A 288,358-nucleotide genomic window follows, 5' to 3' on the forward strand; every position below is an offset into this window, starting at 1 on the left:
AACACATCCCATACTACTACTTTTTTTTTTTTGCTTTCTGGGGCTTAAATTTTGCAGAGAAACCTGAGCTTGCAATATGCGGTATATGGCCTTCCAACTCCAAGTACACATCATGGCCTGATGGGTTGGCATGTGTCTTCTTGAGAGAGGAAGAGAGTGGGGAAAGAGTTCGGAAAGAGAGAGCGAGACGGAGACAGTGACGGTGTCAGATGTGATATTGATGACAAGCCAGTGTGCCTGTCTCCTGTTTCCCCTTGGCTTAATGTAAGGTCACAGTGGAAAGGTGGGACAAACAAATGCCACCAAGTCACTCTGACAGCTTGACCCCTGGGAGAAGAAAATACCCTTTCCATCAGACGAGAGCCAGCCCGTCCGTCCTCCCCCAAGTGTCCCCGTCCCTTTCCCGTTCCCCCGGCCCTCCTCTCCACTTCCTGTTTGTCTTCTTCCTACTCATCATGTCCAATTCATCTTTACTTAACCTTTTGCTTTGCTCTGCACTTTCTTCCAGTACCACCAACTGTTTCACCCCCCCCCCCCCCCCCCTCTTTGTTCTTTACCCTCCCTCTCTTTACCCTTGCTATGCACACAAAGATACAGAAGCAACACAGACTTCTTCCTTCCTTCCTTCTTTCCTTCCCTGGCAGTTTTCTTATGGTTCTAGATCTAATGTCACAAATAGGTAATAAAGATGCCATCAAAAGGACACCAGAGGATCCACACTCTGCCTTCGTCCCATCCTCCTCGTAACTCTCCAGAGGGCAGAAGGACATACATCACCTGCAGAGCCTTCTGGCATAGAATTATGTTGTTTAGTGCAGGCTGTCGTCATGCTGCACACACAAAACGCCAAGCGCAATTGCAGCTGCCCGTATATCGACCACACACACGGCACAAATGTTAGCCATTAAGTGCACGCGGACCATTAAGGAATCCAACGTATAAAAAGCAACAAAAATAAAAAGTGTATCTATCTTGGAAGGGTCTTACTCAGCATGCTAACCACAAGAGGAGGGCAGGAAGCGCATACTGTATTTATTCCTCTCCTCAGAGGCTCTGCCACAAATGTCTCGTCAGATATGACCTTGAGCGAGAGTCCATTGTCTCTGAGGATCTTCGCTCACACTGTCACGTCAGACTACTTCAGCGTTCTGAATGAAAAAAACAAAAAAACAACAACGACGGCATCACGATGATGGATCGCTGCACATCATTTGCATTAGCAAACAGCTGGGACAGGTTTGTCATTTCCAATTACTGGAGCGGTGCTGCTTGTACAGTGGCTTCAAACGGCTTCCTGGTGAAATCTTTATAATTTGGCTTTTTTTTTTTTTTTTTTTTTACTGGAAATCACACGACACAACAACTGCCTCTATAAAACAAAAAAAATGAAGAAACAAGAGGGGAAAAACTCACGAGGACAATAACAATGCATTATTAAATAGCAGCTAACAGGCTTTTGCACCAATTCATTTTCAGTAGCGTCTAAGGGGGGCCTGATTTTTATATTTTTTGTAACATTTGTATATAATCTTACGGCACAACTGAAATGTGGGAGTGCTGGTCTTTTTGCAGTCAGTCTGCTGCATTTAACTAACAAATTTAGTGCTGCGCCCCCCAGAAATGATCTCACCTCCATGGGTGCATCGTGGGTGCGACAGGGTGGGTCTCTGTTCCAGCTAAGTGGTCGGCTGTTAGTTCTCATCTCTGCCCCTCTGGTATTTTGGTGACTCACTCACAGTGAGTCACTTGACTGCATCTTTTGTGTTTTTGCAGAGGCTACGCAGAGGTGTGAACAACCCACCACCACTGTACCAAATTATGGTAATTAAAATAGAATTCTTTTTTTTTTTTTTTTTTTGAATAGGTGCCACACTTGCAGGAGAAGTTTGTTCGTAGCTGATGGAAGAAACTTTAGTCTCCAAATTGTTCGCACAGCACAGCCGCACTGTTACTGGAAGAGACCTCAGGGTCATACTGTCGGTATGTGTGTGAGTTGTAACATTAATAGCCACATGAGAGAGTACCAGGGTAAAGATATCAAACAACCCCATGGCTTGTCTCTACGGTAACACCCTCTCCGTCAGGGGGGTGTGCATAAGTGATGCGTTTGAGAAATGCCTCGGCGGAAAAGTTATGACAGTATTTTCTGCAGCCTTCAATTTGAACTTTGCGTCTCCGGTGGTGACCAGGTGAAACTCAGCTCAGATTCAGGCTTTATAAAATCGGTTCAAACTAAATAAATAAATAAAAACGCAAATGCAAGGACGTAGTGGAGGGTAAACGCACTTAAATGTTGTTTTCCTACCTTTGAACATCGGGAATAGCATTTATGCAGATTCCACCCCCCACCTCTCCCCCTGGGTGTTTGTGCATAGTTTACATGGGTTAGTACACTCTTTCAGAACTTTATCTGTAGTGATCTTTCATTTTATCCTTCTTTGGATGTTTTCAAATGAGCACAGAGCAGCCATTAGCCCACCGTCCTCTCATGCTAGGTTGAGATCAAAAGCAGTAAACCTTTCTCTGAGCTGAAGCCGGCACAAGTCGACTGGTGCCGCGTGGTAAACGAGACAGGCTTCCTCAAATTAGCTGAACATGAAATACCTACATTTTAAAATGTCTGCATTTTGTTTTACTTTCAAAAATACATGATTATATATACAAACAGAACGTCCAGATAAACTGTGATGCAACAGATTCAAGGCAAACAGAATGAAAGAGCAGAGTGGGTTTATTTGTGCATGTACATAATGTTTAGAGAGGTAAAAGAGTTCATTGGCATTCACCTTGTGTGCGTTCAAGTTCTTTTTATTCCTACTGCGATTCAATCCATCATGTCAATGTTGCTCTTGTGAGGTTCACTTTACCACTGCACTGATAGAAAACCAGAGACAGGAACAACTGGCAGAAGAGAAAATTGATTTAAATGAATAAATCTAATTAAATAAATACATTCATTTGACTTATTAATTCCAAAGCACACATTACTCCATTGTTTTACAGCCTGAGACGTGTTCGCAGCGGGAGGGAGAAAAGAAAAAAAAAAAAGCGCAACACAAAGTGAAATACGCCTTAAATAATGTAGATTATGTAGACTCACATTTCATGTTAATTCGCAGTTGTATATAGTCCATGTCTAATCATTTACTGCAGTATGTGGTGGTGGACTGCCTACAAATCCTTTATAGTTGAGCTGATTAGCAAACAGAGACCGCCTGCAACACCCATGTACATGCATGTATGTGAAGCATTAACATACACACACACTGATTTATTCTCCTGCTGAACATTTTGAGCCTTTCATATAAATAAAACGGTTGACAGATCTGAACCACCTACAAAAAGATATTTCACACAATTGGCAATACTCTTTTGTTCTATATGGTGTTTTTTGAAATGCAAAACATTTCCACCCCTTGAAATCGACTTTTTTTTTTTTCCCACAAGGTCATCCACACCGTTTTATTTTTTAGGGGTGAAATTCCTATTGAATTTACAGCGACCTGCAGCCTCTTAGCGGAGAGAGCTGTTGTATTTCATCTTGTTTTTCTCCATCACTGAGACCCAGGGGATCCATTAATGACATTCAAACCATTTTGCATTAATGATCAACTGTTACATTTCACTGGCACACGTTTTCATTTTAATTAGATTAACAAGAACAGGTACATTTGTTTCTTTGCTGAAACTGACGGAAGAAGTGCAACAGATGAAAAAGAAAACTGCCCCCCGCTATCTAAAGCTTATCCAGCTTCCTTGATTTTTTTTTTTTTCTTTTTCCCGGTCACCATTGGTGTTTGTGCCTTTCAGGGAAGTCTTCCAATAAATGCCACTATTCTGTCTGCCTCGGCGGAAGACACACAAGTGGTGCTGTGCCCAGTGGCCGCTGCAATTTCTCATGTTTTTAAAGGTCTGACTTTTTTTTTTAACCTCTGGCATGTTTTGTTCTGTTTTGTTTTGTTTTAAAGGAAGTTTTACAGTATTTACAGTCCACATTATTTTGGATAGTGTTTTTTTCTGATCTTTTACAGTGTAATAATATTTTTTATGCAAAATTATACAGTGAATGGTCAGTTTATTAAGTAGGGTACACCTGGTTTATACAGCGTAGGAGGACGCCCTGTTGCAACCAGAATAACCTACATTTTTGGTGACATGGATTCATGGAGGTGTAGGAAAATCCCTGAGATCCTGGCCCAAATAGACAAGATAGCATTGTGCAGAAGCAGCAGATTTGCCAGCTGCACAGTCATGTGTAAATGTCTCATTCAGACTAATCCAAAATTATTCGAATGGATTGAAACTGGGGACTGTGAAGGTCACTGGAGTACACTGAACTCATGGCCATGTTAGCAGAAGTAGCTTGAAACTGTATGTGCTCTGTGATTTCTTCAAAGACGTCCTGAAACAGCTCTCAGGGCGCTATGCAGTTCCTCATGCTTTAATGTGGTAAAAATACAAATCTAGGGAGGGACATGTCATGGATATTGATTGTTGCCGACGGTAGCCAATAGCAATGAATGGTTGCGATGAATGTGTTATTGTCTGCTGCTGTGAAGGACGGCAAAAAAATCAACCTTGCAAGAACAGCACCTCTGAACTGGCCAGCTCTGGTCTCGTAATCTCTTGGTTTATGACAGATAAGACTACGCAAATATACACATTGTTAAAGGGATACTTCAACATTTTGGCAAATTTGCCTATTGCCATAATCCCTATAGTCTTAGGAGTAGGTTCATTACCTTTAATTGTCGGTGCAAGTTGTTTTTAGATTGGCAGGGCAGTGACGTGAGCTCTGCACGTCGCGCGGTGTTTTCGCCTTTTGTCCATCAAACTCACCAACTAACACTATAGGGATTATGGCAATAGACAAATTTGCAAAAATGTTAGTAGTAGTAGTAAAATTAGCAACGCCCTCGAGTGAAGGATGAGTCATCAAACATCTGAAATTGTTTCACAGGAAGAGAAACTACTCAGATAATAACTTTCTATCTACATATAACTAAACAATTAAAGCTTGCAAAATACTTTTCATACATTTCATGAGGCCTTTAACCTGCAGGAGGCAGCCATTAAAAAACATGTGGACTGTGGTCGTGAAGGGAAACACAATGGTCAGAAAAATACACTCCGGTAGAAGCTGCGGCATTTAAACGTCACTCAGTTTGTCCTGAATGGTCTGATGTGTGACCAAGAAATATTTCCCACACCATTACATCTCTGCTACCTCTGCCTGAAGCGTTGACATGAGAGAGGAACTGCATGTACTTATGTTCTGTAGAAAAAAACTCAGATTCTACCGAACTGCATGTCACCGGCAACACTTTTCTTATCGTCTACTAGTCCACTGTCGGTGGTGGTGCTGCTGCTGCTGCTGCTGCTAACCTGAGGTCCCTGCTCTTAAAGCTGACAGGAGTTGGACACAGTGTGGTCTTAATGCTGCTACTTCAATTTCCAACATCTTGTGCATTCGGAGATGCTGCTGCTGCTTTGCACGGCGCCGCTGTAACGTATGGTTATGTGAGTTACTGTTGCCTTCCTGTCAGCTTGAACCAGCCGGCTCTCTCCCCTCTGACCTCTCTCGCTAACTAGGTGTTCTCGCCTCCGGAGCTGCTGCCGCTGCTTCTGCTGCTGCTGCTGCTGCTGCTCTCTCAGTGTTGTTTTTCACACCACTGTCTGTAAACTCTACACACTGTTGTGCAATAAAAAAATCTCGGGAATTCTGGAGCTTCAGAAAAACACAGGAACCAAACACCCCACCCTTGTCTTGCACCGACAATCATGTTTGTGTCAAAATTGCTCAGAACACACACTTCTTTTTCTCCCCCCATCCATTCAGGTGTTTGATGTGAATAATACGTGACTATGTCTGCTTCTTTTAAAGCAGAGAGCATGCAGCTATGTGATTGGCTGTTAAGACACTTGCATGAACAAGCAGAGGCACAAAGTGCACCAAAAGCATTCAAATGGAGGTTATGTTATTAACTACAGGATGCTCAATCAATCAGAACCACATATATTTTAAATATTTTTCCATACGGTTAAATAAGTTCAATCAATCATCACTGAAAAACTGCCTCCGTCTTTTCTTTTCTTAACTGCTCATCACTATATGTCACTATAGCAGCTAAAAGGCCCCTTTCTCAATATGCTGTGAGGTCAGCATGTCCTGTTAAGTGACACAAGGTTACCTATAGTGTGTATGCACATATTACCCATATGAATAGAATTCTATTAAGGAACCACCATTGTTGATGACAAAGGCTATAACTGAGCTGCTCCCTGTAGATGTCTCTCCCTGCTCAGGTGAAATGAAAATTTCCTACTTGTCTGAGAAAATAGTTCCCCTGACATCGATGGCCGACAATGACCCCGCACCTTCTGCTGCTTTTGATTTGTCGCCGCTCCAACTGCTCAGTATAAAGCTGTGTTTGTTTTTGTTTCGTTTTTTTCTTTCTTTCTTTCTTTTTCTCCTCAACAACAGGCACTTGTTTTTATATAACAGAATACATAACTTTTATAATCTATAAAAATCCTCCTATTCATCTTGTACAAACTGGAGCACTTTAATAGTAAAATGATTTATGTGAAACATTTGAGCCATATTTTTTCCTTCAGATGTTTCCTGTGCCCTTTAAATTTGTTCATAGACTCCTGCTGCATGATCGTGGGGCAAATTAATGGAATTACTGCACACAAATTAATATTTGATTCTGGAAAATACTCACCAAGGTGTACTGACTCAAATCTGTAGTGTGTTTGTTGTTTTATACACTGAAGCACCATTGTGGAAGACAAGGTAATTATTCTCTTTTTTTATAGCGGTGGAGTTTTATGAATCTCTATGGAAATGTACTTATAATATTGGGATTTACATAATGTGGCTCATCCTTAAAACTGTTGTATAATGGCTTGAAATCTTACACTCCCAGCACAGATGGCATTCAAGTTTTGAAAATGAGTTACTCGGCAAGAAACTACTACCTGTAGCTTGTACAGGATTTACACTGACAGACTACAACACCTGTAGATATAGCCTATCATCATGCAGGATTTACACCACATGCTGGCAACAAACTGCATCAACAATAAAAAACGCACAAGCCTACAGTGAGTCTGGATGTCATTTTTACAAGCACAGATCTATGATTCAGATTCTTCAATTAATCATCTATCCATCACATTCACACAGATCAATTCATGCTGCTCTGAAGAGACAGACCTGTAATCGATAATATACTGTATGTAACCTGTATTAATCAAGATCACCAACAGATCACACATCCTGCCAAAGTCTAGTCCCAAAACAACAACTATCTCTGCCAGACGAAAACACTTGGACCCACCACACACTCTTTGCAATATGGTGCTTGAAATGACATTTTCTTTGTTGTCTTGTGAAACCGATACAAATAACTTTTTTCCACTTTTTGCTCTGTGCACAACCAACACAGTCCACAATGCAGGCCAACTCTTTGAGCTGACATTGCAAACAACCCATTTGTGTGTTCCTTGAAATTAACATTGTGTATTACTCTGTGCTTTTTCTGCAATAAAAACAATAGCTTTGTGCTACTCATATGGGTAGGCCTATTGCCCTATATTTCAATACAGTAACTCAAACATAATAAGCGAACAATACAACATCCTCATTGCCTAGGCTATTAGCCTATCTAATAGGTATTTTTGCTTTAGCCTACTTACAGAAATATTTTTAGACACCTTAGTTTCTAAATAAGCAATAGGCCTATGTGATTTCAATGTTAGTTTTTCATCCATGCAATTGCTCCCAAAAAACTAATTTCTGACACCTTTTTTTCTTTTTATCACAGATAAGAATTTGCTAAGCAACAGATAAAATGCGGGAAAGCTTAATTGGTGACCTACTTGGTCTCTGGGTTGGGGGGTCGACGCCTCAAGTCGGAGCTCCTCCCAAAATCAGAGTTAAAAAATCTCCCCGACTTCTCCGAAAATCAGTTGTCTGACGTCACGAAACAATCTGCACCTGTGCAAAACCACACCGTCAATGGTAAGACACTGATCATTTTAAATGCCAAAATACATTAAAACGTTATGAAATACACAATATTTAGCCGATACGGTTATAGACTGTGCTACTTACTGATGTTTGGAACATAGTAAATTCATGTTGTGCCCTTAGTTATGCTTTTAATATAGCCTAGCCTACCTACGTGAAGCACTTTCAACGCGAAGTTTGTCCCGGTCCGCCATGTTTGTGTTTTTTCTGGCGTGGTGCGTCTCCACCGCTTTGAAGTCGGAAATCGGACTTTTGAACTGGGAGTTTCCGAGTTCCGAGTCGCCTTGAACACAGCATAATGCCACTTTTCCACTTTTCCACGGAACGGCACAGCACTTTTGGGGGGGGCTTTTCCCCTAGCCCCACTATTTTAGTGCTAGCAGAGCCAGTCTAGTATAGGCCTACTAGTATTTTAGATGATGAGTCTTGACTTCCGTCGTTCACCTCACCTGACCCGACCTGACCGGTGCGTCATCATGACGTCATCAATCAACAGTTGTTGTTGTTTTTTGTGTTGTTTGTTTTTTCAATAAATCTTTATTGACATAAATAGATTCAACACAAAGGCAGTTATTATTAATGTAGCTAGCCTACATACAAACAAACAATTGAACAAAAGCCAGGGGGATATGCTATTAAATAAAAATAGAGAATAAAGAGCATCAATCAACAGTTTATTCCACTGCACTTAATTTTATGGGCCGGTTGGAGCGTGTCTCCACCGCAGGAACCACCCCCGAAGGGCCGAAAGGAGTCCCTGCTTCGGGGTGGGTAGCTACTCAGATCGCCCCAGAAAAACTCCTGGGTGGGACGTGACGCCAAGAGAAAGCCCCAAAATAAGCAGCATTTTTAAAACCCAGCAAAGAGAGAATAAGTCAGTAAAGGACAGTAGCAGTAGCAGTAGCAGTAGTAGTAAAAAAAGTACTGATAAATAGGCTACGCAATCGAATCGGCAATTTAAAAGCCGATCTTCTCTTCGTCTGTAGGCTACTGCCGGGAAAACAACACGAGCAATACAAAAAAGAAAGAGAGAAAGAAAGAAAAAGTGCTGCACAACGACTGTGTGATGATCAAAACTGCATGTCCCCGCAACAAAGTAGAAAAAACATTTATTACAGCACAGCACTAACTTGTTTTTGTGTGTGTGTGTGTGTGTGATTAAAAAGGTTAAAAAAATAAATTAAATAAAAAGCAAAGCCACAGTGAGGTAACAGTTGGTGAGTGTTTGGCGGCCCCTGCCCGTAGGAGGCCCCCAGGCACTGACTTACAGCTCGTCTGATTCACTTTGCCTCAATTCTCAGCGGAGAAAGGCATTTTTCACAACATTAAGCACAAAATCTCCGAACAATCAGTTTGTTGTTCACAACAGATCACAATCTCTGATCCATTGAAGTAAATTGCATTGTTTTGGGACATGTGTGCAAAGGAGCAAATAACAGTTCTCTACAAATCTGTACAAAAATCAGCTCATAAATATTTTTTCATCATGCAAAATGATCCATTATCAATATGACTAACACTTACACTGTATAGGCTATTGAAGCTTTCCCAAAGAACAGTCATTACCATTTCTGAGCATGGACCATGACCACAGGTGACCAACGCAGAGGACGGCTGCTTTACACAAGGAGATTTTTCCATCTCTGCATCACAAGGGCAAACATTAGATGAGATGTTGACAAAAGACCAACAGGACGTCCACGTATAGACGAGGACTTGCAGTGTTATGTAGCCGACTGTGGAGGCAGATAAAGGTAGTCTTTTTATATAGTATTTTTCATTTTCCACAAGGATGACCTTTTGCTTTTGTGTCACAATCATATGAAAAACATGCAAACACACAATAGGGTTATGACAAACCTATGAACCTATGTGGCCATTTTACTCGTATTTTAGAGAACACCATTTTTATAAGTAAAAAAAAATCACCTGAGAAAAACTGTTAATAACTGTGTCAGCATTTGAAAGTAATGGGTCTTAAATTATCAGTGTGTCTTCACAGGTAGGTTTTCTCACATCTCCCACAGTAACCAAGAAGATGGGGGGGGAAAAACAGTAGTGAGTGTGAAATATTGCTTGTGATAAATCCCACAAATAACAAAAGGTTTTCGTTTGACGTTGATTGAGCAAAAAATAAATAAAAAAAACCTTTATGGAAGTATAAGAAGCTTCTGTATGATTATTTTCCATCAGTAGATTGGACAATATCATAATTGATGTACTCAGAAAGCTTAAATTGAGGCTTTGAGGTAGTCGCACTGTTAGCAGGCAGAAACAAGAACCTGTGGTGGGCCAATCGATAGAAACTTCATTACTGGGAAGCCTGGCTAGTAATCTCCTTGGCTGCAGCTGTGAGGGGCATACATTCTACCACAGCACCTGTTCTCAATGATATATCCAGCCTGCACCTGCAGAGGCACACAAAGGCACACTCACACCACACCAAGGTTTATCACTCCCATACTGTCTCACCATCGCTCTCTCCGTCTGTCTGTCTGTCTCTCTCTCTGTCTCTCTCTCTGTGTGTCTCTGTCTGTCTGTGTCTCTGCCCATCAAACACAAGCTCACAAGGTTTTCGTGTTATTTTACACCCTCTGCCTGCCTCTGTCTCACCCCTCCAGATGAGCTTTCTCACATTTGTGCCAGGATGCATCTTTAGCAGCTGACAAGAGCAGAAAGAGAGCAAACCGATGGGAGGAAAACAGTGGCAGAGAAGAGCAGCAAGAGAGGTGTGAGGAAGGGAAAAAAGAGTAGTTCAGTTGGGTTTTTTTCTTTTTTTTCTTTCACTTAATAGGAACAGACCTTTGGGGTTCAGAAATTGTGTTGTATAATATCAAGTTATAGGACAACTCCATTTTACACCAAGACTGTTTCCATGATGTGGAGCCATAGAGACATTTTAAGTATTTTTTCCTCTCACTGCTAAAGATTTCTTCATGAGAAAATTGGGTCTCAGCAGGAAAAAAAATGACAAATCATCTACTTATCAGGAGTAAGTACTCTTACAAAATTTTCAGGCCTGGATTCAACTCTCACATTTGTACAAATCTAATTCTGCTTCAGGACAAGGGCCAAGGAAAATACATCTGTAGATTTAGCCCCAAAATTGCATTTGCGCCCAACGAGAAACAGGTCAGCAAAGCCTCATGGATTTGAGGCAGTAATATATGAGACACACATGCTGCCCTACAGTATACTGCACTGTATGTGTTAAAGAGAAACATTCATTATTTCCTCCTCTGTATCCATTCGACCAGTAGGGGGCAGTGACAGAGCAAGAACAACCACACATGACTCTGAAGGAAATCAGTTCACACTGTGCCTACAAAGAAAAGTTCATTACATCTCCACAGAGGTGTAGAAAATAGTCGTCCCAGTTATTTACGCTCCATCCCATTTTCCAAAAAAGCTGAACTAATCAGAAATCATGCATTGAGCTGGAATTGGATAGATAGATAGATACCGTAGATAGATAGATAGATAGATAGATAGATAGATAGATAGATAGATAGATAGATAGATAGATAGATAGATAGATAGATAGATAGATAGATAGATAGATAGATAGATAGATACAGTAGATAGATAGATAGATAGATAGATAGATAGATAGATAGATAGATAGATAGATAGATAGATAGATAGATAGATAGATAGATAGATAGATAGATAGATGGCATAGTTAGTAAATAGTCTTTTGCTAAATTGAAATCTTTGTGCAATTTGCAGCAATTATTGTTTTGAGATAAACACTGGAGATGCGGGTTTGATTAATTAGATGTTATAAAACTAGTATTTCTGACTGGCGCGCACTGATTTGCCAAGAGGCAATTGTACAGACGTTTCATTAGAACTAACAACACACAGCTGCGATGCACATCTCTGCAGCACAACTATAGTGCTATAGAAGCAAGCGGCTCCAGCTGGCTCAACACACTAACTAAATCTAATGGCTTCTGGTTTTTGACATTTTCAAAATTACAGTAATTAGTCAAAAGGGAGCGCAACATTTTCTTTTTGACCATTTGGTTCATTTGGGTTGTGCTAATGTCACATATACTATATCACACACGAGTCTTTTTTAAATTTCAGAAATAGTTAAGCTCCCCAGTGTTGTGTTGCATTTGCACAATTATACTGATGATGGGCCCCAAGGGGAGACCCCAAAATATGCAAGACTATGGCCCTCAAGGAAACTTCACTTGGGTAATGAGGATTATATGTCAGATGCATGCAAGATGTTGTTTTTGGACAGCTGCTCCTCCTGCCATAGATTGCTAATGTATAAAACATGTATTGTCTTAATATTAAAAGTGTTAAATTGTGTTAAAACAAATCAACCCTCCCCCAGTGTCGTCCTGGATAATAATTCTGCACATGCTCCGTATGAGGCTTTTCAAGTTCCTGTATCTCCCGACACACCACGATGTGTTTTGTGTGGTCATGTCCAACTTACTTAGCAGCCATGGAGCTGTCTTGTATAGCTATCAAGATAGCTTAGCGGGCCTTTGATTAAAAAAAAAAAAAAAACCAAGGTTAACAGGACATCTGTTTGGAAATCTGGGCAGAGATTACACAGCTCTCATCTCACACAGACTCCGAGCAGCAAATGATGTAATTAAGACCAAAGTAATACTGCCTCTTGGCCTCATTGGACCTTTGTAGTAGTAGTAGTAGTGGTTTTTGTTTTTGTTTTTTTGGTCTGGCCACCACATTTACACTATTTGCTGTTACATATTAAACTAGGAATTATTTTATTGTGAGACAGAAAAAAAAAAATCACAGGCCGGATTAGAAACAACTGCATTCATCTCTTAATCCAATCAAATCCAACTGGGCTTGAATCAGTACAGTCTGTTTAAATACAACATATAGAAATACAAAGGAGAGGACATCACACGGTGTTTGGAATACATGCAATCCACATCGGGTTATGTAATTTGTTTATTTAGTTGATCATTTTGCAGATACATTTGTGAGTGTGGTGCAGTCTTTGTTTTCACTAGTTGCAGGTGTCATAATTAGCAGGAGTGGAGATTATCTCACATTGTTCATCACACTTTTAATAGTGGGTGAAATATGATCACATTGGATAACAAAACAAGCTGCCTGGTGTGAGAGACAACATTAAAAAAAAAACATGTCATATGGTACAGGGTATGGTTACCTTTACATTATTTACACTGCAGCAGTTGTGTTACAAAGAGCTGAAACACAAAGGCCAGTGATGTTATATGTCAAGTTAACCCGATACGGTGACTTCTCATCTGCGACCTCTCAACTCGTCTCAGTATCGTAGCAACAGGCTGAGGGACAGGAAGAGATGTGGACGGGCAATCAGTTATAACACACTTTGAATATTGTATAAGTATTGAAAATAAGGAAATAACACCATTTCCATTTGCTGATTATGCTTTTAAACTAAATCATAGGAACATTTAGTGAACAAAATGACCTTGCTGAGCTAAAAACTTAATAATTATGCTTCTCCTGTGCCAGCTAATCTAATGTGCCTGCTCTAGTCTAGACTGACTCCTCAGTGATGATCAACAGCTGAACACCTCAGACCCTCTGCAGCTCTCAAATGACTCTCATTTCCCTGATCTGCTGTTTTCCTCTGCTCTCAAGCCTCCCAGCCGACTGAGCCCACAGCCTGTGTTTATACAAATATTTCTGAGCATAGTGCACACAATAAATATATAGTATATATAGATGCAAGGTGGCATCCATGACAATATACTGCCTGGCTTGATGTCACTGAAACATACTCTATTTCTATTTCACTGTCATATTTCTCGCGTGATAACAAAGGAACAAGCGAGAATTGGATTATTAAGTTTATAGGGCGCAGTATTGTCCGTCCACCACCAGACATGACTTATGATGAGTCATGACAGAACAGGCCTAATGCAATATGAGCCCAAATGAGTGTGTGTGACTGTCTCAATCCACCAGAGAACTTCAATCACTCAATTTCTCTGAGCAGTATGCTTCCAATCCCAGCAAACAGCTGGCCCCGCATTTAGAACACATGCGGATTAGAGGGTTGATTTAGTTAAAGGCTCAATCCAGAATCAGACCGTAGCATCATAGCATCTATCTACTGTCTGTCCATCTATCTATCTATCTATCTATCTATCTATCTATCTATCTATCTATCTATCTATCTATCTATCTATCTATCTATCTATCTAGCTAGCTATCTAGCTATCTATATCTTTTTTTCCCCTCCCGGTTGTGTTTTTTAACCAATGATGGATTAAACTAATCTCTGCAAGCTGCAGCTATTTTACATAGTTACTTAGTCTCTGGTGTCACTATCAGACTGGTTGTTAATCATGTGCTTTCACTCTCTCTTACCACAGGACCATGGTATGTTGCTTTTGTGACAACATGGGTGTGTATAAAATATGTGTGATATGTGTGAGTGTGTCTGTGTCATTGTGCTTTGATAGTATGCGTGAAAAGATTTTCCCGTGCCCCGTGGGCTCTCATTGGTTCGCACGTGGGGGATGATTTGCATACGGTGGGAGTGTCCTGAGCCTGCACTGGGATGAATGACTTGTTCAAGTCAGATAGCAATAAGGCATAGCTCTCAGCAGAGGTCTGCACTGCTCAACGCTCAAAATGCCTGCGTTACTTGAGCTGCTACTCTCACTGCTTTAAGAGGAAAGTGCTGGACTAATAGGACATAAACATGTTCAACAGCAGACACCCCAGCCTTAGCAAAAGAGGAGGAATATGGGTAAGTTTACAGACAAACTTAACTTTAACTTTAACTACAACTGCAATTACTTTTTATGATAGTGGGATACAGTGTTATAAGACTAAGGCAGAGACATGACTTTACCCTCCTCTATATGCTGTTTTATTGTCACTTATTTAATCCTTAAATAAACTTGAAGCACCTAACAAATCTAATTTCATGGATAGGCTACAGTGATAATCGAAATGGGAGCTACATTAGGTGCAATGATTACAGCTGTCCAAAGAGCTCCTCTGCATCAGCTATGATAACCAAATAATGTTCATAATAATAATAATAATCAGTAATACCTCATTCTCTTCTGCAACTTTCTCATTAAACTGTATTATCTTTAATTATCTTGTATTACAGGGATTGTGCATCCTCTTGCTTTACACCAGCCCTCTCTCCTGTTTTGCAAATTTCAGCCAAGCAAAAGAGCTCATCTATAAGATAAAGGAGGGATTACCCAGGGGGACCTTCATAGGGGCCATTGGAGTAGACTTAAATTTGGATTTCACTGTTGACCCCCCCTTTTCATTCAGTCTCTCCCAAAAGAAGGTCAGTGAACAGTATGTGAACCTCAATAACACCACCGGGGAGCTTTACACATCTGCCACGGAGATTGACAGAGAGACCCTCTGTGCTGACAACGCAGAGGGACGGGGATGTGTCCTCGCGCTGGACGTGTTTGTGTTGCCTCAGCAATACTTTCAGCTCATAAAAGTTAAGATCTTAATTGAGGATGTGAACGACAACAGGCCAAAGTTCCCCACGGATGAGATCAGCATGTTTGTCCCTGAAAACACGCCCGTCAACGCTCGTTATGCACTGGAGCAGTCGGCGGTCGACCCGGACCTGGGCGTCCACGGCGTGCAGACGTACTGGCTGGTAAACGACTTTGGCGTGTTCACGCTGGACGTGGAGGAGAACGAGGGCGGGGAGCTGACACCCTTCCTCATCGTGACAGAGGCCTTGGACAGAGAGACGCAGGCTGAATACATCACGGACATCATCGCGGAGGACGGAGGGACCCCTCCTCTGCTCGGAGCAGCGACTTTAAAGATTGTCATCACAGACGTGAACGATAACTGCCCCCAGTTCACAGACTCACAAATTAATGTCACTCTGCATGGGAATACCACCAAAGGGGCACATTTGGCACGTTTGCATGCTTTTGACCCTGACCTTGGCGCTAATGCTCAGATCAGCTACGCTTACAGTGAACGCGTGCCAAGGGACACCAGGAGCTTGTTCCATTTGGACAGAGACACGGGGCTGATCAAGCTAGCGGGGAAGATAAACACCGTCACGGCTACTTTTTACAAACTCACCGTTCTGGCTAACGGGCCCGGTTGCATCCCCGCTGTAGCCACTGTGACTGTCCATATCATCAAAGTTGTCACCGGACCCCCCGCCCTCATACCCCGCTACATTGCACCAGAAAAGGACGGGGTGGTGACGATAAAGGAGTCTGAGCCGGCGTTTTCCCCGATTGCTTTTTTTACCGTTAAAAATGTCGATGTCAACCAGCGGGTGGACTGTTATCTGGAGGGGACCGGCCCCTTCAGGCTGGGCCCCTATCAGCTGCTAAAGAACGAGTATCTGCTGGAGACCACGGAGCCTTTGGACTATGAGAAAACACAGGAGTATGAGCTCATTGTGGTTGCTAAGAACAAACAAGGGCTTGTTATTAAGACTTTCCTCAAGGTGCTGGTGTTGGACGAGAACGATAACGCGCCGGTGTTCCAGCAGTCTTTGGTGGAAATATCCGTAGAGGAGAACAACCCTCCGAACACGTTCCTCGCCCAGCTGCAGGCCTCGGACCAGGACAGCGACAGCAGAGGGGAGGTCGTCTACCTCCTCGGAGGCGACGCCCCGGGGATGTTCGCGGTGGATCGCGTGACCGGCGTCCTGACCGTGGCCACGCCGCTGGACCGCGAGGAGAAGGAGACGTATCGCTTCATCGTGAGAGCGGTGGATCAGGGGACGCCGAGGAGGGAGTCGATCGCCACGGTGGTGGTGAGCGTGCGGGACCGCAACGACAACAGCCCGCGCTTCATCAACAAGGACTTCACCTTCTTCGTGCCGGAGAACTTCCCGGGCTACGGGGAGATCGGCGTCCTCTCGGTGACGGACGCCGACGCCGGGGAGAACGGCTGGGTGGCCCTGTCCATCGTCAACGGCAGCGACATCTTCATGATCGACACGGGCCGGGGGGCGCTGAGGGCCAGGACGCCGCTGGACCGGGAGCAGCAAGGGACATACCAGCTGTGGATCGAGGCCATCGACGGCGGGGAGCCCGCGCTTTCCTGCGTTACTATGGTGACGGTGCTGCTGTTGGATGTAAATGACAACCCGCCCATTGTCCTCTTTCCCCAGTCCAATCAGTCCTACATGCTGGTGTTACCCAATACACTACCGGGGACTTCCATTACAGAGGTGTACGCTGTGGATAAGGACACGGGCATGAACGCCGTGATCGCCTACAGCATCATAAAGAGGAAAGGCGGCGAGCCGGGGTCGTTCGCCATAGACCCCGAAACAGGAAATATCACATTAAAGAGGGAACTCAGCAACCGGGGCCTCTACAGCCTCCTGGTGAAGGTCAGTGATCACGGCCAGCCCGAACCGCTTTACTCCACGGTCATGGTTAACTTCTTTGTCAATGAAACAGTGAGCAATGAGAGCTACATCCAGAGTCTGCTGACCAGAGAGGCTGACATAGAGATAGAGGAGCGGCCCTGGTACACCGGCCAGATGAAGGAGGGCCCGGAGAGGTACGAGCTGTTCCCCTGTCAGCCCGTGCTCATCGCTCTCTCTGCGACATGCGTGGGGCTTTTTGTCTTGGTTGTTACACTGATGTCTTACATTTGCTGTAAGAGGTTTAAAAAGCACAGGAAGAAACGATCAGAGGTGGAAATACCTTTAAAAATGAAGGACGAGTCGATGCAGGTCGTGAACCGAAAGCTCAGGCAGATCTCCAACATCTAATATTCAGCTGTCCACGCATCCAAAAAAAAAAAAAAAACACCACTGTTTACATGAATGTTTACAAAGCTCACTGTAAGAAGTGTAGTTCTTACGCGAGGTTGCTCTTGTTGCTTTTGTCATATGAATGTTAATACTTCTAGTATATTGTGATTTGACCTACAGTACATGACGTAAGTTCCTGTCATTAAACATGGCACAAAGTACTGTCCTCAGCTATACACTTATTATCATGTCTGTGATGTGAACCATGACACTTGAACACACACGTGATGTGTCACAAAAAAAAAACCAAAGTAATTAGTGGATTAGTATCGTCATTAAAGTACTAACAGATTTATATAACAGAGTCATAAGAGCAACTCATTGATGATGAATCAATCTTAGGTCCTGTGTAAATATTGTACAAACTGTTTTACAACTTTATATGAAAAAAAACTTTTGCATTGGCATGAGAAGGATAAAAGACACAGCAAATGTTTCTCTACTCTCTCTTTACACAAACTGTCACAATTACAAACAGAAAGAAAGAAGTGCTTATTCTTGGAGGTTGGATGCATCTGGCTTTTAGCTATATCCATAAAGTAACCACCAAATATTGAACATTTCATTGATTCAAGAGTCAAGATGCATTAAATTATTGAAAACAATATCAACCTGCTATATTACATCATACTAGCTGTGTTGTACATATGCACACACACTATGCACAGAAACCATCAAAGCATTTTGCAGGGTGAAAGAATTAGCCTACACTTTTACATGTTTTAATCTGAAAACAGAAGAATAGTGGAAAGAAAAATCAAAACATTGCCCACTTACTAGTTTTACTGCTACTGGGTCATATGCATTTCTTGATGTGGTTCAAAGCTCAGGAAAAAAAAAAACAGTAAGTGAATTTTGAGTTTGAGATTTTTCTGGTTTCAATTCGGAGCCTTGGTTGATGACGATGTGAAAGCTCATCGATATGTACTGTATATAAAAACCTTCAAATTCTGTCTCAGTACATCTTGCTCGGCGTGACATATACACCTCCCTCCTCTATACACCATGCAACTTTCAATGTGTCTGTGAAAACATGCTAAGTATTTGTGAAAGAAAATCAAAGTAACTATTAAAGAGACTCTATTTTTATACTACTTTGGATTTTTTTTCCTGTATTTTTTTCTCATCACTTACGAACCAACAGATTTTATGTGAACTTTTAAGGTCACTCTCACATTAAGTGGCAGGGTTTGTTTTTTTTTTATTTAAAAAGAGCTAAAGCTAACACATACTCTATTTCTATTTCACTGATGTTTCTTTCAAAATATCTAAATGGATTTTATGTTTGAAAGCAGAGCACTTTTTCCATTTGTTATTCAAAGGCTGCAATTCTATAGGAAAATATACATTAGTTATGTGGTATCTGGCCAAATCAATAGTACATTTGTCAATGGTGGATGAATAATTAAGCATATTATAAATAATATTGGGTCAAATTCCTTCAGATAAGATTAAGTCTGGCTCCGTTGAAGCCCCCCTCACCCCCACCCCTTTAGATGAAGATGAAACGGTTCAAGATCAAAAGCCTAGGAGCCTGAGCTGCTGCAAAGGTCAGAGCTGGTGAGGTAACACCCAGCGTCGTCGTCACACTTAAAAAGAAAAAACACTGCGCTGACTTGTAGCTACAGCTGCTTCTGTCTGAAGCGCTCGAGGTCAAATCAGTTCAGTTGACAAAATATTTCACACCTTATCCGAGCGCTGTTGCTCATTACTGTCGACTCACAGGGGCAACCACAACTTTGTGAAGTATCACTTCAAGTGATTGTGAAACCACAGAGTTGTGTGCTTTACAAAGCTAATCTGTTTTCCTTTTGCATGTTTGAGTGTTTGCTGTTAAGAGTTGTTCGGACAGAAAGGCCTTAAGACTCTTTGTGTTCCTGTTCACTGTGCACACTCCCAACTGAGGAACTCCCCCTTGTATCATGTGTCTTTAAAAAAAAAAGAAAAGAAAACCTGTTTGTCTTTGGGCTCTTACAAAACATGAAACATGCAAACAAACCAGTGCTGAGAGTCTTTTCACACATGCAGCCTCTCAAGTTTATAATCAGCAGCATTTCAGGATGGAGGCACGTCATGTAAGCACAGAGCACATCAGGAGCTAGAGACAGCTCAGTGTAATCCACAGTAATCACCTCTGGACAAACCGCGCTTTGGACAGAGAGGCTGAGAGATAAAAAACCAGTCATGTATGTGCACACTGTAATGTCTTTGAAGATAACTAATATCATAGGTTTTGTAATGACACTAAGAATCATGATATGAAGGAAATGCACCTCATTTGCCTTATTTAATGGGACAGTTTAAAGGGATAGCTCAACATTTTTTTGCAAATTGGCCCATTGCCATAGCCCCTAAAGTCATAGCAGTGGGTTTGTTACCTTTATTTGTCAGTGTAAGCTATTTTTAGAATGGCGGAGCAGAACCGCGAGCTGCTCAGAGCTACGCTATGGAGGCTCATGGGATTTCTTGGTTTCCCTCATCAAACTCATCAAATTCACAATCCAACAACTCCAAAACGCTCTGGTGGACAAGTTGTGACCTGCACATTCACCACGCCATGAGATAATAACGGAACATTACAAGACTGAGTTGTTTTTGAGGTAAATACTTGCTGAAAAACTGTCCCTGAAGGCAACGCGCATCAGCTGTTTTGCATGAATTTACCTCTAAAATGATTTTGTCTGTGTATTTGATGAGTTTGATGAGGGAAACCAAGAAATCCCATTAGCTCTGAGCAGTTTACGGCTCTGCTCTGCCGTTCTAAAAATAGCTTGCACCGACAAATAAAGGTAACGGACCTACTGCTATGACTATAGGGATTATGGCAATGGGCCAATTTGCCAAAATGTTGAACTATCTCTTTAACTGGTGTATGTTGCGAAATTGTTGGAATTGAACATGGTTAACATTTTAAATCAATATTGAAAAGTTGTTTCAGATCAAGAAAACAAGCCAGTAAAACTTATGCACACCTTTTAAAAAATGGACAGGTGCACAAGGAGAAGACCAACGGCCGACAAAGTGAAACAGAAAATACTCCCGCACACTGTCTACACTTGCAATAGGTTATTGATTTATTAAGAAAACATGAGGTTTCAGTCCTCAGACCTTCATCGGGTAGTCTTACAATGTAAAGTGAATATCCGATTGGTCCACGTGGGTGACCCAGCCTATTTAAGATGCTCTCTCATTCTGCATTGTAAGACTATCTGGTGAAGGTCTGAGGACTAAAACATTGTGTTTAAAGATGATAGGAGTTCAACAAGTCACAACTGCACATGAGGATTTGAAATTAATGTCCTTAAATCTACTGTAGTTCAGTAACTATTTCAGATTTCTTTTCAAATGTCAAAATAAGTATTTGAAAAATGTCTCTGATTAAGTTTTATCCCAAGATCATGGCATATTTGTGAATACTTTTATACTTAAAGGCTGTATTTTTGGATTGCATGGATTATATAGTTAAACCCTTGGCAAGACAGGTGCTGCTGTAAGTCATGATCAATCTCCCTGATTTATCAAGCAGAATCGATACTAAATCAATATATTGTGGTGCATTTCATATCTGCCCATATTAAATTAGTCAGCTGTCCGGGACAATGGCTGTTTGCAGCCAAGTGATACAGAATTTAAGACAGTTTCTGTACAATCTTACCTTTTGTCATTCTAGGCAAACAATTACAGCATATGATTAATTGCAGAAATAACAAAAGAGATTTCATTTCACTGTATCACTTTTCTTTTTCTCAGACATTTTTCCCTTGGCGTGTTGAAACAGGAAACACAACAGGCCTATTATGGCCTAACCCAGCTGTTACAATGATAGACTGTGCTCCTGGCTGCAATAACAAACAACTGCTCTGGTTAATAGATGATGTGACATCATAATTCTACAGCTCGTGGTGTACATACTTCCTCATTAACATGGCATTAGTAAATCTAAAATTCAACATGAAAAAATGTCTCTAATAAATAGTAAATCCTTCCTCTTTATTTTGTTGGTTTCGAAACTTAAGTAACCATAGTGATGGTTAGCCTTCATCAGTTTGCGTCTTTTGATAAAGATTAACTGGTAGGACAACATGTTGTTCACAGTGATCATGCTAATAATAGGTTCACAAGCACATTGCTTACATGAGCTCATCGTTGCTAACAGGCTCACAGCAACCATGGTATCATCAGACACAAATTCAGGATATCACATCAGTCTGGGAAGCAGGAATACGTTTTGTCCAGAGTTATGGACTGACCAACAAACACATAGTTTGGACACAACTTGTTTTATTTTTTAAAGCTTACCTGGATTTTCATATAAAATTCTGACTTGACGGCTGACATACAAAAAAACCTGCTGCGTGTGTTTGTCTGCCCTCTGCAACTTGTTCTGCAGTCAGTGAGTCTAGATCCTGCTGGTACAGTATCAACTAGCAATTGTATCTCTACATCCATTTATCCAACATAATCCTCACTGTGACCTTTGACCTCTACGTTAATTGTTTTTTTTTAACCTTCCTTGGTGCCTTTTAGATACATACATAGAGTTTTTACATACAGCTGGGGGGAGGTCACAGAGACGGAGACAACACCACAGCTTTTCTACATGACTGATCACCTCCTGTTGCAGTAATCCTGCTGACGACCATCTCCAGACCAGAGCAGGACAGAGGAGGTCGGAGCAAGGGTGACTCGGCTTAAATCAAGTTTTTCAACTCTTTGTGACCCTGGAGGATTAGTCGCACGTTCTTCATAATTCCTGTATGTTATTAAAGCATCATTTTCAAGCAGAGGTGTTAAGAGCATAGACCATACACTTCCTGTGGTTACTCAATCTGCCTTTAAAAACATGTTTTCTTCATCTTGTACAGTAGATGTTTTCCCTCTTGAACACACACAGATAAGAACTGACCTCTTAACCTTTATGTCTGTGTCTCTTTCTCAATTGAGTTCAGTCTGCTTTATATTGACGACGTGAATGTCATGTCTACAATATTACCAAAGGTTAAGGATGCAATACAATAAACTAAACAGATACAGAGAACAAGACAATCTTTAGAAAAACACGTGTAAACACATGTTTACTGAGTTTTGGTGTGTGTGTGTGTGTGTGGGTGTCAAGATAATTATTTGTCACATTCACTCTTGTTGTAATGATTCGTCCCTCAGTTTGCAGCAATATGCAGTCACATTCAGCAGCTAAATATGCTGCACGTTTCTCACCTAATAGAATCTGTTCATTTTCACTCTCAAGTTTAACGACTACACGCTTTCTTGGCATGATCACAAACATGTGCGCTCTCTTTCTCTCTCTGGCTCTCTCTGGCTCTCCCTCCCTCTCCAGGAAAGCAGGAAAGTCTATCTGAAATTACATTAAATTCTTAATGGTGTAGACAGCAAGTAATTACCATCAGCCAGAGCCTGATCCCATTTCCAGATTGGCTTTATTGTAATGTCCCTGCCTTGAAATCAAACAAATAAAGACACAATGAGAGGCCCGGGTTGGGTTACACAGGTCTGCTGAATAGGGGAGGCTACATTTCCAAAGTTATGACATCAAATACGACCCCCATACCCTCCCGACACAGACACACACACACTTTGTTAGCCATTTTCAATAATGCATCTCCATATTCTCCTGCTGAAAATCACTGCCTTTGATCTAAAACATCTTTCATTTGCTGTGATGCAACAAAATATAATACAACCACCCTCTTTTGATCCTGCCGTGGATTACGTTACTAATTTCCTTTATTCCTCCGTCCCTACCCGTCTCTCTGTTTCATCCTGTTTCACCCCTGCAAAACACAGACAGGGGAGTCCAGAGAATTTGCTGCAGCTACGTATGTCTGAACAATTTTTTAAACTGCGAACAGGTTAATACCATCCTGCCACGACATTGTATTGATCTCCAATCCCAAACCCTAAGGCAGTGCAATGTTCTTCCTGTTCCCATGGCTTAAAAAAAAACGTTATTTTACTCAAGAGTTCGTATTTTTAACATTTTTGCATATAAACACTTAAATCGCCCATTGCAGCTGTGTCACCAATTTCTATTGTGATAATGAAGCCAAGAAGAAAACCTGGAAAAAGGTCACAATTCTGCATAAAAACAACACAATCCAACTCTTCTGCTTCTAATAAGATATAACTTTTAATGTGATGTGTGCATCTTCCAGTGAGACACTATCCAGACTGGACTATAATGTACGAGCCTGTGTGCACAGACCAGTGTGGCAGTATACAAGCGTTTTCCTGGTGAACAGCCAATTCTTTCAAAGGCCATCATCATCATCATCATCATCATCATCAAACATCTTCAGGGAGTCTGTTCCCTCAGTGACAGAAAGCACGACCCATTTATTTACAATATAGCACTGTTTAACATTTCCTTTCATCCTTACTAGACCAGACTCAGTGACATGCTCTCACTCAGAGTCGGCAATATGGACTTTGTTTGGACACTCGTGTTTTCTATGAAGCAAAAAAGTTGTGCAGTATTTTGACTCGTCATGTTTTTCTTCAATCAAATTCAAGTTCTTTTGAAAATATACTTCAAAAACTGAGGCATGAAAACAGTTTTTTTTTAGCCATCTTCTCAAATATAAGTCATACACAGATCCTGTATCTGTTTCCTATCTTTTTAAAACGCTTGAGCAACATCGCCAGTAACTCCTTCCATGTTTTGCAGTGTTAAGATGTTTTCTCACGGACTGAACCTCTTTCCTTGGCGACACCTTTAGGGTGTAATTGACGGGTCAGTGGCCTAATTAGCATCAGACAACTTGTTTACCTTTGTGCAGAGCTGAATAGCAGAGCGACTTTTTTTTCCAGGACAGACCTGTTTTTTAACCAGACACACATTTTTAACCAGTGTGATGCAACAACATCAATAAACAGCTTGAGCTGACGGCACAATGTGATGTTGCACCTACAGTATTATTGTTGACAATGGATGCTCAGCGACAGGTGAGTTTTCACAAATTAATTTCCAAATAAGCAGAGCTTTGGGCAATTTAACTGTTGGCAACTTGGCAGCATTTGAATTAAGACTTTTCTCCGTATCTATAGGTTTCAACACTCACAGGATGAGATGAAGACATCGACTCTTCATTCACACTGAATCTGTTTGGCACGAATAACACATACAACTGGTTTTCTTTCCCAGTCGTACTGACACAGTAAACATCAAGAAGGAATTAGTCATTTTTGGTTTGGCAGCGATGCTCTGTAGTAATCTCCTCCGTTCCTTCACAGTCACTACAGCTCAATTTTTGCTTGTATCTTTCTACAGATGTGGACTTTGTCCTTTTATTTCTTACAGTGGAGTCACATCAGAGTGGTGCTGTTAACTTCACAAGCAATGATTAAAACAACCACTTACTCTCTTAACAGAACCTGGACCAGTAATTCAGGTTTTTCTGAGGAATTCATATCCTGTCTAAATGCCAGAATCCTATGGACCTATGTTAGGTCTATACATTTTAAAAGTCAGTGTTTACATCTTGTGTAAGCTGAAGAATTTTTTTCCAGTGTTTCTTTTATTGGCAGTGGAAAGGCTTTTTTTAGACAAAGTGTGACTAACACACTTCCATCATCCGCCTGAAGTGATAATTTATTAGTTTCTTTTCCAATTATGCACCTCTTTTTTTAAACCTTTATTTATTCCGGGTAGTTTCACTGAGAGGCAAACTACCAGTTTCTTTTCAACTTTTATTTTTCATACAAGTTCCATACATATTGCTGCTACTGTAGTTGTACATTGCTTTTCAAGTTAAAAGTCCACTTTATTGCATAAATGGATACAATTTTAAATAAAAGTATTTGTGGAACATGAATTTGAGGATAATGATGCCTCCTATGAAAGTAGTGCATGCACAGTGTCCCTTCAATCAGATGTAAATCAGGACATCTCAGTTTGGGGCTTGTCTCTCCATACCTTCACCACCAATAAATCCTTTATAACATGTACCAACACACAGGCTGTGAGAATACCTTAGCCAGATATAAATGTCAAACCTTTTTTAAGAAAATGAGATTAGAATAATAACTTCCTGTCTTTAGATTTTCCTCAGCCCCAAATCACTACTTAATCCCAGAGGATTTTACCACCCCCATCACCTCCACTGCACTGAAACCAAAGCAGTTTTTTTTTTTACAATACAGTATGACACATGAATGACATACTATTGCCTGCATGCACATACAGTATAATAGAAAGTTAATAGCTTTAATAAAAACGTGACTGAAACATGAGTCAAACAGACGTTACTCGCTGTTCGTTCATGCCAACTGCTGAACTGGTTTTCTTCCAAAGTCAGTCCAGTGTTTATGCCAGCAAATGGATGTTTGTGTTTTTAATTAGGATGGTGATTCTCAGCCTGAAAGGGAACTGGTTAACTAGTGGAGAATTTAATTAAACAGTATTAGTTGAGAACAAAGCAAAGTGTTTTCAAAGACTGCTTCAGTTTACAGACCACATGGAGTCACTGAGTCTCTTGTCATGTTTCCCATTTAACCAACATGAAAGACTTGCTGTTATAATCTCCAGTACTTTTCAAATGGCTTTTATGGGGGGCTAAACTGACCATAATGTCAGTCCTTATATATTTCTTTCAAATTGTTTTGTTCTTTTCTGCACCTCACACGTGCAGAATAACCTGTGTAGACACAATACACACAACACACATAGCAGCTCTTTTGTGTTCAGAAACTCTTGTGGGATTATCAACATAACTATTTACACAGCGATCTGTTCTGTGCTCCTCCCTGACAGTCAAAGGTGTGTATGTGTGATGATGGATTGAGGTTTGTGTGTGTGAGGTTGTCAATAATCTTAAAGTCAGTCACACTGAGTTTAATATTCCTGAACATTTCTCCTCCTACACGTTGTTTGCTTTGTTTTGTGGAAGTGTCACTGCAGACGTCGGCGTGATTCTCAGATCAAATGTGAGAAGAAGTTATTATACCGTCTTTATTTAACAGTAGAAAAGTTCCTTGTTGCTAGAAAAAGAAGAAGAAAAGAGGCTTTAAAAGAAACTTACTTGCCCTATAAGGTCTGACTGCTCTGCTGTGTGAGCGCTCCTCGTTAATATCAGCCACTCATGCATTTCAGGAAGCCGTCTCTCCTGTCGAGGGGAACTAAGTCTGTTAACCTAATTTGGTGGAGAAGATGTGAACCAGTTATTCAGGGGGCAAAATAAACACGTATCATCATCATCATCATCTCTCTCATTGGCCATTTTGATTGATGCTGATCACTGATCTGCTGCACAGTTCATTTTGAAAACAGTGGACTTACAGTAACTTGGCATACGTGCAAATTATTTCCCTGATGCTAATTTCATTAAATAAGTTGCTGCAAAGATGAAATTCACCTGAGAGACACTGTGTGAATGGTAATGATGGGAGCAATGGATCCCATCCATCTGCGCTCTCTTGGCCTGACAGCCCGAAGGCAAGGAGGAGGGGGAAGGTGAACAGGTGGGCAGAGAGATAAGTGCTCATGACGTGGCCTGTTTGGTCTCAGGTTTTTCCTTGCCAACGCTCATCTGCCACATGGCACCAGTTCAGCCAGTTCTGTGCTGGAAACTGAGGTGTTGTACATGCAGGTGTGTTTCATCTGCTCTGGTTATTCTCATCTTCTCTGCAGCAAGTTTGTGTGCATGCATGTACCAAACTGAGGCAACTCCTGACCATGTGGATTCACAGAAATGACAACAAAAATACAGAAAATACCTAGAATAACCTGGGTGCAGTCATCAACAATGACAAACTGGTTAGTTAGGACAAGTATCAGCTGTGTACAAATGTCACACTCTCTGTATAAGGTCAAAGTATCCACCCCGAGCTCCTCCTAAATAGTTTTTGTGTCATTACATAACAAGCTGACGTTGAGAGAGAATAATGATCACGCACGAAACCGCAAAAGGTGTGATAGGAAACCATCAGCACTGTTATTTCTCTGGTCAGGACTCTGGATTATCTCATATACAACCATCACTGACACACTATACTTAAATGTGAACATTAATCCTTAATCATGATTATTATGTTAATCTGCATTAGTTTCAGCCCTGGATACGGAGACAAAACAAAAATCTAATGAATGCAAATGTAACAGAACAGTCTGTGTGACACTGTAATACATTAATGGACAGTTTCCATGTTTACATTCACTGTTGAACTCATGATAACCATTATTGTTTGACAGGAACCAGAGCCTTGGTTCTCCATACACTCTCTTTCAGGTCGGACCAGTTTAAGTGACGTAATGGAGAAACTTGAATTCACAAGTCAGCATTATGACAAAGTGATTACTCATCCATACAGCCTTTTTATATGGATGTCCAAAATTATACATTACGCTTTATTTTAATTATTTGAAAATGTGCCCATTTTGGGACTAATAAAAGAATAAAGGAATATCTTATTATTCATATTCTTAATTTAGAGATTTTAGGGAGTTTCTAATAACTCTAATAGTAATGTATAACTCATTTTTGCTGAACCAAAAGCTCGACTAATATTCAACAATTAGACTTAGAGATGCTTCATTGATCCCAAAGGTATAAATTCAAGTATCCAGTAGCACAGACATAGGCCTACATACAGTAATATAAGGGCACAGAAGAGCAAAATGACACAGAAAAGTATGGAGAAATATACACTATATACATCTATATGAAAATATGTACATACATTATATGTTACAAATAAAATACCACAATAAAATAAATGGGGGAAAAAAACTGTACCAAATTAATATCGCCTATGGACAAATATCAAACACACGGTCACTGTACTGTGTGACATTCAGCGTCTGAACTGGTAATTTATAATCTTTTGACATGTTTCCAACACTGTGTGAATTCATAGTAAAGTTCCTTCAGCTTAATTTCACAAATGTCTTATTTGAGCCCGGAAGCACAGACAACTTAACATTTTTAATTCCCTCTGCACATCATCTGTTAAAGTAACACACTTCTCAACCTGTGGTTTGAATTAGCATGTGTGTGTTTAGCAGGAAACTGCGTGAATGACTCTGCACTCATTTTCACCTTCTAATTCTGTATTGGCAATTTTACACATCTCTGATTAGCACATGGTGCCAAGTTATTCTGAATAAGTTTAAACTGGTGCAAGAGGGCTGAAGGACAAGGTTTTTTCTTTTTCTTTTTTTTTTTATCTTAGCTTAGCTTGATGCTCTGTCAGACTAAACGAGATAACACAACCACAGATTTACTCATACCTGAAAAACAAAGTGTGTTAATAGATTATGAAGCCATTTGAAAAGCTTTTAAAGGTATCCATATTGCTTTTGTTGTAGGTGAAGAATTTCCCTCTTCATTGTGTACAGGACACCATGAAACATCTGTTGGTAACCTGAATTATTATTTACAGATGGTTGAGATTTTTCTATCGACATTGTGTAACTGTGTTACCTCATAAGTGCTTTATTTTTTCATTATCAACGCTGTAGTTCTCCTGGTTTTGTTTTTGTCCTCCAGAGAAACCTTTGACTTTTGCCACATGCTCACAATTGTACTGTAAAATCCATATAAGCAGACACGGCAAGAATTAAATAACCCCTCCATTTATAAATAAGCCTCTTAGAGGAAGAGAAGCCTTATGGCACTCATCATCTCTGTTGATCATGGGTTTGTAGCTGGAATGCAAATCTCTGTTGTCCACAGGTTAATCCTGGGATTTGAGGGATTTTAGATACTTCATCAGACAAATTTATCTGCGATGAGCACAGATGACACGTTGGACCCTAATTTGGAGGTTGTGCACGGTGGAAATTTTTTTATATACTTGCAACTATTTGTTTGTTTTTTAAGGCAATTTAGGCAAGACTCACTTTCCATTTTTAAATGTCAAAGACCACAACTTCCCAGCTCCACTCACTCACTCACCTGCTGGAGCTAAGTGCAGTTGTGTTCTGTTTTTCACTTCTTACAAACTTCATAAAAGTCACTTAAATAAATGTCACGCTCATCAGTTTTATTTACAAGTTGAATGCAAATGAAATACAACAGCTCTGTTTCTGGCAGGGCTGTAATAGTACAGTGCTTTTTGAGATGTGATATTATAATGGAAATGAAAAAATAATATATATTTAATGAAATTAGGAACAAAATGTTAGAGGAGAAAATGTAAATAACTCCACCATAAAAGAGAGTACAATAGAACATCTGTATGTAGGTCTGCACTTCTGCACACATTTCTGCACTGGTACAATTTGTCACAAAAAAGCAGAAGTGTCGTCTTATTTCACTAGCAGTGAACACTCAAGTCGACACAAAGAAACGTCCCAGTGAGTTTTTGGACCAATCATAGGCTCTGTTTGTTTCCTTTGGGTCTTCACCCACCTCTGAGCACCATGGACCAACTGTGCAGGCTTTGCAGTGACGCCGCTCTGCCAAGACACCGTGTACTGGCATCGAGGAGCAGCTCAGCACAATATGCTGCCACCTCGACAAGAGCTGCAGGAGGAGCAGTGTGCTGCTGCTGCTGCTGCTGCTGCTGCTGCTGCTGCTGCTGCTGCTGCTGCTGCTGCTGCTGCTGCTGCTGCTGCTGCTGCTGTGTGACGTCCAAATTCTTTGCAATGCTGATGTGCAAGAGAGTCTGAAGTTGTCTGACTATGCGCTGGTCCACAGAGGCAACAACAGGCCTTAACTGGTCTGACTTTGAAGGCCAAGCCCTCATCTGGCCTAACACCTGTGTGTTAGCGAGCTGATCTCTAAGACTAAGCAGTTATCCTCCAGACCAGAACCTCCAATCCCATAATGCAATCCAGCAGCTCAGTGGATGGAAACAGGCTTTCACCATGCAAACCCCACACAGATCAAGTCAGCAGATGCACAAAAGCCTTCGTCATCCGACACCCATGCAGCACAACTAGAATCAGCTGGAGGAACCGGGCCCTCTTCATCCACCGACCCCACAACTACTGACGCTGGATGCGTTTGTCAATGAGCAAACAAAGCTGGGCGAGAAACAAAGATGAACTTTCTCTCTCAAGAGAGGGAAGATGAAAAGAGACGACTTGACGACTTTACAACTCCCTGTTTGACCCACAGATGAAGTTTCACGCTGTCTTTTTTGAAACAGACGGTGCTCCTGCCTGAAGCTTCAAACCAGATTCTCCTCCAGAGGGAGAGACCTTGAATTCAAACAGCTCACATTAAAGCTGCAGCTTCTATAGATGTATAAAAAGAAATCTGCAAAAGGTAAAAAATGCTGTCAGGGATGATGGATGAGGTAAAGAGAGAATACAAGGCTGCTCTTTACAGACACAGCTGACTGACAGCGTGTTATCCACCGGCTGCAAGACACGTGTGTTCATTTACAGCAGAGAAACCTTTAGCCAGGATGAATCTCCAGTTATGTGAGGTACTAATTCACAACAGCAGCAGATTGCACGGTCTCTGTGTTCTCCTGCTGCAACATGCCACAGTGACAGACAGGAGAAGTGACACGGGCAGGTTCCCCTGGACGGTGATAATTGGCGATGCTAAGTGATGCAGGTCTGGCTGCTGCTGCTTCCTGGATGATGGTTTCCTCTCCAAAAAAAGAGAGCTGCTGAGGGCAAAGCATTTTCTCTGTCATGCTGGATGTCATCATTATTTCTCTCAGTGATGCAGACTGGTTCAGTCTGGTGGCCAAGAACAAAACCCAGAACTGTTCCTTAGCCTCAAAAAAGACAAAACCGGTTCTGATTATGATGGCAATAAAAGACATAGAGACACACAGACAGTTTAAGCAACACTTTGCTTCGCAAAACAAAATGAAAGTCTTACATATCACCACTATAGATGTCTGATTTCTTTTACTCAATCAATATTTAAACATTATTTGTAGAGGAATTAACAAAAATGCAAAATTCTTGCAATGCAACCTTCAATCAGATTCACACCATAATTGAACTGGAAATGGAAATGGAAATTTACAAGGGAACCACAGAAACCAGTAGGATGAAACAAAAGTAAACTGTAGCTGCGTTTCCATTGCAGGTTTTCGCAAAATAAAGATGACTCAAAACAGACGGCAGAGAGAGGGAGAGCGAAGGGAAACAGATAAACATTAGCCTACCAACGGGATCAGATCAGATCAGAGTGAAGTTAAAATGCGAAAAAAGTGTTTTCATTACACTTTTGCGATACACTCTTATATCGACACATCTGAAAAACCACCTCATGAGAGCGTTAAAATGTTTTGGCGATATTCGAGAGGTTTTTCAAAATGTAGGTGTTTCCATCACCAGTTTTTAATTGCGATATTTAGGTTTTGTGCATTTCCAGGGGGAATGGAAACGCACCTAGTTTAATTGATGGGGAAAATTAACTTGCAGGAACACAGAGCACAAGTGCGAACGTAGGTAAATCAACTAAGGACAAGTGGAAAACACTGAAGTCAAATACACAAGGGAGAGACAAGGTACAGGTGAGGTAGCTAATCAAAACAGGTGAGACACATGAGCTAATCACAAGAGGGAGAGCACAGGAAGACACGACACAGGGAATTTCACAATAAAACAGGAAACAAGAGTCACAGACAATGACCTGGAGCTTTTATTCAATCTTTACTTTATGTCTGTTAGGTTTTTTGTTATACTGTATGTTGTCAACTACTGATGGATACTTCTGTAGGCAGAGGAGTTTGTTCAGGAGAGGAGCTTCTTTCATTGAAAACGGAGCAGGTCTGGAGGAAGCCTCCCTGTTCCAGCTGAGATGAAGATGTGTTTTCGTGGTTTCTGTGCTGCTGCTGGTGCAGAGGTTAAAGGAAGTGGAGATGTACAGTATTGTACTGTACTGTAGGTCCTTTCTGCTGTCAGGCATCATGGGAAATGTCAACTCTGCCCAACAAGAGTAATGATGAGCTGGGGATAAAGTAGAACATTTTTCACATGAACAACAATTCATATCATATGGGTGGAAGAGGTAATAAATAGAAAGGAAATTATATCACAGCTTTCACAGAATGCACATTTTGGGATGCACAGTTTAATGTTATTTTTTATGAGAGCTGCTGTTGTAGCCTACATCCCAAATGAATGAAAATGTAAGAAAAATAAATGATTCTGTGAAAGCTCTTTGGAAGCATCATGAGATAACATCACAGCCAGGTGAATAAGAACCGCTGCTCCACTGTTAAACTCAATGAGCTCAGTTCATTTCTCTGAGAGGAGCCAACGAGCCGACATGGGTCAGAGGGAGAACTAAGCTCCACAGTTCACTTCCTCCACAACATTCAGTCATTAGGAGAAGTCATGGGACCTAAAAAAAAAAAAAAAAAAACACAACACAGGCACTCACACAGTCACTGTTTTTGTCATTTTAGCCAAAACCTGAGCAACTTGAACAACCGTTCAACCTTTCTCCACGTTCACAGTCAACATGGTGATTTCTTCTTATTGAAGTCCAGTGTCAAGGGCAACACTGCGGTAACATTAATCCACAATGACCTCACGTTTGAGTCAATATAATGAAGTTTTGATATGGTCCAGAGCTGCTGCTGCTGCGGATGTAGTACAGAAAGACCCTCCTTCATTTTTTATCCTCTTGCTCTGCAGCTGTGTCGATGAAGATTTAGACGGATTGATCTCATCTCTCTCGTTTTATTTATATTTTTAATCTTCATCTATTTTTACTATTCATCCAGACATGGGACAAAAACCTGATAGCACTGATTTGCACTATATTGCAGTATTATTTTGTCTGCTGTAACGCAATAGAAAAAGAAATTAAGCCCTTTGAGTTAAGTTTAAGAAAAAATATTAGTTTGGCTTGAAGTTCATAATGCAACATATTAAAAACAATATACAGTACAAATCTTTCTTTATGACCTATGAGCAGTGGTTTTCTACCTTCTCCACCTCGAGGCCAAACAATATGCTCACTTTTTGTTTCAGTGGTGATGATCGAACTGAAAACAAATGGGAGATCAACTTTTCCATTCGTGATTCACAATCTGGCTTTAAACTTTATTTCCTTTCGACTCTTCCAGTTGCAAAACACAGCGGTTCAGAGGCGTATCACTGTGTCGGGGGGAAAAGAAATAAAAGGAGAAACATTTTTTAATCATAATTAGTGTGGTTGTCACATCTACTATATATAATCTCCAGGTCACAGGTAGGGAAGAAGCTCTGACCTATACAACATTTACAAATGCATGACTAAATACCTCAGAGCACATGGATAACACATTGCCTCCTCCGACACATCGGCCCCACCGCACTAACAAAATGAAGAAAACATGGCTCCCTCGACCTTTGACATACGAAACATAAAAACTTTTCTCTTCGCTATGAAAAGAATGCTGCTGTGGATTTCCAGACGCCTTTGATCAGATAATTCAATCACCGACTGCTGTTGTCTGATGTCAGCGCTGTGTTTACCAGGAGCAGCCCCATGCTCACACTGGTCGGGGCTGTCTGTATGTATGTGTGTGTATGTGTGTGTATGTGTGTGTGTGTGTGTGTGTATCTTTGATGGAGGAATTGGACTTAAGACCACAGACAGTGCAACCAACTCTATTAGCCACAGATGTGTGCGACCCTTAGACCCACTGGAGACGCTCCATGTGTGGACGGATGTACACAGGTAACGACGACTGCAGAAACCGTTTTGTCACTTTAGTGGCTTCACAGCTCCGACCGACGTCTTGATGACATTCACAAAAATAACACAGGTCTTGTTTGTACGTAAGTGGCAAAATCGAAAACAACAACAACAACAAAAAAAAAGCAAAAGCGCCTGCACGAGCTCCACTCAATAGTTCTTCCTCATGCGGCGAGTGGCCATTAAGGAGCAACTGGACAGGGTCCATAAAAGTGACTGAGAGGCGCTTTACTCCATGTTTACTTTGCTGCATGGACCCATATGTGGTAATAGTAACGATCAATAACACAGCTGCTGATTCATCACTCACCCTCGGACCACGCTCTCTTCTTGGTCGAACTAACTGGCCCCGCTTGACCATTATATTGTCATGTGTTATGAGTAACACACAAGAGGTGCTTGGCAACAAATGTTGGCAGGATGTTTGAGGAATGACCCATGTAGGCCACGGTCTGCTGCACACTGAAAACAGCCATTACCTCTGACAGGCAGCACCTATCCAGCTCATTAAGTGTTGAGCCTCTCAGCTGCAGCTCAGGCAATAACACTGAATCCTGAATCCTCAACTTTCACTTTGGTGAACATCATGGGATTCATTTCTGCTTATTATGATCTCTCTTGTAATTACAAGAACATATACATATATAGAGATACCCACAAGCAATGAGTATACATAGATATGTGCAACAGGGGAGACACTTCAGGTTGGTTCCTACATTTTTCAGCACAATGTTATAAAATGAGCGAATGAGCATGAACCACAGAACCATCCTCGTGATACCTGCAAATATAATGGTTGCAAGCACAGATGGCAGCGTCAGAGTGTGGTCTTTGCTCATTTGACTGCTCTAGCAGCAACAACAACCATAGCTGTTTGTTTACCTATCGCCCATAACCACAGTGATTTCACAGGCCAGCCCCAGTGGACAGCTCTCGCTCTCTGTCTCTCCAAGCTGGGTCGGCTCCAGATCACGGAAAGAACTGGTGGAGGTTCTGGTGGAAACACAACAACTCTGACAACTTTCTCCCCTGTTTGGTGCATTGGTAGAAACTCAGAGAAATACTCAATAATTAAAAGTTGATTGGTCAATGCGTCTGAAGCAGTGCTGTTTGTTCCATAGATACATGTTAGAACCATATAAAGACAGTGGTAAGAACATGTTTTAAAGGGATAGTTCACCCAAAATTCAAATTTCACTCATTATCTACTCACCCTCATGTGGACTAAGGGCCGGGAGAAGTTTCAGAGTCCTCCGTCCCTTCTCTGAGTTACGGGGGGGTCCGTGCAGCAGTATTTGTCCATATAATGGTTGTCAATGGACACCAACTTTCTTCGTCCAAAAAGACACACCAAAAAACATCCAAATACCTCCATACTGCTCGTCTGTATAATGTCCCTCTTGTATTGAAGCACCGACATGAGAAATTGTTCCGAAAAAAATTAAATAAGTCTGTATTTTAAGCTTGTTTGTAGCGGAAGCTCCCAGTGTCTCAGTTCACTGCTCTTCCTGTGTCAGTACAAATCTCTCGTGATTTGCACTGACCAGCGGAACAATTTCTCATGTCGGGGCTTCAATACAAGAGGGACATTACACACGAGCACTATGGAGGTATTTGGATGTTTTTTGGTGTGTCTTTTTGGACGAAGTAAGTTGGTATCAATTGACAACCATTATATGGACAAATACTGCTGCGCGGACCCCCCCATAACTCAGAGAAGGGACGGAGGACTCTGAAACTTCTCCCAGCCCTTAGTCGACATGAGGGTGAGTAGATAATGAGTGAAATTTGAATTTTGGGTGAACTATCCCTTTAATACTATTGATATTAAATTATTTATTGACCCTTGGGGCACTTTATGTTTAACTTTTAATTGCTGCTACACGAGATGGCTCAATGAAATTTCCTTGTATGCTCTTATGCTACGACAATAAGTCAATAATAAACTAAACTAAAATAATAAGCAGTTCCATAGTTTTATTGCAGAGTGCTTATTTAAGACTAATAATGACTGCAGTTTTATTATTAGTTAAGACATATAATGTGATGCATGTGTGTGATTTTTTGGTTAATTGAGTGAAGTTACAGGGCCGAGAGGGCACAGTAGTTTTTAGTTTGTGTTGTTTTTGTCAGCTTACTGCACATTTATTGTTTTGTAACAGAAAGAAAGCTTTTCAGTAAATGTTTCAAACAGAGAACAAGGATGGTTGAGTTGTTTGTTTGGTTTTTTTTAAGCTTACATCAGCTACATGCTTCTAGCCTCTACAGCTTTAGTGGGCATTTGCAGGAAATAGACGGAGCCACACTAACAATACATGAAATGCTATTTTCTTGAACTATCTTTATGCAGTGTAACAGTCCCATTATACCATAACTATTAACAATCATGGGTTAGATGAGTCCAACTAAGAACCAGTTTGTGTGTCATTAAACCCAGTGTACCAACAGCAAAGGCTGGACGTGTCCTCTCTAACACGATGGTCGTTATCATTTCACCCATGTGAGTGAGTGCTGGGCTTTGCAAGACAAATTAGATTTGCCGCCAGATCTCAACAACAAAACACACAAATGACATGTTGGCTCTTGTTTTTGCATGTTAGTTGTCTTTGCCATCAAACCAGATGGTGGTTCGACTGTATATTCTCTGATTCACATGCAAAGAAGAACACACACATCAACCCTATAAGCCTTTCACATCCACGACCAAGAAGTCCCCTTCAATATCCTTTCAATTTCCTGTGTTGACAATTTCCTGAGATTTTAATCTTTTTAAGAGCAGTAAAAGCAGCTATTTCCTCCTTTGGTGTTTTTGCTTGGCTGGAGTCAAGTTTCAGTTTTAAATCTCACTTCTGATGTTGTTGTTATTGTGCTGATGACCCACTTCATGGACCTCATTCTCCTCCTCGGTGCATGTTTTCATTTAGAATAGAAAAAGGTTTAAAGTAAGTGCATACAGACACATGTGCATACCTTTTTCCACATGCACAGTCTTGGAAGCAACTTGTAATTTCACAGTTTTATACAACACTATGATGAAGTGGAGCTGATGCCTCCAATACAACGGCCCTTTCTCAGAAATGTCATTCTTAATCCTGCTGCACTCTTGGTCATAAATGCCTTTAACGTAACCTGGTCTCCATTATTTTCTTCACCACGAGAAGCAGAGAAAGGACCAAGGCTGTTGAGGCCGATGTAGAAATTATGTTAGAAAGGAACGCATTTAACAGGATCGCAGGGTTCAGATGTCACAGCTACAAAGGTGCCATGGTGGAGAGGAGGAGGAGGCCGAGGGGTCAGGTGAGCAGAGGGACAATGGTCAACAGCTGTGAATGGGGATACGAGCAGAGGCAAGGCATGTGGGAAACGGAAAAAAGGGCAGAGCAGAGGGGATGTTAATGTGGGAAAGAAAGTTGCTCCCCTCTCTGGAGGAGAGAAAGGCTTTCCTCCTGTTGCAGAAGGTTATCAGGTTGCAGGAGGAGAGAGGCAAAAACAAGCAGGCTTTTTGTCAGTGTTTCAAGTAGCGGTGGCTGTAGGCATGTTGGTCGGTCGGTCGGTCGGTCAGGCTGGGGTTTGGTGAAACAATGTGCTCCGGATTCAATTCATCTCAATGTCCACTGGTTGAATTTCCTAAAGGTTTGTACAGACCTGGATGGAGATTTGTGTTGCTGAGTCCAAAACATGAACACTTATCAGCTGGATTGTAATGATATTTGTGTGTCCTTCTCAAAATGAATTTTTCTTCTACATATTTGCACAGCTGGGGGTGGTATGGTGCAGTGGGTGGAATATTCTGGGTTTGATTCCTGTACTGGTTGGCTTCATATCATGGTTGGAGTGTTGCATGTTCTCCCTGTGTCTCTCCAAGTTCTCCAGCTTCCCCCCGCAGTCCAAAACATGCACACCAGGTTGATTGGCAACTCTAGATAGCTTGTAGTGTGTGAATGTGTGTGCATAGTTTGTCTCTATATGTGGCGACCTGTCCAGGTGATCTCCGCCCTCACACTGGGTCAGCTGGGACTGGCTCCTGCACAGATAAGCAGTGTAGTTAATGGATGGATGGATTTGCACAACTGCCATTCCCAATCTGTTTGTACTTTGTATTTAGGGGGTCTTCCCTATTTTCCCAGGTCCTATGTTCCCCGCTTTTCCCCCAAAAGGACCCCGGGAACATGCAATTTTTGGTCCAATACCTGGAAGTGGAGTTGTGACTTTGCAGATTTTTGCCTATTTTTGTGTGAGAAATTGAGTTGTGACTTTGAGTGACAAGTGGAATTGTCCCATTGGTTGGGTTTAGGCAATGAAGAAAAGGTCCTATGTAATACCAGTATGTATTGCGACTGGGGAACATAGCAAAAAAAAAAAAAAAAAGATCCATCTTTGGAAAATTGTCATTCTGAGTGTGTTTGATGCTGATATTACAAATAATGACAAATTACATTGACAGCAATTACCCTCTTATACGTAAGCCTGTGTTTGTTCCTCTGTTGGTTAGGCTTGAGGCAGAAAAATGAGAGATAGCACACCACAGTGGATATTTTCCAGTTTGAACAAACATATATTGAAGTTAAATGAAGTAATGAAGTAACATTTAGTCTGTATTAAGTAATTTGTGCTGTTCTCAGATGAACGCTGTTAGCTTGATTGCTGTTTCTTTGGAGCTTCATGTCATTTTGGTATTTTTTCTGTATGTAGCCTAGTATATAGACTGATGTCTATCACATCAAGAAGGACACACACTCACATTCCCACCTGGAGGCAACAATTTTACACTCATCGGTTCCTGGTTGGAAGCACATGTTTGTCGATGTGAACCTACGACCTTTACGCTGAGAGGTGGCAGCACTAACCGCCGAGCAATCAGGCCACACTCTCCTAATCCAATACAAAGAGAGATACAATCAGCACTGAAGCCGGCTGCATGAAGACCTATCAGACCCCCCCAAACATTAAAAATTGAATTGCTGCTGCTGCCACTGTAAATCCCTTCATGTAAAAAAAGAAAAATCCACTCATAAGATTGTTGGTGTCGAGTGCTGGATAATTGAGAGTAAACTTAAACCATAGAGGCCTATCAAATCATCTCTGGACTGAAAATCATTCACAAGCATTTCGAAGCTTCAGATTTGCTTTGATCACAGGATTTTGCATCAACTGTGCAGTTACATAAACATGTAGGCTACAAGATGTAATCTAATCTGTCCTGACCAGCTTCCAAGGACTTCCCCCTCTTTTTGCTCTCACACTTTCTTTAGAAGGAATAAGACGTCAAGAAACGCTCACATCACACTTACAATAGACTGGTTCGTCCGCTCTGTGTTAATCCTGGCTTCATAAAATACAATGTAATCACACCCTGATAAACCCACTGACATGAAATCACACAATGAATGAGTATTGATGAAGGTGTTTCAAGCCTCCTGATTAATCTTGTGTTGATTTTCTTTTTGATGAGTCAGTTCATACTTGTGAAGTAACAAGTGACTCAATTTTCACACAAAACAACCTTACAGTTACAGTCTGATAAAAAAATAAATTGAAAATGTGACCACAACAGTGTTGCATTTCAAAAATAATCCTTCATATGATATAGGCTTGAGCCCTGCTACCAAAATATCACTGTTCCATCAGATTGAAAATCAATCCTTTATGATTATCTGGCCCCCTCGTCTGTGCCCGGGAACGCTTTCAAGAGCTTCACTTTCAGTTCCTCCCTAACGGATAGGTTTCCATATTACCAGCTGTTAATTATTCATCTATGCTCACTTGGCGCCTCGGCTGGAAAATAAAGCACATCCTCTGGACCGGTGATACAGAATAGCGCGGCGACCTCTCTGCTGAACCCTGGTGCATTGTCCATTTGTCTCCCACCGTTGGTAAGAGTGAAACTGGAGCCGAGGTGGAGATTATTTCTTGATGTGTAAAACTTGTCTCTCGCACGACACAGCTCCATAAACGGCCAGCTCATTGGTGTGCGTGTGTTTGTGTGCACTGCTTGAAGAGCTAGGTACAGTCCCTTTTGTATTGTGCAAAATGATATCTGTGTAGTGTAACCATCTCTATTACAGGGGGAAGAGATTGTCTTACCACAGCAGCACAAACAAATGAGCTGGAGCTGCTCGCTATGGACTCTCCCCGCCTATCTCTATCCACCAGAAGAGAAATGACTGATGATAGATTTAAGCTAATTTAGAAGCAGATCTGCTGCCATCAATTAAAAACTAACTGAAATTAATTCAGTGATGAAGTGAAACTAATTGACATTTGTAACGACCATCGAGAGATTACAAATAAAGCTAAGACGCCTAAGAGGGGTTCTTCTTCGGCTCTTCATTAGTTTATTTATTTATTTATTCATCATTTGAATTAAAAATAAAACACAATAAAACAACAAATCAGCTACATACTATAGCAACTGTTTATTTTAATGCATCCATTTAACAAATCTTCACAACATATACAGTAGATATGTTTTTTTTTTTTTCTTTTGAAACAAAAATAACAGGTGCTCATGTCAGTTTTTTCTTTCATTTTTGCATTCGAGGTCCAAAGCCCTTTGAGAGGTTTTTCCATGTGTGTCCTGACAGCGTGCACGCTTGAAGTTTCTGGAAGCACTCGGGATTGTTGCGGATAAAAGTGAAATAGTCTCTGTCGTGGAGGGATGTGGAACAAGCACACTGTTGGACGGATGGAGAGAGACAAAGGAAAGCAAATTAATGTGGGAAATTAAGTTTCTATTACAGGAAATAAGGCAAGAGACAAGGTCACAACACTGATGTTTAATGAAAAAAACATGCAATTATTACGCTTTAATTTACCTGCCGGTGTAAACGCAGACAAGTCAATCTCTTGCCCTGGGTGGTTGGTAATACTGTTGCGTTGGCCGTGTGCGTCGTGGCTGTCCGTCCCCTCCACGACGAAACTCTAGTGAACTGTCGTAGTAACCATCCTCTTCCTCCTGCCATTGTACATTTGATATGGTTGTGATGTTACTGTGGGTAATCAGATTACATGTCATTTATGTCTTCCTCACCTCTCCTCCACCCACTTGAATACAGTTCAATTTAGGGGTTAATATTAACCGACACATTGTGATCTTAAAAAGAAAAACTGATGAATGAATCATTCCTGTTATTAGGTGCGTTTGATTTATCCTCACCATCACATCAGCAGCGGCTGGTTTGATGTTGTGCAGCAGGACCTCTTCGCAATTTCCATAATCACTAAATACGACCACAGCTGTGGAGCCTGATGGATGTACAGCATCTATTCTGGCATGGTAGAACTTCACACACACACAAAAAAAAACAGAGATAGAAACAGAAAACTCATTATTTCAATACAAACATTAACACATGTCAAGGCAAAGACAAATTTACGTCAGTTAATTATAACAAGGAAAAAATCTGTCAACACTGACTGAGATAAATGAGTCACAATAGCACTAATTATTTTTTGATGCCATTTAATGTCCTAATTGTCAAACAAGTGTCAGACAGGAAAAAAACAGAAACATCTGACATTTTTAGACTCCCAGACTGAATGTCAGGGAATCGTCACTGTGGCTCATTCAGGTGTTAATTTGAATGTTGCCACAAATTTTTGGGGGGTCTCTGTCATCCAATTTGTCGCAATTACTGTAAACACTTTATATGTCACATCATGAGTTCTGTTGTGTTTGTATGCAAGTCAGAGAAATAATCATCATGGTATTATGATTATTATGCATTAATTAATTTCTCAACACTATGTATGTGTAAAATCAAATATAGTCTAAATAACGATATGATAATTACTTACACAAAATATTTTAAGTATCTATTAATAAAGAACCAATTATATTCCCCAGGGGAATGAATTGTCATCTTTTCCAAATGTTAAAGCAGAAGTAAGCGATCCGGTGGTTTTGGCTAACTTCTTGTCAGCAGATGGAGTTAGCAGTCCCTGCCCTCGTCCCTACGTCACCACATTCACGCGCATCCCTTGGCTGCACACACAGAGAGGACCGCCCCTTTATGCCGTTCTCTCTCCTCATTGGATAAAGGTTGTAGGATACAAGGAAAGTTTTCTCCTCGGCTTACAGCAGAGCAGAGTGACTGACAGACCCGTGTTTCAGACCAAACACTCTATATAAGTGATTGCTGTCGGAAGATATAACTATTTAAGACTTATATTAACACAAACATTCCGCTTACTTCTGCTTTAAAGTTTCTTTTAATCTTTTTTTTTTATTACAAACAACATGCAAACTTTTAAATTCCTACCGATTCAATGTTACATTAGGTAAATGAACCAGTATCTGTGCAGTTACCTTTACTTTGGCGCACATTTGTCAAGATGGTTCCGACATAATCTTTTTTGGAAAGTGCCTGTATTAATTGTGGCGTTTAATACCTCGATTAATTGTTAAAGCAAGTAATTGTGACATCACACACACCTTGCCGTCCTCCCAGTACTGAGCCAGACACTGGTCTCCAGGTTTCCAGTTGTGCTCCATGAAGTGGCTTCTGTCCGGTCCTCGAGGACCCTGCCCTCCTCGGCCTCCTTGCCCCGACCTTTTTTTGGGTCCTGAGTTGTTAGCAGTGGTTTTCCTCGGGGGCGGCGGCTCCCTGTTGGGGGGGCAGGACGAGTTCGGTGGCTTGATCGGACCAGTTCTTTTGTGTTCCACGTCTCCGTTTTGGAAATGAGACGGATCCCCGGCGGTCGTCACTCGAGAATCTCCGCGTGACATCCCCGCCTCCTGGGACGGCCCCGAGCCCCCTCCCCTCATGTTAAAGTTGGGCTGCGGCTGCTGCGGCTGCTGCTGCTGCGGCTGCGGCTGCTGCGGCGGCGGACCGTTATCCCTCTGTCGGTCGAAGTGGTCCGAGTTCGGCCGGTCGTTCCTCCCCTTCCTCCTGCTGTTGGGTTCTTCGGTTCTCTCTGGACGTTTATTGTTTCCTCTTCCATCCATCTCGCTGCCTGCAGGGTTGATCTGTTTGGACGTGGGCGCGCTGTCCTTCACTCCTCTCCTGTGGGACGGCCCAGAGTTCCCACCACCACCACTACCACCACCACCACCACCTCCACCTCCACCTCCTCCTCCTCCACCTCCGTCTCCGTTTCTGGATCGCTGGTGGTGAGAGCCGCCGAACTCCATCTGCTGCTGAGGTTCTTTAGAGCGTGTGAACGTGGTCGGGAAGGAAGGAGGAAAAGTCTGCTCATCCCTCGGCTCTCTCCTGTCCGTGTTCTGCGGTCGGTCCGACGTTCCTCGCGACCACCGCTCCTGGCCCCTCCACTGCTGCGACTGATGCGACTGAGAGGTCGAACAGTTAGAGACAGGCGGCTCCTGGCCGGGTTTAGGGAAATCAGTGTCCTTGTGGAAACGCGGTGGTCTGTCATTCCTTTGTTGCCTGTGGTCATAATGCGAGGAGAACTTGGACTGAGACGTGTCTTTGGAGTAATAGTCAGAGTTGGAGAAATTAGCTTTACTCTCATGATGATGTCTCTGAGGCGCCTGGCTCTTTGGCTCTGAGAAAACAAACCAGAACAGGGGCAGTGTGATCAAAAACTACAGAAAAACAACATTAGAATAAATAATATTGACTCGATCGCATTACTATGTGCCACAGACTGTTTTTCAATGAAGATTAAAGATCACTAAAAAAAAAAAACACTCAAACACAAAAACATGAGGCGAACAGTCATAAATAAAAGATGAGAATATCATCAATGGAACCACCAAACCATATCAACTTTGATCAAACACAATCAAATATTTAAATATACAGCACATAAAAATGTGTCCATGCCCCTTTTCAATTACAGCCTCGTGCTGCTGCTGCATTGATCTAGTGTTGATTTCAGAGACAGACAACACGACTTAAATCCCTTCTGCTCACGACAGCCAGATGTTTAAAACCGGGATTCAGTCAACACTGATAAACTGTTTTAAAAAAAACATCACCCATGTTTAAAATCATAGATGGTACGTCATGTAGAAACCCAGTTCACTCACCATCGATGGAGAAAACTCCCATCTTGGACTCGAGAAAGTCGAACAGAGTGCTCGGCCCAGATGGTCGTCCCCCTCCTCCCTCCTCCTCATCTTCATTTCTGGAGCGGCCTCGTCCTCTTCCTCTGGCTGTGAAATTAAATGATATCGAGCCAATAAGAAACGGTTTGATCAATGAAAAAGGATGTTTGATTGTGTGCACTGTGATAATCCACATCCACAATGTGTGTATGTGTGAGTGTTGCAGAAGTAATAGTGAAACCACAACACTTCTTAAAGATTAGATGGATTTGAAAAGGTTTATGTTGTGTAGCTGGCTCCACAGATCCATATAAACCATAATATTAAAGGTGTGATAAACAGCTCCTGCTGGCTTGTGATAAAAACATTACTTCTTGGGTAGTAATATCTGTAGTTAGGTGCAGTTGGGTATTGCTGCTGCAGGTTGATTGTCAGCACTGAAACAAATACAAAACAATGACTGCAGGTAAAGTAGAATATCCATCAGAAACCTTAGCGGTGTGGGCTTGGGGAAAACAATTGGCAGTAAAGTGTGTATGCAATTTGTGGCAAATGGACTACAACGAACTAAAACCCTCACTGTGTTCCTTTAACTAGGCTGTAGGTGATTTTCACTGCATTAGAAGAACCTGCACATTGCTCTTCCAATCTCATTGTTACTCTGCAGAAACCTTTTTTCTTCTTCTTCTTTTTAAGGCTGTGGGGCAATTTTTCAAGCCAAAGCAGGCAGCAGAAATGTGTGTATATACAGTATATGTGTGTTATGTATGTAGGAATGTACCTCTGGGTTGGGGCTTGTTGGATTCTGCTGCCACGGGGCCAGGTCTGCTGCTACCAGTGGATCCAGTCAGAAGGCTGTTAAGTGCCACCTCAAGGTTGTTGTTGTTATCCATCAGAGCCTGGCGAGCGGCCTCTCTGTTAAAGCCCATCTCCATGATGTCTCTCAGAGCGCGTTCATCCACCTACGCACAGTTCAAAAAGCAATATAAGCCACAGAAGCAAGATTGAATGGGACAGAGAGAGATGGATTCAATGGACGGCAGAAAGAGAGAACGAGGTTCAAAACAATTTTGGAATAAATATTTTTTAAAGTCTTTAAAAGTGGGTCGGACGCTGGTGTAACTTTGAGTTTTGTTTTAGGTTGGAGTTCAAGGTTCACACCAATGATGAATGCAGCCGAAGCCAAACACTACAATGTCCTCTTCCATTTTATTTATGTGCTAAGCCTGAAGCTGGCCTGAGTTCAGCCAACAAACTGGAAGGTCGCTACACAAAGCTAGACAAATGGACCACGGCCAGATTGGAAAACCAGACCAGAGCTCCATTTGGTTTAGACTTGTACAGCATTATGATCAATGTCTCACCCAGGCTGTGAACCATGAAGAAACCAAAGAGGAGCACACAAGTGCCAGCCTTTAAAAACTGCTTTAAGTTGTCATGGTGAATGGAGGCTTCAGTAATATGAGGGTCGGGTTAAAACCTTCACTTTAAAATCGTCTTTCACGTTTGCACCAAACTTGTCATCTCACCAGCTCTCTGTAGTTTCCTTCTTGTCTGCTGTCAGGCCTTTCAACCCTGTCTTCTCGTCTCCTCTGCTGGTATGAGTCTCTGCCGCGGGAGGAAACGCCGCTGGTTAAATTACTGCCGGCATTTCCTCCACCGCCAAACGTGCGAGGACCCTAAGCAGGAAGAAAAACATCAGGATCAATAGAGCTGCAGGATTTGTGTGAAACACAGCGAAGCCAACACAAGCAGCAGCACTTTGCAGCTGACGGTGTAGGTGTGATGACTTTTAACTGGAAGTCAAAGACAATCTGAGGTTAAAGTGAATACCAATGAGCAGCATGCATTTTTAAATGGGGGCCAAATCAAATAGCTTGTGCAAAAAAAAATTGCTATTGATTTGAGAAACAGTAAAATCTGTTAACGTGGCAAAAAGAGCACTCCTAAAAAATCTGATGGAAAGTTGTAGACTATGTCTGGATATTAGACTTTGCTCTGCAAGATAATTTTAGTACAGTGTAACAGCATAACAGATGGGGTCAATATATTGTGAAACTAAGCAAACAATTTCCAAATGTTGGTTATTTAATTCACGGTAATAACCTGTAGTTACCACAACTGTTTCCATAAAAAGTAATAAAGACACATATCAGTGGGACGAGTTTACTCACCTCTTTGGTCTTTGCCACCTCAGCGATAGCTGCAGTTCGCTGCTTTTCAAACTCATCGTTCTCGTCGACAGTTTTGGCCACACTGTTGGTCTGGAGAGTTTTCCTCTGGTCCAGGTCTCTGCTGTCTACTTCATCCCTTCTTGTGCATTTCTGCAGGTAGAAAACAGAGAGGAGAGAGAACAGGTTGGGTTTTTTTTTTTTTTACAGAACCTCCTAAATCATGTATTGTGTCCCTTAAGAAAAAGACCCAATGTACTTAACAATTTCCACATTTTGCAGAATTACATTAGGAGTTATACCGAGGTTACCTGCAGAGTTTAAATTATACACTAAGATTTTGTTTCCCAAATCCCAGAGCTGCCTTCCAGCTCGTGGATAATGTTTTGAAACTGTGAACTGTACGGTCTCAAAAAAATATCAACAGTGACTCGGGAGGAATGAGATGGAAACTCAACACTCTCTGCAGCAGCAGTTTCATTGCTATAAAGAGTGATGATTCAGTCAAAGGAGTCAGCGAGTGACTGGAGCAAAGACCTTCACTTATGAGCAGGTGCACCATCTTTCTGCTGCGTTGGCAGTCCCAGCAAGGTAAAGTGATAGGCGGCAAGATTAAAAAGCCAGAGGTGACTTATCTGAAGAGAAGGAGAGTGGGCTGCTGATTAAAAAAAATGCCAAATGCATTAGATGTCAAGAGGATAGTTCACCTCAATGACAACCAAAAAGACATTATCACAATTGCTCCTGGCGGCAGCGAGCTGTGCAGATCATTTGGATCTCATTTGCTCAGGTTTGCGGATCAACACCACAGAGGTTTTTTTTTTGCTGCCAACCCATAAACCGGGCGGTTAACTGCTTTCTATTTTTCTAAATATACAACAGACAGCTACAAAAGATGACAATAGATGTCTGTGAGCTCAGAGGTAAGTGACTAGTTTGGTGCCTGTGAAGTGATATGAGAACACTTCACTGGTGAGAATGTTATGGACCCAAGAGCGTGAAGCAAATAATTTCATTGTTTGATGAAATGACACTAAATGTTCCTATTCAGGGGGAAAACAAAATGTCCTGTGAAAACAAAACCAAGTCTTTCTCACTTTTAGGAATTACTGCTGTGAGGCGTGAAGGTGGCGGCGTCACGCTGGGAAAATGCCTCTGAGTAGCAAGAACAACCAGGAGTGGAACTGATCGACTGATAGAACACAGAGCCGTGGAAAATGAGAGTGACCCGGCGTCAGAGATATAGTTACACTGACAATTCGGAGAATGTTGAATGACAAATTCCCGAATTCTCCTCCGCCTCCTCCTCAGGCTTTTTACAAAGCTTGAGCAAATCTGGTCTGAAGAGTGGGTGAAAATCTCCAAAATCCAGTTTCAAACTGATTTGGATGTTTCTCCTCTCTGAAACTGGCTGAGGAGTTTTATTTTAAATAGACTGTAGAATATAAAGCGGCTTTATACTTTCTGGTGATTTAATACTTTATTCAAATCTAATACTGTGGCCTTGATGCCACATGTTTGACAATGTGGTGATGAGATGGAGCATGTTAGTTATTTCTGATGATGCACTGTGGATGCCCGCGAATCATTTAGTCTCTTCTCAGACTTATTTAAATGCAACACTTGCGTGGGAGATATTCTAAGAAGAGCAAAGACTGGCACTGAACTGTTTACAGTGTGTGTGGTGTGTGGACAACAAAGCCAAATTAAAATTCAGTCATGCATTTTAAAGACTGACGAAGACTCGAACAATTAACTCAGAAAGATCAGAGGGAACGCTGCCAAGAAAAAGGACATCAAGGTCCACTCATGGAGTCGGGCCTCACTTTGGCCACTCGCATTCATTAAATTATTATTCAACAGCACCCCTGACTTCTATTAAATTAAATTCTCATTTTTTGTGGTGTTTTTTTCCTGTGTTTATGCCAAGCAAACACTTGTGCAATGTTTGTAGTGATAAGTGCTCGATTATAAATAACATTTTTCCTCACCTGACCAAATGGCAAAAAGGGAGGTGGTCCACCTTCTGCTCCAATGTTACTCCTGCTGTGTTTAGCCAGACTCTGCAGGGTTGAATGGCAAAAGGGAGATAATTCTTAACAACAGAGAAAAATCATAATCCTATTGTAGAGTAATGACGGAGGACCAGCGGTGGCCTCTGGCGAAGATTTTTGCATAGCTTTTATTAGAAAAAGAGTAACTGAAAATTGACCCTCACCCTTTGTAGCTCCCACTTCTCCACCAGGTGATCCACCTCTCCTCCGAGGACAGAGATTTTCGAGTCGTCGAGTAACAAAACGCCGTTTTTAACCTCGACTGTACCGAGCAGCCTCACCTTTGTTCCAGGGGGGGTGTTGAGACTGAAAAACAAACAGACGACGTTAAAAATGCATTGAGACGACGCATTTGTTTTTGTAGAACCAACTATTAATTGTTTAACACGTTCAAGGTCTTAAGACATGATGGCTGCATAAATTGAGCCAAACATCCTATTGCCTTTCCCCATACCACTTTATAAATGACATGGAGCGGTGCCAAGGGGTGGGTGGTGGTGAGGCTAGGAGAGACTATTAATAATCCCAGCTGCTCACCCATCCTCATGGTAAATTAAAAGCCCCTCTATCTCATCAGGCCTGATAAGGCCTCTGCCTCTGTCATTAGGAAAGCGCAGGGACTTAGAGGGATTTCCAGCTACTGATGCCGGATGCCAAAGCAACAATTAGGGATTTCACTCCAAACCTCTGGGATGGATGCTAGTGGCCTCACGACAGCGGCCAACGCAGAAGTGAGGCACTCTCTATCCCAGATTCAATCATGTACGAAGCACATACATCCAAATTGAACAGACCCACTATTCAGCCTTTGATCAATGTTGCTACTTAATGCTTAATTGTCATTCCTCTATACCAGTGCCCCTCACTGAACAGTCCTGTAATCCATCTCGTCCTTCTTTGCCACTCACTTATGGCCTCACGCACACCAAAGCGAACACTTTCAAAAGAAACACTAACTACCGCTGTTGGTGGCCAGTGTGTGTGTGCCGCTCATAAAGAGGGGATTTGTTCTGTTCTTTCCTCTCTTCCCATCAGGAAGTCAAGGCCCACATTCTGGCCACTCCACCTGTACAGACTGGCTAGTCACCATGGCAGCAGTCGCCAAGGCCACCGTTGCTGGGATGGAGATGTAATTAAGGCTGGGAATTGTTAGATCAGCTGCCACCACGTGGAAATTGCAGATAAAGGGAAAATTGAGGCATGTGGCGGGCTGAGAGTGTTGACAGGAGGTGAAGGGTGTGTGTGCAGCATCTTACACATTTGCTTTGAAAATATGAGGAACTGGCTAAGTGACATCTTTGCAGCTAATATAGATTTTTGCAGTCTTTTATTTTGTACAAGACTTTCTATAAAAGGCCTCAGATTATAATAAAACGCATTTGTTTATTTCTAACACAACATAACAAACATTACATGCATGTACAACAATATATTGCGCACATGTGATTTGCACTAAGCCTGATATATTCTGGGGAAATTCATGCAACAGAAGTCGTGTATAGATACCTGATCTTAGACAGGTGTTTATACTCCAATCCAACACAGGTGGTGTGCCCATCTGTCATTTGCAGGCGCAGCATTCGTGGTGCGCCCTGGGACTCCTCATGGTCTTTAGGAGCTGAGATGTTCCTCACCTTCTGCACCTGGAGAACACATGGACCCTCCAACTGGCAATGTGCAGCAGAGAACAAAAGGAAAAAAAAATATGGCTTAGAAGGTAATTCAACAGAATGTGGGGGGGAGGATTGCAATAGTGAAATACGAGCTCAGACTAATGCATCATAAAAATAACTCTTCCATTTAGTCTACCTGTGTTGGGTTTACTTATTTCTCCATGTACTGCTTTATACCTTATCTTTAATTCTACAGTGATCAAGTTATTTATAAAGCAATGATCAGATCTCTCCCCTCAAATAGTGATATCTATTTCACCAAGAAAGAAATGTAGAAAACATATCAATAAAAGACAGACAATAATTTAATCTCTATGCCGTGTAATATAATTTCAGGATCTAAAATGGCACATTCACTTCCAGACATAACTTCCATACACGCCGGAGTGTGTTATGTTTAAAGTGTTCCATCTTATCCAGAGCCAGAGGGAAGCCACAGTTGAGTTAAGCTCCCAAAACATTACATCTTTAATTGCATGTTTTATTTGGAGCATTTTCTGTCGACACTTTTCTCTGGTTTCTCATGTGAAGAAGCGGTTCTTTAAAATATATTTGTCAGTGTATTGGGGCCATCTAGTGGTGCCGATAAGAACTGCTGCATTTGAAAGATTAACGTGAGCCTGCATTGCAGAGACTCTGAGCTGAAATAGAGTAGAAGTGCATTAAAAAGGAGACAAGGGGGGTCTCCAGGTGAAACAACTGGTATAGAGAGGCAAGGTACGGACAGGTGTGCTTTATTCAGCTGTGGCATTTGGCACTTACTCACAGCTATTAACAAAAAGTGGTAGGTGGATGGTTAAGAGGTAGGAGAAACCTCCTGCTATCAGCTGCCGCATGGAAAGAGAAAAAAACTAGCCTCCACGTCACATCGCATACAACAGGTGTGGTGCATTTAAGGAGCGTCAGCACAACTCCAGTGAGACACGGGACATAGAAAACTCACAGTGAAAACACATTTTCAATGAATGAAACATAATTCCATGACGGCAATTAACACACAAACAATGCAGGCTTCCTAACATGCATCATCTCACACCAACTTTCATTAATGTTGCACCAAAAAAGGGCCGTGTAATATTGTCTGTGTCATTCACCTTCTCAGTTCTTCCACTATTGACATCTGACGGCAGGTATTTTCTTCCAGTAGTCCGAAGATCCCGCTGCAAAAGCAGATACAGCTTAGCTACAACATTAAAAAATCATCCGACAGGTATAATTACATGAAATGGGGTAGTAGAGTTTGCCTTGTACACATTCTAAAAATGACTGTGTCTCACAATAAAATATAATTTACCTGATGCTATTCACTCCCCTGTTATGAGTCCTTTCACTTGTATTCTCAGAAACACATTTCATACAGCATACAGTTCACAGCAGGCAAGTAAACATGCAGAGTACCTTACAGTATATTTTATAAGGTGTAACATATGCTGATATATTCATTTCATAGATTACTGAATTCAGTCAAAATGAACATGTAAGCAAAAGAATGATGAATGCTTCAAATGTTTCTCCACGCTGCAAACACCTCTCCTACATCAGAGCACCAGTTTCTAAATGTCACACATCCTTTTTCCAATCCTGCTCTACTTTGCAGCAGACACCATCTCTTAATGTGGCTCTTTCATTTCTCCTGTGAACCTCAGAAAGGAATCACAACTTTACGCCTCAATGATGTCTCAATAAATGTACAAATTACAGTGCAATCACTTCAATATACTACAGCAAGACTTCAAACAGAAACGATGAAAGAGGAGGACCCTCCCAGGTTTGTAAGCACAGCAGCAGCTGTTCCCATAGGAGTTTTTTTTTTTTTTTTTTTTAACAGATAGCACTTTATTAGTCTTTATGATTTTACTGATTATAAGGTCCTACAAGAAGCTCAAAGCACTACATGTTGTTTTCTGACCATGTATGCACTGTTAAATCCAGGTGCAGTCTGGGATCTTTCAGCAGCAGGTGGGTTTGATGAGATAGTTGGAACAACTAGATAGTCAGTGTTGGCTCTGTAAATAATGGGCCATAGTGATACTAAGTTCATATGGCTCTATAATGTGCTTTTCACACCAGTTTATTTACAGTGCTAGATTCTGCATATTGATCATACTGAACCTTTACGGGGTGTGATTATAGTTTTACCTGTTATTTTACATACAGTAGGGAAAATAATTATTTGATCCCTGCTGATTTTGTACGTTTGCTCCTCCACACAAAAAAAAGGACGATTTATAGTTTATATGGTAAGTTTATTTTAACAGTGAGGGCAGAGTATCAACCAACATATGATTTATTTATCCCCAAGGGGAAATTTGTTTGTATCCGGAAATAACATCATAAAGGTTATGAATTAATTTATATCTGATCAAGTGAAATAAGGGCAAAAATCAGCAGGGGATCAAATACTTATTTTCTACACAAACCATTATTAATCCAAGGGTTATTTAAACAGGGTTAAATAAGTTAACAAAAGATACATCTAGGCACATTTCAAATAGCACGCTCCTCGGTTGTGGGAAAAAATGGATATGCTCAACTTTAAAACAATATTAATAAGACTTACATGGAGTGCAATACGGATAAGTTCAGTGTGTGTTATTTTCTCAGCAGATCCTTTCAGTTCTGCTATCCCTTCATCACTGAGGAACCTGTAGGATGACAAAAAAAAAGGTAGAATGAGGAATTGATAAAGTTAGCTCTGGTTTCCAGTAGTAAGTCATCATGTATGTTACAACTTTTGAAACTTTCTGCAAAGCATCTCCCCACAATAATTTAATCATTTCAATTATTAGAAATCATATGCTGACTAATAATTCATATTTTGCAACATAATTTAGTTATTATTCTAAAAGTAGCCTATTTAAAGAAAAAAAACACTTTTTTAATATTATATTTTCCAGCCAAGGGGACCAGTGATACAGAGTTACACCCTCAGAATTGTTGGACAGATACTATCTTGTTTTAAATACAGAACAACCTCAGGACAGAAGCAATACTGCAAAGTGTTCCAGCTGTATTAAGCATTTTTGGCATTTTTGACTAGCAAGAGAAAAAGAAAATTGTGAAACCTGTGAATAGTATTTTGTGGGACCATTGTGACTGAAGTCGTCGCTGTGTTTTTACATTTTACACGGCCATGTGTAACTTTTTTATTTTTTGTTTAAATGAGTTTATATTCACTGTTATCTCCCGACCACCACTGTGTGCAGCGTTATTACTGGACAGCAGTTCATACAAAGTGCAGCGCCAACTGTTTGTATGACGTTAATGCCATGATGCGAAGTGTGGATTAGCATAGCAGGCTAACGTTGTTTATCTCGCTAGCTCCTGGTGTGGTCGATCTTATTTTATTTGCTCTGAGTAACCCAATCAACTTGTCGCGATTTGAACTTTGTAAAATAAACTGGGACACGCTCATGTGTAAAGAAACAAGATTTCATGTTATTAGCCCCAAAACCCAATCAGCTAGCTCTTTGACGTTAGCTAAGATGCTAACTGACTTACCAGCCCTCTTTCGTCAGAGACTCAGTCAAATCGGTCATTTTCGTCCAAACCGTAGATGTGTGAACAACAACACCAGCAGCAGCAGGTTTTTTTTAAATAAGCGCACATGAACAGCGACTATCTAAGTCTATAATTCATATTTTCTCTTCTTGACAACGGTACAGCTCGCTAAAGTGAGTTAGTACCCAACCAACGACCCTACGTTATCTACGTCATCGACTGAGACGCGTTCTACAAGTATGGAGTGTCGAGAAGGTCAAAAAACAGTTTTGTATTTCCGTTTCGGATATTTCTTTGCTTTTCTTTTTTTTTAATGTAGCCACAGCTATGAGCCACAGTCTATGAATGTAGCCTATTCATTTTATATGTGGTGGACAGTACAGATCGGATTAGACAACCAGTTTATATATAATGACAGAGAGAGGCAATTTAAAATATTACCCCATACTCAACACTTTTGATGAGAGCCTTGGTCTACTCTAACCTCATCTTGCTGTAGTGAATGTGACAGAGAAATTGTAATTGTGCAGATAGGCCTATGTATTGAAAAAAAATGTTTGAAGATACAAATATATTGGAATGAGGTGACAAAGAGTTGTGCGTCTTGACTGGACATAACTTTGGGAGTCAATGTGTCTATAGCCTATATAACATAGTGGAACATTGAAGGTTAGTCAGTCCAGATGGGTCCACACACTACAGCATCCAAAACTGCCATACCTTTATGAAACCTTCCATGTTATCATAGGAATAAAGTCTTCCTATTACCTCCTTGTACCAATCGTCTCATGTGGGAATGTTCTTATGAATCCAGAATTTGAAAATAGTCTTTCTTGCTATTCTAACTTTTGCTTTGTGACTATTCCTTGTGCTAGAATAGATGACTCTGACATGTTGTGTACAGTATGTACGTAATGTAATGTAGGCTATGTAAAGTTGTTTTGCCTGTATGTTATGTTCATGTATCACCATTAAAAGCTAAAAGAAAAATGTATGGTTCTACACAAGTTGCATGCAGAGGCAAATATGTGTGGTGACTGAACCTAAATTGGAAAAGAAAAAAGAAAGAAAGAAAAGACAAGCAGTTTATTTGTTTTAGTGGAAAAGCTTGAAGCTGAGGACATATTGCTCATGTCAGTTAGGCTACTTCTCAGTATTCAGCCCAGATCTGACCATCGAAGCCTCTGAGTGTGGTGACGCTGAGAGCTCAACACACTGCAATCTAGAGAGGATTAAGAAAAGACACAACCATGCTACAAATTCAGATAAACAACATCATCAATCTCACAATGCATGCTCTGCAAACAAAAAACTCACCTTTATTAATAACAACATTTTTGTGTATTTGCTCTCGGGGGGACTGAGGCACCACAATAAAAGACATTTCTACTCCTATACTACTGGGATGTGGGCCCAGGCACTAACTAATACTACTTTGGCACAAAGAGAAGAAAAAAGGATTATGTTTGTGTCTTTTTCATAGCCATATCCCATAATTTGCTTTGTGAAGTCAAATGTAAAAGAATTTTAATAAACATTTGCCTGAATATTAGGTATTTATTCCGGCAGCCATCCAATGTGTGTCAGTGTGTCTTTAGGCCTTGCATTTTGGTTGTATTAGCTGGCATTTAAGAGGTCCAAGACGACTGTCAATATGATGCTCCATCAGCATCCCTCAGGGACAGAGACAGAGAAGGAATAGCCCCTATTGACAAATTGAAGCACTAGGCCCTGTTTGATTGAACGTGTTGGCTGGAAAGCTGTCTCTAAAGTTTCACTGAAAAATTGCATTTGGACAGTTTTCCCTTTGATTTTCAGCCAGTGCGCCGCACTGTGGTGAGTTTTCACTTGGACCATTGATCAGATCCCAGACAGCCTAATATGACATTGTTTACATTTACAATTTCCACTGCATCATTTGCAACAGCTGCATTTATTCAAAGCAACTGACCAGTGAGGGGCAGCACTACAGTGATGAAAACAATTGAACTGTGATTGAACTGCAATTTACCTTATGTTTCTTCGAGCAAAACCATCCATCCATTTCAGATTGGTTGTTTGTGAAGCAAGTTTGTATTGTGAATTACTTTGTGTCAGGCAAATGATGCATTGTCCTGCAAAAGATTTGTGAAAGGAAATTACATGTCATGGTTTTGTTTTCAGTGAAAAGAAACCCAAGGCCAATGCAGATAGTTATTTCAAATGATACCACTAGATGGCAGTATATGCACACGTGTTAAAACTGCATGCTCTCCATATTCATGTTGCACAGGAGTTAAAGCATTTTATACCCAGAAGCTCCAGCTGGAGAAATGCCCCCACGCAGTAATAAAGCTTCATTGTGAGGGCAACATGCCAACCTTTCTGAGTCAGAGCCTTTACATTTAATTCACAAAACACTTGTGTCTAAACTGTTTGCCAAACAGATAATTTCCGACATTAATTCTGCATTTATTTCTCAAATGACTAATAATTGTACCATACATTCTGTTTTGCATATGGTCTGGTTTGCTTTATTGTTGCTTCATTGTGCAGGGCTTTAACATAAAGTTGAAATGTGTTGTCACTGCACACAAACAATCACCTTAGGGGTACAACAGACTATACAAATACATAAAACCTCCTCCCTGCTAGTTTTTCCACAATGCTGTGTAAAACGAAAAAATATTTGAACTCTTGATCTTGACCATGAACTGAGTGACTTTAGGACACAATGTTTTATGTATATAATGTAAATGTGTCTGGTTGTTTATGCTGTGTGTGACAGTGTTGTCTTGGAATAATTGCACCAATTCAAGCAGAAAAAAAACACATTCAAATTCACAAAAGGGATTTTTCTGTGTGTGGGTTGTCTGTTTGAATAGGAAAGATCAGTATTATTAACAATACAAGACACTCAAGACTATCTAGATTTCTACCATTTGGCATTTTGGATTTTTGAATTTAAATCCCTGACTGATTTGGAAGGGTAGATCTCTTATTGTCTGGAAGGATTAGTAAGGCACAACAGGGCCTGTGTTTGGCTAGATGAAGAGTGTTAACACACAACTGGCAGCCGTGCAGACAGCCTTTCAGGGACTGAAGAACTAAAAGGTCTTTAAAGATAACAAGATCTCGAGAGGTTGAATTCAAAGAAAGTCAAATGTTATTTCATAAACGGAGCTGTCATTCAATGGCAACTTTGCCTTGAGAAACTATTTGAATTCAAAATGTGCTCAGCAAATTCACCTGCAAGCCATGCACACAAATTACATGAATCTCCAGCTGTGTGTTAGTTTTAGTTGGCCTGTGATTCACTGACAACGTGTCTATTGCACTCTAGTTAGACTGAGTTGCAGCTCCACTCTTGTAAAGAAAGACTGATGCTTAAAGTATAACACTTGAACAGATTACTCTGTCAGTGTCACCTGGCTGTTACCTGTACTGTAAGCTACTTGTTTTTGCTCTTGCCACTGATATCCTCCTTAAGAAAACTCTCAGTCAAACTTACAACCAACTGTTGTAACTGTGAGTGGACTACACACATCTAATTATCATTGAGCTCCAGTACTGAGGTTTAAAGGAGACTGGCATCATCCCAGCTGTCTGGAGGCGCAAAGCCAGTGGAAAGGTTAATACTATGGCCTTTTAACCTATTGCCATTATTAGGTTAAATAAACATTATTTTGCTCAAGAAAATAAGTTTCCCACTCAAGGACGGCCGCCGAATAACAATAACAGTTTACAAAGAGCACCCACCAATCTACATCACTGGCAGTAATACACAAAATTACAGTAATATATTTGTCGATAATTTTCATATTTCACTGACAGTAGATAAATGTTTCATACTGGTTGGCTTTACACCGAAGAACTTTCTGATACTGCATATCTTTAGAGAGCAAATTATGCTTTCAGTGGGGCACATGGATCTCACAAAAAAAAGGTTTCTGTTTGTTGCATCACACCAGATCACTGCTGTTTGCATCAGACAAGGTATTTGGGATTTTACTGAAGCTTTAGGCTTACTTTTAAATTGCCAAACAAAGCTGAAAACCAACAGCGTAAACAGCCCACAACAGCCAAGGAAGAAAAAAAAAGAAAAAAGAGGCAGCATCAGCCACCATCAATTTATACTGCACTCCAAGCTTCACATGAAAGCCTGCCCAAAGAAAACAGGGCAACATGATGTTGAAGGAAAGGATGGAGAGACGAGCAAAGCCTCTTCTTCTAAAATATACTATAAATATCTGTAGAGCTGACAAGTGACTAAAGCTAATATGATGAAGTGGCATTTTCCTCTTCTATGATCTTCTGTGCAATTTCACAATAGAGTAATCTCTCCATTTAACTATGCATAGGCCTTTGGTGAAGAAAGTGTTGGGCAGTTTTAATTCCCAAAAGCAATAAACAGGTTTTAAGCTAAGAGTGAGTTGACCACTATACTGTATATTTTGTTGGGTGTCTTATGCTTGTTTGGTTGTTGCAGGGGTACTGTTCATTAAAATAAACTCTGAGGTAATCGTTGGCGTTGAGTTGTAACTGTTAAACGTTAAACTGTTTTTATATTCTAACACCAATAAGTTCATTTGTGGGGATCCCCATTAGCTGTCCTCTACAGCACCGCTAGTTTTACTGGGATCCACATTTAAAAACATAAAACATACATTTACAATCATGGCTGAAGAAAAACTTTACATTAAATCATTTGATTTGATTTGATTTGATTTGATTTGATTTTTATTCATCTCAAACAAGCACATCAAAAGACAAACAATCTATGTAACAAGAAACAAAACAATAATGATACTGTGCAAGTTTGAGAAGGGGCTGAAGGAAGCAAAGCTTATCAAGTTCAGCCCCCCCTTTCATTGTGATTCATGTCATACAGTACATCTGTAGTTCCATACAATTCAGAAGATTAAAAACATATTGCTTTAATATGAAATAAGACCATGATTATAAATAAAAAGAGTAAAATTAGCTGTCAAGTTCTTTATAGCTGTCCAAGAGTGTATGTTTGTACTTACTTTTAAATTGTTTTAAGTTATTGCACATTTTTATATCCTCGTCTAGTCTATTCCACATTTTAACACCACAAAAATAGATGCTAAAACTTTTCATTACAATACATATAGGCCTACATCATCATCCTAAATAAAAAACAACAACATAAAAGAACATATATAAAACACTCCAGTGTACTTGTTAATAAATGCAACCTCTTCTTCAGTTCAAATCCATCCATCCATCCATCCATCCATCCATCCATCCATCCATCCATCCATTTTTTTTTTTTTTTTTTTATCGAAAACAATCGCACCTACGGGAGACCCAGGTTAGAGAAAACGAACAACTCTAAAGAAGGCGAAGCCACTGTCTGATTGGCAGCTCGTCGCGGCCAATGAGATGCGTCTCCAACTGTAAACAGAGGGCGCTGAACCAATGCGGAAGTAGTCGTTGGAGCAGGACGAACGCCATTGGTCGGATCAAACATGCGGAGGTGACGTCTCCTTGCGCGGGGTTGTCAAAAAAGATATCTGCCACAAAAAATTTAACCGGCAACTGTATGCCCTACTTTACTTACCAGCAACGATTATATCGCTGTCATTTAACGGACGGATACAATTTGCCATCGGAAAAACAACTGTTTTTTGTTTACCGCGTGTATCTGCCGTTAACGGAAACAGGAGCATTACGTGTCAGCGCTTAAATTGGATTAGCTCTACCTAGGTAAAGCCGCCTGTGTGTGTGCAGTGAATGGGAGTTTAGCAACAAGCTAAACGGTCAAGTCAGTTTGGGAGCTTGGGGAGTGGAGAAGATTAGAGAGGACAAACTGGTCATGGTTAACCAGCATTAGTTGTCCGGCCAAGTCGAGACACCTACGGTAATGTTATAGACAAATTCAGCGTGTGTTGCTTTGCTGCTAACTTTACAGACTGTCAACAGGTTAGCTCAGTGACAGCTACTGTAGAAGTCATTAGCTTGTAGTTAGTTGACATCATGGAGAATTATAGTCAACGGTTTGAATCCGGACGAGACAGCAAACCTCAAAAGAAGAAGGGCTCGTCACACCACAGCACGTCATGCTACGACGAAGGAGACCGCAAACCAAAGTTTGTAAGTATTTATGGGTGTCTATGGGGTCAATGGTTGCTGCTGTTTTATCTCTGACACCACCCATCCATAGCACACACATACGTACACACACACAGTACAAAAGCAGGTGGTAAAAAGTGGCTGCAAGAACCCAATCTTTTTTCATGTGATGGTGAATAGATGCATGACTCTTAACTTGAATGGTGTAAGAGAGAGAGAGAGAAAGAGAGAACGATCAAGGGTTATTTTATTCTATTTGCAATAACTTAAAATTATATGCCTTGGAAACTAGAGCAGTGGAACAGAGGTGGAGTTATTTCTGCCTGTGTAATGCACTTGAGAGGCTGAGAGATTGAGAAAAGGGCCTTTTTTTTTTTACAGGTTCACTCTTGCATTTAGGAAAGAAAGCTCATACTATACCGTGGAATCTTTTTTCATTTTTGAGTTTTTCTTCATGAACTGTGACCTTGACAGTCTGTAGCTAGACATTGCTTTGCATGAGGGAAATCAAAAGGTCAAAATTAGCACAGGGTTTTAGCCCTTACACTAATCCATGTGCTTCTTCTTTATACTACTACAAACAGACTGATGGTCTCTCTCTCTGTGTGTGTGTGTGTGTATGTGTGTGGTATTTGACTGCTGTACTCTTCTGGGAGGTTATGGAGATGATGCTATTTGAACACCAATACTGTTATTAGGGTATTCAGTTTTGGCGTCTCATTTTCAAAGCAGTCAGGCCTCTCTCTCCATCCACACAACTCACCAACACACACACACATTCTCCTTTCAGACGGGAGACCTGTGTATGACACAGATCTACTTAATGCACGCTCAACCTGCATTTGACCCCAGTCTTATTAGAGTACTAGTTAATTCCTTGTCGCCACAATTCAGAGATTCTAGTCTACAATTGTTGCAAAGGTCTGTGCAGCAATGTTTTTCAGTCTAGACTGTTATTATCCACTCCCACTGATGAGCTGTTGTTGGCTAAATGTCTAATATATACTAGCGGTAATAGAGACACCTGTTCACTGAGTGAGATGAGTTTTCCGTGCTGGGCTGCAAAGTCAAACCGTTGTCTGGGCTGCGTCATTGCACAGTGTCTGTCTGAACACAGACAAAAAACACTGTGCATACTGTGCATGAGGCTCTGTGTAACTTGCGATGGCCATTTGTCATCATTTTCCCTCACTGCGTCTGATTGTGGCTCTTTGAAAGCAGTTTTTTTTTGGCAGCTGGCCACAAAACTTGAATATCTCATGATAGTTTTGGCAAAAAGGCACAGCATGTCTTCATATAAATCTTAGGAATGAATTGTCTAGTAGTGATAAGTAGCTACAATGTTAAAGATAACAAATATTGGTACCAAAATGGCATCTGTTGGAGGATATGATAAGATTAAAGGAGAATTCCGGCCATTTTTGACCCTTAAATCCCCACTAAAACGTGACTAAAATTGATGCAGGCAAACCGGAGTTAGGCTACACCATGGCTACCCGGCGCTTGGGATAGCGACAACGCTAACCTATGGGGGCAATAACAAACATTCAAAAAACAATCAAATATTTATGGTACATGACTCGAATCCTTACGAGACACCACTGAACTCATATAGTGTACGAAACAGTATAAACTTTGTGTTTTTGCATGATGATTTCTTTACAAAAGTAAACGGCCGGAGATATTAGGACATTGCCACTGCACTGCACGACCGTTTATTTTTGTAAATAAATCATCACAACAAGGAAAAAGTGTTTGTTTCTGTGGCGGGGAGAGTTAGGCTATCTGAGGTGAGTGATTACATGCAAAAACACAAAGTAAATACTGTTTATACTGTATACTCTATGAGTTCAGTGGTGTGTCATAAGGATTCGAGTCATGTACCATAGATATTTGATAGATATTGAATTGCCCCCATGGGTAAGCATTGTCGCTATCCCGAGTGCTGGGTAGCCATGGTGTAACTCTGGTTTGCCTGAATCAATTTTAGTCGTGTTTTTTGCTCCCCCCAACACTGGGTGGCCATCAGGAAAACTATTTAGGGGTCAAAAATGGCCGGAATTCTCCTTTAAGCTTGAGACAATAACACAACAGCCATCCAACTTAGATATCTGTTGCTGAGTTTAAGTCTAAAAAATGGATCTTAAAGAGATTTTCAGTTCAGTTCAGCTGTGACCGACTAGTAGGACTGACAACACATCAAGAGTCCCTGAAGTCACTTTTTGAAAAGAGCAAAGAATTGTGTTTTTATATCCCCTGTTATCCGTCAGTTAATCAAAATGTGGATGAATGTCGTGTAGATTCACAACAACACTTTAACCTTGAAATCGAAAAAGTAATATTTAACTTTGGAAACACTTTTCAACAAAATAATAGTTTTTGTCTCATGGTCACTCACTCTCTGGCAGTGGCTGGGCTGAGCCTTTCAGCAGTCCTTCACTCCATGGATGTGATCAGGGGATGGAGTTTTCACAGTTGCCATGGAGATGACTCAGTTGCCATCATGTGATGTGAATATTATGGAACTTACCCCCCCCCCCCCCCCCCCCCCCCCCGTCCTGTTAATGGATGATCTTTGGCTTAGATTGAGACCCTTCAAACAGGTTGGCAAGACCTGTCCGACCTTCATTTCATTATTGAAAGATTGATGCTTTTTTTTGCATTTAGCCTCTTTTGACAGTGAAGAAAGAGAGGGAGAGAGGAGGGGGGCGGGGGGGTGTAGCCAGTGTTTGACCTGAGGACTTGGAGGAGGTTATGTGGCTACCATTACTCCTCTGGATCCTCTCACTTTATTTCTTGAATGTGATGACAACAGAGCTCTCTTCATGACCTCCATCTGTTGACGATGACTCTAGATTAGTGTACATCTCAAAACCTTGGGGAAAAAAAATCTAGTTAGTGCGTGCACAGTGAAAACGTCTAAAACCTAAATAATCCACAATAAGATGCCGCCAAGTGCCACACACTCCAGATTTTAACTGTGTGGCTTTTTAAAATAAGTAAATAACTAAATATATATATTTTTTATGACAAGCATAGGAAGTGTTGTGTATGCGCTGAAAAAACTTACCAAGATTGTTTTTTGAGCTGTTGATTTACTCTTGACAGCACTGTTTTTTTTTATTTTTAAACTGCTGTCAACAAGAGTAAAAAGCAACCTGAGTGGAGCTCCACATTTTCACTCAAGTTGACATAGGTGCTAGTTATTGCTCTGGTTCTGCTTTTAATATACACTTACCAAACAGCAGCCAAGTACACGGAGGCCAGGCTGTTGAATTTAAAAAATGTGGTTTGGTTAGAGAAACACAATCAAACAACATAATCTCACTGATAGATGCAAAAATGGCATGTGTCTGAGAAATTACAGCTTAGTCCCCCGACTCCCCCTCTCTCATCAAATTGGTCCCTATAACATAAATCTAATACTGTTAACATGATATAAATATGAAAAACATAATTCATATTTTTCATAGTGAACTGATCACTGATTTATTTAGTTGACAGTCATCTCAATAGGTGGCACTACAGTCCCACAATAGTTTCTCTAATTGATAGAAAGTAGATTTTCCCCTTGAATGCCACATTAATGACATGGTAATACACTGTGTTAATGTTCTCTTTCAGTGCTATTTTTGTAAGTAGGTTAAACTATGACTGTTGATTGTCACCTCCAGAATCAAGTTATTGTCACTTTAAGCTCTGATCAGGCTTTATGGAATCTGTAGTTGGTGTTTTTGTATTTTTGTTCTATATTGCTCATTTTTGTAGAGGATTTTAGTGATATTATTAGTGAGTTTAAATGCTCAGATTGGATAAGTGACTGTGAATGATCATAAGTGAGGCACTAATTACCGGTAGCTACTTTTTTTTTTTTATCCTTTAGCATAAAAACATTTGAAACTGAGGCGATTGGGACAAACAAAATATGGCTGGTAGAAAATGTGATTTTTTTTCCACCAAAGCCAATTTCTCGATATAACTTTTTAATTTGTTGAAGCTACTTTGCTGAATGGCACTTTGGTCAGTGCCTGTCATATTGCTTTGGGTGGAAGTGCTGAAATGATGCAGTTGATTGCACTGATAACTAAGGATGAGGACCAAATTCGTTACTTCTATTGGGGCCCACAGTAATCCTGAGTAGTGATTCACGTAAAATAAAACGTTACTACATTTCGTTACCTGAACGCACTCTCGTGAAGTGGTCGTGGAGTGTCTGGCTGACGTGAAGACAAAATCTGTAAAATTTAGTACCGAAATAAATACCGAAATCAGGTACTGTTGCGTACGGTTCTCAGGAACTGAGCATCGGTATTACATCAGATTAAATGTGAAAGGTACCCATCCCTACTGAGAACTCACCATACATTATCTACTAGTATTATTCATGGATAAAGTTTTTTGCAGGAACGTAAAGTCCTGATTTAAAAGTCCATAGTTTCAAAGTTTGCTTGTCCATAATAAAGTGCAGTACCATTGTTCCATTCATTGGCGAAAGTGATTTCCCTTGTGATAAGTGCAGCCCCTCTGAGTGTGGGCAGTTGCATGACAAAAAAAAAAGACATGAGGACTTAGTTGGCAGTATAGTTAATGAATGGTCCAAAGACAGAGAGACAAAGCTTTTAAAAATCTGATGTGTAAGGAATGCTGTCTGCTGTTGAGTCGGGGCTGGGGCTCTGGGTAACTTTTGTTTTTTTTCCCTCTTCTCTCTCGTCTCTGTTGTGGATTGCATGTGCAGTGTTTTATAAATTAGCATTTTCTCTACCAGCGGTGGGTTACTTGTCTCAGTTAATTGAAAAAGATGCTATCACAGTTTAATTAAATGAACAGGGTGATAGCAGAAAGTAAAATGAATTCACTGACATTTACAAATTAACGTTGTTTGGCTGTCCTATTTTGTCCGTTACAAAAAAAAAAAAGGAAAGAAAAGAATTTGCAATTGTGGGATCTTGAAAAAACACAGAGGCATTTCCAGTTAACTGGCTTCCCCTGTGGCTTGGTTTATGTAAGACACAACTTTATGTGAGGCTTTTGATTGTTTTGATGTTTTATACTCGCCAGGCAAAGCGCTCGATTAGCTCCTTTAAGCCAGTCAATCTTTTTAATCTGTCGCTCCCATTGGCAGTCCACTCTGCTTGGTCACTTTGATCCTTTTGTTTTCTCTGTTTGTAACTGTTGGGACCGTTCAATATGAGTTCAGGTTGAAGCCTTACCTTTGTCTACAGCTTCGATTGTGACTAATGGATGAGTGGTGAGATGTTACTACACATAGATTATTGATTCATCTGCACTTTGTCACTAAAAGTCAGAAAACGGTGACGGAAATCCAAGAACTGTAGAAAATCTCCCCATTTTAAGAAGTGAGAACCAAATAGTCTTTGCTTAAATGTCACAACTGAATGATTAATTGATTATTAAATAAATCTTCTGTTAATCAACCGTTGATTAATTAATTGTTTCAGCCTTACTCCTGGGAAGTCATGCTGTTGAAGATATGTGTACTTACAAAGGTTTTCTTTAGGTCTCAGCTGGTTTTTGTTCCTGGTTGACTCCGAGTGCCATCTATTCTGCAGCTGTTCTGTTCTGTTGTGTGGAGTTTCCATTGCCCTTTTGCTCTGACAGTGAAGATGCTGATTGTTTGATGTTATTGAAATGCAACAAAGAGATTCTTCTGTCAGTCATCCTGCAAGGACTTAAACAGACAGAATAAATTACTGGATGACTGCTTTTCTTTACACTGTTCTGGCCCCACTCCTGATTTAACATAGACTGACTCAACAGCAAAGACTTCCACCCTAACTTTAAGGATGGTCAGTGGTCTTTTCCTCATTGTTGAAGGGTTGAACCATCAGGTTTTTCCACTTCTTTATATCACATTCATTTGGGATACCTCGATTGATAACTCACTGCTCATTATTTTCCTTCGGGGGGGGGGGGGGGGGGGGGGGGGGGGGTAGGTGCCACAATGAGCTTTAGAATTTGACAGATGTGTCGGCCCAGCATCACACCAAAAGCTTCCAAACCGTCAAAAACAAGGGTGCGCTTCAGACAAGACAGCTTCCAAAACGGCAAATATTTTCAGCCGCTTTGGTCGCTTGTCACGTGACTGACGTCCAAGTTTGATCGCGCTGGTCATTGGGGAGGCGAAAGACGAAAAAAAGGGAGCCAAAGGACGTCTCTATTCTGACAGGTTGTCGCCGAACCTCGTCATAGCTAATTTCCCTAAAGTTAACCAATGCTCAACTTCTCACTTTGGATGCTTTGGAAGCGCAGTGACGGCAGTTGACGCTTTGGTTGCTCAGTGTCGCCGGGCTCTCATTGAAAATGAATTGACTTCCGGCGTTTTGACGCTTTGGAAGCTTTTGGTATGAACACACAGTTACATGTAAAAGCCAATTACCTGAAAGTAAAATAAAACTTAGATTCAAATTTCACTCAGTTTCAGTGGGAGCAGTGTTGTTGCTCAGTCCTTCTTTAGCCAGTGCATCCAAGTGTGTAGTCTTTGTTATGACTTGGACAGTTTTGTACCAATGTTTGACAGGCTGGATTAAAAAGAGCAATGGGCCGCAAGCCTTAGTTTGCCCATGCCTGCTGTCTACGGCTGAAGGAAGCCTACAGTCCCACAGTTAACCACAATGTAATTGCAATATAGCAAATAAAGGTACCATAAGTGTCACACCCTTGTTGGGCATTTTTAGCGGCTTAGATGTTGTGTTGAACCAGAGATGCCCCGGGCAACAAGGACATGGTTGTTTGGTACAAGACTCAATCAAAATCACATCATAGATATATTTCTACTGTATATTTTTCAAGTGTAAATGAAAAACAAAATTTACAATTCAAACTGGAAATGCAATCACATACTACGATCACAATATCTGCCCACATGATTGCAATATGATGTGTTTTTGCATATCGTGCAGCCCATGTCCCAAACATGTGTGGAACTTATGCCATCTGCAGTGCGTGTATACAATAAAAATACTAGTATCAATCAAGTTCACTGATACAGTAGATGATTGGTATCAGTACTGAAAGAATGTAAATGGAGCACCTTTCAGTTCTCACCTGTAGTATAAAATAACTCAGAATAGTCAATATCTAATTACCGTATTGCAGATCATCCCAGTTTTAATGCTTGGAGGACTCTTTGTTGAGCTTTTCACTATGAAGTTTGAATTCTAGTGTTTTCTTTTCATGTACTGGCTTCCTGTTCTTTATTAGGATTATTCCGTTGGCCTTTTCCACTCTGTTACCTCTTGGAAGTGCAGGTGGTGGCTACCTCCCAAGAAGTCTACAAAAAAAAAACAAGCAAATCTACTGGAGCAGAAAAAAGCAGAACAGAAAACTTGCTTGGCAACATGACAAACGGCCAAATGCCAAATCCCCTTCCACTGCACAAGTGGATCCTTCTTTTCAATCTGCAAACAGGAAAAGGAAGAAAAGCTCCTTTCATGGCAGCGATTTAATTTAAATGACGAGTGTTTTTGATATTGACGAATGTGACACTCACTTGTACATTCAAACTGGTTAATAAAACTGCACCACTGGGTAGCCTAAAAGGATTTTTGTGTTTGGAAACTTGTGAATAAAAACACATGTCAGAAAGTGTTATGACAGCGACACAGTTTTTTTTTTTTTTACATTGGCATTGTACATTTTAGTTTTTGGCTCTCTACTTGGCTTTCTGCCTTTTTTTTGCGTTTTGAATTTCAAAGTAAGTGAAACAGACTGGAGACAAAACAACACAGTCATTTTATCCTTTCAGACTGCACCATACCTTTCTCTCCTGATAGAACAAGAAGTAAACACTACAGATTTAACCTGTGAAATCTCTAGTTCAGAAAATGAAGGATCAAAGGTTGGCAATGAAAGACACGACAGGGCTAAAATCTTTTCTTTTCAATATATAATGCAGTTTCTTAATGTGTCCTGATTTGTTTTTTTCTGTCCCTCCTTCTGTAGCACTTACCCTTTAAAAACATCACAGACGATGTGGTAAGATTTGAGAAATTGGTGCTTTTTCTTCTCTCGGTTTGCCAGTCTGTGCAACATCTAACATCACTTAACTTAGTCTTCTTTTGAGTGGCAATAAAATTGGTCTTCCTTTCATTTCAATTCATTCCCATCATAGTGCACGTGCTGCTTTTTCTCACCAACTAATGTCCTTGTCACCTCTATGTGTTATCTAGATGGCACTCTTCTCAACATGTGTCTAACAGATGTGCTGAGTAGGTGCTTTGTTCACACAGTTAACACTAATAGTGTTGTTTTTCTAACTCATTAATAACTCATTATTTGTTTCATTTACTCCTAGTATATGCAGAGAACCTAACAGCTTTTATCCATAACAACTTGGCAATGGAAATTCCTGTGTGGTTTTCTCTCTTGTAATTTGTGCTCTGTGTTGTTTCCGCAGCTTGACAGATTCGCCAGTATTCGGATTCCTGGTAGTAAGAAGGAGCGCCCTCCCTTATCGCACTCAAAACACAATACCAATGATTGGTCCATTTCTTCATCATCCACCTCACCTCAGTTTGAGGAACTGTCATCCAAGATCACCTCGGAAAAAGAAATCTTGGCTCTGTTTGAAAAGATGATGGTATGTGGTTTTGTCATTGAACAATATTATCAATATTTTTCTTTGAAAAACAATGGAGCAGCTTGACATGTCAATGAGTGGTAATGATATGGAGAAAGATTTTTAGAAGAGATGCAACAGGGGAAGGCAATCATTGCGTTTTGAATATTGTTTGAATGTGTTATTGTATTTACATAGAAATGGAGGAAATCAATAAAAGCAAAATATAGTTTTATTTTATTTTATTTTATTTTATTTTTTTTAAGGAAAATCGTTTTTAAGAAAAAACATAACAGACAAAGCCTTCAGTTGAGTAATAGTTATGATAATGGGCATTTATTCAAATTTTCAGTCACACCACAACAAATATGATAAATAAGTTTTGAGTATTGTAATGTATGTTGAAAACAAAGTGAATCCTGATGCTAAAATCTTAAAAAAAGAAAACAATATTGATAAATAATAATTATTATAATGCAGACTTATTTGTACGTATTTGTATCCTTCCTTTTTTTCCCATTTCAGGAGGACATGAATTTGAATGAAGAAAAAAAGACTCCTCTGAGAGAAAAGGACCTGAACATGAAGAGGGAGATGGTCATCCAGTACATTTTCACTGCCTCTAAAACTGTAAGTTTTTTGGATATTTTACACTGTATTCTAGGCACATAGTATTATAATTCATTAGGTTTTTAATGAAAGATTATGTCTCACATGGGACAACCAGATTGGAACGGGAATGGGTTTGATTATTTGATATTGAATTGATTATAAATATAAATAGGTAAATTGGTTTTCAAGCGGGTGCATTCTCACTTTTCGTGCTGACACTTGCGTAACACGTAACAAATTCTTAATTGAGGATGATGATATTCATGTTATTACCTTGGACATTTCAAGTACTGGAAAAATACTTAGATTTTGTGTATGTGCGTTTCCTGTGGTTGACTGGGCCTCCTTCAAAGTTACAGCTTTTTCTTTTCTTTCATAGCCGACAGACAGATCTTGACAGCGGGTGATAAAAGTGTCAGTGTTAAGAGAAAAAAAAAACCATCTCCAAAGAAATGGAAACTATATGGACAGTGGTTTCTCTCCCAGATCAAACAAAACTCTGTGCTTTACATTCTTTCTCTTATTAAGAATTTAATCCTTCTGAAAGACAATTTGCTAGTGATGCTTCATTAAATATCTGGCCCAGAGCGTGACCATAGTTAATATGAGCTCAGTCTGATATTTAATTTGAAGAAAAATGGAGGCACAGCTTACCTGAGGTGTTTGTTTTTTGTTTATTTTATTGTAACAGAAGCTTGTGATTAAACCTTCCTGTCCGAGGGCAACCCCCCTCCCCTAACTTAAATACATTGTTGTTAACAAATCACAGATATTATCCAGTTTACAAGTTATCTCACATGACAGTGCAGAAAAACTCAACTCCCCCTAGCATGTCTGTCTGTTTGTTTTTAGAAAAGGTGGTCGGGTTAACAGGGTGGCACAGGGTCTTGCAAAGAAGTGTTGCATAAATGGACATAAACAGACATCCCTCCAAAGTTGCCTGAGGCTGTCTGCCTCTAGTTACCATGGGGACCAGCCTGTTTATATGCCTGCATTTGTTTACCTGCATGAGAAAAGGATGCAGCCACAGGCCAGATGGTGACGAATTAAAATCAATGAAAAACACCAGTTTTATCAAATGCAGCATGAGATGTGGTAAACTGGACATTCAGAGAAGGATATCGACAGACAGGCATTTCCATAAGGTAACCACGTCCCTAATGAGTTAATATATTTACGTATATATTACTGGATATAAGATATTCAGTTCGCTAGGTTTCATTTTGCTTTCAGGTATTTATTGTCAAATCGTGCCCAACATTTTATGAAGATGCAGCAAATATTTGCCCTTTAAAAATCAATATCAGATCCTTATGCACTTATACTATGTTGTGCTGTATTAGCACTATACTGTATTAACTATGCTATTATTATTACAGTTGAACCAGAAACATGTCTTTGACTCGAGTCAGTGAAGGTTTCCATTCAAAACCAAAACAACTCAGACTTTTGGTTGACACATCCTTCTCCACCACAAGACGGTTTTGCCAATTAACCTTTAATACTACATGCTGAATTGATGTATGTCCCTTTGCTGACATAATCAAGTGTGGGTTCTGGCTCGCAAATCTGGTGAATAGTGTTGTAGAGAAACAACTGTCATGCATTTTGTTACACAAAATAATTGCTGACCTTTTGCCAGTGTGTTGTGTAGGAACAGGTGCCTTGAAATAGCTATTGTGCTACTTGGAGACCACTGTTGATTTCTCTGCAGGAATATGTGTTTTAGCTAGTTTACCTTTATAACATCGAGATTTTTTTTTTTTTTGTAAATGTGTCCCTTTAGTCTAGGCTGACTAATAGAAGAGTAATATAATATATCACTATAACTGGGGATGGATGGCAATGGCAAATTTATAGGTCATTGAAACAGTAGTCATTAAAATAATGTTCAGCGTTCCTTTTTCCAAAGCGGTCTTATTTGCAAAGATAGGCACACATTACACATTTTTAAGTCTCAGGGGGACTCGGAGCTTTGGCTGAGCAGAGTAAGTGCTCTGAGAGTCTGTGCACAGTGAGACAGAAGGATCAAGGCACCGTGGCCCTGCTCCATTTCCCTGTCCTGTTGTGAGGAGAAAAACATGGAGAGCCCAATAGAAAGGGTGACTCAGATGGGGAAGCAATGGGGGAAAAAAAAAATTCTCCATTACCATCATTGTCCCAGACACTGTGATTTGAGAAAAAGTGGAAATGGCTGTGAATGAATAGATGGAATCTCCCCCCTTATTGTCACAGGGGATGTGATAAGAGGACACCAATGTATGAAGATTCATACTCGTTTGACCTTAAATATAACAATAGCTCACTGTTATGGACCCTCCATGGTTCCTAGTGCAGTGCAGTTTTTCAGTTTGTTTATTTTAAACACATAAAAGCGATATACAGTATATTGAGCTGTTTGTATATACTACATGTTGAAAACTGAAGGTATAAATTGTTGTCAAGTTGAACGAATTGGAAATGCAGAGATGGAAGGACTGAAAGACCACTTCTGCAGCAGATGATGGGGAAGGAGTTGCAGGTCGGTCTCGGTCGGCCTCTCTGATGTTAGCAGTGGGCAAAACAGGCTGCCAGCGACGCTGCTTTCAAGAGGCCAGGTGCGCCTGTTGCTGCCATGAGCAGCGCTGACGGTGCGCTCACTGATGAAGGCCTTAGAAATCCTGGGAAGCAAACAGGCCTGGTCATCTTGTCTCCCCAGGACACCGGTCATCCTGTCTCTCCAGGACTCTCTTGGCTGTAATTGGTGAAATTGCTACTGCGACAAAGCAAGACACACATGCTGCACGCGTGAACCGACGCCGGTGATACCAAGAAAAGAGTTGCAATCAAGAGTGAACATGGTGGTTCAGAGTTTTTCCCCAGTGTATTATAAGCCCGACGGGCCGCCAGGCCTTACTTGCCCCCCCGCCAGGCTAAGCATCATTTATTTATTTTTTTAAATCAGTTTTTGTACTCCATCAACATATAATCAGGTGTCTTTTTCATCACCTGACAACATCACAACTTCGTCGCGCATAACGGGACATGTCACGGACATCATGCTCATCAGACTGCTGCTTCACCAGCTGACCGGGAGAAAATCACCGTGTCAACGTGAGCCGAGGCGCGGCTCCAAAAGGCTCGGTCAGCTGCTGTAGCATGGCTGTTAGGTAGCTGTTAGCTGTTAGCACGTTGTCCCCTGCAGCGTCAGAGCTCCGGACTCCTGTGAGCTGAGACGCTTTCACCAGAAAAATTAAAATGATCCATTGTTTCATTTTTCAGCTCGCAAGGTTCGCGTTTACACGTTTGTTTTCACTTTGTTCCAAACAGTAGATATAGTATCTTTGGTAGATCTGTGACTGTCTCATTTCCATGACGGCTGACTGGAAAAAGACACAATGGAGACACCAGGCAGTTGTTTTTTAGTTTTTAGTGCAGACAATTGATATTATTTATTTAAATAGTATTTTTTTTTTATTATTTATTTATTTTTGTGGTTGATTGAACAGCATTTCAAGAGTGCAATCTGTGAGACTCTGCTATATCTGGTGTTTAAAAATGTTACATAAATGTCTTATAATAAGACATGATAATGGTAATATTTTCACATTTCCAGTCAACTTTTAACATTGATGTTAAGGCCTTATGAAATCACGCCTTTTGAATAATATTACTCCATTAATGAATCTGATACCTATATGGCCCTGCCATCAGTCAATGGTTAGGCAAGGCAAGGCAAGGCGATGCAGGCGGTGGCTGGTGCAGAGAGATGGAGCTCCGGTGGATCTGCGGAAACACAGAGAGAGTGCGAGACACCAAGGCCAAACTACAAAGTACAACAGAAATGACAGTTCAAAAATATACTGAGGAGAGGAGAGGAGAGGAGGAGATAGGAGGAGAGGAGAGGAGAGGAGAGGAGAGGAAAGGAGAGGGCTCTGTGTAACCAGATGTGTCCCCAGCAGTCTAAGCCTATAGCAGCGTAGCTATAAAATGGTTCAGAGCTACCTGAACCAGCCCTAACTAAAAGCCCTGTCATAAAGGAAGGTCTTAAGTCTAGACTTAAATGTAGTTAGAGTGTCTGCCTCTTTGACCCATGGAGAGAGCTGGTTCCACAGTAAAGGAGCCCGGTAACTGAAGGCTCTACCTCCCAGTCTGTTTTTAGAGATACTGGGAGTCACTAACAGACCTGCGTTCTGGGAGCGGAGTGCTCTGGTAGGACAGTAAGGAATGATTAGTTCTTTCAGATAGGTTGGAGCTTTATCATTAAGAGCCTTATAAGTCAGCAGAAGGATTTTGAAGTCTATTCTAAATCCTACAGGAAGCCAGTGGAGAGAAGCTAAGGTGGGAGAGATGTGCTCTCTCTTCCTAACTCCTGTCAAAACTCTCGCTGCGGCATTCTGGACTAGCTGGAGACTCTTTAGAGAGTTTTTCGGACATCCTGACAGGAGAGAGTTGCAGTAGTCTAGCCTAGAAGTGATAAATGCATGCACTAGTTTCTCAGCATCACTCTGGGAGAGAATATTCCTAATCTTAGTGATACTGCGCAGATGGAAGAAGGCGGTCCTAGTCACGTGTTTTATGTGGGAGCTAAAGGAAAGGTCCTGGTCAAAAATGACTCCAAGGTTCCTCGCAGTTGTACTCGGGGTCAGGGTGATGCCATCTAGAGTAGCGATCTGATTAGAGAACGTGTCCCTGAGATGTTTAGGTCCAAACACAATGACCTCAGTTTTATCTGAATTCAGTAGCAAGAAGTTAGAGGACATCCAGGATCTAATGTCTTTCAGACAGTCTTGCAGATTGATGAGGCGGCTTCTGTCATCTGGCTCCATGGACAAGTAGAGTTGCGTGTCATCCGCATAACAGTGAAAATTAGGGTCTGGCCCCTGTCACAAAAAAACACGCTTGGGCACCAGTGGGCAGCCGGTGCCCCCCTATCACCAGGCTTAACAAGTTTTCTGGGGGAAACCCTGTGTTGGTGATAACACTGGAGTGGGGTGCTGTTGTCAAGAGGAGCTGGATTCATAGGACTAATACCTGATTCAAACCTCATTGGGGTAAAACAGTGGTGAGGTTCATTAGAGGTCGGGGGCGCTGCATATAAAAATAAAATCACTTTTCCAATAGGTTCAAATCAAACTGCTCAGTAGTCAGTTGCTGTCACATGAGACGTCAAGCCGAGCTGATAATGATTACTGCTCATTCAGCATGCACATATAGATTTGACGTATGTTTCTAGGGATGCTCTTGATCATTATAAGGAACATTCTTTGATGATTTTGAGGCTTTTTTAGGTGATTTTTTGTATTATTAGTTGTTGGGGTAAACATTATACGTAGATAGGGGTTTAAGATATCAGGGGAGAAACAGACTGGGCATAGTTCCATTGTTTTGGCAGCCTGCGAGGATTAGGGATTATTTATTCCTACTGGTACAGATGCAGGCTGGTTTCTGAGGCCTTTGATGAATCAAAAAACCTACCCAACGATATGCCACTTTCTGGCTTTAGTGCAGCTTGAATCAGTGAAGCTTTCTGTCTCCACCTCTTATCTCCTCCATGGTCTGATATAAGGAAAAAGTGCGACGCTTTTCAGCACCAGAGAGCTGGTTTTGAAGCCATAACTGACCACATGATCAAATGTTCGGCCGACTTTATGAATAGTTTCATCATGTTGAAAATATTACAAGCAAGCTTTCATTTCCAGCAGCCACTGCAGCACAAGCTTTTCCCAAGTTTAATAGGCTGGCTTTGTATGTTTCTTTGCAAATGCATCACAAATATATATAAAAACTGTCAGAAGAGGGGATGATGAAAGGATGTTATGCTGCCTTTTCATTTTTATTAGTTAATGATAGCAAGGTAGAAAAATTAATTTAGTTCACCGTACCACTCAGAGGCTACCGGCAGCTACCGGCAACTTTCATCAAGGTGGAATGTGTTCTTGTGTGTGGTGGTAAAAACTTAATGGATTTTTTGATGGTCCACTGGACCACCAACGTGGGGCCTTGCTGGGATTTATCCTGCTGTACCCAATGGTCAGGCCAAACATGAAGGGTTTTGTTTGTACTTTGGTGCTGCAAGGAGTGTGGTAGGCTGGTGTTGGTCGCACAACATATCAAAAAGTAATAAACACAGGTTAATGTTGGTTTTATAAATTGTTCTCCCTGTCTTCTGTTTCTTTAATTTCTCTCTTTCTCTTCGTCTTGCCTTGTGGATATTGCAAGTACCAGTAAAACCAGTGGTAAAACAATCCAAATTCAGTGCATGTGTGACATTTTTTGACCTTCTTTATTTTTGCATGTGAGTGTTGTGTGGGAGATGATACATATCTCAGTTATTGTAAAGATGTTTAAGCTTTGAACCACCATGAAAGTAGCTTAGATTCTGTGACCCTTGTTATAATTCTTGAATTAATAACTTCATTAATAACCAATTTACATTTTGAGGGGTCGCAATGACCCTGACCTTTGACCACTGACATTTATAAAAGAAATTTCCTCAAGGCATTCCTCAGATGATGTGTTCATACGAAGGAACATACCATACCAACTCAAAACAGAACATACATGCACGCATCTCACAGGGATTATAATTATGACATTTATTCAAGTATGCTTAGAAGACTTAAATAGATTTGATTGAAGATAGTAAAGAGAGACATACTGGAGAGGAATCTGTACTTTCACACATTTGAACTTTTGCACTTTTTGACTGTTGATGACCTTGGGCCTTTTCAGTCCGGTATTGACTATTAACATCTTTTGACCTTATGTCTCTTTCTTCCAGGGGGCCTTAAGAAGCAGCCATCAGATATCTCCTCAGGAATTTCTAGGAGAGCTGAAGTCAGGGGTGATGGACGAACGCCTGTTTGCCTGTCTAGACTCATTGCGCGTGTCCCTTACCAGCAACCCTGTCAGGTACAGTACAATGATTATAACACCAGAAAAAAAAAGGAAAAAAAGCTTGATGTCTTTAGTAATGCCCCCACAGTATTTGGTAAATCTTTCTCTTAATAATTACACAGCATAGCCAGTTTGATGGGGTCATCATCATAGGGCATGTTTTATTAAATATTTGTTTATATCTTATCTTTACCTTGTCAAATTTATATTGCTTCATGAAAACAAATTGAAATTTCGTATTGCTTTGATATAATGAAATGAAAGGATTCAAATAAGACATTAAAAAACTTGTACAGAGTGACAAAATAAACAGAGCTACTGCGCGCATACCCCGCACCTTGGAGGTTGTGTCTATTAAGACAATCCACGCAGAGATGTGACTCATAGTTGTGGCAAATTGAAAATGCGTCAACAGGAGCAAAACACCCATAACTTGATTATTAAATTCATTTTTAGTCCGAGGGAATGTGTTCAAACCGCTTCTGCCCACAGCGAGCAACAGAGAGTTGTGTTGATGAATTGTTTCTGCACTGTCTCGATGTATGATCATGTGCAGCTGACTTTATATAGTAGCCCTCAGTTTGCTCTAGCGGAGCTTCTCATTGTTTGTGTTGAATTAGGTGTACATTAAAAACTTAGAGGTCCCCCAGCTGTCAGCTGCTGTAGTTGCGCGCGAGGACAAATGGATAGGACTTAATGAAGTCTGAATGCCGATACATCTTCTCTGCTTTTGGGAATGTTCAGTTCAGCTTTTGGGACTGAAAACCGACGCTAGCCAACCATTAACTGTGAGAATACCAGAATACCAGCTCAACTGTTTAACTTATAATATTAATTGTTCAAAATTCTTCTTATTGTCTTTTTAATGATTAAGTGGTTAATTAGGAACAAACCTAGTGTACTGTAATGCATTTATATTTTAGGTATTCCTAAAATGAATCTCCTCTTCAACCCAGACTTCTGCTTATTTGTTAATATAAATATTTTGATTTGTTGGCAGGTTTTGCATGCAGTGTTTATCCCTGTCAGTATTTCTTTCTCTTTTTTTAAAGAGGAAATGACAGTTATGTAATTTTCACATATAATCCCTTACACATCTCTCATCACTTGTCCACTTGATGTACACATTATTTCGCTTGGATGCGTAGTTACTTGGATGTCAGGGTTCACTGTCAGGCCATAATCATAGGTTTTATTTTCATAAGTAAATGGACAGGAAGGCTAGTTTTTGTGTCACAATGCTGGAATCGAAAGTAAAATAATATTTCCTGCCAGTGTGAAGTAAATCTGGTTCTGTAACTTGCGGGGGGAGATGGGATGTTCCTTTGGTGCTGTCTAAGCCACACTGACAGGCTGATCCATGGCAGTCTTGTTTTGGTTGTCTCCATCTCTTAGATTTAAATTGTTGCTCTGGGGCTCTCTCTGTCTGAGGTTGGGGATGAGCAAGTTTGTGTCACATTATCATATACTCTGCCAGAGCCACTTTAAAGGCAGTCAAAAAAAAAACCTGAGCATAAACATTTAGTCTTCTCTGACTTCTTAAAACCACCACACCACCTCCATATATGATTTATTGGGATCACAGTAAACCATTTTCATGATTGATGTCATGGGTACATAATAGTTTGGGTTTAATGGGATCTCAGTGCCCCTCAACACTCAACACAGTGCATTTCTAGTTCTGTCATGTTGTTTATGGCAGATTGAGGATGGCTGTGCTCTTGCATCATCTTTCGGGCTCTCTCACCTTGTATTTCATCCCAAGCTGTTTGTTGTTCTTTTGAACCAAAGAGACAATACACTACATCAGAAGTCCGTAACCTTTTTCATATCTGGTGCCAGTTTCTAAAAGCTGAACTTCAATACGATGGCAGCAGTTAAAAATGTTTGACCTATAAAAAAAAAAAAAAAAATTGTGTGTCTGTCTGTTCTCAAGCACCTTCCCAAACTTAGCATGCATCACCTGGCACTCAGCTCTGTCTTTCTAGGTGCCCCTTTTACTGGAAACTGATGGACAAATATCAGCCAGTTTGTTCTGAGATTTGCTATTAGCTCTTACATACTGTACATATTTGATCAGCCTGAGTGTGAAAATAAGAATAATTCAATAGGAAGGAAATGTTTCTTTAATAACTGCAGTGTTTTATATATAGGATTAATGCAGTCTAGACTATAGCACACAATACTTTAGCCCTCGAATCTATCCATCAAACCAGCCTTTGGGACTGGTATGATTATTCTGTGCTTCTTCTTTCTTATAGCCTTTTCCTCTAAACCAGCTTACACCAGTGAATGAAAATTAGTTTATTCATATGTTGTTAACACAGCTGGAGCCTCTCTTCCCAGCCTTCTCATGGCTAATAAAGCCTTTGCAACTGCCAGGTTCATCTTTTTGACTTTGCATGTGAAAGCGCTCCCACCCACCACTACTGTCTCCCACCTACTTGCACAATAAAGTGATTGCACATGGATGTAGGAGTAAAAGAACTGAGACTTCATTATATTTTGTAGAACCTCTTGAGCACTGCAGCTTCTTCCAAGAGCCTCTTACAGGAGCCTCACTTTGGTTTTGATTAGGATCAATGACATTAGCAAAAATGCACAAACACGGCCAAGGACTGATGAGCTTCAGAAGCTGAGTTAGGGCTAAATGTGCTCAAGTGGTGATTTTTGTAAAAACGATAAATATGATGAAATACTGTATGTTTGTCTCTTAACCTTTTCAATTATCAAAATGACACATTTGCAAGATAAAAATAAATCATTTTCAGAGGAAATGAGAGGAATACAGATAAAACAGAAAATGGAAACAATAGAGAAAAAAAACAAAACTATCTGCCTCATCGGGTGATATAAATAAAAAATCATACGCCAGTATTTTTAGGCTGAATGGTGATAGATGATGAAAATCTTACACAAACTGGGCTAAATTTTCAATCTTGTGTTTCAGAGTCACATGTGAGTTGTCAAACGGCTTTATTTAAACAAAACCGACCATCAAAATGAAATGGATTTCCTTCTCTTGAACATGTACTGTACAGCTGCCAAACATCTTTGACAAAATCACCAACAAAAAATGTAAACAAAACAAAAATAACAGTTACAGCATATAGTGTAAATATTATATAAAAATGATATTGGGCCCATATTAGATAAAAGCAGATCCATGTCAGAAAAGTGATAGCGATGACTGGATTTCTCTTTACAAACTGGCAAAGCTTTAAGCAAGTACATGTTATCTAACACGGCATCGAACCATATTGATATAAAATGTATTGTGTCATTTTGACCAGCCCTTAATTTCCAATCAAACACATGTCTCTTGCATATACATAGGATAAATGATAGCTGATGATAGCTCAAGTCATGGCAGTCCCATAAACTAGCAACAGTCCATGCTTAGCGACTGCTGTTGATGGTACCGTCCCAGGTGAAATGTGACCTGCTACAGCCTTTGACGTTTGAAGAAATAACCACCACTAACAGAGCAGACAGTCAGGATCATGTTTCATGACATAGTTTTGCTTGAACATTAATCCGCTTTGGCTAGAAACAGTGGGCGTTTACAATCTAATAAGCACCATTACAGTCCAGAGTTGTGGGACTGATTTCGTGTGCCACTGTCTTTGGATGTTGATCACTATCACTTTTCTAGTCACTGCTGTACCAGCAACTCTCACTCGGTGCCCCCATCCAATATCAGGTAGTTGTATTCTGCTTGTATGCGCTGACAGACTCATATGCTCCCTCATCATGTTCCCTTTGTCAGAGCAGACAGACATAGAGGTAATTTGCTACTTCCTGCAGCGCCGCAGTCTGACGCTGTGGCGCTTGCCTCTGACCCTTGTGTACCGTGCTCACCTTGCCTATTCCATCTCTCTCATCTTTTTGCAAGGAGAGGCCACGTTACTGGCCCACAGGACCAGCAAGGCTACAGGATGTAATTGTATTAAATGGATTTGATAAATGGATCTGACAAACAAGTGGAAATTGGTTTTTGATATTATATTAAAACTGACCTTCAGGTTTAAGGCCTTAGATTTATTTTTTTCAGTTTAGCAGCTGTAGAGAGAGGCAGAGTTTAGTATTCCACCTACTTACGCCAACGTTTTTAATAAACCTTGGCTGCTCCTCCTGTCTCTCATACACCTACCACCCATGTGCTGCACAGACGTTCACAGTTCTTTAAAGCAGTCATAGTGATTTTCATTATCAGTACAAAGTATACCCTCAAATTACTTATTACTTATTTGGAAATTTCCCTTAATATTTACTCTATAAGGGAGAACCACTAAAATCCAATCCAATCCAATGCAACAGCTTTTCAAACGTATAATTTCTACCTTCTTCAAAGGTAGCAATGTTCAGTCTAATTAACAGGAAATTTAATCAAGTATATGTTTAGGTCTGAGGTTGTTTTTTTGCAGTGATGATGAAGTGGTCGACTACATTATATTGGAGGTGTTTCAAATGTTCTGCCAAATCCATTTACCAACAGGGGGGATATAAGAGTACTACTCAAATGATTTTGATACGATGTGAAGTACTTTAAGATTTCAAAGTTTGAGAAAGTTGTACATTATTATTCTTTCGTATTAATATTTTTATTAATATTTTTGAATGCATTAATTCATAGGTTTTGCAGTTTCTCCAAGATGACACAAATAGTCATTTACAATTATCCCCTCCCTCCCTCCTGTCCTGTCCTCATAGCAAAGCAGCAAACAGGAACAAAAACAATAGCAGTAAGAGACCATCAAATACAAAAAGGGTAGTGGCTCAAAGTACAAAAACAAATTAAACCAAATGTAGCTGCAAGCAGCAACATTTGAAATCCCTGCATGTCACATGTTGGCACAGATGGCCTTGTCAGATAAAACACAAACCTGTGTCAAGGTGATGTGTTCAGAGTTCCAGCACCACCAGGTAAAAGCTGAATTTGACAGCAGGTAAGTCTGCTGTGCCTCTGGCAGGACCTGAAACCTGGTCACCACAAACTACTGGGTCCCAATTAAAGGCAGTTGGCTAATGTCACTGTGGCACTTCAATGCCACATATGCACATCAAGTTTGGCAAGATAAGGCATCCACCTTCCACCCTGTGCAATGTCACAATTCATTCCATGGCAACAACATTACCTTTGTGCGTGGAAAGTATGAAAGTGTGTACCGTATGTATGTCTGTAAGCAGAAGTTGTCAAGGTCTTTACATAGTCCAGAAAAGTTGTCCATAAGGTTCTCAGTGATCGTTTCAGAAAAATAAATTTAATACATCCTTGATCTGTCTATTATGGGTGGTAGCACATGTTTCCATTTCAGTAAGAAGTAAGAAGCAGGGGATGTTAAAAGATGGAGTGAAATGTCGAGGCCAAATATGTCACTTTTCACTGGAAGCATCAATTCTGATCACATACTTTCAATAAAAATAGATACCATAGGGATTGGCAGCTGATCAATTGTGGCATCTCTCCTGCTATTAAACTAGGTAGGAAAAAATATTGAAACCACAGTGCTGCTACAAATTAACCTGATACACTGAAAGAAATATATTGTCCCTAAATAGTAATAAAGAAACTTTCCAGTCCCGTCCATGTTACATAAAGTAGTTTAATATCGTCATCCACATCTGTTTTACACAACCACAACACTCTGCCTTCAATTAATTGCAAACTTTTCAACCAAGCTAAAACAAAAATCTTGGTCGGCCATGTATCTTAAATTTTGCAAATTCTTGTAAAACAGTCTGCTGTCTGAGACAGCTGAGCCCTTCCTCTCTCTAACAGAGCTTAATGCAGGCAGTGAATCACATCCATACAAGTGAAGGATGTGCAGGATGAATGACTGATACTGAATGATGTTATTCAATCTCTCCAAACTTCACGATATAATATGATTGTTTATTTTACTGACTTTTTACATTTATTTCTAGTGAAATCTTATTGTTGTTGCTCTCTGTCAAATCAGACACAACTCATAAATTCACATAGTTAGTCTTCCAAGGATCCATTTATGTGTGTCCTCCAGCCTCTGATATATCGATTAGAGCAAAAACAGACATGGTTTCTGTCGGCATATTTTACTGTAGCGCATTAATGGCAGCTATATTCTTTACTATCTGTGCCTCATTATAGGAAAGGCATTTACCCAAGATAGATAGATCATGCTGTATTCAGTAGAGCGGTTAAATTTCATGTCACGTATTTAAAATTGTGGAAGATTGAAGTTGAATTTTATTTCATTTTTTTGTTTAACTCATTTCAACAACAAGGCAATTCAGAGTGCTTCACAGAAGGCATCCAGGCAAAATGTAAAAGCAACAAAAGGCAATGTGTATAAAAAAAAGTAATTTAAATAGAAACTAGAATAAGAATGAATCATTTCCATACACGCACCCTTTAAACAGTTTATTCTCATCAGCACCAATGTTTGTGGAAGAGAATCTTATTTCTTTAGCTCTTTTCTCTCCTATTTCGTCTGCATTTTCTTATTCAAGGAAAATGTTTGTGCACCGGTCGCTCACATTTCATTTACTACTTAGACCATAGTTCACTGTCTCTCTCCAGGAGAACTGTGAGAGTACTGATAAGGTCAGAGCCATAACAAACAGCCTGTGTCTCATTGTCTCACAGTCGGCTCGTCTCTCTAGGAGGGACAGAGGCATTTCGGATCTATGACATTAGTTGGATAGATGTGAGCGCATATTTAGATTTAACCATCCCATTGTCTTAGTGTGTGTCCATGTGAGGATTCTTTATATATGAGGGTTTAAAAATCCCTTCACAGACCTCGGCACAACTGATTAACCAGTTAGTTTGAGTTTTAATACCTCAGTGGTGAGACATATCGGAGACGTGTTGCTTCGCTCTACAGGCACTGTTACTGCTGTTAGTGGCAGAATGCTAGACTGACGTTATCGTGCATCACTGCATGTAGTGACCTCCTCTATTTTTACCTCAGATGTCCCACATTGCTGTGATTTCAGCCTCCTCCTTGTCCCTGTCCCCGGAGAGCCCTCCCGTAGTCGGTTAAACTTGTTATGCTCGGGACAACATGTTGCAGTTAATTTTTTATTTCTGGTTCATAACCGCTTTGGCGGAGTGCGACACTGCGTTGCACTCCCTGGGAACCTTGGAGGCATTCTCCTGAGACTCCGTTAGAAGTCAAGCTACCTTAGCTGTGAAGTTAGCCAGATAAGGCAGCTCATTTTTCTCATTGATTTATGACTGTTTTTGTTTCCCAGGGAACGGGGTGATGAATTTGTTTTCCTTGTTTTTTCAATGCTCTCTCTCTCTCGCTCTGCTTCCTTCGTGTCTTTCTGAGACGATAGCCTTCAGTTGAACATTGCTGTGCTGCTGTTGCATCTGTTGATGGTGAAGGGTAATTACAGTATGCCTCCAGTCTCAGGCTAAGCAGTAATTACCGTTTACTGCATTGTGTAAAATAGCCAAAGCTGGTATAAACATGGCTTACAACGTCTCATCCACATCTTAGAAGACTGACCAACAGCGTTGGATACAGGTTTTATGTTCACACTAGTAGCCAGATCGATGTGTGTCGGGTGCCGATGCTTCTACAGAGATTTTTTTATAAACTGACCTTAAACATCTAAATAGTAAAGGAAGTAGGACTGATCTATTTCCATCGTCATTGTGATATCAACATCCACGATAAACACATCGTAAAAGTAGGGCTTCCCCCGACCAAAGATTTTCCTGGCTGACCACCAGTAGTCGTCATTTAGGGTATGGATCGACCAATGTGGTTTTTTCATGGCCGATACCGATTATTAGTAATCAAGGAAACCGATAACAGATTTTTTGGAACTGATGTTCATTTGCTGTGAAAATGAACATTTTGGTGTCAGAATTTAGAATAACACCCCTGGGAAAGAAACTGTTTGTTTCTTTTTTGTACACTGTGAAAATCTGTGATAAAAAGATGACCTTGAATTTTTGTAGAACAACACAAACTGCAACTTGGTTCAATGGGTGGGACATGGTTACACAGCAACGAATGGTGACTTCAGGCTACAGGCTAGAGATGGCTACATTAGAGCCAAAGGAGTACGTATACATTTATTTTATTGGTTATCAGTGAAAAAACGGCCAATACCGATTATTAAAAAGATGCTGAATATTGGCCAGTATTATCTGCCATGCCGATAATTGGTCTATCCCTAATTTAGGGTCATTAGTCGACTAATCGTCGCGGATTATTAATCAGTGTTTCCCCCTATTATTATTTAGGTTGAATAATGACTTCTTGGTAGACTATTTAGGGGCAGCCTTATGTAAAAGGTTGCCGAACAACAATGGCAGACTTCTGTTGGGTCCCTCGGATACCGTGCCTGTAACGCGTCATATTTGTACTGACACGACTTCTCATGTTTAGTTGAATGTTTGGAGTTTGTTTACAGTGTGCAGGCTTTCCACTCTTCTGTGTTTTTGGTGTATTTGTGTGGCAGTGTCACAGCGCCTCTACAGGCCTGGTGTATGTACAACAGTGTATTGAGTCATTTTTACTGTATGGTTAATTTGCACACCTGAATATGTGCTTATTTATCGCAAGTGTCATCACACATCGAACATTTTGCTGATATCGTCCAGGCCTAGAAGGAAATATGCAATCCTCGTTCTGGCACTTGCACTTGATGGCAGTTTCCTCGGTTGGAAAAACATCAGAGCCAATTGAAGCTTTGTTGATGGGACAACGAACGACAGATCACAGACATCACTAAAATGGACTTGTTCATTTATGTCTCCACTGCTGCTAAGAGTAAAATGGACCACATTCTAAAAGTTTTGAAGGGTCTGAGGCCTTGCTTTAGCTGCGATACTGCAAACGTCTACTCAGTGCGTGGCCTAAATGATGCCAGATACCGAATGACAATAACAATGTTAAGAGGTATGAGTCAGACATATAAATCTATGCAGTAAATCTCTGTAGCAAAGAAAAGCTGTTTTCAGATCATTTTACACAATATCGCTCAAGACACTGAGGACATTGAGGCAGAGGAGGTGATTGAAGTTACTCATTTGGGATGCGGGAAGGGTGCCAGATGTTAGGAACTAATGAAACCCAAGGGCTGCCAGAGCATGCTAGATTAACAAACAGAATTTAAAGCACCTTAATCATTTTAGACCAAAGTCTAGACAGACAGCATGTCAAATACAAACCACTTTACTGCCCAAGGATAAAGTAACAGGCCACTATGATTGAGCTGCTGAAAGTTATTATCAACATTTTAATTGATTACTGATACCATTGACTTCATTATTATAATCATTTTATATTGTCATGAAGTATAGCACCATTAAAAACAAGTGCATGACCCTTTCAAATCAAAGCGATCCATCCATTGATCACAGGGAACAGACAGCTGACAGGCCACATTATTAAACCCACTAGCTTTTATCATTGCCAGTGCTGATGCAGTGGGTGCCTCCATTTGTCTGGCACATCTGTCCTGGCTTGCCTGACCTACCATGACACACAGACACACACTCAGCCTGACTGTTCTTGCTCTTGAAGAGATGAGCCTTTCTCCACATGTTGCAGACAGGTAACAGATTAGCCCCTTTCTGGCCTCTAAGATCTTCTAAACACACCACATCCTTTTACAAGGAGCCCTTTTGAAAACTGACGTATTTCACTTTTCACACATGTGTTTCAAGGCAGATGTCTTGCAGCAGACCCAGATTGTGCAGACCTGTTGGGTTTCCCGCGGAATAATTCCTGCTATAGATCAACTGATTATTTTCCTTTGGTCTCTGCCTCACCTACTGATGATGAAAAACTAGCATGCAGTTGCCACTGAGCTATGAATTTCAATGAAGCTCTTGTCAAGACCCCCGCCCTGCCTACTCTATAACCAGAATGGTCTGGGCCATGGCCCAGTGAGAAGTCTGGGGCTAAATTGAATTTTTTCTCAAACATGAGAGCCTCATTCCTTAGATACCTTGGCAGCAGCCTTGCCTGTCTTCATCAGGATGGCTGTGACAGTTTTTGTCAGCCTCACTCATTTTCTTAGGCCTGTTGCACACACACACACACACCCACACATTCATGGTAAGTTGGAGGCCATCACGACTTCTCTGCCTACCTTTCTCTTCTTTCATTCTCTCTTCTCCTCCCCGCCTTTTGTAAATGAGAGGCACTTAATAAGAGAGCCTGTGTGTTAATTAAGTAGTCATCCACTCCCAATTGTATATGCTTAAATCATTATGAGACATTTCATGGTAAGTGTTTTGTTTTGTTTGCACGAAAATGTTAAAACCCTGATTCAGAATGATTTCATGCCACGTGTGGCACATTTCACACTTCAGCTAACTGAGTCTACATTATTTACATCATTTAAAACATGGAGGCTGCAGTACTGAATAATGCCGATGCCCTGATTGATTGCCCACTGATAAATATCGAATAATTCTCAATACAAAATAATACATGATAAGTGCATCTCAATTAATGCTTCTAGTTACCAATTCCATGTCCATGCACATTAAATGCTCACATATGTACTGTTATTAACTTTGCACTTTCTCATTTAATACTTAAACACTTTGGGAGTGTGTTTTGAAACTAACTGCTTCTATCTTTATGTTGTGACACAATTTGCCGCATCAAAGTTAAACTGAGGTCCTGCAGCAGCACTCACAACGCTGCCAGGCTGCAGGAGTCCACTGATTTCTGCTCAGTCCACAATCAAACCAGTTTTACCTTCAAGTCTTAAATCAAATTTGATGATAATGATTTGTTACCCCACTGTAAAACAACTGCCCCTAACATCTATTGCTTCACTGCACTGGTTTTCTATGCTTTATTAAAAATCACACTGTGTGACAACAACGTGTGACAAGTGTGAATATGAGTGAAGTCAAACAAAACAAGAGAAAAGATGAAATAAGCAGCTACCATCTGTTGTGAGTTTACTGTTGTGTCTTCCACACAAACATACTATTTATCACCATTCTTTAGCAGACACAACAATGTCACAAACGAAAGCAGAGAGGGAGGAAGAAGAAGAAAAAGAATTAAACTCATGGATCCACATCTACTCACTCACTTCTCAATACTACATACTCCCTTTCAAGAAATTAAATTCAGATAACAGCTTCTCATTTTATGTTGTCACCTTGAGAGTTTGTGTAGATTTGATGCTAGGAGGCATGCAGCTTGTTGATTAGAACAGTACAAACGGTGAATGCTAATGCTCAGAGATGTTATTCAGTTTCAATCAGGAGGGAGGAGCAGTCAGTCACAATCTCACTCACCCAGTCTTTTGTCTGTTCTCTGCATAGCTAAAGGTTTTTCACTTTTTAACTCGCAATATATTATTCGTATCTCTTTGTGCCCCTCATTTGAATCAGGTCAATCCTGTTTATTCATTTTAAGTTGTTGCAACTCTTTGTCCCATTCCCTACTGTCACTCTCAGGTGAAAACCTTGGATCCTGAGTATATTATTTGTCAGTAAAAGAGAAAACAGTGTTTTCGTCTTTATTGTTGTTCTGTCTGATTGTAGCCAAGAGGTCTAAAATTTGCACTTGAAGTCTTTTGCTTCTGTTATTCCATGCACCACTATCACAAAGGTACAGTACATGTAGCAATCACCATAATGTGGAAGTGGAAAAACTAAGAGAAGTATTCAGTTACTGTAAACGAATGCTGTAGTTTTTGCATTGTTTTGAGAGAGCTTAATGTCCCAAACCAGAGGTCACTACTACAACCTTTTACTGTTAACATTTCTAGGTGTTTAAGTAGAAGCTTGATACATTTTATAAGATATAAGCTCATTATGTGGTCTTTTGGGAGCTAAAAGCTGCCTAATTACTGTAACTGAGCTCATTCTTGAGCTACTTCCTTGTCAAATCCTTTATTTAATTTTTGTGCACAAACAAATAACAGACTGATAATTACATGCATTTAATAACATCATATGCAAATGTGTTTGAAAATACATATTTTCAATACTTTCTGAATGCACTTTCACTACTGATCATGTAGGGTCAAATTGATTAGCATAGGTGGGTGTTCTAAGTGTTCTTTTGTTTTTCCTTTTAATCCAATCAACATTTGTAATGAAATGGACAAGTTAGCTATTTACTGATTAAAGATAAAATAGCAAGCTGTGCTGTGGCCTTCTCCTGCACCAAGCCTGGTGTGAATGGTCAGGGTGAAAGCATTACACTCTCCTCACGTAGCGCACCCGCTGCTGTGAGAGAGCAGGGACGATAATTACGCACTGTAAAAGTCCCAAAATGTGAGCAGAGTAGGAATGGGGGGGCAAAATAACTCACTGGGCCACAGTGGTGAAAATTTCATATTGTGTGCATTGCAACTGTGCACAGCAAGCACACACACACATACAGTACAGACACGGAAACTGCGATTGTTCTTATTTTTCTTCCATTAACAATGAATAATAGGAGGTCCTGGCTTTATGGAGAGCTTTTCTGTATATTAATAGACTTCATCTCCCCAAGCCTGTTGAGATTCTTTCAGATTAGTGGAGCACCACTCCCTTTTCTATCTTTCCCCTAAATCCGCTTTAGGGCATGCATTTCTGAGTTGCACCGAGGAGCTAACCTCCTGACTCACTACCTTCCTTCTGAGAGGGGCCACAGAAGTGAGGCTGCACAGTCATCAACTTGTGTAGGAGTATAAGTTGAAGCTGTCCTCTATTGTATTGACACTGACCACCACTGGGATTCTCTCTGTAAATGTGCTTTTCAGTATTTTCAGATAGACACACCTGGCTGCTGCTATAATGGAGCCTTTTTTTCCCCTCTTCTTCTCCCAAATGCTGTGTAATCTATTACTCCTAGCCTCAAATGTTAATAGAAAATGGTCAGATAAAAAGAGTGTTTTGGGAAAATGTTGTTAAATGTTCAATTTCTATGCCAGAAGTCAGAACAAGATTGAGGGTGATTAAAACAGTGAGTCACTCAGTGGGTTCATTTACATGGTGAGAGAAGCCAATTGAGTCTAACAGTGAATCAAACGCGTGGCTGAGGCCGCTGCTATGAAGAGATACATGAATGAATGTTAAAATGTAATGACTGACTTATCTGTACGATGTTTAGTAACTGAACTGGTTAGACTGGGTTTTGTGCTTTTGCAGTTTAGATGCAAAAGACTAATAATAAGTTATAACTAAGTTTGGGTTTAGGGTTTATATTAATAAACTGGAATGAAAAATCGCAGCAACCCCTCCTTCTCTGCCGACGCTTCGAGGAAATTAATGTGACTGGGGAGCGATGATTTGTTCAGGCTGCAACCAGATTCAGAGTAGATCTATCTGATGATCAGTTATGAGATCATTGACTATATGTAATTGGAATTTAGATGTGATCTAATATCTAATAATCTACATTTAATTCTCTGTTTTTTTTGGTTCTGTTACAGTATTTGTGTCAATTTTTCCTTCGCTGTTTACCGTTGATGTTTGCAATGACATGATGTGGGAAAACTCTGGAGTCTGACATTGTCTCTGCAGAAGTGCACACTGACTCCACATTAATCGTAGTGACCCCTGACTGTGTCATAACCGCTCAAGTGAATAACAATAGGTTTATCCTTTAGTCAGCAGTTTTAAATATGATTCAGTGTCGTTAGCTGTGGCCTCAGGAATGCATTTAAACAGTGTGTCGCCAAACATCGCTCAGTAACTTTGCTATTTAAGCTCAATTTAAACAGGAAAAAGCAAATATACAAAGAGGTGTCAAAGGTTGTTTAGTTAACAAAATCAATTCTACAGAATCTACAACGTATGCATGAAGCCTGTGTCTAACCGTGTCTGGGTATGCTTTCTGTTTGTTGTTTTCCTCTTTCTACTAATAGTTTAGTGCATTTTTTTCTTCTCATGAGACGTGCTGTGTTTACTGCTGCTGCTTCCTCTGCGCCACAAGGTGCTGAATCCTACATGTTTTTTTTTTTTTCCTGTCTTTAAGGTTGCCAACTTGCCACAGTAGCTGATGAGAATGAAAGTATTGTTGTCAGTTGTCAGTCTTAACACCGTTGTGATATTGATTCATTGTTTGTTATTTCAGTTGGGTGCAGAGTTTCGGGCATGAAGGTCTGGGACTGCTGCTGGACATTTTGGAGAGGCTGCTGTTCAAGAAGCAGTAAGTTAACAATACACTCATTTGTCTTGTTTAAAGTCGTACCATTTCACTGTAATTTCTTGTGTATTCACCAGATCAATATTAACCAATAACAACTCAAAAAAAAGTGGCTTGGTTTTGCTAATTGCCAGTTTTCCTTTTTGAGTAACAGTTTTACACATTTGCTAATAATAACATCAATGTATTTCTATTTTGCTGCGGTACAGTTAATGGAAGAAGTTAGTGTTAATGGGAGATGGTGTTAATTGAAAGTAGTTAATGGAACAGCATTATTATCTATCATCAGCGTAGTCTTAGTCTGTTGTTTTCTGAATGGCTTTTACACTTTCTTTCAGAGCCCTCCATCTGTATTTTCAAATAGACTTGTTTTCATAGACATACAGTTTGGTAGTCTTGATGATGTACATTTAAAGTCTAACCGCTCCTCATTACTGTCTCTTGTCTTTAGGCAAGAGAAAATTGACAAAAGGAACCAGCATAAAGTTGTCCAGTGTCTCAAAGCCTTCATGAACAATAAGGTAATGCCAATGCATGTCTGTGAGTAAACCAAACACCTTCTCTGGGGAAGAAAACATCTGTATTTGGAGTCTGATCTGCATGCAAGGGTTAATGCAATTAATGTTAGGCCCCTTTCAGTAACAAAAGGCTGAGGAGAGGAGGAGTAGCATCACAACAATTACAGAGCCAAATAAAAGGAGCTTTACTGACGTACTGAATGACACAGTGTGACACATTTGCACAGCTCTAAGACTCTTGGCCTCCTTCAAGTCTCCACTCTGGAGTTTAGTCCTTTCTGATGCCTCATATGGAGCTATAAGAGAGAGAGAGAGAGTGTAAGTGAGGGAAAGAGATGGCACTGCTGCAAAAACCAGAGAAACAAAACTTTATTTGATATCCTACAGGACAAATTAATAACCATAAATCACTGTGCGCCTCTATCTTGTTGTGTTTTTGTTTGTGTGAAAACATTGCGTCTGAGGCAAAGCTGTAATTTCTTCAATCTGCTGTTGGTCTATTAGCCTCATATTTATGGTTCTTTAGATGCAGAGGAATTATAACAACATTGGGCTGAATGAAAGTTTAGACACAGATTTAGTTGCTAAACTTTTTAGTTTCTGTGGTTCAAATAAGCCACAGCACAGTTTGGGTGTAAGACATTAAGGCACATAGGCAGCTGTTTAACACAAATTATGTGTTGCAGATACCAAATTAATTATAGAAGCAAAAGAAACAAAATGGCATTCCAAAAAAAAAAAAAAAGATATGGAGACATAAAATGTGTAGGCGAGCAATAAATTGAAATTTACGGAAACTGATGGTACACATCTGTCACAGACTCAATTTCAGTCATGTCATTATATCTTGTTAATGATTTTTCCTTTGACAAGCTGTCAGCTGGCCTTTCCCTTTTAATGCACCTGAAAGTACATCAATCACTGTTTGCCAGTGAGAGGAAGGAACACGTTCATAACTCTTGTTCCCAATGCATGAGCTTTTTTTTTTTTCCCCCTGTAGTTTTCTGCAGTTTAAACAAGATAATTTAGTTAAAACTGTAAAATAATATGATGATGTTGTGATAAAATTACCCCCCTTAAGATCAATAGACAATAACATTGAATCACAGCCCAGGCCAAAGCTCTTGTGCATAAAATGTGGTTGTGTGAAAGTAGCTTTATTTCACAATGCCTCAGCTTTCGTGCTGTTTGTCCAAAGTAGCTACGAAGGAGAGAGGGGGGGAAAAAAAGAAATCTTGCCACATGGAGCTAAGACCCAGTGGAGACAGATATACAGCCGCTCTGGCACAAAGTGTGGTGTAAGGTCTCATGTAATCCTGTGTCTCAACAGGCGCCAGACACCAGCATTTACCCGTAGGCTTCTCTGTTAGCCCAGACCTTTCCCTGGCTAGAGAGGCATCTTGGGAAGGGATGTACCCACAATGCCAAGAAGACAGGTGTTCTCTGCCAGCTGTCAGTGCAGTCTTTTCTTCTTCTTCTGCCTCCCTGCGTCGACTCACACACTGACATATTTGCTATTGTCCGTCACTGAGTGGCATAACAATGTAGTGCTATTCTAGGAACAGCTTAACTCTATTAAAGAACATGTCAAACAATATAGATTTGATGGATTTGTTTACTACTTAATATAGTTTCTATAAAAGTTTGTAGTATATGACTCTGGGCGCTTTGTTGGTACCCACTGACCTCAACTTTATTCAGTATTTATACTGTTTACCCAGTGTTCTTATAGTGTAGGACATATATAATCAGGGGCATTAAGAGTTAAGAGGGACTCCAAGGTTTTAGAGGAGTATAGAGAGAACAAATTGTGAAATAAGATATTGCGTATCCTTGAGACGTACAGTACAGTCAGTACACTGGACCAACCAACTCAATGTCAGCTGACTATTTGAAACATTCACAGACCTCTTTTATCTTGTTTCTGGTTTCAGCAATGACTGACTCTTTGAGGACTAAAGTTTATAAGCACTAATTTTAATCATTATTTGGTTTTTGTGAAGTGAAATGTTTGACTGTATAAATAGTGTTAGGTAAGCTGAATACAACAACAAAATCATGTAAAAGTAATCAAAAATATAATTTTCATTGAGTATTCAGATATCAACTTATAACTATTATAACTACAATCAGGATCTGAACACCACCATGACTTGTTCGGTCGACTGCCTCTATAAGTGTTCTGTAATGTTTGGTTATCACCAGGACTACAAAATAACTTTTTGTAATTGTTTTTAAAATCAAACAAAACAAAAGTGAGACCAAATATAACTTACTAACGGCTCCTTTGTAGAAATAAAAGCTGTTTTCAGCGCTTTATTAATTCTTACTGTATTATTTGTACTGAACGTTTTATTTTCTAACAAACAGAAAATACTGAATTGATTTTTTTCCAGCAAAAATTAAAGGAAATGATTGTATTTCTGAATGTTGCTGACGCTGTTGTACAATTCTATTACCACCTACTACTACTGTACAGACAATTATAGCTACAGTTGTGTATAATTATGCCATTCTTGCAAGATTGTTTTTTTTTCCCTCTTTATTGGCTTTTGTTGTACAACACATGGCAGAACTCATTCAGCACAATTATTTTTAATCTATTTAATAACGATCTTGCAATTTAGTCAGACTTTCTGGTTGCCAAGTTCATTTGTACAATGTGCTGATCCCTGAATGGCACCACAGAAGAAACTTAAAATCACAGTGAACCTCGTGTCTGACATTGGATGATTCAGATTAATCTTAAAATCTACTGGGTTTGAATTAATCTTGTGTTTTTTAAGGCAGTAACACCTGTTTTCAGTTTGTCACATCACCTTTAAATGAGCAGAACTAGAGCATTTCTAGATAATCATGTTTTTGTATTTGTTAATTGCAGTATGGCTTGGATCGAATCCTGGGGGAGGAGAAGAGTCTCGCTTTACTGGCGAGAGCCATTGATCCCGGCCAGTCTGCCATGATGACGGACGTGGTGAAGCTGCTGTCAGCCATCTGCATTGTGGGCGAGGAGAACACGTATGCGCAGGATTTCATCTCTTTTGTCCACTAAGTTTTTGAGCTCACAAAAATTAAAGTGTTCTGTAGTTTAGTTTTACTGAAATGATGAGCTATCTATTATCAGTTGAAAGCAAAGAGGTTAAAGCAGTGGTGCATACTGTAGCAATAAATGGTAAAACACTTTTCAATTTACTAAAAATGCCATAATATTGTTGTGTGGAATACAAATACTGGAATCACAGGTCTATAATACATGACAGAGTTTCAGAAGTTGCACCAAGTACCATGTGTCTTCTATTATTTTTGTAAAATTGATTCCCAGGGACTGCAACTGCAAATTAGATATTCTTTTATTAACATTTAATCATTTGAAAAGGTAACATGGTACGCCTTTTTTCATGGCCAAATCTCTGAATGTAAGAAAATAACAGAGGTTCCATGTATTCTGGGAAATTATTCCTGTGGAACAATATTTCCAATGGAGTATTCTTTAATCAAAAAATCAAAATATGATCCATTTTATCTCTGAAATGAATAAATGAATGAACCTGTGATGGGTGAAATTGTTATGCAAGTATCCTTGCATACTGTCGAATACTGAAGAGAGAGATTATGGTGAAATTCTTTTACATAAATGTAATTTTTCTTTTTTTCTTCTTCTGTCTCATATTGTTCACTCATGCATTTTATGTTCTCATTTAGTCTGGAGAAGGTCCTTGAGGCCATCACCACAGCGGGGGAATGGCGAGCCACCGAGAGGTTCAGTCCCATTGTGCAAGGACTTTGTGATCGCTCGGTTCAATTACAAGTAAGTGCAGCCGCTGACACCTTGTTGTTTCACTCCCATTTCTCTGAAATGAACTCTTGAATGACAGCGGGAAGTTGACTGTTTCAACATAACACATTCAGGAGTCTCATGGTCACTTCTTCGGTCTGTTAAATCTTCTTTTGTCTTAGAGTTTTATTACTGTATCACTCAGATCTGGGTGTATATCACAGATCCAGTAACAATGGCAGCGTTCAAGCCTGAATTTAGAGAGGAATGAGTCTTACTTTTATGTTTGTTTTAATCTATACTTCCTCTTCACCATCTGTAGTTTGTGAGCTTGTGGTGGTTTGTTTAAGCACCTTTACACAAATAAGCTGTCCATACAATGCCTATTTTATCATCCTGTACACTCCCTTTAAACGTCATCCCTCTCCTTCTGGACATGATCTTTTACATTTATCATCTCCCTGCTGGTGTTTACAGTTGAAACGTTATATGTGGGCTTTTTTCTTTTTTTAAACGGACAGCTACAGTATTGCTTTGTGTCACAGCATTGTAATTCATGATCAAGGCATGTTGTCTGCATTTTTAATTGGATGCTGAGGGATACGAAGATTCATTCATCCAGTATGTAACACAGACGCTGTCTTGTTCTGCTGTCCCTGTGGATACGTTCATTAACATAATTCCCCTTGACCCTCACAACAACACAACAAAATGCCTAACCTTCTTTGTAGCTTCTTTGTAGCCTTAAGGTCATTGCAGCCTTAACCCTGGAACTAAGCCCTGAGCTCTCAAGGAGCACCTCTGTTTTCCTCATGGACAAACATGCATTCAGATATAAGTACATAAACACACAATGCATTTTGAAAGACTGTGGTTATGAGCATCTATTTGCTGCTCAGGTTGTTTCGTATTCGTATTGCAATGACCAATGCTGAACTTAATTAAAAGATAATATCTGTTTTGCCCCCTGTAGTATTATCAGAAGCATTAGCATTCAGTTTGCTGTAACTACCTTTGACAACTGAAAAACTACAAGGGAGCAGTAAGAAAGCAATAAAGGAGAAAATATTGAGGGATGGAAAGATTTTAACATGGAGAGATGACAAGGAGAAATGGTAAATGGTAAATAAAAAAAGAGAATTGACAACCAGGAATTCTGGGTGCACTGGAAGCTAGACCGTCTCCATACAGTGGTGTCGAAAGCATAAAACCCATCTGTGGCTATGCAAACAGAGCCCTGTGTACTGGAAGGATTATACAGCCTTAGTAGTATTTAATTGATGATTTGTTATCCTTCCCGCTTCCTAATACACAGCACAGATCCCCTTTAACCCCATGCATTATTAAAGCACAGATATTGTTATCCTAACCATGGCAATGTGTGGCCAAAGGGCTTGCTGTACTACTTGACTACGTTTATACGCAGCAGCCTCCCTCGGCAGCCTTAAGCTCAGGGAAAGTGTAAATAGACACATTTGGGACCTCCAGAATCAAAGATTCGTCTAAGTCTCTGCGTATTTGTAAATGACTTTGGGATTACTGCCATTATTCACAACACAAAGCTGAGACCAGTGTAGATGCACATACATAAACCAAATGTTTTGATGAGTTGCATTCAAATTGACTTAAAATGCTAACAGTGCATCTATATTATGATCTTTTTATTCACAAATACTTAGTCTTTGTTTTTCTTGTTGATTATGTGCCCAACAAAATGCAAAACATACAGTGGTTTCATTATACTAAATTAATTTGCATATATTTGATACATATTTGGCAGGTAGGAAATCATTTAAATAGTTGTTGCAAACTTTAAGCATAACAATTGATTTTGGTTTCTTGACTGCACAGCAATCACACGTCAAAGACAACATCTTGTGACAACTTTCCAATGTTACCTGTGTGTGTTACAATATTAAAACGGTACTTTCAAGGCAGGTAATTACTAAGCTTGAGTGCCACGGCAAAAAATAAAGAGAGTGCTATCAAACTGACAATGCACCTTTTTAAAAAAAAAAACATCCGAATATCCTCCCCCAAAGCTCTCGCATTGCCGTACTCTCTTTTCGCGCATGAGTGGATTGCTTTACTGATCAATAATTGATTTTTCTGTCTGTGTTTGCCCGGGCAGTTGAAGAGTCACAGGATGCGGCGGGTCCCTGTGCAGGAAACCAAACTCAGATGGGAGTGAAAAACAGCTTCCAAAAGAGCGAGTTTGCCCTTAAATTGACTGTTAGTTAGTTTTGTGTGTATGGGTCTGCAGTTGTTGCATTAATATTAAAATCAGCTCCCCCCCACCCCCCCTTCCAGTTGGTGACTGGAGAAAATAGACATGCATTAGTTATGGTCCTCTGCTTCCAAGGGACATAACCCATTTAGAATGCATGCCGGCACGCTTTTCATCAACTTCTGGAAGAAGAGAAGAGAAGTCCATCGTCGCTTTCTCTCATTCCCTCTCTCAACTCTCACTCCATTTCTTTCTCTCTCTCTTTGTTATGTTCGCCCTTCATGTTGCAGGTGGCATGCATGCAGCTCATCAATGCTCTGGTGACATCTCCTGATGAGCTGGACTTCAGGCTACACATCAGAAATGAATTTATGCGCTGTGGCCTGAAAGAGATATTGCCGGTAAGCACAACAAAACCACACACGCATAGACACATAATATAAACTCACACTCACCTTGTATTAATATTTAAATGAGTTGTCCACTTCAGTGAAATATTGTAGATTTGCTCCGGGAAATTATTTATGAAAGACAGACGAGAGCTGGCACGTTCTGCGTCTGTGTGCCAGCACCCAGAAACCAATAAAGTTTCGAGTGCCTGGGCTAATAATCTTCGTGCTGGCTTTTATACCATCTACCTAACATGTTAATCTGTTGTAAACAATGTTTCTGTAGCTGCCAGCAAAACAAATACATTAAAATGAGGAGCTGATCCCCACACCTGTATACCACCATGAGTAAAACCATTTAGAAGGAGCTCCCTGCTTTTACTTGAGCTTGACGCTTCCCTTATGTTACTGTTATCAGAGCAAGGCTTTCTCTCTAATTTCATTCCTATTTAACTTTTTGTTCTTTTTCTGTTTCAACTCATTCATAGAAACTGACAAGCATCAGGAACGATGCCCTCGACATTCAGTTAAAGGTGTTTGTGGAGCACAAAGAAGAGGACATGATAGAGTTCTCCCACAGGCTGGAAGACATCAAGAGCGAACTGGAATATCCTTATCATGATGACAAACTGAGGCGTCTAACACTAAAGTTTGATTCAATGTCTCATCCCTGCCAATGTGGCAAGCATATATACCGGTACATACTATAGTTGATGACATCCAACAAAGGTTGGTTTTATTTCTGGTGAGATCCTACAGTAGCTGACGAAAAAGTGTAATTTAATTAAATGCATTATTCCTAAACCTCTCTTATCTACAATTGTTATGTTTCTCCACTTATTTCCACTCAGATTTTTCCCTTTTAATTTATCTGACGTTTGTTTCCATTTACGTACGAGTCCTTGACTTTCTGCACTGATGCGGGGGATGTGTTCAGTATTGTGCACAGCATGGTGAAGGACAGCAGTGCAGAGCCCTATTTCCTCTCTATACTGCAGCACCTGATGCTCATACGCAATGACTACTTGGTCAGGTAAAAGCTAACAGCACACACTTTGTCACCCACAGCATTATTTAACTAAGATGTAATAAGAAAAGCATTTTTCTGTGTGGTTCACAATGCCCTCTCCTCATGTCTTCATGTATATATGTATTATAGTATTTTCAGCTCAGTACACACTACACATGCAAACAAAGGGTTGAGCACCTTTTTGAGGGTTATGATGTACACTGCTGAAGAGCTTATGTTTTGTGGAGGTCTTACTCCATCTGCCTTAAATCCTCTCAATGACATTGGCTAACAAAGAGAATGCTGTCTCTTTCATCTTCATGCCATCTACAACAGCCATTGCTCCGGAGTATTTCTCATCTCCCATTAATGGTGCTTTTCAAAGGCTTATTTTATGTTGGTTCACTCACAGCTGGGTGTGAGTTAAACCTTGGCTTGATCAAAAGATGGAGCTCTAATCTGAAGAATATCAAATGCATCACCTGCCGTTTTTCTTCCGGCCCAAAAACAACACCTGAAGAGTCTTTCTCCCCTGCTCTCGCTCTGTTTGATTAATGCTCTGCATCTGAATTGATTATAGAATTTTTAATATTATGTTCTTATGACTACTAGCAGTGGTGTCATCTTTTTTGCAAGCAGTAGTGCCTTTTTTTTTGTTTTGCCTTTAGCTAAACAGGGTTATGTTAGAATTAGTTTCACATCATATTTATAATGCAGGGTCTAACCAGTTCTTCATTGCAAATGCATATTGTCTTGGACGTGCATCTTGAGTCTCAGCCTGGCAGCATGAACACAGAGCCTGACAGGCATGTCTAAGAAACCAAGGGGATTAGTATTCAGTCGAGAGGAATTAATAGCCAACAAATATGATAACTGATTTAACGTTTAAGTCATTTATCAGTGAATTACCAAACATGTTTGGTTACAGGTTGTCAAACATGAAAACCGCTTTTAATTACTGTGTCTTTGGATTTCGGACTGTTAGTTGGACAAGTAATTTGAAGCTGTCAGCGTGGGCCACTCTCACACGGCCTGGGCAAATAAAAGATAATCAGGTGATTAAAAATCAGAAAAGTCATCAACAGTCACCATGCTAGCAGGATGTCTGTGGTCTTTTTGGACTGAGATTCCCAGCAGCTTTTAAAGTGCTTGAGTGCAGAGAGATACATATATTGATACGCTCGTGTCCAAATTCAACTATGTATTTTGCATTTGGGGCTGAGGCTGGCGCAAACTTTTAAAGTTGTTTTTGAACTAATCTTCTTTAGTCTCTCTTCTTCTTACAGTATGTGTGAGAGGGGGACTGTAGGGAAATCAATAGATATCTAAAGTCTTATATCAAACATGATAATTGTAAAGCATGTATGTGATAATCATATCATATGGTGCAACGCTTAAGATTATTTTTCGTTGACTGCATTTTCTGAATGTATTTATGGAGTTGCCCTCAGGCAGTTTTATTCTCTCTTGGTATATACTTGCATTGCACATAAGGCATCATATCTGAATGCAATCCCTTTAATGGATTGTATCTCTTGTGATTGACTGGGGTAGGGATCTTTAGTTATTTAATTCTTGGTTATCCTCTATGTCAAGGATATACAGTCCATTTTTACACAATGGTCCCAAAGTCACAGAGTAATGAAAGAAACGGCAGCAGCAGTTTGTCAGGCCGGTGACTGACAACACGTCCTCTTCCAGTCGATTTTTTTGTTATTTTTTTGTCCCCATTCAGCCATCATGCTGCCCATCTTCAAAATTACAGACAGCAACATTCATAACATAAGATCCTGCCTCAGTATTGTTTTTAAAAAGAAGGAAGGTATTGTCCCTGATAAATCTCTGTGTATCAGACTCAAAGTCATAGGTAATGATTCGGTGTGGAGGAGGTTTGGACTCTGTTGTAAGATAATGAGCAGATCAAACTGACACTTTCCCTTTAACTTGCACGAACACCTCGTCTCTGCTCTCGTCTGCTGTCGGCTCATTATATCTCCTTTTCCTTATTGTGGCGTGTCCTTGGTTATTGTGTGATCAGGGCATTCAGCAGAGTCACTTGAAACAATTTACCTGTAATTACTCAGCAGCTACTAATAGGCTGCTGTGTATTCCTCATTGTTCAGTATCATTACATCAGTGCCTGTGTTAAGGCCTAAGTGATGTGGTTTTATTAGTTGTAAAGTGACTAAACTTGTGTTGCAGTAGTTAATCTCATGTGGGTCATAATATAGTCCCAAGATTTAGTGCAGTTGTAGACTTAATTCATCATCAATAAAAGTTAACATCTTGAAAAGTCTGTGCTTATCAATGCATAAACAAGTAATCACAAGGATGTAAAATGTCAGTTGGTTGAAAATTGAATCTTTGTCTCACTAATACATCATGATGATCTCTATCCCCGACTTGAAGGCTCTGATATCTGTTATGCAATGATTTTTGATTGGTTACTCGGGCGTTGTTATGATGATATGCCACATTTCCTTTGTTATCTTCCCACTGTTTCCACTGTTTTTCTTGCAGACAGTTCCGACGCTCTTGCACCTGAATCCTTCCTGATAACTGCTCTTGTACAAATAGTTTAATATCACTGACAACAACCACATGGAATTAAAACAAGTAAAAATGATTTATCCTTTCATGCAACTCACTGTCCCTCTTGAATTTCCTTGTCTCACTCACGCTGACTCTCAGGCCCCAGTACTTTAAGATCATCGAGGAGTGCGTCTCTCAGATTGTGCTGCACCGCAGTGGCACTGACCCAGACTTCAGTTACCGCAAGCGCCTAGATGTGGACTTCAGCCATCTGTTAGGCAAGTCATGTAGATAATTGTGGTCATAGATATTCAAATGAACCATAAATTATTTTTTCATTTCATTCTGCTTCTTTTCAGAGGTGTGCGTGGATAAAGCTCGAATTGATGAGTATGAACAAAGAGCATCAGAACTGGCACAGAAGGCAAGTACTGAACAAAAAAAAAAAAAACAGAAAAGAAAAAATAAGCAAGCAACTTTTATCCGACTACACATCCACTTGGCAAAAACAAAACCCATTAAATCATGCTGGCACGCATTCTAATGTTGTGAAAAAATAACACCTGTTTAGGTAATAAAACGTTAATATTATAGAGTAAACAGTCTGTAAGTCCCCTGGGGCCTTGAGTTAATGAAATGATATAGAGATAATGTAAAGATGCCATGGATTTGAAATGGTATACAGACAAATAAGGATTGTATTTTAAAGGTTAGCATAAAAGACTATTACAGCTTACTGTAAAATCATAATCAGAGTAATTACTTTAAAATCCTCAGATCCCAAGGAAATGAAACATATTGAATGCATGTCTTTGTGAGGCATTTGTGGGTAAAGAGTTCTTGTTGTCAATAACAATTGTACTCATTGCCTTAGATTTTTCAGTGTCTGAACATTGATGAGGTAAAGCTTGTTTTTTCCTCCAGCTTTGTAGATGAATGATATATGCTACAGCTTTAGCAGCTATATTTTAGATCTGCATTTGAATATGCATAGCACAGATGGACAATAAAATGGTTTATAGTTTTGCAAATGCATCGCGCTGCAGTAAGCTTTAGCAAAAAAACAAAACAATGCAATTTTTCATTCTTTTGTCATTGTAACTTCACACAGTCATGCACATGCTTGTTGAAATGTGGAGGTCAGATGGATTGGCTGCTGTGATTAATTGAAGTGCAGGCAGCAACAGCAGGTTGCAGATCCTGATTACAAGTATGGGCTCACTGATTGGCATGTGTACAATGTTTTTATTAATGGGTGGGTGTTTGACAAAAGGTTGAAACTCAATCAGTAAATGGAGATAATTAAGGTATGATGAAATAAATTATTTAAAATAATTATACCATTAGACTTGAATAATTGAATTAGATATTTAATTATATTTTAATTTCGTAGTTACAGTGTCAGTGTTTGTTTGTTCGTGGGTTTCTCCTTTTTTAGTTTGACGAGGAGTTTGTGAGCAGACAGGACACACAGGTTCAGCTGGTGAAGTGCGAAGAGAAAATAGCTGGACTACAAGCAGAGCTGCAGGCCTTCAGGTCCCAGGTATGTGACTTTCAATGTCATTGTTTTCAAACTAAATGTGTTAAAGCCCCAGTATGTAACTTATTTGGCTTTTTATTAGCAAAAATGAAATATTGCTTTCATAAATACGTATTTCTCTGAAGTCGAATCACACCCGCATACAAATGAAAGCTTTCTCGTACCTTAGAATGAGTTGTTACAAGTCGTTACAAATACGTAAGTGGGCGATGCACCGAACCTCGGAGCGGAGCTGTCGGCTCGGGGAGAAAGTTTTCCAGGTAGCGCCTGTTAAAACTGTCACCACTGTGTAGTGTGAGGAAGGACGGAGGCACTGGTGTTGCATTCAGGTGCAGTCAGGCAGACGGCCGTCGGCAAACCAACCGGATTTCATTTTACTCCACGAAAGAAAGACGGTAAAACGTGGCTCAGTTAAACAATACTACATCACCATGACAACATATTGTCACACCTGTATTGTTTTGCCTCATGCTGGCGGACCACTTGTTTACATAGACGCTTGTTTATCCTGTTACATGCAGCGCCTGTTGTCAGTCTGACGTCTGCCCGATTTCACGTGAATGCAAGATCTAGAATATGTTCAGATATGCAACCGCACCGCTAGATGGGGGTAATTCCTACACATTATACCTTTAATTCTTTCATAGATAGGAGAAAATATGAAATCTGATTACTCAGCAACCAGCAATGAATCTAAAAGTATCACAGAAGTTCAGTTCAACTTTCTTTTCTTACTTTCCATGATGAGACGTTCTTGTTATTTTGGGGTGGTGGCGGAGTAGTACAGTAGCATGAGGTTGTGGTGGTTGTGGAAATGGGGGTTTTTAATCCACTGGAGCCTGCAGTTTGGTTTGACATGGAGGCTGCTCTACTGGCTAGCTGACACTAAGTCTAATGAGAACACTCACCAGTCCTCCATGTTGGCCATTTCTAATTCTCTGATCTCTATCCCATAAGAGGAAATTGTTCTAAAAGCAATTTATTCTGACAACCCCCTTCAGTCTCACTACTGGGCCTCTCTTCAAACCCCCCCACCCCCCCAATACTCCAGAGAGTTGCTCCCACGCCCTAGCACAGCAAGATAACTACACACTCAGAGAGGGGAACAGAACTTCCTTTTTATTTTCCAGATAATTTTTCAATTTGAGAGAGCAAACACAGAATGAATACTCAAATAGTACCTTGGTTCAAATGACGGCGGTACATTTAACCAATGTGGGTACGCACACACTCTTTGTGCCGCCGTCTTTGTCTGTGTCAGTCCAACTCTCAGCAGCACACACACACACACACACACACACACACACATGCACACTTGTTAATTCAGCAAAGATGTTCTTCCCCTCCAGAGGCAGTGGCAGAGTAAGGGCCCAGGGCTGACCTTTAGTGTGCGTCTTTAATCTAAAACTGGTACATGGATCAATAAGCCATTTGCTCTGTATGATACAATTTACGGAGCTTTGTAGCCCCGGTTATAACATTTGATTTTTAGCTTTGGAAAAAACAAATCATTGCGGGTATGTTCAGGACCGAATCTGGCCTGTTTATGAGCATTTGGCCTCTGCTGGATGGTTGAGAGAACACGCCTCTGTTATCCGTCGCCCAGTGGTATTAGATGTGAGACCCTTGTGTGCTATACACTCGGGCAGATGCTGTACGTCGTCTTCTTCCTTTTTTTTTTTTTTATCCTCACCAGATCCAGTCTTTTTTTTTTCCCTTGTGATTTGAGTTTGCAGTTTATTTTATTTATCCTTTAGCACCAGTTTTGTGAGCATGGCACCACACACTGTAAATAATAATAAAAAAGGAGCCAATACTAGAAATAAACAAAATATTCTACAAATATGTTATATTTATCGGAATCAAACTTTACATGACCATAGCCCATAATAAGTTGAAACTAAAAATAGCCAGCAGTAGAACAGTATCTGACCCCCAAGCTGATAAAAAAAAGAATAAAAAAAACATTTTAAACTGGTTTAACTGCATAAACACTGAAAAGAAGAAAGATAGATTTTTTTGTTGATAAATTGAAACCTCTGAGATTTTTAATGAAGGTTGAGAGAGACTGAAATGTTAGAAAGATGCTGCAGGATATTCTTCTTCTGCAAGACTTAAAAGTTCAAGGCTGCGTATGACAATCCTGCTCAGACCAGCTGGGTTTTATAGTTACGTAAAAGTGAAATGACATGAGCTATAGGCTAGAGGCTTAGGCTACAGTAAATTCTGCTTTGGTTATACAGATAATATTTCTCCCTATAATAAACATGGATTAAAGGGTGTTAATTATGATAATAAAAGATCATTTGTGTGACTCATCCCAGTGTTTCTTCATTCTGCATGTTTAATTTGCAATTTTCTTGTTACATAATGTTTTGTTTAATCTTAGGCTAACGTTTGCATTTTTAATGCAGTCATAGTTTGGAGAAAGCAAACCTCAGCTGTCACACTTGTTTTTTTTAATGTTATGGTTCTGTCTCTTCATGCGTTTCTTCTTCTCCTTGCCTCCCCAGTTCGGAGCCGTACCTGCGAGTCTGTCCTCTCCCCACGGTCGAGCGCCGGCCTCCCCAGCTCCACCCGGCTGTCCAGCTCCCCCTCCTCCTCCTCCGCCGCCTCCCTTACCTGGCTGCCCCGCCCCGCCTCCTCCACCCGGAGTGCCTCCTCCATTCGGTGCCCCGCCACCCCCTCCTCTAGGGTTTGGGGGTGCTCTAGGCTCCCCTACCCACAATGCACTGCCTTATGGCCTTAGGCCTAAGAAGGAATTCAAGCTTGAAACCTCCATGAAGCGCCTCAACTGGTCCAAGGTAAGCCACAGGGAGATATTTTTAATATTCAGCATCTCCATTTTGATATACAAGGGACTCATTATGGACTTCACGGTCTAAATTAAACATTTTATTCTGAAGGTTTTATTAAAGCAGAAGTAAGCGTGTTAATATAAGTCTTAAATAGTTATATCTTCCGACGGGAATCACTTATATAGTGTGTTTGGTCCGAAACACGGGTCTGTCAGTCACTCTGCTCTGCTGTAAGCCGAGGAGAAAACTTTCCTTGTATCCTACAACCTTTATCCAATGAGGAGAGAGAACGGCATAAAGGGCTGTGTGTGCAGCCAAGGGATGCGCGTGAATGTGGTGACGTAGGGACGAGGACCAATAGATCCATGATGAGGGCGGGGGCTGCTAACTCCATCGGCTGACAAGAAGTTAGCCAAAACGACCGGATCGCTTACTTCTGCTTTAACTGTCAGCATCTTCTTTTTTTTTTTTTTAAGTATATTTTTTTGGCTTTTTCATGCCTTTATTAGATAGGACAGTTGAGAGTGTGACAGGAAATGGGAGGCAGAGAGGGGGAATGACACGCAGGATAGGGCTGTCCGAAGCGGGATTCGAACCGGGGCCGCCTGCAGTGAGGACTATAGCCTCAACACATGGGGCGGGTGCTCTACCAACTGAGCTAAACACCGCCCCAACTGTCAGCATCTTCTGACTGATTTCTGGTAGAATTACATTTCTCTATATCGACAAGTTTCCGAACGTCATCTATGGTCAGAACCGGAAGCCGGTATTGCATTTCCGGTGGAATTGTACGTTTACGTTTCCATGGTTTTCAGTCGTTGCCATAGTTGCGGTAAACGCATTGATCTACTGTATTAACGCTGGGTTTTAACGCGGATGTCCATTTGTGTGATATCCATTGTTAAAAGCTGGCGTGATTATCCATGAGTTTAACAGATTTTCATAGGAAAAAAAAAAAAATCCATGCATTTACTACATTGACTACTGAAACCATAGAAACACAAAACATAAAATTCCACCGGAAGAGCAAAAGCAGCTTACGTTTTTGACGTTCGGAAAAAGGTGGATAGAAAAGTTTGGGATAAGAAAGTAGAACAATTAGGCCATGTATTCATAGTGGCCTTTCTCTCTGCTCTAAACTTTGTTCCTGATGTTCATTGGCAGCGCCTGAACATTACAGATGTTTTCTAAGAGTTAAACAACAACTTCCTACTTCGGTGCCAAGCCAGCAATAATTGAAAATAACAGATGATCAGATGCGATTGTCAGAGCGGCCTCAGTGGTCCCTCTGCAGATGTTGTTCTCCGCAGAGCAATATTAGTTCACACACCGAGTGATACCGGTTTGTTGCATGATTAATAATTTAATGTCAGGTGCACATCGGTACAGGTGTTCAGCAAAATAAACCATATGTTTGAACACGGACCTTTTAGTAGGACATGAGGAGGACCTGTCTTATGGCACAGCTGTACGAGACCCCACATATGGTTGTGTTTGGGACAAAGCTGTTCTGAAACTTCTTCAGAATCAAGACTTTCAGACTTAGAACTGTTGCAAGAGTCACTCAGCTAGATTTGGAGAATAGTTAATACACTTTTTAATAATTAGAGCTTGTTGATTAAGCATTTTTGACGGACAGGAAGAGGCCGAACAACCTAGATGAAGCTAAGCCATACTAATAAGATAAACCGTATCTTATTTGTACTAATGTGTTGACACTTTACATATCTACTAGCAACAGGGTAAAGTTTTACAGTACATAATTGCAGTTGGACTTTTATTCTAACAATTCTGAGCATCTCAGCCTAACTTTGTTTGCACCAAGAGAGAACAACATCTGGGTTTCTTAGCACCAGTTGCTCTGTATAAGCTTCGGGCAGTGACAACTTTCACTTTGATTTTAGGTGCTAAAATTTGCAGAATATCTTGAGTCAGAGAGAGTAGGGTGTTGGTTCTCCAAGGCATCAGCAGTACTAGCACCCCTTTCACATTAAGGGAAGTGTTCATTTTGAAAATATTGCTAAATGGAGCTTGAAATAAATTTAAAGCGCTGCTCTCTCGAAAGATGTCAGGCCCCAGCAGCACGGATGTATTTTTAACACATGTGTTTGCATGCATGTATATACAGGCCTTATTAGTTTGGAGCGTGCTTCACAGGCTAAGATGTGTTATATTCACACTTTCCTTTTTGAGCAATACTAAAGCAAGACAAGGTATTGATCTTTTATTATGTGTTCATCTGCCAACTGGAGTAGTTGCTCTAATTTCAGAGACTGTTCTTTATGGTACTGTTTGTAATATAGTATAGTATGGCTTTAATTGGCAGATTAGTGGCATATTATTGCATGAATTCATCTTTTGCAGCTTTAATATGAAGTCAATATCTGATTTAGATTCATCCATATATTATTTATACTGACCTTTCCCTGTGTAGCCTCTATGATGTGTAAATTACACAACCTAAATGTGCTGAACTGTCGATGTGTGTTTTCAGATTCGTCCCCAGGAAATGTCAGAGAGCTGTTTCTGGGTGCGGGCTGATGAGGACCGATATGCTAAACCAGAATTACTGAGCAGAGTCGCTCTCACTTTTGGTTCACAAAGAACAGGTCAGGCTCTCACAATGTTTCTCTTTTTATTTATTTATTTTTCATATTCCTAGTTATTCAACAGCCACCTGACTGACTGTTGCACTTGTACGCTGAGACAGCTTCGTCATTAAGTGGTGGATGCTTTCACACGAACCAAACATTTGTCCTTAATATATTATTTAACTTGTTATTACATAAAATATTTTGTTGCTTGTTTAAGTGAACTTACAGAGACCTTCCTTCAGGACATGCCCAATCACATCCATTCTTGTATAGATTATTTAGCACTACACATTTTCTACTCTGTTCCAACTCTTGCCACTACACTTTACTTTCTCCTCAGTCCAATTCACACTTTCATTTCTGGCTTTTTGACTCATGAGGAACTTTGGGGAAACATTTTGGTCTGGTCACTGTTGGTATTTTAAACTAGATTTAGCAAAGTACAACTCTTGATCAATTATTTGAGTAAAACCTAGTCAATAATGTATAATATTTCAAGATACAGTTATGATAAACAACAATGTTACAGTAGCACAATGTTGAGTTTTATCTGGACAGACGTGTTTACTCCTATATTTCATGTCCTTCCCCTCTTCCCCAGCTCTAGTACAGTCTCTCTAACAGATACGTTAATAGTCACCAGTTCTTGCTGAAGCCAAATCCCCAAGGTTATCATGCTGTTATAGATTTTGGTGAGCGATTTAGACTACTCCCGGTGTTAATGCTGCATGATGAGACGCCATCCGGCTCCATCCTCACACATTAGTCTGGTTGGTAAGAGCTGGAATATTCATTTGTACAAGTTGTTGGGATGATTAAAGGTACAGCAGGAGGCAGCCAGAGATGTTATCAGTCTGGTCCTCTCCTGTGCTCGGTCTATTAGTCCCCTCTCTGATGATTTATTCACATGTCTTGTTTTTTTTTCCCTTCTCGTCTTGTCACTGACTCAGCTAGCTTACACCAATTTGAATTATTCATCCAGGTGTTATCTACCTGTCACAACTCTATGCTCTCATCCTCTCAAACCACACAAGACCTCCCCTACACACCAACGCACTCTTGTTCTCCACCGTCAAGGTGTTGAATAATGGAGGCGGATCTAAATGGCAAACAGATAGGCAGACAGTCAAGCAGGTGTTCTCAGGAGAGGACACAGGAAGGATGTCCACCAGCTCACAATTGTATTCTGTTGGTGTAACTAACGACCCAGAGAGCTTCCACACGTTTGAACATCGCATCCTATTTTACAGTAATCATGAAACACACTTCTCATCATACGAGGAATGCAAAAAGTGCTGCTGCTCGGCAGTGTGCCGCCTGCCTGCCTGCCTTGTTTGTAATCCATTTTCAATTTGACGAGAAAGGCAAAAAATATTTGACCAAAATCAAACCTTTCACATTGTTTGGAAGCGCTCTCCGTTAGTTGTTTTCCTCGTTGATTCTTTCCGTCCCAGTGGAGGTTGTAGGAACAGCGTGACGGATGGGTTCGAGCTGTTTAGACCCAGTTTGCGACTGCTGTTGTGTGTCGGCGAGCGTTACAGTACGTGCATGCAGGCTTGTCTTCTTATTAGCACAGCCATGTAGCATCATGTTTCATCTCACTTAAGAGCAGCAGCATCTGGATCAACATTAAACATTGAAAAGGACACAGTATGACACAGTATTCACTCAGTTTTCCTTATTAAAGTTTAATTTTCATCCCTTCAGAATTACTTATTGTTTTCTGATGTGTGTGCAGCAGCTTCTAACAGAGCCCCTGCCATCCTGTACACAAACCGCTGAGTTCGGATGGGGACTGTGAATAGTTCTGTTTGGAGAGCATTTGGAGTGTATTTTTTTGGCAGAACACTAGTTAATCAAGTGTAAATAAAAACAAAAGGAATGTTTTTTTTTTAAATTATCGTTCATTGTGCCAAGAGGAAGTACACATCCAACAAGAGTCTTTATCGCTGTGTTTGTATGAATGAAACACACAGTAAGATTAACTACAGATTGTATTCACAGAAATATCCATAATGGCCCTTTTGTCTGTCTATTCAGTGTTTATTGGCAGGAGGTCAACACATCCCAGTGATCAAATTGCAATAAGTGGGTGTTCTTTTTTGTTTCTTTCTTTCTAGTCAGCAGGTCAGAGTGAACTAAATTAAAATGCAGAATAACAAGAGTTGATTTCTGCACTCTTCTCTCAGCTCATTAGCTATAAAGCTCTGTTGCACATACAGTACTGAATCCCATCCTGAGCAACATAAAGCTTTCAATTAGGGATGACACAGTGAGAAGATATCGTTCAGTAACGTTTATAATGTTACGTCTCTACTGTAATTGACAAATGACAGGATAGATAGATAGATAGATAGATAGATAGATAGATAGATAGATAGATAGATAGATAGATAGATAGATAGATAGATAGATAGATAGCCCATTTTTCATTGCAGAGGTGGTAAAAAGAAGCAATCTAGTGTGGACTTGATGAATCCTGTGTGCTTGTTTATGTTGATCTATCATGATGTGAACTTTGGAGAGGCTGCATCGTATTGAGTTTTTTTCTCCATATAGGTATCTATCTATATCTATTTGTGAGTTTATTAGTTACTAGTTCTGAAAAAAAAAATCCTTACGAAACATTCAAGTTATATTTCAGTCTCAGTTCCCATTATTGACTCAAAAATCTAAATATCCAGATATTATTGGATCTGCAAAGATATTTCCAATCCATCATATCATAAAAAAAATCATTAAAAAAAAGGTCGGGTAAAAAAGTAGCAGCTCTAAAATTGAGGTAATTCTTTCTCTGACAATTTGTTTGTGATAATATTCTTTGTGGTACCTTCACTGTGACTTTATTTTTCTTTAGCAGTGACAGGTATTCAACACCTCAGAGTTAATGAGGCTTTGTCTTTTTTTTAAGCAGCCAAGGTCAGTAAGACCTGTTCGCACCTGGTGGCTCACCTGGTACGGTGCATAACACTTTCCTTAACTACATGACATCCCCCCTCTCCCAAAACTCTCCTGCCACTCTCTCACTGTCCCAATCAAATTAAAGATGAATAAAAGCAACAACAACAAGTTGACAGTGCTAAAAAGACACAATTTAATTCAATCAGTTGGTTCTTTTATGACCAAATTCGGTCACCTCCGAGGCTGATTACATCTTAAATTATTCTAGTCACTGTGTAATCATTGCTTGGACTCATTAGTGATGTGCATAGCTGCTGATGCCTTATAGATAAATATCAAACGCCTCTACATTCATTCAAGGAAACAGCCTAATTAGTCTAGGGAGAATGTCAACTATGCTGAAAACTTGATGCTTCCAATAACCGTGTGCATTAGCCATGGTGCTGTTTTAATCACTTCCTAGATACCAGACAAATAGATGAAATGTCATATGTTGTTGGTTTTTAAGACGTTGGGGCAGAGTCCTGGTTGAATAAATATCAATAAAAACAAACAAACATAGAAAAAAAAACTTGTTTCTTTGCAGACAGGGTGCAGAACAAGAAAACAAGCATGACAGGCAGGATGTTGTATACATAACCATGAACTGAACATACTTACACATTGAAAGGAATAGTACAGACACTACCTGCACATTTGGTTTAACTATTAAAAGTCCAATAACTTCTCCTCCAGTTTACTATGAAGGGGATATTGTTATGCAGCTCACATTTCAGATAGAATTCAATAAAGAAGTTATTAGGCGCAGACAGATGGATTGTTTTAGTGGAGAATGTCATAGTTTCATTGTTTTAATTTTGTGGATTTTCTAAACTAGAAATGCCACTTTATCTTGGAGTCTGCACAGCTATGATGGGAGCACCCAGCCTTTTAGTTTGTTTGGCAATTTGGTGCACATTGAAATAATATTTCAATACACAATTATGCAGTGCTCCTAAGTATTGGGGTTCAAGAAAAAATCCATGCTCGTAGAGACTTTTCAAAACCACTGTGAAGCCAAAATATCGCAGTATATTTGTTTTGCTGCCATATATATGTAAAGCACTGATGTACAAATCCTGCTGCTTTGGTGTAAATGCTGCAGGAAGAAACACTGCAGGAACAAGGAGGAAGATCTGTCAGGTCTAATTGTAACCTGCTACAGTAAATCAATGGCGGTGGTGGTCAGATAGGATTGTACGTTGCTGCAGGAAAATGTTGTTGATTTCCCATTTACTCGCTCATTAAAAAAAAGAGACTCTCTTCCTGTGTTGTTAATTATGACACCCATCCTGTGAATAAACAGGTTGTCTGGGAACCTTCTCATTAACGCCGTGTGCATGTTGCACAAACACATTTAACTCGGGATCAGACAGGAACTTTTTAATGCTATTTCTGGCCAAACTTTGTCGTCTTTGTTACCGGTATTCATCCGAGTCTTGTAGAGCTGTAGAGTTAGATTTTCAAGGCTTAGGCAGACATCTTCAGTTCATATAGTAATAGAGATAATTATCTCTATATGTTGTACCGTTATTTTTTATCTCCAGAGGTCAGTGATTATCTCCTCCATATAAGATTTGGTTTGAATATGGCTTTGTGCTGCAAAAGTAGTAACTGAACCGAACTTGACCCAAGCCTGAGGTCGTTAGTGAAGTTAAATCACTAAATTTGTGTTACATCGTCACTCACAGCTTGTGTATTTATTTACCCTGACTACATGTGTTGGCATTTTGTAAATAACTGACGTGAACAGACCCCAAAAACATTACTGGTTGGGTATCTAGTCTCTGTTGAAAGCTAAGACAGAGAAGCCAATTCCCTCCCTGCTGTTCTTCTCTATCACTTTCTACTTCTTCTTTCTACTCTCTCTTACAACACAGCTGCTGTTCTGCAAGAGTGGATGCATGGAAAAGGGGGGGCGGCGGCGGCAGCTTGCTTTGTGTAAGATAAAACTGTTGTCGACGAGTGTCTGTCTCCACTTGTGTTTCGCGAAAATAATGAAACTTCCCATCAACTTTTCATTTTCAAAACATGAGGAAATAGGTGGAGTGGAGAGTGAGTCTGTGTTTTGTCGAGGAATATGAGAAACTCATCCAGCCAACCTTTTGAGATGAGCTGTTTCAGGCAAACTGGAAGGAATGGTTTTGAAAATTACCTTTTTTTTTCTTTTTCTCAAGAGCCAGACAGAGAATTTAAATTCCCGAGGGAAAGAAAGAAGGATTAATCGAGCCACGGGTACCCGTGTTGATGGTGCTGCTGCTGCTACTTTTGCTCCTTGAATAGAGGTCTTTGGACCATTCAGGAAGTCTGCTAAAGCCACTTACCGGGGTGACAGATGTATGCTTAAAATGAAAGATTTGCCCAATGGCAGCTTGTATACAATGTCTTGATAAATATTAATACTTATGTTTACTAGAACTTCTATTTGTCATGCATTAAATGACATCCCCTTCTATACCTTAGCACCCCCAAAAGCATATGCACAGTTGCACACATAAATATTTCTGACATCATCCCACAGTCTTTAAAACGTCTGCATCTGTCTGTGAGGCCTTGGTCACTTCAGGCCATTGCAACTCCAGGCACGCAGTCCCATTTCTTCCTACTAGCATCCTGAGATGTTATCAACCTCCCATAGTATACGACTGAAAGGTTATATTAGTTTATTTCCTACAGATTAAATCTCGTATCATCTCTGTGGCAATTTTCCATAAACATAGATAATGCGACTTGTAAACTTTTACATAAATAGCTGTTTAGTGCAATATGACCGCAGCCCTTCACACTGAATAGCGTTGCTACTGTCTGTCACACACTGACGCACAATTGTGTCTTTATCTACTTTGTAAGGCAACAAGCTGAATTAGATTCTAATCTTGAATTTAAAATTCGACACAATCCATATTTTCGACTGCTCAGGTGTCCTCATTACAAAACCATTCAAGTGTTCAACTCACTGTGTTGTGCTTTGAAATTCAGATCAATGGAAATATATAATATCGCTTTATTGGTAGAGATGGCACAATGAAGTTAAAGGTAACAGGCTGAAGATAACATACTTAATTTTGCAAATGTTAGGTTTTTATCTTTACTGTAACATTTAACTATTGAGAATAGAAAATAGAAAATGGATAGAATAGGATAAATAGTAAAATCCTTATTTTCTGATTCACACTGCAGCATTTGCAAACAGAAGTAAGCCTGATTTGTGCAATAATGGCAGATCAATCCCCCAAAACATATGACATAAACACAAGTAACCCTCTCTCATTTACATGCATTTTATTGTACAAACACATTTATACACAGGTTTTTAAGATGCAGCTTCATTGACAGTTTCTGGACCATGGTATTTTCTTGCCCAATAATTTATTGCACTGCTATCAGCTGTCTAGATAAAAGAAAAAGGGGATATTTTTCCAAAAGTGTTATATCCAATATCACCATCATGGAAATACTGAAGTATTCTGTGTTTGGTTCTTTTTGTTTGCACAGCTTGAACAAACATTGACTTTATTATTATTCTTTGTTATAATAATGACTTTATTTTCCAGTTATTGTTATAAGAATCACAATAAAACCTTTAGACACCTTTGGCTGTATGATGATGATACTGTATATTCCCTCCTACTGTACACTGCCACTGCATGCACTGCTCTCACATCGTATTCCTTTGCGGCACAAGTGGCGTCTTCTTTGAGCTCTGATCACATAGTTTGAGAAAAGAGGAGGTGCTGTATGACAGAAGTCGTCCTTATACACTTTCAGGTTGAATATGAATAGTGAGAGGTTAATGAAAGTTAATCATCAGATCCATGAGTGAGGGTTATCTCATTGTGATTATTAATCACAGATTATATGTTAAGCATAGCTAATGATGCCAGACTGTCTCCCTCTGAACTCTGAGCTTTAATCTGTTCCCTTGGCATCTGAGGGCTTTAATTGCAGTCTTTGTGGTTAGTGTCTCATATGATGAGGGTGGAGCCCGTAAGGGTAGAGAGGAGTCCTTCTTCTCAGAGCTTCATCAAGGAACTTCAAAAGATGAGGGAAGCGAAAGTGATATAAGCTGGAGCGCCATTGTAATTCATTGTAGCACCGAGTCTGCTGACCCGTGTAGTAAGTAACAGTGAAGCGACTGCAGAAATCTGCATTTTTATGGAGATGTCTAAAGTTTCATGGCTGCACACTTCCCGGGCGGAGAGTTGCGATCTGTTTTATTGGAAGCATTTTTGTTGAAAAAACACATGAGGACTTGGGCAGCAGTGAAATGTGTTTTTGCAGAAGATGTTCACACACACGCATCAAAGAATTTGAAGTCACTGAGAAAATTGTGTTTTGTGTTTCATGCCCCCCCTCCCCTCCCCTCCTCTTCCTCCTCCTCCTCTTCCTCTCACAAGCTCAGTTCAAAACGTACAGCCGTCAGATTCTTCACTGAAATCTTTCAAATCCTTTTTTCTGCACATTACAAGTGAAATTCACATGCATTTTTTTATTATTTTTTTTTTCAGCAACAATCCTAGCTGTAAATGGGCGTCAAGATGCATTCACATGTATTAAAAATGTGACAGACAAAGGATTAGTGCCATGGGAAGTTAGTATGTTAATGCATGCAATGGGAGAACTGAGGCTCTGACCTGTGATGTCTGAGATTGAGACACACATCATTGACTATTAATGCCCTCGGTGACTCAAATCACTCATCACTGCGAGAACATTAAGCATCTCCACGATTTGACACATCTCGATGTTGTGTAATTCCCTGTGATTACGAGAAATTGCCACCACTGCTCTGTTTCTGCTCTTGACAAGTCCATTATTGTGAAGCAATATGACTTTGGAAGCTTTAGTTCCCGCCTATAACAGTGATACTGTTTCTGTAAAATGCATACAAAGTCTCTCTCGGTGGACTGTAACAACACTTTATATTCAGTGCAATGCTTCCTGTTGTCTCTTTGCTGACAGCGAAATGTCTGAAATAATGCTAACTTCAAACATCACTAACCAGCTTTTCTCCTCTCTCTTGTTTTCTCTGTCTCTGCTTGCCTCTTCTTCTTTATTCTCTTCTTGCAACTTCTGCTTCGCTGCATGATCTGCCTTCATGTCTGTGCTGGAACAGAAATCAGAGGTTAGTATGTCTCTCTTTTTGTATATGTACTTTTACCCATTCGCTGCTTTTCCTGTGAACTTACAGTAACAGTTTACACTTTGTGCACACAGTTCAGAGAGTATGATGAATGTTTTTTGTCAGATTGTACTGTAACCTTCGGATGAGTCAGGAACAACGGGTAGAGCTGGTGACTCAGCGCAATCCATGTTTTTAAAAATATATGTTACCGTAATTACATTTCTGAAAGATATAACAAAAACATACTAAACACTGATCAGGCACAACATTATGATACAAACACGCCCTGTGGCCGGTCAAATCCTTACAATTCCTGCTTCTAACACATCAACTTCAAGGACACGATGCTCACCTGCTGCCTAGTGTATCCAACCCACTAACAGGTGCCATGATGAAGTGTTATTCAGTGTTATTCACTTCACCTGTCAGCGGCCATAATGTTATGCCTGATTGTTGTATATAACATAAACAAACCTTTGTCTCACATACATACTCAGATTAAGATTTATACAAGCAAGAGGCTCAGGAGTCACATCCTACAGTTGAAATAATAAAACATTGTTATTATTATGCATTATTAAAGAAAGGTACATAAATAAAACGTCAATTGGATTAAAAAGTAGAGTGAGGCAAGGTGCTTGGAGCTGAGGTACAAACCCTACAAAAACGTTTTACAAAAACACCATCTTTGCTGTGTAGAGCCTATACTGTACGTCAAATAGTCCAGTGCAAGTATTCCCCTTTGCCACTGTACCTTAGATTTAGCTTTATCTGTGATCTGATTCATAAGAACACACAGGAAGCTTTCTCTCATATTTGTTAGTGATGGACACATCAGCACAACCCATTTTGATAGTTGCTCTCAAATCATTTCCGTACGTACATGATGGCCAGCTGATGAGACCCGTCCTGTTTGAATTTTAAACACTTCAATAAAATCTATTCAAGTGAACCGTACAAGTCTACAATTGGTCAGGAAGAGTGGCTCATAAATCTCAATAAATGAATGTAGATTGAGATTTGATGGCCACGTTGTATTGTTGTGCAGGGAAATAAGCAAAAAGTAAATTCAAACATGTCACTTTAATGAACCTGAAGCCCTCTCGGCAGATATGAAAATGTGTGACCAGCTTTGACCTCACTGAAGTACTAGACTGGAGTAGAGTTCTCCATCACTAAGCACATATTTCACTGCGGCTCTCACTTTTTTTTTTGTGTGGCGTGGTGCGATAACCTCTGCTGCTTGAACTGTTTCACACTAGGAGGACCTTTCATCCTGTTAGCTCTGAACTTGAACTGGAATATTAGAAGTCCATATGAGACTGTGCAGCATTTCACACACTAGTTCAAAGCTTACATCGCCTTCTTTTCTTTAATGATGTGTGTGTGTGGTCTGTGTGTTCAGATTTATGAATTTTTGAATAGAGTGGTGATTGTGTTGGTGGCCTTGCTGTAAGCATTCAGAAATATCATTAGTTGATTTGCTTCCCTGCTGTTTTTTTAATCCGATCATATTTATGCTTATTAGCTGACATGTTTTCCAAAGTTTGTTGCTCGGCCTTACAGCAGAGGCCAAAGGGCTAGTCATTAATTGATAGTTAAAATAAATTACGTCTAATTTCTCTGGTGTGTTGACACTCAGACAAAAGCTTCATAAGTGGAAACATGTCGGGATGAACGACGGCGTGTCATGTGTTGTATGGCAGAGTTATTTTGTTTAGATTATTGTTTTTTTTTTTTATTATCACTGATTTTCATGTCCTTAACAACACGCTCATGTGGGCAGTGATGGCTAGTTGATGTTTTGTGTAACCTCATAATGTATTGATTATTCTGTAATGAGACAGTCCAGTATTTTTTGGACTATTAAGACTTTTGTAGATTTTACCACATGAGATTAATGTGGTAAACAAGAAATGGGACAGTTTTAAAGTTCGTGATGCACCGATTCCAATATTAAGATCGGATATTGGCCCAGATATTGACTAAATAGCAAGATCATAGTACAGTTGATTAATTTAACGGTGGTTTTGGATTGGGTATTGTCCGATAGACAAAGCCCAGGTATCGGTATCGGCATTCGACATTCGCCGCGGTATGAAATAATAACGTATAATTATGTAACATTACGACACACGAAGCAAATACTCGGAACTACTTACGCTTTTAAAGTCACTCTCATAATGTTAGATTATTATCTCATAGCGTGGTGAATGTGCAGGTCACAACTTGTCCACTAGAGCGTTTTGGAGTTGTTGGATTGTGTATTTGATGAATTTGATGAGGGAAAGCCAGAAATACCATGAGCCTCCGTAGCGTAGCTCTGAGCAGCTCGCCGCTCTGCCCCGCTGATCTAAAAATAGCTTGCACCGACAATTAAAGGTAACGAACCTACTCCTAAAGCTATAGGGATTATGGCAATGGGCCAATTTGCCAAAATGTTGAAATCTCCCTTTAAGAATAATTAACTATCATGACAGTCATACGGTAGGTACAGTTGTTTCTCCATATGGTTTTAATCACTGACGTTTGGAAAAGCTAAGAAAAAAGGGAGAAGAAGAAGAAGTGAGAAGCTGCCTCGTCTCTCTCAGCCCAGATATGAGAAAAAAAAGGCAGAAACAAACAAGCAAATGCAGTGAGTGGACACCCAGAGGAACACTGACAGCTCTCAGAACTTTGCGCAGTTTCTGTGATTTCACAGAATCAGTCTCTGGAGAAGCTCTTTGAGATCATCAGTGTCAATAGATGGAGATAAAACATGTATAGCAGGGCTTTCCTGTGGGTGTACGCACAAAGAGAGGGTGAAAATCACAGAATGTTTTAGAGACACCGACAGATGGGAATTGAGGGATATGTGGAACCTGTCCCTCTCCTTTTTTTTTTTTTTTTTTGGTTTTTCACGGTACAACTCATGTTTCATCTGTTTTGTTTTGTATTTATTTAGTTGTACCAGATGTGAGTTTAACATTAAGGGACAGAGGGACACCCATGGAAACAAACCAGCCTCTCTTGTTTTGTTGTTAAGTTATTGATCCAGATTATAAAAAGAAATAATAATACAACTCTCTGTGACGAGGGTGGCACTTGCTTTGGTTCCACACAGTCCATTTTAGATAAAATAATTGGTTTTATTAGTTTTAATTGAGCTATATTTTTTTGCTCTAACATGCTACCATTGGTATAATGATGGAGTAACATACAGTGTATGATGAAATCACACTCCTGGGAACATTACAAGGTGTTGCAGTGGAGTTTTAGGTGTAAGCGTAATATAAGAGGCTTCTTATTACATATGACCAGAAAGGCTTTAGGGCTTTAATATATAATACCTGCTGCCTGCTGCCACTTCATGTTTACATTTATAGTACGTCATTCCACATTCCATCTTTATTGACTCCTGTTTCTTGTACCACTTCGTGGCCTTTTATAAATACCTCTCTATTATGAAAAGTGAAGCAGACATTTCTATCAGCCATTTATCTCCAGCAGTCATTCCTCCTCCTCCTCGGTCCGATGTTTATCCTTTAAAAAGAACACAGAACACATCTATCTTTCTATATGTTGAGCGTGCCATGTTTACATGTTACTGTATGGATATATAATGTACCTGCATTCACGGTCTTAGGAGGGGTATCTTAATTGACACCTGGAATAAAGCAGGTATTTCTCTCCAGCTCACTCTGTTCATCAACACAGAGTCATTGCCATAGTGCTGCCTGGGAAAATGAGCAACAACATGAAGAGAGCTGCCCTTTCCTCAGACTTCTTTTCGCCTAATAAATAACATCCAATTAGACGAGACCCTCGAAGATCTCAAAATCAGTTTGCCATTTCTCCCCAGGATAGAGGCATCTGCTAATAACCTACCTCTACTCCGAAGGAAGGGCACTGCAACAGCATTAAGAATGTATGTTAATAGCTTCTTTAGCATCTTGTTTATAACTAGTTGTAACTTTTTTTCCCCCACATTTCTTGCAATTTGTAAAATAAGTTTTTAGTTTATTGATGCAAAGATCTTGATGTTGAATCATTGGGTTGTGAGCACATTTATGAGGAGTGTAGCATTTGGAGTTGTGTATTCAGAAGGCTAAACCCTAGCTGTTTTCCCTAACAGAGTGTTTTCAGGCTTTCTCTTTGCACGCTCATCTCTCTATACTGATGTGAATAAGTTTATACCTTTCCCTGTGAGCGATCATTTTACAGATGAATATATCTGAAGCCACTGTCTTTGTCTTTAACTTCTACGTTTGGTGATTTTGTCAGACAGTGCCGAGTTATAAAATCAGGACTGTAGCAGCAGCAGCAGCTTGGAAATGACTTAAAAAAGTGACTGCTGATTAACACATAGTGTTATAGAGCTCTTTTTCAGTCGCTATTTCAAACTTGTTCTGCAGGAAATATCATGTAAAATGAGAACAGCACTCAGCTATACTAAGCATACAATCTGAGCACAAAGAGAAGCAGAGAAGCAAACACAAAAGGCTTAAACCAGCTGACACCAGAGAGAGTGCAAATAGTCTTCAGTGTTGTCCAGCTGACTTTGACTTTGTCCTGTTTATTCTGTGTCCACTGAGGATGCAAAGGTAACATCAGTAGGGATCAAATTACCACATATATATAATTACTAACTGTTGAATCAAGGCTGTTTTTATGGAAACAAACAGGCTACACTCAATAAAATAATTATGCATGCTTCAGTTTATGTATTAAAACACTATGCTCAAGTAAACAAGAATTGGATTTTAAATAAAAAGAAATGAAAATGACTCCAAAGCATGACACTACAGTAGCTGCTAATATCATTACCAGTTTTGCTGTAACATGCACACTGAATATTAATAATAATCACTTGATCACTAATAATCATAGTAACTGACCATGACTGGATTATCTAGGCTGTCGCCAATGCAGCTTTTTTTTGTATAAAGACATTTTTGATAAGCATAACCCAGAATGTGATTATTACAGAATAGTAAGTGAGATACTGTCTGTACAGAAAGCAGCACAGCTGGTGACCTGCAGCACTAATGGAGTCTCTGCTACAGCTGTGCTCTGCCTGGGTGAAAATACAGTGCTCGGGACCAAGTTACAAACCAGTCATGGCACAAAGCATTTGTGTAGCGAGAGTGAGTCAGAAGCTGTGAAACGTGGACCCGCTCATTGTTTGCTTTAAATCTTAAAAGCGTATTAAATAGATGACTATGCTGCATGTAGTGATGTTGCATTAGTTTGATCTATGCAAACATTATACTCCTAATTCCGCCTCAAGGTGATTGGTTGTAATCAGCGCTGGTGTTTTCCTCCATTTTTATAAGACTGTAAAGGTTAATAACTTATTAAAATGAGGTCTATTAATGGATTTTATTTATTGGCCATAGGTTTTGAATCAGTGTTTGTAATCACAGGGAACCATTACTTACTGTACCAGTGTGGTGTAGGTTACACTTCAGGATAAATACTTCTCGAACAACAAGTTGGATTTTAAAGCCCCAGTATGTAACTTAATTGGCTTTTTATTAGCAAAAATGAAGTATTGCTTTCATAAATACGTATTTCACTGAAGTTGAATCACACCCGCATACAAATCAAAGCTTTCTCATACCTTAGAATGAGTTGTTACAAGTCGTTAAAAATACATAAGTGGGCGACGCACCGAACCGAGGCTGCCATGTTGCATCGCCATTTTTTACGTGAATGACGCCGTTGGCAAACCAACCGGATGTCATTCTACTCGATGAGAGAAAGACGGTAAAACCATGACAACATATTGTCACGCCTGTATTGTTTTGCCTTGTGCTGGCGGACCACATGTTCACATAGACGCTTGTTTATCCTGTTACATGCAGCGTCCGATTTCACGTGAATGCAACATCAAGAATACGTTCCGATATGAAACCACACTGCTAGATGGGGGTAATTCCTACATATTATACCTTTAATGAATACATTTACACTATCACTATCGTGAGTAGAGTTATTGTGAACTTGAATAACATGACGCTGTGTCTGTTGGAGGTCAGGCTCTCCAGATCAATGTTGCCTATTTAAAGGGAAAGTTGCAGACAGACAAGTCCTCTTCCCACTGCTGGCGTTTCTGTACGAGATAATTAGACAGCCCCATTTCCATGTGATTATAATGGCCTGGGAAAGAAGCATGTTTGTGTGGGTTTTTGTCAGTTAGCACAGGCATATTTGGGGGGACTACTTGATGGAAGTGATGGTTGTGTGTGGGAGGGGTTAAGCCTGTATGGGCGGTTGAGTGGCTTAGGAGAGCACATGATTAAAGGAGGGCTCTTCTGCGTGGAGGTAAAGACCGCGGCCGGAGCTGACAGCTCGCCGTGACTTGTCCAACTCCGTCCGATGTGACACTTTAAACAGCGATGATCATTCAAAGTCACGCCTCTAGTCCGTCAGTCTTCGCCACAATAACCCTCTTTAGACTACCTCTAAATTAGAGCCACTTAACATATCCATATAGTTTTAGTTAATACCACTCCTGTATGCAAGGTGGGTGTATTTCTTCAGAGTGCAGAGAACTTGATTCGCTTTCAAATTACAATGAGACAAAAGGAGCCGAGGAAGTTGGTGGACACCATCATAGAGGAATTATGAAGAGATTGAGGGGCAGAGGAGGTGGGGATGAAAGGCTAGTAGGTGGTGGTTTTTAAATTAAATGTCTGAAGGAGGCTAAAAAGTCATGGATTTCATTTATTTATTTTTAAAGTTTATTCATATACATACGAACAGACAAGTGATGCTTACCACTGACAGTAACACCAATCGTCAGTGAGTGCGACCGAGCTGATCCACGGCCAATACTGATTATTTCTGGCATGGCACATTATACAAGTCTCACACGCTCTGTAGAAGTTCCTCACGGCTGACATGTTGTTTTTGTTGTGCGGTCCTGTTGCGTGCCGGCACACTGAGCAAGGTGGGAGGCAGGACCACACCACACTGAACTGAATACACAACGCATACTGCTTCTCTCCACAGCCACAGACACACAGGGTTATTGATAATAAGGCGATCGGTGAGGTAAATATTCAGATCTGAAATCTGGTCCGTAACGTTGGCTGACCGACATTACTTTAAGGTTTTCTTGAGCTCTCAAGACTTGAGTTATATAGTAATTACCACACTACAGCTGCACCTTGATGGAAATAACATTTATTTTAATGCATGTAATATATGAGTTACCTTTTACAGTCGCGTTCACGTGTGGTAGGAGATGGAATGAGATGGTTAAAATGATTTCAAGAGCTCTAAGTATAGTTTATTTTGAAGCACTCGGCAAGTGGTTAGCATTTCTGGCCACTTGTACATAATATCTGCTCACATCAAATGGACTTTCTCACTCTTGTCTTGCTCTTACTCCCCCTCCCCTCACCTCCCCTCACCCCACACACACTCACTCTCTTTATGCTTTCGCGGTGACATTTTGAAGGAACACCATTAGTTCTATAATGACTGCTCATGTGGCTGCAGAAAATTTGTGCCATTATGAGAGATCTCATCAAATGCATAATCATTAAAGACTCTTTTCATTGTTGTTGAAAGGGAGGGTCTGATCACATAATACACACGGCGAACAGATGGCTAATTTTTTTTTTTTTTGCTCTCTCTTACAATGTGCAGCCTGCCATTTTCATATATATATTTATAAATCTGCCCATAATACGACCACATTTGGGTTAGAAATGTCTGATGTGTTACGGTTAATTGGCTCCTCTTGTGCTTTACTTTCTTACTTTAAGCAATCACCAGCACACACATTATTACCTCGACCTGTGAGAATGTCACACATCACACGGTTGCCACATGCACACGGACTCTTTTTCTTCTCTTTACCTCTTCATATGTGTGGTCTACTGTCCTCTATGTGTCTGCTTTCTCTTTCTCCCTATTCTGTTTCTTCCCTTCCCCTCCCGTTTGCCTCAGTTTTTCAAGCATCAGCACCTCAATTTATTCCCAATTTGTGTTTTTATGTTCTCATATCACCAAAGTAATGGGCTTGCTCGTTAAAAACATATTTGCTTTTGCGACTTATTTTTCTGCTGCGATTTTTCATCCACACATGTACGTTTTCTCAATGTATGAATGAAGGGAATATGGGGAGGGATGGGTGCAGCAGACATGTTTGCAAAGGGGAAGGAAAAGAGAAAAAAAGGGAAAATGGCAAATGACTTCAGAGATGAATGATTTAGACCGTCATCAATCCATTGAATGACTTGGAAAATGTTAGGGTGGGCTTAACAACTGTTCAGATCGGACTGGTGCTGTCACATAGTGAAATGAAATGGAGATAATAATGCTTCATACCTGATATGACAGAGGAGTCAGAAAATAGCCATTTTAGCACAGATAGACACACATATACACAGACACACACACACCACCAGACCATCAGCAGGTCTTTAACAGGCCTTTAGGGGGCACTACTCCACTGAGAATAGAGGTGTTGGTAAACTTCATCCCCACAGGCCAGTACACAGTGATTTAACAGCAGCGTCTCAATAATTATTAATCTTTTGATGTAACGTATTTAATTCAAGTCTAGATTTGTGAATTTATTTTTCAAAAATGTGTATATTTACCCCCCTTAACAGAGAGAGAGAGAGAGAAGGAGAGAGCCGCAAGTGAGTGCAGTCATCTCCTCCGACGCTCATGCAGGAGCAAATTTGTAGTGGTATGGACTTAAAAAAAAAAAAAAAAAAAGGTTTTGGTATAGAGCAGGACTAGAGGAGGAGGAGGAGGAGGAGTGAGAAAAAGCCTAATGAAGTCTGTTAATTTGCTGCTATCAGAATGAAAGTCTCAGACTAATTATGGCCCTGGGTCATCTAGTCTGGATCACAGGGAGAGGTGGCCCCTGCTCGCTTCACTTTGATTGGCTCACTCAATACACAGCTCCTCACTTTATTACTCTGATCTCCCTCTCTCTGCCTCACATGCACAACTGGATGTGTGTGTGGGTTTGGGGAGGGGGGGGGGTAAGTCAGTCAGTCAGTCAGTCATTCAGTCAGTGTGCAAACACACCAGTCAGGCTGTCATGTCGGTGTTGGTCAGGACTGGTGGAGTGTGCGTGCGCTGATGAGGCAGCGAGTTAAAGGTGAAGCCAGGTGTGGATAGTCCGAGTAGAGCTCTGGATGCTGCTGGGATGTCTCTTGTGCTCTCTGTCAGGCTCGACTCAAGTTCAGGACTTAGCTGGATCAGAACCATACAGTGAGTCAACAGTCAAACCGCACGGCTGCTTTGACTCCTCATATCCCCTCTGTTGACTGTAGAGTTGACAGATGTGTCGAAACGGTGGATTTTTTCACTTGCTGCAGACAGCCCCCCTTCTGTGCATCAGATGTCTCATAGTGGATTTTGCTTCAGGCGCTCGTGTGTCTATGTGTGCGTGTGTGTGTGTGTGTTACGTTCTGTATGTATGCATGTGGTGTTTGCACATCGAATTGCGGGAGCCCTGAATTATCCCTGCTACAGAAACTCCCCTAATAGCAGTGATTTAAACTTTACCTGCTTCACTGCCCTGATTGGCTATTGGAAACAACACAGTGATTTAATTACCCTTTGAAGACTGCTGCCCTGTCAACTTTCCCCTCGCTGCCAGCTTGTGTATCTGCCTTCTCAGCGAGAGATGATCGCATCACTGTAACATGCCACAAGTAATGAAGCCTCATCAGGAGAAAAAGTCAACTCCAGGGTGTGATATCACCTCAGGAAATAAGATAGTTGGACAAATATTGGATAAAATGACGAGACTAATAAGCACAAACATACTCTGTCTCTCCCTCCCTCTCTCTAACTCTCTCTCTTTGCCTGTCTCTCTTTCACTGCTGTCAGTTTCCTACTTTGCCTGATAACTTCTTAGATGTTGGTATTAATAATCAAGTATACGCTTCTTTCATTTGACACTCGTGTCAGGATTTTGTGTGTGTGGGATGGTAGTTCCACTAAGTTCTCTTTGATTAGAAATCCATCCTGATCAGATGTTGTGTTGTGAGTGTACGGGGCAATGGAGGAGGAGATTTTGGTGCATGTGTGTGTGAAGGGATGCACAGCGGTGGGGGTGGGGGTGGGGGTAGGGGTGGTTGGTGGTTGGTTGGTTGAGGGGGGGGTGAGGTGTTACTTGCTCGTCTCTGGGGCCTGCCTGTCATGTACAGCATCAGTCATGCTCTTTCACAGCAGTTTTATTTCATCCACCATTCCCTTTAGTGCTCTGACGGCACAATTCACTGATACCGTCTTGTGGGAAGTGCAACTGTTCGGGAAACGTGTGTGTGTGTGTGTGTGTGTCTGCGAGTGTACTACAGCGTGCACAGTGTTACACATTGTCATATTTTTGTCAATTGGCTTTAAACTGTGGCAGAGATTCGATCAAAGCCAGTCAGAGGAATTATTAAAAGTGAGAGGAGCAGATAACTCTTTGTTGCCTTATCTGACCCCATGCATATAAACACTCGTCATCAGCGTCTTTTCTCCGGAAAGAGAATAAAACTTTTCCGTTGTTGAATAATTTATTTTTCATTCAAGAAAAGATTGGAACACAAATTGACATATTTATTTTGTTGTTGTTGCTTCGTTGCATTTTTTTTCCCACCCTAAGTAAACTACACTGGGGCCAAAAAAAAAAGAAAAGAGAAACCCGTGGCAGTCCTTCCTCCTCGCTCTATTTTTCATACTTATCTCTCCACCCACAGTCTCGCCATCAAGCTGACATTTATCACAGGCCTCCATTAAGAGGTCTTAAGTTGGAAGTGCTTAAACGGAAGACGGCTAGCAGTGTGTGCACTGTGACAGCAGCAGAGCAGGACTTCACATTCACACTCTCCCACTTGTAATGCACTGCTCTCCCCCCTCTCCTGTGATGGAGGCCTGTTTAAGCCTGTCTGTGTTATCTGATCTCAGCTTGTAGCTCCTAACTAGTTTGAATCAACGGCTCCATTTGTAACTTTCTGTTGTGTTTACTATCAGATTCGCTCTCTTTATTGCCAGGATCAGACCGCACCAAAGAAGGCAGATTTTTATGTATATCGATTAATGTTGGGAACGATTAACACACGTGTTCTTTGTTCTTTATTTTCACATATAAAAGAAAAATATAAATTCCAAGAGGATGTGAAGGATAGATGCTGAAAACCCCCTCCAGGGGCTTGTATCTCTCTCTCTCTAGACTACATATTCTAGTGTATGATTACAGTGTTGTATATGCAATTTGTAAACCATAAAAAAGGTTGTTCACATCATAAAGCAAACAAACATAATTTGTCATATCACTAAAAACTGTGCATTTCAAGAACTCAATAATAACTCATTGTGAGAAGCATTTGCTCACATAATAAGGGGTAGTTCAACATTTTGGAAAATTGGCCCATTGCCATAATCCCTATAGTTTTAGGAGTAGGTTTGTTACCTTTAATTGTCGGTGCATGAATTTACCTCTAAAACAACTCTGTCTGGTAACGTTCTGTTATTATCTCATAGCGTGGTGAATGTGCAGGTCACAACTTGTCCACCAGAGCGTTGTGGAGTTGTTGGATTGTGTATTTGATGAGTTTGATGAGGGAAACCAAGAAATCCCATGAGCCTCCGTAGCGTAGCTCTGAGCAGCTCATGGCTCTGCTCCGCCGTTCTAAAAATAGCTTGCAGCGACAATTAAAGGTAACAAACCTACTGCTATGACTATAGGGATTATGGCAATGGGCCAATTTGCCAAAATGTGGAAGTACCCCCTTAAAGCCCTCTCTATAGTTCAACACAGACATCAACAGACTAAGAGCATATTCTGGTGATGTAGTTTGAAGTTGAAGTTCCTAAATATAAGATAACTGAATATTGAGTAGACCCTACATAGGCAGTCCATATGGAAAGTGTTGGTTGATTAGAAGATTTAGAAGCATTTAAAAAACACTCATTAAAACAGATTCAACAGCAGCTAAAAACACAGTTCAGCCATGTTTTGTTAGTTTGAAGGAGTGACTTCAATGCGCTCTTGAGTTGCTGTTAAAAAAAGTATAGGCAATGAATTCCATATTCTGGACCCTTGGGAAGCTGAGATTGTGGAGTACGGGAATGAGGAGTCTACGATGACTAGAGCTACGTGTGGAATAATTATGAAATTGACAGATGTATGCAAATATGTGAACTATAGACAATTAAACTGGTAGTGGAACATACCTGAAGAAAAGCAATTTTGAATCTTGGGGACGATCCACGACGCCCTGAGGCTTAGATATTTCTTTTTGCATTTCCCTGCCTGGTTAGAATCTCCTATGACTTGAACCTTGACGTTGACCAATAGGATAACAGAACGCTCTGACACATTGATTAACTCACAGTTGAAGGTATGTTAGCTTGCTTCATGTACGCAATGTAAATCAATGAGTAACTGGGTTTCCTTCATTAAACCCAGGAACGGCTCCACAATCGCTTTTTCTTCCTTTTCTTCTTCGTATCTGAGCAAAAGACCGCTAGCATCACACACAGCGCTGCAGTAGCCATGGTGACCTGTGAACTCGTGCAGGGTCGTGGTCAATGATTGGTCGGGGTCATACTTACTTGTAGTGTTGCCGACAAGAATATACCACTGTAAGTGTTTAACTCGGTGACCATCATGAAAGACAAAAGCACACAGGTAGAGTTCTGTAGCGTGTCATCTCTGAGCTCTCATTAATGCTACACGCCGCCATTCGGGCCTGAAACATCCACAGCAGCTGCGCCGAGCCTTCGTCCTTCGTCCTTCGCCGCCGCTGTCTTACTTTTTGCTCGACCTGTGATGTGATGGGATGCAGACTCCCCACTGCTCTGCACTCACAAGTGTATCCTTATCTCCCCCACTTCCCGGGTGATAGCACAGTCTGATAACGACAACAGTCACTGCTTCGTCTGATTGATTAACCAGTGACCTCTCACCCCCTACGGGACATTTTAATTGGCTGATGTATAATGAGCAGGCTTCCCTGAAGAAGAGCTGTTTTAAGGCCAGAGCGGATGAAGGGGTGACGCTGGAAGGGGGCAATCTAATTAGCTGATTTAACTGATAACACCTGAGGCAGCGTGGTGTGTGAGAGTGTGTTAGAGTGTGTGTGTGTGTGTGTGTCCCATTGCAGTGTTATGTTAGGATAATTTATAGTTTAAATGACTCGGCTAAGTTTGCTTGTACACTTGGAAACAGAGTGGTTGAATCTCTGCTACTGTGTGTTTCTTGTTTGTGTGTGTGTGGGGGGGATTGTAAATAAATGAGATTCCGGGAGGTTATAAGTTATGATGAGTAGATCAATGCAACATCTTAATGCTGTAAGCTGCAGGCTTTAGGGTACTGCATTCTTACCGTATATTGCATTCAAATGTCCAATAACAATAATCAGATGGTCCAGTTCTGGACATTTGGCATTAAAGGTAAATATTTACATCTTTACCATCTTTTTTTTATTGATTTCATTCCTGCCTGGTAATTAACATACTCTATTTTTTGAAATGATTGAGAAAGCACATGTATTCATTGTTGATCGTGGTGAATGTTTACACGAGTGGTTTGAAGATGGTAGAAAATAGTAGAGAGCAGGCGTTCATGTCCATTTTCTCTTCTCTATGGGCAGTTTGAGTGATCTGTTCTGTATCTGCTATTTAACCTGTTGAGTGTCATGTTTTCTCTTGTTGAATTATCCCTTTAACAAACACAACAAGTTAGGAATAGACTTTCTAACAAACTGTGACAGTTATGACAACATGACATGCACAAGAATAGTCAACACTTCTCATCAAACCCACGGTTATTTCTTTCTTGACTGCGTCATCTCAAACGAAAACAAGCTATATTTCTTTTATATTGTTTTTTTAATGAACATTTGTCAGACATCAAGATTCAGCTTGACATCTTTTGAAACATCTTGAACAATGTTTCATCTAGTATGTATACAAAATATGAGCGAAGAAGCCGAGTTGACATGTACAGTATCAACCTTAACTCCCACAAACACCTACTGAACATGTCATTAGCAGGTAATTTCATCTGTGTGGACCTGGAACTCACTCAGTGTTTTACACATCTGTATTATTATTTACAGTAAACTCTGACCTTGTGTATCTGTTATGATAAAATATGTGGTATTTATAGCTGTATTTGTATATATAGTTTAACCGTGGTGATGCTTTTTTTCTTTTCTCCTCTGGTTCTGATCTGATCTCTCTTATCGTTAACTTGATGATATTTACAGATAAAAGTGATGAATCAAACATTACAATAGTTGCTATAGCCAAACTAATATAAAGATTAATGATTCAGCTCTAATTTTGACCAGAATGTACCGCGAGCGTCAGCATATTATTTGCAATTATCGACCAATAAGGGGTTAATATTTAATTCAATTAGTAGTTAAATTGTCCAGGTAATTAATTGTCCTTTTTTCCCCCCTTTTTCTCATCTCCCTCTCCCATGGTGCACATTTTCTATTGTCCTCCTTGTCCGTATTTTGCATTGTGCCTCTCTCCTCACACTGAAAGACTGTGAGGAGAATGTACCGACAGAGGAGCCACGTAAGTTCATGGATAGCTCAGTGTGTGGCCGTGTTTGTGTATTTCTTGTGCTCGTGGGTTGTACCGCAGGTGTGCATGTTTGTGGACGGGGGCTAAGAGTCTTTTCTGTGTGAGCTCCCAGCGCCACGTAGGATCTTCCCTGAAAAGAAGCGCGAGCCCAGGAGGAAAAGTAGAAATACCTTTCCAGTGGATTAAACCTCCTCTCCTCTCCTCTCCTCTCCTCTCCTCTCCTCTCCTCTCCTCTCCTCTCCTCTCCTCTCCTCTCCTCTCCTCTCCTCTCCTCTCCTCTCCTCTCCTCTCCTCTCCTCTCCTCTCCTCTCCTCATCTCTCTTTCCTTTTCTTCTCTTCTCTCCTCATACACCATAATTACAGCACCAGACAATTACCCAGCATACTCCTGGGATGCACATTTTGTTCTCTTAATCTGGTGTTTTAAATAATTAAAAACCAACCATGAACTCCTTTTTTTGTGAGTGTGGCTCAAGAGGGTTGTGTATAGTGTGCACATATCTGTGTAAGTGTGTGTGTGTGTATCTTCCTTCCTATTGGTTGATTGTTTTGCTGGTTATAATAATCCTGAATCGCATGATGTGTTTCCAGTCAACCAGTCGCACCGTCACGAACCCACCCACCTTTGCTCCATGTGACCCAGAGTAGATTTACCTTCACCAATAACCTAAATACTGTTGTGCGCAGTATTTGTGTTTATGGAGCAGCCGTGGTTCACCCATACTTTAACTCCCAGTGGTGTGATCACAAACACTCCACCATAATCCCCTTCTCCATGCTTTTCTAGCAGCATGACATCCAGTCATGGTGGACTATGTCATTGTTCACCAAGAAAAAAAACCCAAACAAACACACAAAAAAAGGGAGCAGATGTTTCACACGTTTGTGGGCGAATCTTAAACAGCTGACACCTTAAAAAAAAAAGAGAACAGTCACACAGCTAAATGAATAAATAAAATCCATCTGGACGATCTCTACATACCATTTCACTTCCTTTCTTTGTGTTGTCCCCAGACACTGAATAAAAAAACGGATATCTAAATCTCATATAATCTTGCTGTAAATGAATTTTTGTATATCGTATATAATGCATGTCAGCAGCACTCCAGGTGCATGCATATGCGTAAATCTCGTCTTTGTGTGTTGATAATAATTCAGTATTTTCTGTCTTTATCAGCCAAAAAGCACGAGGAGGATCTGGAGGATAAGAAATCCATAAAGAAGAGAATTAAAGAGCTCAAGGTGCTCGATCCCAAGATTGCACAGAATCTATGTAAGTATTTGTTTCCTCTCAGCCCACTCCTACTCCTCCCCGAGGACTGGGTTTATGTGCACATCCTCGTGTTTTGATGCTCATGTGCACAGGACCTCGCCTCACTTTTAACCCCTCAGCTCACTCAAATTACATAAAGTAACCTAAAGGAAGAAGAAGGAGAAGGTGGACAGCCAAGGAGTTGCACCTTCTCCTGCTGCTATAGCAATTAAAGAGACACAACACTAACCGTGCACTTGGCCGCTGTTATCTGTGACTCATGTCTTCATACACATACACACACACACACTGAGAAGATTAACGATGTTAAGCCTCCATTAAGGGAAGAAGAAACAGGAGGAAAAAATGCTTCTGTGCATGATCACATTCATCTGTCTGTCTGTCTCGTCCTCTCTCCCTGTCTCTCTCTTTCTCACTCACACTGACTCGTGCATGCTTGGTTTATAATGACCGTTTTAAAAGGACTCAGCATTAATGAGGAACCAGCTGATCTCTTAAGCACTCCCAGATCTTAGTACCTCATTGGCTTATATCAAGGGGAGCTGTGACCTTTGTTTCATGGATTAAAAAGAAAATGAGACTAATCAGCCCAGTAACAGTGATAAATCATGCAGCGGAAATTATAGAGCGGGAATGAGGCGAGACGAAAAGTCGGCGGTTTGTGTTTCACCGTAGGAGGTAAAGGGTCTGAGCTTTGATGGAGAACGAGAGTATGTATGATGCCGTTCCACTGCAAATGCATTCGGTTTCTTTCTGTCCTTTTAGCACTTAACAGAGCTCACATTTAACAAGAAGAGGAAACCAATTATTCAGTCAGACCTCTAACGAATGTATGCCGTTATTTTTATCTTCTGACTCCACAAACTTTGAACTTTGAAGTCGCCTCAGTAATTGTTCCTACCAGTGCATCTTATTGGTCCGTTTGCTACGTATGGTGATGCACTGTAAAAAAAAAAAACAAGAAAATCTGTCTAATGTGACTGGAAAGCAAAGTGCAAGAAAGTTTCATCATCATTATTTGTTACTATATATCACAGGATGTAGATACTATGTGCAACTCCAGACCTCCACACTCTCCTGAATACAAAGATATGAAATGATAATCAAGTCGTTATATTCTACCTTCAGATTTTTCCCCCAATAATCTTTAGATTTTGCATCATGCGGCTCCTACAACAGTCACACATCTTTTACTGTCAGGTCTTTTTTTTTTCTTTCTTTCTTTCTGTCTGATCCACTGGTTAGACTAATGACTTATCCTGACAAGGAATTTGCCACTCAGTCCCTGGTGGTAACACTCTTGCTTGAGGATCTCATGCTTGCTCAACCACTGTAATTTCTTAAATCACTTTTTCTAAAACAGTTTTATGTCTGGGTAACTTATGTATTTATGTATCTAATTTTATTTCTCCTCAGCTCCGACTCTCAGTACCCTATCCTCGAACTGTTCCTCTTTTTTTTTTTTTTTTTTTTTTAAATCTTACATCATTTTCTTTTCTTTTATGATTGCTGTTATTAAATTCCATGACAAACTTACATCATTACTTGTCTTTTTTGATTTTATTTATATATTTACCACAGCAATTGTTGCATCTTCTGCTTGTTTTGTTTTGTTTTTTTTAGCCATCTTCCTGGGCTCCTTCCGTATGCCTTATAAGGAAATCCGTCGCATGATAGTGGAGGTGGATGAAGAGCAGCTCACTGAACCTATGATCCAGGTAAAGCAAAAATATTTAGAGCTTCTGATACATATTTGACATTAGCAGACGTCGAACTGACCTGCCTACCTCTTGTGTCCATGTACAGAAGAAATATTGGAAATATGCTGAATTTAAAATGTGCCGGTGTTTTTACTGCCAGTCAGTTGCTCAGTCTTCAACTCCTCTCTGTTGCCTTGATTAGTTGTCTACCTTGAAATGCCATATAGTCTGTCTCTGTGGCTGAAGTACCGGGCATCTGTGAAGCTAACGGCACAACAACTGTTGAGTCTGTCTGTCTTTCTCTCTTATCAAACTTACATCACTCTTTTTTAATCGCTTTTTATGAGAGAGGTCTGCTGCTGCTACTTGTAGCTGATTCCAGGCTTCTTGTCTTTCCCTGTCAGTCGTTCTTTATCTGCCTGTCTGTACTTGTTGACTGAAGAGGTTTCCGCTTCCTGTTTTCTTGTTGAGAAATTAGCTACACTCTTTGACTTTATTATATACCACATGAAAATATGTTTAACATGCCCATGCTTGGTATCTTTTCAGCACAACAATGAGCCGATAATATTTTTTTCACTTTAACCTACTTTATTAACACATTTGGGCCCAAAAATACACAGAAATCATCAGATCCAAATTGAAAAAATATGCTCCCCCGATCCACGTCTCTGGTATATTCATCACGTATAGTATCAGCTGATTCGATTTTTTTTTTACGGCGATTTAAAGACGTCATGTGATCTGATTAGTCCTGAAGAGGTTTCTGCTTCTTGTTTTCCTCGGGTCTGAACTTTGTAATTGTTTTACTTTAGAGTTTAAAGCTGAACCTAAAGTGGCTTCAGAAAGTGTTGGGACCCCTGCACTTTATTGTGTTATAGAGGAGTTAGTTTTAAGCACGTTGTTACGTTAAATTACATAACAAATCAAATGTGAAATCAAAAAAAACCAAAACCCCTAATTTACAAAAGTATCCAGACCCTTCATTTAGTACTTTGCAGGAGCCCCTCTGGCAGAAATTACAGCTTTGAGTCTCGACAAGCTTCGCTCACCTGGATTCGGGCAGTTTATCCCATTATTCCGGACAGATCCTCCGCAGCTCTGCCAGACTTGATGGGAAGTGTCTGTGACCTCTCATCTTCGGGTCACTCGACAGATTTTCCATGGGTTTTAAGTCTGGGATTGGATCGGTCCACTCAAAGGTAGCCAGAGCCGTCCCACTGTTTCCTTGGCTGCTTGCCTCGGCTCTTTGTCGTGTTGAAAAGTGAAGTGTCGCCCCGGTCTCCCTTGTCACTGGGACTCAGGACTCGCGGCCGTAGCGTGACGCTGCCACCGCCACACTTCACCATAGGGATGATAATAGCCAGATGGTGAACAGCGCCTGGTGTCTGTGTGCCAGACTCAGTGTTTTGGGAGCTCTGTTTTAAAGATTCAATTTTTTTTTTATCCTTTATCAAACCAGAGCATCATTTTTTTTTTCTAATTTCCTTTTAAATGCATAAATATATTTCTGGCCTGACTCGAACAGAACGTTTTTATGGAGGTTTTGAGCCCTGACAACGAAATGCCCTACTAACCTCTGTCTCCGGCTCGACCCAGGGGAGAGTTAACAACAACAACTGGTCAGTAGACCGCAGGCTACTAACAGGAGTGGAAGGACAGGGAAGGTCAGCTGTGTAGGATTGGGCAAACGAGCAAGGAAACTTTAAAATCAATTCTGAAGGACACAGGTAACCAGTGCGGGGAGGCTGGAGCGCCTGAGATGTGCTCCAATTTTCTAGTTTTTTGTCAGGACCTTGGCAGCCACATTTTTGTACAAAACTGTGGAGTGACCTTAAGGGCATTTCAGGAAATAGGAAGAACAGCCTTAAATGGCTCAGAGTGTACAGTCAAATTTAAATCATCGTCTACACGTCCCCAGAAATGTGAAGAGTTGATGGCTTCGAATTTGTGCTCCACATGTTGAGGAAGTGCATTTAAGGACTTTGGCTTGTTTTACTGATGATTAATTGGTGTGTGTGTGTTTGTGTGTGCATGTTTCGAATGTGTGTGCACATTAAGCTGAGCCGAAAAACAAATGAGCGAAAACAAATGTGAGCTACGGATGTACATTTTAAAGAATTCAAGCGATCAATAAATTGTTAATTAACAACACGCGAATAATTAATGGTCATTAAGGCAAATTCCATTATAGCGCATCAATAAAAACACAAGTAATGGAAGTGGCAATATTTGTCCGGACTCCAAGCATCAGGAGCAGATTTTCAACCCAATTTAAATGCATTAGACCAATATATTTACCACACAGTGGAGCTATTTGTCTAGATGGCTTTTACATTCAAATGAGAAAGCAACAAAATCAATGTGGCTTAAATATTTCACCGTTTATTCCATTTGGTTGTCTCAAGATAAACTTCAAGTTCAGTTGTCTGTGTCCATATACATTTATAAAACGCCGGGCTTTAGTGCTAAAGTGATAGTCAAAGACTTTGATTTGATTGGAGTTGGAAAACTTTAGAAGTGAAAGCCACCGACAGCGACGAAACTCAGAACAAATAGAACAGCAGTCGGTTGAATTTCTAAACAATCGCTCCACAAAGAACGATCGTCCAGGGGCTCACTCACTCTGAATTATATAAAAAAGAAACAACACAACACTACATTGTTGTTGAACTCTAGATGTAGCCCCCCGCCCTCAAGGATAAACCGTTTAATTAAACCTGATTACGTTCATTTTGGTCTCATGTTCTGTACAAGGTTAAGAAACGGAAGCATGAAAACGCAGAGGATATACAGTAAGGTTCTAACCAAGTACAATTAGTACAGTCTAATTAAATATGTCAGTCATTAAGAATTTATCACCACAAGGTTCTTCCTGAATAAATGTGCAGCGGTTGCTTTCTGTACTCGTCTTTCCTCTGTGCCGCCACTCACACTTCTTCTTCCCCCTCTCTCTCCTCTTTTGTAGAACCTTGTAAAGCATCTGCCGGAGCAGGAGCAGCTCAACGCCTTGGCCAAGTACAAAAACGAGTACGCAAATTTGTCGGAGCCCGAGCAGTTTGGGGTTGTGGTGAGTTCACATAATCGCACACAAACATGCACACAGAAGTGTCGCCTCCACCACCAGCTGATTGTAGCTCAAACAACACACACACACACACAAATCTTTTTCCTGTGTTGTAGTGCTTCTGTAGGATGGATGGAAAACCTCTGACATTTTCTATTTTCTATCAGCTAACTTGAAATTCTATTTACGATGAATGCAGTCAGTTCACAGAACATAAATATGCATAGTTTTATAAAGCTGCTTATCTTAACGTTGTAGTAATGTAAACTTTTCTTGTATTTGCATCATATCTTTCCCTCAGCGTCTCTTCTTCTCCTTCAACATGCAACACACACACACACATACAAATGGACCACTTTCATATGAATATCCTAATCCTGAGCTTTTTAAAATTCTATCTTTTTAAGCCTTAAGAGGAGAGACAGGACACCTGTGGACTCCCGTGCTAATTTATGCACATTAAAGAGCAGCAGTGCTGCCTAATTATGTCTGCATCGTTTTCTTAAATACTTTTCAAAAGAGGTTTATTCAGAATTATGCATGAGGAGTGTAGCACTTCTTGTGTATTTTGTGATTCTGCCTAGTAACTAAGTTACTGACAAAACATGCCATAATCTGCTTTTACCCCGTGCACCCACCTGTTTGTAATCACCCATGAAAGAGAGTCTTATCGTTGAATGAAAATGCAGGGACTGCATAGTTGAGGTGAGGTGGGGTGGGGGTGGGGGAGGGTTGAGCACAAGCAAGCTCAGCTGTTGCATACAGTATAGTTCATCAGGGAGACATAGAACAAAGAGGAACGTGCTTATATAATGTTGTGCTGCTGCTGCTCAGGAGGCCTGTGTGAGCTTCACCTATCACAAGAGCTCATGTTCAAAGGGAATTCTTAATTTACCGTTAAGCAAACACATGCATTTTTATCTTTTTTTTATTTTGCCAATATCCTCCATTCTCACACTTGGTTTGAACTCCACCTTGTCGGTGTTGTTAACAATAAAGTAGACCTGATCACGGTGAAATAAAAATCCGTACTTGACACAAAGCCATTACAGTCACTGAGAGTTTCTTTAATGCAGCGACATGAATAAGTAAAGTGTTCTTTGTTTGAAGAAGTGAAAGGAGAAAAAAAGCTCCCCTTATTCCAATTATATTCATTTCCATGCATCCCCATGTAATTAGATGTCATAATGAGTTTAACAGTCAACTTCACAAGGGGAGGCTACAGTAGCTTTTATTACTGTACATCAGTTCAGCTTTCTGACTTAAAGACTTCATTTCCTTCTGTGAATTACTGCATTTACCAGCAGCATGTGCAGCTACTGTACCGGCCACACACATAGTGGCTCGTTCATTTAGGATTTAAATTGTTGTTAATTTGGCAAATTATTTACTCAACATTAATTTCTACATTTTGTGTTTGTGCTGATTTGATTTAAAGAATCCATTAGAAACGAGATGGTTCATCGGAAGAGGCTTATCCTACTGATAAAGCGATATTATTTGTTTTACACTGTATCGTGCATAAGTTTGAAATATACAGTTCTTACATCTGCAATATGTCAACACTTTACCACCTCACTGAACTTTGCTACTTTTCCATTACTCCGTCTTTCTAATCCATTTTGTCGTGTTGTTTTTTTGTGTTGAATCTCCTCCATCAAGTAAACACAGCCTTTCACAGTCTTTCTCATTTTTTTGCCCAACGCCCGTCGTCGTAGCCTTCTTGGAAACAGCTGCACACATTCACCGGGAAGGCGCCGTGGTGCATTTGCTTCCTTTCTTCTTCCCCTGATTATTATCTCCTTAATACAATATCCTTTTCACACAATTTACCCCATCATGACGCATTTCAGCTTTCAGTGTGCTTCTTGTGCACCTTGCATTTTCCCCCTCATTTTGTCTTATTCCTCCTCCCTCCTCCTTCCATTCTGCCCTGTTTCCACTCTCTGCTCTCATACAAACACACAGAGAACATGCACTCTCAAACACACACACACACACACACACACACACACACACACACACACACACACACGCTCACTCACTCTCCGACTGAAATAGTCATTTGATAACATTACAGTAGCTATAATTAAACCCTTGATGGAGGACATCAAACCGCACAGCCAGCTGTTGTGTGAAACAGACAATTGGAACCTGCGCCCTCCCCCTCCACCCCACACACATACACAATCACTGCTGTGGCCAGGCTCTGGGCCCAATGCAATATTTTCCAATTTTCTCTAATTGTGTGAGAGTGGTAATCCAAGGCAGCCTATTGTATATTCCACCCCCTCCGCTGCCTGCCCTATATGGACACTAACTCCACAATTAACTTACCAGACCTGGGTCCCAAATCAAATCACTGCCAGCATCTATTACTACTGCCTAGCAACACTTTCCAGCATGCTGGTTGCATAAATGTCTTTTAAATTAGATTGGCTGGATGTGAGAGTGTGCCAAAAGTGTGATTGTAGTTACTTAAAGTTTGACTATGTTCTTTGACTTTCTTCTTATATTTGACACACTTTTCCCTTTGCTCTTGTTTTCTCCCCTCCTCTCCCTGCTTCATCTTTTATCATTATTCTTTCCACCTTTTGTGCTTCTGTGTTTCTTCCTCCTCCTTTACCGCTGTTTCCCCCCGTCTCTCTCCTAGATGAGCAGTGTGAATCGGCTGCGTCCTCGCCTCAGCCACATCCTCTTCCGCCTGCAGTTTGAGGAGCAGGTAAACAACCTGCGTCCAGATATCCTGGCTGTAAATGCCGCCTGTGATGAGGTCAGGAAGAGCGGCTCCTTTGGCCGGTTGCTGGAGCTGGTGCTGCTGCTGGGGAATTACATGAACGCAGGCTCTCGAAACGCGCAGTCTTTCGGCTTCGACCTCAGTTCCCTCTGCAAGGTGAGAGCAAAATGCTGAACTTCTCATCAGCTGTTCACACACACAGACACACACACACAGTACAGGATGTAGAGGCCGTCATCCATCCGTTGGCAGTGGTTCAACTAAAATAATATAGGGAAATCAAACAAGGCTCATACGATTTACTTTTTCTACTTATCTTATACAGTTTACAGTTGAATTGTAGTGACCATAATCAAAAAATACACAATGTAAATCTAAATTTAATATGAACACCACATACAAAATGTATTGAAGCATGTCTGCCATATTCTTGGTTCGCATGCCCCCAAAAGTTAAAATTGTCACATGCATTGTGGATACTATTTTGTGCATGTGCAAATCCTGATGCACAACTATCTGTAGTGTTTAGACTTAAAGTGAAACTCTGCAAGATTTGCACCACAATTGAACAGCTTCGGAGTAATTGTAATGATTAAATTACTTGTTACAGGGAGAATGGAGGCTCTCTGCCTTCCACCCGGAGTCTCTTGGCCAAAAAACAACTTTGCAGAATCAGAGCCTCCTAGGGATGGGTCCCGATTTCTGTACTTTTATTAATACTGACCGAATTCCCACCAAAGTACTGAGTATCGATTCACGTGAAGTCAAACGGTACCACATTTCGGTACCTGAACGCATACGTGTCAGCAAAAGTAGATACAGCCAATGGGAGTGTCTGTCTGACGTGAATAGTGAAAATTCTGAATTTTCAAATTTTTTTTAATGGACAAAATAACTTTAATTACTACACACACACAAAAAGTACCGAAACAGGTGTTGTTGTACATGGAGAATCGGTACCGTATCAATTCAAATGTGAAAGGTACTCATCCATCCCTAGATCCTCCGGCCCGGTGTCCCAGGTCTCGTCTCGCCTGAAACATGGACTGCTTTACCGCACTACGACACAAACACGCCCGATAATCCGTAATCTCTTGTTAACGTTACCCACCTCGGTAGACACGGCTTCATGGATTGCCTTCTTACTGGCTTCGGTGAAAACAAATGCACAAAATATACTGTATGCTCTCTGAAACTGTAGGAGGAGCTCTGAGCAGAAAAAAAAACGACCAGAACAGCGAAAAAGCATCCAGACTTGCATAGTTCCCCTTAAATTGCAGAATGATTGTCGTGTGTAAGGTTTGTGTGTGTTGTGCAGCATTATCATATCTGTGAATATCTACACCTGTTTATCTCTTTGCATGTAACATATTTTTTTTGTCGCCTTGCCTGAGACCTGTCAGTGACTGATCTGAAGTGGCTGCTCTGATGAGACAAAGTGTTTCATTTGATTGAACTCGATCAGGCCCAACAAGACAGTTTTTTTTTTCTTTTTTCTCTCCCGCTCTCTATCTGCTGACATCTATCAAAGCAGCCAAACTCAGGGAATACTTTGTTCTCTACTCTCCTGCACAGAATAGATAACTCAGGTTATGGCTACTATCCCCCTTTGAAAGTTCACACACACACACACACACACACACACACACACACACACACACACACACACACACACACACACACACACACACACACACACACACACACACACACACACACACACTGCATGACTGGCCAGGCTTAGTGGGGCAGAGACACAACACATGCCCATCATACCTGTAGCGTTTATATGGCATGAAGACAGAACAGTGGGATTCCCGTGTACGATAGCCATGGCGACAGAGAACAGAGTGTGAACCTGGAGGAGGAGGCTCCTCCAGTGGTTACACTTACAGCTGGGAGCACACGCACTGCAGTTTCCACAGTAACAACCACTGCAGCCATTCATCACTGCCACATCTCTGCCCTGTTAGACTTGGGTGCTTATGTTCATATAAACACTAATGCACGCCAGAACACAAACATTTTATTCGCTGCATTAACTTGACAGTAAAATAATCAGTTCATAAAAATATCAAGAAATAGTTTTTTTTTTTTTCTGTGTGTGTAGTATTTCTATTCCTAATGCTGCTGCTGCTTTCACTGTGGCCTGTTTTTTTGTGCTCAAATGTCGGCGGAGCGAGGTGTGTGAGTCGATGTCAGAGGCAGGACACACTGAGGAAGACATCACCTTCATGCCTGCTCCCGAGTTTGACAACTTAATTCCACAGTACAGAAAAAATTGCACCCAGCCCAACTGGGAAAAAAGCAAAAAAAAAAAAAAAAATGTTTATGTTGTCAGCTATGATTACCATCCATCTAAATTCAGAAAGGGACCTTTTGTGAGTGAGCACTTGAAGCTTTTGAAAAAAAAAAAAAAAATGGGAAAGCAGAAATGAAAAGAGAGATGAGAATGTTTGATTAGAGGAGATAATACAAACATGATTAAACCCAGCGGGGCTGAGTGCACTGCTGTCTACCAATAGATCACCTAGAGAGATACACAGCAACGCACTCCACAGGAGGGATGTGTGGCGGGGGGATACTGAGACACATCTTTGAATTAGACTGTAAAAGAGCGATGATGGAAATTTATCAGAGAAATTGAAAAATTGTTATGTGTGTGTGTGTGTGTGGAGGGGGGGGGAGAGGCTCCGAGTGCAGCGGAGGTCATGACATTGTGAATATGCTTCCACCGAGGAGGAGACACACAATCATCCACAGCTACTGTCAACACTCAGCGTTTTACAAAAAAGCCACTGAGAGGTGTCTATTACAGTGGCTGGATGAGGACAATGACACATGCTCCTTTTGTCACACAACATCCCACAGAAACAATTATAGAACAGAAAAGCTGCTGTTAATTTTCTACTGTGCTATAAAAGATCTTGAAAAGTGATTTGCACAAACAACAGCACACGAATTTGCTCATTTAAAATAGAACCAAACCAAAAGAAAAAGCTACACTGCAGAGCTTTAGCCTGTGACATTTGAAGTAACAAGCACAGTCTGAGGTGCCACTTGGTGCTAATATCCTGTCAGTCTGTCTTTAATTAGCTCTGTTAATCCTATATTGAGACTAAATGAGCTGAAATAACACAAATCATTTTACTGCCAGAGGTCTTTGTATGTAAGTCCATGTGTGTGTGTGTGTGTGTCTGTGTTAATGTGTTGTGTTGTTTGTCTGCAGCTGAAGGACACAAAGTCGGCCGACCAGAAGAGCACGCTGCTCCACTTCCTGGCACAAGTGTGCGAGGAGGATTTCCCAGACGTGGTCAAGTTTGTCGAGGATCTGGAGCATGTGGACCGAGCCAGCAGAGGTAACACACAACATTACCCACAAGTCCTACACACAGAGGGACACAATGGTGGGCAGGGCTGGGTATCGCTACAGATTCTGATTCACAAGGTCCCGATTCGATCCAATATTGATCGATTTAGAGATATTTCAGTTTTAATACCAGTTTTGCCTGGTTATGAAAGATTTTCACAGAACCAATGCTGCAAATTGAGCCAAGATGGAACTCTCTAACCTAGTACATCGTTAAAGATATTAATGTTTACATTATAAATTGACCCGAAAGCAGTGACATTAAAGGGTGACTGCGGTTTTTTACAATCTGGACCTTATTTCTAGCATTGATTATAGGTTAATAGGTCAACCTACAGACCCCGGCTTTATGCTAGAAATAAGGTCCAGATTGTAAAAAAAACAGCAATTACTCTTTAATGCACATTTATCTAACATGACCTAGTCCAGAAGTTGACAGTGCAACTCTTCAGTACAATTGCAAGAACTGCAATTAATGTGAACAATTCAGCAGTGAATGGACACAACAAGATGTAAACAGCATATCAGGAAACGGCAGAGCCCTACATGAAAAGATGGATCTAAGGATTTAATGAATCGATCTTTCAAGTGAAGATTGATATATGAATTGGAAAATCAATTTGAACCCAGCTCTAATGGTGGGAGATGCTACTAGTTCGAGGTCTTACAGAAACACTGCGTCTACCTCTCTGAGCTGATATCACAGTGCGATCACTGCTGTTATTCTGGATTCCTGCTGGTGTCACCTCAGGTTCTTTAGCCTCCTCGCCGCGCAGGGAGCTTCATCCGCCGCCTCTCATATCAACATCCCTTGCAATATTTACCAGCAGGGATTTTCCAAATAGTCCTACAAATGCTAAATTAGTAATCAAATAGTTGGACTGTTCTTTGAGCAAACAAAAGGAATACAGACTCAAAACTACGTCTCTTTTTTTTCTCCCCCCTCTATGTTTTAGAGCTTTGTGTGACAAACAAAAGACTCTTTTGCTTTGAGTTAAAGAGAAAAAAAAGCCTTTTATGTCGTCCTCTGTTCGTGTTGTTGTTTAGACAACTGAGGACATGCTATTAAAACAGAAAACTAAATAACATTTCAGAAACTTTCAACCACTTTGGCCTCTTTTGTTTGACGCTGGTCATTAAGCCGCCTTATCGCTTGACTTAAACATCAGTGATACCGACGTGGTCAATGACAAGTGGAAGGTGATTGGAAAGGTGAGCCTAATGAAAAGATAATGAGCTGTGTGGGTTGTTCGGCTATATGAAGAACTGATATCAGGAACTTAATCACGCTGTAACATTGTGTCATTTCACACACAACACTTCAGCCTTTGAGCTCCATCAAAATAAATTACTTTTACCTGAGACACCGGGTTCAAGATCACAGCACCCACTCACACGCAGCGGTGTTGTCCAGCATGAAAAGGCGATTCAGTCGTCAGCAGAGTAAAGTTCATTTATATTATATTTCATTAATGTTAGAAAAAAAAGATAAACAATAGATTTTATGATGTATTATTGGAGCAGAGATCCAGTCATTAAATGATGTGAGCTTAATGCATAAACAGAGTGTCCTACCTAGGCAATGTTTTCCCATAGACAGAAATGGAACAGTCTTTTTCTGTATTCCTCTGCTTCACTTTGAGCTTCACTCTTACCTTTCTACTTTTGTGGCTCCCTGGGGATTATTCTGGGATTAGATGCTTGTTGATTCTGTAAACACGCATTGTATTTTACCAGCTCGGTGTTTGATCTATGCTACACTCGGCTCATCTGCACTGCCGTTTGATACTAACATTAATCTTCTGCTGTAGCACATCTACATCGACAGAGTTATAAGTTCATTTTTCAGGAGAGTAGGTCGGGGGGGAATGTATCTTAAGCCACCGTGTCGATTCCGAACAGATTGGCTGTTTTTCTCCGTTAATTTGATGCACAAGCTAAACGTGCAAAATGCGGCCGCACGATCTACATCTGGTTGTGTGTATCTGGAGAGTGGTGGGGGTGATGGAGGTCACAGTGAAGTGGGAGAGCCTGGCTGATCAGAGGAGACTGGGGCCATATTGTTTGTTCAGAAGAAACTCCCAGGAGAAGTGGTGAGCAGCGGCCTGTGCACAATGTGTGCGTGTATGTGTGTGTCTGCAACTATATATGCATGTGCGGTCGGTCGTACTGTCACAGCATGTTTATTGCCGCTCCAAAGAAGATTTTTTTTTTTTACCCACTGCTACAGTCCCAGCAGGAGGGAGTGAAGAAAAGAGGGTGAGGAGGAGAAAACATGGTGAGGATGAAACGTGTGACTTTATTGTTTTGACTCCTCCGTGTAAGAACCCCTCCAGGTTCTGTTGGTGCTTTGATAATCTGTTGGATAATGACGCTCCTGTTGAGTGTTTCATTTCTGCCGCCTGTGCTGCTGAGTGTCCACAAGCCCTTGGCCAGGACTCACAGGTACAGGGATGCAATCAATGGAAAAGCTGAATCCTCGGATCCTCTCCTCAGGCTCTGTCCATTTTCCTACTTCATGGACGTCAAGCCGAGTATACGCCGCATTCACGTGTTAGACGGAGTCCTCTTTTTCCCATCACTGTCTTCCTCTCCGTTTTTGTGCCATTAGATGCAAACACTAAGTGTGTCATCTCTCCATATCTAGTGTTCAGACACACAAATCCCATTTCGTCTTTGTAAACCATGCTCTTGAGTGACTTCCTTTTCATCTGGTCTGACAGCCATTTGGGAGGCCTGAAGACACGCTAAAAGGCTGCATTACATTCATAGACATTCACCAAAGAGCTTACTTGAGCATGAAAACAAGGTTGGATAGAGGTAGCAGTAATGACTTGTGCTTCTGTTGAGAAGCCGCTGTCTTTTGACTGTGTGTAACACAGCCCCTCGTTTCCCCCGTTGCCAATCTCGCCTCTCATGGAAGCAAAAACTGCAGCTTAGTTCAGGGCTCTTTTGTGTCTGCCTTCTTATTCCTGCTCCCCTCTCTTCATTTTCAGCAGCACTACAGTCATCATTTTCTCCTGACATGGAGGAGCGGTCCTTGTGTACTGCTCCTCTCTGGCATTTTCTGTCTCTCTCTGTCTGCCTGGTGGCCTGTCTGTCTCTCTGTCTGTCTGTCTGTTTTTTTTCGGTTATCAATCTCACTCTCTGTCCCTTTTCTGTCATATTTCTGTTCCTTTGTCCCTCATCACAAACACATGTACAATACATGTCAGTCTCTGGCACTTGGTGCTGAATTCATGGTGAAAACATGGAGGCTTTCAGGGACCAGCCACTTAACCAGGCTGGTACAGCTTGTACCCAGTCAGTGCTTCCAACCTGGGGCTCTACTTTCCTAATATTTTAGGTCTAAAAGAAGGAATCTGAAGATTTTCTTTTTAATGTCTCCTGTTTTGCAGTAGTTCTGTCTGCATCCCTGCATCGCCACGGCAGCGATGAATGGGAGTGGCCCGATCAGATGGCTTGTTTATTTTGTTAATAAAAAGTATTGCAAAGTCTCGCATGAACTCGTAAAGTCTCGCATGAGAGTCTAGTTATGTTTACAGGTCGTCTGAAGCTCCTGTTTGGTTTATCAACAAAGGAGTATCAACTCAAAGGCACAACCTTTTCGTAGCAGTCAGAGTAAGTCTGGATATTGTTTATTGTGCCTAAACATACTGAGCCGTCAACTTGACTCTTGCGCGAGACTTGGTATCACAGCTCCGTTTACAAACATTTTGCCTTTCTGAAAGTGAACAAATCCCTTGACGTATGTTTGAATCGCCATCTGACACTCTCAGTGGAAAGAAAATGTGGTTTTGTGGGATGTAAACAGTAGGGCTGACCCGATTATCAAGCTTCGACGGCCGGGGGGGTGCGCGATTGTAACGTCTCTTGTTTAATGTAACAATTGCCGATGAGAACCGGTGTCAAAAAGGAAAAAAGGAAGAAAAAAAAAACAATCGATCACGGACTTCATGATCGATTACCATGGCAACAAACGAAGCTTTGAAGCTTTGAAGCTTTGATTTTTTTGGGTCAGCCCTAGAAAACAGCCTAAACAGCGTAAGGTCAGTCCGCTCCCATTCATCGCTACCATGGCGATGAATGGGACAGACACAACTACTGCAAAAGAAAAAACTCAGATTCCTTTTTTTAGACCTAAAATATTAAGAAACTATGGCTCCAGGTTGAATTTGCCTGGAAATGTCCTTTAAACCATACAAACAGACATTTCTGAATTCATTTTGTTTTGCGGAAATTATTGGTTTTGGTCAGGTTGCTGTTCAAAGCTTGTGGGGGTGGGGGAGGAGCAGAGGAGTGGAGGAGTAATTACAAAGTAATGTGGGAACTCTATAGTGAGACGCAGCTCAAGGCCTCGCTTTGTATTTTAGCCATATGCAGTATGAGTGATGACGCTCAGGTGGAGGGAATACAGAATGAGCTTGTGCAGAGTGCAACTTGCAGATTCACTGACCTTCAGGCTCTCCATGCTCCCTTTGTATGTAGTAGGTGCTCAGCACGTTGAGAGTGTGCACGGCACGCTCAGGTAGGTTCTTTATTTATTTCTTTCTTTGTGAGCAATACTATTCTCTCGTTCCCAGCTTCTGGCATCATCAGTCCTGCCGGTCACACTTGTCTGTCAGGCTTTGGCCTCTGAAGGCACATCCACGTGTTTTCAGTCTCTTCATTTCCATACATCAAAGAATGATCTATAGTGGATCTCTGCATGGAAGCGGGGGCTGTTTGTGAGTGAGTACGCACGGTTGTGTGCTCCACTCGGTCTCATTTATAGCACAGCAGGTTGGCGGAGTAATAAAAGGATGTCAATGGGGGATTTGACCTCTACAAATATTGCAATTATTATTCTGCTAAAACATCCTATATCTGCTGCAGCCCCTCTGGACCACAGATGTGTTCGGGGTCCTGCTGCTCATAAAAATCACTCACACTTTCACAGCCTGAAAGAAAAGGGAAGGGAAGCATGGAAACACCCTTTCATGTTGCCGTGCTCCTGCTATGCTTTTCACCGTTACCACAGAGCAATTATTCCACAACTCTTAAGCTCTCTGTGAAAACTGTGTTTGCACAAAGCTTCAGCTTCTTCTGATGTTGAACCTGTTTGTTCCATCTGCCGTACCAGGATCTTACTGGATCTTTCCCATCCAGGATTGTCTCCTGAAGCAAACGCCTCAGTTTTTTGTCACCTGTACAGTACAGCATGTCTTGTCATGTTGCGTTCACATACAGTACCCCCCTGTGTGAGGGAGCCTCATCTAGTTTGGATTGTGAAGCTAAAAAAATAGAAAATCCCAATCTGTTTTGCTCTGTGTCTCACCCATCCTTCCTTGCTATTTTCTCAGTCTGTGCATCATCACTAGGTTTTAATCATGTCTATTAGCAGACTGCCTTTCTGGCTTCCTTCCACTCGTGCATGCTGCCCACACCCCATTCTGCAGATCTTTGGTTGCATGGTTTTCTAGGAGGCTTTTATCAAAAAGAGATAGAAATGAAAATGGAAATAATAACAGCAGGTGAGGAGTCTGTTTTGGATTGACTACTAAAAAGCTGACATTTACATTGAGACACATTTTCTTTCATTGCACCTTTTGGTCCTGCAAAGATAGATTTTTTGAAGTGTTAGCAGCTTTTTTCATATCTGAGCCACAGAAACTGGACAAGTTTATTTGCAAAAGGCACATACTGTACAGCACAGTTCAATACTCTGTTCTATTTGTATGATGAGGAGCTCTCAGTTTGGCTTATATTATCCTTCCTTAAAGATTTAATCAGGGAAATGCATCATAAATTACATGCAAATGTGCATCATTTTCACATCAGGGTTCCAGTACTTAATTATCACTTAACTAGCTTTGAAGTTTAACTCTTGTTACATTTTATGTTAAATATGAGCAATTTGAAGCAAGGCCAGAATTTACTTTATCACAGATACATTAAGACTCAAAACTTCACTGATGACTGGTATTAATTGAACAGAAGTTACCTGATCTGTTTACATAGCACAACCCACATTAGTCCATTGGTTATAGTACTTTCAGGAATTCGGATTTGTGTTAAACATAAAAAATAAAAACCTGTAAGTTCTTAACACATTTCTCCCTATTATTTTCATAATTTCTGAAAAAAATAATTAAAAAAATATATAACTACATGGAAAATTAGCCTCTACTAACAAAGATTTCTGCTTTCTCTTTGTACTGCCCATGCCCATAGAGTGATTTCTTAGCATAATAAAAAATCAGCCGTTTGATCTGGGGGCCAATTGCTCTGTGAATACGGCTTTGATTGGTCGCAGTGGTCACAATGTGCTCTGACAAGATTTTTAAAGGAACGGTTCGCTCTGGGATTTTTCAGTTTCAGCCTTCGTCTGACCGTTAACCATTAGCGCCGACGCTTTACATGAGAAACAGGGAGAAGTTGATGTGTGAGAGTAAAAAAAATGCGACAAAGAAAAACATGCCGTGAGTTAAAGGAACTGGAGCTGCAGTCGATGTTATATGGTGATATTTTCTAAATGTACTTTCTTACTGTACTTGCCTGGCCTTCTCTTTCTCTCGTTCGTCATTGACAGGAAAATTTAAAAGCGCCACCTGACTTTTCCCTCTTAGCCGGCATGAATGTGGATTTTCTCTATATAGTCGCACACTCACCTTTACCTGCTGTGAAAAGAACATACGCTCCATTAAACTTAGAAGAGAAACTTCAGCTGCTGCAGACTCCAGGATATGTCTTTAGTTAAGATGTCTGATTGAACAAGCGTCTGTCTGTATGTGTGTGTGATTGTGTGTCCAAGACAGTATGTTCCCATCAGCAAATGAGGTTTATAATATAAATGCAATGAGAAGCTTAGCTACATTTAAGTTCTCTCTCCCTCTCTTTTTTTTTTTTTTTTTTGTAAAGCATGTATTAGGATCAAGGGGAAATTTGAAACTACTTAAAAATAAGCAGCTTATGCCTTTTTGTCAAGCAGGGTCTAATCAGGGTAATTTAAGCCATATGCTATATTCAGTGACTGGCTTAAAGTGTCAGCCGTGACCACCTTAACCGAAAGTTCTGGCTCGGCGTCGCCCTGCTCTCCCACCTGCGTGATCGATGCACCTGTTGATAAGATGAAAGATTTCCACTTCTTTAAGGTTCTTTGATACTTTCTCGCTCTGCGTTACTGAAAAGCTGCAAGATTGTGAAAATACACGAGAGTGCATGGCACAAGGTTTCTGCTTTCTCTTTCTCTGCATACATGTCAGTAAGGGCACTGTATTGTTGTATGAGCTAAATTGTTTATGACACACACATGAACATATAAGAGGCAAACATTGAACGTACCTTCACTTGATGTTTGTTTTCCTCACACGTCGTTTATTCCCATGGTGTTTCTGCCAGTGTGAACCCATAATAAGCATGCTTTCCATCCGAGCCTGCTTTTCTTTTCTGTGTTTGTATTTTTTTTTTTTTTTTTTTGGGATGTTGTTTTTCTCTGATTCTTTCAGAGCATCAACATAATAATGCACCTGATTGTACCTGTAATTGAGTTGTCCTCTGTCTCTCTCTGCCTCTTTCTTTTCATTTCCATGTGGGTGTGTTCCTGTGTGATCTTTTTTTATTTTTTTATGAATATGTGCATGTCTTTGTGTGTGTGTCAGTGTCTGCAGAGAATCTGGAAAAGAGTCTCCGGCAGATGGAGAGGCAGCTGCTGCAGCTGGAGAGAGACCTGGAGACTTTCTCCTCCCCCGATGACCCCAACGACATGTTCTTCACTAAAATGGCTATATCCTTTTTTATAAGCCCAGGAATTCACTCAGCAGTTCCTGGCTGTTCGCTGGAGTTTACTGTAATGAATCAAAGTGAATGTTTTTTCATGTTTTCATTTTTCACTGCGGTGCTGTGCTGGCTGGCAATAGAACAGGTTTTCATAGCCGAACACGTTTTTGAACTTGGGGTACAAAGGAGAAGGAACTTTGAAGTCTTTGGTTGGTCAAACGTCCAATTTTTGAAGAGTTTTGTACCGAACACCCGAGTTTGTAAAAGTTGCTTTAACTCTTCGACTCCAAGGGCAAAAAATTCAACACTTTGTTGTTGAAATAGAAGTCCAATGTTGTGTTAAATTTTAGTCTTTGTCTTGTATACAGTACAATACATATACTCCTCAAAAAAGTTTGAAAACATTATTTGAGTCAATAATTTCTCCTCTTTAAAGGGATAGTTCAACATTTTGGCAAATGGGCCCATTGCCATAATTGCTATAGTCATAGCAGTAGGTTCGTTACCTTTATTGTCGGTGCAAGCTATTTTTAGAACGGCGGAGCAGAGCCGCGAGCTGCTCAGAGCTACGCTACAGAGGCTCATGGGATTTCTTGGTTTCCCTCATCAAACTCATCAAATACACAATCCAACAACTCCACAACGCTCTGGTGGACAAGTTGTGACCTGCACATTCACCACGCTATGAGATAATAACAGAACGTTACCAGACAGAGAGGTAAATACAGAGACTGTTTGCTGAAAAACTGTCCCTGAAGGCAACGCGCATCAGCAGTTTTGCATGAATTTACCTCTAAAACAACTCTGTCTGGTAACGTTCTGTTATTATCTCATAGCGTGGTGAATGTGCAGGTCACCAGAGCGTTTTGGAGTTGTTGGATTGTGTATTTGATGAGTTTGATGAGAGAAACCAAGAAATCCCATGAGCCTCCGTAGCGTAGCTCTGAGCAGCTCGCCGCTCTGCTCCGCCATTCTAAAAATAGCTTGCACCGACAATTAAAGGTAACGATCCTACTGCTATGACTATAGGGATTATGGCAAGGGGCCAATTTGCCAAAATGTTGAACTATCCAACGATATAAAATACAACACCAGTCAACTGATTGACTAAAATAACGTTTCCAAACTTTTTGAGGAGTTTATATATGTATATAAATGGTTTTCCTGCCAGCGTCCATGATGTGTGTGAGTGACACCCCTTTATTTTTTTTACTCGTGTTATTGTAGCCGTTCTCCTCTCAGCTCTGTTTTGAAAGGTACTTTACACTGAGGGCAACTTCAAAATGAAGTGAAGGGTAAAGAGAGGGAGAACTGGGACAAAACCTCCTTCGTCTCTGTCACTCTCATTCTCTCATTATGTCAGTCACGGTTTGTGTTTTCATGGAAACAGAACGAGAAGAAATTTAGCTCGTTTTACTCAATTGTCAGTTTATTATAATTAAGCCGAGGTGCTAAATTACAATCACATAAACATTTTTTAAAAAGCACAATTCAGCTTCACTGTCACCATCTCCTTTTTTACCGCCTTCATTCCACACCCTGATCCTGTGCTGACAGCTGTCAGGTACGTCTCAAACCAGGTGTGGAAGCATGTGTTCAATAATACACCCTGTGCCCAGCCTCCTTCATGTAGTTTTGATCAGTAGCCTTGGGGCTGGGCCGCTGAGGGCTTGTGTTGTGGTAGTTAGCAGAGAACCCGAGCACAGCACAGAAAGGTTCACTGAGAATGGATTTGACAGGTCTCGTCTGTCGCTGCTTCTCTTTTCCAACTCCAGGTGCACTGCAGCAAACGTCTTATCGTTACTAACAATACTGATTAAAAACATCAACAGGATGGAGTCTGAACTCGCTGCTCTGAAATAGAAATTAAATGGAGATAAAGTTATACAAGGCCGACAAACACACTCACTTGGACACACACATTACACACACTCACACTCTTCTGCGCTCAACTGTGTCACAAACAAATATTTGTGCTTAGTCTGCTCAGATGTTGCATTCACCCCCACTATCCCTGTGTAAAGTCTCCACTCTGCACTGTGGTCATATTTTTGAGACTTTAGTCTAAACACAAACAGTTCGACAGAAAACGGTTCCATTCACTGGAGCTTTTGTCGGCCGAGACCGCAGAGCAGTTATTCTCTTTATTGGTAACTAATTAACAGTCACAACCTTTATTTACAATCTGAAAAGGAGTTCTAAGCATCATAAGAAGTGGAATTAATTGGAGATGTATGCATGTGATTTGCACATGAGTTTATGGGCTGTTTGGAATTAACAAAATCAAAAATATGCCCATTAGGATTATTGTAGAAGAAAAAAACTAAACATCAATTGAATAAATAACAAGAGGAAAATACAAAAGGCATTAGAAAGCCATATTTGTATAATCAAGCTTGATTTGTATTATCTCATATAAATGATCAGCGCTGAACATTAGAAGTCTATGAGGCCTAATTACAACAAATGAAACACACAGTCACTGACTTGGAGTTTCACGTTGGTGACATTGAAGATTACATTTTCACTTCATGGATCAATTGAGTGTAGTTATTGTGTAACTGGTCTGATGTCGCACTTCATGATGCGCGCTTGGCTTGTAAACTTGGCAAATGAAGACAAGAGAGAGAGAGAAAGAGGATGGTGATGAGCAAATGAAGAAACGGAGGAGCAGGAGGAGATGAAATTAGATGAATTAAAGAAGGGGAGTGGAGAAAAAAGAAAGAGAGGATAGAAAATCTTGAGAATGAGCAGCAGAGGGAGAAATCAAGAGAGGGAGGATGATACTTATCTATCATGACTGTCTGTTTTTCTCTCTCCCTCTCTCCCCCTCCTCTCTATCTCTGTTGCTCTCCATCACCTGCTCAGGCGATCCTCATGCCTCTTTCCTCCCGGCTCCTGGCTTGGAAATATATTACTGACAAGTCAATCTGGGAGCAGTGCCTATTGAACAGCATTTACCCAGCTGTGAATAGGTAGTCCCATCCCCGGCCAGATTCAGCTGAGGCCAGGACTCAAATAGGTCCATCAATTGAGCAATAATGAAGGGGCACAATAGGAGCCAAAGAGGCTTCCCACACCCTTGTGACACCTCACACACACACACACACACACACACACACACACACACACACACACACACACACACACACACACACACACACACACACACACACACACACACACACACACACACACACACACACACACACGGTTGCTTCTTTTTATCTGCCATGAGACGAGGATGTTAGGGTCGTTAGCAGGCCCCGGCGCTGGTTATAGACACATCGTTTTATTTTTCTCTTCTCATTGACTTCATTCACAGAACGTATCTAGACTCTTTAAAATGAAGCGTATTGATCCAAAGTGATTCCAGCTCTGATTTTATTTCCTCATCATGCGCCAGAAGCTTTTTTTTTGTTGCTTTTTTGCTTTTTTTTTTATCAAACAGGGGCCGTCACGTTGAAAGGACAGCTCAGGATATGGATTTTAAGGAAATAGGAAATAAATAAAAAACAGCGCTTTTCTGTACAGACAGGATGATAAATTAACGGGAGGACCAAAGTTAAATGTCTCAGCATTGATTTTACCGGTTTCTGTAACAGAAGTGATGAACCTCGTGTTTCCAGATGAAGGTGGAGGTGGAGTGAGCTCTTGAACATGTCCGTCACAAATCTCCTATAGAGCACTGCCGAAGCGGAAGCAGGAAGTAGAAGAAAGAAACTTTGTTTGTACAGTATTGCACCTTTCGCAGGTAAAAACCACTAAGTGCTTCACAATGTTAAAACAATGGCGTTGCCATGGGACCTCAACTCGGAAAAAGTCTCCATCTAAGTGAACGAGAGTCAAAGTTTTATTTCGTGATCCAATTGAATTGTGCCATGAGAATAAAACCTGTTTAAAACATCACGTTTCATGCCGAGAAATCAGCAGTTTATCGTAAAACGGCAACAAAAGAATGTATTTTGTGTGACGACGCTCTACGGACTACAGATGTATTTATTTATTTATTGGATCTCCATTAGCTCCAGCACATTAGCCTGGCTATTCTTCCTGGAGTCCAAGTACCAGTGACCCTTCTCCGAGTTCACAAGACAGACAAGACGAAACAAAAACAACAGTCAATACAGTCACAACACATATACAATCATAGACTCTGACCAACATATATCACAGGACATCACGGAACACTTGTACAGTACAAGACCATACACAACATACAAACACCATACAAACAGATAGCAAAAAAATAAATAAATACAGGATAGAGGAAAAGAAAAAGAATCTGGTGTCCCACAAAAAATACATCACCAACTGACACGGCGCCATTTGGTGTGTGATGTCACCTACGCCACCTGTGGTCTTTCTGGTTACGGATTCTTCAGAATTTTACTTTACAATAGTTTTACAACAAACTGCTGATTTCTCGGCATTAAACGTGATATTTTAAACAGGTTAGAGGTCATATTTTTTTCTCATGGCACAATTTAATCGGATCACAAAATAAAACTTTGACTCCCATTCACTTACATGGAGACTTTTTCCGAGTTGAGGACTCATGACGGCCTTACTTCCTACTCCCTGCTTCCGCTTCGGCTCTCTATAAGCTAGGATGTTCAGTTATAGGTGGAGATCTGGTGGCAGCATATGATTCACATCATTTTCCTACCCGTCACATCGTGCAGTGACCCCCATGTGAACTTTTATATGAGGAATATCACACATGAGGAAGACGTTGACCTTTGTACTATTAAAGGTCGCCCATTGGACTTGAACTAATTTTGTTTACGTTTGCAGTTGATAATTGTGCATGTCAGATACACCCATGCATGTTGCCAGCAGCAGCATCAGCAGCAGCAGCAGCAGCCAGACATGAGTCACAGGCCTGCAGGGGGGTCACAGCAGACAATCTGACTGACAGTATCAGATCTCCTAACATCATAGTTTACCGCTGACAGTTCGACTCTTCCTGCCTCACTTCCTCGCAGCAACAGATGTGAACTCTTCCCCCTGTTCTCTGCTGTCAGATTCATTGCACTCGCGGCAACGTTTTAAACGTACGGTTAATATGTGATTGATGTGCTGTTGACCTTGACCGCTTCCTCACAGCTTCAGCACGGTTGCGGGGGAGCAGTACGGCAAGCTGGTGATCATGCACAGCAACATGGAGACGCTGTATCAGAACGTGCTGGAGTACTTTGCGATCGATCCCAAGAAGACCTCGGTGGAGGAACTGTTCACTGATCTCAGCAACTTCCGCTCAATGTTCACCGTGAGTATGCTGCCCTGCACGCCGACTCACAGGAGAGGCATGGATACTTTGTTTTCAGAGCATGAGTGGAAGTGAATAATTAACACGTTACTGTGAAATGGGTGATTCTCAGTTGGACTGAGAGTTTTTTATATATATATATATATATATACGGAAAAAAAAATCAGTGTTAACACATGTTACACTTAAGCAGAAATGTGATAATGTGTTGGTGGAGTGATTTTGGCACATGGACACATTAAGATACTAAGCAAAGATCGCTCTGTGCTTTTTATATTCTAATATTATTATTGCTTCAAATATTTGGAAAAGCGAGTCAGGATACAAATACTTCTGCTCTAAATAAACCTTTAATAAGTTGAGTTTGGGTTCATGGGATGAAGTGAAATGTTAGCTTGAATATTGTGCCGCTGTTAATCTTTAAAGATCGGTGCAGGTTCAGAAACTGTTTTTATTCCCAGGCTGTATCAGTACAGAACCTCATCTTCCCTTTGTGGTTCACACATCAGTGTCCTCTGTGGTATAATGCAAAGCAGAACAGTGCCAGTCCTATGTAATCCAGTCCCAGCCAGACATTTATGTCATCACTGAGCTCTGTGGCCTTATCAGTCTGGTGCTACTGTGGAGCTGTGGAGCTGTGGAGACCCACTGTGTTTAATCAGCAGGATTAGTGGCACAGGCCACTGGGCGCGACAGATAATAGTTGCTAATTAGCCTACTAAAGTTCCTGCCCTGCCCCCAACTTAACATCTACCACACACAAATGAATTTCACGCCTCTTTGACTTTTTTTCCTGCACAGTCATTAGTTATGCTTTAGATTTGCTTATACTCCAAAGCTTTGTCTTTACATTTGCCTTTTTCAGGGAGAGTTTCGGTGCCGTCTCATTTCTCTTTCGTATCTACGACACAGAATCGCGTCGGAATAGTCAATGTTTCTTCTGAGACCTCACCTGCAATTTTATATATTTTTTAGAAACTTGCATTATTCTACAATCATTTTAGTGATTTCTACATGCTCAGAAATTTTTGTAATCTGGAACTGAATAGGTTCAATCTGGGATCTCATTCTCCCACAGTAGCCTACCTGATGTTGACGTTTCCTGCTTACTGCACACAAACAGTGAGTAAGCACAGTAAGTACTTTTGAGTCTGACATGAGAACACAGTTAGAGTGTTTTGTAAACCTTTCAGCAGCCCAGTCATTAAACTAAATAACTGTATTCCTTAGAGCAGCCGTTTTTCAAAAGTGTGGGAAAGTGAGCTCCCCTCAGAGAACATGAAGCTCACTCTGCTTGTTACGCAGCACCTCTGCATGTTGAGTCTGGCCGGCCTTTGAGAGGTGCATATTAATGAAAATAGTACCTATTTAAAATAACAGTGAGGTGCTGTGCCGCTGACTTCAGACCAGAGCGTAAGGGTATTTGCTGTTTACTGGATGGGAAAAAAGAAAACTGCGTTAGTCTGAAATTAGCAAAAGTACTTTTTGTTTTTTTCCCCCATGCGTTGCTTTTAGCAGAGTTTAGCTAACTAGAGTTTTTTTCAAGTAAATTTTTTTCATTGAAGTTCTGATGCCACCCTCCCATTAAGGCGTACCTCACTGTGTGCTCACGCCAAAAGCTTCATAAGAAGTGATTTTTTTAGGCTATTGGTAGAAATCCAGTAAATGTAAAGATTAAGTGCAAAATTTAGAGGAAATGTCGGTAAATTAAGGAAAAAAACTCTCCTTTATCTGATGTTTGACATCATTTGGAAACACTTAACACTTAATGTTCAACACTTAACCTTGAGTCCAAATATTCCACCGGTCCTGCCCTCTTCATATCTCTCAGTATTTATTCTGTCTGCTGTATGTGGCATCTGACCTGAGACTGAAGAAACTACAGTATCTACCCAGAGGCACACAGGCAGTCAGAATAAAAAAAGAAATGTTCCCAGATGCTTTTGGTTCAGCTGTTCCTCTCTTTTTGTCCCCTGTGCTATTGATCCCAGTTCTTCTGAGCTGTGATTCTGCTTCTGTGTTCAGATGTGAACAGAGCAGGTTAACACTCCTCAGTATGATCGGGAACGCCAATACAAATGACAATGTACAGTATACAACAAATGACATTGGCCTGATACTGTTTCATATTGCAGCTATTATACAGTAATCCCTTTTTATTTTAGCACCAGAGTTCAGGGTGGAGTTTTTGCAAAAGTGTTTCTGTTCTGACCAAACATAACAGTTAATGACTTGGCCAGTGAAAGGTGAAGAAGGCCAAGTGTTATAAAGACTAGCGTTATATGGCCCAAACTCCCAAGGTAGCCATTATTCCCCAGTGATAGGTCAAGGTGTAAGCAGCTTACACCCTTAGCGATTTGGTCAAATGGTCACATCACACAGACGTATCTCAGGAGAAGCCAAGGCTAGGTCAGTGAACGTAGGCATACAGTAAATCTCAGCGCCGTAACCTCTCAAATCTGTGTCAGCATTTACCCGGCCGTGCCAAGGCCCATGCTAATAGGTGCGCGCCGCCGTCTCCGCGCCGACCAGCGCCCGGAGTGAACCGAGCCTTGAACTGTGTGTATGTTGCTCGCATAGTGTGTGTGTGTGTGCAGGTTTGTTTGTGTGCGTATGTCATTTTGTGTTGGCAATTTTTTATAGGGAAAGCTGCTTAGGTTTTTCACACACAAAGATGCACGCTCTCTCTCACACACACACACACACACACACACACATATAGCATGCTCAGTCACCCGTAGGAAGGAGACCCAGGGCGAGGCCGCACATCTGACAGGAATCCAATTGAGCGTGTCTAATGGCGGACATCCAGGAGAGGAGGAGGGGGGAAGCAGACCTGCAGTGATGAAGGAGAGTGGAGGGCAATTTCCTCAGAGAGCAAGCCTTCTCTCTCTCTCTCTCTCTCTCTCTCTCTCTCTCTCTCTCTCTCTCTCTCTCTCTCTCTCTGTCTCTCTGTCTCTCTCTCTCCATCAGCTTATCATTACAGTGAAAAATAAAGCTTCATCCAAGAGCAAAAGAGCATCACATGAATATATATTTTCAGTCTCCTCTTCTTCTCCGTCTCTCAAAATCAATTAGTTGAGTTCATTTATTAATTTTCAGTTTCATTCTTGCCACAAATGTGGACTCTAGGTTTTGAAAATAACTTTTTGTGTTTAAAACATTCACACTTCTGTTATTGTTCTTAAACTGCTAATTGGCTCTGTGATTAAAAACGTCCCGTTTGCGCTCGCTGTGATCACAGCGGTTTCAGTTTCACCACGGATGTTTTGATGTGAAATTCTTGCGCTGCTATTTTCTCTTAGTGAAGTTAAAGTGTCATCCTCTTAAACAGACTTACAACATGTGGGTATCGACACATTATTGACTTGTGATTGTTTCCCCGTGCTGCTGCCAGCGCTGAGTAAAACATCTTTATTTTTTGCCTTTGCAGAACTCTGCATCTGCTTAAACCATCTGCCATTGTTAGCAAACCTTAGTTGTTTGGTCCAAACTCCAATTAAACAACTACTGCAGTAATTGTGTTGACGTATTCATGCCGTGGAGATTTGAGGCTGTTACGTGCGTTATATGTGTTTATCTTAATCACTGTTGCATTGGGGGGGCAGTGAGAAAACTTGATGTAGACATTCATGGTCCCCTCAGGATGAATTATAATAACTCTGATTTCTTGACCTTTGGTCCAGCAGCGTCATAAGTAATTTTGTTAATGAGTACATAATTGCAAAACTAATGACTTTCCCATCATCCTCAGCTTTGTGCTTATTGCTAATTAGCACATTTGCATCATAGGTGCACAGGGCGTCCTGTACTTTTCTGTGGCTTTTGTTTACTAGACAAACTAATCATACATCTTTTAACAAGTCCTTTCAGTTCAGAAATATTGTTTAATATAATCGATAATCAATCTGTGCAGCTGTCTGTGTAGATTACACTTACCTTACCGTCGACTCTGTTCTGTGAGGAGGATTGTGGTAAAGTATGTTTACGCACTGCTTTAGTAATTGAGTTCGGCTTTTTAAATGAGAGGTTCTGCTTGATGGTAAAGGGGAGAAGTGTCAGATTTTAGAGTAAGTTCACATCAGTGAAACCTGGGACTCTTTAATTGTACCTTATTAGAAATATATTACATGTCAGCACGCTTGTTCTTTTCTCTTTTCTTTTTCCTTTCTCCCCTCATTCCTCATTGTCTCTGCCCACAATTTACCAAATTGGATGCCCATTAAGAATATAGTCATTTGTGAATCAGTAGTTGTTGCCACGAGCAACCGGCAGTCATTCCATCAAATCAAAGTTAATTTTGTGGAGGAGTTGGTTTCATTTAAAAATAGAGCTTCAGTCACAGTCGTTTGTTATTCATCTTCCTTCCCCCCTCCTCTGTCACTCCTACAGCTTCTGTAAAACCTTCAGAGTGGCTCTCGGAGGTGTCATTAGCGTCTGTTGTCTTTTTATATGTTACTTTAGATTGATGTGTAATGCATGTTTGTGTGTCAACAAAGCACAATCTTCTGGAGAGGGGTGGTGGTGGCGGTTCATAAATGAAAAACAAAGCATCAACCACAGAGAACAGTTGATTGAGGAGTGATGGAGCTCTATCACATTTGGATGTTATATACCGTTACACCCCTGCTGTCTGTAATTTGCAGCGTTTACGCAGAATTGTCACTTCGCTATAATTCACACAGCTTCAATTCGAGTTGTATCGTTCCCAACAATGGTCATTTGTATAGAGATTTAATAAGAGGCGGCTGCTGCCTCTTTATTTTATAACTGTAGCTTCCTATACACTCCACACTTCACGTAGTGTGTGTGCTTTTGTGTGCGTCTCTTCATGCTGGTTTGGCATTCTTCCACCGGCCTGCCTGTCAAGCTGGGCTGTGTGAATAACGCTAGAGGAGGGAGAGACGAGGATGAGGAGGAGGAGGAGGAGGAGGAGGAGGAGGAAGAGCTGGGTGTTGATAAAAGCCCAGACTCCTTTGCTTTAAGTGACTGGCTATTGATCAGGATGGCAATCATGCTAGCACTCTATTAAATCATATGCCGTCTGTCTCTTATTGAGCCGTTATTGAGCTATTGACACCGTCGTATGGGTTTAACAGCCTTTTGGCACAGGGATTATAGAGCCTTCTCCAGAGTGGATGATATACCGCAGATACCTCCATACCTAAAAAATCAATCAATCAATCTTCAGAGACAGACGAGAGGGAATTAATGACTTTTTTGACAGTTTTTGAACTTGGCTACATCAGTTTGCTTAAATGTCGATAATACCCATAGAAAGCCCTCTCCCAACCAAGACCTTGGTAAGTCTCGGCTTGCATTTGAACAATTGGTGGCATTTGGTAGCGCAGATTCCACCCCATAAGTTCTCTAACACACCAGGATCCAACTAAAGTTTCCTGCCACATGGTCAAAAAAAACTCAGTCAACTTCAACGTTTTCTCATTGTCATTTCGTATTGTTGACTTGTTTTGTCTTCTTAATTATTTCTATAGCAGTGTGCACATGGACTCTTCATTCATCACCGTGGCTCTATATAAAACAGAAAAGAAAAGATGAATGATTGCTCATGTGATTGAAGCTGACCCATCAGCAGTTCCTTGAGTCGCTGTCGGTCATGGATCATCATTTGAGTCAAACTACATTGTACGCTGAAATAAAGAAGCACCACATTTATTATATTGTAATTCTGTTTTTCCATCCAGACACTGAAGGTACAGAGAGAAACATTTTAATAAATAATAATAATACATTTTATTTCTAACGCACTTTTACAAGTGCTCAAAAACGCTTACATAAACATATCAGCACAATTAAAATACAGAACAATGTAGAGTAATAACACAATTAAGATTCACAAAAGGTTCAAAGGAGATATAAAATGAGAAGAGGATAAAATAACAGAAAATTAGACAGATTTAAATTACAGATTACCTTTTCTAGATGTACAGTACTGTATGTCCAAGGCGAGACTGTTAATGAAGGAAAACAATGATGATATCATGGTTTGAAAACCAAAGTTGACTTATTCCAGCATATAGTTAGACTCTCAAGTCAAATTCATGGAGATGTTGGTTTGTATGTGATCCACAGTTAGTGTTGTGGACCATAAAAATCTACCCACAATGCAGCAGCAGCAGCAGCAACATCTGTCCAGCTGGACATCCACTGTGCAGCCTGTTGCTTCTGAGTGATGCTGCAGTTCCTAATGTTCACCTGCTGTTAATTAAACACACAGAGCTCCCGCAGTTGCCACCAGGTGATGCTGAAGTTGTTTCACTGACCTGAACACCTACTGTATCCACAGCCGTGCAAACACACACTTACTTGATACATTTACTTTGCATACATTTTGAATTTTCTTTTTGTCCTTTTTCTTTTCACAGTGATTTTTTTCCTAGAACTTTTTTTTAAAAGCGAAAAGCAAAGAAAATATTGAAAAGGACTTTAAATTATCCCCCAAAATTGGAATAAATAATTGTTTTATTGTTGACTGTGCAGGAAGGAGACAACATTAGAACAGACAATTTTGTTTTTGAAAATATTCCAGCAAGGAAGGGTTTTGTTGCCGGGTGGTGCGTGCACATAATGAGTCAGTGATTGAGGTGAATATCAATAGATAATAAAATACTTTCTTTCTATTTTTCTATTTTCTTTTTTTTTCCAATCTCTCTTTTGCATCAGCCCGGTGTCGTAGCATATCTTCACTTCCTGTGTGTCTTGTTTCAAATTAAAAGGCCACTGCAGAGTCATGCTACTGCAGCCACACAGCAGTTATTGTGTATAGAGAAGAGAAACACTGGAGCAGCAGCGTTTCCTTTATGTCTGTAGGTCATTGCTCCATCACTCCAGCTGTTTTCACAACGTCTAACAGGATGAGAGTGAATATGTATCTCAGAAGCTTCATTTGACTGTAACAGCGCCTGATGAAGATGTCTGCGGGGTTTGACAGCTACCTCTGCCTCTGACAAGCTCTACACCACTGTAATTAACCCCACTTAGCAACCTCTCTTGTTTTTTCTTTCTTTCTTTCTTTCTTTTCTGTCTTCTCCCCCTCTACACAAAAACAGCAAGCGATGAAGGAGAACCTGCGGCGGAGGGAGTCGGAGGAGAAACAGAGGAGAGCGCGGGCGGCGAAGGAGAAGGCTGAGCGCGAAAAGCAGGAGAGGCAGCAGAAGAAGAGGAGGTTGCTGGAAGTCAATGCAGGTAGAGATCGTTCAGTCTGCTTTGTCTTGTCGACTCTCACATCGTTTAAGCCTTTTTACTGGAAACTGTGCTGAATCAATGGAAGGGGTCAAACGGTAGAAGAGATCACTCTAAGAAATGATTCACCACATTTATCAAAGACGTTTAAGTCCCATTCAGACACCTGATTTCTGGCCCACAGCTACACACAAGAGTATTATCTTTATTATCACCTAGTTTAGTTTATTCAAACACGTGCAAATAGGACATAGGATGTCATACTATTGCAAAGAAGAAAAAGTAAGGTTGAAGCTAATAAACTCATAAATACCTGAATGGCAACAAAGGCTTTTTTTAAAAAAAAGATATGTCACTCAGTTCTTATTAGCCGCATGGGCTTGACTATATATATAATAGGAAAAACATACCTTCTCATACCAGGTTACCGAAATGTTCTTTATGTTAAAGGGATAGTTCAACATTTTGGCAAACTGGCCCATTGCCATAACCCCTATAGTGTTAGGAGTAGGTTCATTACCTTTAATTGTCTGTGCAAGCTATTTTTAGAACCGCCGATAGCTGCTCAGAGCTACGCTACGGAGGCTCATGGGATTTCTTGGTTTCCCTCATCAAACTCATCAAATACTGTACACAATCCAACAACTCCAAAACGCTCTGGTGGACAAGTTGTGACCTGCACATTCACCATGCTATGAGATAATAACAGAACGTCACCAGACAGAGTTGTTTTAGAGGGAAATACAGAGACTGCTTGCTGAAAAACTGTCCTTGAAGGCAACGTGCATCAGCAGTTTTGCATGAATTTGCCTCTAAAACAACTTTGTCTCATGATGTTCTCTTATTATCTCATGGCGTGGCAAATGTGCAGGTCGCAACTTGTCCACAGGAGCATTTTAGAGTTGTTGGATTGTGTATTTGATGAGTTTGATGAGGGAAACCAAGAAATCCCATGAGCCTCCGTAGTGTAGCTCTGAGCAGCTCACAGCTCTGCTCTGCTGTTCTAAAAATAGCTTGCACCAACAATTAAAGGTAACGAACCTATTGCTATGACTATACAGTAGGGATTATGGCAATGGACCAATTTGCCAAAATGTTGAACTATTCCTTTAACACACACACTGTCATGTTATTGTGTCCCGTGCTGCCCTTGTGTGTCTTTCCGCTGATTTGTGGACAGTTTAACAAGACAAAGTTGTTGCCGTGTTGCATTGTGCAGATGTAGAACTTGAACCATGTAAAGGTAACATTACTGTACAACTACTCTGCAACTACATCCAGTGAGTTACACTTCTTGGGTGAGCTCGCTGTTTTTGCTCCAAGACTGATGATTCAATCCACAACAACTTGATATTTCACATTTGCAGTTGATGTCAGATTCCTCACATTTTCTTCCAGCATTTTATGTTGACAAGCACAATTCATGAACAAGGCCGCGAGCGAGAAAAAAAAGGGGGGGTTTTGGTGTTCAGCTGCTCGGTGGTCATAAAAAAGCAGCCAAATGCAGCGTGAAAAATCACTTTTTCTAATCCATTGAGTTTAAAATATGCTTGTCACAAAATGTGTGAGAGCGCAGTCGTTTCCCAAGTTAAAACATTTAAAAGAAGTTACCAAGGAGATGATGATACTTTGTCATGTGTTATGGTAATAGGCTTCCTGGATGATGATATTTCCTGCCTCAGTGGCACCTGAAGCCTCATGAAGCACTTTGTGTTGTTTAACACAGTTTCTGACCTGCATGTATGGACTTCCTTTACCTAGAGTGAGTGTAGAGGCATACATACTCACTCTGTTGCTGTGAGTGCAACAGTTTACAGGCTTTACGATCAATATGTGGCTTATTGATAAGAGTGTGATGAGTTGTGTAGCCTACAGTTTCGGAGTTGGATCGATACACCTCCGATTTTTCTTGAAAAATGTGCGTTTTGTAGTATTTGTCTCCTTTGATTTTTCCACTGTGCTGGATAAATAATTTTACTGATTACTTCCCGTAAGATGAGATGTGCTTTTTTGCACTTGCTGTTCTCTCTTTTTTTCCCACAACGACCTCTACATACACCGTACTCTACGTTCTTTTCTAAAAACTGTCCATTCATTACGTCCCTGAAGGACGGCGCAGCCACAACGATGAGTCTGTTTATCAAGCAGGTTCTGCAGGTTCAGACATAGCTATGAAGAAGGCAATGTCTACCTTATGCCAGAGCATCTGGTTCCAACTGTCAGTTGTCCCCCACCCTCCTCCTCATCCTCTTCCCCTTCCCCTTTGGAGCACCACTGATGCCAGAAACTTGTTCAACACTGCAGCCTCCAGACCCAGTTCCAGTGCCAAAGCCAAGGCTGGCAGAGCCGTTGAGCTTGGCAGTCCTCGCTCTGCACCAGCATCTATAGCGAACACGACTCCGCCAGCCACTGCAGCTCTCCCGTACACGTCGAGAGTGCAAGTAACAGAACCAACCACCCTCCCATCCGGGCCAAAGCACTGCTGTGGGTGTTCTGTCTCGCCAAAGCAAGGCCTTTTCTTGGCGAAGACATAATACAAACTGGACATCCCTCAGTAGAAGCCGTTTCCCACAGAGCACCTGAACTTTTATAGCACCGCATCTCGTCCAAACGAAGGATCACGTCCAGTTGAAATTAATGAACAGGATTCTGGTGGATAGGTTATGTACTGTGTGTGTCGGTCCAATAGCTGTATCTCACCCCTCTGTCACGCTGTGGTTATCTGAAAACACCAGCAACAGAGTAAAAGCCCAAAAAAAAAAGAACTGCCACTAATAGGCCATACTTGTAAGGGTTGTGTTTATATAAGGGCGGCTTGGGTGATATCCATCAACTGGAAATGAATGGACTTGTTGCACATGTAGCCTTAAGGCACTGCTCTATTTCTGCAGGTACTGACAGGCACCCTATCTGTGTATGTATATATGCATGTATATATTCATAGCCAATACAGTGAGAATATGAATGAGAGACAGAAAGAGATGCATTTTACATTTTTACATGTTCAGAGGCGTCCTCTCCTCATGCACGAAGCTCGTCGGTGGTAGCATCGTGCTTTTTTGGATGCTGCTCTGCAGAAGGCCCTGGAGGCTTCTGAAGGTGGGAAAGTGTAAAATGAATCGAGCAGATTTTTTTTGAGAGAAATCCTCAACAAAAAAGACTTAGTGCATTATTTATGGGAGCTATTGTTTGAAATACAATTTAATTTCCACCAACACTGGCTTAAAAACAACTCTGTTAATGCTCTGTTGATGTTAATCAAGCCAAGGATTTGTGGTAGGACTCAATAACTGCTGTTCACTCGCAGTCTGGGCTGGCAGACGGAGGTAAAGTTTTTTTAGCTTGTTATAACCTATTTTCTAAGAGCTGAAGCTGTAATTTCTGTTTCATAATAATCCTTATATAGTCAAGAATTTGAGGCGTCATATTAGTTCTTGAATTTTAATCATTTATTCACTCACAGTCTTATGTAAAGAAACAGAGGAGACCTACATACCTTTTATTGACACTGTATTTGTGTGAGTTTTAATGAGTGTTCAGTCTAACTCGTTGAGGTCGACAGCTTGTACTTCTCTTTCCCTCGTGCTTGTGTGTGTGTGTGTGTGTGTGTTTCACTGTATGAACTTTTCTGTTTGAGAAAAACTAGTTCAGAAATAAGAAAATCATAAGAATAAACTTCAGCCAAATTTTGTCAGGAAGGCTTATACAAATATGCCTAGAGCTGGAAATTTATTTAGATACGCTCAAATTAAGATAAAGCTAAAGGCAAACTCAGTGACATCCCCAGAAAGTGATGTTTCTGGCAACGTATGACACACGCACACGCACGCACACAAACACGCACATACACACAGACTGTTGGGATGAAATGAATATGTGATAGAGATTTTTGGCATTGTGCTGCCAACCCAGGACAGGATTTACTCACTCTCTCTCTCCCTCTCTCTCTCTCACACTCTCACTCTGTCTCTCATTCTGTCTGTCTCTCAGCCTATTTATTAACTAAAGAGCTTTCTCTTTGTTTGTCAGGATGGATTGTCCTCAATGGAGATTTTCTGTGTAATCATCTGATTATCCATCAATTCCCTAAAAAGCCCCAGAGAGGCTGCATATCCACATTATGCTGAAGGGCACGGCAATGAGAGACAGGGGGAAGGAGGAGAGAGAGAGAGAGAAAGAGAGAGAGGGTGGGGTGTGAGTTCCTAGAGGAAATGATCAAAATGGATTTTAGTTTCTTTACCTGCGACAGGTATCTGCTTTGGTTTGGGTTTAGCTTTGCATACTTGTGTATTCCTGAAATGTGAGGTATCCTCCTTTTTTTTCCTCCCCCTCCATCTCTTTTACCTGCCACAGACTGGGCTTCTATCTCTCTACACCATAATAATAATATGCAGCCGGGTGGCGTCATCTGCACTGTGCATCCTGGCAGTCTGAGAGAGGAGAGCAAGAGCATCAGCTTGCCTTGCATGCATTTGCATAGAGCCCTATGGAGATTGAAATTCAGATTGAATAGGTGTTTTTTTTTCCTTTTCCTCCAGCAGTGCCTGGTTTGTGTATGACAAATCTGTTGCATTAACTCCCAGGGTAGGCCGGGAGCGGGAATGTTTGTGGAGCGACAAATTACACATCAGAGCTTTATTTAACATTCTCTACATGGCTACAAGCAATGAACTATTAAGATGTCAAATAGAAGAACAGCCAGAGATGCAACCCTGCATGCAAAGATGCTAAAAGCATGGGAGGAGCATGAGAAGGGAAAAATGTTTATGCGAAGTGGGAGCTAGTATGAGATACTATATATATTCTCATGGATGGTGGAAGGCAGAGTAATGCCCTCTACAGCATTGCATTAGCATTAGCACTGCAGTAGTGAGCAAATAGTTGGATTAGATTTTATGCCACTGTGTTCAGTTCCTGAGAAAGTCGACTAACAATGTCCCCACGTCCACAGACTGTTGATACCTAACGTCCCATGAGCCAACACACAGTCCGTTTATTGTTAAAAAGCAGCTGTGCAATACTGTAGATGTTTGAAGAATGAAAAATGAGTTGACTGGCCTCTGTGGTGTGAAAGGTTTTAATAACTCTGTTGGACCACACAGAACCAGCGATGATGTAATGTGGTACTGTAATGTCATAGTGCATCACTGCTGCTGCACACGTTGGCACCACAAGTTGGATTATATAAGAGTGTGTGTTGCAGCTGTTAATGATCTTGTTTGGGTTTGGTCTGCGGTCACGTTGAGACCGGGTCGGGTCTCAGGGACTGAGCCCTTTGACATTGTTTCAGTTTAAGCACTTATTATATTAATTTCAATTTAGAAGCAATATCCTCCAGTGCCTCCTTATCATAGAGAGCATGTGCATTAGTTAAGTTAACCTTTGGTAATGCTAAGATGCTAAAACTACCCACTGCACTCACAAAGAAAGAAGCAAACATCAGAGAAACTTCACAGTTTTATGTTTACTGTATGGATTCAAAACGTCAGATTCAACTCAAATTTCATGGGTTTTCTCTATGAATATACTATTTTAAATTCATAGCTGTTATCTGTTGATATCTACCAAAATCATATCAAATAGTTGTTAACTGAGTTTTTTTTTGTATCAAACCGATGTCTTTTCTCTATGACTCATCCAGCACTCACTCAATTAAAATTGTTTCTTGAATTTTTCATCTGTCATAACCTCCGAGCTGTAACGAGCTCGTTCTAGATCTTAACGTACATTCAATGTGATTGGCTACCGTAGACAGTGAAGTCTAGGGCTGTCACAATCATGACATTTCCGTTGATGATTAATTGCTTTACGATAACAATTTAATTGTCTTTTTCTGATAATTCTAAAGCACTATTATAGTATAAGCCTAAACATATTTTAATTATACACATCCACCTTATGAAGAAGCGTAGACATTTATTGGCTTTGCAACTAAATCCATGATGCTAAAGTAGAAAGATGCTCATTGAAATCAAATTGGTTGTTGAATATCAGAAATGAAGCGCCCCCAAGATAAACAGTTTGTGGCGTTAATTCTCTGCTCATGTGTCATTGAACCACGGTGTAAAACAACGAGGAAATAGAGATGGATATATGACATTTCTGTAGGTTTGTGTAGAAACTAGCTGTAAAAGATTTTAAGGATTATGCAAAACGATTGTGTTTAGGCAGTTATCTAAAACTTGTGACAAGCCTAGCGATGTCCCACCCTAGATCTGAATCTTTTTTACCGAAAGCACGTAAACATGCAGAGCTGCATAGCACTCTGAAAACTTTAACAGTGTCACAAAATGTATTTGCGTCTCACTTGTGGCAGTATTTTGTATATCTCTGGTGAGGACTCAGTGAATTACTTGTTGCTCAGCAGCAGTGAAACAGTTCAACATTTTTTTGGAGACTGAGAGAGAGAGAGAGAGAGAGGACAGACTAACCTTATTGCACCATTTGCCTCCTAAGTGTTCAGAGGAACACGGTGGTCAGCCTGCATTCGTTCTACTCAGGCATGTCATTTTCTCTCCTCAGCTTTTCCAGCTCGGCCCAATTGACCCTATTTCTTGCCTTGCTCTGGCCCACCTCTGCTACTCACTGCTACAACTGGGTCATTGTCCTGATGATAAGTGCCACATCCTGTTGAGTGAAGTGGTGGGAGGCATTAGTCCAAGTCTGAATAGCGGGTAGGCATCGACACACAGATAGGCTGTGTGTCCAGACAATTGAAACAGCCAGGCTCTGATTAAATAGATGGTGATTGAAGCTTCACTACAGACGGGGAGATAGCTGCAGCCTGCAGCACCCGGACCTGGAGGTTTAGCTTTGCTCTGTGGAGTAAAAAGCCTCTTTACTTCTATCTTCTTGTTGATATGACACACACTGGTGCATCTACATCTGTACATCTACAGTTTTTTTGTTCTCTCTCCTTAATAGAGGACAGAGTCAACCTATAGATGTCGCAGCAGAGAGCTCATTTGGCTCAGCTCCTGTTTTTTTCCCTTTACCACTACTGTAAATCATAGGAATTGGAGCCACAGTGAAGAAGTGTGCGAACACAAGGCACACATTATTCCTTAAATAGACATCAGTGAGACCCAGTCTGGCGTGGAACATCTTCATTTTTTTTTGTGTGTGAAAGTTAAAGAAAAATGTGCACATTGCACACCTGTCATGAGAGGTCTGATCCCCGACGCAGCAGAATGGAATAAGGCAGGCGAATTGTTCACATCAAAGCCCCAATCAGGAGCTGTGCTGCCAGAGCCGGGATACCACTCTTCACTGTCCCGTTAGTCTCGCCGGGCTTTGTTCTGCAGCCACATCCTCCTCGGCGGCACCGTTCACCAGCAGAACGACTGTTTCAAACCCATTTCACAGCTACCGGCTTGACTAATATTCCTCTGCCATGCGTTCCTCCTCCATTGCTATCCATGTGACATGTCTGTGATCTGTCTCTCTCTAAGTTTGTGAGCATGTGGGTGTGAGTATATAAATATGTGTTATGATTTTCAGTGTAGGGTTGTCTGAAAGCACCACTTGTCTACATTCTATAAAGCAGTTTTCTGTCTCGGCCTGTCTCCGCTGCTTCTGATTGATGTGTAAAATTGGACTGTTTTTGCTCCCATATATTCCTGAGGCGGGAGATCTGAGTGGGTTTCGTTTTTCCTTGCCTCCCGAGGCACACAAAGTGTTTCATGTTCTTGTGGGTTGGAGTCAAACGGAGTACTACACATGAAGGCACACACTGCAGGTTGCAGTAGATTGATCTGCTCCTTCTTTTTTTTCTTCTTTTTTTACTTGTTTTCTGTGTTCCATTTGTATTTTTGTGTACGCGTCTGTGTGTGTTTGCGGGGAGTGTAAAGCTCGCTGACTGTGATGAATTGCCACAGCGGTGGAGACAAATTTGGACGTCGAGGAGCGTTGGTTTTGCTCAGAGATTCGTGCTTTGCCTCTCCGCTCTGTGTAATGATGAAGAACTACGCACATACCAGCCAGAGGAGAGGAGAGGCTGCAACTGGTGCGAACGAAAAGCACCAGAAATGCACACACAGAGGCGGGCGGGCAGGGAGGCGAGGAAGGAAGTGGGCCATGATATATCCACCGTGTGTTTGTGTTTGTGTTTGTTGTGCCAACCTGGCACCGGGGCCTGGGTACCACCACAGCCCCCCTCTCCCCCCTCCTCCTGGGGATCCTCTCCTCTCAACAGCTTCACCGAGTGAGAAGTTAAGGGACCGTGCGCCGTGGAACCGATCGACTGTAGGTTTGCCAAAAAAAAAAAAAAAAAGACCCAGCACGGCGCTATGTGCGTACTGTACTGTATGCATGAAAGAAGATGAAAACTTGAGTTTGCAGGCCCCGGCGGTACGGCTGCGGCTGACGCAGTCGTAGCAAAATGGCTCATGAAAAGGTCTCAGGTTGAAAGAGATGAGAGGCGCTTGTAGGCATCTGACTGAGGTGACAGTGTTGCAGAGGTTGATCACTGACTGCAGTCCCACTTCGCATTAATAACGTTTGAAAATAGACCGAACCTGTCAACATGTAAAACGGATTACACACTCAGACATGTGCTCAAATGAGCCGCTTTTTGATTCCTCTCAAGTGCGGAAATGGATATTTTACTCTACGTAGCCTGTGTCCAGATCAGTCGTTGTTAATTGATGGTCTGGACCACCGTTATGTACGTGTTGATTTGTTGATCATGTTTACTTGAAGTGAACGAAGGATGTATTTTCCCTCTTTAATCATATATCCACATGTTAACTCTTTATTTATCTCTCATCCTAATTTTGCATCCAATTAAAACTAGTTTCTTGAATCCCTCCATTCCTCACTATTTAATGAGGTCTTTAACATTGCATATTTTATTCAAAGAGTTTATATCAGTGCTAATCTGTTGTCTCCATTTATGAGGAATTTGTCTCAGTGTGAACTCACAAATATTTAGAACCATATGCAAAAATAACAAGTCACATTCCTCTGTGAACTCTTTTTTATGTGGCATATTTTAACATCCGCAGACATTTCTTGTAAACAGCGAACCCGTAGTGTTTGTGTAACCCTTGACCGAAATTAATTTGCCCAAATGCTTTCTGCTGTAGTGATCACACATTCATGATTATTTAGAAAGTTTTCTCTCCAGATACCTGAGAGCATCCTGCCTCATTTACACGCACAGAGTCGTGTCAGCTCCTCCTCCTCCTCCAACACTGAGGAAGGATTTATAGCAGGGTTGTTCTACCAGACTGCATTAGCTAATCAACTCAATCAAGTCGCTGTATTTGAATGTAGTGTATGATAATTGGGAGACTGCACTTTTACAAGCAGGGGACACTTCTTTTAAAAGGAAGCAGCAGGTCTGTCTTGGTCTCTGTCGTAGGGGTGGGACGATATGGGTAACTCACGATTCGATACTGTGGCGATATTTGGCCCACGATAATGATAATATCACGATACACGATATCTGCGATATTCGATATATTGCAAGAAATTTCATCAACGATATATCACGATATATGTGAATGAAAAAAAAAACATAAAAAGGAAAAAGTCTCATGCATTATTCCAAAACTTTGTACAATGTACAAATGAATAAACACTGTACAGCTGGAGACATTAAAGTGCATGAACATTAATAACATGTCTTATGTAAACCAAGACAGTGCTTTATGATACTGAAAAGTCAGTAGCAACTTGTTTTATGTAATTTTCCATTCATGGTATTTAAAAATCATCATTTTCTGTAACATTATAAGACAGCGCCGCCCCCATTTTATACAAGTGCAAGTTACAACAACATATTTCAATTGGATTTAGGTCTGAAACATGATTTATTATTTGAAAAAAAAATTGGAAAAAATTTTTTTTTTTGAATTTTTTTTTTTTTTTTTGAAAAAAAAAAATCGATATTTAAATATTGAATATCGATATCGTATCGCGGTATAACGTATCGCGATATATTGCCATATCGATTTTTTTGCCCACCCCTACTCTGTCGTGAGGCGTGATTGGCCATTACTGCAGCCTGCCCCAGCTCGGCATTCTGGGAAAATATACAGTATATACTGTATATGCACTTCTTGCTAGGGTTTGGTGGTATGTTGGTACTTTTAAACCTCTTCCACATTGTCCCGGGGTATATGGTACCGTGGCCAATTAAAAATCATGTTGTACAGCTCAGACAGAGTCACCAAAATGTCGTTCAGAAAGGGAATAGCCTACCAAACACCACGTAAGAATACTGAAACAATGACAAAACATGTACCAACATTAACAACTTTTATTAACAATAAATAACTTATAACTGTTAGAGGAGCTCTGTATCTCTCTCTCTCTTTATATTTATAAAATTAGTTCAACATTAGAAGATCTAACCTCCATCGGAGCGATAATAAGTGAGCCAGATCACAACGGACGTGGCGCTGCACCGCTGGAGCAAAAAAAACGGCACAAGCCTAAAAGACGCACATGGTAACTATGGCAACTTAGTGCTTCAAATCTAGCCAAGGTTTTTGCAGAAGTTGTGTTTTTCTTGAGGACCAACTCACTATATGCGCGACTTGCCATCTTTTCCTCTCTCTCTTCTCTGAGCTGTCACGTGACGACGACACGTCCATCAACTTTATCAAACATCTCCCGAAAGGAAAACATTCTACTATTTGAGTAAAATTGAAAACTCAACCACACACATGTAGCTGCTGGACATACACTCATCATTTAGGCAGTAAAATAAACTATATTCAGTAGGTAATACGTATACCAGGCCCCTGCAATTGTTTTTTTAATGATGGTAATGAAACTGATACCGTTGCTATTTTAAGATATAAAATAAACCTTATTACCGCCCAACCCTGCTAACAACGCACTCAGTCTGACCCTATTTTCAGTTTGCATGGGGAATGCTCTGGCGTTGTTGTGATGTTGTACTTCTGCCTCTGTTTAACCAAAATTGCACACACAAAAAAAAGTAATTGCCATACCCCATGAGTGATTTAATTTGTGCTTGTGCCCAGTTTCACATAAATGGAGCCCCGTGTGTTGATATAGCATCTGGTGGTTTCACAGGGTTCCTCCTCTTTGTCAAAGAATTAGATTTTTTATTTATTTATTTATTTCTCCAGCATGTGTTATTGTACCACAGGGAATTGTCAGACAAAATGAAAGCAGTGAGAAAAACACACAGAACCTCAATCAGAGCAATGTCCTCCAACCTTTTACTAAATCAGTCATGGGACCCGGCAGTCACACTACGGCTGATGGTACAACCAGACGTTTTTTTTTTATTTTTTTCCCCACTACATCATTCTCTAATGAGTCAAACTGCCTAAATGTCACAGTTTAACCGCCTGTGAACGTAAACTCACTTTATTAGGGACACCATCCTCCATCCTGGGGCCTTCCCCTCGCTCTGAAATAAGCCTTAATCCTTCATGGCATGGATTCCACAAGACGTCAAAAAATCTATCTCCGCTATTCGGGTCCGTGTTGATATACTCTTAACTGCGTCGTATAATTTGTTCTGATTTGTCAGTCGCACATTCACGCGGCCAGTCGTCCGCTCATCCACATCCCCCAAACGTGTTCTAACTGGATTCAGATGTGGCGGCCACTAAACTACACTGAGCTCATTGTTATGTTCATGAAACCGGTTTTTGCTTTGTGACACAGTGCATTAGCGGTGGTGGAAATAGTCGTTAGAAAATGGTAAATTGTGGCTATAAAAGGATGCAACACTCAGACTCAGATTAAGGGCTTCAAAATCTGCCAAGAAACCCCCACCATACACACACATACACACACACACACACACACACACACACTATTACAGCAGCAGCCTGGTCTCTGTGGGTCCATGGATCCATGCTGTTGATGCCAAGTTCTTCCTTGATTTGTCAGGATGAGCTCAGTTTGTTCGATCTTTAACCGTCCAGGTTTTGGGCGAGCTGGTTCCCTCTGCAGCCTCGGACTTCTCCCGTCGTCTTCTGCTTGTTGTTCCTGTTCAAGCTGCACAGCTGTAAAGAGCAGTTCCGCGCGTCACCGTAACCTTTCAGCCAGCTCCGACCGGTCGGTCTGGCCACACTCCTCTGACCTTTCTCATTAAGAAGCCTCCTCTGTCTGCCTCGATCCGCGGGTCGTATTTATTGCACTGCTGCCGATTAGATAGCTGCATGAATCAGCAAGGTGTTCCTAACTGAGTGTTTGGTGAGTCCACAAAATATCCATGTTACAGTAATATTCCTTTTTGATGGTCAGGGCTGAAGACATCATGTTCTCCGGTTGTCTATCTGTCTTTTTGTACATAAATCTGTCCCAGTCTTGTGTCAACAGTCAAGGAATTCATTAAAATGTACCAGTGGACTCAAAGATGAACTGATTAAGTCACAGATCCAACATCACCATGACCTCACAAAACCATAGCACTAATGTCAACAGCAGTGATAATGACATAATTTAACTCAAATGTATACAAGAATTAAATGAAGTCGTGACATTTCATATTACAAATGCTAAAAGGTCAGCTTCACAGTGACATCTTCATTTTTGCAGACTTCACTTCTGGTTGTTATTCAGTGTTGTACTGTAGGAGATTGTGATTGGAGGCAGAAAAAAAGTTTTTATACAGTATGTCTTTGAAAAGAAACATGTTGCAGTTCTTCCATTTTTCTTTTTAACTTCAGCGCTTTTACCACAGTGGGCTAAACAACAAAATCAGATAAAATGCATGAAATGCAAACAGAAACGTTATAAAACCAGTGTGTCCGTTGTGAAAATACACACACTTATAAGTGGCCAGAGTCCAGAGGCAGACAGCTCTTCACTTCAAAGACATATAACATTACAGGCAACTCAGACGGAGAAGAAAACACCTACGCCTTCACATCCACATTTGCATGACAACCACAGTGTAAACTTTTTTATTGACACAGTGTGTGTGTGTGTGTGTGTGTGTGTTGTCCCTGAATATTCCCCAATACCTGTTATCTTGTTTTTTTTCCTTCTTTCCCATCCACTAGAGGCTGTTTTCACTGCAAATCACTAGCCAGGTCCATCACTCTGCCTCAGGTGTCAGGGCCAGGTTTTCAGCTGCACCAACACAGGGGCATGATTTACATGTCATATCTGAAGCTTTTCCCTTTTCCTACAATACATCGACACTCTGGTATAGTCGCCTCGCCTCTACAAAGCATGACCTTGATATTTTGAGTCAAGAATATTCTACAGTGGAGAAAAAAAAGCTGTGAAAACACCATATTGCCAAGTTTGAGCTTTTTCATTTCAGCTTGTCAGTGTACGCTGCTGTATGTTCCTGTATATGTTACTGCAGAAGTTACTGCTGCTGGTGCAACACCCCTTCATGCCTTTTTAAGTCACCTTACAAAATGCATGACTGAAATAGCACAAGGTTGCGAACACCAGGGTGCACGTTTTCACAGCAGTTTGTCTGCAGGAACTTGCCAAATTGTGCATTACCGGATTTGCTTGGAGGGAGTTCCATCATGTTTTAGACACTTATTGGGCTTCAGCTCTGTGGTAAAGTGAATATACATATCAGATAACAGGTTGCTTGTTTAAGCCTTTTCATGCGATGTGGTGATAACGCGTCCAAGCTCTTGTGAGCTCCAAATCACTGGCAATCACTAAAGCACAACCTCAGAGACACTAAAAGAAACTCCACCTTAACTGATTTTTCTCCTTTACCTCTCCTCTGTCTTCTAACACCCCCTCATCCTTTTTCCTCCTGTGATTTTCAGAGAATGATGAGACAGGTGTGATGGATAGTTTGCTGGAAGCCCTACAGTCAGGAGCTGCATTCAGAGACCGCAGGAAGAGAGCGCCAAGACCCAGAGGTGAGTCTCATATCCTTCACCTTCACTTATACGCAAACAAAGGACGCACACATAAAGCTCATTAGCTTTATTGTCTCAGTGTCAGATACTCAAAAAACATCATGACCGCCTTGATGCATTTTTTTTTTGTCTTTTGCCAAGGCTGAGTGAATGCAGTGCATCCACACACAGGCTCTCATGCCTTGGCTCAAACACTCCCAATCACTTGCAAAAAAAAATTGTGTTAGCTGGTTGTTTGTACACATGCTTGCTAGCAGCACAATGCCAGAGAATCTGCAGCCTGACAACATTTCTACAACTGTTTGATGTTTGGATCTCGGTAAAAGGCGATAACACGCCCAGTGATGTGTGTGTGTGTGTGTTTTTTTGTTATTGTTGTTGTTCTGCCAGTCTTGAATCCAAACACAGCAATTGAAAAACTGAAAGAACAAACACATGTTGTGATTCCGAGATGGGATCTGTCAATGCATTGAATGGATTTACAGTTAAACCTTTGGAGGAGCTGCGGTGCTGTATATCTGGGGTTTGATGAACCTCTCAGCCGTTCCTCAGCGGCTGGCGAACGCTCCCTCTTAATTATGTTTCTGATCCCTGTCTAGTTCTGTACATGTTGGCGTTATTTGTCCACTGCCCTCCCTTCCAGATAACCAGCAGCAGACCATCAGCCCCAGCTCCTACCGCCAAGTTCTCAGGCCTGTTAACCACGGTAAAGCAAGTCGCTAAACAAAAAAAAAATCTTCAAGCATGTCCGCCTCTGTCTTCTGTTTGCTTTTGGATAACCGCCTTATCCATCTCATGCATATCATGCAAATTGCGGGTGACAGTTCATTCGCGCTGCTTTCTTTCTCTGTGTCCGGTGACCTTTTATTTTTTTTATTTTTTTTCCAGTCGTCCCTTTTTTCCTGTTCTGTGACCTTGTGTCTTGCCTTCGCCTGGTGCCCGTTGCCCTCTGAGAGTGTGAAAGGCCGCTGCTGAAACAGTTTGAGGCTGTGCCATGTGCTGCCTGTGAGAGAGGCAGAGTGGAGATTGGGTGAAAGCAGCAGTGTGTGGGCAGCTCGGTTTGATAAGGCTCCTAAATTGTTCAGTAACTGCAGCACTTTGAGCTCAACCCTATTGTATGCCTGTGAATGCAGGTGCGCTCTTTGACATTTTTTTTTAAAACCGTGTGTGAAGGAGGTTAGTCAGGTGTCCTGGAATATTGTGGACAGAATAAAAATGTCTTTTTGTCTTGTCTTTTCCACCGATGACCCGTGAACTGTGCCTCATTTTTCCTTGAAGAGTGCTGCTGAGGCATGTTGTGCACTGAGATCAAATACACACAGAATAAATAATAAATGCGTGGTAAAATATCAGATTTAATATACTTGTAGCTTACAGCACTCTGGGCATTCACTGTCATTTAGAAAAGGAACACTAATTAATATTTGAATCTAAAAAGAGCAAGGGTAACTGTCTCTATCTGTGACTTCCTGAGAGTGCAGATTGGATGTGATACTAACGATACCAAATAAAATTGTCTTGTATTATTCCTAGTTGTGAGATATTGTACAATCAGGTCTCACTAAAGTAAACAGTAGCTTCTTCTTTTGTCAAAGGTTTTCTAACCAGGCACTTAAAAAAAAAAAGACGCTGTAACCGTATTACCTCTTATTACTTGTAATTGGAATCCCAGTGGGCTGGGTACAGGCACACATGAATAAAATTATTCACGCTCAATCCACCCACATCATTGATGGCAATGATAAAGGGCCTTGCTCTGTTGTTCTGCTAGGACTTATCTGAAATTAGATTGGAAAGGGACGAGGGGGAGGGAGATATACAGGGTGGGAGGAAAGAGACAGATAGAGGTGGCTGCGACGTAAGAAATGGAGAGAAATGGTGTAAGGAAGAAAGATAGGGCCAGTTGGTAATGGTGAAAAAAAGGAGTTGGACTCAGATGCTGTTTGTTTGGTCGGTAGGTAGACGAGGGAACAAGCCAGAGCTACATCGTATTAAAGGAGAATTCCGGTCATTTTTGACCCCTAAATCGTTACACCATTACACCATGGCTACCCGGCGCTCGGGATAGCGACAACGCTAACTTATGGGAGAAATTCTTTCAACCACAACAATCAAATATCAATGGTACATGACTGGAATCCTTACGAGACACCACTGAACTCATATAGTGTACAGTATAAACAGTATAAACTTTGTGTTTTTGCATTTAATCACTTAGATAGCCTAACTCTGAAACGTCCTGGAAAGACATTACTATCCGATCGCAGAGCGCCTGCTCTCCCCGCCACAGAAACAAACACTTTTTCCTTGTTGTGATGATTTCTATACAAAAATAAACGGTCGGAGATATTTTGGACATTACCACTGCACATCTCAACCATTTATTTTTGTAAAGAAATCATCACAACAAGGAAGGACACTGGGTGACCATCAGGACAAAGATTTAGAGGTCAAAAATGACCGGAATTCTCCTTTAAAGTATTTAACAAATTTACATTTTGTAAAGAAGCTGCTGCTCAGCGTCCACCTTGTGAAAGGAGCCCACGGTGTGTTGTTCAGGTAGTGTAAGAAGGTGTCGCAGGGCCGCGGCCCCCTGCTGGCAGCTACAGACACGGCCTTGTTGACTAATAAAGCTCAAAGCTTTAGTCTGTCACTGCAGGCATCATACTCACTGCCAGCCTCCCAGAGCAAACACAGCTAATTACTTTTCTCTGCCCGGCCCCAGCACCAGCTCAGCCCTCTCAGTGCCCATTCATCTTAATTTCCCCCTCTCTGCCATCTGCCTCCTAAATAACACTCCTCCTCATTTCCCTACCATCCCATATCCCCGCTGTCTTCTTCTATACTCTCATGGTCTGACAATGGCCCTCCCCAAACATAATTGCCTTTTATTGGTACGGAGTCTCTCCACTTCTCCCGCCTCACCCCTCCCCTCCCCTCCCCTCCCCTCCCATTTCCCCTTCCCTCCTTCTATCACGAGGAGATCCGGGGCCTTAATTGTCCCGGGTTTCGCCGTCGGAGTGAGCGAAACCCACGGGAAGCTCTGGGTTTTAGTTGTGAGGTGATGAAGTTTAGTCGGCTCTTAAACAGCTGCCTTCACTTTCACATCACATCACCGCCACCTCCTTTTCCCACAGTTTTAAATACCCTTTAATAATTGATCTCAGGGGTGTTGATACACTTCAGTGGAGCAGGAAAGAGAATTAAAAGAGAAACATCTGCAGCAGGAGATACTGTAATTAGCGGTGAAGGGGAGACGTTTGAATGGTCCATCCCCAACATGCACGGTGCCATTAAGCCTCTGCACCCAGGGAGACGTAAGTGCCCCGAGTCTGTTGTCTGCAGGAACAAATCAGATGGCCGATAGAAGCGCTCATCATCACAGGACTTTGATGAGACCGTGGAGTAGTTCCATGATGGCTGCGACGCTTCGTAGTCATGATGATGAGTGTGATTGCCTCGCAGTTGAAAGTGGGATTAAAGAATCTCCTCGGCTGTTTCCCTGCACATCAAGGGGAGCACATTGTTCCTTCCCTCCCTCCCTCCTTCCTTTCCTTCCTTCCTTCTTTCATTCCTACTCTCCTTCCTTTTCCTACTCTCGGGTTCGAGTTGAGGTCCTTGGCCCGAGTTTCCCAGCGTTTTTCTCAGCTTCCTCTGTCTCTCACCTCCTCTCCTCCCCTACCCTAAATTGGCTCAGCACACTTTAACATGAGCCAGCAGCTTAGGTGTTTAGCTAGGTCTGCAGTCTCCCTCAGCACACACACACACATATAAAAGTGCACAGACACACCCGCAGACTTCAGGGGATGAAGGTAAGCAGGCTTTGTGGGGGCTGTGGTCTGGGTTAGGATAAGGCTGTGGGGCTCTGGGGCTCCTCGACAGTCTAAATTGGATTGGGCTCCACAGAATGATGGATCGATGGTGGTTAGCCACACAGGTGTAAGAGACTTATTGAATCTATAAAGCAGCCATAGCTTTTTAACTGTGTCCTTCTGAAAACATCTCTCCAGGCACTGTCTGGTCATTGCAGCCTTCTTTGCAAGGCCTCATCACAGCCCTGCTGACTCCTAAGCCAGTGTGTGCACATGTGTTACTACTTCCCTTTTTTTCCCCCTCCTGTCTCCGTCTTTTAATCGTTGTGTTTGACAGAGAGCGAAAGCCTCCGAGTGTGTGAGGCTGCACAAGCCAGAGGAGCATTAAGCATGTGTGATATACTGTAACGCTCTGGATCCTGGAGAGCCGTGAGAAGACACAGGATCCATGAGGGAGATAAGTGGTCTCTGTCTTTAGGAACAATTACTTCAGATGTCTTTAGTGACAGACGACCTAACAATTATCATGTGTGATATAGCTCTGAACTAGAGCTTGAAATTGATGTAAAGGTCACTTCATGAAGTCAGTGAACCCCTTTATCAAATGGAAACAGGAAACAGGAGTTATTTTCCCCTTCTTTGCACTTAAAGAAAAGAAAGGGTTAAGGTTTACACCCTAAAAGAAAACCTCTAGTTCAGTGGTTCCTAACCTTTTTTGGCTCGTGACCCCATTTTGACATCACAAATTTCGTCAATCAAGATACGCCAGCTCAGATGCATTTTATTTGAACACAATTTATATTCGATAAAGTGAAAGTACAGAATACAGTTGTTTAAGATTGGCTGTGGTGTTTTTAATTATAATTTTAAAAAGAATAATAATTACTTACAAAATATTTTCATCAGTAATTTTTTTTGATCAATTAATCAACTAAACATTTCAGGCGACCCCATTTGAATCCCAGGCGACCCCACATGGGGTCCCAACCCCAAGGTTGAAAAACACTGCTCTAGTTATTGGAGATATTTTTTCTGCCTTATGTGTCTTCCATGTTTTTTATGTCTCTGTTTATAATGTTACATCCATGGCTCATGCAAGCAGCTATTCAGCGCAGACTTTCATGGCTCGAGTAGAGGTGCAAAAAGGTAGAAGGAGATGACTAACAGGCTTAATTTGAGACTCAACCCACGGTGTCTTTCTGAGGCTGTGCAGCAGAAAATCATTAAGAAGAAACTAGGGAGGGTGTGAAGTGAAGTTGAAATGAAAGTCGAAAAAAAAGGGGGGAAGTTTGTTTGCTCCCAACTCGCTGTGTGTTCTGTAGGATCACATGTGAGACATTTGTGAAAAACTTAGCAGAGAAAATCAGTTGCCACAGCTTCCTCAGGCTGCCATATGCAAGTGGAGTCTGTCTGTTAGATCGGCTGCCTCTTATAGACTGCTATGTGTTTTACACTGCAGGCTACTGTATCTTGCAGATTGCATGTGTGTTTTTTCATTCCTCTTTCACATATCAGTGTCAATTATGGGAGAAAGCTTCCCATCCTTGCAGAGTTTTTCTCTCTAAATACTTTTTGACTTTGTTTTGTCTCTCCTTTATCTCCTCCCTGGCCTTAGTGCTTTCCCCCCTCAGACATGACATAAGCAGAAAAAGAGGAGGTTATTAAATCATTTGAGTGAGCTCAACACAAAAATAGCAACACAGATGCGCTCCCCTGTGTGACTTGATGCTACACATCATTGTTCAAAAGAAGCTCTTACTGAAGTATCTGCATTTGATTATAATAAACTCTATCTCCCACTTCATCCTATACGGCCTGTGCACTTTTCATTAATGTAACAGATTATCGCCTCTGCTGCTCCTGAACGCAGCGTTCGCTCCACTCCACCTTTCACACATACACTCCTGTGCACGCACACTGTCAGTTTTAATGATGTGCAGACATGAGGGTTAAAGGCCGGCTCCGGGTCGGGGCATTAGTCGCCGACAGGTGTACTGTTCCCCCGTTTTCATGTCCGCAATCATCTGACCACTCGGAGTCACAGCGCCTCTCTTATCGCCGCACTTGATTGGTGGTTTAGATGTTTTACTCTTCATGTAGACAAAGGCAGATCCAGATGGGAGAGTGCACCTTGACCTGCCTTTGTCTGTCTGGCTGTCTGGCTGTCCGTCAGTCTGAAGTGCTGCGTATGTGTGTGACTGTGTGTGTGTGTGTGTGTGTGTGTGCACGTGCACGCCTGCATGTTTCAGCCTGTGCACACATGCATCGAACAGATGGAGCACGAGGGCACCTTAACAAAGTGGCTGGTGTAATTAGGTCCAGCCTGTGCAGTGAGACTTGTGGAATAGTAATTGAGGGTTGTACAGAGCAATGAAGGAAGGTTTTTTTTTTCTTTCTTCTTTTCTTTTTTTTTTTTTCAAAGAAAAATCTTTTATTCAAGTTTCACTGTGAACAATGCCGCCTTTCCTGGAACTCCCTGCCGTAGCTAAACCTACATTACATTTAGTCACACATGGAAGCTGCCTGGTAGGAAACTGTCTGATCTAATGGCAGCTTCTCTTGAGCGAGTTAGTGATTTATCATCCTGGATTTTATTCTACTAACCAGAGACTTGCAGACACAAGATCTCCTCTCTCACCTGGAGTCAAAGCCGAGATAACTGAGCTGCATTTATTCGCGAATACGCCGCACGTGGTCTTCGTGTAATTTAGGCAGTCATTTATATAAAACACTTTTCCGTCTGAAAATAGCAGATCATCATCGTTGTCCATGTGGCCAGAAAACGTGATCATCATGCTGCTCACTTGTTTTGTTGCCTTAGAGGTGAGAACATGGATAATGAAAAACAGCTTTAAATGGCTCCCACTTGTGCAGTTATAGAGATCCAGCCTCCTCAATGTTCTCAGGTCTTTTCCTGTGTAAAGCTGTGAATTTTGATGTAAACTCATATCGCGGTGTTTAAAATGAATAGCGACTTGTATAAGCTTATACTCAGAGGGCAAAGCCTGAAGAACCCCCTTAGCAAATATACCCCTTATTCATAAGGCTTTAAGCTCTGTAATCCATGCCCAGTCCAAAATGTAAGTAGATGAGAAAGTGAAATAGTTTTCTGTGTATTGACTGGACTGGGTGGAGGGGTCGGTCGGTGCCTGGATAAGAGTCGAGGAGTGGACACACATGCATGTACGTACACTGACACCAGGCTTAGCTCCTAAATAGAAAACAGATGATAACCAACACCTCTGCTGCTCCATGTCGCTCCGCTCGCTGTACATCCTATATATATATTTTTTTTTTAGCAAAGTCTTAAGCCGATCAGTCTCCTCAGATATCCACGTTTAGCGGGATTATGAGGAAGCTGGACTGTAATAAAGGCTGTGGATCGTGAAATAGAAAGTGGTGTTCAGCATGTCGAGCCAAGGACCCTAATCAGCCCATTCACACCAGCTCAGGCCGCTAAAAGCAGGTGAAGCCGCTAACGCCGGATTGCTATTCAGTCGGCTCCCGAGATCCACGATACACTCCATGTATGAGGAGAGGAGCCAATGGGCAGGAAGTTTAAATACACTGTGACTTTTTATAGGACTCTTATGAGTGTATTTCTTTTTCCTTTTTAATCCCTTTCAGATCTAATATATAATCATTCCATCCTCTCTTGCTTTGTCTGTCCCTTTCTCCATCCCCCTTTTTCTCCTGAACCTGTTATGTACATCGATAGAGACTAAGCTCTTACATAGTACTCTAGTTAATAATGCAGTGAGAAATGAAGTCATTTTCACCCTAGCTTTGTGCTAATTAAATTTTACAGCACCCTTATCGCCCAGCCACACACATTCCTGGTCCTCCCACATTTCCCAACGCCAGCAGCCATATCACATAGCCGTCAGGGAGAGAAAGAGCCAGAGAGATGATTATATGAACTTCTGTTGTTATGGGAGGGAAATGAGTGCTCTATCTCCCCTTTCTATCTGTGCCCACTACAAAGGGCGGTGCTTGAGTTTTGTCTCTGCCACCGTGGCAATACCTTTTGCTCGTGTGAGTGTGTGAGTGCTAAAAAATGTCCCCTCCGCTCCTCCCTCACCTCTCTCACTCTCTCCGTCCCTCCATCTTGTCAAACATTTGTGCTATTCCTTTATTTGTGTACTGTATCTTTTCATCTTTTCAGGCTCTCTGGCTCTCTCTCTGCTTCCAGCGAAAACATTTTGCAACTGGTCACACTGCGGGGCCTTGGCACAGGAAGAGCCCACGTCTCTTCTGTTTGCGCGTGTTGCTATGGTTGCCAAATAAAGCTGTCTTCCTGACTCAGAGGTAAAGAGGGAGAATTTAGGTAGGAGTGATGAAAAGGAGGGGAGGATAATGTACGATTTAAAATTCCTCTCACCTTCCTGCAATAACCGATGTGTAAACAGACACGTATCCAGGTATCGGTCTCTGGTGCACCCTAGAAAACAGGAACAAACACCAAGAGGCTCCTGTCGTTGATGATTCCCAGGACCGCTTTAATCTGCGGTGATAAAAATGATCTCATTCCTCCGAACTGTCTCATCTCTCTGTCGCTCTCTGGCTGTCTTTTCTGCCGCCGCTCTGCTGATCCAGAGGCTCTAAGTGCAGCGGCAGGGGTTTCCGCGCCGACAGAGCTGGAAGGCCGGCCCTCAGGCAGCAGGATCTGTTTGATGCAGGATTTCACTTAGAGAGCGGGATTTGGGCTTTGCTGATCAGTCGTTATACCGCCCTTTTTATATCCGTATACTCTCCGTCATTCGCACATTTGACTGTCAGCACGTACTCACACATGCACACAGACACACACGTACATCCCCTTGTAGACTCTCAGCCTTGAGGCACAGGGCCATGTACTGTATGTGTCTCTGGCCTCTGGGCTAAAGAGCTTCATTAGTCTGGCACTAGCTTTGATTAGCATCCTCAGGGGTACAAATTAGCAAACAAGCTCAAGTGATCCTGTGAAGAAGGACTCACTCTGGGACTCTCAGCAGATATAGAACGAACACTTCACATGCATCTGATTTGGCCTGCCATTCAGGACATAGTAGGGTTTTTTTTATACCATAAATCAACTTTTGCAGATGTGTTTTTTGTGCAGATATTAAAAAAAAAAAAAAAAAAAAAAAACGTTGGCATGGAGCAGCTGTGAGAGAGCTGGGAACACCAAGAACATGACGTGATTACGTGTCCGTTTGTATTCCTCTTTGTGTCTGCCTGCATGCATATTTGTTTTTTTTCTTGCCTTTTTTGATGTGCTTATGTCACATTCCTCCAGCACACACATCTGAGTATGAATGGCTCCATTCACTGCTCCAGTGAGGGCTTTAATGTGCAGAGATGTAGCCGGTGCATGTGCTTTGTCCGCGCTTCTTTTTCATTCAGGTGAAAATTCCTAGAGCCGCTGCTTGCTCTATAATAACCATACTTGACATTTCCCTCTCCTCCAGCCTGCGGAGACTAGCAGATGCTTTCCATTCCAGTTGAACCCATTAAGGCCTTCTCTTCTCTACTGCATCCACTGGCCTGTCCTTTGGCATGGCCCTTCTGAATGTCAAAACTCACTGTTTAGCATCACAATAAAGCAGATACGGGGGCAGAGGAGTAAAGGAAAGGAAATGGCTGCTGGCTGGCAAAGGGCACGAACAAAAAGACTATTTAAAAAAGCTCGCCACTGGTCACTCGGTGCTTGTAACAGCCAGGACGTTTTTTACTCTGTTTATGAAACATCAAGTTACTGTACTGTAAATCTACACTGGAGGTACTTGATGTAAGAATGGGAAGCAATTTATATGAAGTAATAACTTTTTTTGTTGCCAGCATATGAGCAGACCTTTCCAAAACTTTCTCAGTTGGCTGCAACAGTCTGTGGAATGACTTCAGAGTTTCCAGGAAACTAGAAATGTATAGAAGTTATAGAAGTGCCAGCGCCTTGTTCCTTAAGTTAGCTTAGAGGTGGCTTAGTTAACTTCAACAACTGACAATGATGGACTGGCCCCAAGAAAGAGTGAGTGAGTTATACAGACCAGTATGTACAGTATATGTATGCAGTGTTGTATGGGATTATAATGTAGTATGACCAGTGTCAATAGGTGATTTAATGAATAAATACAGCCAATCTCTAATGGCCACACTCTTCCCGGATCAGTAAAACCATGTCAGTATGCATCCTGAAATACAGTAACAATTATATTCTAAAATCAATGAGTGAGTTTTAGTTTTTTCAGTTTATACCATTCATAATAGACTTTACTAGACCGCTGTTCCCCCGTCCACCCATCCTCCGTTGTCTTGGCTGAAGCTCAGATTACAAACTGCAGCAAGATGCTAACTGCTGTTACTGTAGTTTAATAGTCTCTGATGTCTTGTGTTTTTGAATCGAGTGTTGACATTATAGAATCTTTTAGAAACGCAACAGTAACACTGGCAAATATTTGACTTTTTTTTACAAAGCAGCTGACATTTGCTTTGAACTGTAAACCGATCCATACCAAACCAAACTATATAATTATTTTGGAGTTGTTTTCATTTCAGTTCATATCTCCTGTGTTGTACAGTTATTTTGCTGCAAAGCCGTATTAATGTTATATAACAACATAGCAGACCAATTATATTATATATACCGGTATTCAATACTCTTATCTCACCACTGCCACAGATTATTTCCATAATCTGAATTATAATTTGAAATCAGATCTTTCTTCTTGCTTCCCTTCGACTAATGTTAATGACTAATGTTGAGGCAACAGCAAATTACAGCACCTGTTGTTGGAAACATGAGTGACCTGCCCCTCTTATTCAACATTTCATTTATATTCAGTGTCGCCACTGAAATCAGAATTATCGGGGTCAGTAAAAAGAAAAAGAAAAATCATACCAAATCAGTAAATTAATGAATCCAATTTGAGCTGAGTGGGAATCTGGGTCAGAATTTTAATAAATTCAACAGAAAAACATTTGATTGACAGAATATAATGAATAATTTAGGGATTTATGCAATAATCTTTGGAAAACAAAACGATAGAATAATTGATTACTGTAAATCTTAATGTCTTTTTTTGTTATTATCATTGTTATTATTAAGTGGGAAACAGAATGCTTGATGATTGTTTTGGTTTTTCAGCCAGAAGGGTCTGTGGCTATAGTCTTGATTCGTGTACAAACCTGATTATTTCTCTAAACAGGGAGGTAATTAGCCTGGCTAGTTTGAATGGTAATTACAATGTCAGACAAAGAGAAAAGAGGCTGTCTGAATGTATTTCACAGATAGTTCTCTGTTTGTCCACACAGGCTGACACACACAGATACTAGCGCTCCTGCACACACAGACTCTGTTCAGCGTGCAGGGACATCTCCACCCAGGCATGATTATTTATGAAAATTGTTTTGATATAACATTTGCAACCTAAAATAATAGAAAATTGCTCACATGTTTCTTCGGTATGAAATTTTCTGGTTCAGGTCAGAACACGGAGAAGGTGGAGCAGCAGGGATGTTGGGATGTAGCTGTTTTCTGTTTTGTGTGTACTCATTACTGTCAATTTCACTTCTGTTTATCATGCTATGTCCATGTTTATTACATACCGGCACATGGGTCGCATCTCAATTCTTCCAGAACTAACTTATTTAATATCCGTCTCGTTCGGGAGAAGCAGAAATACGTAGATCAACCAGCTGTTTACCCACAGCCCAGTGGAGGAGGTGTCGTACTGCTACGTCCTTTCATTCACTTTAAATTGAACTTACTTGCGATTATTAATAGCCAGATTTTAAACAAACAAATAAATATAACAAAATATAATCTCATTTTAGTGAAGAGAGGATTACTGAGTGTTTTCAACAAACTCCACTGACAAGATGCAGGCAACCCAAGCTGGCCTGTTACTGTTCTTACAGAGCCCCTGCAGTATTTCTGTAGACAGCGTAGCCTCAACATGATATTACATTTTTGATGAGGTGCACATCAGATCCAGCTGCAGCAGAGTCAAGTGCATTTTTCTACAGCTGCTGTGTGTGTATTTTAGCCCCATTGCTATAACATTTCATAACTCTTAAGTAGAGCTGGATTTTCACCAATATTCTCTTGAAATGTCAGAATAATGAATTTCTGGACTGCTGTTGTGTAACCTCGCTGTAGGAGTTAGTTTTGGCTTCTCGACTCTAAGACTCGGATTAGACCGGAGTGGAGACCTTTTCTAAAGATAGCACCGAAAAGTACCAAAATCCTTATTTACCAGCTGGAAGCACACACACGCACACACATATACAGTGAAGTGGCCCTTGGGTGAGATCTCCCCTGATTGTTCTCTCCTTCCTGTAGACAAAGTGTAAGACTCGCCCGCGTACAAGAGTGTGAGAGGGTTAATGAACGAGGCTTATCCGCCGAGGGAAGGTTTTAGAGAGAAGAGGGCCGACTGTCTGTAAATCATCCATCAGCCTCTCCTCCAGCGAGCTGAGGCTTGAGCTCTGACAACGGAAGGTGTTTGGGGCTACAGCGGAGAGGGGGGGGGGACATGATTTATCTGGGGAGGTGAGTGATTATACGCGAAGCCTTCCGTACGTGAGCGGGACGGGCAGAAACTAAAAAGATGATCCCGTATCGTTTCATGAAACATGCAAAGAATAGTCCATAGGTGCCCCGTGAGAAATGACCGCGAGACGACAGCATGAATAAATGAACCGTCGCTGTGTTTAAGTTTGAATGGAGAGAGAGAACGAAGCTGCAAAGGGTTCAACTTCAAGAACGGACTGTTTCTTTTAAAATATATATGATACAGCCGACTGTTCTTGATGGCTCGTTGTCATTTTCTAGCCAATTACTATAATCATTGGTCTTCCAGCGTGTTACTCTTCTGTGTCACATTTGAAAAACATCTTGCTTGGAGAGAAATGACAAAATGTGGCACTTTTTCCTATTTTAATGGATAATTATCTGTCTCAGGTATTAGAGAGGGGGGAAATGATGAGCACCAAAATAGATCAGGGAAAGAGAATAGTCTCTGATCTTCTCCTGGCAGTGTAGTGGAATCAAATAATGAAACACTTAATGTTAAACCGTTGTGCTTTTCATGTGCAAATTCAGCTTCACACGTTGACAGTTCACTCTGACTCTGTGGATGATTGGTTTGGATCTTACTCATGTCATCTTTTTCATTAGATGTAAGTCATTATCTTTTGTTTTGTCCCAGTTCCCAAGACTGAAGGATTGGTACTTTGATGAGGGGGGGTAAAGAGTTGACATCTGCTTTAGTAGGCTTAAATGATCTATTTTGAAGATCCAAACAGAGATAAATAAATACCAACAAACAATACAACAGACCAACTCACCTCTGTCGCAGCTTTATCAAGATTTCAGAGCTGGTTGATCGACGCCTCCGAGGCGGAGAGAGGGAGCGGCACGGAGGTGTTTCTTCCTGCAGACTTGTTTGTGTTTTAAGTGAATTTTCCTTTATAAAAATCAAGCCGTAGCTGTTTCCCTGCATTGTTGAATGGAACAGGAGCAGCATTGTATATTTTAGCTTTTACCCCTCCAGTACTAGACACAGCCTCAGGCGTCGGAGGCCCGCTGCACGCTGCAGGATTGTCCAAACTTCATATTGATGTATTGCTCTCACCAACATACTGTATGTAATCGCACTATACAATGTAAATCAATGCGAGAAATAGGGTTTTGTTTGAGTTGAGAGGCTCAGGGAGAACCAACATCTTTTCTTTTTTGTTTTTTAGATTGACCTGTATATAGGCGCAGTGATGCCTTTGTGGACTGTAGAGCTCACTTTTACACTTTTGTCCTCGCTTTGGCATCAACTCACAGATGCCCATAGCCTGACTCTCGCCAGACCCTTGTAGTTCCGCAAAGCTCCACCAGAGGCGCTACGCTCAGCTTCACACAAGGGTCTGGACTCGAGGCCAATGCAAACTTCTTCCCCGGAGCAAAAAATAATGAACCAATCAGGATCGCCGGGCGGGACTTTCTGAGGTGTGACGTAGCGCTGAAGCGACTGTTTGAGTCAAACAACAATGGCGGCTCGCAGTGAGTGGCTGAAGTAGCACGTCATTCAAGATAACGGACAAGTGGTTTATCCAATCACATACAAGATTTTTTTTACAAGGCCCCGCCTTCTGAAATGAATCGCCTATGGAGCAGTCCCAGACCCTTGTGTGGAGCTCAGCGTAGCTTTGCGGAACTACAAGGGTCTGGCGAGAGTCAGGCTAAGATGCCCAGTTTCAACTGCAGGAACTTTGGGGTAATTTTACAGGGCTTGAGTCTCCATAGCAGGAACCATCTCCCAGGACTTTTACGGGGCTAAATGAGTCCCTGACTCAGCGTAGGTACTCAGAGCAGTAGGGGTGGGAGAAAAAATCGATTCACATAAATATCGCAATATCTTTTTTGACGATTTTAATAGATTTTTTTTTTTTCAAAAATCGATTTTTTATTTATTTTTTTTATTTTTTTAAATATTGTGCAATGTGCATTTATAAGCCTTTTTTACATACAGAGAGTACAAGTTTTGAAAAGGGTTTAAGTTCACTTTATAATGGAGTATGTTAATTTATAGGCTCCTACAGTATTTGTGTGCAGATAAATGTTAAAAATTCAGACTAAAAATCGAGAGAATCGGCAATATCGTAGAATCGCAATTTAGACAATTTTCCCTCCGGGGACATTAAAGTTTATTTTGATGATTTGATTTGATTGAAATCGAATCGCCATCCAAAAAAACATAGAAAAATCGAATCGGGAGAAAAGCATATCGTCCCAGCCCTACAGAGCAGCCCCCAAAAACCCCCAGGTGGCGCTTGAGGTTTACTCTGTGCTGATTGGGTGTACTCAAAAGGTGCGTTTCCACTGCAGGAACTTCGGGGTAATTTTTACAGGGCCGGCCCCGTTGGTGCGTCTCTCCACTGCAGGAACCTCCCCCACAGGGCCGTTTACAGGAACCTTTACGTGGCCGAATGGAGTCCCTGCCTGGGGGTAGGTACTCGGATCGGCCCTGAAGAAGTCCTGGTGGAGCTTGAGATTTACTCTGTGCTGATTGGTCAGACTCAAAGCAGGATGTGACGCTAAGAGAAAGCCCCGAAATAAGTGGCATTTTTAAAACCCAACGTTACTAAAAAATGGCTGGTAAAAAGAGAGAATAACTCAGTAAAAGACGAGAGTAGGACAATTGATTACATTGCTTCTAGAGTCTTATACTGGTTATGCAGCTTATACAGGAGAAGGTTGAGTGAGAGGACGTTCCTTTAAAGTTCCCGCCTCCTAAATCTGACCAGGAACTCAGTGGAAACGTGTGAACATGTTGTCATGTATTCTCATATTTTCACTCGACTGTGGATCTCGTGTGAAGGACGCGATCAGAGCTGAGAGAGCCATCTCCACTATTTGTCAAGGACTCATGAGCTCTGGATTTTGTCACATTGGAAGTTATGGGATATTCTCAGCATCGCTTGTCATCAATAATGCACATCTGTCTGATGTACTGATGATATAAAGTTCACCTCTCATTCCTCGTGTCGGTGAAGCTGCAGGAATCTCAAGTCCTACAGCAGCAGATAAAACTGAATCAGTCTTCGTGGCCCAGATCCAGTCTGCGTTAACGTTGTCCTGGCCTCCTGCTGAGCCTGAGAGGACCAAGACAAAAAGTGATATGAGAAGAAGTAGAGGGGGGTTAAGAACAAATGGAGTAAACAGTGTTAACAGACAGGTGTCTATTCCTCTCCTTTTTTGTCACCCTCGACTCTCTCTCTCTCTCCATCTCTCACTTCCTCTCGACTCTGATGAAATTGCCGATGATTTATACCAAACGTCGGCAGCAGGCGCAGCAGACTGTTGTTTTGTCCCCGTCAGAGCGAAGCAGAGCCCGAGGTAGTCTGCTTATCAATCAATCCCCCTCTCTTCTCTCTGTCTCTCTCTGTCTCTCTCTTCTCTTCCAAGCCCCCGTTATCAATATACAAAGCTTTACTAGATCACCACCTCTCCAAACCTATGTATGGCAAAAAGTGGTTGTCATGGAGATGGTACTGTATGGTTGCAGTTAGGAGGACGAAGCCTCAAAGGTATCGACCTGTTGCTGGCAGGAATGTGTTTCCGAGCGGCAGTGTGTTACCGTGGTGTTTGTGGAGGTGCTGGAGTCGAACACCTGCGTGACGTGACGTATGTTTCCTCTCATTGTTGAACACACATGAATGATGAACTGAACTGTGTTGATTATTTAAAGATTTACAAAGAAGAGCCACGCTTAGTTTCCCCATCATCTGCTCCGAACCCTTGACACAGCATTTACAGACAACAATCGACTTCATTGTTGCGTGATTACTCAAACCCTATTGTTAGTTTATGACGAGGTCTCGCTCCTTTGTTACTAATTTGTTGGGCTGCTCTGTCAGATCGAAGACAGCGGGGGCCGACGCCGGTGTCACTTTGCTCTCAGCCACCAAAGTAAAAACTCTGCACAGGATGAAGACAGCAGCAAGTGACCTGAACCACAAAAGGCAGTGAACCGCGCGGCTGTCGGCCGTGTTTTGAAGAAGAAATAGAAACCTTTCATTCTGTGGTGCACAAATAACTATGATCAGGTAGAATGTGGGGGAAAAAGAAAAAAAAAATCGATCATTAATTGTAACTGTAAGAAGTCTGTTGTTCCTGTCAATTCACATTCACGGTGGTCGACTGAGGAGATCACTGTTATTATTACAATTAATTGTGTGTAGTATTATATTTTATTATCCAAAACATCATGCGGATGTTATTTTCCTCCCAAGTTTTTTTTTCACCATAGTCAATTCTATATATACAGTACAGTGTTTCCACTAGGATTTTTTTAAGGAGTGGCGACACTGGTCTGTACTGAGACTGTTGCTGTTCTGTCACCTGAGTTAAATGATGCTGCGGAAAAACACGCTGTGGTCCGTATCCGTAGGGGTGGGAGAAAAAATCGATTCACATAAATATCGCGATATCTTTTTTGACGATTTTTAAATCGAATTTATAGGCTCCTACAGTATTTGTATGCAGATAAATGTTAAAAATGCAGACTAAAAATCGAGAGAATCGGCAATATCGTAGAATCGCAATTTAAATCGAATCGCCATCCAAAAAATCGTAGAAGAATCGAATCCGGAGAAAAGCATATCGTCCCAGCCCTAGTGGTCTGTCATCGAGTTGCAAAGAGTAGATACTGAGCAAGATAGTTCTCTGTAGTTTACCTTAGTACTCGCAGTGCAGGACTCTGCTGTGAAGGAGACATGCAGCGGTGGTGTAGTTGTGACAAAAAATTAAGGAGTGGCGGCTAGGATTTAGGAATGGCGGCCCGCCAGTTCCTAAATGAATGTAGAGGGAACACTGCAGTGTATATATATAAACATACAGTATATATAAACATTAGTTTGATTACATTATTAGTAATGATGCAGCAAATATGAATAAGGCTCTTAGTTATGACTGAAATTTGATGCATTGTACTGTAGTTAGTGTTGTGGTTCTTTAGACCGGGTCTTGGTCTTGACCAATTCCTAGGTCAAGGTTTCAGTCTTTTTACTTGGTCTAAAGTACTGTAATCTTAACCCCCTTGGTCTTGTTCTGGACTTGGTCTTGGTCTTGACTCGGTTAGGTGGTCTTTGCAGCTCAAACATCCACCATGTCTGGACAGATAGGTGAAAAAAATGCCACAAACAGAATTACAGTCAAAGTTTTGAGAATTGATTTAATCTTATTTGGTATTTCTTTCTTTTATACAAGTCAAATTGGGTTGTGTGCTGTTTTCCTGCTCCACATTAACCTGGAGGACACTTGGCGAGAGTCTGTTGTATCTACTTTCTTCACAATTCAATGAAAAATAATTTCCTTTTCACAGAACTTACTCAATATTAAGGAATATGAACTCATAATAACATGCACTTCAACAATATGCTACAAGTGTGTACTTTCCTGCAGCAACAGAGCCTCTTCTCTAAAAGCAGATTAATTGGATAATAGCTTTTTTTCTTTCTTTTTTTTCTCTCTTTTCCTGCTACTCCACTTGCTTGTCGTCAACAATTACCGGTTCTGGCAGAGTTGATTGTCCGTTGTGCTGTACCTCGTTAGGAGAGTACTGTGCTTTAGTACCTTCAATTTATCTTTTTTTTTTAATAACCTTTTCTAGGAGCACAGGTCTACTTGAGGCAAAAACTTCTAATTGAGCTGCAGTCTTCTCTTGTTGCTGCATTTTACTCAGTTGTCTTCTGCTGTTGTTCATTTCATTTGTATTCAATGTTATTTAAGGCTGTCAAAGTTAAAGGTACAGTAGGGCTGGAGATCTTTTTTTCTGGAGAATTTTTTACTGAATTGCTTGAAATCCTCTGCACACCCCGATTGTAACCAGGTAATTTAATGCTTTTTCACAAAAATGAAAAAAAGTCAGTCACCTGTGGACCGAACAAGCCTGTAAAAAAAACCATCCAATCATTTTGAACGCCACGGAGGCGTGGCTTCGGAGAGAAGTCTGAGTAAAGTGGCGTCGGACTTTTGAATTGTGTGTTTTTAAAATGTAGCCTTTCCAGCATCTCCTACCCTACTGTTCCTTTAAAACCTGATTTATGCTTCTGCAGTCTATGGTCTGTGTCTGTGTCGCCACTGGGTTTGTCACCCGGCCATTGAAATACGGTAATGTCACGTATTTGATGATTCTGGGTTCGACAGTGTCAGCGCTAATGAATACCAGACTATAACTATGTCCGAGTGTTTCCTGTGGCAGACTAACCTCTCCATTCACAATGAAGCCGGCATTGTGATTTGTTTATCAAGGTTAAGGTTTGCAGTCGTATTATAGGCACTTATTTAATGCACTAATCAAAATATAGTGCTGATGTGAAGCCTTAAATTCTAATGGATTAACCTAGGTACATAAAGTGCATCTTTCATTACTACAGTAAAGAAGAATATACAAGTAATATTAGTATATATAATATTTAATATCGTGATTATTCACACAGTAGTATTGTGATTAATCAAGCTATTTTTTTTTTTAAATCATTTGACAGTATATAAAGAAAAACTGTGTAATGAACCAATCAGTTTCATATTGGATTCAACCAAAGTGTCAGAAGGCTTCAGATCTGGTCTGGTTCATTCGTCCTTAGTGTATTGTATATGCTGTAGTATATATATATGTGTCAAAGCACCATGTCTTAGTCTTTATTAAACAATTTCTCTCTTCCTAATGTAATTTTAATGCATTTCACAACACATATGTGTGTGCAGTGCGCACCGTGCATATACAGTACGTATGCATGGTGGGAGTAACAATGTGTGGGCCCGGTGACAGCGGCCTCTCATGGGGGCTCATTAAATAGAAAGAGTGAGTGTCACAGCGAAATATCTCGCATACGATAGCATCTATCATACATGAAAGGGGACGTCTCTTTTATATGCCATAGAGAAAAATTGTGGTTCAAATATCAGGATTGTATTCTGGTCAGGTCCCCCGGCTTCAATTCCAGCAAAGTGCACAAGACAAGTGGTTTATATTAATCTTGTTTATCCAGAAAATAATTTTTTGCAAGGGTAAATAATATGCAGCTCCGGTGCTTTTTAGGGCCTGGAGATTGAAACCACTGTATTGGATTTCTTGACTGGTTAGTTCTCAGTCACTCTCAGATGCTCAACCATAATGCGATCATTATGGGCTGTAGCCACAGTATGAGGTACATGTGATTAATCCCAATTAAAGAGAAAGTGTTCTGGCTGAATGAAAACCAGCTATAAAGACAGACATTTGCAGGTTTAAGGTCAATGTTTAAGAAAGTAAAATTTCACCATTCAACTTCTACAAAGGTTCACACTTCTCCTTGAACATAATTTTTTCAATGTTCATTGGATTTTACTCTTTTTTTAAATTCATTTCTGTTCTATTCAGCCCTTTGATAACTTCTTTATATTGCCTCGTGTTTTTAACTCGCTGTTGTTCGTTCCCTCACAAGGTAATACACCCTCAAAATTCACTGCAAACAAATGACAGTTTCATTTGAACAGGTGTTAAAGTTCATACTGAGTCAAAAGTCTTGAACAATTGATTTCATCATTGAAGTGTGTTCTCTTACATTTGCATGTTGTGACTTCTAATGCTTCTGTGATAAGAGGCTGAGGAGGAACGTGCTCCATTAGTCCTTGGTATTTAACTCATATTATTTTGTGTTATTATTAAGTCTTTAACATTTTTCATCTTGCATGTGTCTGGTCGCACAGTGAAGGAATAATGAAAAACGGAAACAAACTGTATGAGCTGTAGAGAAGAAGCAGGAATGTAATGGAGGCATTTGAGAGGCCAAATTAAGTTGTGGCTCCCTCTCTGTGTGAAGTGTGATAAGTTTACTGTGTTCTTCTCTTTTTTTGTGATAATGAAAACGCTGTTTAATATGAATCTATTAAAGTTGCAATCACAAAAACAAGGAGCTCCGAGAAAAAGAGAAAAAACGTCAGAATTACTCAGGGCATCCTGCTGCTGTGGTTTACTTAACCAAACGCAGGCAGAGTCTCTAACAACCTAATCTCTCCTCATTCGCGGCAGATCTATCTAGTGTAATATCTGCTCTGCCCAGCTGGCATCCTCCTCAAGTCTTTGTCTCTCCATTTGTTAACCATGTTTCTCCCTCAGACGGCTGTGCTAAAATACCGGGGAGGCTTTGCACAATTTTAAATAAATAAGTCACAGTCAAGCACGACTATAAATCTGGGAAAAACCCAGCCGGCGTGTGTATTCAAGATATTTTGCAGTGTGTTTCATCATTAACCTATCTGTATATGTAACACAACCACAAAGCTGTTTGGTGAACCTTATTTTTTATTTTACTTTGAAACCGGGGTGAAATCGTTCACACAGCACTCTGTCAGTATTCCCATCATGTTTACACTAAAGAGTCGTAGCAGACGACACCGATGCATGATGGGAGAAATGACTGAATTAAAGCTGCAGCTGTGGGAGTGACTTTCACACAGGTTAGCATCTTATTTAAATGTGTCACATGCGTTTTTGTGCTTTTAATTTAATTCTATTCAAACTGATGTAACATCAAGCACATTTCTAAACCCGCCGGTTGATATGAAAACCAGTTTATTTCAGAGAATTCCCTCATATGCTTATTGATTTGTTTTCAGTTTGGTGGGTTGTGACCTGCAGTCTGTAGGTCAGTGTGTGTTTTATCCAGAACACAAACTCATTTAAGCAGTTACTCACTTATAGACAAAACTCTCATTGTGTGTCCACAACACCAGCGTCTCTGCTGTGCCGTGGATAATGTCCATCAGTAATAATAATAATCATCATCATCATCCACCGGCCTGAAAAGTGGAAGGTTTTCCAACGTTTCACCAGAGTTAGTCACAGATTTTTGTTCTTTCCGAGCGAGAGAGAGAAACAGTCAAAGTTTTATTGTCTGTTAAAGTTCAAAAATGTTTGTATTCCTGTGAATCATTTCAGATATTTCATTTAATTTCATTTTCGATTTATTTCATTCATGGTATGTACATTCTCACATAGTTGCACATACATAGTGTACACATTTTCACCATGAATGAAAAGGAGCAGGATGAAGAAAACTCTCTGTTGTTACAAATTTCATTGGCTTACTTCAACACCAATATTATTCTCTGTTTCAAAATATTAAAGATGATGAAACATAGTAATGACAAAAAAACAAACAAAATAACGGTAGACACCACTCGTCTATCTATCTTTTTCTTTTTTCCCTTCTTTTTCTCTTTCTCCTTCTTTTTTGTAGATACTTATCTTTTCTTTTTTAAACATGTTCTTAAACTGAGACATACTTGTACAACTTTTCAATTCCTTGCTTTGTGAATGCCATACTTTTACACCTGCAACAGAAATACACATTTGTTATAAGCTTAACTTTGCAAATGTATGTTTAAAATCGAGCTTCAGTCTGTTGTCCCCTTCCTCCAATTTAAACAAGCTTTGTAAATGTTCTGGTAATGATATCAGCCAGAATAGGAATGAGCTGGTGCAGCTCAGCGCTTGTCTAGTTGGTAACCATCATTAAGACATTTCATTCAGTATGTATTGCTTCATAGAGCAGTTTGACGGTTAAGACTTAATGTTTTAAGGTTCAAGTAAGAATCGGGTATTATTTTGTTTAGAGTGTGCACAATAAAAGAAAGTCAATGCCATTTCATTCATTCATTCAAACCTTTTATTTTAGCTTTGAAAATCACTGAGATTTCCCTGCAATGAGATACGGAGAAAAATACAAATCAAACAAGACAATACTCAGTAAAACAGTTGCACACTGAAGTGGAGTCTTAAAATGTCCAGGAGTAATGAGAGTGTCAGTCTTCAGTATGTTTTGAAGGTAATTCCATGCAGTCGTTGTGCAGGCGCTAGAAGCAGATTTTCCAAGTTCAGAATAAACCTGAGACTTGAATTTCCAAACAAGGATAGCTGCACAACCTTTGTGTGTGTTGGTCAGATGTGATGCTCTTCCTGTTTCCACTGAACGATCCATGAGACTGATGCGATGTGTGTGTGTGTGTGTGTGATGGTCCGTGAAGGTGATAACAGTTTCCGTCTCGCTCCTAATTGGTAAATATGATAACTTCACCTCACATGTTTGTGTTGTTAGCGCTTCAGTGTTGTAACTGTGTGAGTGTAGCAGAGTGCTTTGATGTTTCGGACCGGCCTGAGGCTTTGAGCGTCGATGCAGAATGTATTTTTGTTAAAGTGATATTGAGGTTATTTGATGTGCTGAGGTATTTTACACATAGGCAACACATCACCTGCAGGAGGTTCAGATTGGCATCCTCCCAGTTTGGAGAGAGGCAGCCAGGAGAACTGGCACCGAGGGTGAGCCATGTGCTGCTGCAGCCGTGAATATGTGTAACTGTAGATACTTTTTAGTAGCAGCTTGAGTTTGAATATTTCCACCATTTTATCCCTCTGTCCAGTAGCTCTTTCCTTTATAAATTTCATTTGTTTGTGTTCCTCTGGTGCGAACTAACACGGCCTAGCAACACTGTGTGGTTCACCTGAATAATCATCAGGACATGACTGGAGAAGTTAACTTGGCTTATATGAATTACAAACTAGACAAGACTTGCAGTATAAAATGTTCCTACAGCAAACTATTTTTTTTTCTTTTCTGCAAAATAAAGCCTTCATTGTTTGGCTGTGACAGCTGACTAGCAGCCGTCTGTCACAGGAAAAAATAATGACAATGCGGTGGGACGACAGGCGGTAGTGTTCAGAGGTGGGAAGAAAAGAAATATGATGAAAGAAATTAGAAAATGTCGGGGGTCGGAAAAAGAGAGAAAAAAACCACACAATAAGAAGAAGAGAGGAGAAATAAAGAGATGTTAGGAGGTTAAAGGAATAGTTCACCAAAAAAATTCAGTCATTAGTGACTCACCTTGATGCTCATACTCAGGAGTAGTTCTTTATTCCTCAAAGTGCATCTGGACACCTGGGAGGCCGGTTCGTAGTCCAACAAAAACTGTATATGAGAGTAATAGCGCCTGACACAAAAACGTCCATAAAACTACACAAAAAACATTTAATATTCCTCCACACTGCTCGTCCACTGCAATCCAAGTGTCCTGAAGGGATATAGTCCAGAGTTTACCTAAAAAGACGTAATTGAGGTGAGTCTGGTCACGTCTGCGTGCAGCACCAGGCAAATTAAATTCAATACAGGACTGTTTAGGCTGTAAAAATGTCCTAAATGACGTTGTTTCGAGTAAACTCTGGACTATATCCTTTCAGGACACTTGGATTGCACGAGCAGGACGAGCAGTGTGGAGGAATATTAAATGGTTTTTGTGTAGTTTAATGGACGTTTTTGTGTCTGGCCCTATTACTCTCATATAAAGTTTTCGTAGGTCTACGAACCGGCCTCCCAGGTTCCAGATGCACTTTAAGGAATAAAAAACTACTCTGGAGTATTCATCAGCATGAGGGTGAGTCACTAATGACTGAATTTCATTTTTTGGTGAACTATTCCTTTAAAGCCCCAGTATGTAATTTATTTGGCTTTTTATTGACAAAAATTAAACATTGCTTTCATAAATACGTATTTCACTGAAGTGGAATCACACCCGCATACAAATGAAAGCTTTCTGGTTCCTTAGAATGAGTTGTTACAAGTCGTTACAAATACATAAGTGGGCGACGCACCGAACCGAGGCGGCCATGTTGCATCGCCATTTTTTACGTCGAGTGGCAGCGTGACTGTAGGTAACCACGGAAACTCAGCGGAGCTGTCGGCTCGGGGAGAAAGTTTTCCAAAACTGTCACCACTGTGTAGTGTGAGGAAGGACGGAGGCACTGGTGTTGCATTCAGGTGCAGTCAGGCAGACGGCAAACCAACCGGATGTCATTTTACTCCACGAGAGAAAGACGGTAAAACGTGGGTCAGGTAAACAATACGACATCACCATGACAACATACTGTCACACCTGTATTGTGCTGGCGGACCACTTGTTTACGCTTGTTTATCCTGTTACATGCAGCGTCTGTTGTCTGTCTGACGTCTGCCCGATTTCACGTGAATGCGACATCAAGAATACGTTCCGATATGCAACCGCACCGCTAGATGGGGGTAATTCCTACATACTATACCTTTAAGAAAGAAGCAGAACCAAGGTGAAGTAAGTTCATTCAGCAGCGTCTTGGGTTTCTACCAGTGATCAGACCTAGACTGACTGCAGGGTCCTGTTTCTATACAGCCATTGATTGAGAGTGTGTATTTGTGCTTGTGTGTGTGTGTGTGTGTGTGTGTGTGTGTGTGTGTGTGTGTGTGTGTGTGTGTGTGTGTGTGTGTGTGTGTGTGTGTGTGTGTGTGCATGTATGTGTGTATGTATGTGTGTGTGTCCCTGTGGGTCGTAGCTAATCATCAAACACTGGTGTGGGCCAGAGTTTGCTCATGATAGTCTGCCAGCCGATGTTCATTAAACATTTGGCACACGGCTAACTGTCTGGACGCTGGGCGGCCCATGCCAGCGTGCATGCATGTGTGTGTGTGTATATGTGTGTGTACTGTGTGTGTAGCGTGTGTTTATATATAGACTGTTTATAACAAGACTTAAAATCTGGCTTAAAATCCATCGCCACCTTTTGCAGCCTGATGCTTTTTTGATACTCTCTGCGAGGGAGACACTGTTTGGAAGGTGCTCAAGAAGTATTCGTAATCGATCCCTGAGCTTCAGAGCGCCTTCTTTCTCTCTAATGAATTTACACTCGGTTCCTACCTCAAGTATCATCAGATGAAAAAGACACATTCAGCCGTGTTCATTAGCCCAGTCCACTTTTCACTTCCAAGTCTGACATCCTCTGCCTTTTCCACCCCTGCTCCACTCAGCCCACTTCTCCACTAACATCTCTCACTACAAAGGGGAGTCGGGCCGAGGTCAATGGGGACGGTGCAACAGACGCAGCACTTGACACGCCGCATCCACAACAAGTGCACATTTTATGACAAACAATTAATCCTTCTCTCTCTCTCTGTGATGTTACCACACAGTCCACCTCTGGTTCTCTCACAGCATTATACAGCTTCCTCTGTTGTGTTGTGTTGTGTCAGTAATGTGAGCCTCAGCGCTATTGTTGTTCATTACAGCATTGACATGTTTCATGTTGTTTTTTTCTTCTTCTTATTGGTACATGAATGCATCAGCACTTTGTCCCTGTCACTCTCTGTCTCCTACTCTCTCTCCCACACACACACACAATCTGTCTTTCTCTCTCGCTCACACACACACACACAGCTTTCCCTCCATCCAGTTCCTATTCCCATGTTGACAGAGATGACAGTTGAAACCACTCCCTAACTGGTTGGCCGTCAAGCACCATTTTGCCCCTGTCATTCAAATGTCTTCACCTGACTCTGTCTATGTCAACCCATCTCAAATCATTACCTCAGGGTCACAGCTGTTCCATTTCAATTCCACCATGTCTGTGCGCTTTTCTGAGCATAAGAAAAAAGAAAAAGAACAAAAAAAAACCTGAACTTACAGTGACTGAGAAGAAGAAATGATTTGTTCTCCTCCAAAAGAGAAAATTACAGGCAAATTTGGAGAAAGTGTTTTAAGAAGATTCTTTTTTTTTTTTATTATTTCACAAAAAAATGTAATTATCCTCATTAAGAATCAGATGGTGAAAAGAGGAGAGAGGAGACATTTCACAGCTCTCTGTCGCCTTGTTTTTTGTCAGTGAACATTTTACTTTAACCCTTTACTGACACCACTGATCTGGAAACACAAATATATATCTTTTTTATGTGTTTTGACCTTTTCATTCACACAGAAACTCCATCATGCATTAGGTAACTTAAAAACTGCGCCCAAAGTGGAGATTTGGGAAAGCTCCAGTTTCATGTTTGTGGGGAAAACTGAGCATTATGTTTCCGATTGTCACAGGAATCGACTTTGTTTTTTCCAGGATTCTGATTGGCTAGCATGGCTGTATGCCTCCCGTTACAGTGCCACCCATAGGTCATGATACAGTAACACTTGATGTGTAGATGAAGATCTTTCTTAAAACAATCTGGTATGTATAATGTTATTATTGGTAACCAAGGGGGAAATATACATAGGGCCTAATTTTCAGTGACAACAAAAGTTAGAAATGTGGGAACATAAGGCTGTGGGAACATAGGAATGACCCTGTGTGAACATGTTCAGAGTCTTCGGCTTCTCAGTCATCGTGTATTGCTCTAGTTAAAACAGTAACACTTCAGATACTGTAGGAAGTCCAACCTGGTCAAATCAGTGTATGAAATCAGGGTTCCGGCGCGTCCTAGAAAACCAGTTTTCCAGTTGTCATCACCTACCAGAGCTCTATTTGAGTTTTTCAGACGCCACCAAGGATTTCTTTTCCAAAAGAAAACTAGTGACTTTGAGTGTTTTCAGTATTGTACCTATTGTCTCCTCTGCTGAGTGACAGATAGAGGAGCAGCACAGAGCTGGAGTGGACGATGACTAAACCTGAAAACTATTCCGCCAGAAGATATTTTGCTTCTTGCCACAAGGGCAGAGTCGTCTTTGAACGATCCAAAAGAGAGATGAGAGAGAAAGAAAGGTCTGGTTCTTTTTGCGGATGCTTGCATGAATATTACTGCACACAAGAGAAACAGTATCAGTTTTTTATCCATTCATGACCAGTTAGTTGCGACAGGACGGGCACTCTACCACTCCAGTGAGCGAACAATGTTAGCACAGTGGCGAGGAGACAAAGGCCTGCAGCACTGGCCTCGTGTGGAGAGATGTTTTGTGTTGGTTTGGTCGGCGAAGTACTTTTCACTGAATGACGGTTTTATGCTAAACTTAGCGGCTGTTTGGTCTTCCAGTGTCTCAGCTCGGCCTCTTGGCACGAGACGTTCCACACTGATGTTGGCGTTGCAATTCAAGCTCCAAAATCCTGATGCGTTAACGTTCAAATTCAGGCAATGATATCGTTTCAGTTTCACATGACTTTTTCTGCTTTTACTGAGAAAGGACAAAGGAAAACACAGTTGGCTTTGACTTGTGATCTTTGGATCTTTGCTCCTTCAAAGTCCATTGTACCAACAATGACAACAAGTCTGAAGTGCAGTGTTGTAGTTTAGTATGAATAAATGAATCTCACGGTGGCCATGAAAATAAAGATGGTGGCATGTTAGGTTAGAAATACACCTTAAAGGTATGATAATAAATGTATTTCTTGGAAAATGTTCACTTTTTATATTGTCTTCTTTTTTTTCTCTAAGAAACTAACCTGACATTTTTCTGGCACATAAAAGGTTAGGTAAGTTATTGAATATTCATTGTCATACATCCTTCAGGCAAGTACAAGGAAATATCTTTTCTTTGTGAGGACCATCATCTTGATATCACTTTTTTATTATTTTTTTTTTTTTTTTACTGTATTTCACCACCTGTAAAAAGACAAGTGATAAACCAGCTTTCTTCTCTGAACTCTAAAACCCTGTCAGGACTCGCTGCTCGACTGGATCACAGAGAAATGGAAACATGTTGTTGTTGTTTTTCATATATGGAGTTAAATACATGGAGCCATTGCTTTTAAACGTAGGTAAAAGAAGGGAAAGGGGACTGAAGGAGACTCAGAGTGATAAATAAGAGATGACAGGAAGGAAGAGGAGAGGGGGAGAAAATAATGTAACAGGGCCAATCACGCCCCAGTGGTTCTACTAATCATGCAAACAAGGTCACTGTCCGCCAGAGCCAAACTGGCAAGAACCACGCATACATTTGAGGCATTGCTCTCTCACTCTTCCTCTCTCTCTCTCCCCCTTGTGCAGTGTCTTTCTCCTTCTGATTCGGTCACTCTGTTAATCAGTCGGACATTCAGCAGGCAGCTGCCCACACACACACACACACGAGTTACCAATGGCTGTACACTACATTACATTACATTACACTGCATTGTTTATTTGAACCCTTATGAAATTATATTTAAATTATATTATATATATGAAATTTCTTTATTTGGATAAACCCCTTGATTCATCATCTTGTTTTCGAGGGGGTCCAGACATATAAACGAACATGGATTCAATGTACAAACATGTACTCAACAATACAAAGAAAAAATAAGTAAATAAATAAAATAACATAAGATTCAATTAAATTAAAAAATATATATACAGTATACAGTATATACAGTACAACAACAAAAGGACAGACCACAGTTAAAGCAGCACTAAGTAACTTTTCAACCTTCATAAAATATTTTCATAACTTTTGTGATGATACATCGACTTACAACAAGTTGAATGACACCTCTGTCGTGGTCTGAGGGGGTCTGTATCTCTTTCTCTGGCACTAAGCAGCTTTGAGGAGCATGGTAGGAACCTGGCTCTCACTTTACTTTCACTTTCACTTTTGCGAGTCACAACAAGGAGGGAACAGGCAAAACAGCACTTTAGCAATGGATTATGTTTGTGTTTTCACTTTGAAATGATCCACTGGAAACAGAAACTTAGTTTTGATGTCTTCTGTTAATTTTAATGCAGGATATTTACAGGGCTTCACGCTAGTGTTCATGGGAAATGGAGTCTTCCTTCAGGCAAAACACTACCGCTTTGGTCCACAGGCGCCGCCAAACTCAACCAAAACTGAAAGTTCTTTAGTACTGCTTTAAAGGGAAACTATACAACTCTGGTCGCTTTTCCCCTGTTTTGCTAACCCTCCTCCTGGCCATGTGCATTTGTTTACAACAAAACCAGAGAAAAATCAGTACATGGAGCAGTGGATAACACTACATAACATATATGATGTTAGGACGTGTATATTTGTGTAGTCTTAACTGTCATAAACAAAAGATTGCGGTTTATGGAGCGTGTTTGTGTCGCGGTGCCACAGAGATGAGTGGGCGACCAGGTTCTACACTGATGTTGCAAGGTTGGTTTTCAGCCATGAGACGCCAGGTAGAAGGCAGAGAGCCTCTATTCTCACTGTAACAAGTCACAAGTCATGTAGTTAACTATCACAATTACTCCAGAGCTTTTTAATTAAGGTAAAAATGTAGCAGAGCCACGGGAAAAATCCTGCTTAGTTGATCTTTAACATAATGACGATAATAGAAAAATACAACCATAAGAATGCCGCAGTGGCCAACACTGAGACTGAGACAACAGCAAATAATGAATACTATCAATTCATCGAAAAACCAAGAGAAGAACTAGATCTGAGATTAGCAGGTACGGTACTGTAGGTTATTCCAGTCTGCTGGTATTTTAAACATAAAAGATCTTCTGCCAAATGATTTATTGACATTAGGAACAAAAAAAATAGAGCTGGGAAGAATGTCTGATATGATAAATTGATGTATAAGGTATAAGATACTGCTGTAGATAAGGTGGATAATTAAAGCAAATAGATTTGTTGTATATTAGTTGCAACCAGTGCAGTCACTCTGTTAATCAGTCGGACGTTCAGCAGGCAGCTGCCCAAACACACACACACAGGCTCACAGGAGCACCAGAGTTACAATTACATTGTTACATCACATTACATACACTGCATTGTTTATTTGAACCCTTATTTTATTAGCAGTGTGAAAAAACAAGAACTAGCACTTCACCTGGTTCCAGTTGTTGCAAATATAAATAATTAGCTGTTTAATATTTCAAACTAATCAAGAATCTACAGGAATCAGCACATTCATTGATACTGGTAGCAGCCCCTGTTTTACTTTTCACATCTTTGACTCTTTAGTCTTTTTTTTCTCTTTTTTATGACTGTTAAACGAGTTGTGTGGGCAAAAAAAGAAAGAGTAGTCTTCATTTATTACTCATTTATTAAAAGCAGCTTTCATTTCAATCAGGCAGAGAAACTGCAGACCGACTCAGGATTTGCATATTATTCATAACACACAGCGAAAATGCATGTTCTACTCGCGGCTGTAATGATAAATGATATAAAACACCTGCTGTTTCAGTTTCATTTTCTCAAGCATGTTTGTAATCATCAAATCCTCTCTCTCCTTCCTGCACTCACACACACACTGACACCGACACTGACAACACACACACACACACACAGTTACAGCTCTCTTGACAGAGAATCTCATGTTTCCCTGCTTCCCTTTAATTGGCCACATTGTGGAGGAAAGGCAACGATGCAGTTTTTAAGTGTTAGTCGACATTTTTATGTAAAGTCCAGTAGAAAGTACAAGAGAGTGAAGACCCTGAAGGCTCAGCCATCACGTCAGGGCATCACTGTCTTTTTCATGTCAGAGGCCACTGCCCACAAAGACTCGACTCGGAGTATATTTCCCTGTTGGTAATTAATTAGCACAGTTTGAGCTCCGAGGAACTGGTAGAAAGAGTTTCATAAAGGTTATAAATGAAGCCGTTGCTGCTGTTTTTCCCTCTTGTTTGCTTTGATCCGCTGTGGAAGAAATGTTATTTTTCACCTTTCAGTCTTTCTCTTTCTCATCAGTTCTCTATTGGGTTTGCATCATTCCCTCATTCAGGATGTTGCAACAGGGTGATAAGAGATGTTTATCGTTAGGAAATGTCTCCATGATGTCATCAGAAAGCATCGCGTAATGTTATTACATCTGTTGGCTACTTCCTGAAAAGTAATTAAAGGATAGTTTACTCACAGAGCTGCAGGTGTCGGTTAAACCAGGAGTGTGTGTGTGTGTGAGAGAGAAAGATACTGTGGTATATTATCCTCAATTTAGGTTAGTTCAGGTTAATTTAAATCTGAAGGACGATAGGAACTTCATTTGTGATGAGTGACAGTTTATATTTAAATTAGAATAAATATAGATAAATGCTGATGTTACAAGAGAGAAAGGCACGCACATACATTTACAGCAAATATAAAGATGTTTGGATTATGATGTCTAGTAGTCTAATAGATGGGATAATGAGTGATTCTTGTGGAATGTACCCTGAGAAATGTGTTCCTTGTAATTTACCCTTTTTCTGTGGGTCACAGTTTTTGGGGATGCTTGATACCTTATCTATGTTTAAGTTAGCCTGAGGTTAAATGTCAGAAGGTATAGGTTAGATCCTGATTTTACATCCTGTCTTTGTCTGACCATCTTGGTCAAGACTACAGTATATCCTTCTGTTGGAGAAGGTGGAGTTTTAGAATTAGAAAACATATATAAAGTTAGGGCTTTGAGCCAGGAGAGAGAGATCTCATATTGGCACCAGAGATGCTGCACGATTCGACATTCTTTTGACACCTTTTTGTATGCAAGAAAAGACGTGTCGGCGGTGATCACTCCTTTCCATCAACACATCAATACACCACAATACCAAATGGAAATGTGTGAGTTGTTTCAGCTCCTCTCACAGTTACCTCTGCACCACCGTCACAGTGACAGGCTGTGCACTGGTAACCGCAATTTTGTGATTTCTCAAGGAGGATTAGATCCAGCCTGGGTCCTGTCATGGTCAACACCCTGATGACAAACTACATAAATGTGAAGAATCATCCATCACACACAAACACACACTGACCAATATTGTCCCAATGCCCCGCAGGCAGAAGCTTTGTATGTGTTTATGGCCTTAAGTGCTGTTGACAGGTGAAAATAAATCCCACTCTCCCTCTCTCCTTCCCTGTGCCCTTTCTGCTTTTTTTCCCCCCAACTTCTCTCTCTTTTCCCAGCCCAGTCGTCTGTTTCATCATTCATACAACCCTACTTTCCCTTTTTTCAGTTGTTCATTTTATCCTCATTGTGTGTGTGTTCTTGCATTCAACATTGTCACGTATCCATCCCGGCTGTACATGCTGAATTCCTCCCTGATGCCCTCCTGTCACCGCTCACAGCCAGATGATAAATGAAAGGAAATTTGCAAGAAATCAACATTCCCCGGCTAAAGTATCCACTAATTTAATAAAGCATTAATATCAGGCATAATTAAAATTTGCTGCTATGATTTTTATTAAAGTTAAACTCAACTCAACTCGTTATTTTGATATAAAACAACCCTACAGCCTTTTTCTTTTCTTTTTTTTTTTTGATACCTCCCGTCTTCCCATTCACAGTCCACTGGGCAGATGATGAAGACCTTATGTTCTGCTTCTTGTTACCACTACATACAAATGTCAGAGCCTCTGTCACAAAGGCGCTTTGTCCGGTTGCCACTGAAATACCTCCTGTGTGACAGAAAGATGGGGTGAGGGAGGAGGAGGAGGAGCGGTAACAAGGGAGATGTCAGAATTCGTCTCAATCCTCAGATATAAAACGCCACCAGCTTGTATTTTTTGAAAGGTGGAGTCACTGTGAGAATTTCATTGCATGGTTTTACTATGTATATGATAATAAACATCTTGAATCAGGGGAGGAGATGTTTACATGATGTGTGTTAGCATGTCTGTGTCCTCGAGCTATTCCTCTAAAATCTACATATGTTGAGGCGTTTTCAAACAGGTCGTCTAATCATCAGGTTACAATAAGATCCAGGTCGTTGGTTGTTAAGGATTTGTGAGCTGGAGCTGCATGTGCACAAGGTGTCTTGTTCCTGTTGCTATGGTGAGCAGGAAAATTGATGTATATACCAGAAAGTATAGTGAAGGGTTGAATGTCTTCAAAAATTAACACATCAACATTCACACACACATGTGCAATTAAGTGGCATTAGTCATGCTGATATAGAAAAAAAGAAGTAATTCTGGTTTTTCTTTGTTTTTTTCTGTCTCTGTAGCTTCTGTGTTTTATTCACATCAGCAGCTGTGAACATGCTGAGTGGAAAAAACATGAGCTCCTGAAAGATCATCTCTCTCTTTCTTCTCCTCCACCTACCTTCAGCAACGAAGCCTTAGTATAGTCACCATGGAGCACCACAAAGCACGAGTCGTCTGTGTTTATTTCAACATTTCTGCTCCAGGTGCATCTGACTGTAAAGCCATGTGTGCCTCTGTATTCATGTATGCACGTGTGTGTGTGTGTGTGTGCGCACCTGAGCCGAGTATTCAGGTGAGACCTTGGTGATTACTGCCAGGTTCAATTCAGAAATATCTTTCATGAGCAAGGAAGAAAGGAAGGGGAAAAGAAGAAAGAAATGTCATTTGTAAAGCTTCCAATGTCATATTCAGGATGTGATGAGGACATATTATCAGTGCTGAAATCATTTCAAATTCCTCTGTCATTTTATTGTAACTAAAAAGTTATTCACACTTAATTAAGTTTGGAAATTAGCATCACCCTTAAATATCTAAAGGCACTTAACAGAGTAAGATCAGCTCAACTTAAAGCCTCTACTGTACAAATAACTTTCATATTGTGTTGATTTTGGCGAAGGTTTTCAGAAATGGCTGTTTGTCCTGTTTGTCGCGCCTCCTTTCCATGAGTTTCCGCACGAGTTTACCCGAGTAAGGAAAACAAATTTGATTGGTCGTTATCGAGTGGGCGGGATATTCAATGTTTGGGTCAGGACTGAGCTCAGTGTGTGTGTGTGTGTGTGTGCAAGTGTGTTTAGCTAACGTAGCTAACTGTTAGGTCTCTCTTGTAAAAGAGATCTTGGATCTCAATGGGACAAACCTGGTTAAATAAAGGTTATAATAATAATAATAATAATAATAGTAGGCTTGCGCATCAGCGGTTTTGCATGAATTTACCTCTAAAACAACTGTATTTGATGAGTTTGAAGAGGGAAACTAAGAAATCCCATGAGCCTCCATAGCGTAGCTCTGAGCAGCTCGCGGCTCTGCTCCGCCGTTCTAAAAATAGCTTACACCGACAAATAAAGGTAACAAACCTACTGCTATGACTATAGGGATTATGGCAATGGGCCAATTTGCCAAAATGTTGAACTATTCCTTTAAGACCCATAGTGGACTCAAAATCAATTTTCTTTCCTGAATACCTTTAAAAATACTTTTCTTTTCGGTCTTCAGCTGTCCTGCGCGTGCCGTTTCCTGTTTGAGTGTCGTAAATTGTTTTGTCCGTGGTCTGACCTGACCACTGCCTCCCAGTTTCACTATTTAGAAATAGCTTATCTTCACAACAATGGGCTCATTTGCTGTTGCAGGTCACACAGAGACATCAGCAGAAACCAGAGACTTTTGCATATCCAGTTAAAAGTTCCCTGTAGGGGCTTTTAGAGCGATGGTCAGGCCTCTTAATGTTATTAATAATAATATAATGTGTGAGTGTTAGTGTCACATCTGGATGGTGCAGCTGCAGAGCCAGAGCTACCTGCAGGATGAGGACAGGCAGAGAGAGGAGGAGACCAAACTATGCGAGAGGGGCAACTCAAAGTTAATGACATGCAGCAGGGTGTTAGAAATGCATGGGGAGGGTGAAAGAGAGAGAGAGAGAAGTGCTCAGTGCATCATGGGAGTTCCCCCCCCAGCAGCCACGGCCTATAGCAGCATTACTGAGGGATGGTTCAGGGCTCATAAGAGGCAGCTCTAACTATAAGTTTTTATCAAAGAGGAAGGTTTTAAACCTCATCTTAAATGTAGAGAGAGAGTGTGATGGCTCCACCGGAGACGGGCTGACAGCTCAAGTCTCTGCTGCTGCTGCTGCTTCTACTCCTGCAACCACAGAGAGAGACAGTCTAAGATACAATGGAGTCTGATGTCTTTTGTTTGTAAGGAGGTAATTTTAAAATTATATTCTGGATTTTAAAGTGCAGAGAGGTTCACACAGGAGAAATACGATCTCTACTTCTAGTTCTTATCTTTATTCATTCTGCAGGAACTGGAGCTTTTCTTACAGTTACTGCAGTTTATTGTATGTATATGCATTGACACATAACTGCACAGGAAAAATAATGCATGTATGTATAATGCATGCAAGCATCACACTGCTAAGTCTGATACATATGAGTAACTCCAGTATTTTTCTGTGCAGCATTGAACAGGAAGCAAACTTTTAGCTCTTTGGTAAAGTAGCCCCTTCAGATCCTTAGCCCACACTCCAACTGTGTCCAACTGTGTTTCCCTTAATTGCAACTTCCTGTGTCCCGCTGCAAAATGGTCCACTACCATATAAGTGTTAATCAGTTACTATATAAAACAATAGTTGTTATATATTCAACCAATCACCAGAGAGAACCGAAAAAGAACTCTGGCAAAAATTAAGATTTTTTCACACTTTCAAACACTTTGCATTCAAGTGCCTGTGAATATTTGGCATCATAATTAGCACAATTATTTACTCAGCTAAAATGAGATTTCTGTTCAGCAGCTAATAAATTAGATTATTGTTGCAAACCTGCACTAAACTAACTGTATGTGTACGCACTATGCAGTACACCGGTGTAATACCAGAGGATCTCACCCGTTATGTGAGCTGGTTCTCCTGTTATCTTCCTTCTGGGTTTAGAGATGTCTGATTATGTCCAGACCTGAGCAATTCCAATAACAATGTAAGCTCGGCTTCCTCGGCCAAGTGCTTTGGCGGATACAAAATCAAAGTGCAAACAAGACGTGATTTGTGCATGCACAGAGCTACTACAGCACTGCATCACTGGAGTGGAGTAGTCATGTGTGAACTCTTGAACTGTCGTGTCGTCTCTTATATTAACTCTTTACTGTACCTCTTTACTATTGTTCAGTGTAATTGCATGAGTGGGAGGCAGCACTGATTGCATGGATCTTGCTGTCAGAAGTTCAGTTTTCTGGATGACTGGTGTCTGTTTGTGTCAGAGCATGGACTGATGCCATTAAGAAAAAAAAGAATAGACTATAGTATATTCACAGGTTTGCACAGGTTTGCAGTCAATGGTGTAACTTCTCTGGCTCATTTGGTTGGAGAGGAGGATGAGAACAAAGTCTTGATGAGTTCATTATCTCAGCTGAATGAACATGTGATTTACCCCACAATTAAATGTGTTGATGAGTACGACTGCATGATCGTTTCTGTCACAGCAAGGTGAAAAACTCTACGATTTATCGCTGATCCTGACAAACAGTCATTTTAAATCTCACTGTAGAGAGAAAAAAAAAACCCACATCTGGATACAAAGAAGAATTATTTATTAAAACAAACCGGGGTAATTTATTTTTGTATTAGTCTCATTTGCTCCCATTAGATCTTGTGTTGGCACCTGTTGCTTGTTAGGACTTATGGAAGACTTACTTACTCTGGCTCTCTCTCTCTTTCTAAAAGCTGACTTGTATCCGGTCCATCTGCAGTTTTGCATAATTTGCTTTTACTCTGTTGTTCCATTTGCTAAATGTGGCACCAATTTAACTGAAGCTAAACTCTCAGACTCGCCTGGTGTTTCAGCCATAATCACACCGCAGCGCCCCACCGCCGTGCACCAGTGGCACCAGTCATTATTTGTTGGTGCCTTTACTTATGCAAAACAGATTCCTCGCCATGCTGATATACGTGCATCTTTCCAGTGGGTGTATTTTCTATTTTTTTATTTTTTGTGTGTTTAAATATGTTTTTCGCTGAATTTTAAGTGACCTCCCTGACTGGACTTATTCCTCTCTGCTGAAACATAATGAGGCAGCCACAGTGGAAGAGTAACTGTCATTTAACTAAGTTTCCAGACACACATGTGCCTACACAGCCCTGCTCTCGCCCCCCCATGTTTTATATTTCTCCTCTGATCAATGCTGCCGACAGACAACAGCACCAAAGCGTTCCTGATTGTTCCCAGACAGAGGGTGTTACACGCTGTCATGGTGCTTTGTCTTCTTTTTTTTTTCCTTCTTCTTCTTTTCTGAAGTTATTTACTTGTTTGTTTCCCCCCTCGATTTCTTCTTTGTTCCTGTGTGTGTTTGCTGATTGGTGTTGTGATAATTACAAGTAGGATTTTGCCTGCAGGCGATCCTGTGTGCCCCGATGCCTCACACTGAGCCATTGTTCTTTCATTAGCTAATTAAAGAAAACAAACACACATCTAGACGTTATTCCGTGCATCTGACTGCGCTAAATAAACGGCACCGCTGTGGCAGGTTTATAATGCAGCTGCGCGTCTGTCGCCGACACCGTTCACATCTACATAGATCAAAGAATACTTTAAGGCAGCGATTTAACGCCGTTCGATTCCCACCTGAACCTACTTACAGCATGTACAAATCCAAAACAGTGTGATGCTGGTTTAATGCAGTTTAGCAGCGCCTCGGCTCCATTTACACCAGCTGAAAGAAACTTTTCCAATTGCGTTAAAAAAAAAATGGCAGACTGAGACTGAGTGCAGTATTCAGTTTCAACCACACAGAGTTGGAAACATTTTGATGTTGTTTTTGTTGCAGGTACAGGGGAGAAAAAAAAAGGCAGTAATTCCATCTCCGGCTGAGAGAGTCAGACAGACACATCTAATGTTACCAGGACAGATGTTATTGTGCATATTGTGACAGCTTAAGTGCAACTTCTTTAGAAATTCATTCTAATTTCCAGAGTCTGACTGGTCTTGGTCCTCTGCTGAGCCAAAAATCCAGGGCAAGCAGAGCTTTTATTTATGAACAAGTGATGGTCAACACTTCTGTACTTTCCACTGAGGTGACAGGATTGGCAGATACAAGGGACGGAGAGATTGAGGGAGAGAGAGAGAGAGAGATGTCCACATTATTAGCAGCTTTAAAAAAAAAAGGAAAAATAGAAGGTATAACTGCCATGTCAGACTTTTCTGATACAGAAATGTCTGCATCGATTCAGCTGTGTGATTCCCTCGCAGCTTTGCCCTGATTCAAGCCGTTTGAATCGATGCAGCTGTATCGTAGACATTAAGCCCGGGTACATCGATCCCAGTTGGTGACTTGTGACACCCTCTGTGTGTGTATGTGTGTGTGTGTGTGTGTGTGTGTTTCTTTTTATTCAACAGGGCTTGTGGATTTTTAAGCATGACCATGTGCAAAGAAGGAAAATTTACCTCCACACCACAAACCCCCCCCCCACCGTCCTGCTGCACATCGGCTCCTTGTTTCTGTAGGTCAAAGAAAACATGAGCACTGAAGCTGTGAAGTCATTTATATTTGTGTGTGTGTGTGTGTGTGAGCCGAGCACTTTGTCTGCAGGACTCTGTGACTCTCTCTGATTGTCGATGCAGTCATGTATGGATATGTGCGCACACAGTTTCTCTTTCAAGCCTCTTTGTCATACTCAGAGCTTTAACAGTGTTGCAACCCTTTTGCCAGTGTTGCCTGCTCTCCTCCAGCCGTTTACAATATTAACCCGTTGCACCGTCCACACGGCTGCTGCTGCTGCTGCTGCTGCTGCAGACTCTTATGGACTAGTGTGTGGAGACGCAGGACATGTCAGAGGCGAGCGCCGATTGCTATGGGCCCCGTGGGAGCTCTCACAAGGAAACAAGATAGATGACACACTTACAGTGCAGCAGCACTCTCCCTCAGGCCAGATCTGTTAAGGATGCTTTTGTGCTAAACCATCAATACATGCACAGATATTACACACACACACACACACATATACACACACATACATTCCAGTGGCAGGATTATTGCTCACACTTGGAAGTTAACTAAAATAATCATTTATTGCCTGCACTTACACACCCACACACACTTACGCGCCTACGCACACACACAGAGGTCAATGTTACAGGTCCCACTCAGCTGGAAAAAAGTTATCCCGTGGGTGTTTACTAACAACACAACGGAGCTCCGCCGTTTAAATCCGTTTTCTTTTCGCACGCTGGTGTTCGTCCACGTTGATTACAATCTGATCTCATCAGCACCGCGGCGCTGTCCTTGGCCCTCTGATGTCCGGCGTCTCGGGGCGCGTGATGGACTACAGCGTTTCTTCGTCCAGATCTATACACTAGGAGGTGATTGGGTTAATGCGTTCCCCTGAGCCATGACGCCGCGCACCTCGCCTCCTGTTCCTCCGCATCATTTGTCTGCTGCATTGATTAGAGGTTCATTGAGTTGAACAAGGCCGACCGATCGACCGACCGACGATCCGGCCGGCCGTCACTTCTTGTGCGAGCGCGTAAGAGATGTGAAGGAGTGGTGCATTTGGCTGCACGCGCTGCATTTACATCCATGTGTAAATGTGTTATTATTATTATTACATGTTCTTCAAAGAGTTGTGTGGACCACTGATGCATGTATTTTTAATTGCCAGCCCAGTGTGAGAGTTGGAGGAAGAGAAGAGAGGAGAAGAGAAGAGAAGAGAAGAGAAGAGGCCCCTGGACAGAGGCTGGGCTAAACTCAGCCGTGCTGCCCTGTCACTTCATTTGTTTCCTCTCTGACGGCCTCTCTCCCTCTCTCCCTCCCTCCCTCGCTCTCTCCCCCTCTTCCTCTCGCCCTGTCTCTTTGTTTCTCTCTGTGTTTGTCTGAGTGGTGCTAGCTGACCTTCACTGGGACACGGCCATGATTCTAATTGCAGTGATATGTCAGTGAGCTCCAGTGGTTGCAGGAGAGCGTAACCCAAAGCACTGTGGTGGTGGTGGTGGTGGTGGTGCATGGGGGGGGGGGGGGGGGTGCCGCTGTCTTCTCGCTGATGAGTCAGAGCTGAGCTGCTGCAAAAGAAACGACAGCAACGCTCTCACACACACAAAACACTTTGCCAATACCGGATTTTCTCTGGAGCAACATGACACTAAGGCTACTACCTAACTTTGTGTGTGGGTGGATGTGTGTGTGTACTGTGTGTGTGTGTGTGTGTGTTACAGTAAGCCCTTCAACCATACAGTGGATGGCAGAGAAACACGTGGAGCCTGTGTGACTTGACCCATAAGTTTCTAATGGGCTGTTTTGAAGCGCGGGATGTGGACTCGCCGCCTGTCGCTGTCTTTTCTAATTAGTGAAGCCAGAAAATCCAAATTTCTCTCCACTTAGCTACGTAGTTCACTTGTGTTTCACTGGGCAAGAGCCACAATCACATCACATCTGTGTTTCACTTTGAGCCAGACACTTGAGTGTGATGTTGTCATGAAAATATAAGAAAAAAACGTGCACGTCTGTTGTTGATATTATGGACTGCGTTAGCCTGGTCTGTTGATTGCCTTTTTGTCTCTTCTACCTACGCAGGGTTAGCACGCAATGCAAAGATCTAGCAGTTTTCTATTAATGATGTTTATGTGTTCCTGTATTTTTATTTTATTTATTTATTTCATGTCACCGCCGCTCTGTGTTTCGCTTCCTTGGCTCGTTTCATTCCGTTATGAGTTGATTTGATCTAATTTCTTTTCCTGCCAAGTGGTGGGTGGCCGTGTGCAGACGCTCGCTGCCCACAGGCTGCTGCATGTGTGTGTGTGTGTCAAGTTTATTCATCAAAGATTTTTATCTGTAATCAAGTGGAAACATAAAATTAGCATATTATACATTTCAGGTCAGCACATTAAGTACGGAGCCTCTTTGTTTTCCCTGTGTCGGTAGATCTCATCAAGGCCTTTTATGTGAATCTAATTTTTTGATTCATTTGATATCGACCTCCATTATCACATGTAATACATACATTCGAAATCATTAATTGTGTATTATCTTGTTGCTGCTTTTCTTGGCCAGGCCTTGCTCGTAAAAGAGATTTTTTTATCTCAAGCAATTTGCCTGGTAAAATAAAGGTTAAATAAATAAATAAATTAAGATTAAATAGGGTGTGACATTGACATTATTTAAACTTGTAATACACAGTCGGCGTGTAAAAAAAAAGCTGCGTTCGTCCTGAGGCGATATCACCGACCACACCATGTTCAGACTTATCAATATTTAGATTCATAATCTCTTAATCTCTTTTTGCACGGGTGAAAAGAAACTAATGACGAGTGATTTTGTTAACGAGTGACAGAGCTGAGTCTGAGGCTGTTGTGTGTGTGTGTGTAAACTCTATTCTTCTGTGGTGTCCTTTCTAATTTTAAAACTCACAATATTCAGCTTTTTAAATGTGGTTTAGTTTAGTTTATCCAAGTTTAATCAGTCACTGACATTTACACTTTGTGCTCTTCAGTGAACACGCTGCAAAGTCTTTGCTTCACTCAAAGCAATTTGAGGAGAATGAATTCTATGAATTTGCTGAAATTTGGTTTGTGACATAATACATATCTACGGTAGATAAATCCATGCTCAACACTTAATTCTGTTATTTTTATTCTCTACCCAGGCAAAGCCTTGAGGGTCGCTGTGGGCATTATGAGAGTGAAACTCATCACACACAAACTCGATCTCGCTGCCCCTGTCCGTCCAGTTCTCACATTTTGATTAGACAATGTTGATTTTATTTATTTATTTATATTTTAATTATGAGCCTGGATCGTTTGATCTGACAGAGGCTACACTGCAATCTCAAATTTTGCTGCATTTTGTCAAATCTGATCTTTTTTGCTTTTTTTTTTGCTTTTTTTTGCTCACTTTTTGAAGGGAGAAAGAAACCAGTTTCATTTTGCAGAATCTTTTCTACCTGGTGGTCTGTGTGATCTCCTATGAAGAGATGAGGTTGAAGGACATCTGAGGAGGGGGAGGGGGAGGTGGAGGGGGAATGAGAGTTACAATTACCAATAACGGGAAAAATTGTGTTACACACAGACTGGGAGTGAAGTTGAGGTGGTGAATGAGATAAAGGAGGCAGGAAGAAGTGTGCAGTTGTTTGAAAAAGGGAGAGAGGGAGAGAGAGAGGACCTGTGTTGATGGAGACAGGCTGGTAACCAGATGGGTTTTGTCAGAGAGAGGAGGGAACAGACAGAGGGAAATGGTTAAGAGATGGAGGCTGATGTGGCTGTTTGTAATGCGATATGGCAGATGCGATTTTATTTTTAGGACACAAGGCCCCAGAACGATAGGTTTTATAGGGTTTTGAGTGGGTTGATCTTTTTAAATATTCAACTTCAATGAAATATGAAGCATGACTTCGGGCTGTTTGGAATTCATAAGTCTGTTTGGCAGGACTGGCTCTGCATATTGAGAGCTGTCAGAGTCGGCCTGAGTGTTAAACACCAGCCCTCAGCTGGCAGTGGGAACAATGGCAAGAAAGAAAGAAGAAACACCTTAAAGGAATTTAAGACCAGGCAAATAATAGAAGACTGCAGTCAGGAAGTTGAAATATTAAATCACCTTTTTTTTTTACTTCTAAGACAGTGGGGATTCTACTTTAGGTGTGAGAACTCACCTTTATGAATTAGTGTTGTCTTGTCTATAGAAGAAGTTAAACTATGATGTTTCTGTACAGGAGTAGGGCTGTCACAATCATGAAACTTTAGTTGATGATTATTTGACAAACAAATTATCGCAATTTGCAATTTAATTACCTTTTTCTGATCATTGTATGCCTATTATAGTATAAACCTGAACATAGTTAAATAATATAAGAGGAAGAGCCATTTATTGGCTTTGCAACTAAATCCATGATTCTAATGTTAATAGATGTTCAGAATATTGTTGTTGATGTTCAGAGTATTAGAAATTAAGCACCTTGAGATAATTATCCACTGTCATTCAACAATAACAAAGAAGAAGTGGGTGCAATGTGATGATGTCATTAAAAGAGGACGAGTCAAACCTCAAACAGTGGAAATAGTGATGGAAATTTGAGTGTGGGATCTCTGTTAGTTTCTTCCAGCTGTTTTAAACAGATGAATGGAAACGATTATTGCAAAATGATCACGATCAGGCGATTATGTGATAACTGTGACAGGCTTATATGAGTTTTGATAAAACACCTGCATTTTGGTCAGATATTGTTTTAATGATACCTCATGTTGGGTGAATAATTGATTTTTTTGCAGCTTAAGCAACAGAGGAACACAACATGTCGACCCGACATTAAAAAAAACATCTGGTTTTATTATTTAAATCAGCATCTGTGTGATGAAAGGAGACGTAAACAGGATTAAGAATCCACACAGCTTTTGACAAACATGACAATTGTTGATACGTTTTTCATTTTTGACCAAAAAGAGCCTCAAGTTGAAACTTTTAATATAAATTCAATCAGACAGAGCAGCTACGTCTCATAATTGAACAAAGGAGAAACACAACAGCTAACATAAAATATGTATTGTATTGATATTCTTATTCAAATGAAACCTTAATGTTTGTTTTTACTTTTTTTCCCAAAGTTTTATTTCCAATCTATTTTAATTACAGAGAAAAAAAAAAAGAAAAAAAAAAACGAGGATTGAAAATGTCTCACGGATACAGATGGATTATTCAGGCTGTCAGCTGTGTTATCTAAAGTGTGTGTGTTTGTGTGCACGCAACAAACACACATCAACCCAGTCGTTCTGCTCCTCTTCTATCATATTAACTTCTTATTCAACCAGTTCATTAATCCATGTAAGCGACTGATTGGGAGTTAACAGAGGAATGTATGATATCTGTCCGTTCGTCTCCTCTGCAAATACAACATGTGTGAGTCCACTTGGTGTTTTCTTTGTGTCTGGCGGCTCGTGGAAAGATCAATATTTTCTCCTCCCCCAGTGTGACAGATGTACACCACTGGAGAGAGCGGTGATAGAAAACCTTAGTTAGTGTGAAGACACTGAGGAGGAAAATACATATGCATCAGTTCCTCTGACTGTTGGGGATATTTACCAGCGGTAAAGCGCACAAACAAACCAACAACAACAGCAACAACAGGTAGCAGAGCCGGAGAACCAGCACATGTTTAATGCATGCCAGAGGCAGCAGGCTGCGCCGGCTCTACACCTGTATGAGGGAAGTAGCCAGAGCTTATTAAAGGAGTTTGTGTGTCTGTGTGTGTGTCTGTGTGTGTTTGCAGTGATGTGTGTCTGTCAGGTTGTCTGACTGTGTTTGTGTCTGATGTTTGCCTTTCTGTGTGTGTGTGTGACACAGAGAGAGAGAGAGACCCCACTGTCCCTGTATAAGGAAACATTGTCAGTCCATTACACTGCATGTTGCTATAATGAGGCTAAAGCAGGAGTAAGAGCCCGGGCCTCTGCAGCCATCTGCCAGGTGGATTTCAAACCTTGTTATACAGGCAGACACATTTGTTTCTACTGTAGAAGGATCACACCTTACCTGTCGATGCATGTTTTCCCTTATTTTGTTGCAGGTTGCGTATTTGTGTTATTGTCTGTGACTGTGCCCTGAGGTGCAATGCGTTTTCAAAGATATGAATTCATTTTAACACCCCTGTGTGTGTGTGTATGTGTGTGTGCAGGGTGTAAAAAAAAAACTTTTTCTTACTTCATGTCTGTGAGGTTGAACCTATAAGGAAAAAGTCAGTTTCATTAATTCACCTTTCAGATATTTGTTTCCCCTGCAGCAGCGTTCAGCCGGTGGGATTATATCTGCTTTATGTTTGATCAACACAGTAGCAATTACACTGTAATGATCATAACAGCTTGTCGCTCATCAGATACGTGTGTTTTTGCTCCATCAGCAACAGGCAAACCTTCAATTACGCCTCGCGTCTATACCGCCGCCTGTCCATCAGTCTACTGTTTGAAAGCGCTGCCACAATGAATTTGGCACAGTCATGACGACGCTGACGTGCGAAGCTGCGGGGGAAAAAAACGAAACGTCACATCTGATTCAGAGAGGTTAAACTCGTCGTCCGTTGTTTCTTTTAATTTTGATGATATTCTGAATGGAGCTTCCTGTGCAGTGGGGGCCGGTGGGCCGGCAGCAGCAGCACTGGTGGCAGGGAACTGGGCTCACTTCTGAGGCATTGTTAGACTCACCAAGGCGTGCTAACGCAATGTCATGCTTGGCTGCAGCTCACAGTGGCTGGGGTTCACACTGGAGGGGCAGAAGACTTGAGGGACATCCAGCTCAGCCCCTGTCATGTCCTCTACGTCGCCCTTTTTTGGTTTAAAGCAGCAAACCACCAACGACACCAAACACCCACCAAACTCCTCGCTCATTTTTTTTTTCCATGGAAACTTGATTTTAAAGGTATAATATGTAGGAATTACCCCCATCTAGCGGTGCAGTTGCATATCGGAGCGTATTCTTGATGTTGCATTCACCTGAAATTGGGCAGACGTCAGACAGACAACAGACGCTGCATGTAACAGGATAAACAAGCGTCTATGTAAACAAGTGGTCCGCCAGCACGAGACAAAACAATACAGGCGTGACAATATGTTGTCATGGTGATGTCGTATTGTTTACCTAACCCACGTTTTACCGTCTTTCTCTCGTGGAGTAAAATGACATCCGGTTGGTTTGCCGACGGTCGTCTGCCTGACTGCACCTGAATGCAACACCAGTGCCTCCGTCCTTCCTCACACTACACAGTGGTGACAGTTTTAACAGGCCGAGCCGACAGCTCCGCTGAGTTTCCATGGTTACCTACGGTCACGCTGCCACTAAACGTAAAAAATGGCGATGCAACATGGCCGCCTCGGTTCGGTGCGTCGCCCACTTATGTATTTGTAACGACTTGTAACAACTCATTCTAAGGTACGAGAAAGCTTTCATTTGTATGCAGGTGTGATTCCACTTGAGTGAAATACATATTTATGAAAGACATATTTGATTTGTGCTAATAAAAAGCCAAATAAGTTACATACTGGGGCTTTAAGATTGCTGCAGATGACACGTGTTGACGTGCATGTCCCGTTGTGCACCCCCTTGTGCACTGACCATGGCTGTTAGTGGTGGGAGAAAAAATCGATTCACATAAATATCGCAATATCTTTTTTGACGATTTTTAAATAAATTTTTCTTTTTCAAAAATCAATTTCTTTTTGAAATTTTTTTGAAATTTTTTTTTTTATATATATTGTGCAATGTGCCTTTGTTAGCCTTTTTTACATACAGAGAGTACAGGTTTTTAAAAGGGTTTAAGTTCACTTTATAATGGAGTATGTTAATTCTTTGTAGGTGACTCGTAGATGCTCTGGTGCAGCCTTCACTTAGTGTGCTCATAGATTTCCTCTAAGGGGGTCTTTATCATTATTATACTGGTTATGATTTCAACTCATCGTTTGTTTTACACTTGAAATCACAAGCTGCTTTTATCTCCCAAATATTAAACCAATTAAAGCCCCTCAAGTTGTGTGAGCTCGACTCAAGAAGCAGAAGCACATGAGCAAGGATGTTTTTCCTAAAATTAGCTGTGGGCCTTTACAAACCAACTGCACCAAAGTGGTGATTGAGAGGGGTCAGCACAGCTCTTTTTTTTTTTTCATTGATCATCATTATCACTTAATCAAAACACATGCTTCCTTCAGACTTCCTCTGTGGCTGTGTTTAATAATTATTCTCTTTATTAATGTAATATGTTGTTTAAACAGTAACAAATTCCAGCCCATGTCTCTCTCAATAACAAAATCTCAGCAGAATGTTGTTGTTGTTTTTTCTGGCTTGAAATATAAATAAATAAACACCTTCTGATATTCAATTTATTTCTGTTGATCCACTGATCGATGAATTGTTTCAGCTCTGTTTGCCCCCCCCCCCCAGCCCACCACAACCTCCCAACCAGCTGGTAGTTTACCCAAAACCAACAAAAAAGCAAAATGCCATTTGGTGCCCAGTAAAAAAAATTAAAAAAGTAAAAATCTAGACAAGACGACAACAACAGCAGAAAAAACCCACAGCCAGTGAAGTCACGAAGGCTTGCTGGCACACAGAGTCCTCGGCAGCTTCCAAATGTTTCTGCCTTTCCATTCTTCTGTGATCTATTCCTGTGTGTTTGAACAAAGATATTTGGGATTGTTAAATCTGGGAAAAGGAGAGACGGAAGAAGTGGGAGTCAAATCACTGCTCAACAAAGGAAAACACTTCGATATGCATTAGAGCAGGACGGGCCTCAGTTACCTATAACAGTGCTGGTTTGCGCGTTACCCACAGGGATTATTACAGAGCTGTTTGAACAGTCTATCCCCCACACCTCCTATTTTATCTTCTACTTCTACTTCTCTCTTTTCTCTGTTCTCGATTTTACTTGAGTCCAAATCACAATCATTGCCTCCAAATCATGCCACTGTCTTCTGGCTGTTTGTTCTGTCTATCTAGTCATCTTCTCCCTCATCATCCCGTTTCTTCCACTCTTGTCCTCCTTCCACTGCCTGCTGCTTCTCCTTATTTTTTAATCCTGTCTGCTGTTTTCTCTCTCTCTCTGCTGTGTGACAGAGGAGCTGTGCAGTCTCCTTCTGCACACACAGTTAACTGCAATGAGCAAGCAAGGGACAAAGCTTCAATGACTGGTGTGTTGCCAGGTAATGATCTTTAATTACAGCCAGCCTAATGCACACGGGCAAACTAACAAGCTGTCTGCTCGCTTTTACCTTTTAAGAGACTCGCGCGGTGACATTGGCGCGTCACGCATATTTATGACACCGTGCATTTTGCAGCTATAAATGCAGCAGCTCTCCTATGGGGACAAGCACAGGCACATTAAAGTGGAGTTGCAGAGCAGCACACGTACATAAAGAAACATCAACGTCTATAGTCTGAACTCAGTGGCATTGTAAAGCTGTCTATTAGAAGTGGAAAGGGGGGGAAGCATGGGACCCTTCAACCTCTACTCACTCCACCTCTTTCCCCCACCCTTTCCTTTTCAATCACTTGTGCTATTCTGAGGTAAATAAAATGCAGTTTGTCAGAGTATAGACAGTCAGCCACAGATAAATGCAGTCATTAAGCCCTTTCATCTGTTCACGTAGGAGTAGAAACCGCCACGCTGGAGAGTTTCCCCACTTTATTTCAAGGTGCTGCTGCTGCTGGACGGAGTCGGCTGCTTTATCAGAGGAAACGCTCAGCTGCCATTGTTCAACTCCAGCACCAGCCAAAGAGAAAAACCCAAGAACATTATGTCCGTTTTTATTCACAGAGCGAAGCAGCACAGTGAATGTAGCTTTACACCTCTAACAGGCTAATTGCTGGCTGACATACTGTCGCCTACTCTCCCACTATCCACTCTTAGTATTCACCCGACTCTGAAAAGCTTCATTTTACACTTTACATTTTATGGAAAGGGGAGGAATTATTAAGCAGTTAATCAATTAGTGGATTTACAGAAAATGAATTGGTAATTGATATATTTCTTTGAGTCGTTTTTCAAGCTAAAGAGGCCAAAGCATTTTCTCAGTCTTAATTGTCTGTTTGACTCCTGATTGGCTGAAATAAGACAGGGTGCAGACAGAAGACACAGGTTGATGTAAAGGGCATTTATCACAGTGTTTTGACAGATGATCAACAGAATGATTAGTCCAGATAATAACTGTCATATTAATTGATAATGACGATAGTTCACCAGCAGATTGAAAGATTTGACTTTTTAAGACGGTTGACCTTTGCACCAGCGGCTAAAAGCTTCTGTTGCTGAATATAAATAATTAAAATAAAGTTTTCTCACCTTTTAAACAGGATGGAAACTTCAGTTTCTCAGATTTTACAAATCTGGTTTTACATCATTGGAGGTTGAATACAGTTTTGATTTTGGCTCGGTGCTTAGAGCATTTCTCATTATGATAGCTTATTCAATAAATTAGTTTAATTATACTGTATATTACAGCTGACTGATTATTTTCATCAACATGCTCGATAAACACATTGCAAAAGGTTGCCTGAAATCCAAAGTTTTATTTCTAGGGGCCATGCCTTCACACTCAAACACTTTACCTGTAGCCGGAACAACAACGGCGGCGGACTTCCGTCAGGTCCCTCCGATACGGCATCTGAAACGCGTCCATGCTGCATCGATCGATTGTCATATTTGCTCTAACATAACTTTTTGTCTTTATTCGACTTATAATGTTTGGAGTTTGTTTACAGCGCATAAACTTTCCACTCCTCTTCTCTGGTTTTGGTGTATTTGTGTGGCAGTGTTACAGCGCCACCAGAAAGACACAGGAACTATATGGTTAATATGCACACCTGAGTATTCGTGTATATTTATCACAAGTCATATCGTCATCGCAATACTGAACAGTTTCATTGCACATTTTGCAGATATCATGCAGGCCTACTGTAGTGTGTATATTTATTTATATACATTCATTTATTTATGTTGTGAATATGCATTAAATGTTACCATTTCATGCATCGTACCAGAGTTAGCTAGGAGCTTAATCCACCAACTGAAGTTTAGTTTCTCCATATACATCATATACATCATGAGCTGATCCCTGTGCAGTTAAAGTGATGTTGCTCTTGTAGATGAGGAAAAAAAAAAAACAGGGCAAATAGTCGTCATTATACTGAACATGCAGCGAACTGTCGAACCATCTCGCCGCGCTGTGAGTCATGGCGGCTGCAGAAGTGCCTGTTTGATCTCGCTAACTTCAACTTGTTGTGTCAGTCACTCTGCAGAGAGAAAAAGTCACTTCACTGCCTGTATTTTTTGCGAGTCTGCGTGACTACTCTCTTCTTAAAGTGATCAAATACAGCAAACTTCATAAGAGTGGAGAGAGAGGAGGGAGGGAGGGAGGGAGGGAAGGGAGGGGGTGAGAGATGAGAGGAAAAGCTCATCTGCATCTGTATTTGAAGTGGCAAATGCAAATGGACCAAATGATCTGACAAGAGGAAAATGTGAATTCCTCTCTGCAGCTATTTGCAGGCTGGGAAGAGAAAGCATCGCTCTGTTTTCTCTCTATTGGACGAGGCCGTTTACATTCCTACAAAACGCTATCCGTCCTGTCAGACGTTTTAATACACCGCCATGACTCCATCTTGAAATTCCTGATATTCTCAACACAGTCAGAGCAGCGATTAGTCTGTTTTTGTTGGAGATGTTTCTTCTGCTGCTGCTGCAGAACAGAACCAGTGTCAGTATCTGGTTGAAAGGCTGCAGGCTGAGAGACGTTACAGTATGAAGACTAAGAGTTTAACAGCAGAAAGCTGAGAGCATCAAGACGCACAACAAGCTCAGTCTGCCACTTCTTTTATCATTGTTTTTCAACTTTCTTCTTCCTCGTCGTCACTCTGCCTCGCAGCAAGGCAGAGGACAGCCGCCGACTGAGGCCTGTGATCGACTGGGAGTTTAGCACAAATCGCATTGTGTTCATGTTTTAACAGACACTGGAAAATACCAGTCTCCTGGCTTTTCTCATGTGTTGACTGTTTTTTTTTTTTGTGCTCTAAATCTCTTAACTGCTCTTCATGTAGATGAGTTCATTGTCAGCCCGGTGCTGACAGGCGGCGGAGGTGTAGGAGTCGGAGAGGAAGCGACAAGCGAGCGCTGCTGCAGTCTAGACTTCACTTTGAGTCTCGCTGCCTCCCAACCCAACTTCTCTCAACTTAAAGAGAGCACACAAGTGGGAGGAGGGGGAGGGAAGAGGAGGAGGAGGAGGGAGAGAGGGGGGAGATAAGTAAAAGCTCATCTGCAACAGTCAAATATAAATGGAGCAAATGATCTAACATGAGGAAATGTGAACTCCTTTCTGCTGCTATTTGCAAACGCAGTGAAGGAATACTTCTCTGGCTGATGTGGGGCTGGGAGAACTGAATCTCAGTGAGATGTGGTGATTTTATATCTTTAACTACCTCACAGTCAATACAAATATACTGTTCATATCTAAAACTGATCCAATGCCAGAAAATGTGATGAAAAAGACCCATTAAAGACCCAACTTCTCCCGATCAAAGGAAATAACTGAAGCAATAAGCGTTTTTATATCAAGGACATGTTCTCATTCAGTGTTGTTGATAGAGATGATTAGATGGATGGTGATGACCATGCAGTCATGATGAACAAACACACTGTTGCCAAATTTCCGGGCTGACGGTCCAGTACTGTGTCCTCTCTGTCATTGATTATCACTGATCAGGAACTCGGCTGATTTCATGCATCAAAGTGTTTTTACAGTTTCCACTGCATGTGTGGGAAACGTAGTGTGGCGTCTCAGATGATCTGAGAGTCCGTGTTGGGGGCGGAGTTACAATCCTGACTCTCTGACCGGTATTATGGGTAAAGTTTTGGTAACACTTTACTTGAATAGGTATTCATAAGATTGACATAACACTGTCATAATCATGACATAACAGCTGTCATAAACATCAAGGAATACTTATGACAGCTGTCGTTAAGTGTCATTCGGTAAGTTATGACACTTTTAATGCAAAGTTGACATTGTTTGAGATGTTTTTGTTCTGACAACTTGACATAAAGACAATTTAAACTGCCATAGCAGACCAAACTTTAAAAAATTGTGTCAAGTTCTCATAACAAGGACATCTCAAATAATGTCAACTTTGCATCAAAAGTGACATAACTTACCGAATGACACTTAACGACAGCTGTCATAAGTATTCATTGATGTTTATGACAGCTGTTATGTCATGGTTATGACAGTTTTTACTATTCAAGTAAAGTGTTACCAAAGTTTTTTGAGATATAGCATCAGATTCAACTCATAAAGACCAACCTTGAAAGATTATAACTCATTTGAGAGCTCTACGTTTCCTTTTTTTTGCGTGTTTTTTTGTGGATTTGACTAGAAAGTGTTTCCCACACAACAGACATTTCTACATAGCCTGGATGAACCCAAACAAAGCTCCTAGCAATTTCATTTCCGATCCGTCTGGAGAAGGAGCCGTTGAGGCTGAATCCAAACCCCCAAAAGCTGGGGAACCAATCATGAACAGGTATTTTTTTTACATTGGAGGGCTTAGCTCGGTGTCTAGCAGCTTTTGTTTACGTGCAACATGGCGGCCACCGAAGAGCAGCTATGGTTTGTTTCGGCTGTCGCTCCGATTTTGAGACACTGTGATATTGATGCGTCAAAAAAAGTAGACAATAATTGGCATTTGCACTTACATACGTCTTCTGGACCGTTGCTCTGATTGGTTCAAAGTCTGTCCGGTTGGTTACGTGTTAGTGAAAACACCTTCACCAGACCATAGTCAACTTCAAATGAGATTGAGATGCAGTCTGATGTTTGCTAATAATCACTGTATCATGGACTTCAAAGGCGGTAGCAGTGTTATTAGTGTGTAAAGGTTCATGTCTTTATTTTGAGTACATTGGTTTAAGGAATCAGTGAACAGCTTCACTGTCCATCATTTGTCAAATTAGGTTCTAGGAGAAGTTTCTGTAATTTAGCTCCTATAAATCTCAAAGATTAATCCTGATCCTGATTCTGAGGAAGCTGATAGATTTCTTGATATAACTTTCTGTTCCTGGTACTTGAGATGAAATAGAAAATGTTGAATTAAGTCATTGAGGATCTTCAATAAAGAAGAAAAAAAAAAAGTTAAAGCTAAATTGAAATGTAAAATGTACTGATTTGAAGTGTCTGAGTAATTTCAAACTCAGAATGCGTCTCACACATCTGACTCTGTATCAGATCATCTGGGTGGGGTGGAGGGGGGTAAATACGGCCGTCGACCGTCTCAGCACGTGTTGGGGTAAAGACAACGGGCTTCATCCTCACATTCCTCGTCGTCTTCCACTCTTTGAATTGAAATTCCACTTGACTCGTTCTGCCATAAAAATCAATGTGAGCTGCTGGTTAAAGAAGCGCAGCCCGCGAGATGAGACGTGTTTTACATCTCTGCAACGTGTTTTACAGCGCAGATGAAGGCGTGTGTTGAGGAGCTAGCGAGGCTTCAAAGGACGGGGCAGCTAGGTGTCACAGGCGGGCAGAGCCGAGAAGAAACTGAACTTGCCAGCACTTTGATCATGTTCACCACTAAAGGCCAGAGCCCTGTTAGGAAGAAGAGAGACGCACTTTCGGATAAGAGGTCTGATTGAAGTGTGGGTTTTTTTATTTTTTATTTTTTTAATCTACTTTTGAAGTCTAAACACACAGCGATACAGCACTTTGTATTTCTGCAGCGTGTGTTTTACACAGAAGGGCAGAAAATAATTAAATGATAATTCATGCTAATACTTATTAAGATCAATTCAAAAGTGAATTTTTAAAATTTTTAGTCCAAACCGATGCGAGATGATGGGCGATAGCGCTCGTTTGTGTCTCGACTGAAATGCTGCGAGTCTGAAAAATTTTCAACACGAGTGTAAACAAGATATTAAAATGCAAATTGCTGATACCACAATTGATAATTTTTCTTTCCCACCAACATCGGCTCTGAATCTGAATCTGAGTGTGTGATTTTGTGTGAAGGAAGTGTGTCTTTGTGGGGGCAGTGTGGGGGTGAGGGGGGGGGCAGATGACAGGCTTTTAGAGGGAGGAGAGAGCAGCAGCACATGATAAGGGCGTGTGGAGCAGGAGGATCAACAGTGGGGGAATAATTGTCATCTCTTTTTTCTTTTTTTTTTCTACAACTGAGGCCGCAACAACGGGAAGGAGCCGAAAGTGGGAGATAATTAGAGGAGACTTGGCCGTAAATGTTCAGTCACAGCAGCAAAGAAACACTCTGCTCATTTTGTCCTTTTAAAATCCCAGTTGCTTCTTGTTTGCCATTCAAGTTGTAGTGTGTGTGCGTGTGTGTGTGTGTGTGTGTGTGTATGTGTGATCTCCAGCTTCCTTAATTTTGCAGTCGCTTCCTTCTCGTCTGCTCTCTTTCCTCCTTTTATCCTTATTTATTTGTCAGAGGTTGTGTTCAGGGACGTTCCTTGTCATTCGTCAGCGCAGCCCATAAAACACACTGTCATGACTGACTGGCCACGCTCCAAACTCATTACCGATTGGCTGACAGAGCGGGTCGCTCTGTTCTGCTCTGCTGTGTTTGACTCCTGTTTGCCAGACATTTCAGGCTCAGGAAACTTTAAATGCGCCGGTGTCTTTCCTCCTCGCGCCGTTCCTCTCAGCCTGACGCTCAAGGTCACATGAATATGGATTTACCCTCTCTCTCCCTCTTCCTTCCAGCGCACACATACTGATGATGAAGTCTAAGATCTACTCAGAGGGATTATAATTCAGAACGTAGGTCTGATCTGGGCCGTCGCTCTGTTCCACTCTCTGTCTGTCTGGGTGTGTGTGTGTTTTAAGTCGGAAACCAGAGGGGAGGGAGGGAGGGAGGCTGAGGAGGAGAGAGGAGAACGGCGTGGGGGAGTTGAGCGTAAGAGAAATAAGAAAGATGAAGAGGACTTGTGTGCGAGCAGAGAGCCGAGATGAAAAGCGGAGGAAGGAGAATGGATGATGATGGTGGAATCAGGGGAGGTGGAGCCGGGTGGGAGGGTGTCATGTAAGAGAAAAGGGAAAGAGACTGGGAGATTGGAAAAAGGGGGCGACGCACAATGTTATTGAGTTTCTGTTGCGGTTGATCAGCCATATCCATTTCATCATATCGAGCTGGCCGCATGCCACGTTCTGCTGCAGAAAATGTGTCCTCATCAGTGTGTGTGGATATACACACACACGCACACAAGTCTGCACTGCCACTGTGTGTGTGTGTGTGTGTGTGTGTGTGTGTGTGTGTGTGTGTGTGTGTGTGTGTGTGTGTGTGTGTGTGTGTGTGTGTGTGTGTGTGTGTGTGACTAACTGTGTGTAAACTCTGCTCTGTTTTGCATGTGCCCATCCTGACTACAGTGTTTCTCGTTCCTCTGCTTTACTAACTTTATGTTTTTAACCCATTTTATTTAATCTGCAGTTTTAAAGGGATAGTTCAACATTTTGGCAAATTGGCCCATTGCCATAATCCCTATAGTCATAGCAGTAGGTTTGTTAGCTTTAATTGTCGGTGCAAGCTATTTTTAGAACGGCGGAGCAGAGCCGTAAGCTGCTCAGAGCTATGGAGGCTAATGGGATTTCTTGGTTTCCCTCATCAGACTCATCAAATACACAATCCAACAACTCCAAAACGCTCTGGTGGACAAGTTGTGACCTGCACATTCACCACGCTATGAGATAATAACAGAACGTTACCTGACAGAGTTGTTTTAGAGGGAAATACTGCTTACCGAAAAACTGTCCCTGAAGGCAACGTGCATCAGCGGTTTTGCATGAATTTCCCTCTGAAACAACTCTGTCTGGTAACGTTCTGTTATTATCTCATAGCGTGGTGAATGTGCAGGTCAAAACTTGTCCACCAGAGCGTTTTGGAGTTGCTGCAGCGTAGCTCTGAGCAGCTCACGGCTCTGCTCCTCCGTTCTAAAAATAGCTTGCACCGACAATTAGAGGTAACGAACCTACTGCTATGACTATAGCGATTATGGCAAATGGCCAATTTGCCAAAATGTTGAACTATCCCTTTAACTAAAGAGCCACTAACTCCTCCCTCTCTCATCATCACACACATGTTCACTGTTTTTGTCTGTTTTCCACTCACAGAGAACAACAAAGCTCCTTTGCAAAGGTCTCAGTCCCCCCGGCAGAATATAACCGTGGGCTCGTTGGCGGTGAAAGCTCCTCCCACCAGGGAGCAACACAACCAGTCTGAGGGACATCAGGGACATCTGTCTGCAGCCAGGACCAAGGCTGCTGCTGCTGGGGGGGGCGACTCTGGTGGGTACAGGAGGTACAGGAACACCCCCGGTCACGTGGGCTACGGGCCGGACAGAGAGAGAGTGGTGCCGGTGGAGAGAGAGAGGGAGAGAGTGACAGAGAGGGAGAGAGAGAGGGAGGTGGAGGCCTCGGAGCCGCCGGCCGTCCAGACCTCGTCCTCCGGAGCCGCCGTCGGCAGCTGCAGCACCAACGGAGAGTCGGACGTGGAGGCTCTGCTGGCCCGACTCAGGGCCTTATGAGGCTCATCTCTGATATAACACACACACACGCAGCAGGTTTCAGCACAAACACACACACACACACACGTTGACATGATGAATGTGACCAAAAGATTTCAGCATCTTTGTAAACAATGTAGAACTATTAGGAGAAAGTTATTAAAAGACTTTTCAGGCAGAAACAGCACAATTAAATAATAAGTACGAACATCATCGAGGGGAAACAGGGATTTTTATTTTTAAAGGCTTCATAATATAAACGTGTTTAAAGCTGTTAATCATTTGAAGACCATGTTTTTAACACTCAGTGGTACTAAAATAAAACTCTGGCAGGTAGAGCCGGTTAGAACTGGTCACGTCTGGTCCAACCAGCGTCCTCTGAGGTTCATGCAACTGAGACTGATTTACAAAAGTTATAAATTAAAAAAAACAATTTTTTAAACAACAAAACAAAACCAAGAAATCAGCCAAATCGATTCAGCAGAGTCTCCATGAGATTCTGCAAAGTCACTGCCAAAAAACGTTTGGCTGTCACATTCCTGACGACGGGAACAACTTCAGTTTCTCTTTGAAAGTAAAAGATTGAATGTTGCTAAGCACTTTCTATGTAATCCAGCAATATAATGATTATTAAAATAAAAAGTGTCACATGTTCTTTTCACGTTGGCATTTTCCTGTAATTGCTTTCTTGCTTTTATTTTAAACCTTCATCTTATTCTAAATTCATATATGTTTTTATTTCTACATTAGCCATTTTTGTGTCCATGTTTAGTCACGTACCGTCTCATATCTGCATGTTTTTTTCTTTTGCTGTTATTTTCTTTTCTATGTTTCTCTAGTTTTTCCTCCTTTGAGTCTTTTTTCATTCCTCACGAGTCGATGATGCGTCTTTTATATTCAAAACATTCATCTAATTGATTGCGTAAACCATTATAAAAACTATAAACATACACAAAAAGATCAATATATATACACATATCTACGAGTCACAGGATATAACGGTATTTAGATGTCATGACGCATTACTGTTGATGCAGTTTATTTTATTTTTTCATCTTCATTCCAGCTGAAGTTACTCATGTCTTAAATGTATCTGTTGTATCTTTATTCATATCGCTCCCTTTTATAGACACATTTACAATAAAATAAAGCAAAAAGTGCTCAAGTGTTGTTTTTTTTCCATCGATGACTCCATTGACTACGTGTCAGTGTTTTTGTTTCTTTAACGTGTTGTGAGCAGAGACCAGCGACGTCCTGGCTTCTGGTTCTTCCGGGTCTTCTTAAATCTGATCAAAGTTCAGAGCAGAGGGACATGAAATCTTCAGAAAACCTGACAATTTTTAGAAATATATATATTTATATTTATATATAGTATATATCTTTGTTGCGTTCACAAACACACAAACACAAACTGAAGGCTCGGTGCCACTTAGCAGCGCTCAAAGAACCAAAACACGACACTTTGATCAACATGAGACGATCAACACGGCTCAGATCGTCTGGTGCCCAAACTCTCCCAAGTGTTCACAGTGTTTTCACAGTATTTTTTATTTATTTATTTTTTTTATTCTGTCTTTTTCCACATCTGCTCGTCTGTGAGATGGAAAATATTTCCCACAGCCGAGTCCTTGAGTCGTCCACGTTTCCACACATTGTCCACACAAGACGTCACAATCAGTCACATCTATTGTATTTTTTTTAAAGAGGAACTATGCAGGATTTTTACCTTAAAGGTCCCATATTATGCAGTTTTTAAACTATTTCACATGGTTCTAAGTTGTCCAACCATATAGTATTCCTAGTGTATTGTCCCCAAATCAATCTGCAGCTCTACATCTCAGTAATCTAAAAGTGGCTCTCCAGAGCTCTCCTGCGAACGAGCCATTTCTGTGTCTGCACCTTGAAATGCAAATAAGATGTGGAAACCACGTCCACTCCACAAGCTGTCACGGGGAGAGGGTGTGGTTTTCACTACAGGTACATGTGCCAGTGTTGACATTGGGACAGGGGTCGGGCATTGATTTCCGAAAAAAAAAAAAAAAAATTCTGAGACTGGCATCTTGTCTGAAAAAATGTAAATGTTCCTTCTTTCTTTTTTTACTGTGGCAGAAGGAGAAACATGGAGAGACTACCATCAGAAAGTTCTGTGTGAAACTGTCAAATAAAAAAAGCAAGTGAAACTGAGGAGCAGCACAAACTGTGTACTGTTGTATGGACTGATGAGAAGTTACCGGAGAATATTGACGTGGTTTTGCGCCGGGAGAGGAGACTTCCTCGTTCAGTTGTCTCTCATTCCGTGATGAGGACTGCTGCGCTGATGAGAAGCGGTATCATCCCAATATTCTCTGATCCGCGATTTCATTTGTAATGACAGGCGGCTGTTTTTCAGTCAATGATTCAAAATGATCATCTGGCGGCCGCGGTAGGCTACGGACCGCTCCTCCCGTAGGCCGACCGCTTCATGTCAAATGACGGACGGCGGACGGGGAGAGAGAGGGGGGGGGGGGGGGGGGGGGGTCGCTGTACCGGAAAAGTGTCAGCGGGCGGAGCTCACGTTTTTCCAGACTGGCCCAGGGGGAGTATAAGGAAGTACCGGGAGGTGGAGTCACCTGAGTTCAGCGCATCCTGACGTCAAGTCTGCCAGCACTTCCAATTCGCCCGTTTGGAGACACGATCTCAAAAAAGTGTAGAAATCAATGAAGGGAGTGAACAGACTTTTTTCACCTCCAGGCGTCATAGAAAGGCCCCGGGAACACATAGAACCACTACAAAACCTGTAGAAAGTGGATTTTGCATAATATGGGCCCTTTAATTAAACAGCTGGTGCTAGTTAAATCAATGACTTGTAACTAGTTCCAGGGAGAATGGAGGCTCTCTGTCTTCCACCTAGCGTCTCTTGGCTGAAAACCAACCTCGTAAGATCAGAGCCTCCGACCCGGTGTCCCAGCTCTCGTCTCTGCAGCACCGCCACACAAATGCGTAATTAAATTAACCCGTAATCTCTTGTTTATGACAGATAAGACTACACAAATATACACATTATAACATTGTATTTGAAAATAACGTTATCCACCACTCCATGGATTGATTCCCTTCATTAAAAACAAATGCACATGGCCGAGAGGAGGGTTAGCAACACAGAGGAGGAGAGACCGGACTTACATAGTTCCCCTTTAAATACTGTCTGCTGCCTGTGAGTCTAGTTGGAGTTGTGTGTTTTTTGTAGTTGTTGCTCAGAACATCATTTGCAACATAATGAGCTCAGTTTACTTAGCCTATGATTCATTTACTTATAGACTCATAAAATGCTACACATAAAAAAAAAAAAATCCAGATTTATCTTAGTTTCAGTCTATTTGCATTGTTAAATAAAATCCACACCTGACTCAGAGCATGTGTGAACTTTAATCGCTCAGTTTTTATAAATTAAATGCCTCATTAAAAGTCTGTGCGCTGAACGTACCCCGCCCCCTTTAAAGTGTAAATCTGTCAAATAAACATAGAGTCTCATATAATGTGGACGGTGACAGAATCTGCAGCCTGACAGCTGGTGAACATCTTCAGCAGTGACGGCGGTGGTGGTGGTGGAGGGATATGATGCGACTGTGGCCGCGTGGAGACAAACTCGTCCCCGGAGAATCACTGCGCGGTTTGGGGTGAGCAGAGTAACCGTTGCCCCGGCTCCTGCAGCGGCCTCCGTTTGGGTTCATCCGTCTGCAGCACGTTTTTTTTTACTGAGCAGGTTTTCAAAATCAAACCGACGCCTTTCAAGGTCTTTCATGGTTTTCCTGCAGAGGGGTGTTGCAGCAGACGCCTTCAGTGCATCAGCTTTTTTTCTCTGTGTGTGTGTGTGTGTGTGAACGCTCTGCTTCATTTGGGGTTTTTTTTTCTTCTTCTTTTTGTCGTTTCTCACTCTTTTTCCAGTGCCACAGAGAATTAACTCCAAATCTGTGTCGCTGAAGTTCTTCTCCTGCTTCGTGAGTCGTATTTTGATGTAGGATATTGAGCGATAAAGGGGAAAGTGGAGAGAGGGGGAGGGGGGTTTCTCCTTCTCTGTCGTTGTGCTGTGATGTTAATAACAGATAATTAATGTGCTGTAAACATGTTTCTGCTTTTTACAAGTGATTCAGGTTCAAAAACACCAAAATGCTCCATGAATTCAGCCTCTGGTCTCCCTCACATCTGAGCAGGAATCTACCCTGCATGCTGCAACTTAGAAGAAACATTGCAACATAAAGGCTCTCGTGTGTGTGTGTGTGTCTCTCTCTCTCTCAGGTAAGATCACTGTGTTTAATTGCGATTAGCCAGAGTACATTTTGTGCACATCAGGGCTGAGAACCTGCAGCTGCCTATTTATGACCAATACGTTCTCTTTAATTGCCTGCGTGCTTGCAAGATCTAAAAAATTATTACGTTTGGTTACAGCATCTGTGTGTGCATGAGTGTCTGTGTGTGTGTGTCTGGTCCTTTTGAAAAGGAGAGCAGGAAAATGACCAGCTCAACCCATCGACACTACAAATTGAGAGGAGAAGGCGAGCATAAGGATGGTACTGTAGGATCTTGTTATGCTGAGGGAGCCCTCATTACTCACAGGCCTGTGTTCCAGCCATGAGGTTTATCTATGGGCCTAATAAAGTGGAGCAAAGCATATTGTGGAGCAGATTGCGATCTGGGCTTCTTTGATTGGAGATGAAGTTAAAAATGTGTCTGAGGATTTGTAGGGGAGGGGAGGGGGGAGTACAAAGCAGATCAACAGATTTGTCACTATTTCTTTTCCCCAAGAGTCAAAGAGTGAGAACTGCTGTATTTATAACAGCCTGTACATGAACATATCAAACTGTGGAGTTTTATGGTGCAAAAATCACTTTCTATTTTTCAAGTTTTCTTGGCGCAATCGTTTTCTAATCTGCTGCCGATTGTGTCAGTTACAGTTTCTAGAGAAAAGTTTCATAGAGACTGTAGCCGTCCGTCCGTCTGCTGTGTTGGAAATGCAATTGTGTCTGGATTACGCTCCTTTTTTTGTTTTTTTGTTTTTTTACACAGCTTCGTCGTCGGCTCAGGCTGTGTATCAAGACCTCCATCACTGGAAACATTCAGCCACAGCACTGCACCCTGTGATTACCTGCGTTTTAGCCTTAACGCCGCTGCCCGACACACAGTCACAGCAGTGAGGCCGCCGGTAAGATGGAGGAAAATTGACTCGGAGCCTGAAAAGACGCCTCAGGTTTTCAGTTGAAGTGAGTGAAATCTGAGCTGCTGCTGCTGCTGCTGCTGAACCAGCTCTAAAAACCCAACCAGATGCATCTGCTGCATTGAACACAGGTGAGACAGGTGACACTTCCTGTCTCATTCTTTGACGTGGAGGGAAACAAAGTCATTTGTCGAGACCGTTTTGCAGACTTTAGTTTTTTGCGTTGGTGGTGAAAAGTTTGCAAATACGCTCAATATGAATATTTTATAGTTTTGTTGTAAAAGAGCAGAAGCCAGGGGCTCGATGCAGAGAAATGATTTGTCAGCATTTCTGCTTTTTTCCACAAATGATTGTTGTTGCTGCTAAATGTGTGAACGCTGGGCCTCTAATGCTCCGCTTGATTATTTATTTACCAGTGAAATGGTTAAACATTTGACTAAAAATCTCCGGTTGCATTGGAAACTTTTAGTGAAACGAGCTTCACATTTCCTCCTTAAACATTTTTACTAATTCACATAAACTGTACATTATTAACTTGACTCGATCATGAGGCGTCATATTTTCATGAAAGACATGAAACGTCTTTCATGTTCCTGACGGTCTCCTCATTAAACATTTAGCTTCTTTACTGTAAGTACATTCGATCATTAAAGCAGAAATCCTTGAGCTGTTTCCAATTGTGTTTTTATACTTCCAGCTAATAATAAATTCAAAGTCCAGAGAGATTTTTAATCTTTTTTGATGATGTTTTCTTGTTTGTTTTGTTTGCAGCCGTGAACCTGCAGCACAAAGCATCTCTCTCTCTCTCTCTCTCTCTGGCAGCTCCTGACTGGTGGGTTCACAGTCTGAGCAGAGTCACCTTGTTGCTGGGCTCAGATCCAGAAGGAGAAACCAGCACCGTGCTCGTGTCACTGGGGGACGTGTTGCGTTCAATGTCACTGTTCTTTCTGTGTTTATAGGAGAAGCCGGGCTGATGAGGAGGAAATGTCCACATGTGGCTGAGCAGCCGCTGAAACCAACATCTGATTCTTCAGCGTCTTTATTATTATTCCTCCCTCATTCCTGACGACCAGCCTCTCTCCTGCGGCGGCGCTGTGTTGCCCTCTCTCTTCTTCACTGGGGCTCCCTCCATCTGTCACCGCAGGTGTGTTTTTGTGTGTCTTCTCCGTGTTTCTTTGATCATTGTTGCATTACACCAGTGTAAATTTTTGCCCTCTCCCTCTCAGCTCTTTGTCTTTGTTGTTTCCATCTCGCCTGGTTGTTTTGTTGATGTTTTGTTGTTTTTTGGTTGTTAAAAGAAATGAAAGATGGGAAAAAAAACTCATCCCCCGCTACATTTCAAACAAACACAACACATTTGGCAATCATGCAAAAAAATATCAGCGCTGATATTGAATATATCTCCACGATCTGTCCCAGCGCGCGGATTTATTCCCTCTTCAAACAGCTGAATGGCGTCCCGTGGTCTGAACTTTCTGCCTGTTCATTCATCTGTAGTCACAGCAAATTTGTGCTCTTTGGTTCGCTGCTGTTCTTGTCAGCAGCAGCTGATCTTTATTGGATGTTTTCTTGGTGGTTTAATAAGTTTGTCTTGCAGAAATGGAGTCAAACTCCTGCTGAGCATGTGCTCGAAAAACAAGACTATAAATAGGAGAGAAATTAAACAATGAGTGTCAGTGATGCTGAAGATGAAGAAGATAAAAACTGAGCTTGTTTCTGAAAATCAGTCTGATCAGTAACAGCCATGAAAACACACGCTCACATGTTTGGGCAGAATATAAAAAAATGACAGAGAAAGGTCAAGAAATGCCAGATTTGGAAATGTTGAAAAGCCTTAAAACGTCAATTAGTGTCTGAAACTAATGACTTATTATAGTGGAAACTGTGTTCAAGGATATTTGGTGCACAAAACCAAACAATAAGAAAAACACAATAATTAAAGCTGATTTTTTTTATTGGTCAAATTTTAAATTTGTTTTCCACAGCCAGTGTGTGTGTGTGTGTGTGTGTCAGTGTCAGTCTGAGACGAGAGGTGGGGTGTGTTTTCAGGTTTAGTCTAATGTTGTTTCCGTTCATCGTAGATTCCCTCAGGGCCGCGGCACCGAGCAGAGTGACAACTGTAAACACCCTCGGTACAGTTGTGCTTTGTTGGCAGCAACAGAAGTGCCTCACATCTGGCTTTGATCACCATGGTGACGGTGATGCAGAGAGTGACAGGGCAAGCAGAGCGATGGAGGCAGATTCTCAGGGGAATCATTATCCTGTTTAGTGAGCCTAATGAGAGAAAAGGTGTTGTACACCAGCTAACTGCTGTCCTTGTTTAAAACACAGACACACGCAACCTCATGTGCACAACCCAAAGCTTATGCAAGATGTAAGTTAAAAAAAGAAAAGAAAAGAAAAACAGGCACACTGTGTATCTGAGATGCAAATAAACTCCACATCCTATAATCCTCACCGACACACATAATTACTGTGCTGTTGCAGCCCTCAACAAATTAACACACTGTAAACACTTAACAAAACTTGAGAAATGTTGCGAGGAGCTGTCAAAACATGCTGCTATTAAATATAACAGGTCTTATTCTTTGAATGTATCAGATTTATTCATTTTATATATGTTAGTCAACAGAGAAAATGTAAAAACAAAATAAAAAATGTAAATCAAACAGTTACAGCAGGAGAAATTTCAATATAAAGGTGAAGACATGTGGGAGGAAAACAACTAGAACTTGATTATTCAAGATATATGAGAGAAATGAGCAGACATACAGCAGGGGCATGTCTAGGGGTGGGCTGGGGTGGACATTGCCCACCCAGGGAAATCATCTGCCCATCCAATGAAAAAATCACTGTTTATCGCTTCCCCCCCCCCTCTTCTTTAAATAGCGTTAGTTTTCTGTAATTTTGTCATTGGTCATCCTATTGGCCATTTTGAAGGTGTGGGTGTGCTCCTCCTTTAGGTTATATACTTTTTTACACATATGGGACAGACAAGATTCAGTGAATTGCAAGACTCGTTTGTAGTTAGCTGCTCTCAGCCATCCAATGAAAACTGTTAATATCTTGTTAATGCAAGGTGTACAGGTATGTAACCCATCGAATCAAAATTGTATCGTGACAGATTTCGTGATGCCAACAAACACTGATATTACAGTATATTGTATCATGATTAAACTTTGAGTGATTTATAGCCCTATGTCAAAGTATCAAAACCCTCAGTCCACAACGTTTTTGGTGTTGCCCACCCAAAGATGACTTCCTAACACCGACATGCAGAGCCAAACACTGTGTCAGCTACTGGCAGCTACAAGCTAACAAACACATTAACGATGCATGTCTGTAGAGTCTGACCTTGGACTCTTCATGTGACGCATGTGACGCTGCTGCTGCTTCATCTGTCACTGAAACCCCGTCAGCACACAGAGTTTCCATTAACAGAGCTACATTAGCTACTAGCTGTAGCACTGTCCACCGCTAGCGTGAGTCTGCCTTTATACACCAGCAGGAATGAGCAGATAAAAAGTAGATTGTTTTTCATTTAAATCTCTGATTGTGCTCGGAAATGAAAACATCAAATGATGCAGGCTATTAGTTGCTTTTGTTTGGTTTGATGTGAATGGAAGTGATTGTGTTGAATCAGCAGATGATATCGTCTCATATCGTTCACTCATCCCTTCATCAAATCCAATCAAAATACGCAGTGGGTTGAGCAGACGCCCCATATGCAGAGACTACAGTCCAAACCATAGCTGGCCCCGGTTTGAATCCCGAATCAGGTGGCCCTTTGCTGCATGTCATTCCTCGGCTCTCTGCCTCCCCATTTCCTGTTTCTCTCAACAATTCTATCAATTAAAGGCAAAAAGCCCCCCAAAAAATACTTTAAAAAAAGAGAAGAAAATTGTATTGTGAAAGATTTTATGAAGTCAACAAACACTAAAATAACATTGTATCATGATTTACAGCCCTTTGTTAAAGCATCAATCCACAAAGAAACACACCATACACAGAAACTGATTCTAAAAATTAGCTGTCAGGACTTCTGTAACTTTATGATGTCACAACGAAGCAGTCACTCACTACTCTCAGCTGTGCACTAAGCCCCGCCCACCTGGTCCCAACATCCAATATATATATATATCCAATTATAGGGTTTGGTCAGAGGAGAGGATCTCTGTTTCATTGAGTTTTGATGCTTAAAAAACAAACAAAACAGCAGGAAAGTATAAAATATGGGACCTTTAAAAAGAAACTGTTGACTGTGATTCATAATAATGCATTTCTGCCGTATCACATCAAACCAGTGTGTTGAGGAAAAAACCTCACACTTGATAAATATTTATCATTAAAATGATCCACACCTGTGATTTTATCGCCTTCAAAGTCTGTAAAAGAACTCCTGTTGAGATTCTCTTTATGCTCAAAGACGTCCTTGTTTCTTGACATCCTCGTCTTTCTTGTAGAAAACCTCCTTTTTATTTTTTATTTTTTTATCATTTCATAGCCAGAGCCTTGAGAATGCATTTCAACATTTCTATTAGGGCTTCACATCCAAAGTACATCAATCAACCATAATGATTGTACAATGAGTAAAGTCATTTAGTGATAATAAATTACCTGTTGCTGAGGATCCATTTCCTGCTCTCAAACACACGCACACACACGGAGGACTGCTTGTTTTGTTAAGCTGTGGAGACATTTTAACCCAAATGTGTGTATGTGTGTGTGTGTGTGTGTGTGTGTGTGTGTGTGTGTGTGTGTGTGTGTGTGTGTGTGTGTGTGTGTGTGTGTGTGTGTGTGTGTACAACAGTAGGTCAGACACCATGTGCTGACTGCTGCCAGACCGAGTGCTGTGGTAAACTGCCAACAACAACTGTGGACTGGTAAACAACTATTCAGCCTCCAGTTTACTCCCCCTCCCTCTCCCCCCTCCCCCTCCTCCCCCTGAGACTCACTGCAGCAGGCTCCCAAATAAGAGAAGACAAGTGAGTATCTTCAAATTAGAGCACTGGCATTAACTTCTGTGCTCACTCACACACCCGCTGTGTGTGTGGAGTCGTGGACAGCGGGAGCAGTAACTGTTTCCTGGTGGAGCTGGAGCTGCAGGAGGAGACGAGGAGTTTGGCTTCTTGAACTTCGTCACGGAGTCGATGAGCGAGCAGCTCGGCTGAACCACAGGCTGTACAGATCACCTGGAGCACGCTCATGCAGGATGTTGGCAAAGACATGCAAAGACACACTGTGTCGTTCAGCAGCAGCAGCAACTACATGTAGCCTAACAGGGCCGTTGCTAGGAATTCTGGGCCCCCTGAAAGAATACTAAAGTGGGCCCCTACTTGACCCTGACTTTTCCAGTTTGTTTCCTTAGACTATGTATGTATTATCATTTTTTATTTAGCCTACTTTGTTTTGATGCTAATGCAGAATTACTATGAGTATTAGTCAGGGTCTTATGCAGAATAAATCAGTCATACAAAGTTTAGACTATGGGGTTTTTTGTGGGCTCTACTGGGCACTGGGCCCCTAGAGTTATCATCATCTTTCTCCCCTATACAACGGCCCTGGCAGCTAGACACCCTCCCACACACACACACACAGCTACCCAATCACCCGATTTTCCAGGTCGCAGTATTTACAGATATTTACCAAAAAAAAAAGAATCATCACAGTGGTCGTCACCTCCCGGCTGCAAAGTTCAGTCCTTTTTCCCCCCGGTGGCTTTTTCCAACCTCCACATTTTATAAACAACACAGTTCGATACGAGGGAAGTTTTTGTTCATGTTCAGTTCCACTCAATTCACTTTAATGTTGCTGCACAACACGACCGATAAAAACCACAGTTTGAACTATTGTGCACCAAAAAAAATAAAGATCCCTACTGTTTGACTTCTTTGTAGCACACACACCCACAGTTTGTTGTTGTTATTACAGTATGTTGAACATCATTATCTAAAAATAGACGTTCATCATCAGAAGGTTAACCCTCATAACTCAGACATGTGATAATCCGGCTGCGCCCCAGTGAGTCAGAAGCAGATAGTATGATCTTCTCGTGTCATGTGCAGCAGAGCGTGCATCTTTTTTTTCTTTCTTTTCCAATTGATGCCGTAATCTTCTTCCTTTTAGTCGATCTGGAGTGAAGCCAGACTGGTGACTTTAAAAACAAGATAAAAAAAAAAGATTGAGCCTTTTTTTATTTCTTTAAATAAATAGATAAAGAAAGAAATATATATTAAACCTCCTGCTGAGTTTTATCATTTTACAGAGAGTTCTTCACTTTCCTCACCTGTTGCGCTCTTCATGTCAATAAGTAGCTGTGTTTTATGCAGAGCGAGAGCCGCCCTCGCTATGTGAGCCTGTGATCAATAAAGCTCATAAGTCTTTTCCTGCAGCCGAGCCGTGCTGCTGCTCCCTCCCCACTGAGAATCCCCCCCAGCGCTGGCCGGACCAGACACAGCCCTCCTAAACAGGTGCCTCTCCCTGCATACAAATCCACAGTGAGCCCCACCCACTCTGCTCCACCAGCGCTCTGCCACATGTACTGCTCTGCCCCCACTCCCCCTGGAGACTGGAGACAACCAGACAAGTAGATAACGTTTTAGTGAGTCCCGGCCAAGAGAGAAAGATTAATATGGAGAGCTCCATATTGTTTGCGTGTCTGTGAGCTTATACATGCTGATGAATGCGTCGGTTGTGTTTTCAGGCTATATACTTAATGCATGCGCTTACATGCAACCATGCAATGTTCATTAGACATGTTTGGCAAACTGCATTAGTTCAGAAGGGGAGTCACTGTCATATCTGCCTAATGAAGGAATTAAGATTAAAATGAAGTTTGGGGCCAAAAGCTACAACATGCTAGAGAAATAAACAGCTTGTCTCATCTAATTTGCAAATCTTTTAAAGTGTTTTCAAATCCCTTTGATTTAGGACCTCCCTGCTCTGCAATGTAAATCAGCTGGTGAATAAATGACTTCATGGCTTCATCAATATGTATGTGTGTGTGTGTGTGTGTGTGTGTGTGTTTGTGTTTGTGTCACGCTCGCCTGCAGTCTGGTGTCAACAAGATTTGGGACAAACTGGACTCATTTTGGATAGATGGACCGGGGCAGGATCAGATGAGACTGTTGTTGCAGCAACACATGTTGGAATTCCCACAACATTATAATTTGGGATTACATGACACACAAACAAACACAGGAGTGAAAAGCACATCGGCTCTGGACCACGTCCCAGACGTGGGACTATATCCCAACCGTCGTTACACACGGCTTCACCGCTAATAGGAGCAGGAAGGTTGTGATGTGAATGAGGAGTTGAAATAGATGACAAAAAGGAGGGAGGGAAGGTGCTGACATCCGTGTGGGCAGGACGCCCGCTGGTCCTCCCCGAGGTCCCGGAGTCGGCTCAGACAAAGCAACATGTGGTCGGCCTGCAGATGCTGCATAGAAGTCAAAGCCCCCCCTTTTGGTTGGAAGCCAGTGATGGAGGGGCCTAATTGCCCGTTCATTATGAGTCATGCTATAGAGCATTCATGTGCAATTAGCACAGAGAGAGATTGGATAAACGTGTTCATGTACGCACAAAAGGCTCATGTTGTTGACATGCATGTGCACGGACCGGAGCTCCAGAGACTGAACTTTGATGTGTCTCCTTGATTGTATCCTCTGGCAGATAATGCTGCTGTGTGATTTGGGTTGGGTGGGTGGGGTGGGGGGTGCAGAGAGGGGGTTGGTTGGAGAGAGTCTGAGTCAGCTGCAGCATTGCTCTGGGAACAGCTCGTCTCTCCCACTCGTTTGAAATCGCAGCAACACGCAGCCCCATCATCTCGAGAATCGTACGACCACAGGCAACCTCCAGCACAGCGCACGCAGCCGGCTGGCTCAGACCTTATCAGGCAGCACCGAGCAAGCAGAGGGGTTCGGACGCGGTGTTTCATTCCAGCCGTGACCCCGTCAATGTGATTGATTTTCACTTCAAAAGACAAAACTCGAAATCGTTTAAAAAAAAAAAAAACACCCACATGTCCACAACATTTCTTTGATAATATGTTTCCTGTGCGCTTCGGTCTGTAGCTACGTTATGCACATATATTAATATTACACTGCACATATTGTAGCCTGACATTTTCAGGGATCACCGATAAAGAGAGTTTTATATTTGGAACGAACAAATGAAAAGTACTGAAGAATGACGGGAAGGGAAGTTGAAAAACCTGCTGCTAAATTATCATAATATACTAATGCAGTGAATACAGAGGAACATCTACTTAGTGAGGCAGGAGTGTAGGAGCAGGATGAATGGATTCAAAGCAGCAAAACAAAATCATTGTCAGAAACCATTTGCCTGATGAAGGCCCCAGTACAGAAAAGCTGTAAATAAATTGATTATTGCAAAGTTACACCTGCAGGAGTTTTGGAAATAGCATGAAGGGAACTTCTTTTCTCTTACTGAATAATAACTGATCTTTTTTTTCTTCCTCTGGAGTGTTTTGTTTTGCTTCATTTGCTTTGTTATTTTATTTCACATTGTTACTGGACTGTGTGGGGGGAAAAAAATCCATTGTGACATTTTTTTTTTACTGACATTGTTTATTCCCCCTGAACACAAGAACAGTAATGAATATGCATCTCTAGTTGTCCATTTGGGCAAACTGTCCAATTCTTAAACCTGCATTAGTTTATTTATATTTTTATTACTTGCAGGAAGCTCAAAGGCTGCAAATACAACACTGACAGAAGGAGCAGATGTGCCAGATGTGCATTTGCATGACTTCTTGAAAATCTCTATGAGCTCCAGCTTTGGTCTCCACCGTGACCTCCCCCTGAAAAATGCTCCAGTTTGTTCCTCAAACTATTCCATCAGGGCCGTGTGGCTGCAGGATTTTGTTCAGACCAATCAGCAGCACACCACGACTCATTTAATCCACTGATCTATGTCTTCAGACATTTGATTGGTCAAACTGTGAGCCCTTGACTGGTTGGAACAAAAACCTGCAGCCACACGACCCTTTGTGGAACAGCTTGGACATGCCTAATGTAACTAAACCACTGTTCTTTAATGACAGACAGCAGCTCATTTCCTGGACGGCAGGATTCAGAGTCGTCAGCATTTCCTTTCAGTAGCACGACTTTACGATGATGAACCATCCGTCCGTCCATTGTTGTCCAGAATTATGGAACAAGCTACCGTTGCACATCAGACAAGCTTCCTCACTGTCCTTTTTTTTTTTTTTTTTAAACTAGTCTTGAAACCATTTTTACTCCCTGGCTTTCAACTCCGCAAGAGATTCCACAGAGTTTTGCATCACCGTATGCACACAGGTTTCCACCCCAAAAACGCTTGTCTAAACTTGAAATAAAAAGTGAGAACACAATGTCACTTTTGTGTTTTCTGTTCAGATCGTTTCCATGTAAACGTAGCCTTAAAGTGCTATGTATATAAATAAAGTTGAGTTGAGTTGAGTTGAGAATTGTCTGTACTGTGCAGGGTGAAGGAGCTGCTGGAGCCGACCTATACAGTAGCTTACATAATGAGAGGGTGTGGCTCACCTGGACAGGTCACTAGTCTGTCACAGGGGCCACATATGGAGACAAACAACACACACACACACTCACAGTCAGACACACACCAATAAACCCAGTGTGCATGACTGTTGGAGGAAACCGGAGAACCTAAAGAAAACCCACACGGACTAGAGGAGAACATGCAAACTCCAAACAATGTTCCTGCAGAGAGGTGTAGGTGTGAACCACTGCGCCACCCCATAATGAACCATATTTCTATTTGTAACCTCTACAGCGAATGCTGGTCGTTCACTAACCTCAAGGTCGATGGTTCGATTCCCGACTCCTCCAGTCTACATGTCGACGTGTCCTCGGGCAAAGACACGGTGAGTGTGTGGGAATGATTAGCCTGTCTGTATGAATGTGTGTGTGTGAAAGGATCAATGCAACAAACAGTGTAAAGCGCTTTGAGTGGTCAGAGTGACTAGAGAAGCGCTGTATAAGTCCACTTACCATTCATTATGTACAACTTATATCACACTCTGTGCTGTGTTGTGTCTTCAGGGCAGGTTGAACTGACGAGATGAGCTGGGATTAGCTCATTAACGCGCTAACGTGATCAGAAGAAAAGGTGATGGAGGAAGAGTTTAACGTTAGCGCTGCTCTCCTCCTCCTCTGGAGACGCTTCCTGGTGATTAAAGAAATGAAGTTTGATGCTGAGCTCACAACGTTTCCTCCAGACTGGTACGTAAACAACTGTTGATGTTAATGTTGTTTATGAAGCAGTAGTAAAAACTAAGAAGTAGCTCCTTTAATGAAGTTATTTTGAATCAAACTAAAATGTTTTGTGGCTTAACTTAATCAAACCTAAATCATCGCATTGTGTTGTGGAGTAGTTATTTTTTCTCTTTATTGCATAAATCTCATCTTTACATGAAATGACTGATGAGCTTTTTAGAATAAATCGAACTCAGCCACAGTTTAACCTTGGTTCGAGTTTCAACCAGTCACTGTTTTCATTGTTTTTCAGTCTTTTATCCAACTTGCTTCTTGGGTTTTGCTTGCTGCTGCTGCTGCTGCTTCTATTGTTCGTGTTCTAAATTAGTTTAAAGGCGGCCGTTCTGTCATCTAGCTTTACTGCAGCGTTGTCAACCCCCCACTTAAATATTATTTAGAAGTGACGGCCAGAGGAGGGGAAATTAAGCTCTTTGTGAAATAAAAATCCATATATGTTGCCTGTAATGAATAAAGGCATACTGGCTGCCAGTTGCTTTATTCCTCATAAATGGAGCTCCAATTAAAACAGGGGCCCCTCTCTCGTTTCTTCTCGCTGGGAAGAAGAAACCAGACTCATTTACAGCTCCACTTCCAGCATGTTGAGAAGTCATGACAGATAAGGAACACAGCGGGCCATTACTGTAAAACAGCGACTGGATTGGAAAGAGACCCGGGGACAGCGAAAACAATTCCTGACATACAATTGATGAATATTTTCAATGCACAAAAGCAATTTACAGAGGACTGAATAATGCTCTTAGCTTACAGTGCTTTTCTGTGCTAAGTCCCTAAAGGCTCTATTTTCTTACTCATATGGGATTTAAATGAACTGTGTTCACAATTTCACATTGATGATGGAGAGAACATGTGTGTGTTTTGGATGTTTTTTTGTTTTTTTTGGGGAGGAGAACAGGATTTATTTATTTCTCTTCACCACATGGAGCTGAGCAAATACCACTGTGTGTGTGATATTAAAATCAGTCAAGAGGGAGCCGAGTCTATGTGGTTTTAATTGACACCACATGTGAACAAAGAAATGACAGAGTCCGACTTTAACTTAATCCCCTGTGAAGAAACACAGGAAACAAGAGTCTTTATAACTCCATGTATTCTCATTAGTGTGTACACACTACATGCATTATGTGTGTGTGTAGCTACTGTCCTTCCTTGTCTCAGGTGCAGTGAGACCAGAGGAGTGGAGCTAAGCCAACAGAGCAGCGCTGAGTGGCCTTTCTCCTGCCGTTAACGCTGCTTGTCTGCCAACATTACTGTGCATATGGTCGGTGTGTTCCCAGGCGACCGGGCCGCGCACAAACGCGCCGCACTTAAAGCTGCCATCTTCGCCTACGCAGACCGTTCTGGAGAGGCTGCACACACACACACACACACACAAACACACACACACGTATACGCAGACTGTCTCCTCTTCATCTGTCTGCCCTACATCCCATGATTCCAGTTGACAGCAGCAGACGTGTCACAGCTGGCTCTGAGACCAAAGTTGAACAAAGGCAGGTTAAGCCAAGTGGGTCACGTCTTCTTGAAGCTTCAATCCCCTTTTTCCCCCTCAGGGATCTTAAGAATTCTGTCTGTCTGCGTTAAATTTCTGGTGTCATTTGGTGTTATGGCCCATTTACCAGCTGGTAATGTACTGTATATGTATAAGGATACAATATGGAGTGGGTGTGTGTGCACGGACACACACATCTGTCATGTTGGCCTCTGTGCTCCCAGTGAAAGTTGAGGATTTAAAAATAATCTCCTAAACTAATATTTCAAGATTTCTCATGTTGTCAGGTGATTTGTGTCGTGGAACTCATCAAAATCTAAAATGACTTGACTAAAAGTGGAGCTCTCATGTCATTATCACCTGCAACAAAACAATAAAGAAGAATATTGAAACCAGTGTTTCCCTGGATAATGGGAATGCGTCTGAACATCATGATGTTCACAAACAGGCCCCGTTCACACAAAGATAAACAAAACAGTGACATTTCCACACCTTTGGTTTCCATGAAAACAGAGCTTCAAGTCACCAACAAATTATAATATCTGAAAACTTTCGAAAAACTTCATGTTTGCTTGTAGACAGAAGGAAACAGAGTTTTAGGCTCCAGAATGTCACAGTGTGAGACAGAAAATGCATCAGCGTCATGTGTGTAAATTGTGTTTACAGTTTGTTCGACTACTGTGACAACTGGTACCATCTCAGAAGGAATAGGACGTAACTTGCGTCACTTGTTGCTGTTGTGTTTTTTCAAGGATCGTGGTTGGCTAGCATGGCAATATGCTTCTCACACTGCTGCCTATAGGTCTTGTTGTGTGCTCTTAGAAGCTCTTAATGGCGAATTAATGCAGGTTTGTGTAGTCTGGGGCCGTTGACTCGCTGTTTTGGTCAGCAACCGGAACCAGGTAGAGAGAGACAGGCCTCTCCGTCAAAATAAAAGCACCAAGCTAATAAAATGCGGTGAAAGTTTTTAATTTAAGGAATATCATTTACAAGAAAATCCCTGAGCCATTAAGTTAACCTTTTTCTTTCATTGTATTACAAGTTATTGTCTATTTCATAAGTTTTATGTTGGTGAACACTTTTACTTTGGTGAATTTGGGAAGATGGGAACCAGAATGCAGACAAAATTTGGAGTAAACAGAGCAGGCTATGGTTTGTGTAGATTTTTTAAAACAATCTGTTGTGAATGATGCTATTATTGAAAAATATCAGTTTTTGTAAATACCTGGCAATGTGTAAACGTGGCCTAAGGAACATTTCAGTTCTGCATTGTATAAAGCTCCACACAGTACAGTAGCTGTTTGTCATCAGAGAGTTTCCTCATAATTTAGATTTTTACCAATCAACAGGTCTTTTCTTGTCCATAGAAGAACAGTTTAAGTCGAGCATCATGAATTTTACAATGTAGTAAAGGCAGGTCCAATGCAAAATGTCCCAGATAAAGATTCTCACTTTCTACTAACCAGCTATTCGTGAAATTGTCTGAGAAATGGGAAACTAAAAACGATCTTGTATTTTTGCCCAATATTGTACTTATAGAATAAATGATAAAATCCAAACCATGCATTTAACAGCCGCGCCATTGAGGGATCTCCAGGTCTTTTCTATAACTTGGCATCAAATATGCATGTGTGCAACGTTCGATGTGGAATCGGAGCGACAGGGAGAAAACATTATGGGATTATTTCACAGTTTTGTTGAAACGTGTAACATATTCTTTGCATGAAAACCTGCAGTGAATACCGTCTGGACCACCACACGAGGTGCGAGCTGTGGGATTGTTGGACTGCAGCACAGCGTCAGATAACAAGTGTCAAGAGGAAATGACAAGAGGGGCTTCAGATAGGGAGAGGGAGGCTTATCCTGACTGGGCATCTGTGTTGAACCAAGCATGTGCCCAACCTCCGGACTGATGTGTACACTGGTTTTTTTTTTTTTTCTTCTCTACAGAGGAAGGGCAGTAATAATAGATGTTCGTATGGAAACATGGAGTTCCTGGTAAAACAGGCAACTTTCCGTGTCTCTCTGCATCCCTCTGTCCCACCCACTCATACACAAATACACTGACTTCTACACAGCAGCTTCTGAATGTTTAATAGGAGGAACATCTGTGTCCCATCGACCTCTCCCACTGGAGGCTCCATCAGGTCTCTGAGTGCAGCCTCCGTTCACAAACTCTCAAGTTTTAGTTTAAAACAAAGAAACCGAGGCCGAGTCGTGCTAGTTCGTCCTGGTTCAACGTCTTTTTTTATTTTTTAAATTGCTCCTTTTGTGTCTTATACTAGTGAGGCCACTTTTTGTTTTGATGCCCTTAACAGTGGCACACACCACCCCCGCTGCTTAGAAAGGCTCTTTTTATTGTTTTAAAAAAGATATTAAATATCTGTCTTTTTATCAGTCCTTTTTTTTTTTTAACTCAGTAAAGTTGTGGTTTTTGCTTTATTTTTCCTTCCCTGCTGTTAATTTTAATTTTTGATTGAAACTGATTATTGTAGATTTTATAATGTTTTCATTTTTCAGTTTCGTGTTATTTTTCTCCGGCTCTGTGAAACACTTTGGACAACATGTGCATGAAAATAACTATATTACTTAGTAAAAGCTGAGTTAATTTCCCTTTTTTTTTTTTTTTTTTAAATGAAGGGAATTCAGGAAATTGAGTTCAACGTGTTCCATCATTTTCTGACATTTATATTCTAAATGTTTTATCAGTTAATTGAACAACGGAACAAACTTTATTGTCATTGTGCCACAGTGCATTAAAATGAGATTAAACAGGTATTCTCTTAGTATGGGACAAATATCACAATATAAAACACAAACACACAACAGGCACCGAGCTTGTCCTTTAAATGCCCAATCATTTCATTGAATAACTGATCGGAAGAGGAACTAAGAGTAAAAATACTTCTCAGTCACATTGTTGGTCTGTATAGAGCTGAAGTCCACAGGCATATGGCTTACTGTCTGAAAAATATTAAAGGGATAGTTCAACATGTTGGCAAATTGGCCCATTACCATTGTAGCCCTGTCTATATTAAAAACCCTTGATGATAAATATGTTCTGTTCATGAGTTAATTTCATTACAATGTATTTATTTGTCGTTTAAAAAGTACAGAAAGGCCATGTAAGTTCATATTATATACAAAAGGTTAAAATAATAACAATGGTTGATATTATATAATGTAAATCATTTATTTTGTTGAATCCAGTGTATAGGTATCTGACCTATTCGTCATATCCTCATTCTACCTGTCAGTCTGCTGGGTTGCTATGGTTGTGGGGAACGAGCGTCCTATCAGGCAAGCTAAGGGGGTGGGACACCTGGAACATACGGAAAACAACAGAGAGAGACGAGACGCACATGAGGTGACAACGAACATGCAATGTAGCATGAGCTACAGTACGAGTGTTTCCTTCGATTCCAGTGTTAAATGCAGAGTTTACCAGCGGAACAGGGTCATACTGATGCGTACTGAAGGTAAATGTTATGTTTGTGGTAATACGGACTGTTTTACTACTGTTGTGACTATGAATGCTAACCGTGATGAGCGAGTGGCTTGTGCTAACATGCTATCAGTGATGTTGAATGTAGTAGCCTCACGTTACTTGCTGTGTTTAATGTGTGTTACTATAGTATGTTATGTGAACTCGGAATGAGCTCGCGAATATGCACAGAAACTATGAATATGAGTGATTTAGAGCCGTGTGTGTATGCTCGTCAGAGATCCAGACCAGGACAACACATCTTGGACCTTTTTCGTGTATCCTCGACGCGAGCGGCGGCTAGTGGCCGAGTGTGTGACCAGTGAGCAGTCCCCGGATTCTCCTTTCCTCTCTCCCTCTTCATTCATTCCCCCACATTCATCCCCTCATCCTCATTCCCAACCAAACCCATACAAACTGACTGAGGACAGACTGTGAGTACGAACAATCACAAATACACCGGATTAACTCATTACATTTTATTTTGCTCGCTTAAGTGAAGTGGTCACAAGGTTTGAGACCCCACCGATCACAAGCAACGACTCAGGCCTGCATCGTTTGTTTTTTTGGGTTGTGTGCACACAATTGTTATAAATGTGAGATTTGAAAGTGTGTTGCATTCAGGGAATAATAAGTGACACTGATATTGAGAGTTTGTGTAAGAAAGATATTGTTTACCTGTGTTGCTGTGAGATAATTTGCTGTGTCAATACTTCATTGATATAAAGAGACAAGTTACACTTGAAGAAAGTTGTTTATTCTTAGTGGGATTTTACATTTTATTTAATTTTAAGTTCTACTAAGTGGAGGCACCAATTCATTTATTTACTTACCTTATAACCTGAAAAGAAAAAAGGGAATCTTCTCATTAGTTATACTTCATTAGTACAGGTTAATACGGCACCAACCACAAAAACCTAAGAACCCAGAGCCCGCCCTAATATTAAAGGTGATTCCGAATAAATAGTTTCTCAGTTCATAGGGCAGGGTGCTACATAAATGGAGGCACCGCTGGGATATTTATAATTTTTATTTTCCCAGAATTCATTTCTTTGTAAAGTAAATGACAAATTTTCCCTGAACTGTTTTAATTTGTAAAGCAACTCGTTTTTCAAGTAGTGCACAGTGCAGTAAACCCAAACAGTTACCAACATGAGTCAATCCGCCCAACTTGAGTTAAGTAACTGGTGCAGAGGGGAGGGAATATCTGTAAAACATGCCCTTATGTTGTATGGTGTATCAGAAGAGGAAGACATTTCAGTCATAGAGGAGGCAGTGGAAACTATCAAAATACTGGGCAAAGTTAGAGTGAGAGGAAAAATGTTTGACACTAAGACCCAAACTGTCACTGTTTTGTGTGAGTCTAGGGAAGAAATAGACCCGACCAGGGTCCCACTAGAACTTAACTCACCCACAGAAAGTGTTAGTTGGACAATAGCAATAGCTCAACCTCAAACAGACGATACAGACAACTTCTCAGAGAAATTAGCTCAGTTTCTACAAGATGAAGGAAAAACAATGGATGACATCCCAACAGTAAAACCTAGTGGCAGTGAATGGACCAATAATCCTGAATCCATAATTCGTGCTGTTGGTGAAGTATTGAGGCAAAGCCCCAAGTCCAGTGAGAGTAACAACTATCGTCGTCTCAGAACCTTTTCAGGTATCAGCCCCACTCCACTCGGCGAGGAGAGCTTGGACAGCTGGCTGGATCAGGCAAGGTTCATGGCTGAAGAGTACGAGTGCTCGGAAAAAGAGAAAAAACGGAGGATTGTCGAAAGTCTTAAAGGGCCAGCCATGGAGATCATCCAAGCCGTTCGGTGGTCAAATCCTGATGCTAGTTGTATGGAGTACATACAGGCTATCGATAATACCTTTGGAAGTACTGAGTCAGGAGAAGACCTTTACTTATCCTTTAAGTCTCTTTACCAGAAGCCAAATGAGCGATTATCTGAGTTCTTGCGCAGACTAGAAAAATCCCTCAGTAAAGTCATTCGCAGAGGTGGTCTGCCAGGTAACGCAGGTAACCGAGCTAGACTTGATCAGCTCATTAAAGGTGCAGTTGAGTCTGATCTCATGTTGATTCAGCTTAATCTGAGAGATAAGAGAGATAACCCACCAACATTTCTAGATCTGCTGAAAGAGATTAGAGAAGCCGAAGATCTTGAAGCTGCTAGGCGTGGTCTCAGGAAGCCTGCACCCCGTCAACATGTACATGTAACACAAGCAGAGAAAGGAACAGAGTTAGATGTGCATCATGAAACTCAACTCAGAGCAGAGATTGCAGAGTTAAAAGCTAAACTGAAGGAACAAAGAAACCCACTGTCTCAGTCAGCCAGTGAGGGTTACATAAAAAGGTCCAAGGAGGAAAGTAACATTAAAAGTCAACCTAACCAGGAAATACAGTCACTGAGAGCAGAAGTAAACAGTCTTAAAGAACAGTTAAGAGTCATGTCAGTGCAGTCTACTCACTACTCAAAGGGAAAACGAGAGTATGACAGAAACAAAGTGCCATTGAACCCAAGAGCTGCTCCCTTTAAAGTTCAGCCTAAAGAAGAGTTTACTGGTTTCTTCTGTTACAAATGTGGAGAGGATGGGCATGTAGCAACTAAATGCACCGCTCCAGAGAACTCCTCAAAAGTGATTAGAAAGCTCATACGCCAAGTCCGTGGAAGCCCAACAGAGCCAAAAGAAAGCTCTAAAAGCCCAGACAATGGCATTGCCAGAGTGAACAAAATGGAAGTTCCTAAAACAGATTCTGACCTACCTGAAGGACTCGTTGGCCCATCGTCTGTCTGTACCATTAAAGTCAATGATCTTACCTGTGATGCTCTTATGGATTCTGGATCAAATGTAACAATCATCTTTGGAGGATGGTATGACAAGCATCTGTCACATGTCCCCATACAGCCAATCTCCCGACTAGCCATCTGGGGTCTTGCTGATTCTGAATACCCCTACAGAGGTTATGTGGTGACGGAGATGGAGTTTCCAGAAGAAATGTCAGGAGTTAAAGGCCCTGTCACAGTTCTTGCCCTTGTATGTCCAGAGCCTCAGCATGGACAGCAGGCACCTGTCATAGTAGGTACAAATGCTTTTCTGTTTCACAGATTGTGGGACATCGCAAAAGAAACAGGCAGCCAACACAAAGTACATTCAATGAGACTTCAGGCCGTGTATAAACAGATACAGTCTCAGGAAAACTTACCTCAGAGAACAGCGGAGGACGAAACCATCGGACAAGTGAAATGGCAAGGTCCAGGTCCACTCCTCATAGCCCCTGGAGAGAAAGTGTACGCTATCTGTAAAGTGGAGAAGCAGTCAGTGTCAGGTAATAACATCATTCTTATTGACAATCCAGTTAATCAACAGCTTCCTGCTGGAGTTATGATACAACCAGGAGTATTCCCTGACACCAGCATCGATGTAAATCACTTTACAGTACTGCTACATAATGAGACTCAGAAACCTACCTCCATCCAGGTTGGCACAGTCCTCGCAGAAATGTATGCTGTAGATACTGTTGTCTCCCCATGTTCCTCAGATACTGTTTCTGATCCTCTTGACCCAGAGATCTTTGACTTCGGAAATTCACCAGTTCCAGAGAACTGGAAGGAAAGACTCCGCCAGGAACTCGCGGCAAGACGAGATGTTTTCTCCGTCCACGAATGGGATGTGGGTTTGGCCGCTGGAGTAGAGCACCAAATTCGGTTGAGTGACACGACCCCTTTCAGAGAGAGATCCCGCCGTTTAGCTCCAGCTGACGTCGATGATGTAAGGCGACACATACAGCAACTGCTCGCTGCAGGTATTGTGAAAGAATCACGGTCCCCTTATGCATCGCCCATAGTGGTGGTGCGTAAGAAAAATGGCTCCATCCGAATGTGCGTTGATTATCGCACGCTCAATCGTCGGACGATACCGGACCAATACACGACACCCCGTATTGACGACGCATTGGACTGTTTAACTGGCAGTAAGTGGTTTTCGGTATTGGATCTCCGCAGTGGATACTACCAAATCGCTATGAGCGAGCAAGATAAAGAGAAGACAGCATTTATTTGTCCGGTCGGCTTTTACCAATTTGAAAGGATGCCACAGGGCATAACTGGCGCACCAGCCACCTTTCAACGACTCATGGAGAAGGCAGTCGGTGATATGCATCTCCTACAAGTCATAGTCTATCTGGATGATATTATTGTCTTCGGGAAAACCCTGGAAGAGCACGAACATCGCCTTCTAAAAGTACTTGACCGTCTGCAGGAGGTCGGACTCAAAGTGTCGTTGGACAAATGCCAATTCTGTCAACCCAAAGTCAAATATGTAGGGCACATTGTGTCTGAAACAGGGATCGCCACAGACCCAGAAAAGGTCGAAGTGGTGAAACACTGGAAAGAACCAACTGACCTCAAGAGCCTCAGGTCATTCCTCGGTTTCTGTGGCTACTATCGTAGATTCATCGCCAATTACTCCCATATTGTGCGTCCACTTACCGAGCTCACCAAAGGGTATCCCCCTACTCAGAAAGGGAGGAAAACACAAATCACAGATTCAACAAAGACATACTTAAAGACATCTGAACCATTTGGAGAAAGATGGGATCAGTCGTGCCGAGAAGCCTTTAAGAAGGTCATTGACTGTCTCATTAATGCCCCGGTACTGGCTTTCGCCGACCCTGCAAAGCCATACATTTTACACATTGATGCTAGCACAAGCGGGCTAGGTGCAGTGTTAAATCAGGAACACCCAGGAGGCCTTAGGCCCGTGGCTTTCGCGAGCCGGAAACTCAGCCAGTCAGAGCAGCGATACCCTGCACACCAGCTAGAGTTTTTAGCGTTAAAGTGGTCAGTAGTCGACAAGTTTCATGACTACTTATATGGAGCACAGTTCACAGTGAGGACTGACAATAACCCCCTCACTTATGTACTCACGTCAGCCCGTTTGAACGCTACAGGACATCGCTGGCTAGCAGCTTTAGCCACTTATGACTTCACAATCCAGTACAGGCCAGGACGTCAAAATGTAGATGCTGATCTGTTATCCAGGCAGTACGCCACTGAAATCCAAAAAGATTGGACAATCATTCCACCATCAGGCATCAAAGCTCTCTGTAAATGGGCCCATGCCACAGAAAGCTCAGGTGTACCATCCAGACTTGTAGACCAGCTTGGTGTCTCTCCCGAAGTTATTCCTGAGGTGTACGCTTGCTCAGTCAGTATTAGTGGAAACACCATTGATCAGCTTAGTTCAAGAGAGCTCCAGATTGCTCAGGAGTTAGATCCAGTCATTGGTCCTGTAAAAGCCGCCATTGAAGCTGGCACAGCCCCAGTTCATACCAAAAATGACCCCCCTGATGTAGCTTTGATATGTCGAGAAGCCCCTAAGTTACAACTTAGAGAAGGTTTATTGTACAGAGTCAGACAAACAGTCACAGGCAAGGAGACAAAACAACTAGTCTTACCTGAGAGGTTTCGAACCACAGTCCTAAAATCTCTTCATGATGAATGTGGACATCTAGGAGTAGAGAAGACATTAGAACTTATCAAAGATAGGTTTTATTGGCCACATATGCCTATTGAAGTTGAACAATATATCAAAACATGCGGAAGATGCATTTCAAGAAAGACGCTTCCTCAGCGCTCAGCCACGCTGAATCAGATCACTAGTACAGGCCCATTGGATCTCGTTTGCATAGATTTCTTGCAGATAGAACCTGACAGCAAAGGCATAGCCAACGTGTTAGTCGTTACCGACCATTTCACACGGTACGCTCAGGCCTTTCCTACTAGAGATCAAAAGTCCATGACCGTCGCTAAAGTACTATGGGAGAAGTACTTTGTTCATTATGGCCTCCCAGCCCGGATCCATTCGGACCAGGGGAGAGACTTTGAGAGTAAAGTCATAAAACAGCTTCTCTCTAGTCTAGGAATCAGAAAGTCGCGCACCTCTCCTTATCATCCCCAGGGTGATGCCCAACCTGAGCGATTCAACCGCACCCTTTTGTCGATGCTGGGCACCCTGCAGAACGAAAAGAAGCACAAATGGAGTCAACACATTAGTCAGTTAGTACACGCGTATAACTGTACTAAAAATGATGCCACCGGATACGCTCCGTATTTTCTTATGTTCGGCAGGGAGGCGCGACTGCCTGTGGATATTTGTTTCAACACCTGTCTCGACGGAGAGCATGAACCTGACCATCTTCAGTATGTCAACAAGTTGAAACAGGACTTAAAGAAAGCCTACAAACTTGCCACCGAGGCAGCTGACAAAAGTCACTTGAGAAACAAGTCTCAGTACGATCGCCGTGTTCGAGGTCAGCCATTGGCCGAAGGAGACAGAGTCCTGTTGAGAAACCTTGGTCTTACTGGGAAGCACAAACTTCAAGACAGATGGAAGTCCAATCCTTATGTCATTGTCAGACAGTTACCCAACTTACCTGTCTATGAAGTTAAACCAGAGTGTGGATCCGGAAGTGTCAAAACTCTTCACAGAGACCATCTCCTGCCAATTGGTTACCTGGTAAGGATATCAGATCCCTCAGCTCAAACAACAAAACACACGGAACCGTCTGTCACAAGGTCACAGAACAAAAGGAGGAGTCGGAGGCATCACCTGCCCGAGTCTGCAGATAGTGATCCTTCTGATTCAGAATCTGAGTTTGATGAGATACCAGGATATCCATCTTTTGACATTGATGAAGTGGAGAGACATGTTTTGTCTACTTACCGTCAATCAAAGCAGATCCCTAAAGCCACAGAGGAAAACATGGACGTGACAAGAAGTGGTGAAAGTGACACAGACTTACCTGAACAAAGTGATGCAGACTTACCTGAACAAAGTGACACAGACTTACCTGACGAGAAGTCATCTGATGAGTCAGAACCTGAAAACACAGGAAATGAGACAAAGACAGAACAAGAACAAACCTCATCTAGTAAAAGAGATGCTAGAAACAAAGATAGCTCGACTACTAGACATTCACAAAGACAAAACAAACCAGTCATTCGTTTGACTTATGACAAACCTGGCCATTCCATGGATGAACCAGTAACTATTGTACATCATGGTATGGTCATTCAGCTAAACCTGAATCCACAAACTACTGATAGTGCAGCAGATAGAGGTCCTACACCTGCAAGAAAAGCCCCACTCAGGAAACATAGGATTAGATGAGGACATCTAATGGTTTAGAAGGGGGAGGGTGTAGCCCTGTCTATATTAAAAACCCTTGATGATAAATATGTTCTGTTCATGAGTTAATTTCATTACAATGTATTTATTTGTCGTTTAAAAAGTACAGAAAGGCCATGTAAGTTCATATTATATACAAAAGGTTAAAATAATAACAATGGTTGATATTATATAATGTAAATCATTTATTTTGTTGAATCCAGTGTATAGGTATCTGACCTATTCGTCATATCCTCATTCTACCTGTCAGTCTGCTGGGTTGCTATGGTTGTGGGGAACGAGCGTCCTATCAGGCAAGCTAAGGGGGTGGGACACCTGGAACATACGGAAAACAACAGAGAGAGACGAGACGCACATGAGGTGACAACGAACATGCAATGTAGCATGAGCTACAGTACGAGTGTTTCCTTCGATTCCAGTGTTAAATGCAGAGTTTACCAGCGGAACAGGGTCATACTGATGCGTACTGAAGGTAAATGTTATGTTTGTGGTAATACGGACTGTTTTACTACTGTTGTGACTATGAATGCTAACCGTGATGAGCGAGTGGCTTGTGCTAACATGCTATCAGTGATGTTGAATGTAGTAGCCTCACGTTACTTGCTGTGTTTAATGTGTGTTACTATAGTATGTTATGTGAACTCGGAATGAGCTCGCGAATATGCACAGAAACTATGAATATGAGTGATTTAGAGCCGTGTGTGTATGCTCGTCAGAGATCCAGACCAGGACAACACATCTTGGACCTTTTTCGTGTATCCTCGACGCGAGCGGCGGCTAGTGGCCGAGTGTGTGACCAGTGAGCAGTCCCCGGATTCTCCTTTCCTCTCTCCCTCTTCATTCATTCCCCCACATTCATCCCCTCATCCTCATTCCCAACCAAACCCATACAAACTGACTGAGGACAGACTGTGAGTACGAACAATCACAAATACACCGGATTAACTCATTACATTTTATTTTGCTCGCTTAAGTGAAGTGGTCACAAGGTTTGAGACCCCACCGATCACAAGCAACGACTCAGGCCTGCATCGTTTGTTTTTTTGGGTTGTGTGCACACAATTGTTATAAATGTGAGATTTGAAAGTGTGTTGCATTCAGGGAATAATAAGTGACACTGATATTGAGAGTTTGTGTAAGAAAGATATTGTTTACCTGTGTTGCTGTGAGATAATTTGCTGTGTCAATACTTCATTGATATAAAGAGACAAGTTACACTTGAAGAAAGTTGTTTATTCTTAGTGGGATTTTACATTTTATTTAATTTTAAGTTCTACTAAGTGGAGGCACCAATTCATTTATTTACTTACCTTATAACCTGAAAAGAAAAAAGGGAATCTTCTCATTAGTTATACTTCATTAGTACAGGTTAATACGGCACCAACCACAAAAACCTAAGAACCCAGAGCCCGCCCTAATATTAAAGGTGATTCCGAATAAATAGTTTCTCAGTTCATAGGGCAGGGTGCTACACCATAATCCCTATAGTCAGTAGCTGCGAGCTGCTCAGAGCTACGCTGCGGAGGCTAATGGGATTTTTTGGTTTCTCTCATCAAACTCATCAAATACACAATCCAACAACCCCAAAACGCTCTGGTGGACAAGTTGTGACCTGCACATTCACCACGCTATGAGATAATAACACAACGTTACCAGACAGAGTTGTTTTAGAGGTAAATTCATGCAAAACCGCTGATGCGCGTTGCCATGGGGGGCAGTTTTTCAGCAAGCAGGCTCTGTATTTACCTCTAAAACAACTCTGTCTGGTAACGTTCTGTTATTATCTCATAGCGTGGTGAATGTGCAGGTCACAACTTGTCCACCAGAGTGTTTTAGAGTTGTTGGATTGTGTATTTGATGAGTTTGATGAGGGAAATCAAGAAATCCCATTAGCCTCCGTAGTGAAGGTGAGAAGAAGGCGCCCATCAATATCAACATATTATTTGGTGTCATATAGGCTATGTATGTAGTTTCCCAGATGGAGCCAACGTGCATCTATTTATATTTTCAGGAATTGTATGTTGTGGCTTTTTTCCCATCACAAATCCTCCAGAAAAAAAAAAAAGCACAGAGACAATGTGAGTTATTTGGCATTAGACAGAAAAATTCACGAGCACTAAAGCTCATAAAAATAGCTGTGGTCACGCAGCTTTAGAGTTTAAATTAAAATTCCACCTGCCCACTTATTTTCTATCTGGTCATTGTAGCATGTTGCTGTGAGGCAGGAGGCAGCTTGTGCTTTTGACTACATTCCACAAGTGACTTTATCTGTGTTTGCTCAGGCCCTTTATTCGACAGGCTCATGGACAAATGCCTTTGTTTCACACACACACAGACACAGGCACGGTGTGTTTCCACAGTGTGTGTGTGTGTGTGTGTGTGTGTGTGTGTGTGTGTGTGACATTCTGAAACAGTATATGAAAAATGTCAGAGCTGCAGACACGGGGATGAGAAGCGGTGAGAAGAAGCCCAGGAATTTTGGCATTAAATGGCTTAGAAAAAATAAATAAATCATAAAAACCCACTGCACATACTGGATGTCAGCCTCGGTTGTACACAGAGCTCTCACACTTCTTTATGTTCTGCAAGCGACTTTAAAACCCTTATTCTTTTTTCTTTTCTTTTTTAAACATTTGTGCAGAGGTGAGGGCATTTTTTTTATTTAATTTTTTATTTAGAAAATTAGAGGTGGAACATTTCAATAGAGGCCAAAGTGAAATAGCTCTGTTTCCGACTGAAAGCAGAGTAAATGCCGTCCGTGCACAGTCGTTATACATACAGAACGCAGAGGTCATGTGTGAACCCGTTTATTCTCCCACATCGTCAGTGTGAATGGCACAGGGCCGCTGTTGCAGAGCCGTGGATGTAATTGCCATGTGAGAGGTTGGGCACTTTTTTTTGTTGATGTGTCAGTTTTGTGTTATGACCTCTGTGGATGTTATTAGTGTCATTTGGAAAGCTGGTTTATTGCCTGTGTGCATCAGTAATTTCAGTAATTCATCATGATGGGAAACAGTTAAAGGGATAGTAGCATTTTTTTTAAAGTGGGGTTATATGATCTACAAATAGCCCCTACAGTAAGTACATTAATTGCAGTAGAAGACTCTCTGCACTCCTCCCGTTAGCAACGCCAGCCCATAGCCCTGCCCAGAGATTTACAACATACAGTGTTGTGAACAGACCCAAAGAAACGGCCTATTTTCGCGGCCTAAAAGAGGTTTTACCTGAAAAAAAATACACAGTGTTCACAACACTGTATGTTGTAAATCTCTGGGCAGGGCTATGGGCTGGCGTTGCTAACGGGAAGAGTGCAGAGAGTCTTCTACTGCAATTAAAGTACTTAGGGGCTATTTGTGGATCATACAACCCCACTTAAAAAAAAATGCTACTATCCCTTTAATAAAACAGGCACAGGCTGCTGAAGCTGATTCAAACAGTATAAGAGAAGCTCTTGTGCTTTACATGCTTTACTAAAAAAAAAAAAAAAAACATTCATCAGCTCCGTCAGGAAACTCTTCAGCTGCTCCCAGTTCGCAGTTCATAGTAAAGAGTGATGCTGCTGCTGTTATATGGCCCATGTAATAGTGATCAAGTGAGCTTGTCAGTCAGTTACAGCGAGACTCACCAGATCAATCCTCGAAATCAGACATAAAACTGGAGTGAATGAAGACCAGAGAAATCTGAAAGCTGAAAAGCATGGCTATCCAGATGTTTCCATCATGGTTAAAAAACTATGATTTCTGTGGTGGTTCATTTGTTATTTCTTTAACACAACCCAAACAGAACCAACACCATCTGCTCATTTGCCCAACACGCTCATATGAATATGAATACAAATTACTTTATTAATCTTAATAATGGTGTTGTTTATCATTATTTTTTTAAGTCTTAAAAGGGACAGTCCAACATTTTGACACATTTTAATTGGACAATAAGGTCCAGAATAGTCTGAAAGTCATTCAACACTGCATTCAGAATAACCGATCAGTGTTATACCAGCTACTGCTGCAAATGACTGTTGTTGTTAGCGGAGGCTGGAGGCTTTAAACACATGATGTATCGGCTGTTTCTGGATAAACACAAAGGATTTTACTCTTTAACAAAGAAAGTTTCTTTCTGTAGGAATCCAATCTGTAACATTGACAGACACTTTGAACAGTGACAAAAACATTTTTCTTTTGTTTCATCACGTTGCAGCGGCTGTTTAGTAGCTTCACCACTCTTGCTAATGACTGATTTTAAAAATATTTGCAAGAATGGGGTCCTTTGAGAGTATGTCCCATATGGGCTATGGTAGCCGCGCAGGAGATCGCTGGCTTGACTCCCAACCAGCACCATCATTTCCATGGTTGGAGCTGTGAAGATGTGTCACTGAAGTTGGATTTGCCAAATAAAAGGATTTCCCATTTTAAATAATACAATTCCTACTATTAATGTTAAAAATGTTCCTGCCCTTGCCATGGCAACCCAGTCTGCAGAGCTAGCCTTTGCATAAAGCTTTGTGTTCGGGCCAGAGTCGCTACATACATGCATGACCTGTGGGAGATTGCTTCCACTCAAAATGCATTTTGCATTTACACTTGAAATGCATTTTGATTTTTTGACTAAATGTTGTTTTGTATCTTAATTTGCTCTTTTAAACAACCACTGGTACTTGAAAGTGGACACTTGTAATGAATGCAATGTGCAGATCTGCACTTGCATGGAGTTTTATTGTAACTTCCAGCTTATGGTTTTGGTTTCACGGCCCCACACCTTCACTATATTGGTTCAATCTCACTGCTCTCAATCATTTCTGTCTGCAGCGGGGGGAAACTACCGAGCCAAATATTTCCCTCAGGACACAGTAAAGACCAAAAACTGAGTTAAGAGAGTGAGTATTGGACTTTACATTTGCCAAGTGGCGAGAAACACAACTCCAGATGAACGCTTTGGTTGCTCTGAAACTTCTCGATGTGAAAACCGACTGTTAGAAAGTTGGCCATATCAACTTAAAAGTAGAATAAAGTACCCAGTGTCTCTCCTGACAGTAGTAGTGGTTCTCAGATGTCATTCATTTACTTTCAAGATGCATGAAACTTCAATACTTTTCCTCATACGTCTGAATATACTGTAGGTTTCAGATTAAAAAAGAATGATTAGATCTTCTGCTGTGGAGAAATGAATACTGTTCTCAGACAGTTTTGTTCTTGCACAGGAAATAACCATGTGTAACTACGCTCTGATATTCATGACTGGGTGTGTTTCTTAACTACTCATGGGGGTTATTGTGGCATTATTAGACACTGCTCTTTTCTACCACCAACATGTTTCCAGGCCAAGTGGATCCATTCCCCGCTGGGAGCTCTCCAAGCCAAGGTGGAATCTAAGCCCCCTATAATCTGCCATGTTATTGAATTAAAGGCTTATGCCTGCTCTTCACAAGTATGTCAATGATTCCCGTTTCAATGGTGCACTCACTCATTTCCTTTTCAATTAAAAAAAAAAGGTAGATCCGGTGCTAAAATAGAAAGACATGCATGAGTGACGCGTAGGAGGGAGAAAATTACAGAAGATGTAGATTTGTTTCTTTCACCAGACCTACATTGTATGAATTAAATAATTCAGTGTGTTTGTGCTGTTCTCGCAGCAGCTGTGAGGGTGGTGGTGACACAACCTCTTCAGTGACATTAACAAACAAGCACATCCGCTCTTCTTCGGTTACTTTGCTTCTTATATCAGAGCCGTAACACACAACACAGACAACTCTAGTCTGTTTTTTTATAAACACCAATAACACGATTAGTTCAATCTTTTGCAGAGCTACAAAGTTGGCCTGACACCAATTTGTATCATTAAAAGAGGCTACTTATATAGTTTTTACAGATTTTAAAGTGAAATCGACTCTCGTTGACAGTGGTTGTTTTTTCCAGTGGGCGTATGTGGAAATTAGGAGCGACTTAATGTTTGGAGCTGAATCAATTTATGTAAGAATTATGTTCAGACTCTACCTCTGATCGTTGTGTGTTCTGGAAGTGGAAAGCAAAAAGGCATAACACACATACAGTTATACACTCACATAATTTTCAATTTCTCATTGAAAGTAAAAAAAAAAGTAGTGAGACTTGTCCCCCAGGGAATTGACACCTTCATGGGGTGGACAGGTTTTTGTGTCCCTCAGGGAGTCTCTGCTACAGTCTGCCAAAGCAAATTGGTCCCATGGGGAGGGGCCAGACTTGAAGTCATTCACAAGACCCTAATGACACACAGAGGAGAATGAAGCAGCAGCACCTCAACAGGAAAAGAGACACCAGGGCCCCTCCCTGGAGCCAGACCGGCCGGGGAGGCTGGAGCCAGGTCTGGTGGCCGGGCTCTGACCCATGGGGCTTTGGGAAGAAGACACAGCTCGCAAGAACATACAGCTACTGTGCTGCGTGAAACCAGCACTGGGGTTGTGATGCTTTGCAAACAGGGCCAGCGAGCGAAGGAAGGCGTGATGACCCCGGGCACCACAGACTGGTCCTGGGGACGTGAAATGTCATTTCTCAGTGGGAGTAAGAAACTTGGCTGCAGATAGTTCCTAGAAGAGCAGAGGACTGCAGTGTAGGCAAAAAAAGGAGGCTTGAGGAAACTTTTGGTCGGCCTCCAGGAAGTTCTGGTGAGGCGTTCCACACAAGGGACAGGGTCGAATGGTGCAGCCAGGACGAGGACAGTGTGGGAACCTCAGAATCATGACTCTGCTTTTTTTTTTAGAGATGATGTAGTTGTGTTGGCTTCAGACTGTGACATTCAACGTCTGTAGCCTGGTGTGAAATGTCAGGGATAAGAACCAGCACCCCCAAATCTGAGGCCATGAACCTCAGCTGGAAAGTGCGAACCGCTCCTTCTAGTTTGAGAGCGAGCTGCCGTCCCAAGTGAAGGAGTTTAAGTAATGTGGACCTTCCAGATTCAATGCATTTCAAAGAATCTAATAGATGAAGGTGCAAAGCTTTTCATGGCTCTCTCGGTTTTAAAAGCAAGAGATCTGTATCTCAGACTTGAGCGTAGGAGACTGTAGTGGCTGTGCAATGTATGAGTGGTGTCTGAAGCTCTCTGAAAACCTTTTTTGTTTAGTCCTTCTGTTGTACGGTAAATGCTGAGAAGTGGTTCCTGTGCCAGTATTTTACTGCTCATTGTTATGATTTTGTTTAGTGGATTGCGATGGATTTTGGACAGCGAACCAAACCAGGCTGATATGTTGAAGGTTATAACCGATTCAATGAAACACTCGTACAAAGCAGCTAAAACTGACTGGTGAACCTGGAGTCTGTGAAGTTTTCTGAGAAAAAAAGAGACGCTGCTTGAGACTTGGAGAAGACGGCTTCACTTGTTTGTATGAAAGGTGAGTTTATAGTCGATTATGGTGCCGCGATATCTGTATGAGTTGACCCTTTCAATCAGCTGGTTGATGATGATGCAGGGGACTTTTACCGAAGTCGATTACCAGTTCTTTTGTTTTGGAGGACTTGAGGTCAAGACAGTTCTGCTTACACCACCCTGCAAAAGTGTCCATCCCAGTCTGTAACTGTCCCGGTTTGATGTAAGTTATGTCTGGGTTTGTGCTCCTACAGTCATTGGTGTCAAGACTGGAGATATTGGAGAATGAGAGGATGTGAGTTGACGTCCATCTGGAGCAGTTTTTGTCCCATCAGGCATGAGGCTGCACGGTGTTGAATGCACTTGAAAAATCCACAAAACTGAGCTGAAATTCAAAGCTTTCAATTTACCAGTTGTTCTGTGTTCCCACCCCTCACAGATACAAGCGGGCCTCCTGGGTACCTTCCCCCTGGAGGGCTCCCAGGTCCAACTGGGAAGAGATCCCTGGGTAGATCTACCTGGACTCACTGGATGGATTGTGCATCCCATCTGGCCTGGGAACGTCTCAGGATCCCCCAGGAGCAGCTGGAAAGTGAAGCTGGGGAGAGGGACATCTGGAAAACCCTGCTGAGCCTGCTGCCGCCCAACCTGATCCTGGATAAACAGAAGAAAATGAAAAAAAAAAATTGCATGTGAGCTCCTTTTTTATACTGGCATTGAAACCTTCTTGCTGTGTTGGCTAGAAACTCTGTGTTGCACATTTTGAAGTACTAAATGGTTTGTACTGGCCTGATTGGACCAGGCTACCTAAGACAGACAAAAGGCTCTCTGATCAGAGGTAGCTCAGGAAAGATGAGAGAGAAAGCAAATGAAGACACAATGTGTTGTCGGGCCTGCTGTACCTCAGCTGAGGCCAGGGAAGGCATAACAAGAGGGGCAGTGAATGTGCTGCAGAGATCATAATGTTTCAGCTGTAAATAGGACTCAGCAATTAAGTCTGTTGAGTGAAAATGTGCTCAATGTACTGTAGACACTGGTTCATGTTGATCAGAGGGAACTCGGGTCATTTTCCTGACAAAAAGTCAGTAACAATAATATATATATGGTGTCTAAATGCTCCTGAGCTGAGCTGCTTGGCTTGCAGTAATTTGCCACTAGTGGCTATATATTTTCTTTTAGTGTATTGTTTGTGCAGTATTTAGAGCACTCAGAGCACAGTTGAAGGTACATGTGCTGTGACAACACACTGTGGCCAAGAGTAGAAATAACAAGCAAGTTACAAGACCTGAGTTTTCTTTTTTTTTTTTTTCTCCCCTGACTTGGTGGACGAAACAAGAAGATGACAGAACATTTGACCTTTATGAAGTGGCACTCATTTACTAATGGGCGCCTAATGGGAAAAGTGCCTCAGCAAATTCATTAGCTAAATGAATGACAGGTCAGGATTAGGATTGTGCTGTTCTCTCTGCATCCAGGGAAAAGTCACACTTATCATCTTATTTTTTTGTTTTTGTGATGCTGGCAACCCACGTGCATATGGAAGATTAATCGTTTTTTTGTGCAGGGAGAAGTGCAAACAAAAAGGCGGAGCTTTATCGACAAAGAAAGAAAAAGAAGACGAAAACAAAACAAAACTGCTTCCAAGATCAACAAAAACAACTAGAAGCTCAAATAAAACCAACCAACTAAAACCCCTTATCTCACAGCAAACTGCCACTTTCTCTCCTTACTACAAATCAATGACTGACAGCCATTTTATCTTCTCCACCTTGCCTGACCTGGAAACTACCATCTGCTGCAGCGCGGGGATGAAGTAAACAGGTGCAGGTGTCTCTAAAAAAAAAAAAAACTCGGTAAACAAAATAACAATTTAAGCTACTTAGTCACTGCCGACATCTTAAGTAAGTTGTGAACACAGTCTAGCACATAAATGAGCACATCAAGTTTAATAGGACAGTTGCAGAAAGTTGTTTTTACCCTTCAGCCACTTGGGAGAGCCCAATCACAGGATGTGATGGAGCACACCTGTTTCCAATTACACTGATCCACCACAACAGAACAGCCAGAAACTATCATAGGAATAATCCTGCAAACAGTTTGTTTTTTTTAACTAACCACTATTTTGACGAGGAGAACATTGGAGTTGGCTTGTGTTTTGTGATTAAGTGGAATTAATGATTTAACACCTAAAATTTAGACTTAAAATGAATGTTTTAACACATAAAAACCTGGTAATATTGTGAGTGAGAGCTTTAGCGAAAATAAAGGGGAAGCAAAACACATAATTAAAGAAAAACTGGTAATGTGGAAGGGTGAGAGATTAATGAGAAAACGAGGGAAGAAGCCTTTTCAGAGCCAAAACGTGGATAAAGTCTGGGTGCCACCACAATGCAAAGACGAATGGAGCTTCCAATGCCTCACTTGCATCTGCTGTCCCTTTGCTAAGTGATTTCCTGTCTTGTATTGATAACAACGCAGGTGCTTTATCTCCTCCATCTTCCCTCTGATTTATCGCGGCTTAGATTATTAAACAGGTACATCAGACAAACCTGGAGGTCTTCGGGGAACCTGTGCAGCCAGTTGGCATCCTGGTGAAATGTGCAGCGTTTAAGCACGACATCCCTCCAACATCATGTTCATCATCATGTTGGACTAACCACTAAGTGGAGAGGAAGATAACTCCCCCATCTGTTTCACACAACTATTTCACGGCCTCTGAAAATCTTCCTAGTGCCCATACGTATGCTCTGATCCTGTTATACGACGAGAGGTAAATCCTGATAATTATTTTGTCTCGAGAAACGCTGGGTCATTATGAGTCAAACTACACTTTCACCCAACCCACTGCTCTTTCACTTGCACTGTCTGTAGCTGCACACGATGCAAGGCTGCGTTTTCTGTGCATCATAGAGCTATTGATCTGTCGTAAAGAGCCACACACACACACACACACACACACACACACACACACACACACACACACACACACACACACACACACACACACACACACACACACACACACACACACACACACACACACACACACACACACACACACACACACACACACACACACACACACACACATATTCATATATACGTCTGATTGTCCCAGAGTTTCTGAATGGTTCCCTGGCAACAGATTGTGTTTGATTTCTCCTTCAAAATCACGTTAGAATTATAGCTACATGGACATTATCATCCCCAAGGTCTGGGACGTAAAACTGTTAGTGGGCGTAAATAAAATACGAGTGCAATAATGCCATGTGTATCGCATGAGAGGGCATAGGATCTCTGAGTGCTTGTGTTTCCATCAGCAGGGCTGCAGCCTTGATTGATGGGGCGATTGAGGCTGGGGAGTTTGCTACAAATCAGCAGTGTTGTTATGAAGGCCGGTCGGCCGGCTGGCTGGCTGGTCTGAGATGCTTGGATCTCTACGATGTCTCTACTGCTCAGCCGGCGCGGGGACAGACTTCTCATACCGATGCCTGACCCCTGTGGTCAGAGGACGGCTATACGAAATGTTTCTCATCCCAGCCACTAAGCCGGCCTGGTTAGTGAGCCAGACTCCCTACCACCTGCAAGCGCATGCAGGCGCACACACACAACGTAACCCTTAGCAGCGGTGCATCAACCTTCTCAGCCCCGGCCTCTTTCAAGTCACGCAACCGGAGCACACAGGTGCATACCTATACTCATCCACAACCCCACTGCTCCTGCTGCCAATAAAAATATGAAGAATGAAGACAGTGAGATGGAGCTTCCCGCAATGGCACAAGGGGAGCCTGGGTAATATTCAGACAGCTTTGCCTCAAGCGATGAAATCAAACAGAAGCTCCCTGCAGAGTTAGACGTCTGTTATTAAAGGCTGTTCTTTCGCTGTGAGGGTCAGCACAGACCCTCTCATTCCCATGCCCAGAGAGGAAAAAAAAGAAAAAAAAAGAGAAAACCAAAAGCTCAGGTTGTGCGTGCTTTTACTACACACTGTTTGAAAGGTACCTTGTGAAATAAGTTGCTGCCCTTGGACAAGGTGAGATGATGTCACATCCTTTTATTTTGACATTGATATGCCTTGTTAATATATTTCCCCTCTTTCTTTTTTTTTGAGACACAACAACACATGAACATGACCTGTCACTACACTGCTGAGTTTGAAAAATTGGATTTTTAAAGTAGTGTGTTGACTCCAGCAGCATCACCTTAAAGGGATAGTTCAACATTTTGGCAAATTGGCCTATTGCCATTATCCCTATAGTTTAAGGAGGAGGTTCGTTACTTTTAATTGCCGGTGCAAGTTATTTTCCGATCGGCGGAGCAGAGCCGCGAGCTGCTCAGAGCTACACTATGGAGGCTAATGGGATTTCTTGGTTTCCCTCATCAAACTCATCAAATACATAATCCAACAACTCCAAAACGCTCTGGTGGACAAGTTGTGACCTGCACATTCACCACGCTATGAGATAATAACAGAGCGTTAGGTAACAGAGTTGTTTTAGAGGTAAATTCATGCCAAACCGCTGATGCGCATTCCTGTGGGGAGCAGTTTTTCAGCAAGCAGTCTCTGCATTGCCTCGAAAACAACGTCTCGTAATGTTCTGTCCCATGAGCCTCCGTAGTGTAGCTCTGAGCAGCTCGCGACTCTGCTCCGCCGTTCTAAACATAGCTTGCACCGACAATTAAAGGTAACAAACCTACTCCTAAAACTATAGGGATTATGGCAATTTGCCAATTTGCCAAAATGTTGAACTATCCCTTTACCACCACAGCCGATATTAAAGCAACATTTAGCTCTGAATCAGAACCAGAAGCTCTTTATTGTCATTGTGCTAAGCAGCACTGTACACAGTGCTCATTAAAAACATTTAATAGATAAATACACTTGAGTTTAGGGTATGGACAGCCCATAATAAACTATTTGCCCATCTTTTTGTGCAGCTTTTAACGTCTATCCTGCCTTAGGGCCGTAAGGTGAACAGTGAGGAGTCCTTTATCATTTTCCTGGCTCTGCACAGACACTGAGTCCTGGACATGTCGTCCATACATTTCTTTTTTCTTACTCACAATTTGTACCTCATAATTGGACCTGATTTGGTTTCCCAAGAACAGAAACTTGCTTTTGCACAGTTCTCAGCAACATGATGCATTTAAGAAAGTTGAGAAAACTAAGTTTCAAAGCAACAAACAAGTGTACAATTTTGAATCAGGTTTATATTAGATAATATTTATGTCTCATGTCAGCCTCAATACGATTTCTATTGTTACTCTCTGATTCTGGATGGGATAAACAAAGGATTCACTGAGTGGGTGTGTGTGAGAGTTGTAGTGACAAACCAGAAAGGAAGTGAAAGAAGATGCTCCTCACATTAATATGATTGTGTGTGTTTTGTTGGAATAACAGACTCTTGGTGCTCATCTCATGCCTGCTTCTCATCAGTCTGGTTTCTGAAGGCTCCTTTGCCTCTATTGTACCACACACACATATGCACACGCACACCTGTGTGTGTAGTATCTTACTTATTTCTATCCCTATAACCTTTGCTTTATTTGTGGTACACCCCCACACTCGGTGCAGTTCATGCTGCCACCACCTGACCGAGTCAACTAATTAAAAATATGAAGAAAACTATGAGCTTGACCCACAAACATGAACTTTTGTGTGTGTGATTGGGTTGGAAGGTCAAATTACCCTCATTCATATATCTGAGGTGGACATGACCCACTGGTCCTTCATATTAATTACAATTATACGTCATATACACTTCCATTCTGACTCACTGATTAACTTTGGGTTGATTCTTGATGTAAACTGAACGTCACACAAACCTGTAATGGGAGCAAGAGACAAAGTCCCATGTGAACAGCTGATTAACAACTTCATTTGCCTTATAACGCATCTATTTTTAAGCCTGTTGTTCAGTGGGATGCATATTTTAACAAAATCCCACGAGCATTAGAGAAAAGTGTGGTGATGTCACTGAAATGACAACAGAGGAAGACATTTGTAATCTTTTCTATTTTGCACCAGCTGAGTAGTGAAATAATTCAACACACAGTCACCTTTATCTTTCACACCCTCTTTGTAATGTGGGTGCAGCTCATCCTGCGATTGTGTTAGAATAACTGGAACGACACAGTGTCTGAAAGAAGTAACGCAAATTCAATTTCACACTTCTTTTTTTTTTTAAAACTCTGCATTCTGTGTTTAATTTTCTTTTCCTTTTCCTCACACTTTAATTGTACTGTGAGAACACAAAAGTACAAAGTGTTGGCAAGAGTCTGGTAAATAACATTAAAATATGTTAATGTTACTATATGTTAGACTTTATATAACACACATTCAAGGCGCCTCAGTGAATCATCTTGTACAGTACGTATCATTAAGGCTCAGTTCAGCTGTGGTTGGAGTTCAGCCTGTGGCTCTTTGCTGCATGTCGTCCCCTCTCTCTGGTGTCAAGACATCTCAGAGGAACGCATTTCCGGGCGACGATGGAAACCGTTGTGCCAAGAGGTCAATGACCGCTTGGCAATCAGGTTTGCACGTCCTTTATGGGTGAGTGAGTGCACCACCCGGACCCTCTGGCAGCCAGTTATTCCTGTGGGAGAGGATCATACATTAATTAGAAACATTTTTGGTCATCTTAAGAAATAGAGCCAGCGTTTGTAATGAAGCAAAGAAGGAAGGAAGGAAGAGGAAACAAGATATTTATCAACATATGGTAGAAACAGAGAGAAACATGGTGTTTTATTTATTTATTAAAACAAAAAAATTTTTTTAACGTCCTCCTGCCAGAGTATCAAAGTAGTCTTAACCGCAGTGATGCTCAGAGATTCGAACCCCGGTCTCCCGCATAGTGGGCGACGATGCAAACCGTTGTGCCAAGAGGTCAATGACCGCTTGGCAATCAGGTTTGCACGTCCTTTATGGGTGAGTGAGTGCACCCGGACCCTCTGTTACACAATAATAGAAACATGGACCATAATGTCACAACACAACAGGAAAAAAACATGTATCCATCGTGAATGAAAACAGATGTTGGAGGGAAATCAAGTATTAATTTGAAAGAAACGGCGTTGTGGAAGCTGCACTAGCAAAAAGAAAAGAAAAACAAATGTTGCCAAAAAGAGAAGAAAAAAAATAGCATCATAGTGTGGTTAAATCTAAATGGGATGGATCATATATCGAGGTATAAGTTCATAGTTCTAAGCTCCTCACAAAGTTTTATATTGGGTCCCAGGTTTTGAAAAAAAATCCTAACAGAGATGTTGAAGGTGCATCAGATTTTTCTCTGGCTTGATGTTCGGCTATTTGCCACCGAATATTTTGCAATTCCATGTCTTTCATTCGTCACGTCCCTGGTGTGTAGGGGGGGGCCTTCATGGGGAAAAAAGCAGTCTGCCTGTTTGTATTTGTAGTTGTTTTCTTAGGTTAGGAGAAATACTGGATAAAAGACTGCACTTTTAACATAACAGCTGTTACTGTGATAAGGGCTCTGATATAACTCTAAATGAACACTGAAATAATTATACAAGCAAGGCGACACATCCCTCCATCCATCCATCTATCCATCCATCCATCCATCCATCCCTCCATCCTTTTAACAGCCACATTTTCAGGTCAGGCTCCTGTTGGGAGTAAAGCAAAAAAAACAAACTTTACAGTCAGTTCAGCCCGCAACTTCTCTGTAGCTACACTTAGGGGATCCTCAGGTGCCTCGACGCCAGCTGGAAGATGAAGTCCCTTTAGTGTGTCCTTGCTTTACCCCAAGGTCCTCTCCCATTCATGCGTACCTAGAACACTTCCAAAGGGAGGTCGCTGAGGTGACGCAGAAGTGCAGAGCTACCCAGTTAGCACAAACTCACACACAGGGAGGAAGAAGAAGAAGAAGAAGAGAAAAAAGTGTTCTAACTGGCAGAATACAGGATATGTTTTGAACTGAATGTTGCATGAAATGAATGACAGCGAGCGGGGGTGGGCAGTCAGCATCAGTCAGGGTGAAGATACATGGAAAAGTGGCATCTCATAAAGGTTAGATTGCAACATGAGCAATGTGAGCTTCAAGAAGAGGTCAAAGCTGTCAGGTGTGCAGCTCAGAAATATGAAATACAGAGGGGTTTCAGACCAATTTTCTCCTCAAATGAATCGAAGATAAGTGCCTCAACAATAGATAGCATTTATTAAATTATTAACATGTCATCCCTCTCTGGAAATAATGCTACCTTTGTGTGTGTGTGTGTTTTTTTTTATTGTGATCTATTATCCTGTCTTTTTTTTAAATATATATTTTTTTCTTCTTCCCCTTACAGGTGTCCTCTGAAGGAGTACGTTCGGTTTGACGTGGACTTGTCCTGCAGTCATGTACTTAAAGCCACGGGAATCTAGAAACTCCTTAAATATTGATGGCTGTGGTGCTGACATACTGTACACTGACATACGAAAGGCATAGCCATCTGTATTAGGGAAGTAAGAAGGCAAGGCAAGGCAAGGCAATTTTATTTGTATAGCCCGTTTTTACAAACAGTTTGTCTCAAAGGGCTTTACATGGCATCGTAACAACATCCTCTGTCCTTAGACCCTCACATCGACTGAGGAAAAACTCCATGGAAACCCTTTTAACAGGGAAAAACAGGAGAAACCTCAGGGTGAGCAACAGAGGAGGGATCCCTCACCCAGGACGGACAGACGTGCAATAGATGTTGTTACAGACAAGAAAACAGTTTACAGTTTGTCACAGAATGTGCGGAATATGGAAATGTTAGCAGGGGTTGATGAGGGCAGTCTCTAGTGAGGGGAGGGGGGGGGGCAGGGAGAGCCGGTCAGCTCGATGGGAGGACTGGGTGGCAGACTGGTCCATGGGAAGGGAGGGGAGGCCGGTCTAACGGCAGGGGAAGGGGTGGGAGGGGGGCGATGTAGGCGGCGGCTGGTGCAGAGAGATGGAGCTCCGGTGGATCTGCGGAAACACAGAGAGAGTGCGAGACACCAAGGCCAAACTACAAAGTGCAACAGAAAATGACAGTTCAAAAATATACTGAGGAGAGGAGAGGAGAGGAGGGGAGAGGAGAGGAAAGGAGAGGGCTCTGTGTGACCAGATGTGTCCCCAGCAGTCTAAGCCTATAGCAGCGTAGCTATAAAATGGTTCAGAGCTACCTGAACCAGCCCTAACTAAAAGCCCTGTCATAAAGGAAGGTCTTAAGTCTAGACTTAAATGTAGTTAGAGTGTCTGCCTCTTTGACCCATGGAGAGAGCTGGTTCCACAGTAAAGGAGCCCGGTAACTGAAGGCTCTACCTCCCAGTCTGTTTTTAGAGATACTGGGAGTCACTAACAGACCTGCGTTCTGGGAGCGGAGTGCTCTGGTAGGACAGTAAGGAATGATTAGTTCTTTCAGATAGGTTGGAGCTTTATCATTAAGAGCCTTGTAAGTCAGCAGAAGGATTTTGAAGTCTATTCTAAATCCTACAGGAAGCCAGTGGAGAGAAGCTAAGGTGGGAGAGATGTGCTCTCTCTTCCTAACTCCTGTCAAAACTCTCGCTGCGGCATTCTGGACCAGCTGGAGACTCTTTAGAGAGTTTTTCGGACATCCTGACAGGAGAGAGTTGCAGTAGTCTAGCCTAGAAGTGATAAATGCATGCACTAGTTTCTCAGCATCACTCTGGGAGAGGATATTCCTAATCTTAGTGATACTGCGCAGATGGAAGAAGGCGGTCCTAGTCACATGTTTTATGTGGGAGCTGAAGGAAAGGTCCTTGGCCTGGTCAACAGTTGTTCCCTCGGCCTCTGGGGAGCTAACCACCATACCTGAACAGGGAAAAGATGCAAAGCCTCTCCTTCAAGCGTGTGCTTGGCCTTAGGCAAATATCCGCAAGACATGTTTCGGATCTGGTTTTGGTGTCATGTTTGCCCCAAAGTAGACTGAGGATGTTCAAAAAAAAAAAAAAAAAAAAAAAATACGAAGATGAATTTTTTCCATTGAGTTTCTGTTTCCAATACATGTGGATGCAGTGTGGGGAACTGAACAGATTCCATAGAGGACTTTAGTCATTTTTTCATTCTGCTCTGCTTTTAGAGCCTGTTTGCACCCTGAGAATGGATAAATACGTAGTTTGACATGTTGATGTATTAATTCCTCCAAGAAAAACTCAACATTAGGCTCTTTTTTAATGTGCATATTTGGTACTTCAGCTTAAATTGCACAAGAGTTTAATGTAGTTGGCTTGCACTGTATGTGCTCTACCTATAAAAGAATGCATTACAGTAAGTGACCATTTAACTACCAGGAGGTCAGGCTACTGTTTAAACATGGGGGGAAACCACTTGTAATTTCCAGCAACAAAAAACACATTCAGGTAGATGAATGTTTCACATATAAATAAATAACATTAAGAGTTAAATATCCTAACAGGAAGTGCAACTGTTGCTGCTCTGTTGCACTTGGGCCGTAAAACCTTGGTGATTAAACTCAGGCCCTGATGAGACAAGACCACCACAGAGCAGTTTGTTTTCTGCAACCAAATAGTATTCAGTGTGTGTGTGTGTGTGTGTGTGTGCCGATGCTGCAGGCAGGCCGGCCAGCTGTGGAGATGATGCAACAGCTTGCAGCTGGTGATATGGCCACTAGCTTTAAAAAAAAAAAGAGAGAAAAAAAGAAGTTTTAGCACAAGTTTTTTTTCCTTCTCCATAATTTGATCTGAATAACGTATTTTTTTCAACACTCAGTCCCTCTCTAAAGGTGTTGTCGACAGAAGCTGTTGTTTTTGTCGTGAAACGGTACAGACAGAGAAGAGCATCGGAGCTCTGCTGCATCTGCTGCTTCCAAGAGCACTGATGAAATGTTTGGGACAGAGGCAGTGAAGGCAGCACGCAGCCTCCACCACGGTCAGTGCATGTGCATGTGAATGGGCACGGTTTGTTGAATACCCCAGTGTATACAATATTCAACATCCCTCGTACTTTTCTTTTCTGTGTGTTCCCAACAGACCCAGCAGAGCTACAGTACAGGGGGGGAAACACACATACACATACTCACACTTGAATCATATAGTGACTCTGCTGCTTCATATAAATTCTACATCCTCTGCTTCCAAAACTCAAAATGTGCTGTTAAATGTTAAATATGTGTGAGTATTTTGCATAATTACAGCCTCAATTTGCTGCAGCGCAGGTTCTCTGACACACCACACACTGTTCAATGTGCATCAGTATGAAAGGTGGTGTCGTATCTCGTCTTAACGCAGCAGGAAAGGCTTTTAAAATATTTGTGGCATTAATTGTTTCTAGAGAGAGAGAGATGTGTGTATGTGCGCGAGTGTTTACACAAGGCTGCGAGCTCACCTGGAGTTTCTTTGTTTCTGTGCATTAACCTGAATATTCTTCACTCAACCTTTACTGACAAAAGAAAATGTTTTTTTAGTTATTGCCTCAGTTTGTCATTGGATTAAGTGGCTTAAAGACAGTAGTAGCCAGTGGTCTATTTAAAGCCGACGGAATTTACACCAGCTTTCTACCGAAGCTCTAATTTTGTTTTTGGCCACCAGTCAAAGATAACAGCTGTACACTTTGCAGGTTCAGTGAACTCTACCAGCCTCTGGCAGCCAGTTATTCCTGTGGGAGAGGATCATAATTAGAAACATTTTGGGTCATCTTAAGAAATAGAGCCAGCGTTTGTAATGAAGCAAAGAAGGAAGGAAGGAAGAGGAAACAAGATATTTATCAACATATGGTAAAAACAGAGAGAAACACGGCGAAGGCAGAAAATCCTCTGGTGTTTTTTTATTTATTTTTCTTTTAATTTTTTTTTTATAAAGCTCCTCCTGCCAGAGTGTCAAAGTAGTCTTAACCGCAGTGATGCTCAGAGATAACCCAGAGGTCTAAAAAAAAAAAAAAAAAAAAAAAATCAAGACAAGCCTGTGGGGATGTATTGTTACTGTTGAAAGACAATTAGAGGAATGTAGAGACATGCAAGCGCTGCCCTCATCAGCTGCCACTGTTTGACTGTCATCTCATGAGGAACTATGACTTGTAGCCTTGGGGCTGCAGGGCAGTTAGGATATAACAATAAGTGTCACTCTTACCCCCCCTCTCTTTCTTTCCCTCCCTCTGGTTTTCACGCCCTGTCATTTCCTCTGCGTTTTCATCGTGGCCTCAGGTGAAATCGCAGAATGACCCATTAGAAACTCACTTTATCCACCAAAGTCACAGTTTAACTTGCACCAGTAACTCCCAACACGGAGGAGACCCAGATACATCGTGGAGGCAGGGGATGTGGACAGGTTAGAGTCTTTTTTATTTTTATTTTTAACAATTATAACAATTACCAACTGTCAAACAATGGTTGATATCTGTGGAACAGATAAATAAAAAAAACCCTGAGGAATAAGGAGACAAAGGAACAATTTAAAGCTGCTCCTATCCATATTTTGTCACCAATGATATCGAATAGTTGATCAAATTAATATATTATAAGTTTTTGCTCCTGACAACACAGTGAAATCATCACCCAGCTCTGCGGTTTTGCATTTCAGTTATACAGAAGTTTTCTTTTGTTTGTTAGACTTATTTTAGCTCATTCTTTTGTTTCTCTACCTCTTGCAACATCACTGTTTTGCTGTCACTTTCCTCATCTTCATCTGTTTGAGCCACAGCAGACGTTTTTTTTTTTTTTTTTTTTAACAGAAAAGCAGAACAACACAACACAACACAACACTGATAAATCCACCCTGTATTATTTTTGCCTGGCACCCAATGGCAGACAGACGAAATTAGCGACTAGCTGTTGAATACAGTGAAGGATTTATCAGCTAAACAAGAGTGAAAATTTGTCATGTGGCCACTAACACAACTCAAAATGATAAGTACGGCTAAACACTGGATATGTAGACAGGCGACAACTATTTGCTAATTGGTTTGTCATATTAATCTTAAAAGATGATTATCTGAATGTTGTTTTTACTGCTTGTTGTTACAAAAATATTGAAACAATTCAATATTTTGCACTCTACAGTATGTGCATGTTTATGTCTCGTTGACATTCATTTTACCCCTTTACTGCACATTACCATAATAAAGGATTTGCAGTAAATTACTTGTACAATCCTGTCTTCTTTCACACTATACTACACACTATAGGCCCAGACAGTAATCCCACTGAAGAGCCACAGCGCAGCAGTAAAACCTACAGCTCTGACAAAAAAACAAAACACAGACAGCGACAACATCTGTAATTCGGACACATGTGCCACCTACAGGCAATGTGTATTACAACAGCTGAACTGGACTGGAGTCTGTGAACAAATATTCCTCTTCTCCATCTTCTGGTGTGTGTTTGCCTTTATTGATTTTTCTTTTTGGTTGTAATATAATCGTCCTGCCAAATACAGTATATTAGCTTGACGCCGGGCTAAAGGGCCCAGATGAGCAGTACACAATGCACTGAGGCATCTCCTTTGCCGCAGAACCGTAGCTTGAACAGAAAAGACTGTCTGACTAGATCTTTGCTTGTCCCCGTGGTAACAAGAAGCAGGGCAAAGGTCCATGTATGTAATAATTATGTGATACTCTATTGATCCCCTTATGGAAATTCTCCTTTTGCTCAGCCTCGTCTGCAAGCAGGCCAGGCTGCGGGGTCAGCGCCAGAAGTGCACTCCTGAGGCTGGTGTTTTGCTCAAGGACACTTCAGCAGCGTGGATGCTTGCCATCACTTGGACTTAAACCCGGGTCCTCCAGCTGAGGGAACATATCCCCCCCACACACACATACACACTTAACCACCTGCTGCCCCCTGCATCTACCATGTGCATGAAGCATGTGTGTTGCATCTGCAGTGTGTGTGTGTGTTGTGCTGATGCTCCAACAGGGGGTCCGTGACCCCTAGGGGGTCCACGGAGGTACTGCAGGGGGGCGGTGTCATGACTATTTTTGTTGATTAAAGGGGCATTGTGTAACTTCTCCTGTTATCTGTTCACAATAATCAATTATTTGGTTCAAAAGTCTGTTTTTCATTAATCAGTAATCACCCCCATCAACAAACTGAAGTGTTCCGGTATGTCATTTTAGTCACAGAAGTCCAGAGAAAGCCGGTAAAACGTGGGTCAGGTAAACAATAGGATATCGCCATGACAACACATTGTCATGTGTATTGTTTTGCCTCGTGCTGACGGACCACTTGTTTACACAGAGGCTTGTTTATGCCGTTACGTGCAGCGGCTGTCGTCTGTCTGCCGTTTGCCCAATTTCACGTGAATGCAGCATGAAAAATACGATTGAGTTGTTTGCGATATACAACCGCAACGCTAGATGGGAGTAATTCCTACACAATGTACAATGTACAATTTCTTTCTTTTTTTTCGATTCCACATGTCTAAAATAAAAACATCAATTTGAAAAACCATTGATTATCATGTAATTCACGGACATTGTTGATACTGTATTGGCATTATGTTTATAAATGGCAGTGTCACGGCCAACCCATTCACTGGACCTTGCACATGTTTAAAAATAATAAAAAATAATAATAAAACCTTTGTATTATTTGAATAGCTTAATATTGAATGCACAATAACAAGGTACAGTTATGGATGGCACTAGGCCCAGTTTAAATCAACACAATATTTTTCATTCATATATATCCATCTCTCCGTCAGTGTGGGGGTCCTTGGCCTGAAAAACATTGAAGACTGAGCTGTGCTCTAAAGCATCATATAAAATATCAACTTGCATAAGCTGAGTAAAAAAGAGACGCTATATAAGGTGTAGGTGATGTTCTGTGATCTAGTTTCAAAAGCCAGACAAAGATGCAGTCGCGCTTTGTGGAATTTGTCTCATTATTTATCCCCAAAATGAGGTCAGGACTTCAATTCAACACTTTGATTATCATCCTCAGTATCAGTGTGATCATCTGCACTAATTAATCTGCACATATAATATTCTGATACTAAATACAGTGTACGCCTATTAAATAAATTAGTACACACCCGAAGTCCACCTCGGTCTCTCCCCTGCTCCCTAACGCACAGACACAAACCAGACAGCGTGACACTAATGGTTTTGTCTCACTGACAGATAATGCTGTGGCAGCAGGGTGTGGTTCTTCTATCTGTCTGGGTATAGGAGACATCAGAGGAGGCACAGTGCTGCAGTCACAGCTGCAGGTAAATTGGTAATTAGTAATCTTGTCTATTTATCTCCCCTGCAGTGAGGCTGGAGTCTCTCTCCTGGTGATAATGTACACCAGCAGCGTGTTCCCTCAGCCTCCAGTCCTGAGATGTTGTCTAGCAGCAGCAGCAGAGTGGCGAGGAGCCTCTCTCTGTGGCTGTGTGTTGTTTATATTTAATAAAACCGCTGGGTGTACATAAACTATCCCCCCCGTGTGTGAGCATGCTGCTTGTGAATCCTGAAGACACTGAACCCTGTTACTATTTACCGACGGTACATCTCATTTCATTTCATGTCCCTTCGCTCTCCTTGCCCTCCCGTGACCCTTGGAAATTGATTGGGTCCGCCATCACAAATGACATCTCAATTCCCTTAATTCTGCTCCGACGAGCGAGGAGAGCACCGGCTCGAGTGGAGGGAAGGGATCATTGTAAGTGGAAACCTTTATCAGATGGACACACCCTTTATTGGAAATGTATTAATGATTGGATAGGGTAAGTTATCTGATGTAACCGGCTGCACTGGAACGGCCGTTGCAGCAGTGCTGATGTTATGTAGGGCTATCAGCTCAGACAGACAACACAGATAAGAGTCGAATGGCAATTTTTATTTGCTGTTTTACACTTTAACTTATTAGGTATGTGTTTAAATGTATATAAAACAATTATAGAACCATCTGTTGGTGTTTCTCTCTTCAACACAGGACCTCTGACCCAACCTTATTCTCTCATTTCAGTGCATTTTGACTCATCGTCAGAAAGAAGAGGGAGTCAGTAAGAAATTGTTACTACTCCCACACACCAATATGAAAAAATGAATTTATCTTTATTGTTTTTTTTTCTGTTTTGCTTCCATAAACTGTATTATCACCACATCCTGTGTTTTTGTGCTCTTTACAGGCAAAAGATGCTGTACGAGTACATTCAATAAAATATGCCTTCACCAATGAACAGCTGGCAACTGGTGCAAAATGGCCTGGTCCAACTGTCCGCATGTACAAAACACACTTACAAGGTCAGATGGGATTTGAGTATTTACCGATTGAAAACGCAGGTTTATTGTGAGTGAGTGAGTGAGTGAGTGAGTGAGTGAGTGAGTGAGTGAGTGAGTGAGTGAGTGAGTGAGTGAGTGAGTGAGTGAGTGAGTGAGTGAGTGTGCTTTGTCCTAGTACAGTTATAGTTTGAGATACAGGAAACAAAAAGTTAATCTTGTAGAGATAAGAGGGCACTTTTTTTTAAGTACCACTATGCAACTTGAGGACCTCAGGATAGAAATAAATCCAAGGCAACAAAAACTACTGAAGAGCACTGAAAACCAGTTGTTCCAGCTGTGCAGCCATGCACATTGGGATGCATATACAGTACTGGATTTTTCTTTTTCTTTTTGTTAATTTTGTGAATGTACATCTGACAGACAAAGGTCCTTCAGCTTCTTCTAGCAAGTTTCTATTACAGTATGTTGAAATATCTAGTCTTGCAATACAATATAGTGCATCAGTATGTTGAGCAATGTTAAACTTTGTTACGATTATCCTTAAACTTACAGAAAGGATCATGCTTTGCTTTAATGCAGAAAAGCTTCTGCATTGATTCTGCATTGCGTTCTGCCCTCACCCTCCATTGTGACTCCTCAATGTTAAATAAATGTAGCGCTCCATTCACTCCCTTAATCCAAGCAGCTATTAAAACTCGTCACTGTGACTACATATATTGGAGAACAACTCAGAGTGCAGTGTAAACATGATTTGGAGGACAAGAGGTTGTACGCTGATGCAAAAATTTCCTTTCGAACACCAATATTGTCCTATGAGGAAGTTCTCTTCATGTAAGCTTTGGGATGATATCGGGAATAATATTTTCTTTTACTTTAAGGTATATTAATGTATTAATCCAATTTCGCACCTCTTATTTCAAACACGTCTTGCAGATAATATCCCCATATTAAGTTGCCACTGCCTCTTAAACTCCACCTGCTGCTGAGATGCTTCTGAGGTTATACCACATGATTCATTGAGGTGTTTGATCACAGAGAGATCATACGGCACTCAAATGTCTTTCCATTTGAATTACTTAGGAAAACCTCAGCCAGTTCTTTATATGTGTGTCACCCATCAAGCACTGTGAACCCAACGTGATTAAACCCAAAGACGAAAACCCAGAACAATCCCAGCTCTCATTTGCATCAAAGGGGGGGAAAGAACCAACCTTTCCCAAATTGCTCCTGGGAGAGCAGCAGAGTTAGCTGATGAGTAAGGATCAGCCTTTGATTGCAATCCCTTCAAGATCCATTAGACACTGAACATAATCGCTCCCTTTTATTCCCCTTCCCCCACATATTGATGTCTACACGTGTCTCCCCCACCGTACCCCACACCCCCCCAGGTGTCACTCTCTGGGGTAACACCACACACAGCTCCTCCTCCCCATGTCTCAGGACGACTCTCTCCTCTGTGGTCTCGCACCGAAGCAGCAAACGCCGGAGCGATCCATAAGAGATTAAAGAGGATCACCAATTTATGTGGAAAATCACATTTTACACTGTTTAAATGGGATCGATGGAGAGACTGTGAATGTTAAACTGTTTCAGTTCAGATGGTTTAGCACCGAGTTCGACGTAGGTGAGATTGATCTGCTCAGGTGTTGCAGACGTCTTAATCAAAACACGCTGCACTGTACTTTAATGACAGAAACATATCTGTTGGTATATCGGTCTGAGGGGAACAGACCTATATAGAGCCGTTGCTAGGAATTCTGGGCCCCCTTAAAGAATACTAAGGTGGGCCCCTCCCCCTAACTTTTCCAGTTTTTTTTCTTAGACTACGTATGTATTATCATTTTTTATTTAGCCTACTTTGTTTTGATGCTAGTGCAGCATTACACTGCAAAAACTCAAGTATCTCACTAAGAATATTTGTCTTATTTCTAGTCAAAATGTCATTTCTAGTCAAAATAAATCTCATTATACTTAAAATAAGACACATCATATTAAAAGTAGCTTGTTTTTAGACACTTTTTACTCCTTTCAAACAGATTTTCACTTGGAATAAGTAGAAAAAATCTGATAGTGGAACAAGTTTTTCTTCCTTATTAGAAGCACAAAAACCTGCTTTCACTGGCAGATTTTTCTACTTATTTCAAGTGAAAATTTGTTTGAAACAAGTGAAAATGATGTAAAAACAAGTTAATTTTTAGGTTATGAGTCTTATTTTAAGTGGAAAGAGATTAGCTTTGAATAGAAATGAGACATTTGGACAAGAAATAAGACAAATATTCTTGGAAAGATGTTGAGTTTTTACAGTGTACTATGAGTATTAGTCAGGGTCTTATGCAGAATAATTCAGTCATACAAAGATTAGACTACTGGGGTTTTTTGTGGGCCCCACTGGGCTCTGGGCCCCTAGAATTATCATCACCTTTCTCCCCTATACAACGGCCCTGGACCTATACAACGTCCACAGTGAATAAGCAGCTTCTATTCATATGAATTCAGCAGTATTTGAATTGTTTAATACCACTGAATAACATATAATCAACACAGCTTTGACATTTACCCTGATTTATTTATGTACTGTAGCTTGAGATTCGACATTTCAGTCTACCACAAATAACAAAAACTAAACTTGAGACACGTCTTGCCACAACAGCAAAAACACTGTGCCGAGCGGACACCAGTTGCATTCCAATTAAATAAAATATGTGACACAAATGTTTTACTCTCTTTTACACCTCACCCAGAAAATTAGAGAAAATGTCCAAACAAATGAGAGTTTAAGTGCATACAGACGTTTTTTTTTTACAGATGTTTTAGCAACATTTTAGTTTACATCCTCTTGTCAAGAAGTAGTAAACACAAAGCAACTTAACGCTGTGATCTTACTGTATACAACATTTTATTCGCTCCAACCTGAAACAGCTATTCTGCTTATAAGCAAACACATTAAGTGCAGTGGCAAAAGAAAATAACTGAACCGATGTCGACCTCAGCCGCCTACAGTACAACTTCCACTTGACATACTGGTTGATGTTCTTTTACCTCCTTTTTTACTAATACAAACCACATTGTAGTTTTATTTTTTGAAACTTATTGGCTGATTTAACATATGAGAGGAGCACTGCATTAACTTCTACTTACACCAAGGTCTCCTTAAGCATTGAGGCTTTAGCGATGCCCCTTCACTTGATAGTCATTTTGGATGAGGGCGTCTGTCAATTGAATAAATGTAAATGTTCATTTAAATCTTTTCAGCAATGTGAGTGTGCAGAGGCCTGGTAAAGGCAATCTACCATAACAACCCTTATTCATTAATATACAGCATGAAAACTATTCAGAAATGGTCTCAAAAGTGCACCGACTGAAGTAGGTATACAGAATATGGACATTTGGTTTGTTACTCCGTGTCCTTAATGCCTTTGCAAGTTTCATGTCTCCTCAGTGGATACTTTACTTTATCTCCTCGGTGTTTTCTGGGCCAAAACGCGCTAAGGTTCCTTTCCTGAAAGTTTTATTGGAGTTCGCCTGTTACCCCAATCAAAAATCAATGCAGTTATTTTGGGAACGCGCTCCACGGTGAAAATAGCCAAGAGACATGCAACGCCCAACAGCTTGCTGCACCAAATGCCTCAGATCGATAGGGTTAGTGAATTATGCATGGGTATCCTGGTACAGTACAACTCCACAAAACCCCCCCTGTGTGTGTGTGTCTGTGTGTGTGTGTGTGTGTGTGTGTGTCGCCGCCACTGACGCATTTCTTGATGTGAAGTTTCATTTATTTGAGCACAGACGTGTGAATTTCCGTATACGTGTGTTCACGATCCATGACCACAGGGCTGCTGTTATAATCTTTAAGACCAGAGCTTTTGAGTTACTGCACACCTCATGACGTGCGACATCCCATTGTAAGAACAAGAGGAACATTAAAGAAATGGACCGGCGGACACGTGCACACGGACCCACACACATCTCGTGTAAAATAACGGTGCTTCCAGGCTGCCTGGTCTTAATCTGTCAAGGGACGCAAGGCTGCACGAACGTGCCACGGGCTTGTTATCGCCACAATCTCTCAACAGCCTTCATTTCAAACAATGACACATGGTGATGCTTTTTATAATTAAAACTCAAGTGGATCTATTTCATTTATTTATTCAGGCACGGCTGTTTCTTGCCTTCCACTTTCATGCTTGTTCAAATTGATTTAACTTTTGAAATTGTCACTACAAAATAGGTTAGCTGCCGCAATTACAAAAGTTCTAATTAAAAGCAGAATGCAAATATATTCATAATTGTGTTGCTGTCTTATCTGTTTCATGGCTGGTGTTACTTTAAAGCAGGCAGGGGGAAAATTACCCTGAGAATTGAGAAAGAGATGAGAGGGAGAGAGAGGACGGCAGGGTGGAAGGAGGAGGGAAAAGAGAGAGAAAAAGCCCTACACTGTGATCTAATTAGCTGTCTCCCACAGATGACACTGTATTCTGACTTGTTCCCTGTCACAGCATCAATTAACTGACTGGAACAATCTTTACCGCGGCTTCAGCATCACCAGCCCCCTCCCTCCCTCCCTCCCTTCCTCCCTCTCTCACACACACACACACTCACTCACACACTCACACACATAGGAACTAAGCTAAGAGAGGTCATTTTGAGACATAGCAGTTTAACACTGATCGTACATTGAAACACTGTAGATGTCACAATATTGTTAATGAATCCCGTGTTCACCACTCTTGACATTTTGGTGGAGCAAAGCGTGCGGCTGTGCAGAACTACTGATGAACTGTGGCGTTGGAGAAAAGGTCATATGAGTATAACTAAACAATATAGAAGATCGTGTTACAACATGGTGCAGACATGATTGTGTTAATGCTGTAATGTGTAAGTGCACACATTGACACAGAACCCAGTCGGCTTTTCAAAGACCTCATGAAATGAATAATGTGTTTTCCATGCTTTAATCCTGTATCCACATCGTTCATTCATCTCTAATCATAAACCAGATTCATGTCAAAAAATTATTATTTGCGTATTTTCACATCATCATGGATGTATTTTCTCTTCCTATAAAACAAATGCAGACGTTTGATGACTCATTCTGATGTTGCATTCAATTAAAAATCAATTACTTGAATGTTTACGTTCCCCCTCAAACTATACGTTCTGCCAGTCACCGTGGCAACCACGGTGCTGGATCTCCTAGCTAGTTTGAGAGTATGAGCTGATGCTGTATTTTCTGTTAT

At 41.3% G+C, this 288,358-nt stretch overlaps 3 protein-coding genes across 3 annotated transcripts; 2 read left to right on the forward strand and 1 right to left on the reverse strand.

The window, feature by feature from the left end:
* Positions 1-14,735: 14,735 nt before the first annotated feature.
* pcdh20 (protocadherin 20) lies at positions 14,736-17,777 on the forward strand (the record flags this gene model as incomplete). Its single annotated transcript, XM_083996458.1, has 2 exons — positions 14,736-14,783; positions 15,156-17,777. The coding sequence occupies 2 exons, from the start codon at positions 14,736-14,738 to the stop codon at positions 17,775-17,777; spliced, it is 2,670 nt and encodes an 889-aa protein (XP_083852584.1).
* A 23,087-nt stretch (positions 17,778-40,864) lies between these two features.
* On the reverse strand, positions 40,865-54,052 carry tdrd3 (tudor domain containing 3). Its single transcript, XM_084001511.1, has 15 exons — positions 53,847-54,052; positions 52,906-52,990; positions 51,440-51,505; positions 50,179-50,339; positions 48,837-48,978; positions 48,610-48,681; positions 46,622-46,771; positions 45,977-46,126; positions 45,229-45,409; positions 44,430-44,555; positions 43,523-43,942; positions 42,873-43,480; positions 41,595-41,720; positions 41,254-41,393; positions 40,865-41,112 (listed from the first exon to the last, which is right to left on the reverse strand). Exons 1-14 carry the CDS (start codon positions 53,882-53,884, stop codon positions 41,277-41,279), a joined length of 2,442 nt encoding a protein of 813 aa, XP_083857637.1. The 5' UTR covers positions 53,885-54,052; the 3' UTR covers positions 40,865-41,112; positions 41,254-41,276.
* A 5,776-nt stretch (positions 54,053-59,828) lies between these two features.
* LOC311002791 (protein diaphanous homolog 3-like) lies at positions 59,829-232,003 on the forward strand (the record flags this gene model as incomplete). The annotated part of the gene is given in 29 exon segments (XM_083994299.1): positions 59,829-59,945; positions 67,887-67,919; positions 68,341-68,523; positions 69,028-69,132; positions 75,878-76,008; positions 90,042-90,116; positions 90,565-90,634; positions 93,513-93,649; positions 94,334-94,439; positions 96,924-97,034; positions 97,511-97,629; positions 97,939-98,055; positions 100,723-100,849; positions 100,925-100,987; positions 102,002-102,106; positions 104,617-104,907; positions 107,396-107,510; positions 130,057-130,098; positions 131,285-131,380; positions 133,004-133,098; positions 136,049-136,150; positions 138,801-139,040; positions 142,114-142,243; positions 149,895-150,021; positions 155,122-155,284; positions 162,355-162,490; positions 176,224-176,319; positions 176,963-177,025; positions 231,591-232,003. Coding segments are annotated over 29 exon segments (3,708 nt in total).
* Positions 232,004-288,358: the final 56,355 nt, after the last annotated feature.

The sequence above is a fragment of the Trachurus trachurus genome (assembly GCF_905171665.1).
Source record: "Trachurus trachurus genome assembly, chromosome: 3".
NCBI lineage: Eukaryota > Metazoa > Chordata > Actinopteri > Carangiformes > Carangidae > Trachurus > Trachurus trachurus.

Coding starts and splice junctions, on each gene's coding strand:
- tdrd3 (XM_084001511.1), bottom strand. CDS start 53,884: ATGACCGATTTGACTGAGTCTCTGACGAAAGAGGGCTG. Junction 50,340..51,439: donor ATAGTGGAAGAACTGAGAAG/GTGAATGACACA, acceptor GCACATTGCCAG/TTGGAGGGTCCATGTGTTCT. Junction 43,943..44,429: donor GGGAGTTTTCTCCATCGATG/GTGAGTGAACTG, acceptor TTGTTTTCTCAG/AGCCAAAGAGCCAGGCGCCT.